Raw genomic sequence first — 269,452 nt, 5'->3', positions numbered from 1 at the left:
CCTAAGATGCTTCAGATGTCAGATTTTAGCAATTTGTGTAGCCTCAGATTGCATTCCAAGTGAATGCTTATAGATCAGTGGTTTTCAGCCTTTTTGTCTTGGCTGAGCCCTTTTAGTGCTTTCGAAGCGGTCGCAGACCAAGCAAAAAAATTGAATTTGAAATTTTAGTATATCGCGCCTCCTAACGGAAACAAATGTTTTATAATCTTTGAAGCGACACACATACAAGAAATTGCTGAGCTCGCGACGCACTTATGACGATTGATGACATTGACGAAGTAATGTTGTAAGCTACATGTTGGGACACAGTCATCGCAAAACTGTCAGTGCTAATAGGCTGCTGACTGACGTTTGCATTTCTAAGCTAAGCATTGATCACCAATCTGCTGTCTCAAAAGAATTAAGTTGAACAAACAGTAGCCTACAAAGCCTTATGAGAAGATTTATAAGACCTTTTTTAGTTGGGAAACCGAACTTTTGACCGATATTCTTGGAAATTTTAAACACCGTACCAGGGTGTTGCAACGTACAGTTTGAGAACCACTGCAATGCTATAGTAAAACATACCGGTAGCCAATTTTTAAATGTTCTAATCTATCAATCATGCTGCAAATTCAGAAACTTTCACGGACTCCCTGAAAACGCTTCGTGAACCCCTTGAAGCTTCGCGAAATCCGGTTGAGAAACGCTGAAATAGATGATGATCTCGCGTAAGTAACTCAGTTTCTTTACAACTCATAGTAGACCTATAAAATCAACCATCTGTTGTTGTTTAACGGTTATCGTTAATAACTCACTAAGACTAACTCTTTTAGTTTATTCATCAATTGTATCACTTGTAGGCTATATGAAATCAAACTTTATTACTTGTTGTGATGAAAAATTATTCTATTGAGCAATAGCATTCAAATGTACTTTGTAGTTAAACAATTAAGCAGTTTGCAAGAAATTTTTGACATAATACAAAATGCAAATTTCAATCTTCACTTAAAACTTTAACTATCGTCTTGACTTTGTAGATAATTTTTTTTTTTAATTTTCCTATTGCCTGTTAGGTAGAGATCTAAACTGTCCCAAAAATCTCATTTCTCCTTCAGGAAATTGTCTACAACTGTTTCGCCTTTCCCAGTTAAATTCATTGTTTGGTATTAAATCTCTCCATTAGCAGATTCTTCGTAGATTTCATAAATTTTTGGCCAGAAAGCAACATGTGGGGGAAAGCTCCTGCTTTAGAATTCAGTTTATGTAGGTACTGTGGTCGAAGGCTGCAATAAACATACCAGATGAATGTGTGATTTCGATGTTTTGCTGTTATATGATGCGGTAGAATACCAAAGTGGGTAAAGGGCCAAGTATTCAACTACACTAACCTGATTCGACGTTTGGTTAAAATGAATTTTGAAAAGCACCACTCACCTTTATCTAGCATTTAAATGTTGGGTGATTGCAGTTGCTGACAGAAGGACAGCCGAGAGAGGCACTGGTCAGTTTCTTCATCACCCTACTCCAGTGGCGCCGCCAGACCTTCAACATTGGGGGGGCAAAATATTGACAGTGCAAGACAGTAGCATAGTGAAAATTTTTGAGACAGCCTGCGGGCGAAGCCCGATGGCGTGTTTGCCGAAGGCGACACTTAGCGGCGGGGGGTCTGGGGGGTCTCCCCCAGAAAATTTTGAAAAATTACTTTCAGTTTGGTGCATTCTGAGAGCATTTTCAACAAAATTGTGGGTATGAATATTTCTGTAAAATGGTGCTGTCCGGTGGCATAGCAAAAGGATAAGATCATGTTTTCTTTGGCATTTTTCGAAAATAAATCTAAGTCTCTATGTTTTCTTGTTGCTAATTCCAGACAGAGATATTTGAATGTTTGGTACTGGCAAAACTCGCTCTTTTAATGCAGTTTCGTTTAAAATTAGTCAAACTTTGTTTTAGAGACATTGATTGCTTTTTTTTGCGAGATTGCTTTGCGAGATTGCTTTTTTTTGCGATTTTATTAGGTCAATTTTCTCCTTGGTTGATTCAAAAAACGATCTTATTCCGGTAAGTCACTAACTTTTATGCTCTGAAGTCAACCCAAAGTTTAGAAAATGTAACGTCACAGAGGTCATACATCTTGATGAGTGTCAAACAAAAAGCTTTGAGACAACGAAGTTACTTCAGGCTATTTCTGATATATTCAAGTTTTGTATAACGAATAGTTGCTTAGATGTTAATCTAGATCGAACAAGCGATCTCAGCAGTTGCAGATGGCTTGCATCCTTGCACAGTTTGACGAGAAACTACATCATAGACTTTTCTTGTATTAACATCCGTAAATTCAATTTGAAAGGTTGAAACCCCCGAACTCCCTTCCCTTGGCTACGCAACTTGTGCAAGACATCCAAGACAGTGGCATATTATTTAATTTCTCTTGTTTTCTACCAGGGCTGGAAAAAATGTTTAACTTCCCGGGAATCTGTTTTTTAGAGAAAAAATTTCCCGCGGCTTACAATCACGATAATGAGAACCTTATATTTTACTGATCTCCGGAGCTGACGTAAACCTTAAAAGTCTTGTCGACATATTCTTGATGCCCCCCCTTATCGAAAATTGTTCTTTGTAATACCGCTTTGAAGGAGGATTACGACTATGAACAAAAGAATAAATTTTAAACTTCATTTTGAATTGAAAAGACATGACGTAATGTTTTCCAACGTTAGTTATATATATTTTCATTACGTAGCGTCTTGTAGGAATAAATTGAAAATCAGTATGATCACTCAAAATGAAAGCAATGGGACTACGAATCCTCACTAAACCAATCAATCAATGGTCTTGTCGCACTGACGATGACAACCTTATATTTCACTGATCCCCGGAGCTGACGTAAACCAGGCATAGATCTGTTGACTCAATGCAAACCCTTTGAAGGGTGGGGGGGGGGGGCTGTCAATACAACTTTTTTGTATCAACAGTTGTATCTCTAAAACCACTGAGGCTGCGACTACGAGATTTCTTGACTTTTTCTAACTTTTATTCACCTCTATTGAACTGAAATTTTGAGCGAATAAAGGTTATAAATTGAAAGATATAAAGCATTTCTCAGCACATCCTCTGAAATATTTCATATTCTATTGTGAAACATTTTCCCACCAGCTGGATGAAAGTAGCCTAATTAATTTGGCCCACGTCTCGTTAATCCTAACTGTTTCACAGCGTGAAGGGCATTGGCTGTATGTAAAATAATGTAAAAAAAATTAATCACAACATTACTATGCACGTTCTTCATTACTCTACCAAAAAATAATGTGTAAACTCACGCTACAAATTACACTCATAAGTGACCTCAACATTTCAACGTATATGAGCAGTTCAAAATTCACATAGTTTTAATTTTCGGATATGCTCAGCGTGAATAATTTTACAAAGTGAATCCCAAATTTTGAAACCGTGCCAAAATAACAGAGATATCACTCCTAAAGCATAAGAAGAATTGACAGCCCCCCCCCCCCAAACTGAGCAAGACTTCAGGAGCCCAACCTTCTAAGGGTTAAAAGTCATGTCGACTTATTCTTGATGCCCCCCTTATCGAAAATTGTTCTTTGTAGTACCGCTTCGAAGGTGGATTACGACTATGAACAAAAGAATAAATTTTAAACTTCATATTTGTATTGAAAATACATGACGTAATGTCTTCCAACCTTATCACATTTTTTTCATTACGTAATATTTACCACCACCAAACCACTATTGACGATCGAATTTGTTAATTTATTATTCGGTAAAATGTTTAGATGATGTCACGTCATTACGCTGATTTGAGATATAATTTCATTCATGACGTCGTATGGATGAAAAACTTTTACAAGTTTTATACTCTGCTGAGATTAAAGAAGAAACATAAATGATAAATATTGGAGAAATTGAGTCTCCTTTACAACTTAAGAATCGAACAACGCAAAACTGCTGAAACAAAACGTTTTGTTTAAGTGAAAGAATCACTGCAAGCAACCAATGCCAAAATGCGCGCGGAAGAAGTCATGGGAGTGTGAGGGATCAAAATTTTAACAGGTTGTTATTTTTCTACATCAATGTGACGTTAGTTAAAACTTTAAAAAGTCTATATCTTTGCTTCTGTAGAAAATCTTTTAATCTACTGTACAATTTAGTCATCAAGGTTTTCCATACTTTTTTTAAAGAGAGAGCTTTACCCCCCCTCCCCCCCCCCTTGCAACTTGAGTTGACTTACTTGAGGTTGGGATCCAAATATTAAAAAAAATATTAATAAGTATTAATAAAAAAAAAAATTAAAAAGATGATGCCCAAAACATTGGGGGGGGCAGCTGCCCCGCCTGCCCCCCCCCTGCCGGCGCCACTGCCCTACTCACATAAGTGCCGTAGGCCTGGACAATACCAAACTCTCTTTCTATGACTCTAGATAGCCTTGTACGGTACTACATTTACCGTTTAGTGCTGTATGGGACCATATTGTGGTTAAATCAGAAGAATGATGGGCCCTGTGCGACGTTGAGCATCATTGAAGAGTAGGCGACTGTATCTTAGCAATACACTTAAAAGCATACTAAAATTTAAGCAGCTGACTCAATGAATAGACTCAATAGTTTTGCAGTCCAGTAGTACGGTAATAAAGCAGTTGTCTGTTTCAAATATTCCATCTGTTAAACTAATTTCTGCAAAACTTTCACACCGACTTTAAAAATCACTTTTTCGCACAAATTTGTGTAGCTTATTTCCATGCTTGGATAAATATCATAATGGATGCCAAGCTTAAAAGCGTCTGTGTAAAATAATGAAATATTTCAATTTTTTTTTTTTACAGTTTATTTCAGTTAAGTTTCCGCTCGATCCAGGTTTCCGAACCAGAAGATAAGTTAACGATACAAAAATATCTCGAAATGAAGTTGCTTATTTGTAAACTTAGCCTAGCCTACGCCTATTTTTTGATCAGTAGCCAACATCTGTTGACAAGAAAACAAACTGGAGATCAACATAAAATAAAATAAAAAAAAAAACAGCAAAAAGTAACTTCTGCTGTGGCAAAGTTTAACAAAATTAAAAAAAATCAAATCTTGTTCGTGGTCTTAAATTTCTAAAACTAAATCTTTCAACACACGCTAAAATTAATAGCCTGCATCAGGGGTCTCAAACACTCGGCCAGCGAGGATTTTTGATGCGGCCCTCGATGCATTTTTAAACTTTAAAATGGTTAACAATTACAGGACATATTTTTTCTATGGATATAAAAAGATAAAATTCACTTTAAAATTGCTCAAAAAATCTGAAAATACGGATGCAACTTAGTTCGTACCCTGAACAGTTCGTACCCTCAGTTCGTACCTTGAAAAGATCGAGAGAAAAAATTAAAAAAAGCGGAAGTCGCTGATCGCAGTTTCCGCAAACATTTTAAAATTTTCCCCCCGAAAAGATCGAGAGAACGATAACACAAAGACGAAGTCGCTGATTGCAGTTTCCGCTAACCCTAACGCTAACCCTCGCTGATTGCAGTTTCTGCAACATTTTTCTGCACTTTCCGCTAACCTTAACTCTAACCATAGACTAATCTATGCTCTAACCCTAACCCTCGCTGGTCGCAGTTTTCGCAAACATTTTTCCGTAGTTTCCGCTAACCCTTACCCTAACCTTAAAATAATCCATGCTCTAACACTCGCTGATCGCAGTTTTCGCAAACATTTTTCCACAGTTTCCGCTAACCTTTACCCTAACTCTAACTATAGAGTAATCTATGCTCTAACCCTAACCCTCGCTGATCGCAGTTTCCGCAAACATTTTTCCGCAGTTTCCGCTAACCGCAGTTTCCGATTACCCTAACTCTAACCATCGAGTAATCTATGCTCTCTAACCCTAACCCTCGCTGATCGCAGTTTCCGCAAATCTTTTTCCGCAGTTTCTGCTAACCCTAACCCTCGAGTTGTTTGCGGAAACTCCGATCAACGACTTCGGCTTTGTGCTATTAAACTGCGATCAGCGACTTCGGCTTGTTTTAATTTTTTCTCTCGATCTTTTCAGGGTACGAACTGAGGGTACGAATTGTTCAGGGTACGAACTAGGTTGCACCCGAAAATACCCATCAAACTCCACACGATTATTTAACACTGCTGCCGCGCCATTTGATTGCGTGCAAGAAACTCGTATTGTTACATCACAATCACATTGCCTATTCACTTACTGTGCTGTTGTCGACTTATTGTAACTTCTGGACAGCAGTAAATTTTGAACCTCATTAAATTCTGGACAGCTACACCGGTACCAATTTAAATCTCCAGCCTAAAATCAAGATACTTATAAAAAACTGCACTATATCCGAAAAAATACGATGTGATTTTTTCAAGTTCCCGAGCCCCCTTATAAAAGATTACTGACCCCTAAATTTAGCGTAGTCTCAGGCTACTTTTGTAGGTCTATTGGTGCAAACTTTGAAGAGTTGGAATGAGTTTCGCCAGTTGCAGAAGAACAAAAAGGATGTACAAAAAGTGGCTGTCCAAAAAGATATGTGTCCAACAAAAGACGATTTAAAGTCTCCATCTGATCTGGTCCGTGTTGCCATTTCAAAATTGAAAAAGTTTTCTGTGTTGGTCATAATAAAGAAGTCAACTTCCGTGTACTACTTTGTGTTGACGTATAATAAATATGATTTAACTTTGTTCACAATTTCCATGTGTGAATTTTAAAGAAATGTTTGCTTTCTTTGACCCAGTTTTAGATGTTTCAAAAGTCTAAAATGGCGGTGTTAAAAAATTTGGAGTCTAGCCGATTTTAGTCATGTAAAGTGGTTTATTGCAGCAAATCAACCAGACCAAGACTTGTTTAGGATCTGAGTATGGAGCGGTTTGTCTGACCGCAAACCTCTGAACTTTTTTGATAGCAGACAACAGTATCAACGTTGCCATGTGGATAAATGGTGCAATAAACTTTAACATAATACAGTGAAAGTTAAAACTACTTAGTAACACGTATAAAAACTCCCACAAGAATCAGACAAAAATTTGATAAAAAATGATGCAGTTCAAACTTTATTTTTATTTATTTATTATAAATAAAATGTATAAAACTAATTGCAAATTTTGCGACTTTTTCAGTACTGCTGTAATTAATCTCGGCCTTGGGTGTGACGTTGCGATTCTACGCAAACTACGTCAACAATTGATAGGCCTAATAGCAACAGTCACTAACTTATTACAATTCTTAGGCCAGCGATCGAGTAGTTAAAAGTAAAAGTTAGCAATACCAACTATATACCTTTACCCAGGTTGCTTAGGCTATAGTAATTATTTTTTGCAACATCATTGATGAAAAACTTGATTTTTTTCAAGTACACAAAAAGTGATCTTGAAAGTGATTTTGATCTTCAAGATCATCTTGATCTTGATCTTCAAGATCACATAGTTTGGTGATCTTGATCTTGATCTTCAAGATCACCTATTCTTGATGATCTTGATCTTGATCTTCAAGATAGACACTTCACCATGGGATGGACGACAAGAGCCAAAGGGTCTCACATTTAGACACTTCAAAAAAAGGCTGTTGTATTCAAAGAATTCACAATGGTTCCTTTAAATTCTCGGGCTCTTTGGAAAGGGTACGGTCCCTCAAAACTATCCCGGGCCGGGTTCCAAAAATACTCCCTGCCAACGCTACTAACCGGGTCACGCTGAGCAGTGCCGGTCTTTGGGGTGTGCAAACCGTGCGATCGCACAGGGCCCGCAAATTAGGGGGCCCGCAATTTACTCAGAAAATGCAGTAATTTTGTCATTTCTAATGGAAAAATTCAACAAGTGAATTCAACAAAGGAATTAGCAACAAGAAAACATGGAGACTCAACAGGTGCAATCTATTTCGTCCCCTGAACATTTCGTACCCTGAAAAGATCGAGAAAAAAAACAACAGAGCCGAAGTCACTGATCGGAGTTGCCGCAAACATTTCAAACTTTCTCTCGATTTTTTCAGGGGACGAAATAGGTCGAAATTTGATTTTGTTACTTCGATTTCAGGGTACGAATTTTTCAGGGGACGAAATAGGTTGCATCCAGACTCAACATGAGACATAGCTTTATTTCCGAAAAATGCCAAAGAAAGCATGATCTTATCCTTTTGCTATGCCACCAGACAGCACCATTTTACAGTAATATTCATACCCAAATTTTTGTTGAACATGCTCTCAGAATGCCCCAAATTCAAAGTAATTTTTCAAAATTTTCTGGGGGAGACCCCCAGACCCCCTGCCGCTGGGTGTTGCCCACGCCGTCAGGCAGGCCTCGCCCGCCGACCGTCAAACCCCCCCTCCCCTTTCAAAATACCTAGCTACGCTACTGAAATGGATAATTGTCATTGGGGCCCGCAAAGCATATTCCGCACAGGGCCCGAAATACCCCGACACTGCGCCAAGTGTAGGCCTAAGCCTATATCTGCAACATGGTATAGCCAACAAGGAGAAGACAACTTAGCCTATGCCTGAGCTTTTGAACTGATTTTTTTTGTGATAGAGAAACAATATTAGCCTAGACAGAAGCACTATCTATAGATGATCATATCCGACTGGCGATTTGAATTGTCTTCCTGTCGAGTTATAAACATTCATCAAGCTCAGAAAAGCCCAGCATTAAAAAGTAACTTTTGATTAAGCAATCACATGCGATAACTTTTTACTACTTTTTACCGTGATGTATCCTTTTTACTGAAAATTTTTCTATTTGACCCATACCTTTGTGGTAACATTATAAGAAAAATGAGCATTCCCAGAAAAAACGATGTACAAGTGAACTTGTTTTACTATTTTATTTTATTAATAAATTGTTTCATTTGTTGAATTCGCAAAGTGATTAACACATTCAGGGCCACACATTCTAAAGTTAGACATATTTTGACAAGAAAAGTTTTTAGAGTGAATGTAAAAATGGTGGCTTGCACTTGCAGCCTATAAGCAATAACATTCGCATGCGCTTGAAATTAGAACAAAATATCTTAAGCAATTTGCGAGAAATTTGTGATACAACTGCAGCTTTTAACTGTGATTTAAAGTTTCAAATATCTTTTTAAGATTGTTAATATTTCTTCCTATCTTGATTTCGTCTTCAAGGTAGAGATTTAACGTGTCCCAAAAATCGCATTTTTCCTTCATGAAATTATCTACAACTGTTTCGCCGCTTCCAGTCAAATTCATGGTTTGGTATTGAACTTCTCCACCAGCAGAGCCTTCGTACATTTCGTAAATTCTTGGCCAAGAAGAAACAATTGGAGGGAAAGCTTCTGCTCTTGAATTCAGTTTGTTCACTGTGATTGCCGACTGGAATATACAGATTGCATGTGATGGGTGCGAATTTTAAGTATATTCAGTACAAAGTTTAATCACTTGTTTTGTTCAATTGTTTATTTATACTGTAGGCCTAGTTTAACTTTAATGAATTGTCTGTTTTAATTACATTTGCTTGCGTTTATCTTTGAAATGCATGAATTATGCATTTACAGGATTTAGTTCAGAACAAGGAAAAGCAAAAATAAGTTACTTAATCTGACCAAAATGAACTTGTGCAATTTCTTTGTTGCTTCACAGTACTATAAAGTTACCCTGATGTGACGCCTATTTGTCGTTGGTGGATTCGGATCACCATATTTGGCAAAATTGCTCCAAAAGTAAACCATTTTATCTGCTAGCAACGATTCTTCATCAGTGAAAGCAAAGTCAGTCAATAGGTCTAAATCAAAGACATATGGAAGTTCTGCAGAATGGCATACCAGGTCGGCGCATTCCGTGTAGTTTTCCCAAAATTGCTGTTGAAATGTATATTCATGTGACAAACAAAGTACAGGTATTAGGTTAAAATCCAGTCATTGCAAACAAACTATCAATCACTTGTCACAAATTATCAATAAACTATCAATCGTTATAGAGTTAAAATGAAGTAGACTCTGACCATACCGTATTTTTTAAAACCTTTCAAGCAGCCTACAGAGCAATCCGAAATATCTTTTTGTCTTTTAGAAGACATATATGGATAAACCAAAGCAAAAAATCTTATGTACTGCCCTGGACTAAAAATAATTTTGAAAATCTAGTTCAGTTAGTCATCTCTATTAATCTCTCTTCTTTCTCAATACCCAACTTCGTGTACGTTAAAGTGGCAAGTCCAAGTAACAAAGGTCCAAAGTTTCGACGTATGCGCTTGAGCAATGCGCTTAGACATTTATTTATTGAGAAAGCTCCAGGGTAGTGAATAGTGATGGTTCTCAACCGGAGAGCCGCGAAGTGATTTCAGGGGTCCGTAAAAGTTTTAGGGTTTGCAGCATGTTTGATAACATACAACATTTAAAAAAAAATTTGGTTTCCTGTAACTAAATAAATATCATATAAATGAGTTGAATCTTTTTATATGGCTATGTTGGCTGTGTTTAACTCAGTTCTTCTGAAAAAGCAGATTGTTAATCAATGCTTAACTTAAAAGTGCAAACGTTAGTCAGCAGTCTGTCATCACTCACAGCGGTTTCGCAATGACTGTGATTATAACGAATTAAAGTTGATTACAAATAAAAAATGAGAAAAATTCTTTGTAAAGAATAATTTTATTAATTTTTGAAAAAAAATTATAGAAAGACATTTCAGCATATAGATTACTGATTTTTGATTCTGTGTGCCTACATAATTATATAGCTCATAAAATAACTTCGTCAATGTTATCAATCGTCATAAGTGCGTCACGAGGTCATCAAATTCTTCTTAAATTGGTGGCTTCGAAACTTATGAAACATTTGATTTCATCAGGAGACGCAAAATACCAAAATGTCAAATAAAATTGTTTTAGGAGTCCGCCACTGCTTCGAAGGCACCAAAAGGGATCCGCTAAAACAAAAAGGTTGAGAACCACTGCTCTAGCGCAGCGGTTCTTAAATTGTGGGTAATTACCCTAGATGGGGTAATTTTGGGTTTTCCAAGGGGTAATGAACAAAACAGGGCAAAACTTAATTGTTACCAACGTATAATCAAATGTTGAAAGCATTGATGCTATGGGGCACTTCGCTCAACAGACCGGAGAAGCACCGAAGGTGTCTCATCGTATCGCCATAAGGATTGCTAAAGCAAAGGAACCACACACGATTGGCAAGACCATGATCGTTGCCTATTGGATTCGACGACGCTGATGCTGGACAAAAAGCAGTCGGACAAGCTCAAGAAGATTTTGCTCTCCAACAATAAGATCCGGAGTCGAATCCAGTTGTCGGCTGCGTAGCCGAGTGATGAAAATGTCTGCGCGACGTTCGAAAGGAATTGAGTTTATTCATTTAAAAGCGTGGTCTTATTCTGGCAACCTAAACAGAGGATTACCCTCAGCTCGGGAGGAAGCCCTTGCAGTTCTTGTCTAGGCCGCATCAATGTATCGCTGTGAAGCAGAGTTCTCAGTCATGCAAACGACAAAGAACAAATCTCGAAACAGGTTATTGATGAGGACTTGTGGACGTGGTGCTGCCTCACTACTTATGTCTCACGGTTCAACCATTTGAAGGCAGTGAAGCAGTTTCAGGTCTCTCATTAATCATGTTTCTTGGAATTTGACATAAACGGCATTGCATTCTCTTTAGACTGCTCGTTTATTGGTAACTTCATAAATTCTATCGTTACTCTATTTTTCTCGGACATGGGTGGGGGTAGTGGAGATGCCCTGGATAGGCTACTCAAATGGGGTAACAAAACAGAAAAGGTTAAGAACCGCTGCTTTTGCGAAAGAAACAAATTTACAGACAATACCATTCCAATCAGTAAAAACGCATTTTGTTGACCTCTGTGATTGTGGCTACAATGTTCATTCGAAGCTTTTGTGGTTGTGAGTATGCGTAAATGCCAGTATTCAGCTTCCAGAGATGAATTGACTAAACTGATTCATTGTGTTGTAGCAACTGTATTGACGTATGCTGTAGATATAGAGCCACAATGGCACTTTTTCCAACTAAAAATTACAATTTCAAAGAAACATCCATCAAATAAGATAGGCTACACTGCGTTGTACATCTGAATAACGATGCAATGTAGCCTGCTTTATTTAATGGATATAAAAAGGTTGCTTAGTTCCAGTAAAAACATTTTTAAGCCATCATCTAGTCTTGTTAGTAAACAAAGCACAAAGATTAAACTTTTTTTTACCGGAAACGACCACACTTGGTTGAAGGTGTACCACCAGACCCTCAAGGCAGGGTCTTGATCCCTCTTGGGGGTGTTGAAAACCTTTCGGCTAGGGCAAGTGAACATGTAGTCGGTGACAATGTCATTTATTGGATATCTGTTGTCGCAGTCAAGATCAGATGAATCTTCACACTTCGAAAAAAATATTGAAACTTTTGATTCACGTCTAAATAAAACCAAATTAAAAAATTGATACCGTAGGCCTATTTGAGCAATGTCTAAGAGACGCTCTCATTGGTTTACAAGCAAACTTTATATAAAGGCATGTTATATTGTACTGTATGTATCTTTATTCACTGTAGATTATAGTTACATCAACCAATGTCTTAAACGTAAACAAGAAGGGTAGGCTACAATTAATCCAGTCTACCGAATACTAAACCTCTTTGCCTCAGCGAAAGTCATGACAGTGCTGAAATGTGCAGATTCACTGCTGAATAGTGACATCGATAAAACTAAATTTTTTTGAGAATTACTTAACCGGAAAGTGATAGCAATATTTTTATAAACTAAAAAGTTAACATATGTGAGTGTACTAATTACAAAATAAATTGGCAACTGTAGCTTATATCTACTTTTTACTTACATCTGGTGGATAAAAATCCATTATGTCATTCACATTTTCTTTTCCAAACATAATTTTTAAAAAACGTTCATAAAATTGATTGCTTGGTATGGGATTTTTACTTGCTTCTATGATGAAGAACATGCCCTCATCTTTTGTTGTTCCATGAAGAATTGGTTTGTCTTGGTTACTTCCCTTTTAAAAGAGCAATAAATCTCTTATCGCACGCACTAAATTTAAAGTAAAACTAAAAAACAAAAAACAATGAGACAGTTGCACAGGCTACTTTATTGTGAGCTTTAAGTAAACTTTATAGTCTACACATGCTGTAAACGGTCAATAGTATTTGCAATATTGACGGGAGAAATGAATGCAATCTTTTTCTATGAAAGATGGCTCCCGACCCAATGTGTGATTGTGGCTTGGACAATCAGACGATGAAGCACAACCTCACCCACTGCCTCTCAGCCTTTCCCGTGACGACAACAACCTCAAAAAATTAGTGACAAATCTCTTATCTGACTTCGACAGTGGCGTGACGAGCTATGAAAAATTTTTTAAATGAAAACAATCATTTTTACTACAAATCATTTAATTGAAAATAACTTTTACTTAGAAACGCTAACAAGTGGTAAAATTTTCTTACATTTAGAAATGTATAGAACGGGTGCTCAGTTAATAGATCATTGTCAATGATAGGTGCCCATGGTTCAAAGAGTTGTGAAATGGAATCTTTATTGAATTGGTCTCCCAGAGAAAAGTTTTTCAAAGCGACAAGAATTTCATCCATTGTAAGATCACGAAGACACTCCATGTCATTGGGGCTGAAGCAAAAATGTTATTTTATTATTATTTTATTTTTTATTTTGCAAAAGAATATTAAATTAGTTTTGATTAATCTGTTGTTCAAGTTAATAAGTTAACCGAAAACAGCTTATTCCAGAAGTTATTTTTCTGCTTGTGTTATGATGATCTCTAAATGCAAGGTCTTCATCTTTTCAATAGCCATTGTTTCCAGTTTTTAAGCAAGGTTTGTTCTTCAACGTTTGCTAGTCTATTACTTCTAAATAACTAGTTATTTCAGAGTACAAATATTCTGAAAGTGGGGACAGAATTCCCCGTTTGGCATTTATTTGATGTCTGTGCTCTAACGTCACAGCATCAGCTATTAAAAGCATTGCTTGGCACGTTTCTTGTTTAGAAACAGATACAAAGTGGAGCTTGGTAACTCGCCGCTTTCACAAAAAAAAGAAAAATCAAAGTTTTCTCTTTTCGTAACGTTTTACAGTGGTTTTAAGAGCACGCTTATTTTAAGCCAGTAGCAGAAGCATGGAAATGGAAATAATTTGGTCATGTGCCTTTTAAAAACTGAGAAAAAATGAGCAATAATCTTCGGTAAAAAATTGCTTCATCAGCAAAATCAAGTTAACAATAATTAACCCATCCTAGCTTTTCAATGACTTTGCTTATTGAGAAAATTTCTTAATAAAGTTGGTATGCAAGTTTACTTTCATTATCACCACAAACTACCTCTTGGGCTTGCCACCCATAGCAAGCTACAGACATGCGCCGTACTGCACAATCACTCATATCGCCAGTGTTCCGTGGATGAGCGTCAAATAGTTTTGGCCTATTAAATCGTTTTTCTCTACAACTCGTTGATCAACTCTGAATCTATTGGAACCACTAAAGTTCCTCTTCAAGTCGCTAGTTGGAAATATAGCCTTTACGATTTATTGTTATATAACTTTCTTACCTGCACTTGTTCGTAGTAAATGATTCTACAAATTTGTCGCATGTATCTTGGGCTTCATCGGTGGTTTTATAACTTATTCCAAACGGATTGCTCTCCAAAATAGCTCCTTTGAATAAAGGATCGCTGTACGTGTTTGAAAGGTGCACGGCCACACTTTGTGCCCCTGCACTTTGACCAAATATTGTAACCTGATCATATTGTAAGTTTGTTTAGAAAAGAAATCAATGAAATAGCAGAGCACTGAAAAAAACGCACCATCAAAATTTTAATGATACAAGTCAATTCTTTGATCCTCCAATGGAAATGAAACCCTTGACAAAATTGGGTCTAGTGCGCAACAGTGATGGTGTTTGCGTGCAGTATATGACGTCATTTCTTGTTGATTATCTCAAATTGCGATCTATAGCGCATGAGCCATCTCAAAAAGTAGCGTAGTAATATCTAAAATATCAGCAATATCGAAAACACAAAAACTTAATCTTGCTTTTACTTGAACTTAACGTAGGCTGAAGAAATATTTGCAAATAACTAGCGAGGAATCAAGAGCTGTGATGGGAGATGATTTCCATGGTGACCAAATGTCGAAATCGAGTGAACCAACAATTATGAAAATACATATAAGAATAAATTATCCAGGCCACTTGAGAAAAAGTAATGCAAAACACATTGTATATGGTGGCTATACCGCATAACTATTGCTGCTGGTCTCAAATTATCCGTTATTTATATGCGATTTTTATTGGCTATCAGCATGTCGGCTCCATGATCGTGTGGCGACAGCCCTTGTACGACCTTCGAAAGGGTGCCGGTTCGGCACTGCTCAGAAACATGCCGCTGAGTTTTGGGCAGAACACTTAAATGCATGCATGTGGAAGAGTGTAAAAATGAAGAGTGCGATGTGATAAACTTCAAGTATTACCTGCGTTGGATCTCCACCAAAGTAGCCAATCTTATCGTTCACCCAGCGCAAGGCTTCGATTTGATCCCAGATTCCAAAATTTCCAAGAGCTGGATCGCTCGTTCCATTGTTTTGGTAAAAAAAGCCAAAAGGACCGACTCTACACAACAACAAACCAGACAAGGTTTGGCAGCGGCCACTCGACTGTATGTTGTATAAATGACAGAGAAAGGAAATGCTTGCATTTCCCCTTTGTAAAGTAACACTTTGCCACAAGTTGAATAGACAACTTGGCTAGTATATCAGCAAGCGAAAACGATGAGTTGGTATTCACTGTTATATGTAATTTAAAATGCAATTTTTTTTTCAATGATTTCATTAAACTGGAGTATGGTCACTTCAGGTCAAGAACCATAACTCACTTTGAACTGTAATTTGAATACTTTTTCCTCCCAATTTCTTCTGAATACACTGCTTGTCAGTCTTACTGAAATCATTAAAGTCGTCGGACGTTCAAAATACCGAAATATCTTCCTTTTCGCTTTTAAATAATTAAAATAAAACACAGCTTGCATTTTGTTGAAAGCGTCCGTCAATTGTAAAATACGATAAAACCTTACATCCTGGTTACCAAAACTAGAAAATGTTAACAGCAGTTTATTCCAATCTTTGTAGGTCTGCCCCTTTATCCATTGTCAGCTATAAATTGGGTAACCTAAAGTGAAACATAGTTTGATTGCTACGTGTAGCTGAAACCAGGTATCATGGTTAACTTGCCCATTTTAAGATAGCATTTCATTCCATGCCAAAATTAATGTTGTCTGAATCTTGTTTCTTAAACTATGTGGGATTAGGGATCATTTCGGACAAACTTTGCATCAATATTGTGGCCAGCTACTTCAGCCATTTTCCCACCTCTGGGATAAGCCTATCCTGATCTATGAAAAAAAACAGTATGACATAAATGCAGCTGTGTATAAGAAATTCACAGCACATGAAAGATATACAAAATATGTTAAACTTTGTTCAAATTCTGTGTGGACCAATACTTCGTGACTGCGATAACAGATATCTAATAAATAATATTGTGAGAGATGATTTTATCAGCGTAGAGATGATAAAAGCAAGTGGAGAGTTGGGAATTGAAGTAATGCTACAACTTAGCCAAAGGGTATTAGATGGAGAGGGAATGCCGGAGGAGTGGAAGCATAGTACTGTTGTTCCACTGTTCAAGAGAAAAGGGGATGTGAGAAGTTGCAGTGCATATAGAGGTGTAAAACTACTAGAGCATGGAATGAAAATTGTGGAGTGAATACTAGAAAAGAGGTTGAGAACATTGGTGAAATTAAATTATATGCAGTGTGGATTTATGCCAGGAAAAGGTACAGTGGATGCTCTGTTTATATTGAGAAGAATGCAGGAGAAATACTGAGAGAAGCAGAGAAAACTATATATGTGTTTCGTCGACTTAGAAAAGGCATTTGACAGAGTACCAAGGAAAGTGATGGAGTGGGCAATGAGGAAAAGAGGTATACCTGAGGTATTAGTGAGAGCTGTGATGTCTATGTATGAGGATGCAAGAACAAAAGTGAGAGTTGGATCAAATTATTCAAACGAGTTTTTTGTGAAGGTTGGTGTACACCAAGGATCAGTTTTGTCACCTCTGATATTTGCTATTGTGGTTGACGTTGTAACTGAAGGAGTGAGGGAGGGCTTATTGAGTGAAATTTTGTATGCAGACGACCTGGTCTTGACAAGTAATAGTATGGAGGGACTGGAGAGAAAGTTTGAGAAATGGAAAGAAGCATTTGAAACCAAGGGTATGAAGGTGAATCTTGAAAAAACAAAAGTGATGGTGAGTGGAGCAGAAGGAACAGTTGTTGAGAGAAAAGTAGATCCCTGTGGAATATGTGGCAAGAGAGTGATGAAAAATTCAATGCAATGCAAGGAATGTGGAAAGTGGGTACATGCAAGATGTGCTAATGTCAAGAGAGCCGCAACAAGATTGGCGAAGTGTTTTGTATGTGAGAAATGCAGTAAAGGAAGGAATGAAGTGGAAGGCCATGATGATGAGTTTTGCCATGGCATCAAAACAGTGACAGACTTCTGGTATCTGGGTGATCGGATAGATGGAACTGGTGGATGTGAAGCAGCGGTGACAACAAGGGCAAGATTGGGCTGGGCAAAGTTCAGGGAATGTGGGGAAATGTTGTATGGCAGAAAATTTTCACTAAGGATGAAAGGAAAAGTATATCGGAGCTGTGTGCGGCCTGCAATGCTATATGGTAGCGAGACATGAGTATTGAGAGAGAGTGAACTGGCAATCCTGAGAAGAACGGAAAGGTCAATGGTGAGAGCAATGTCTGGGGTGAAAACGAGAAGGGAAAAAAGGACTGAAGAATTGTTGGATATGCTAGAGATGAGAGAGACCATAGACGAAATGGCAAGGGCAAATGGAGTAAGATGGTATGGACATGTGATAAGGAGGGAGGAAGGAAGTTTTCTTAGAAAGGCACTAGATCTAAAGGTGGATGGGAAGAGGAAACGCGGTCGTCCAAGAAGAACGTGGAAACAACAAGTGAAGGATGAATTTAAAAAAGTCGGACTGAAGGAGGAAGATGCAAGGGACAGGGTGAAATGGAGAAGAGGAAAAAAAAACAATTGCTGCGCGGAAACAATCGGCCACCCCCACTAGTGGGGAACAAACCGACGATGGATTATGATGATGATGAATATTGTCACAGACTACATGTTCCCTTGCCCTCGCCGTAAGGTTTTCAACATTCCTTCAAGAGATCAAGGCCTTGTCTTGAAGGTCTGGTAGTACACTTTCAACCATGTGATGTGGTCGTTTCCGGGAAAAATAAGTTTAATCTTTATGCTTTGATCACTAACAAGGCTGGCTGACGGATTAAAAATATTATACTGGAACTAAGCAACCTGCCACATCATTCAAATGTAAAACGAACTTCTAGAAATTGTGCAGTTTTATTCTGGCGGCATCGCTTGTTTTACATACGACACGAGAAATATTTTGTTTTCCTGGTGCAGCCACAACGGTCAAATGAGAGAGTAAGAGAGGTGGTCTTTAGAAGCTTGGGCTACGTAGAACCAGTTTCATAAAGCTGCAAAAACTGATGCTACAATTAAAAAATATATATATACGTAAGTTAAATCAAATATTTTTTTTTGCTTCTAAAGCTTCATCCTCACTGAATTTTAGTACCGTAATTAATTTGACGGTGGTATGGCGCAGCGGATAAAGCGTTAGCTTTTCAATAATACAAACTTAGTTCGACTCCCGGCTTCAGCTGGTTGCTGGAAACACCGTTCACCTCTACCTAGGGTGTAATAAATTGGGTAGGCGTAGGCTAATTGTTGAAGGATAGACTGAGGGTCGAGAGAATGGAACTGGCCACCTTACTCTAATTAATGCCGAAGACTTAGTACAATGAGAACTACATCTTCTCATTCCCGACACGTGAATTCAAGTATGGAACCACGTTTACCTTTTAATTTAATTTAATGCGCGAACTTCAGCTATAGTGTTTGCAGCTCTCGTGTTTTGTGGAGTAGCCAATAGACATAGAGGATACAGGCGATGCGGAAAAACAAAGGCGTTGAAAAAATGTATTAAAAATGTGTGCTCTGTTTTGGTGATTAAAAATAGTAACTCTAATATAGCAAACAATACAAAGTAGTTTAAAATTAATTTCTAAGAAAGAAGTCTTAAAGTGGATCAAAGGTAACAAGTGGTTGCATAGTCAACCAGAATCTCAGAATACCTGTAATTTGGTACAGCTACGATAACTTCTCCTTTTTCGGCTAAAAATCTCGCGTCGTATAGTGTGACACCGTTTCCTCCTGCTATGAAAGCTCCTCCATAACAAAAAAACATAACTGGAATTTTAGCGTCCTGTATGTTGTCTATCAGCTCAAAACCACCTTCGTTATTGACTGCGGCTGTTTTCAGCAATTTTCTTGGCACATATATATTAATATGTAGACAATCTTCGTCAATCTGCATAAAAATAAATGATTTCTTGAATCAAATTGAGTATTATTGGGAAAAACTGTGTATGTAGAACGTGCAGAATATAATCTGAAAGTAGAACTTGATAAAGAAGATGAGTGGATACTTTCCTATTCCGACTTGTAGTTTGTGATAAAGGAAGCTTGGTAAACTAACCTCACTTGGACAAACGTATTGAGGGGATGGCAGAGTACAAATCTGAGGACATCCTGGTCGAGAAAAAGTAGCGTTGTAATAACTTCCTGGATAGCTCAAGCTCGAAAGAGGACTTGGTTTTTTCCATCTAGCATCCCCTATCGGAGGCTCACTGAAAGGAATTCCAGCAAATATAGCAGCTCCTTCAGAAGGTATGCGGCCTTTAAAACTTCCAAATCCAGGCACTGTAAAGAGTTTTTGAGTGTGAGTAAACGTAGCCTACAGCGTTCAGTTTCATTGAGTATTAATATGACAAACTTGGTCCTTTTTTCAGTACAAATATATTGATAAAATTCTGGCTAGGTGATGAACTTCACAGTTAAAGTTAAGTAAAATGATACCATTAAAGTTATGATATAATCTAAATACAACATATAAATCTTTTCATAAAATTAATCAAATCAATTGTTTTACAGCACTCGAGAGCACAGAATTTTAGACTCTAAATACACATGCTGTACCTTCTGCATAGGCAAAGCCATTTCCTAAAGGTGGTTCCGTTGTTTTGGTTGGTTCCGTTGGTTGTGGTGGTTCCGTTGGTTGTGGTGGTTCTGTAGGTTCTGGTGGCATAACTTCATCATTGTTTTTTCCTTGGGAAACACTGGGAACCATCAATACCACTAACAAAGTTGTAATTACTCCAGCTGCTAGGAGCAAGATTATGACATAACATAAAGCTTCTTTAGCAGCCATTTGAAATAATTGAAGTATTTTAACTGCAAAACATCAACAATATAATTCAACAATCAAAATATATTAAAGCAACATATTTTTATTTGTCATAAATGAAGTTATTAAGTAACCTCCCCCCTCAACATTCAAGTAGCCCATGGAAAGCAAATGTAGACTAAAAAAAAAAGTTTGTTGAATTTAATCACACAGTGACACCCACAACCAAACTCATTTTGGCAAACAGAAGTTTTAAACTTTTTTCTACATCCGATTCGATTTGTGAAATCATAAAAGCTTGTTTACGTTTCTTTTCATTCATGAACTGATTCTTTGTATGCGAACTATATTGTACATGACAAACATTTTGTTGGATAGTCAATGGTCATTTCAAGCAACAGTACAAGAGAGATTTGCTTATGCAGTTTCTTGATTTATGAAATGAGTATTATTTTGTAGAATGACTTAAACAAGGCCTAATGTCGTCTAAAAGTGAACTATACTATAAAACTTAGTTAGACTCTTTTTATTTGAACGAAAATTGGATATTTGATATTGAAAATAGTAAGCAACTTATTTAAAAAAAACGAAACAACACAGCGGAATTGAGTCTGTTATAAAACCACAAATGTTTTAGGCTATAATCTACAATCCATCATTTATCCTCATTCAAACCGAGAGCTTGATGACAAAGTCTGATTTGTTTGAGCTAATATACCATGCTGTTGTTTTGTTTTGCTATGGTTTTACAGAGTTAGTTATAACCTCTTTACTAAATTTGTATGTTTGAATTCGTTTTGGAACAGTTAGTTCACTTATCATATTTTAAACATTTCATTTATTGTCTTCACAGAGATCTTTTGAAAGCAGACTTTTTTCTTTAGTTTAATTTCTCGCTGTTCTTAAGTTTGTGAGAAATAGGCCTAAGTTAGAAAGTCTAGTTCGGAGCAAGCAGTAGGCTAAGTGTACATGTCTTTGCTTAAATCAACGATTTAAAAAGTATTTTACAACTTTGTAAAAATGAAAAAGACATTAACAACATACAAAATTAACATCAACACTCGAAAACGAATTATGAAATGTTATATCTGGACTACGTGACTTTACAATGCAGAAACATGGACACTGTCATCACAAATGGTTAAACGACTTGAGGCATTTGAAATGTGGATTTATAGAAGAATGCTTAAAATTTCATGGAAGGATAAAATCACAAACAAAGATGTACTATCCAGAATACAAACCAACACGGAAATTCTACGAACAATTAAATCAGAAAAATTAAAATATTTTGGCCACATCATTCGCAATAATTCTATTCAAAGACAACTACTAGAAGGAAAAATGAACGGCAAACGAAATAGGGGCAGACCACCAAGAATTTAGACTAATGATATTGAAGACTGGTCTGGACTTAATTACAAAACTGCAGTAAAAAAATATCACAACAGAGAAACTTGGCGTCTCATTGCCTCCAACCCTCGACGAGAGGAAGGAACTTAATGATGATGATGAAAAAGTATTTTAAAAATACCAGCTAAACGTACAATTGGTGAAATAGACGCTGAGTATATGTAATGAAACAGACGCCTTGCCTGTCGGATTTCATTTGTTTATAAACGTAAAAATAAAATGTTGATGAAAGCTTAACGTTTTGGTCTTAAGTACGGAAGTTAATAAGATATGCTAGTAGGCTACAAGCTAAATAAACACTTCATTATTAATGATTACCCAGTTTTCAAGAAAAACGATTTTAGCAAACGAGACGTTTATGTAATATTATTATCAATTGTGCCAGTATGCTACAAAACTACGTGATTTAGATTAGTAAAACTTTAGGGAAACTACAGAAATATTTCATTCCCATTCCTGTTCATATCCTGCACTTTTAAATTTTATCGCTGATTTAAATGCAATTAAGTTAGATACTAGTAAACTACTTAACAATTTCTGCTGCAACAATTTGGCTTTAAACTTGATGCACAAAAGTCTGAAAACAAAAAGTCAGAAAACAAAAGTCATCTGAAAACAAAATGGATTAAAAAGTTATTGGCTGAGCATTCGCTCAACTGCTAACTTGTATGTCATTTATCGAGAAAGCTAAAAAATAATGACAAAAATTAGAAAAATCAATATGCAAAACCAAAACAATCTGTGTTTTGCTATCATAATTTAATCAAAACTTTCAAAGAGTGTTCAGGATAAAATCATTACCTTACGTTCAACCAATGTACAAAAACCACCTCCAAGTAGCCATGAGTGAACTAATTGATCAAGTGGTGACCTCAAAATCGGATCTAAACTGAGTTACCGTAACTAAGATGCCTTTGATATTTTTCCTGTTTTCTCCGCACAAATCTTTTATGTTTCACATATTATTGCAGTAGGCTGCATTATGACTCTTTCGTTATCATCATCATTTTCAGGAGGTGGTAAGCCTTTCCTTTTACTTGCCAATCCAGTCGATCGTGTGTTTTGTGTACTAGATTGTTGTTCCACATTCTTTACCAATGTCGTCTCTTCATCTTAATTTTGGTTTTCCTCGTTTGCGTTTGTTGACCCAGGGTGTCCAAGCTGCTGGTTTGTTAGTCATCTGTTGTTGTGATATCTATTATATGACCTGCCCATGACCATTTTAGTTTTTTGATTGTTATTGCAATATCCTGTAATTTTGCTTGATTTCGAATCTATTCGACTGTTTTTTTGTCTCGTTATCTTGAACCTATCATAATCCGTTCATGTGCTTTTTGCATTGATCTTAGGTTTAAGGGTTATTTTTTTTGTAAGTTTCCAAGCTTCCGCGCCAACAGTTGAAAGGATGCATTGGTTGTAGACTTGTTTTCTGAGAGAAAGGGACAATTTAACCATGTATTGAACTTGCTCTGCCGAAGGCTTGCCAACTAAGTGATGTTCTTGTTATTTCGTTTCTTTTGCTGGAGCTAGATGAAATTTTTTGACCAAAGTAAATATATTGATTGACCTTTTCGATAACTGTCTGACTCTTTTGTCTAACTTTTTACAAGTCTTTTAGTTCTAATTAGCAAAAAACCTCTACAAACCATTTTACTATTCGTTTTGTAATCAGTAGGCTATGGTGCGGTTGGCCATCATCTTTCGTTGAGCTTGTATAATTAATCGCTTAAAGATTACCAAATATTAATTATTACATGATACCAAAAGTGCAAGGACACTGAAACTATTAAACTAATATTTGCCTTGACGCATTGTTCTAAATTTGTAAATAAAAACTTGTTGGAAGAAGTTTTAGGTAATTGATGACATGTATTCTTTGATAAAACCATTAAATTTTGAAAATTATTAACAAACGTAAACTAGAAAATAGTTTCCACATACAGCATGACATGCAATTTTATGTGCTTGTGCAAACATCTGTGTTTGCGCATTTCATTTATTAAAAGTATCAGTCTTCGTTATTCAAAACTTTTTTAGTCGCTTGCTTCAGCAAAATTCAATATCGATGTATCGCCAACGAAGGCTTATATCTTGCGTTGTCTAACTCAATTCCTTTCAACCGATTTTCCATGGAATATCGGTCAAAAATCAAAATTACAAAAAGCTTCGAATTTGTCTTTTTGCAATTTCTGCTCGAATATGAAATTTGTGCTAACCCAAACAGACCCAGATATCGCAATGAGAACAATTAAACGTGAATAAATTGTTACTGTGTTGTTTATTCTATTGCATCATTATAAAATTTCGTTTGGTGTTCCGCAAGATTATTTCAATGCGTAAAGTCTTCCGTGGCTCAAAAAAAAAAAACTTAAAAAAACTTAAAACACACAGGTCTAACCAACGTCTAGCTATTTATAGCAAACAATCGAACTTGACTAATGTTTCCTTTTATTTTTCTTTTTTTGGTGGATTTACATTTCCTTGTGGCGTGTATAGTGGTATGTTAAATTGTCCGTGAATGATTTTATCATTGCAGGTTGTACTGTAGGTAGGTGATTTGTGTAGTTTTATACACACGTTAAACAAATAAAATGTCACAATGTGAAATAAGCTTCGTCACTAGACACCGTTGTTTATTGGTTATTCAGTAAATCAAAACTTGTAGCGTACATCGTCGTCTTTTACCGTAGCCCATTGATTTTGCTTTTTTAACGTTCGTTTGAATGAAATACTTAACCGCAATGACACACTTATATTTTAAAATAAAAATAACATATCTACAGTAGTAATATCCCCTCATCATTTTTGCACTGACAAAGTCGTGACAATCAACAGGTTGGTATTGCGGAAAAATAGTTGTCACAGAACACTCCTGTACGCGAAACTATAGTTCATTGCGGGCATCTTGACCAAGCACTTTATATGCAAGGTATTTGCCCATTTCGCATTCCATGACGCTTTCTGCTTTGTAACATTCTCCCGCATTTTGTATATTTTTTTAACACAATATAGCGAAACCTAATTGCTACAATTCTGAAAAAAAAAACACAAAAAAGAATTTTGAAATTTTCAACATAAAACCAGTAACCAATTCACCAAAATCAGGTCTTGTTGAAAAGCCAAGTTGGCCTTGTTAATTGAATGATTTTGGTCGAATAAAAAGTGTGCGTCTGAAACGAAAAGGCGGTGTAGATAAGCCTATTGGACCATTACATTTGCCAAAAGCGATCAAGCAAGATAAAATTTGTTGCATTTTTCTAAGGGCAAGTCCCTACACCCAGGTTTTTTTTTAAGGTTTGGTTTGGGTTACCGCTAAGTAGTTTTAAGAGACCGCAAGTGTTTTATTTAAATACCAAAAAATAGCCATATTTGCTTAAACGAATTATTTATTAGGCTACTGGCAGTGCACAATCACAGAACAGATTTTTCACAGAACAAAACTACATACAATCAACGCAACATAAAATGAATTATTCGACAAGGCACAGCTTAAATGATTATGACAGCGACCAAACAGCCTGCCCAACACGGCCGCCAAACAAGTTTGCTGCACAATCAATCAAAGACCAGCTCAGTGGCCGAGTGGTTTCGCCTTCGGCTCTGGTGCTGGTAGATCTGAGATCGATTCCAGGTCGGGTCAAACCGAAGACTTTAAAAACGGTACCGATTGTGTTCTATCTTGCATAGCGCAGTGAGAATGAGTCGGGTAATAATGTGATAACATCGTAAACCTGATATAAATTAAAAATGGGCCCTGTCGCTAAAAGACCTTAGCTGTTGTAGAGCGACAATAAATAAAACCATAACATTATTATTATTATTATCAATCAAACAAAGTGTGCTTGTTGGCTTCTGCTTGTTATGTTTCAACACGTAAAAACTGATCATTATGCGCCATAAATCAGAAATAAACATTGACGAGTATCGAAGGTGCACTTCTTTTGTGAATAGCTCTTTGCTTCAGCTGTTAGCTGTACCTCCACTTATTCTTTTTTCCGGGCGTGAACTATTGATCGTAGGCTATATTCGTATTATCGACAAGACATAGCGAGAAACAACCATTACTTTTCTACTGTAGTTGCAAGTCCAAATTTTGGGAAACCGCTGGAGAAATTTGGGGGACCGTTTCGGTCCCCCAAAACACCTTAAAAAAAACACTGCCTACACCCCTTCCGATACTGCTTCCATCTTGTTGCCTTAACTTTTTAATTGTTTATTGTGCTTAGATTTTTTGTTTGTTTTAGAGGTCTTGTTCTCTCTTTCTCGTTCTCAAAATCATTTTGAAAAATGAAAAAAACTAAAGCAATCGAAATCAACTTTCTTTCAATGCACCGAAGAGATTGCTGCAGTTTATAATATATTTTTAGGTATTTTCTTTCAAATCATAAAAGAGTTTTAAAATCATGTAATTTTCGCTTTGTATGAAACTACATGTGCTTGAGAAGTTACTGATTTTTTTATTTTGTATTTAAACGCGCTTTGAAATTTGGAATCTGACGAAAAGAACCTTCGTGATTAGTTTTTTTTTTCTTATTGTTCCTTATATGACATCATAATAGCAAATTTTGGCAATAAAAAAATACAGAAATATTAACCAATCACATTTGCAACATTTTTTTGTTATGATAAACTTTTGTGACATCAGTAAAGAAGACAGCCATGTTGCTCAAATACTCGATTTTGCTGTGCTACGTAGCGTACACACACAGTATGCTCGATTACAACACTCACTCAAATTCACATTTTGCTAAAAGATTATCAACTATTTGGAAAAAAGGTATGTATGCTGCAAACTCTACGTAAAATAAAAATCTGTGGTAACTTTTGGGGTAGGCTTAACCTAAACAAACTAAGCGGTAGCTTAAGATCTGCAAACCACAAATTTAGGGACCTGCATTTAATCAAAATATGTACTATATTTATAGAGACGTCATAAAACACATTTACACAGGAAATGTCACCTCCACTTGGTTTGACTAGCTGGTGTTGTCGTTGTGCACAGTCAGAAAAACGTTGAATTATACTTCTCTCATAAATTTACAACAACAAAACCTAAAAAAGGCGTTTTGTTGAATGCGACATTTCGGGTGGTGAATGTAGTGTGCGGTGATGAAGCGTAGCAACATAGTAGCCTATATGTGAACAGTATAGCTTACCGAAAAGAAAAAGGCTCATCACCTTGGCGAAAGAAAACTCAGGCTACAACAAGTTATACAAATTGCTGATAGACCGGGAGCCCGCGACGTTCACCCTAGGTGAAAAATATACCGATTTCTATTCATACAGCGATGTCCGGTGATATGCTGGTACTCATAATCTGGAAGACTGCCGAGCCGCCGGTGGTGGGTGTGGGAATGGGGCGCATTTTTCATGGCCCAAAAATGCGCTAGGTCAGCTGAAATATTTACCGCGTGAAACTTAGTTAGTTGTAAAGCAAATTGCTTCTAAATGATTGTCTGGTATGTGACAGAAATTTTTGATGGTGGGGAGAACTGACAGACAATTTTATACCCCCCAAATTTGCGCTAGATCTACTCTATATGTAATCATGTAACCAGCATAGAGTAGAGTTGCAAAATCTCTTGCTAAATTAATGCATACCTAGAAGGTTCATTTTGCAAGGCAAGACAGACTCTTTAACCGTTATTCCCTTTACAACACCAGAAGCTTCTCCCACGGAATAGACTACGACTCTTCTTACTGAGAATAAGCTTGAAGCTGTGCCTCACTTAGAAGGGTCTGGAACAGAAGAATTTATCTTTCTGTTTCAGTGTATACAGCTTCTTCCGTTCCTCCCAGTTTTGGTAGTGATCATTTCCTTTTCAGGGTCTTCATGCAATTGATTAGCATTTTGGTACGTATCGTGAAGTGAGACTTGCCATCAAGGATTTCATAGTAATCTCATACACATACCCCTACAGTTGCAAGAGTATAGGACTGTTTACAATACCATCAGAAGATCATCCTTGTTGTGATTAAGCTGATTATGCAAATGCAGTCACCAAGCTTATCACATAATTGTAATTTTTACATAGCCTTCTCTATTGAATATCTGAAACGTTCACTTAGAACCCGTTAATGATCCTAAACCTAAACCAAATAATGTTTTTGCTTTTGTAGCCTACGTAGCCTACTTACAGATTAAGCGATATAGGCTACATCCGCTACAATCTCACCTAAGCTACGAAATATCATGCTTTATCGCAAAAGTTACTATCCGTTAGCCACATCATCATCGGGACGGAGTTAGCTTACGATGATTGTACGCAACTGATCAATGACATTCTTTTCAATTCTGCTTGTTGTTTGTTCGTAAAATATCACTCCAAAGTTTGGACACTCTTTTGAAAAGAAGTCCCGGAAAAGAAGTCTGTCAAATTAAGTCACTGCTGCTTTTACACATTGTGTTGACAAAAAAAAAATTGTAAAATCTATGAGTAACTCCAAGAATTCACTGGTGTGAATGTGATCTTGAGATATCCTAAAGTACTCCTGACTTGAAGATAACAATAAGTAGCCGCCTGATAACCCTTTGAAACGTATGCGTAAATTAAAACTTGAAAAGTAGTTGCAATGTGATGGTAGACTAACTACACACACATAATCCAGTGGTGGTTTTCAAACTTTTTAGGACTAGAGTAGGCTACACAAACAATTTCAACACCTATTGCAGCACAACTATTAGCTTATTTATTGCGTCAAATTTTTTTCGAAATGATGGTTTTTACAAACTGTTTTGAACGGCTACTAATACATATTCATATACTCGTTAGCTTGATGATTTGTTGCATAACTAAAGTAAAGTTTCATTGCTGTTTGTTCTAAAAGTCTGGTGCATGGAATAACGGTTTATTGTCTTAGCTTGTAGCATTGTAGAAAGATATGAAAAAATCTTGTCACGTAGTAAAATGGTGGGAGTAGTTTGATGATCAAGCAATTTACGTAGAGAGTTGTTAGCAAGTCATCGGTGCCTACTTTAACATAGCAGCAAATAATTCCTTTTAAACTAATTTGACAGTTTGCAGCTATGCGCTAGGGCCCTAACATTTAAATCACCAGATTTTTTAAACTAAAAGTAATACAAACCGATTTTTCAATATTGTATTGAGGCAATTAATTAATGCAGCTATAAAAATGCTTGATTGATTTAGTGCAAACTTGAGGGTCAACTAGGCCAACTTCAAGTCGTATGTCAGGAGACACCCACGATCAAATTTGTCTGTCACATACATTTTTGTGAAGCATTACACTCACAGATTAATTTTCAATCGATTTTATCCGGTAACTATTTCATCTGATCTAGCTCAAGTTAGGGGCTTACTTACTTTAGGTCGTCTGTCAGGGGACACCAACCATCAAATTTGTCTGTCACATACATTTTTGTGAAGCTTAACACTCAGAGAATAATAATCAATTGGTTTTATCCGGTAAATTTTTCATCTGATATAGCGCAAATTTGGAGGTATGAAACTTGTCTGCCAGAGCCCCCAACCACCAAAAATATCTGTCACATTCCAGACAATCATCTAGAAGCAATTTACTTTACAACTAACTAAGTTTCAAGCGGTAACTATTTCAGCTGACCTAGCGCATTTTTTGGGCCATAAAAAAAACCCCATTCCCCTACCCACCACGGTGACCCGGCAGACTTCCAGATTATGAGTACCCACAATGTGGGTGATAATGTTCGGTGATATGTCATATCACCAAACATCGCTGTATCAATAGAAATTAATAACTTTTTCACCTAGGTTGAACGTCGCGGGCTCCGGTCTATGAGCTTGTTTGATTTCATTTACTTGATATTTCATCCCTCAGTGTCATCCCGATCTTAAGTCCATGTGTCTTTGTGCAATCTGTCATTCTCTGAACACTGAGAAGCTACAGTATAGCCTATAATAGAAGATATCAGCAAATACTTTTGCTTTGCATTGTTTCTGAAAGCAGGTCAAGTAAAGTTTACCTCAAAAGTGCTACTTACTTTTGAACAGAAAGTTTTTTCTTTTTCAGAGAAAAGGGTTTTTAAACGAGCAGCTACAAAAGCTCATGACGTTGACATCAGCAGACACCCAGATATCGTGTTTCTTGTCCAAACCGCTGGAATGACGGTTGGTGAGCGAAGAGTGATGAAAAATATTTTATATATAAGCAAGAAATATGACAAATGTCTTTCAAAATAAAAGTACATGTCGCCTATAAGAGATGTCTAGAAATCTGTGATGTAGCCTACTTTTCTAAAATGAGTTTGGTATAATCTTGACGTCGATTGCTTGCAAATTATAATCAGAAACTTCAAAAGTAAATTGGTCAGCAGGGCTGAATTGTGAAGCAGCCAGTTAGTTTACTGTCGTGTTAACTTGAACTGCTTTTCTGAGGATTGTATTTACGCGCTACCAAAAGCGTTTTTTTTTAGGAGGTTGTTTAACTTTGCATCAATGAGAAAAATTGATACAAAATAACGTTTTACATGCATAGACTATTTATTATGATCATTATATGAACATAACAACTTGCTCAAAATGAGCCCACAGCACTCTCAAATTTTGATTTACGAGCTCAATTGAATTTTCAAGCAATTCAAGTCATAAAAGCTTCATTCTGTAACTGTACCTGAAGCAAGTTTTACTGACTGCAGGAAGAAGATTTCAAACATTTAAAGAACTTCGTAGGTTTGGGAATCCTGGAACTGACCGCTGTTTATGAAAAGAAAAAGTCAAGCAGGGTTGGACTAAGCTTTTTTACAGCATTAATTCACCACCGAATTACTTATGATGACTGCTGTGCTAAAGGCAGATCACATCTGCTGAAAATGATTAATGAAAATGTAACTCGAGACCATAAGATTTTGCATCGTCTGCGAGATCAGCAACATCACAAGGATCTTTCACCGGACTCTATTGATGTCGAATATGGTTTTAGGGGAATTCGAGGTAAGGACAGTTTGAATGTGTTGGTTCGTTTTGAATCTTTATCCTCGGACTGACAAAGCCTCTGATACGTTGAATAGTTTTTAAGATCTTTGTGGCTGTCAAATTGTTACCAAAACTCTAACTTTTTGCACAGTAAGGTGTTACTAAAGAGTTTTTATAACAATAGAAAAATATTTATCAAGAGGAGAAGGGAGAGACAAGCCGACCTTGATCATCTTCGTGGCTAATTTTCAAGCAGAAGAAGCAAGTTTTTGGAGTCTGGCAAACGCATTTGATGAAATCCAGGCTTGTAAAGAAGCTGGTGCCTGGATCACAGTTATAATAGTCGACCCACTTGATGAAAGGTGCAATTTTACATGTGTCTTTTTTAAATCACTTCTCAATGGTTTTGTAATCAATTGCACTGTTCGGATAGTGGTTCTCATAGCCGTAAGGGAGCAATAAATTATCTGGAGGGGATGAAATAAAATTTTCCTATACACTATAATACACAAGTAAATATTTTATTGATTTTGGAGCCACTGAGTCGTATTTTTTTATGGAATGGCAGTTTTATAGAATGTTTAGACAAATTCCATTTAATTTAATATTTTGTGGCCGCTCAAATCAACATGATAGCCTACTGTGGTAAATAAACTAAATTAATAAGATTTTGTTATTTGTATTATTATACAACGTCAATACGAGTTCACCGAAGAAAAATTCTAGAGTATCGGTACATAATTTGTACAACTTGCAATTTTTCTAATTGACGCAATGCAGTTTCTTTTAATTTAACAACTTTTGTCAAAATACTGGTAATTTCTTTCCCCAAATATGTGATATTTTGAAAACATGAAGAAAAAATACCTCTCCTGCCCCATGATTTGTACGTCTATGGTCGAAGGAATCATTAAGCTTTTGATTTTGCAATAAAAATTATCTTTCAGATGTGCTTGCAGTAGCATCTACAGACTTATTAATTGAAAAACATTCTAACATTTTTTGCTTCATTGGAACTGCAGGGTCGAGGTTAATTCCGTTTTGACGTTCACAGTGCTAGGAATTTAAAGCAAATTGATATCAGCACAGATTCATGAGGGCTGTTACTTCCATTAGGTGATGGTCGAACTGATTTGATATTTTGCAATGCTTTTTAGTCACATCACATTCGCTACTTTTAATTTTATTCACTCCCAAAAATAAAACTTGCAAATCACAATTGGTAAAGTAAAATGCGACAAAGAACTTGATAATTTTTTTGCTGGGTTTTGCTGGTCGCACATAGAAAGTAACTTTAACAAGTTCATCGCTGATTCTCGTGTTTTTATTTAACGTTATTATGGCTGCTGGTAATTGATTTGTTTTGTTGGCTATTTGGGCAAGTGGTGAGACCGCCAACGTGACGTCAGTTCGACACTGCTCCAGTGCACAAAACTGTGGACTGACAAGACAGTCAACTGTAAGCCAAAAATAATGGTAGCAGCTTACTCGGTGACTACGTTCCTTCGCTACATCCAGCTGTTGGTTTTGTTGCATCTGTGATGGCAGCAGTGCATTGCATGTTGACGCAATTGTGACAAAAAGGGATTGTTTTTTATTAGTGTTTTCTGTTTTGAGTCTAAAGTCATTTTAACTGTGATTTTGCAGACAACCAGAAATCAAAGAAGACGTGGCTTCATTTGCTGCAACAGCGAAGATGAGAGCAAAACGCCAAACCGGTTTCAACAGAACAAGAACACAAAAGAATCACATTAAACTGAGGAAATTTGTTAAGTAGGCTAACTTAAAAAAGTTTTTACCATTAGTGAAAGAAAGATCGCGAAGAGTGACAAAATGTGTTCATGTTTATCTGTAGCTCCCGTCAATTTGGTGACGTCATCTTAGACAAAAGCTATCATAAGGAATTGAAAAAAATGGTCGCTGACGCGAAAAAGGGCATGCTGAAGAGCGTGGTGAGGTCAAACGAAAAGAGATTGGAACCGAAAAACCTCTATAAAAATTTAGTTCTACTGTTTGCTCAGGTAAAATCTCATCAACACAAAGCTTTTTGTTCTGTATTTTAGTAGACATGCAAAAGAGCAAGTCAAAGGTACAAACGTACTACTTTCTATAGGCAACAAGTAAAAAAAAAATAAAGTAACCTGCTATAGCAACAACTAATAATGATATGAAATTACTTGACGCCGCTTCGATATTAGTTTAGATTTTTTGTGATTGTGCACTTTTCTGCTTTGTATCACATGCAAATTTGTCTAATTTTTATTACTCACGCTTACAGAATTTAATTTATGCAAAAAAGAACACAGTTGGTGCAATTCTTATACTTTAGTGACCACCTTTAGTTCTTATTGAGAGCAGTTCAATTTATTGTGCATTTTATCACTCACCATAGCAAATGGCAAGTCGCCCCGAAGATGGATTTAAAGTCAGAAATTATGTTGAGCTTGGGCGACCTCCGGTGGCTTCAAACCTTAAAAGATTGATAAGAAAAACTGCTTCTTGGTTTGGAGGTAAGATGAGTTTTATGCTAAGCATAAAGTGTCGATTTAATAAAAAATAGCCCATACTGTGGTAAAAAAAGATCAAACAGCAATAATATACGCTTCAAATTCTCTACTTTCTTGCAGCTTTTAAATTCCAGTTCAGCTACAGCTAAGTGTGTGCAAAGACATGTTTGTTTTTGCAGACGGAGAAGTTAACTCTACCTGCGTAAACACAAAGCATTTAAGCGATAGGGCTTTGTGGACCCCTGGGTACTTCAGGTCAGCAACTTATCCCGAAGGTGTTCATTGCCAATGGATGATAAGAACACGACCTGGGTACTTCGTCAATCTCAAGTATGAGCAAATAAAATGTTGGCGATCTTTAATCAATTTTCTATATGAAATATTTGAACGTTAAATCCAATTTTTCAAACTGAATTCGTTTGCGACAATCAGTGCCGGATTATCCATAAAGCTGAGCCAGCTGAAGCTTTAGGTCCACGAAAATTCGGCCCACCATAAACAAGAAAGTTAGACACCTCATGGAAAAAGGTTTAATATTTGGTAACATTATTCACGACTTTGCAACTGCAAAAGCGACAAAGGTCACCGTTAAGAACAGAGATCCTTAAACTTTTTTGCTGTGACTCCCTTGACGCCACTTGTAAAACTTTTTCCCCCTTTTCTCGTTTAAGTTTTAAAAGAAAGTCAAAGAACCTAAATTCTATATGTTTTGGATTTTAAAGCAAAGTTTATTTTCTATTATCCATTATTACGGTAAATAAAAAGATTCAGTGGATTACAATATACTTATCTTCCCATCAATGTGAAAGATGTAGCTTCTTTTTCGAAGCCAGCGGTTTAATTCGTGGCTTAGTTGAACACAATGCACATTGCACAATGCATGTTAGGTTCACAGTTAAGTTTGTTTCTAGTTTGTGTCTTTACACAAACAAGTGCAGAAAAAATATTTTCACATCAAAATACGTGGCCTAACAAACAGCCATTGTTACCGAACAATGAAAAACCATGCTTTTGTCATTCATAAAGCAAAAGCTTTGACTTTCTGTTTTTAATACCTTCCATGTCTGTCTTACAGATTTGACTTTTTCAATACTGAAGACACATTCGATCCAGTCACAGTTTACGACTATCTTGAAGGCAACGATGAAGACATCATTGTAACTTTAAGGTGATCTTTGAAAGATACTTTAACTAAAACTAAAATATCTTTAAAATTTGTAAAAATGATTTTTGCAGTTTCTTGAATTAAGGTTTTCGAATTGAAAAATGTCGTGTAGTTCACTACAAGTTTTAAAGCCAAAGAGCGAAACATTAACTTGGAAATATTACAAACGACATGTAGTAGGGTACAGAGTTCCATACTTTCTCAACTTTAAGTAGAAAACATTTTAATAACTTTGCAAAAGTATGCAAACGTTCCTTATTCTTTACATTGCTTTCAAAGTGTGGGACAAACTCCCCCAAGAACGATTTAAAAAAAAAAAAGAAAGTCAAAAAATGATAACAAAAAAAGAATAAGGGACCTTGGTAAATAGCATGCCTGATTTATGCATTATGCAATCGATCAAGATTTCATTGGTGTCGAGAAACAGATCGCAGATCACATCATCACCGACCGTATCATCTTTAAGCCACCTAACGGAGTACAGAAGGTCTGCGCGTTTTTAATGATAAAATCAAAGACCGACTGCTCTCTTGCATCCTTCCTGCTTAGTTCGGCAACTGGGGTAGTAAAAGAATAGACCCTCGGCCTCAGAGGCTCACACGACGAAGAAGAAGATATTATGCAATTTATATGAAAAAGTATTTTTGATTACTTTTGTTGGTGTCAGATGTACAACTCATCGTAAACCAGTTTAGAAATAAGGCATTGATTCAAACAAAATGTTGGGATCACAGCGGATACTTCTCATTGTACGATTTACCGGAAGTGCAAAGTACAGCCGAAGAAATGATGGTCGATTTCAAGTCCGACGGAGGGAGCAGCTACACTGGGTTTCATGCTACATGGACTGCCAAGATTATAGTCTACAAACTGAAAGGTAGATAACACAAACTGTAAACTGATAATTCAAATCACAAATTAACGTTTTAATTTAACAAAGGCTAAACAAATAAGTATGATTTATTATAATAGATCTTCTCTCAGTTACAGCTCTCAAACTTTACAGAGCAAAAGTGTTGCCAAATATTCCAATCTACTATTTTTTCTCATTGTAATTCTCTTGCATTTCCAGAAGCTCAACTGGTATACTCAATTGATGTGTCCACGAGTCATCGCATCAAAGAACTTCAACTAATCAAGCAATGGATCAAAATATCAACCAGTTATTTTGATTTTGTAGAAAAAAGAGCAAACAACAAGTAAAACAATTACGCAACACCTTAGAACTTAACATTACTTTAATCTAAACTGAAGTAAGTTTAATAAAAGAAAAAAAGTCACTAACATTTTTGGCTTTCCTCAGAAGAAGCCTATATCAGGAAATCTATATAAACCAGGGCTGTGGAGTCGGGTAAAAACTATAGAACTCCGACTCCTCAGTTTATAACTGATCGACTCCGAACACATTAAAATCCCTCCGATTCCATGACTCCGACTCCACAGCTCTGACAAAGCTGTGAAACTGGGCGAAAAATATACAACTCTGACTCTTCGGTTTATAACTGACCGACAACTCTGACTCCGGACACGTCAAATCTCTCCGACTCCTCGACTCTATGACTCGACTCCACAGCCCTGGTATCTATCAAGAAAACACAACGTAGAAAAAGGTGACAAGCCGCCATGACATCACTGCTTATTCAGCAAGAAACTGTGGTGATTGATACGTTGAGCTTTAAAATAACTTTACAGTAGTTTGAAACTGTGACTCATGCCTGGAGGAAAATGTAAAACGAGCCATCGAAACTATGTTTCTGGCACGCTTTGCACGCTAGACAATGTGGTCTTTGATCGTTATTTGCTCGTAAGAGTCAAGTTGGAATGCTGCTAAGAAAATGCCCAATTCAGGCTTTATTGAAACAAGGTTGGTTTGAGTGGAGACGTTTCGCCCCCTACAGCAGCATGATTCAGTCTCAAAGTGATTGAAATGTTGGTCGTTTGTCAATTTCTTTGATAAAAAGATTATTCTTTTCATTTTTCTTTTTCCTTTTCTGAAATAGTTTGTCTGGTGACTGGTAGTGTGGTAGGTTGTACTTGCAGTAAAAATATTTTTTCAAAGATAAACGACAAATAGTTATCAAGTTGAAACAAGTCTGTGACATTTTCATCAAGGCTTTTCCTCTCTGTCTTGTAAAATTGAGCAAAAGACAGCTATTACTCTTGTCGCAGCATTTCGCTACTGACAGCTGACGACATAAATTTTCTCACCTACCGTCGGACTCTAGCTTGGCAGCACTGTATGCCTAACACATATGCGTTTCACGCAGTTGAAAAAAACAAAACAAATCTTGGCTTGATACGCCATGTTTACATATCTTTATGAAACAATAAAACAATGAAAACTATTAATACTACAAAAAGTGCTCAATGCCAAGCAAAAAGGCAAAGCAGAGCGAATTAAATCAAATATAGTTATTACTATCTGAAGCCTTTACAAATTGTTTCACCTAACGGATCATCAGAAGGTCTTATTCAAATAGAATCAAATTTTATTCAAATTCAAATAGAATTCTATTTGAATAAGACCTTCTGATGATCCGTTAGGTGAAACAATTTGTAAAGGCTTCAGATAGTAATAACTATATTTGATTTATGAAACAATAAATACTATTAATACCACAAAAAGTGCTCAATGTTCAGCAAAAAGCCAAGAAGAACGAATTCCCAGTCCCAGTAAGGATGAAAAGGCTGTAGAGGTTTTTAGAAAGTAGTAACCGAATTTGATGTATTTTTTAATATAAGTTTTTATGAAACATTTTTATGCTTTTGCTTGCAATATTATTTTTGCATTTTTGGTCCACAGAAATGGGTTTCTGATAAGGAATCTACCAAGCCAATCCACGGGAAAGAGCAAAATGGGTCTTTTATCTTTTGGCGGAGAGAACAAAATTTTAAGAAATATTGATGAGCCTTCTCTGAACAAGACTCGGTTTTATCAACTTCTAGATAACTTAAACCACACGAAGGGAAACACTTACGTTGGAGAGGCTTTTGATTATGCAAGATTGAAGCAATTCAGGTTAGAAACCTAAAAGTTGTTTGTAAAAGAATAAGATTATAGAACTTAGTTATTTAATTTTTCTTTTCGCCTTTGCCTTTGATGAAATGGAATACGTATTAGACTTATCAGCTACACCTTTCAATATACCAGCACGTCAACGAATATAAAAAAGTACCAAGAATTTATGTGAACGTGATGCTGAGCCAATCTATTCCACTTTCCAGTTATCATAAATATAGACTACTAATAAAAAAAACTTTCAGACTTTAAAGCAGCATTAATGTTCTTTGCTTAAACATGATTTTTGACAACAAAGTTTCACCTATAACTCACCTTTTAATTTTTTTAAAGTGTTTGATACATTTTTAGGCTTTTACACGAAGATAAGCAATCAAGAAGCGCAGGCAGTGCCGTCCAAGGGGCAGCTTCATCTAAACTAATCTCAGGCAAAGGATCTGAGTGTAACAGTAAAGAAATTGCGCCGAGAATCGCTTTTGTCTTTACGGACCTTCAGTCGTTGGACCACCCAAAGCCAGCTGCAGATCGCTTGTGTGATGATGGAATCTTACCGGTGGTGATAAGATCTGGAAGAGTTAACCTCCGTGGTCTGGAGGAGGCAATCGGCTATTGTGGATTGTCGTACAGCATCAATATTCCTATACCTGAAATTATGTTAAAAATTAAGGTATAAAGCAGTGGTTCTCAACATTTTTGTCTTGGCTAACCCCTTTTAGTGCCTTCGAAGCGGTTGTAAACAAAGTTTATGTGACATTTTCATAAGTCGCGTCTCGTAATGGAATCAAATGTTTCATAAAGTTCGAAGCAACACACTTGGAGAAGAATTTGTTGAGCTCGCCATGTACTTCTGACGATTGATGACATTGACAAAGTTATGTTATGAGCTGTATGTTGGCAGATAGGAGCAAAAATCTGTAATCTACATCCTGATTTAATGTTTTTCGATAAATTTTATTGAAAATTAATTAAAGTTTGCTCCCTTTTTTCATTTGTAATCTACATTTCGTTGTAATCACACTCATGGCGAAACTGTGAGTGCTAATGGGCCTATAGGTTCCTGACTGACGTTTGCATTTCTAAACTAAGCATTGATCAGCAATCTGCTGTCTCAAAAGAAATAAGTTGAACATGACCTTATAAAAAGATTTAACTCTTTTATATAATTTTTTTTTGTTCATTTGTTAATTTTTTTTTAGTTAGGAAATTGAACCTTTGTGCGCAGCTTGAAGTTTCAAACGACATACCAGAGCGCCGCGACCCACAGTTTGAGAATCACTGTAATACACTAAGAAAGTAGGCCTATAAACAATTTTTAATGTCGTAACTTATTGATCATGCTGCAAACTTGGAAACTTTCAGGGACCCCTTGAAACCGACTCCTGTTGAGAACCGCTAATATGAGGCATATTCTAAATATGAATATTAATAGTTATTATAAATGTTTATATCAGCGAAGTTCATTGTTAAAAACTATTGTTTTTTTTCAAGCTTGCAACCACCAGATCACTTTTCAGAAAAAATATAGGCTACAGTAATTGTAAATTTGTCGGTGTTTTTAGTTGTTATGTACTTATAAGTTTACAATTTATAGGCAGTTAAAGCCTGTTGTCCTTTTTGCCTGTAAGAGGCCTCATTTTATTACTTTTGTCAAAAAGCAAAAAAACAAAGATCTCTTTATGAGCATTTGAATGTATCTTGATGTACTGCTTATGTTTGGCAAGCGCGTTTAGTGCAAACTCGGCTTGCTAAAGAACAAAACTGAACCGACCACAACAACTGAAGCTACGACAGAGGGCGGACCGACAACAACGACAAAACGTACCACAACGACGACAACGACACGTAAGTTTTTCGGTTCAAAGTAGGTTCTTCGAAATGCTGATTTTATAAGTGGCGGTTTTAAACTTTTGTCCAATTCTAGTTATCACGTAAAACAGGTAGCCTACAGTACAATGAGTATTCTGTAATGAAATGCTTTTCGTGATGTATTTCGTGCTAAATTGATTCGAAATAAAGTAGATGTTTTTTTTTGAAATACTGATTTAAATCTTGCCTTCTGATTGGTTAACAAAGCTGCTACAGCAACCTGCAGAATATAAATACGCGTACAGTATTAGATTAAACCTATGAAATAATAATATTTATAAGTTTATTATATAAATGCAGTGATTAAGCCAAATACTCCGCAACAAAACACTGAGAAACTTTTTTGGCACCACAACAAGGTGCAATTTTTTTCTCTTCATGTTCAAATGAATCGTTTGTATAAAAAGTTAAACATCACACACGCTTGGTTACTTAACAATTGATTGTATATCATCAGCCACGCCATCAGGCTAAGTTTAGTTTTTATCTTGTTCAGCTGCCATTCCAAGAACTATCTACCTTCCTCCGTACATGCAAAGACTCAACTATTATGGTCTTGCTGGTCTTTTAATCGCTATTGGTATGTGTTATTTACAAAGTTTAGCTACTGGATCATGGTATTAAGTAAAAACTTTCCAATCATTGTAATTTAGGCTACAACTGTAATTCGAATTAACTTTTAGTTTGTCGATCTCCATATAAAATTAGTGGCCTGATGTCGATAGAAAAATGAAGACTTTTCAAAGCTGAAAACTCGAAACTACTGCACAGTTTAAATTGAATTTTCACATGTTACCATTGTTACCTATATATATAACCTTTTTAAGCAGAGATGTCAATGACGACACAAAATTTGAATTTTTTAAATATTATTTGTAGGAATTATTCAGTCGCTGGTTTTAACAAATATTCTCTACTTCAACTGTTGCATGACTCCATTCATTCTCGTGCATTCTGCTGACTCAGAAGCTACGTTGTTTTCTGAGGTACAAAGACTTTGTTTTGTCTATAACGCATTTAAAGCAGCTACACACTAAGCTTTTCCTATCGTTAATTTAAAGTGTTATTAACTTACGACTGTAAAACTTCTTGAAGGTTGCTTAGAAGAAACTGTTTCCTTTTAATAGAACTGAAGATGAAAACAGTTTAGTTTTCAAAGGTATTGCTGAACATGATTTTAATAACTCCTACAGCTTTTGAAAATTTTTCAGTTTGTTAACGTAATATTACTAAGTATCTTCACAGCAGCAAAAACGATTTTTTTGTGACACGAAAGTCAAACTGAGATAAAGAAGATCCACTAACCTCGATTTGTTGCTAAACAAGTTGGAACCTTGTGCCATATATATATATACATACACCCCTCTCTCATAATTATGACACAATATTAAAACATAGGCCTTAGAAAAAAGACGTCCTAATTTTCAATGTTGCAAACTGAGGGATGGGTGAAACTGGTTTGGTTTGAATCTTTATCCTCGGACTGGGAAAGCCTTGATAGGTTATTATTGACAGTTTTGCATACTTGTAGAGGCTTTGAATCAATGACGCAGGCCCGGTCACCGAGATTGACAGAGTGAAGTTTCCGATTGTTGAAGTGTTTTTTCCAAGGGTTTTGTCCACCCACTAGGTGCTGCTGAATAGATATCAGTTTTTGAAATGCATTGCTCAAGCGCACACCCCGAGAGTCGAACCAGCGCCGCGTGATCTTGAGTCGGGTGCGCAACCACTGAGCTAACGGGGCGGACAACTCATGCTTAAGTCAGTTTCTTTCATGGGCAAAACGCAGCAGAAGCTTCAAAATAAACCATCTATAGGCCTATTTCAAGCACAGTAGATCTGTCACTTTTTTTAGTTTGTTTCACTCATGGCTTGTTTTCAGGATATGGAAGAGGAATTGGTTGAAAAACATAATGACGATCAGTTTTTTGATGAACCAACTCCGGTAAACAGTTTCTTTACTCTCCACGCCGCTGAAGAGGCTCCTGCTCCGTATGGAATTGATCAAAAACGAAAAAGCAACTTTGAAAAAAATAGAAAATGCTGTGGAGCTCAACGAGTGGTGCCTGGCATCAAAAGAAAATCCGTTCCAAAAAAGTTCCATGAAGACTTCTCTACTTCTGGAATTTAAGTTTTCATACCTAATAACACAGGATTTTCCCTCAAAATATTTTTTGTGTAATGCAAATTAAATCCTTTTCAAAGATTTCCTCTGTTTCATTCTTACATTCAGCTACATTTGGAGTAGTTAATCATGTGTCCTAGAAACCCCATCGGTATCACCGGAAGTAGCACCAAAGGTAGACCCAAGGGTATTGACGGAAGTGGGTATTGACATCTTGTGGGTATTGACAGGGTATCACCACAGACAGGGTATTGACAAACTATATAGGTATATTCGGCGCGTGACATCACTCTATGATAGTATTGGTTTATTAAATATGATAAATAATAATTGTTTTTGAAACGCGTTCCTTTCTTATTTTTCGAATCTGTTAAGAGTGATATTAATGAAACCGTTTTGTTCTTCACAGCTGGTGGTGGTTAGGCGTAAAACTCTCATAAGCAGTTTTGTTGTGGATGCACGAACTCAGCCTGCTTCCTGAAGTAGACTTTTATAAACTAGCCTAGCAAGCAGCTGGTACAATACACTCTTAGTCAGTTAACATTATCTAGTTTTTCTTGTGTTGTTAGATTGTCAGAGTATGTTAGTAAAGTTTAGATGTGATAATTTGTACTGAAATATGTTAGCAAAGTTTAATATTGAGTTGGATATGGAATAGTTAAAGCTGAAACATAGCCCCAAAGTTGATTTTAATTAGATGTTGAATTGGTATAAAAACGTCAAGAAGGTTAGAAAGAATAGCGATTTGAAAGAATAGCGGTTTTAGTTGAGTGGTTTGTATTAAAAAGTTGATTTTGATTAGACGTTGAATCAGTGCAGAAAGAAGGTTAGAAAGAAAAACAGTTTTGGTTTAACGGATTACATTCAAATTACGTATGAGCGTTTGTAAATGACCTGATTTTAATTATTTTTCATCTTTGCAGGAAATAATCTATTGTTAAGTTGCGGGAAATGTAGGGCCTATTAATAATCCTTATATTTGATTTTAACACGAAAAATTAACATCAACACTCCAATGCGAAATGTTATATATGGACTACGCTACTCTACAATGCAGAAACATGGACACTGTCATCACAAATGGTTAAACAAGGAGGCTGCTCCGCCAGACCGACACTGATTGCAATAGCGAACAGCTCATCTTAAATTGGATACAAAATATAGCCTAATTCGAGGAAATTCTGAAGTTCGTTCAAACGCCAATGAAACTAGATTTTTTTTTTCATTTAGCTACTTCTTCTACTGAAAGAAATATACAAAGACTTTTTAAATCAAAATAAAATACATGGTCAGTACGGGGTTCGAACCCGCGACATTCGCGTTATTAGCACGACGCTCTAACCAACTGAGCTAACCGACCAGTTTTTTACTGGAAATCTTGTTGTTTAATAAAACCTATGTGCTGACGGACAATAGGTCTATTGGTTCGATTCCAGGTCTTTCCGAATACTGTGTTGCATTCTTATGGGGAGTGGATCTTTCGAGTTTCATAACTTGTCATTGATTGGTGGGATCTTTTGGTGATTTTATTGGTATATGAGGTTTCACTGTTGTTTGGAATGTTTAGGTTGATTGAACATTTCGTTGTACTTTGATGAATCTTTTAATCAGTGGAATTGTTTTAGTTCATTGTAAGGCAAAACCCATGACTTGACCGAAAAAACTTAATAAATACTGCATTTAATTATCTTGAACACTAATAAATACTGCATTTAATCATCTTGAACACTAATAAATATTGCATTTTATCATCTTTTCAGTTAATGTTGGTTTCAGTAAACCTTTATTTCACCAGGTCTTCGTTTCGCTGTAACAGCGGCTTCAGCTAAAACTTTATGGTAAGGTTTGATAAATGTAACTAGCCTGGAGTAATAGCTTGGTCAAAACAACATAACTTTAGGCTTATCATGCAGGAATAAATTTTACACTTTTATTTTAGATGATGCTAATACCAGCTAAACAATCAACATTTCTTTTAAACAACGAGAACACCCAAATGAACAGCTATAGAACAAATTGTTGCAACGTATACTTCTACAATCTGAGGACTGGAAAAAAATCAACAAACCTAGCGCAATCTACATCACAAATTGTTACCTTAAGACAAGCATAAAAAAAATACAAACTCCAGCAGAATGAGAGCACAAATTTTGCAACACGTAATGACACCTGCTGATAAAAACACACAAACAAATATCCAAACACAGATTTTAACGTTACAAATTTTGCAACACGTAATGACACCTGCTGATAAAAACATACAAACAAATCTCCAAACACAGATTTTAACGTTACAAATTATACAACAGAAACTTGTGATATTTTGTTATAGTTTTTTAAGCTTGTAAAAATAAAATTGCAATTTGTTGAAAATATTTTTTAAGTTTGTAAAAGAAAACTTAAGTTTGTCACTTAACATAATTTTGCATGTGTATGTTTTCATGTGTTAAACTTTCAGATTATAATTTGTTAAAACTATTTTTTTATGTTCAGTTTGTAAGTTATGGAACTTATAAGTTTGTAGTTTGTAAAACTATTTTTTTAAGTTGTAAATTATGGAACTTAAACGTTTGTTAAAACTAATTTTCAGTTGTAAATTATGGAACATAAAGTTTGCATCTCGTTAGTTAATGTTTTTTTTTTAAATTTATCAATCATACAAGCTGAAAGTTTGTAGCTTGTTAAAAATATTTTTGGTTGTTGGTTTGTGCAATTAAAAGTTTGTGATTTGTTAAAACTATTTTTCAGTTTAATAAAAGTTGAGTTTGTGAATAATTTTCGTGTTTATGTTATTAGAATAAAACTTTTAGTTTACGATTTGTCAAAACTACTTTTTAGTTTGTAAAACAAAACTTAACTATTTTTTTTTTATTTAAAATAATTTTTCATGTTTATGTTATTAGAATAAAACTTTTAGTTTACGATTTGTAAAAACTACTTTCTAGTTTGTAAAATAAAACTTAACTATTTTTTTGTTTAAATTAATTTTTCGTGTGTATCTTATTAGAATAAAACTTTATGATTTATTAAAATTATTTTTTTTTAGTTTTGTAAGTTGCAGAACTAACATTTTTAATTTCTTATTTTTTTTTCGTGCTAATGTTTTAAAAAAGTTTTAGTTTACAGTTTGTTGAAATAATTTTGTTTTCAGTTTTAAATTATGGAACTTAAAAGTTTGTAGTTTGTTAAAAGTATTTTTTAGTTGTTGGTTTTTGCAATGAAAAGTTTATGATTTATTAAAATTTTTTTTTTTTTCAGTTTTGTAAGTTACACAACTAACATTTTTAATTTCTTAAAATTTTTATCGTGTTAATGTTTTAAAAAGTTTTAGTGTACAGTTTGTTGAAATAATTTTTTTTTATTTCTCTCAAGAATAATACATCCGCTTATTTACTCTTTTCTTTTTAAGATAAAGTATTTCCAGCAACCATAAGCTTACTCCCAGCAACCTTAAGCGTATTTCCAGCAACTTAAAGCACACTTATGATTTGCAAACTCTTAAATTGTTTTTATAATCTTAATCTAAAAATCATAAAACACTTTGGATGTGTCTCATGAGACTTTTAAATGACAACACTGTTTACTTAGGGTTTCACCTCCATTCGGTTCTGAAGGTTTTGTTGTTGAGCTGTTGGATCCGTGATCGATCCCACGCTTACATTTTTAAAACGGATTAGTGTCTTGTTTATACTATGGTCACAAGTATTTTTTTTTTCACATTTTCAACCCCTGTTATTTTTGTTAAACACACGCATGGTTTACTTTGTAGATGATAAAATTTTATACTAGTAGCCTAGTTTTATGAAGCATATTACTTTAAGTGATTTATATTTTCTACCTGCTACAACTACAATTTAATTTCACATTCATTCTTAGCGATTTAGAGATTACTTATGTATATTCTTTCTATTCCATAAGTACAATTCATCTGTAAAGATAATAATTACCTATAACTAACTGTTTTGAAATAACAACACATTATTTTTGAATGGTGGTAAGTTGTATTGCATAAATCAGTCTTAATGCTGTTTTATTAAAAACGTCTTTGGTAGGCTTCATATGCGTTGCATTTTACAAACTCCAGAACCACTCCACAAGATTGTTTAAGAAACAGAAGAAGTCACGGAGTTGCATTGTTTTGATGAAATGCTTTGACGGGTAAAAATTTTGTAGTATTGACGTAAATTTACCATTCAAGGGTTGGTAGTTTATAAGTTTATAACACAAGATTCACTTTAGTTTCCTTGTTGACTTGCATAAGTAACTAATCAATGTTGTTTTATGAACTTTCATGACAGGTTGCTGTTTCGTTAGGGTTCTTCAGTTTTATAACGCTCAGTGCTTAAACTGTTTTGTAATTATATCTTACCTAATATGTAACCTCTAACAAATATACCAAACTATTTTATCACATTGAAAGATGTTTTTCTAGTAACCCATTGTTTTATACGTTCTATATGCCTCTAACTTTATGTAATGATTTTTCCACATCTACTTATAACCTAATTTCAGTGAGGTAGGTACATTTAAGCCAACAACTTTCTATGAGTATCAATCCACAACTAAATTTTTTCACTTCAATTCATTGCTGGGTGAAAGCACACAAGCAGATCTCGGAAACAAAAGATTATTTTATACCAGTCCTAATACATTGTCTTGTATTACATCCAAACTTCAAAATTTATCTGTTACACTGATTGATTTGTATAAAAACGAACCCATAGTTCCTTAATTCCTATCAAATTCGTCTAACGAAGTGGATCTTACAACTTAATCGCTTCCCTTAATTGGATGACACCCTTTAATAACAGTGGCGTATCCTGGTTGGTTGAGCAAGGGAAGCAATAAAAGTCGTGGGGAATCAGAGCGTGCCGAAGGCACGTGTTTTCTAAGGGTGTCCGGGGCATGCCCCCCCCCCGGAAATCTTTTTGCAAAATTACTCTCAAATAATGGATTAATGTGCTTTCTGGAAACACTTTTAGGGTAATGTTTGTATAAAATTTATAAGCAGATAAACAGCTATTAACTTATTAAAGGTAGCTCTTACACACGAACGGGCAAAAAATGCGGCTAAAATTGGAAAACACCAAAAATTCAGCTACAGCTAACTACTGCTGTAGTAGCTTAAGCCAGAATTTATTTCAGTCAAGTTTAGCCTAGACATCACATATCCTGTCTTATGCCAAAGTCTATCCAGCCAGGATAGCAGTGTAAAGCCAACATTTGGCTCAAACTTTTGCTTACAAGGCCGATATTATAACCATAACAGCGCTTTAAATTTTTTAATTTCAACCCACGGGCGCAATATCCAACAAAGCAGAGTTGCCAGATTATGATAAGGTCTAAAAACTAAAATAATACAAAAAAAGACCAAAAATAAGGAAAATATTAGACAAAAAGGAAAAATGGATATATTTACCTGTTTCTATTAAAAATAATAAAATGCACATAGATTTTATGACTTTTAGCGGATTTCAATAAATTGAAGCAAAAATAATTCTGCAAGTATAGCCCGAAAAATAGCAAGTATAAAAGGACTGTAGTGGATGAGTTTTAATCCGCCACATTACGAGTATTAAACAAGTATAGAACATATATTGAACAATGGTGAACATGGTTTCATCTGGTAAGGTTACAATATTTGAGAAATATTCATTATTATTATGCATTTTGAAGAATTAATTCAACAAAACAGCCTAATTTGAGGAATTTGGCCAATCTGGTAACCCTGCGACAGGGAAGCGATTGAAAAATTGCTTCCGTGGATTAGTTAAAAGAAACGTAACTCGCGCAAACTTTGCTCTGCTTTTTTTCCTTAGTCTCTCACTTGTTTCTTAGTATAGCAAACACGAGAGCAAGGGAAGCGATACGAATGTTTGCTTCCGTAAGCTTCCAACTTTTTTGAAATTAAAACCGAGCTGAAATTACACGGGGACAGGAGTTAGAAACCGTTCTAATTTGTATTCAGGTCAAGAAATTACGAAACCGTTTTATTGAAAAATATAATTTTCTCTTTTTTGAATTTTGACAGGGGAAGCAATGCTTCCCTTGCTTCCATTGAGGATACGCCCCTGTTTAATAAACTGCTAGCATCTCCTGTTTGAAAAGCTTAGGCACCTGCTATAGCACATAATTTCATGATCACGAGTTTTCACAGTTGAATTATGACTTTAAACGTCTTTGTTTTATCATAGTCAAAACATTTTTTAAATGAAATTGCAATAAACTGTTTTATGTTGTTTAAAACAGACGTAATATAACAATTTTTAGTTTGGTCATGCGTACTGAACACTAAGTTAAGGTGTTGATCTTAAGAACCAATGAACTAAAGTCCGCGTGGGATCGAAATCCCACATCTAGTATTTCGATTTTTGGGTTAATGTTTAGCACTTAATTCTGTTTGTTTTGTTTCTTAACCTCACGTCAGTTGCTTGTACACACGGTTGTGGTTTTTCTTAATCACAACAAGATTCACTTTTTCACATAAAAAACATAGACATCTAAAAATTTGCCAATAAGTCCCTTTTGTTTGCTCAGATTCCGACATAAATAGATGAAAAATCGCTTTACCTTTGATCTATTTTACTATTTTCTGACAAACAATCAGGTTTTAGCAACACTTTTGCAACAACTTATTAGGTTTTTACGTGTTTTCTAGCTACAATCTACTTATCACGAGTTTACTTATAATAAAAACGGTGGATAAAAATAAAGAAACTCAAGTTAGAATGATGTAACCTTCGTGATTTGCGATAATTTTGTGCCTACAAAATGTCAATTTTGAAACTGAATCAAAATTAAACACATATAACGAATAACATTTTACTTGTTTGTATACAGAAATACCAAAAGTATTAATTATTTCCAACCATATAACGCCATCCATTCGTTTAGAATCGACATAACCCATTTTTTTAAAACAAGTCTGAACACGATTTATATGAAATTAGCGGTTTATTTTAAATCGATTACAATATCGTTTCAAATTGATTTTGTGGCAAAAATGTTTATTTATTTACATCACGTAAAAGTACGATTTTTTTTTTCATTGTGTTATTGTTTGGCAAATTTTTGTTAATATCTCCGCCTCTTGTGTAACTTAAGTGTTTTACAAGATCTAAACAAAAATCAAGCAGTCTGATGCATTTCATGGTAACTTTTCAACAGGTCTAAACCGGTTTTGATGAAAATATGCTTGAAAACACATGATGATGCTTTATTAAATGATCCACGTTTATCACCACGAGCCAAACCAGTTGCAATAATTTTGTTTCACAACATCAAAAAACTTTGTGTTCGTAGATTTTAACAATTGTTTGGTCTGTAATCGACTTTACCGGTTTGTTTACCATCAACTTACGTTTAAACATAAAAAAATTACTTGAACGTTCTACTTGGATACATAGTACCATAGCATTTACGCGTGATGATTACTTTTAACAACTGCAAACCAATGACACCAATTTATTCAACAGATCCATTAAGCAAAGATTTGTTTATCATTATCCGCAACTATTTCTATTGTCTTTTCACCATTGAATCAGTTCCTCAGACTTTCTTTTGTCGTATGTTGTGTAATGTTTAATTCTTAAAAATATGTTATTTGAACAATTTTCCGCTTTTATGCTTATCCTCATGTCAAACAAATTGCTTGTGAAGACCGTATATTTTAATAGTTTCCATATTTTAGTAAAGATTTCCATGTTTCATTTAACTCTTTTATCTTACCCCTACATCTAAACTTATTGTTTGGTTCCTCTTGAACTGTCTTTTGGTCACATGTTCCTGGTGCTTCATCTTTATTACCTTATCTCACTTAGAATACACTGGTTTGTGGTTAGTCTATTTAATACTAATACACCTGGTACTAATTATTACTTCCAGACAGTAGATTCATCCTCTTTATCTTCACTTAATCTTACAGTACAACGGCTTTAATCTCTTCCAAACTCCTCTTCTTTAGTCTTTCTCTGATCTTATTGGCTCAAAACGTAATAAGTTTACCAACTAGTCTTTCTGTCTTTACATATCCATGGTATTTTACCGCCACTCGTGTGTTTTTCAGATATAAATCCAAAGGTAAAGCTTAAATTTTGTGTAACATTTTCAAAATAACGTCAAACGATTTTTTAAGACATGTACAAAATATCATCAAATTGTGTTTGATCCTAGAAACAAATAGGAAAAAAAAATGTATATCTACGTAATACTTTTCACTAAACACAGATGCAAAATTGTTAAATCACTCAGCTTTGATGATCACTGTCTGTTACACAACAACAATCTATCTTTTGCTTGAGTAAACGTTTTTTTTTTTTTTTTAGATAAGTCACAATATCTGTACACACCTTTCCACAGTGATTGTCTACCAAAGTGGTGCTCCTTCCACAACACTTGTTCGAAATATTTGTGGTGACGTACTTGTATTTAATATGATTATGATATGCTAACTGTAAGCTATCAGTGTAACAGATAAATTTTGAAGTTTGGATGTAATACAAGACAATGTATTAGGACTGGTATAAAATAATCTTTTGTTTCCGAGATCTGCTTGTGTGCTTTCACCCAGCAATGAATTGAAGTGAAAAAATTTAGTTGTGGATTGATACTCATAGAAAGTTGTTGGCTTAAATGTACCTACCTCACTGAAATTAGGTTATAAGTAGATGTGGAAAAATCATTACATAAAGTTAGAGGCATATAGAACGTATAAAACAATGGGTTACTAGAAAAACATCTTTCAATGTGATAAAATAGTTTGGTATATTTGTTAGAGGTTACATATTAGGTAAGATATAATTACAAAACAGTTTAAGCACTGAGCGTTATAAAACTGAAGAACCCTAACGAAACAGCAACCTGTCATGAAAGTTCATAAAACAACATTGATTAGTTACTTATGCAAGTCAACAAGGAAACTAAAGTGAATCTTGTGTTATAAACTTATAAACTACCAACCCTTGAATGGTAAATTTACGTCAATACTACAAAATTTTTACCCGTCAAAGCATTTCATCAAAACAATGCAACTCCGTGACTTCTTCTGTTTCTTAAACAATCTTGTGGAGTGGTTCTGGAGTTTGTAAAATGCAACGCATATGAAGCCTACCAAAGACGTTTTTAATAAAACAGCATTAAGACTGATTTATGCAATACAACTTACCACCATTCAAAAATAATGTGTTGTTATTTCAAAACAGTTAGTTATAGGTAATTATTATCTTTACAGATGAATTGTACTTATGGAATAGAAAGAATATACATAAGTAATCTCTAAATCGCTAAGAATGAATGTGAAATTAAATTGTAGTTGTAGCAGGTAGAAAATATAAATCACTTAAAGTAATATGCTTCATAAAACTAGGCTACTAGTATAAAATTTTATCATCTACAAAGTAAACCATGCGTGTGTTTAACAAAAATAACAGGGGTTGAAAATGTGAAAAAAAAAATACTTGTGACCATAGTATAAACAAGACACTAATCCGTTTTAAAAATGTAAGCGTGGGATCGATCACGGATCCAACAGCTCAACAACAAAACCTTCAGAACCGAATGGAGGTGAAACCCTAAGTAAACAGTGTTGTCATTTAAAAGTCTCATGAGACACATCCAAAGTGTTTTATGATTTTTAGATTAAGATTATAAAAACAATTTAAGAGTTTGCAAATCATAAGTGTGCTTTAAGTTGCTGGAAATACGCTTAAGGTTGCTGGGAGTAAGCTTATGGTTGCTGGAAATACTTTATCTTAAAAAGAAAAGAGTAAATAAGCGGATGTATTATTCTTGAGAGAAATAAAAAAAAATTATTTCAACAAACTGTACACTAAAACTTTTTAAAACATTAACACGATAAAAATTTTAAGAAATTAAAAATGTTAGTTGTGTAACTTACAAAACTGAAAAAAAAAAAAATTTTAATAAATCATAAACTTTTCATTGCAAAAACCAACAACTAAAAAATACTTTTAACAAACTACAAACTTTTAAGTTCCATAATTTAAAACTGAAAACAAAATTATTTCAACAAACTGTAAACTAAAACTTTTTTAAAACATTAGCACGAAAAAAAAATAAGAAATTAAAAATGTTAGTTCTGCAACTTACAAAACTAAAAAAAAATAATTTTAATAAATCATAAAGTTTTATTCTAATAAGATACACACGAAAAATTAATTTAAACAAAAAAATAGTTAAGTTTTATTTTACAAACTAGAAAGTAGTTTTTACAAATCGTAAACTAAAAGTTTTATTCTAATAACATAAACATGAAAAATTATTTTAAATAAAAAAAAAATAGTTAAGTTTTGTTTTACAAACTAAAAAGTAGTTTTGACAAATCGTAAACTAAAAGTTTTATTCTAATAACATAAACACGAAAATTATTCACAAACTCAACTTTTATTAAACTGAAAAATAGTTTTAACAAATCACAAACTTTTAATTGCACAAACCAACAACCAAAAATATTTTTAACAAGCTACAAACTTTCAGCTTGTATGATTGATAAATTTAAAAAAAAAACATTAACTAACGAGATGCAAACTTTATGTTCCATAATTTACAACTGAAAATTAGTTTTAACAAACGTTTAAGTTCCATAATTTACAACTTAAAAAAATAGTTTTACAAACTACAAACTTATAAGTTCCATAACTTACAAACTGAACATAAAAAAATAGTTTTAACAAATTATAATCTGAAAGTTTAACACATGAAAACATACACATGCAAAATTATGTTAAGTGACAAACTTAAGTTTTCTTTTACAAACTTAAAAAATATTTTCAACAAATTGCAATTTTATTTTTACAAGCTTAAAAAACTATAACAAAATATCACAAGTTTCTGTTGTATAATTTGTAACGTTAAAATCTGTGTTTGGAGATTTGTTTGTATGTTTTTATCAGCAGGTGTCATTACGTGTTGCAAAATTTGTAACGTTAAAATCTGTGTTTGGATATTTGTTTGTGTGTTTTTATCAGCAGGTGTCATTACGTGTTGCAAAATTTGTGCTCTCATTCTGCTGGAGTTTGTATTTTTTTTATGCTTGTCTTAAGGTAACAATTTGTGATGTAGATTGCGCTAGGTTTGTTGATTTTTTTCCAGTCCTCAGATTGTAGAAGTATACGTTGCAACAATTTGTTCTATAGCTGTTCATTTGGGTGTTCTCGTTGTTTAAAAGAAATGTTGATTGTTTAGCTGGTATTAGCATCATCTAAAATAAAAGTGTAAAATTTATTCCTGCATGATAAGCCTAAAGTTATGTTGTTTTGACCAAGCTATTACTCCAGGCTAGTTACATTTATCAAACCTTACCATAAAGTTTTAGCTGAAGCCGCTGTTACAGCGAAACGAAGACCTGGTGAAATAAAGGTTTACTGAAACCAACATTAACTGAAAAGATGATAAAATGCAATATTTATTAGTGTTCAAGATGATTAAATGCAGTATTTATTAGTGTTCAAGATAATTAAATGCAGTATTTATTAAGTTTTTTCGGTCAAGTCATGGGTTTTGCCTTACAATGAACTAAAACAATTCCACTGATTAAAAGATTCATCAAAGTACAACGAAATGTTCAATCAACCTAAACATTCCAAACAACAGTGAAACCTCATATACCAATAAAATCACCAAAAGATCCCACCAATCAATGACAAGTTATGAAACTCGAAAGATCCACTCCCCATAAGAATGCAACACAGTATTCGGAAAGACCTGGAATCGAACCAATAGACCTATTGTCCGTCAGCACATAGGTTTTATTAAACAACAAGATTTCCAGTAAAAAACTGGTCGGTTAGCTCAGTTGGTTAGAGCGTCGTGCTAATAACGCGAATGTCGCGGGTTCGAACCCCGTACTGACCATGTATTTTATTTTGATTTAAAAAGTCTTTGTATATTTCTTTCAGTAGAAGAAGTAGCTAAATGAAAAAAAAAATCTAGTTTCATTGGCGTTTGAACGAACTTCAGAATTTCCTCGAATTAGGCTATATTTTGTATCCAATTTAAGATGAGCTGTTCGCTATTGCAATCAGTGTCGGTCTGGCGGAGCAGCCTCCTTGTTTAACCATTTGTGATGACAGTGTCCATGTTTCTGCATTGTAGAGTAGCGTAGTCCATATATAACATTTCGCATTTCGCTTTGGAGTGTTGATGTTAATTTTTCGTGTTAAAATCAAATATAAGGATTATTAATAGGCCCTACATTTCCCGCAACTTAACAATAGATTATTTCCTGCAAAGATGAAAAATAATTAAAATCAGGTCATTTACAAACGCTCATACGTAATTTGAATGTAATCCGTTAAACCAAAACTGTTTTTCTTTCTAACCTTCTTTCTGCACTGATTCAACGTCTAATCAAAATCTACTTTTTAATACAAACCACTCAACTAAAACCGCTATTCTTTCAAATCGCTATTCTTTCTAACCTTCTTGACGTTTTTATACCAATTCAACATCTAATTAAAATCAACTTTGGGGATATGTTTCAGCTTTAATTATTCCATATCCAACTCAATATTAAACTTTGCTAACATATTTCAGTACAAATTATCACATCTAAACTTTACTAACATACTCTGACAATCTAACAACACAAGAAAAACTAGATAATGTTAACTGACTAAGAGTGTATTGTACCAGCTGCTTGCTAGGCTAGTTTATAAAAGTCTACTTCAGGAAGCAGGCTGAGTTCGTGCATCCACAACAAAACTGCTTATGAGAGTTTTACGCCTAACCACCACCAGCTGTGAAGAACAAAACGGTTTCATTAATATCACTCTTAACAGATTCGAAAAATAAGAAAGGAACGCGTTTCAAAAACAATTATTATTTATCATATTTAATAAACCAATACTATCATAGAGTGATGTCACGCGCCGAATATACCTATATAGTTTGTCAATACCCTGTCTGTGGTGATACCCTGTCAATACCCACAAGATGTCAATACCCACTTCCGTCAATACCCTTGGGTCTACCTTTGGTGCTACTTCCGGTGATACCGATGGGGTTTCTAGGACACATGATTAACTACTATTTGGATAAGAACATAAAACGGTCGAATGGCGTGGAAGACTCTGGGATAGCTATTTCTTGGAATTATCAATCTGTTGACTGCGACGGCTTGGTCAATACGTAGGTGATCTTAGTGATGTAAATGAGAAGCTGTTTTTATTTCATACTACAAGGGTGTAATTTCGGTTTAGCATTTATTGGACTATTAATTCCAATGTTGGTGGCGCAACGGATAAGGCGTTGGCTTTCCAATTATGCAAACCTGGTTCGACTCCCGGCTTCAGCTGGTTGTTGAAAACACCGCTCACTTCTACCCAGGGTGTAATAAATTGGGTGGGCGTAGTTGCTGAAGTAAAGGCGGCCGAGAGAAAGGAACTGGCCACCCTACTCTCCTTAGTGCCGAAAGCTTAGTACAATGAGAACCTTATCTTCTCATACCCGACACTTGAATCAAGTATGGGACCCCCCTTTACCTTTATTCATTGGAACGAACGCTAAAAATCAAAATCAATGGGCTACGGTAAAGGACGACGATTTACGCAACAAGTTTTGCTTTACTGAATAACCAATAAACAACGATGTTTAGTTAGTGACGAAGCTTGTTTCAAATTGTGGCATTTTGTTTGTTTAAGCTTTTGCAGTATCTTAACCACCTACAATGTAGGCTACAATGATGAAATCATCCATGGACATGTCGCTACACGCCACAATGAAATATATATCGACCAACAAATAAAACAGCAAACATCAGTCAAGTTTGAATGTTTGCTAAAAATGATTGGAAGTTAGTTCGACAATGCAATATATAAGCCTACGTTGGTGATACAAAGTTCATTAATCATGCCACAGCAAGACCACCAATACGATGGCTCGACAACATCCAGGCATTGACTGAACTCGAACTCAATTTGGCGACTGCGCGCTAGCCCACAACCGTGACTCACGGAAACAGACGACCCATGTTGGTGCGTAACCTGTTTCAAGCGGAGATGGCGACTGAATAATAAGAGGCCAAAAAGTTTTGAATAGCAAAAACTGATAGTTTTAATAAATAAAATGCACAAACACAAATGTGCACACAAGCACATAAAATTGCATGTCATGCTGTATGTGGAAGTTATTTTCTAGTTCACTTTTGTTAATAATTTTCAAAGTTTAATGGTTTTACCAAAGAACAAGCTGTCATAAATTACGTAAAACTGCTTGTAACACGTGTTTTTATTTATAAATTTTCAACAATGCAGCAAGGCAAATATTAGTTTAATAGTTTCAGTGTCCTAGCACTTTTAATATCATTTAACGTCAGCTAAATCCTTATGCGATTATATGAGGTCAACAAAAAATGATGGCTAACCGTGCTTGTGCTGATGACTAAACGTAGCTTATAGAAAAATGGTTCGAATAGGTTTTCTGCAAATTAAAAATAAGAGACTTGCAAAGGCAGATTGTAGCTTACTGTTATGGTATGTAAAACAAGAGAGATTTGTGCGGAGAACATATAAAAGTTATATTTTTTTAATGTAACTCAGCTTACTTCCGACTTTGAGGTCACCACTTGATCAATTAGTTCAATCATGGTTACTTGGAGGTGTTTTTTTACATTAGTTAAACGTAAGCTAATGATTAATATCCTGAACACTCTTTGAGGGCTTTTAATAAATTGTGATAGCAAAACGTAGGTTATCTTGGTTTTGCATATTGATTTTTCTTGTTCAGTTATGTAATTTAAAAGTTTTGTCATTTATTTTTAGCTTTTTCGATTAATGACATACAAGCTGGCAGTTGAATGAATGCTTAGCCAATAACTTTTTGATCCATTTTGTTTTCAGATGACTTTTGTGCATCAATTATAGAGCCAAGCTTTTGCAGCAAATTCTTTTTATGCAAAGATGAATTGTCTAAGTACCAGCACATAACTTAAAGTTGAATTGAACTTAAACGTAAAGTTTTAAATTGATGGTAAGTGGTGAAGTGGAAAGTGTGAAAAAGAGGTATTGGAAAATGCATTCGTCAACAAGCGCAAAACAGTTGATTGCAAAGTTTTGCGACAATTTTAAAATTAGGTATTTTAACAATTTCAAAATTGCAATTAATTTATAAACTTTTTGAAATTCAATACGCTAAACATGAAAATTAATTCCCCTTCTTCAACTTTAACAGAGAAATCTAGGTCGGTTGGCAATTCATTTATAGATATATAAAAAGCGTAATTTAAACAAATATAGCCTACTATCTACATGTTTTGATGAGTTTCACGTTCAGCGCACTTTGGAAGAATGTCATCAAAGTCATGCTGTACTGGATTGTTAAAAATTGAAATCATTTAAACGGAAGATGTGGTTGTCACTGTTCCATTGCCAATGAGAATTTACAATTTCAAACTATCACTTTTAGACACCGAGTCTTGTTTTCTTAGAATACGACATTTGTCTTTCCTTAATATCTAAACGTCAACTTTCTCTTTGTGATAAAATTTAAAAGTGTGGTATATGAAAAGGAATAAGAATGAAATATTTCTATAGTTTTTTCAAAGTTTTCCTAATCTAAATCTCATAATTTTGCAACATGTTGGGCTGCTGGCACGATTGATGATATTAAACTTCTCATATAACAAAAAAAAACCAACACACTGCAAACGTTTTTGGCTTTGCATCATGACCTTCTTTGCATCATTTAGCCTTCTTTGAACGAGCAAGACTTTGTCATCATGCTCTCGGCTGGAAGAAGAACAAATGATATAGATTGTAGACGAAAACGTTTGCAGTTTTACAACAGACTCAATTCCGCTGTGCTGTTTTTTTTTAATTAAAATGATGTTCTCCATTTTTCAATATCGACTGTGCTTCTTTTTGATCAACAAAAAAGAGTCTAATTAAGTCTTATAGTATAATTCACTTTGAGATGACATTAGGCCTTGTTTGGATCATTCTGCAAATACTCATTTTGTAAATCAAGGAACTGAATAAGAAAATCTAACTTGTAGCTTAAAATGAGCATCCAGTGAAATTTTTGGCAAATAGCTGCAATATAGTTCGCCTTTCGAGAATCAGTTCTTGAAGGAAAAGAAACAACAACAAGCTTTTATAATTTCACAAATCTTCTATAGAAAAAAAGTTTAAATTTTATTTTTTGGCAATACGAGTGTGGTTATGGGTCTCACCGTGTGATTAAATTCAACAACTTTTTTGAGTCAACATTTGCTTTCCATGGACTACTTGAATGTTGTAGCTTAGACCTACTTTCAGATTCAGACTCAGAGATCAGTAGAGAAGTTTTTATTCTAATTTTACTCTGAAAAGGCGCCTTTAAGAATGTACTTAATAGAAAACTGGAGAGAGCCGGTTAATTATTAACTTCATTTATCATAAAAATCAGAAAATTAAAAGTATGTTGCATAATATCTTTGATACTGTAATTTTGTTGTTGATATTTTGCAGTTTCTAGAAGAATTAAAAAAAACTGAGCTGAAAAAAAAGCAACAACAGTTAAAATATTTCAATTATTTCAAATGGCTGCTAAAAAAGCTTTATGTTATGTCATAATCTTGCTCCTAGCAGCTGGGGTAATTGCAACTTTGTTAGTGGTATTGATGGTTCCCAGTGTTTCCCAAGGAAAAAACAATGATGAAGTTATGCCACCAGAACCTACAGAACCACTGCAACCAACGGAACCACCTTTAGGAAATGGCTTTGCCTATGCAGAAGGTACAGTATGTGTATTCAGAATCTCAAATTTTGTGCTCCCGAGTGCTGTAAAACAATTGATTTGATTAATATTATGAAAAGATTTATCCTTTGTTCAGTTCAGTTTGATTTAATTTCTGACCACCACAACGAAAAACAACATATGCCAAACATAGCAGTGGTCTACAAAAAGGTATAAGCGACAAAATGCAAAGTACAGTACGTTATAACGTGCTTGATACCAAAACAGAAATATCAGTTTAAAATATGGCACAGTCGCATCACCTTAAAGTTGTAAGCTATTGTAAATTTGAATTTAGATTTTATCATACCTTTAACTGTGGCATTCAACACTCACAGAATAAATTTATACTGAAAAAATACAAAGTTTGTCATAATAAAAGTCGATGAACACTGTGCCTTTACTCACACTCAAAAACGCTTTATAGTGCCTGGATTTGGAAGTTTTAAAGGCCATATACCTTCCGAAGGAGCTGCTATATTTGCTGGAATTCCTTTCAGTGAGCCTCCGATAGGGGATGCTAGATGGAAAAAACCTAGTCCTCTTTCGAGCTTGAGCAATCCAGAAAGTTACTATGACGCTACATTTTCTCGACCAGGATGTCCTCAGATTTGCTCTCTACCATCCCCTGAATACGTTTGTCCAAGTGAGGTAAGTTTGCCAAGCTTCCTTTCTCACAAACGATAAAGTTGGAATAGAAAAGTACACACTCATCTTCTTGAATTTATCAAGTTCGACTTTCAGATTATATTCTGCATATCCTACATATACAATTTTTCTTTCAATGACAATGCTTCATTTGATTTAAGTGACAATATATTTTTATGCAGATTGACGAAGATTGTCTACATATTAATGTATATGTACCAAAGAAATTGCTCAAAACAGCCGCCGTTAATAGCGAAGGTGGTTTTGAGTTGATAGACAACATACAAGACGCCAAAATTCCAGTTATGGTTTTCTTTTATGGAGGAGCTTTCACGTCGGGAGGAAACGGTGTCACACTGTACGACGCGAGATTTTTAGCCGAAAAAGGAGAAGTTATAGTAGCTGTACCAAATTACAGGTATTTTGACATTCTGGTTGAATAATAACGATTGTGCAACCACTTGTCGCCTATCAGTTGAAATCCACTTCAAGAATGCTTTTTTGAAATCGAAGATTACTATAATTAATTTTGAACTATTTTGCAGTGTTTTGCAATGATAGAGTTGCCATATGTTTTTCATCATCAAAATAGAGGACACATTTTTGATACTTATTTTTAACGTAGCCTACGCTTATTTTTTTTGTATTGTCTGTACCCTTAGCGAGATACTGCACAATAAAGGAGAGCAGCAAGCAATGTCGTCAAATTTTATGCTTTAAATTAATTACTAAAATTCAGTGATGAAGCTTCAGCAGCAAAACACTTAAAAAAAAGAATTTATGATCTGACTTATAATATTCACTTTCCTTAATTTTTTTCAAAATTGTAGAATCGACTTTTGCAATATCATAAAACTGGTTTCACGTATGCTCATAAAACAATGTCTTTTTTTACTATTGTGGCTGCACCTATAGAACAAATTTGTTGCTCGTTTTCGTTATGTGAGCGCTAACCCTAAAGTAATGTTGGATGATGTTTTATAGTTCGCTTAGCAAGCGAAAGGTGTTTTAACATAATTTGTTTATCTTGCATGTACTATGAATTTCTGATACATCACTGCATTTATTTCAAGCGGTTTTCTTCCATAGGTCGGCATAAGTTTATGCTAGAGACGAAAGAGTGGCTAAATGATCTGCCACAATTTAGTCGCTATGTTTGTGATTTTGTGTGAAACAGCAGAATAAAATTCTGCTATTGATTTTAATTAGTTATTCCTTGGTTGTTTAAACAATTTTTATTAAAACTACGTTGATATAAAACGGTCCGTTATTTTACTTATTTCAGTTAGTTTTGTTGTTATAAGTTACAATGTTTTAATACCATTGTTAAGTTTATGTTGAATGAAGTTTGTCTCTGCTCCAGTTGTTTTTACTCCCCTTCAAAATTTCTTTGTAGATGTCACTGCTTTCAAGAAGGCTATTTAAATTTCAGTTGAAAGTGAACTATCTGCGCTGTAATGGCCATTACTCGTGTTGATGAAATCACTAAGAATTTTTTTTTTTTTTGAGATTAAACAATAAATTCAAATTATAAATTACCATTTTTTAGTTTGCTTTTAATGTACTAGAACGTGATCTATTCTATTGTAGCCGAGAAACGCCAGAATTTGCTTTTTTTCTCATTTGTTCAACATAAACTGGCCACTGCTAAACCTTGTCTGGTTTGTTGTTGTGTAGAGTCGGCCCTTTTGGCTTTTTCTACCAAAACAATGGAACAACAAGCCATCCAGCTCTTGGAAATTTTGGAATCTATGATCAAATTGAAGCACTGCGCTGGGTGAACGATAAGATTGGCTACTTTGGTGGAGATCCAACACAAGTAAGAAGTTCACCACAACGCAATTTTTCTTTTACACTCTCTTCCACTTTTAGACACGTCTTTAGGCTTAGTCACATGCTCTTGAACAGTGTCGAACCGGCGCCCTTTCGAAGGTCGCATCAGCAGGGCTGTGGAGTCGAGAAAAAAATACACGACTCCGACTCTTCGGTTTATTACCGGCCGTTTCCGATTCTGGAACAAAATTTTTTTCAAATTCGTCTCCACAGCCCTGACAGAGCCGTGGCCCTGATCGGATAAATTAATTAACTAGACTACGGTATCTGACAAGTGAAGGGTAAAGTACAACCAGATATTTTTAAAATTTTTAGAAAAAACATTTTTAAACATTTTGCAGTAGTGGTCGCCTAAAGGTTGCCATTTAAAACTAACTTGAAGTTTAAAGTTGAATAAAATCGATCCAATGCAATTTGTAATTATTTATTTCCTTGCAATGAGGTTGTGAATATAAGTGCAAAACTTAAATTGAATAACACTTACAGGGGAAATATCTTACTAAGCATTTCAACACAAAAAGAACTAAAAACAACTGAAGAAACCTTAAAATACACTTCAGGAATATAAAGCTTCACTTTTTAAGTTTTGAAATCTGTAATTTGTATTCAGGCTGTACGTTTTATGCGTAAAAGAGGTTAAACTTTCAAAAATTATGTTGGTTTAAACAAGATGGATGATAAAATTGCTACAGATCAATTTTAGAATAGTTGTTTATTTGCAATTTTTGGGGTACTGCTGGTGTAAAATAATAATTCCTCTAAAAAGTCTGAAAAACATCTGGCAACACTTTTGAATAACGTATACTCTTCGCTTGTCTGGTAGTTGGACACCCCGATTTCTATGAATCCCTGTTCATTCGGTTTTTCTCTAAACAAGTTTTTGATATGATCAGATTACGATATTCGGAGAAAGTGCAGGAGCACAAAGTGTGGCCGTGCACCTTGTAAGCGAGGACAGCAATCCTTTATTCAAAGCAGCAATTTTAGAGAGCAATCCGTTTGCATTAAATTATAAAACCACCGATGAAGCCCAAGATACATGCGACAAATTTGTAGAATCATTTACTACCAACAAGTGCAGGTAAGAAAGCTATATAACAATAAATTGTTAAGGCTAACTTAATTAGACTACTCCTGCCAATGCGTAACTACATGGAGCGGGGCGTTTGTGGTTCCAATACTGTAGATTCGCAGTTGATCAACGAGTTGTAGAGAAAAAAACACAATGATAAGCCTAAACTATTTGACGCTCATCCACGGAACACTGGCGATAAAACCTTGAAAGGCATAACCTGCCAGAGTGAGTGATTGCGTATAGTAGGGTGCATGTCTGCAGCTGTCTGGGTAACAAACCCAAGTGATAGTCTGTCTTGACAATAAAATAACCTTGCATACAAACCCCATTCAGAAGTCTTCTCAATAAGCAAAGTCATTGAAAGGGTTACTATTTAAAATTACCACTTGTGTCTAAAATTGATATTTTGAAATGGACAAGGTGAAAGTTCATACCTGTATTGCAGAATAGCCTATAGAACTATGTTTCAGTGGACTTATTTAATGGTGTTGATAAGTGCTATTGCTACTGTACAATGAACCTAATAGATTGATTCTAGAAAAAAAAGCTTGGAAAAACGTAATACAAAGTAAATTCTTACTCAGTATCCCAACATTTCTTATTTTATAAGGCCCTATAATATGGCATGACGCGCTCCACTCGAAAGCCTATTAACACCTGACGGAGTAATTTTTTTACTGAAGATTATTACCTATGTTTCTCAGGTTTTTTAGGGCACATGACAAAATTCCTTCTCTTCTTAATGCATCCGCTACTTGTTGAAAATAAGTGTGCTCTTAAGCCGCTGTAAAACTTTAAAAAATGAGTTTTGCTTGATTTTGCTCATTTTTTGAGAGGCACCTTATCAAGTTCACCTTTCTTCGGTTCGCTACTCAATTTCTGCCGTGACGTCGAACACAAACATCAAATGAATGTCAAATGTGGAATTTCTTATCCAATTTGAGGATATTTTAACACTGATAGCACTTGAAAAATAAACGTTATTGAGGAAGTTTGGAAGCAGTAGGCAAGCAAAATAGAAGAACAGATCATGGTTAAAACCTAAAAATACCTGCTATTGTAAGGACGAAACGCTCGCAAATCATAATATTCTAAGCAAAAAACATCGTTTCGAAGAGCTTTTTTTCGGTTATCTTATAACCTTAAACACTTGCCTAATCAAGACCTATTCAAATCATCTGAAGATAAAAAAATAATATCACAATATATTTGCTTTAGTCCAAATGATATGGAGTGTCTTCGTGATCTTACAATGGATGAAATTCTTGTCGCTTTGAAAAACTTCCCTCTTGAAGATCAGTTCAACAAAGACTCAATTACACAACTCTTTGAACCGTGGGCACCGATCATTGACGATAATCTATTAACTGAGCACCCTTTCTATACATTTCGGGATGTAAGGAATTTCTAAGATGTTAAAATCTCTATTTATATTAATCTAAATAATTTGATAAAGCTTTGGTAGAGAGTTTGCTTTGTTGAATCGTTGACAAACAAAACAAAGCAACCTTAGCGGGTTCAACATGTTTTATTACAAAGAGATATAACATAATTAAAAAACCAACTCAAACGTTTTCGACACGTGTTGAAAACGTTTGTTTATGGTTCAAAACAATTTATTGCAAACATTTTAGTTTTGTTTGTTAATACTATAGACTGTGCACACTATAACGTTTGCTTCAACTTTTTAACTAAATGTCTTTTTGTTTTTGGGTTCACTACAAATTTAGGCTAGCCCGAGATTAAATGTTCTCCTATTAGGGAAATAACCAGGACAAACCGATTCTTCACGGAACAACAAAAGATGAGGGCATGTTTTTCGTCATAGCAGCGAGTGAAGATCCAATACAAAGTGATCAAATTTACAAAGGTTTTTTAAGAATTGTATTTGGAAAAGAAAACGTGGACAAAATAACGCAACTCTATCCATCAGACGTAAGTGTGAGCAGACCTATTATTGCCAAAGAACTTTGTCGTTAGCACACTCCCATACAATGTTGATGTTTTTGTCTACTCCATTGAAATTTTGTTACCAATCACCTCTAAGATAAGTCTAAAACAATTTTTTTTTAATGTTCTGAGTCAGCAATTCTGCACTGAATCTGAAGATTTACGTGAAATAATTTCCTGGAAAGCAAAAGGTCTACTCGTGTTAGTTACATTTAAGAGAGGGTAAAGGAATTGCAACCAACCCATTTTGTTTGTGTTTAACACAGAGATTGATGTAGCCTAATTATGTAATGAGTAAAGGCATATGAAGTAGCCTACAGTCCGCCCCGATAGCTCAATTGGTTAGCGCGTCACTTCTGGAATAGAAGCTTCACCATCAAGCGGCGCTAGTTCGACTCTCAGGGTGTGCACTTGAGCAACGCACGTTAATGACTGCTCTCCATTCAGCGGCATCTAATGGATGGAATAATTTCCCGGCAACAAGACTTCAACCATCGGAAACTTCACTCTGTCAATCTCGGTGACCGGGCCTGTGTGAGTGATTCAAAGCCTCGACAAGTATGCGAAATTGCCAGGATTAAGCTCTGCAAGAAGCTTTCCCAGTCCGAGGATAAAGATTCAATCAATCAATCAGTAGGCTTATAATCTGTCTTTATATCAAATCTTCTTACAAATCACTGAGAACGTCTCTTCAGTACTAGGCCTACGGTATCAATTTTAATAATTTGGTGTTTATCTAAACGTGAATCAAAAAATTTCAATATTTTTTCGAAGTGTGGAACAATACCTCGAGACTGTGACAACAGGTATCCATTAAATGACATTGTCACTGACTACATGTTCACTTGCCCTAGTCGCAAGGTTTTCAACATTCCTTCAAGGGATCATGATCCTGCCTTGAAAGTCTGGTGGTACACCTTCAACCAAGTGTGGTCGTTTCCGGTAAAAAAAAAACAAAAGCTTATTTTTTGTGCTAATAGTTGATTAACCCGGTTGATTGATAGCTCAAAAATATCAATAATGATTCAAAGCAACCCTCTTCATATCCATCAAAGAAGTAGGCAGCATTGCATCGCTATTCAAAAGTACGACGCAGTGTAGGATACTTTGTTTGATACTGTAGAATTGTAGATACTGTATTTCTCAAATATTTCTAGAGGTTTTAATACAGTCGGTCACGGTTTCCATGGAATATGTCATCCTCAAGAAGTGACGAATGTCTCCATCGAGTAAACCCAAAGGCTGCAAATCATACCCTCATGATTTACAGCATGACTAACACATACAAATTCAAAATAGATGCATTCAATAAGATTTTTTTGCTTTGGTTTATCTTTATATTTCTTTTACACAACAGAGTCTACATCATTTTAACTTCAAAACGTTTGACAATTTGTTTGCCATGGTTAGACTTTTACTTAATATTTTGCTTATCACAAGAATACACATTTCAACAGCAATTTTGGGACAACTACACGGAATGCGGCAACCTGGTGTGCCATTCTGCAGAACTTCCATATGTTTTCGATATAGATGGTTTAACTGCATTTGCTTTTACTGAAGAGGAATCATTGCTAGCAGATAAAATGGTTTACTATTGGAGCAATTTTGCTAAATATGGTGATCCGAATCCACCAACGACAAATAGGCGTCACATCAGGGTAACTTTACTCTAAGAAATGAAATGTAAAAATCTATTTTGGTCGGATTAAGCAACTTATCTTTTGCTTCTCCATCTTTTGAGCTAAAACCTGTAAATGTATAATTCATTTATTGCAAGGATTAACTTAGTGTTCAGTAATTATAACAGAAAATTGATTGAAGTTGAACTACAGTACAAACAATTGAAGTCTGTTTGAACAAAACAATTGACTACAACTTAAAACAAGTTAATAGCCTACCTTAACACTGAATAAACTTAAAATTCGGACCACAAAATTTACTAATAATTGGAACCTATTAAAAATGCAATGACGTAATTATGCATTCATGCAACTTGTATATTCCAGTCGGCAATCACAGTGAACAAACTGGGTTCAAGAACAGAAGCTTTCCCTCCAACTGTTTCTTCTTGGCCAAGAATTTACGAAATGTACGAAGGCTCTGCTGGTGGAGAAGTTCAATACCAAACGATGAATTTGATTGGGAGCGGCGAAACAGTTGTAGATAATTTCATGAAAGAAAAATGCGATTTTTGGGACACGTTAAATCTTTACCTTGAAGACGAAATCAAGATAGGAAGAAATATTAACAATCTTAAAAAGATATTTGAAACTTTAAATGACAGTTAAAAACTGTTGTTGTTTATTGATGCATCATAAATTCCTCGCAAATTGCTTTAGATGTTTTTTTAATTTCAAGCAGATGTGTATGTTGTTGCTTACTATAGGCTGCAAGTGCAAGCTACAATGTTTACATTGAATCGAAACATGATAATGAGATAAGCCGAAAAAGAAAGAAAAAAGTGTATTATAAAAACACACAGCACAACCTTTGGTTAACAAAACACTTGGCTCTGACGTATGCAAAATATCACACCATTTAATAAACTGAACTATTGTATATATACCCATTTCATTGCCTCACATTCACAGAACACTTTTCACGGAAATTGCTGTGGGGTGATTGTGGTAAGGTTTGATCTGATTTAATTACTGAACCGTTAGCCTAGCTAAACTTGCAGTAAAGTTAGGCTACTAACGCTTTTTGAAACAAATTTTTGTTGTTTTTAACGAAAAGAGGAGAAAATAAACTAAAGTTATGGCAACGAATTTTGCACGAAAACAGAATGAAATATTTTGCAAATTTGAAATAGTTTAATTTTCAACAACCTCATATACGATATTGACAATAAGAAGGCTATCTGCTGACGCAGTCTTTCTAAATTCGAAAAAAAATTAAGAAATTTCCGAAATCTGCATAGAGTCATTTTTTATTCGCATCTTGACTGTTAGCTTTGAGTTCGCAGCAATATGATTTTTTGGATTCTAAATCAGCAAAAGCTTCGTCTGGAACGTTCTTCTTACGCTTTGCAAAGGGGGCTGCAAATCTGTCAAAAAAGCTGTTTGCTGGTGCTGGATACTCAGGAAGTTCTTTGGGTAATATGTTGCCTTCTTCGTCCTCCAGTACGATACTTTCTTCCGAGTCTGACGGTCGAGTAGAGGTCGAGGAATCGGTGCAGCAATTGTAATAGAGCGTTGCAAGAAAAATCAACAGCTCCAGGAAACCTACAAGAATCAAATGTAGGCTATAATTGCCTTGTAAAAAAAACAAAAACGATACGCTGTTACTGTTCAGAATTATGTCTTATCAATACAGATTGTATCTTTAGTCTGAATTCTTGTCACCTTGTGGTTAAACTTTCATTGTGTTATTTGAGAGAAGAGTAAAGTAGGCCTATAAGTAAAAGAAAAAGCAAAAGGCAAACATACTTTAACATGTGACCGCTACCACTACTTCTAGATAGATAAAGTTTCTTACCTATTCCAGCCAAAGTTCCGGCAAAATAAAAGTAAGTGATTGGTCGAGGTTGAGGTTGGGGTGGGAGCGTTTGTCGAACATAAAAAGGTTCTGAATAAGAAAAAAAAAATCTTTAAATTAAGCTTATGTTTATTTGAGTAAAATTTTCAACACCTGACCGATGTTGAAACCATAGTAAATACTTTTTCTTTGATTGGTGTGCTCTAATGAAAACATGTGTAAAAACAACATTTATTAAATCTAACATTGTTGTGTTATTCAAGAAAGAAAAAAACAATCAGGATTTGAATGTAATTTTACGTAAGGTAATATATTATCAAATACATTACTAACTAATCTGGTTAAATATTTATACTGTTACAGTAGTAGAGTGACACAGGCCAACCTATGATAGAAAATGTCAGGACTGTTGTATGGAATAGGACCTAAATTTTTCCTAGTGGGTGACACATAACCTCAGCTTGACACAAATGCATTGTGCTACCACACGTTTTGTATTTGACATCAAATAACTTTCTTACTTGGTGTTGTTGTTGTCGTTGTCGTGGTTGTAGTTAGGGGTTTGGTGAAGCGTATACGAGTAGGGAACGTTGGCTTGGTAGGTAGAGGGGGCATGGCAGTAGTTGTTGCGTTTGAAATCAACCCCAGGTGGTGCTAAACAACGTCAAACGTAAGTCGGTTAAAAGTAATTACTATTGCCTACCTCAATCACAGATTTATAGTGTACTATTATATGAAACATCAATTACCAATTTTTTTTACCCCAAATAATTTTTTGTCAGCACACCCCTGCCAAATACATGCTGACAGTCTCCATACCCAGCGCAATTAATAAATAACTACATTTTTTATCTTGTAAGATAGAATACGACAACGTAAACTTTCAATACGATATCATTTCATGTTCGAGCAATAAAATATTATAGATAGGCTCCATTTGTAACAATATTTAAAATCATGGATGTCTTCAAGGCGTCGATTGCGGAGTGATGCTTCATGAGCAGTACGCTGCTCCAGAGAAAAATGCCTACGGCTCTACATAGGCCTATGGCCTAATGAACTTGAACATGCCTTCAAACTTGGAAGAAATCGGAGTAAGTTAAGCTCAAAATTTAAATGTTCAAATTTGATGGTTTTTTCTTATAAAAAGTTGGGAATCAACTATTTCAACCACTCTTTTTTATCAGTGAAAACATATTCATCTCGCTTTCATTGCGTGTGTTTGCAGTAGGCTCCACGCTCCTTTGTTTCTCGATAAAATCAAAACCTATCCATCGTTAAACACAACAGTGTTTATTTTACCTTGATAGCGTATATAACTTGAGGTAGAGGGACGTTTATATCAAATGTTAGACCACAGTAACTGGTCATCAAGGTCTTGCCCCTGATGCTCACACGTCCAATTGCGATCAATACTGGAACAATGTCAGCTTGGCACAGACGTCTTGCAGCGTGCGCTGGATTATCGTTGGAATTTGCATCGGAAAAAATGAAGATTACCCTCCGGGGAATCATCTTTTTTTCTTTCTCCATTTTGTCTGTATTTTGCTTGTTTCTGGCCAGCGCGTGAGCTGGAAATGGAATGTCAGTTCCAGAAAGTAAACTGAACAAAGGATATGCGAATCAAATCTTTATTGCTATGTTTCCTATAGAATCGGTGTTGTTCCCTTTGACTGAGAATGTTAACTTTCTGCACCAAATTATACTTTAGTATAGTTAGAAAAATTAAAGTAGTCTACGAGCCAATATCACGTAAGTTTCAGGAGACTAATCAAAATACTATACGGTTTTTACAACGCATCCTTAAAATTAAATTAATCCAATAAGTATTAATAACACTACAAAAAGAGTTCTCGTCGCCAAGCAAAAACGTCAAACAGGGCGAATTGAAACAAATACGTTGCCGTTGATACTCTCATAAAAACCTTAGACAGCCTGCATGTATTCTGTTTGAATAAGAATCCTTGAAGAATCGCAACAATTGTGAATCAGGCTGTTAATAAGGTTAGTAAGAGAGTATAGCAACTTTTAGGTATGAATAGAAATAGACAATAAAGTAGTTAGTTGTTATAGATTTTACTTTAAAGTTTTGTGTTGCTGTTTCTATGCTGTGAACTGCATGGTTTTGCATATATGCAAACACCTTAATCTCAGATTATTTACTTTTAAATGTTAATCTTCACTTGAATACTCACTAAAACTGTCTCAATCTTGCAAAATCCAACGCATGCCCCAAATAGGTCGTTCTCATTGTGTGAGTTATTTTGTTCAAATCATTGAAAAATTCTGAACGAGATTTTTGTGTGGTCATGCTGCTTAGAATGTGGTTCATTACATCGAATGCTATGAGACCAAACGTTGTTCCTTTGGGTTCCTCAACAATCCCAAGACGTGCCATTCTGTGTTAAATTTTGAATATGAATTCTTTAGTCATTTCCAGATTACGGGCTACTAGTTTCAAATAAACTTACAGTAGTCAATAGCTAGTTGACAAATTTCAGAGTCAAGACACGTATAGCCAATCGAAACATCATCTAGTTACCTTTCTTTTTGTGATTCGGGCTTTCCTTTAAAATAAAACGATTTTGTTGCTTTTTTTATCCAACCCTTTATCGGCTTCAAGTGTTTTAGATATAAACTTGCAGAAACGTCCACAAGAAATAAAACTTCAGCGTCTGAAACATGGATCAGTTATTAGACAAGTGTTTTTTTATTTGCTTCTCTGTCTTCGATTTTCTTGACTATCAAAGTCAAGTCTCAGTCTTCATTGTTTCCCCAGCAATTTTATTACTCAAAACACATCACTGACACCATTGTGGTACTGATTAAGCCCGCTTGTATGACTGTGCTCATCTTATTTTATCTTTCTCACCATCTATTCTATCAGGCATCCCATGAGGAGTCCATGTAGCGCGGAATCCAACATCTGGATGACCAGCATCGGATTTAAAATGCACAAGCATTAGTTCTTCTGTGCTGTTCACACTCGGTAAAGCGTTGATTTCTGTGTAATCACCACTACAAAAATCGCAAAACTACACGTCAAGTCCATACAGCAAAAAAACAAAAACAATAAAAAGTAGTTACACACTTCAATGCTATAATCATATGGTCATTCTCTTAGAATAGGTAAAGCACCAAAAAACAAGAGTTTGTAAGACATTGAAATCTGAAGCAGGTTGGTGTGGCAATGATAAACTTTTACTGTAACGAAAAGCTGTAAATTATGAAAAAAAATCATGGGTTTATGTTAAATATCCTGGAAAAACGAAAGAAACCACTTCACCAATGCACTACCGTACACTAGCCAACATAAATGAAATCACAACAAGATTAAGTTAAGCTTTTATACAACCTGAAATTGCCTAATATTGTGTCTAAATCCTTCTCAAACCCATCATACACGACCACAACATCATAAATTTCCTCTGTCTTGATGTAATCGAATCTGCACAAAACATTACTTGTTAAAAAAAATACATGTAAGACAAGACGACAGCTTATTAAAAGTTGCTGTATATATTAATCAACCGACAGCTTAAAACGTGTCACTTACTGTAAAGTCAGAAAGAAACCTTTTCTGGCTTTGATGTTCCATTCGCAATGGGCACTGTTGGGATAAACGTTTGTCTCAAAAAAATCTGGACTCCATATTGTTCTTTCAAGAAAATGCTTCGTGTCTGGGCAGGAGGAGCTGATCTCTCCCTCTGTTTAGCATCGACAATAAAATAACAAGTACATCTTGATGTGAGGTAGGTGTGTGGCACAAGTAGCACCTTTGAACCCTGGGCAGTCGCCATGGATTGTTACACCATGGGTCTCGGGGAACACTGGTCTTGATCACACACCAAACTAACAAGTGGGTCCACGTCCCACCTCATGGGCAACAACCTCGACTGGTTGGCTAAAACTTGTTAGAAATCCTGCTGCCTTGCAGGAAATACTTTTTAAGTAAAGGCTAGGCCCACCGCCAATAACTGTGGTTAGCGTCAGGAAGGGCATCCGGCTGGAAAATCCATGCTCCAAAATATTATTTAAATGCAGCAAAAGCTAAAAATGGCCCCTAGTCCCCAGCAGCCCTTAGATGGGCAAGGGGTGCGAAGAATCTCTGGGTTCCGAAAAAACAAAAAACATTGAAAAAAGATTATGGTGTTAGAATCGGATGCTGGAATGTGGGAAGTTTGTGTGGTAAAGGAACTGAAATATGTGAAGAACTAAGAAAAAGAAGGGTGGATATATGTTGCCTAGAGGAAGTAAGATGGAGGGGAAAGTCAGCGCGGTTTTTAGGTGCCAATGGGAGGAGATATAAGTTATGGTGGTCAGGAAATAACACAGGAATCGGTGGTGTTGGTTTCTTGGTAAAAGAGGAATTATGTGAGAAAGTAATAGAAGTTAGAAGAAGGAGTGACAGAGTGATGACAATGGTACTTGCTTTTGAAGAGGAGGTAGTGAGGCTAATCTGTGCATATGCACCTCAAAGTGGTAGGGATTACTTAGAAAAGCAAAGTTTTTATGATGTTTTGGCAGAGGAATGGGATTTACGGGGTTCAAAAGAGTTGGTTTTTGTATTAGGAGATTTTAATGGACATGTTGGAAAACAAGCAAATGGGTTCGAGGGCATTCATGGAGGGTATGGTTTTGGGGAGAGAAACATGGAAGGAAGAATGCTACTTGAATTTTGTGATGAAAGGAAACTTTGTATTGCCAACACATGGTTTAAAAAGAAAGAGAAAAGGAAGGTGACTTACAGCTCAGGAGGACATGAGTCGGAAATTGATTTTATTGTGGTTGGGCAGGAACATAGAAAGTACTTGAAGAATGTGAAAGTAATTCCGTGGAAGTTGCAGCATAGACTAGAAGTAGGAGACTTAAATATGAAAAAAGTGAAGAAAATTGTGAAGAAAGAACGAGTTTTTGTGAGAAATGTGTGGAAACTGGAGGAAAAAGAAAAGAGAATTAAGTTTGTGAAAAGAGCAAAAGAGCTGGTAAACATGAGTGCGCAGGACTTGTGGGCTTCATTTCAGAAAGGTGTCCTAGCAGCATGTGATGAAGTATGTGGGAAAAAGAAAGTGAGAAGGGATCGTGGAGACACATGGTGGTGGGATGAAGAGGTGAAGCATGCGATTTCACAGAAAAGAGATGCATACAAGCAGTGGCGCAAAAATGGGTCAGAAGAGAATAAAAAGAAGTATAAGAGTATGAAAAAGAAGGCGAAGAGGGTTGTTGCAAGAGCTATGAAGAATGGTGCTGAGGAGGAACGTAATAAAATGGGGGAAAGCCAAAACAAAGTATTTAGACTCATAAAGCAAATGAAAAAGGATGGGAAAGATATTGTAGGGGGAAGATGTATAAGGAGTGGAGATGGAAAGTTGCATTTCAGCCCGGAAAGCAGATGAGAAGTGTGGAAGGAACATATGGAAAATGTTATGAATAAGGAGAATGTATGGGATCATATGACAGAGGTTGATCTGGTGGAGGGTCCAATGGGAAAGGTTACTCGTGATGAAGTGGTGGAGGCAATGGGGCAAATGAAACTGCAAAAAGCAGCCGGTCCATCAGAAGTGAGCGTAGAGATGATAAAAGCAAGTGGAGAGTTGGGAATTGAAGTAATGCTACAACTTAGCCAAAGGGTATTAGATGGAGAGGGAATGCCGGAGGAGTGGAAGCATAGTACTGTTGTTCCACTGTTCAAGAGAAAAGGGGATGTGAGAAGTTGCAGTGCATATAGAGGTGTAAAACTACTAGAGCATGGAATGAAAATTGTGGAGCGAATACTAGAAAAGAGGTTGAGAACATTGGTGAAATTAAATGATATGCAGTTTGGATTTATGCCAGGAAAAGGTACAGTGGATGCTCTGTTTATAGTGAGAAGAATACAAGAGGAATACCGAGAGAAGCAGAGAAAACTATATATGTGTTTCGTCGACTTAGAAAAGGCATCTGACAGAGTACCAAGGAAAGTGATGGAGTGAGCAATGAGGAAAAGAGATATACCGGAGGTATTAGTGAGAGCTGTGATGTCTATGTATGAGGATGCAAGAACAAAAGTGAGAGTTGGATCAAATTATTCAAACGAGTTTTTTGTGAAGGTTGGTGTACACCAAGGATCAGTTTTGTCACCTCTGATATTTGCTATTGTGGTTAGCGTTGTAACTGAAGGAGTGAGGGAGGGCTTATTGAATGAAATTTTGTATGCAGACGACCTGGTCTTGACAAGTAATAGTATGGAGGGACTGGAGAGAAAGTTTGAGAAATGGAAAGAAGCATTTGAAACCAAGGGTATGAAGGTGAATCTTGAAAAAACAAAAGTGATGGTGAGTGGAGCAGAAGGAACAGTTGTTGAGAACAAAGTAGATCCCTGTGAAATATGTGGCAAGAGAGTGATAGAAATTCAATGCAATGCAAGGAATGTGGAAAGTGGGTACATGCAAGATGTGCTAATGTCAAGAGAGCCGCAACAAGATTGGCGAAGTGTTTTGTTTGTGGGAAATGCAGTAAAGGAAGGAATGAAGTGGAAGGCTATGATGATGAGTTCTGCCTTGGCATCGAAACAGTGACAAACTTCTGTTATAATAATAATAATAATAATGTTAGTTTTTATATAGCGCTGTATCCATCGCAGAATGCGTTGCTCCTCAGCGCTTTACAAAGCAGACAGTGTCAATGCAGCCGTATAGAGGCGCAACTGAGTACATTTATCTGGGTGATCGGATAAATGGAAGTGGTGGATGTGAAGCAGCGGTGACAACAAGGGCAAGATTGGGCTGGGCAAAGTTCAGGGAACGTGAGGAAATGTTGCATGGCAGAAAATTTTCACTAAGGATGAAAGGAAAAGTATATCGGAGCTGTGTGCGGCCTGCAATGCTATATGGTAGCGAGACATGGGTATTGAGAGAGAGTGAACTGGCAATCCTGAGAAGAACGGAAAGGTCAATGGTGAGAGCAATGTGTGGGGTGACAACGAGAAGGAAAAAAAGGACTGAAGAATTGCTGGATATGCTAGAGATGAGAGAGACCATAGACCAACTGGCAAGGGCAAATGGAGTAAGATGGTATGGACATGTGATAAGGAGGGAGGAAGGAAGTTTTCTTAGAAAGGCACTAGATCTAAAGGTGGATGGGAAGAGGAAACGCGGTCGTCCAAGAAGAACGTGGAAACAACAAGTGAAGGATGAGTTTAAAAAAGTCGGACTGAAGGAGGAAGATGCAAGGGACAGGGTGAAATGGAAAAAAGGGATTAAAACAATTGCTGCGCGGAAACAATCGGCCACCCTCACTAGTGGGGAACAAACCGACGATGGATTATGATGATGATGATGATGATGATGATCTTAACGGGCAAGTAGTATAAATAAATTACTTAATTTTTAATTGGAGGCCGTGAGGTTAACGGTTAATGATTTTACTTTAAGTATTGTGGACAGAAAGACGTGGAAATACAACTTTGTGTTTGATTTAAACTTTTCATCTAAATGTTTGCAAAGACACAAAATCTTGCTCTGACTGAACGACAAACCGACAATGTCTCTAGCGTTGGTTAAACATAACACCGCAATTGTCGGTTGTGGAGTTCAGTAAAGAGGAGAGTCTGCATGGATTTCGAAAAGGCGTCGGCTTGATAGTTACCAAGAGAACGCGGTTGCGTCTTTGTCAAGCAACTAAATCGCTTGCCTGACGTTAGACACAAAGATTGGCTTTTTGAGTTTCCATCCACATCTAAATCCTCAACCACTGAAAATAATGGTTCTTTGAACCACGCTTGGAATCAACACGAACGCAACACTGCCTACTTAGCAAAGTCTATTTTTAATCACACGTTCACTTAATTAAACCCCCATTTGGTTATGATACAGAAACGTTTGCGTACCTCCAAACCAAGAGGTTGGTTTAGTTAGAAGTCTTTTCACAGAGGTGAACACAGGGTGGCGAACCAGGTCTGCGTAATAGTTTATCTTGAAACCGTCGTCTCTGTGACTTGCAAGAACCTTTCCACAAAATGTTTGACATAAAATGTAAATTCATGTTAAAAAGCATCAAATCGTCGTCAAATAACAAAGTTGACTCTGGTATGGTCGACACCAAAAAAACATTATTTGCATTATTCAAAGAGCAGGCCATGCACAAAAATTTGATGATTAGGAAACAGCTTGATTGTTGTTGGGCATTTCCTTGTAAAACCGTTAGTTCTGTTATGCTCAAGCAAAGATAGTTTGTCAAAATTAAATATAAAGTTCAAATAAATATAGTTCGCAAAATTAAAAATGTTTTTAAGTTGTTTAAACCTTGGTGGAGTTTTCAGAAACTTGTTGTTTGATAGAAAAACTAATAAAAGGCTTTTAAAAATTTAAACTTGATTTTTTTTCTGTGGGTAGAAACCTGTTCGAAGCAGCTGCCTTTGTAATAATTTTTAAACTGATGTACAATCTTATACTTTAGCGTAAAGCAGTGCCAGCTGATTATACTCAAGTGGTTTTCCAGCAGCGCGCTCGCGATGAAGATCTTCAACTCGGAAAAGAAAATTTCTCTGCACTTTGTCTAGTTTCCTTATGAAATCAACATGGTCTTGCAAGACATAGTTTTTGCTCGGCCTGTAAGCAAAAAATCCCATCAAAAGTAAAAGCAGTGTTAGAGTTGCTAAAATAGTTACTCTCAATGGTGGATTTCCAGAAGATTAGCTTCCGGAGCGCTATTTTTTTTACTTTCCTAATGCGCTAGGTGCCGTGGAAGAGATTCAGAATTATATCCTTATAAGATTTTAAAACAACACACTTGATGTACGTGTTTAAAACGTTTCTGAAGTAAGTATCATAGTCCATAGATGATATAACGTTGTTCAATGCAAATATTCGTATTTTAGTGAAACCATAACACAACAAATTACAACACGTTCCACAATTTTTCAAGATATTCAACTTTCTCAGTGGAGGACTGACCATTCTTATAAAGAGTAAACTTGAAACAGTTACATAGTGTGTAGAGAAACACGGTCAGATGTCAGTATGAGGTTCATTTGTGAAAATCCGCGCTCACCCTCGCTCGATTAAATTGGAATGGATTTTAGTGACGTTATCAAGTTTTGAAAAATCTGGGATCTTTTTTTCGTAGTTACATGTTCACGAAGTTCCCTCAAGCTTCGCGTTCATCTAAGCGCAATCTCTTTGCCACTTCAATGATTTTATTTTCTCCGTGTGTCATTATACTGTGTCTTCTGGCCAAGCAGTTGGATCAAGTATTTTGCAGGCGTTAATAAATGACGAGTCTGTTGAATTCAACAAGCGATCTTGGATGGAATTTCCTAAGTGATGATAGAAGATGCGGGGAGTGATTGGTGGGCTATTTTTGTAATTGATACCACGACTGCTTAGACATACAAGGCTACTCTGAATAGGGCAATGCATACTAAGAGTGGTGCTAAGCAGCGGGAAACAATCAGTAAGAAAAGTGGAAAAATACTTGAAAAACTAATTGCGACGTAATAAGGTGGCTCAATAAAATATCGAGTGTAAACGTCAGGGTGTGGCGCTAGGACAGTCAAGCTGCCTCAAGGTTGCACAATAACAGATTAAATGAATGATACAAATTACGAACACCATCTTAACGCTACTCTGAACAGGGCAAAGCATAATAAGAGCATAAAATATTTGAGCTTCCGGAACGCCGTTCCGGACAAGTCAACTTTTTGATCGAGCTTCCTGAGCGGCGTTCCGGACCGTTCCGGCTGAAATCCAGCCCTGGTTACTCGTATCATAAGAATCATATTTATTCGAATAAAGCGTTTCAGAAAGAAAGGAAAGTAGCTTAGACCTTAAAATTGTTTTAGAGAGATTTATGTTTGTTATTGTTCTGGTCAGTGATGTACGCGCATACAAAAAATATGGACGCCGTCAGCGTTAACGCAAACGTTCAAAAAACCATACGCCGTATGCGTCAACGCAACTTGTAAAAAAAGTTGGCGGCGTCAGCGTCAGCGCATACACTAGCGTAAACTAATTTTGTTTGCTAGGTGCCAAACATTCACACGGTATAAACCACTCGAAACAAACAAGTTTTATTTTGAATTTTCACGAAGAAACACAAGCATCTGAAAGTGTTCATCTGACATTTTGCTGTGTTTTGATTCCAATATGTCTTTGCCCATTGAAAACATTCTTTTAACTGCAGCATATTGGCGTGTTGTAGCGAAAAAAATACATTAAAAAGTATGCGTTGACGCTATGCGCTAAAACACCGCGAAAACTTTACGGCGTAGCCTCAAGCGCAAACTATCCAAAAAAATGTGGCCGCAAGCGTTAGCGTAAACAAAAAGTCTACGCCGCAAGTATGCGGCGTATACGTACATCTCTGGTTCTGGTTGTGTTTTGATGCATAGGAAGGGTGAGCTGGCAACCTTTGTAATATTCATTTTCGGAAATACCGTAGACCTAACAAATAAAAGGCATATGTTGTCTTGGGGTTTTTTCTTACCTGATATGATTAAATAAAATGGACTCCCTTCCATTCTTTGTCCGCATCATGTTCAGTGCGTCCCGTGAGAGCCGCAGATCGCTATCTTGAAGACGAGGTTGTCTTAAAATTGATGCAATAAACAGGAGAAAATTTTAAGTACGTCAGATAAAGTAGTAAGTAGATCTAGATATAGATAGTGTTGAACAAAGTACGCTAACGGACTTTCAAAGCTATGAAGTAAAGGAATATAAAAGGTCCAATAAGACTTCATTGCTTTTATACTGACAGGAAATGTTACAGTGATAAACTGAAGGCTGAACAACATAAAATGTGACTTCGCAGGAAAACTTTTAACAAATTTTTTCATGAAACATTGCGTAGTTGAAACGTTAAACCAAAAATGAAAAGAAAGAAACGTTAAAATATAAAATCGTAAACAAACTTTACCTTTTCAAATTAGTCTCACCTGTTTGCTTGCGGGTCCACAATAATCACAGCTACCCATGCTCCCGCGCTTTTGCATGACTCTATGTCTGATACTGCCTCCAGGAACAAGCGAAAGCTTTGGTAAGGCGTTTGAAAGTTTGCAACGAAGATGATTAAAGTTGGTTTTTGCATCGCAATTTCTTTTCTGAGATACTTTCCTAGACTTGCAACATCACAAACAAAGTGAATTTGCTTTCTTAATTTTCTGAATGCGAAAAAGGTAAAAACTTTATATATCTTCTAGAAGCAAGATACAATTGAATTCTGCAAGCTCATTGAACTTATTTTCCTGTTAAAGGTAAGCAAACTCTGTACCTGGTCGATTTTACTATACATTTTATATGCTAGCTGAGCATGCGATCAGAAGACGGACAGATAAGTCTTCTTATGCAACTGGCAATCATAGCTTGAAAAAATGTAAAAATCAGTAACTGTCCTAGTTGAATCGCGCGCAGCTCATGTTTACAACCAAGCCAAAAGGCTACGATTAGTTTACTTTAGACACTTGTTTGATCTTACAGCACATCAGTGACGTTCGGTGGCTTAAACCGTTGGGAAAGCAACTTGTAAATATGCTGCAGCAAGGTAGTAGGCCTAGGCACGAAGGGCGTAACCGTCGGGCGAAGCCCGAAGGCGTGTTGCCGAAGGCAACACTTCCAGCGGGGGGTCTGGGGGGCCTCCCCCAGAAATTTTTGAAAAACACTTCCAATTTGGTGCGCTCTGAGAGCATTTTCAAAACAAATCAAACATAAAAATCTGTCAAATTGTGCTTCGCCTTTGTCGTGATCATACATCCATTTAATGTTTAGAAGTCATGAACAATCTTAATTTTAACGTTGCAGGACCAAAATCCAGTGTTAGACATGGAATAATAGTTGTCTAAATATTTAATTCGTCATGAATATTCATTCTGAGATATTCAGTTAGGCCTACACTACAAAAACTAACACTTAGGTCTAAACATTACAACCGCAAGCAATTTGTACAAAAAGCTGGATAAGTTTGCCTCCTGCATATAGAAGCTTAACGAACTAAATATTGCATCCGCACCTGAACGTTCATTGGCGAAGTAACGTTATATCAATGCTGTAAAAAGGGCAAAGGCATGACTATGAAAGCTAGTAGGCTAAAGTACAGTACATGGCGAGGAGACATCAAAAAACAGCAACAATTATTTCGGCATTATGATGCTTGTGCGGTGTACCGTGACGAGCACCATTCTGACGAGTTAGTCTAGCCGCTCTAGCGAATGTATGCATTGACGTCACTGGGAAAGCAAGACTCACCTGGTCTCACCATAACACATCTGATTGGCTAAGCAGCTGGTGACGTTTTGCAAAACGAGTGATGATTGGATAAAACGAAGGCGTTTTTTGACATTTTTGAATTTGGGTAAGCAAGTTTGATAGTTGCTTACCTTGGAGCCTCAGTGATTGTTTCTGACAGAAGCGTTTGCGTTAATTGGCATTTATAGGCAAGACATGCGGTTTGGTGAGGATTTAGACTACTCACTAGCATTACGAGTAATTCTAGTCACGAATACAGTAATTTTCAAGTTAAAATAGACATGATAAAAATAATAAGTTAAACCTAGAATTCAATCATTATACTTTGCATAGTTTTCGCTCAGGTAAGCACTGCTTTCCTTGCTTTCCCTCACCGATCGTCACTGCAGCACATTTGAGTGATAAAACTTAATTTTGCTACCTTGTATCACACGGAAAGCGGACTTTATGTTGATGTTATGAGGTGTGACAAAACTATGATCTCCAGCTCTTATCTTGCCAACTATGGTTTGGTCATACATCGATGATTTGTCGACCATTTTCAACAATGTTGTTCGATTGCTTCCACAGCAACTTTCAAAGTCCACAAGATGCCTTGCTTTGTGGGTAAAGAGTGTCATGCCGAGCCTACTTCCGTCTTCTTCCTTTGCTCCAATCTTCCTCAAACAATAAACGCTTTGGCCGACAAACTTCTTTATAAATCCGAAATCGGATGCCTGATATTAATAAAACGCAGTGTTGTTGTTATTTGTTTAAAACAAATTTAAAAGTTTTTTTATTCAGTAAACACCTGATGTTTAAGTATAAGAGGATTTCTAGAGGTCATAAACTTTACCATTAACAAAGTTAAGTTATTTCAGTACCGAAACACCTGAGCGCTGAAATAAAAAGAGAACATCTGGGGCAAGAACAAAGTCATCTGAATGTTCATCTTTTTTCACTCTTTTTGACTTTGCATAAGCGTCTACAAAAAGAAAAATGACTTTGAAACGGAATTCAAATCAAATTTAGTCAAATTCAAGATTACGTTTGATAGAAAGAGGTGGAGCACTTGAAGTTAATTTTTGTTTATAACAATTACAGTACTTAAAACCCGTTGATACATGTTTTTTTGAATTTACGTTTTAATACATTAAAAGAAAATTAAAAACGTAGTCTATACTTTGAACAGGTGTTCAATTCATGTTTTTGTGCGTTTTAACCCAGTAAAATTAACTGTTGTCTTTTATATCACCATTTTCACGCAACTTAACAAAAGTCTGGTCATTTTTGGTTATTTAACTTACCAAAGTCATTGTCATTCAACAATCTAGCAAATCGAATATCAAAAGTTTCATTTTCAAAATCAGTGGTGTCGAAACGGTTCGCTTCAACAAGCATTGTAGCAAATGAGAACAACAAAATGTCCAGTGACGTTAGCTTCATTTTTGTGTGTTTCATATAATTATCAAATTGATTTATTGAGAAATATTTTTGAATTCCATGCAATTCTCACATGAAATATTGTGACGTCATAGCAGAGAGAGGTGAAATGGAAAAAGAAACTATTTTCTTGCATTTTTCTAACAGTAGGAGTATAATCTTTTTACTTCACAATGTAGATATTAACGACCTGTTTGAGCCTGATGCTGCGAGTTCGCTGTGGTAGCCTAATAACAACTTGCACTAATGGTTGCAAGACAGTTTCCTAGTCATGTGCTATGACTGCGTATGTTGAAGCGCGAGAACGTTTTATTTATTTTTCTCTTGTATTTTAAATGGCAAAATCGTCATTTCCGTAGGGTGGCAATTGACTAGTAGACCGTATGGTCGTCTCGTTGTCTCCCTGTCGGTATGGGAGCTTGTGTGACTTTTGCATTGTGTACCTATGTATATTATTGCTTGCATATTTCAAACATGTACCTATGTTCCAGTTACTGACAAATAAAACATTGATTGATTGATGACGAATGGTGTTGAAGCAACGGTTGAAGTCAGTGATCCGTTGTTTAATGCGGTTCTTTTGTTTGGCTAGAGGCTGCTGTCTGTTGAGTTTCTGTGTAATCTTTGCTTAACCTTCGTATTTCTAAGTCTCCCAAATAAACCTTGGAAGACTGTGGGTCTCAACCTTTTTTGTCCCATAGACCTTTTTTTAAGAAAAAATAATCCCATGGACCACTTTGTTTTTCCGAAACCCCAAGAAAGCCATTTGTCAAAACCGTGTTGCACATAGGTCAACGAACTCCAATGTCAGTCCTTTGCCATTACTACAGCACTACAGCACCTTTACCATCTTCAAGCCACCTTACGGAGTGGAAGGTCTGCGCGTCATGGATGATGAAAACAAAGACCGGCTGCTCTTTGATGAAAACAAAGACCGGATGATGAAAACAAAGACAGCTAAACCTCCGAGCAAGCCTGTCAAGCGATGGAACTTCAGAAAGGCCGATTGGGAATACTACAGCTTCCTCACAAACGAAGCTACGCAGTACCTCCCATCCCCACACACCATCAAAGTGGATGAAGCCTACCAGGACTTCTGTGATGCAATCATATCTGCGGCAAAAGACTCCATCCCGCGAGGTCGACGGAAAAACTACATACCTTGCTGGGATGTGGAGTGCGACAGGCTTTACCGCGACTTCTTCCGTTTCCCCCAGGGTACCGCCACCACCAACTCAGCAACAGCCCTGCTGGCAAGATTGGATTCAAAGAGGAAGAAGCGCTGGACAGAAGCCATAGACTCAATCGACTTCACGCACTCCAGCCGCACAGCTTGGAGTACACTCAACAACCTCACTGGCAGATCACGTGCCTCTCGTCGCCAATGCCCCATTTCAGCAAATGCCATCGCCTCACAACTTGTGAAAAATGGAGTGCACAGAACGAGAGACCGTGAATCAGACAAGTCCGTCCTCAAGGAAATGACGGACCTCTGGAAGGTCCCAACACCTGTCGAGGGCAACATCTCTGGTGAGTTTACCCCAGAAGAATTTGCCTCCGCCCTCCAGCACCTAAAGCCAGGCAAATCCCCGGGCCTTGACCACCTATGCCCGGAACTAATACTCCAAGCTGCCCCCTCTATGAGGTCCTGGTTAAAAGAATTCCTTTCCTGCTGCTTGCGTCACCTGCGCATCCCAAGAATCTGGAGAAGAGCCCTAGTGGTTGCAGTCCCAAAGCCGAAGAAGCCCCCAGGGGATCCGAAGAGCTATCGCCCCATCTCTCTGCTCTGTATCCCCTTCAAAATACTCGAAAGACTTATCTACGCCTGTGTCGAACCGATAATAGACCCTCAGCTCCCTCGGGAACAAGCCGGCTTTCGCCACGGAAGATCAACTGTAGACCAGGTCACTCTGATTACCCAAGACATCGAGGACAGCTTCTCGGCAAAAAAGAAGGCTGGCGCCGTGTTTGTCGATCTCACGGCTGCCTACGACACTGTATGGCACAGCGGCCTTACCTGCAAACTACTCCGTCCCTTCCTGACAGGCACGTGGTCCATATGATTATGGAACTTGTGCAAAACCGCAGCTTTACCCTTTCCACCGGTAGCGGCCGACAAAGTAGACTACGTCGACTCAGGAACGGCGTCCCACAGGGCTCTGTTCTGGCTCCCCTCCTCTTTAACACTTACATCTATGACCTGCCTGACACCATCTCCAGGAAGTATGCTTATGCAGACGATCTGGCTCTCCTGCATCCAGCCGGAGATTGGCAGTCAATGGAGAGGAACCTAAGCCAGGACATGTCAACTATATCAACATATCTCCAGAAATGGAAGCTACAGCTCAGCAAGGCAAAGACAGTGTCGGCGGCCTTCCACCTAAACAACAAGGAAGCAAAACGTGAGATCAACATTACCACCGATGACGAACACCTCCCCTACTGCGCCGAACCCACCTACCTCGGCGTAACCCTGGACAGGTCACTCACGTACCGATGACACCTGGAGTCACTGCGCAAAAAACTATCTGCGCGCGTTGCATTTTTGAGGCGGCTGGCGGGTTCCGGCTGGGGAGCTGATGCGAAAACCCTTCGCACAGCTACCTTGGCTCTTGTCCATTCTACCGCTGAGTACTGCGCACCAGTGTGGTGCCGCAGCTCTCACACCCGCCACATTGACACCGCCATCAATGACGCACTACGCACTGTGACTGGATGCCTGCGTCCCACTCCAACGGACTGCCTTCCCATGCTTGCAGGCATCCAACCTGCTGAGCTTCGCCGTAAAGGAGCCATGATTTCCCTTGCTCGTCGCGCACTGGACCCCGACCACCTCTTCCACAGTACGTTCCAGCGCCTACCTGGAGGACAACAGCGACTGAAATCAAGACGCCCATTTGTGCCCGCCGCACGACAGCTTCTGAACAACGTTGAAGATCTTGGAATAAGTGCGGCACACTGGACGAACTACACATGGAACATGGAGTGGCAAAACAACACCTCCCGACTCCGTGATTTCCTACCCGACGTCGATCCCCACCCTCCGGGAATGTCCCTCGCAAGACTTGCGTGGGTCCGGCTTAACCGCCTACGAACCGGCGTCGGTCGCTTTCGTTCAGACATGTGCAAATGGGGCCTGGCTCCCTCACCGGGATGCGAATGTGGCGCCACAGACCAGACAGTAGATCATGTCGTCCATGACTGCCCAATCCATCAACCACCACATGGAGCGCCTGAACTGAAGGCCCTGGATCACGAGACTGTCGAGTGGCTGATGACATCATGCCCAAACATATAGTTCAGAAGAACAGCTCATACGACGAAGAAGCTAAACCTCCTAGTGGAGTCCATTAGCCAATCTAAAAAAAATTAGGGAGGGCCCACCAGATATTTCAAAGAATCAAAATTCACAAGATCAAATAAACAATGAAAAGTTTAGATCCGAAAAGGAACTATTGTAACAAGAAATCTGAGGGCTTGCCCCAAAAATTATGACAACTTTAACTTTGTTTTAAGCACTTTTTGTGCGTTTTTAGACCCAATATTTTTTTTTATCAAGACTATTCCCGATCGAGATATTCACCTAGTGGTTGGCCAAACCCATCAAACTGAAACTGGATTTCTCTAAAAGTTTGAATGATAAGTTTTGATTTAACATTGAAGTTGCGTTTTGAATGTGCTTTTTTTACAACTATTCACAAGGATTTAAAATCTTATTTGTTGAAATTTTCCGCTGCTGAGCCATGCGTTCTCAATGCCACTCGTTGGGTAAATAAGATAGGATTGAGCGACCTGAAAATTTTTGCAAAAACGTAGAAAATTTTATGTTTTTGGAAGGGAAGTGGCACGTGAACACGTACCACTCTGCATCTGCTACAGGTGGTGCCGTATAGTTTGAAGTTTCAATTTGATCATGTTTCAGATGATCATGCACAATGCACATGTAGCGCAATCGTGGCTAGTTATGGCACAATATACTTTAATATACATTGTAGGTTCAATGCAACAACTTACAAAACTATTAAGACTGCATCGATTTCATGTTTCTGAGATAAAATTAAAAGTCAAATTTGATAAATTTGTTGTTTTATCCGATAATTCCTCTGCTATTGATGTCCAATCTGTGGACCACAAACTTTCTCTGTGGACCAGTAAAAATTCCAAGTGGACCACATTGAGAATCACTGCCTAAGACGTTTACGCCTTCGTTGAATATTTAATATTTTAAATTCGTTTTTACATCTTCACTTGACAAACTAAATACCAAATTCTTAACGTTTAGCTGCTATAGCGCCAATAGCGGTAATGACTAACCCAGCGAAATTTATAAATACGTTTTGTATGATGTTTTGCCATTTTACAAATCAAAATAAAATTAAGCTAAACAGCTACCGTGGATTATAAGTTCGGAAACAATCACAATGCTCTGAATAGGCCTGCCTGTCGGAACTAGACGTGCAGGATTGACTTGCCGCTTTTATGACTGTAGGGAGTGCAGGCCTAATTGATCTTTGATCATGATATGAGTAGCCTATATACAGTTTTTATCGCGGTTTAGAGTTTCACATGGAATTCATATAGATATTCTCAGTCTGGAAATAGTATTCAAGCTACTGAAGAGTTTTATAACAACATCTGCCCATCTGTCATTTGCCTTTTAAACATTCTATAACACTGTTGTCTATGCTTATATTTAATCCAGATATGCTGCCAATTCTTTAATTTTTACTTTATTTTTTCAACCACAACTTTTTAATCGAAATTTATGGCAAGGTAGCACTTTGTAGGCTATTTCATTCTTATTGGAGATAAGTCATCACTCTGATAAAGTTATCTTCATAAGAAGGGATAAAGATTTCTGCAAATCCATCGTCATCCACATCTCCAACTGCAATTGCACCAACTGTTCCTTTGCTTTGCGAATAGATCTGAAACAAAAAACGTTACCATATAGGTGGTGGTCTAGCTAGCAGTTAGGCAAAGTTTTTATGTTTTTGTAACTCAATACCATATACTACTTCAAAATGGAAATCTTGCTTTTTTCTGTGAAAACAAGAGTAGGGCTAGCCTATTAGTTCAACTTGAAAACGTAAGACTTGGTTGTTAATCTTACACAATGTGTAGTATAGTTAGCATTGGAGACGCCCCTTTGTTGAAATAAAATAATAAGAATTAAAGTGGGAAAATCCAAAAACGAACCGTTATAGAGTTGTACGTCCAGTCACTTTTCACTTCAGAAGCAGCGGTTACCATGTAAGCTTCTCCATTATCATCTCCAGTCACAACTATGTATGGTTTGCTGCAATGAAACATGAATAGATGCGAAAATCAGCCTTGGAATTCTCTTTAAAAAGTGTAATCATTGATAAAGCTGGGATGCTATCTTCACTGGGGTTAGAATCAACTAATTAAAATAGAAAGATGCGTTTCTACTCCATGAACTGAAGTTAGAATTGTTTTAAAGTCTTTTCAACTGTCATTAGAATTTTGCAGGCATCCAACCATCCTTGCAGGCATCCAACCTGCTGAGCTTCGCCGTAAAGGAGCTATGATTTCCCTTGCTCGTCGCGCGCTGGACCCCGGCCACCTCCTCCACAGTACACTCCAGCGCCTACCTGGAGGACAGCAGCGACTGAAATCAAGACGCCCATTTTTGCCCGCCGCACGACAGCTTCTGAACAACGTTGAAGATCTTGGAATAAGTGCGGCACACTGGACGAACTACACATGGAACATGGAGTGGCAAAACAACACCTCCCGACTCCGTGATTTCCTACCCGACGTCGATCCCCACCCTCCGGGAATGTCCCTCGTAAGACTTGCGTAGGTCCGGCTTAACCGCCTAGGAACCGGCGTTGGTCGCTTTCGTTCAGAAATGTGCAGATGGGGCCTGGCTCCCTCACCGGGATGCGAGTGTGGCGCCACAGACCAGACAGTAGATCATGTCGTCCATGACTGCCCAATCCATCAACCACCACATGGAACGCTTGGACTGAAGGCCCTGGATGACGAGACTGTCGAGTGGCTGATTACATCATGTCCAAACATATAGTCCGGAAGAACAGCTCATACGACGAAGAAGAAGATTAGAATTAGAATTTTAAAGCAGTTAAGTCGATGAAATGATTGTGGAAGTAGGTATTTTTCAACTGAGAAATCTTTTTGAAAAAAATTAAAACCTGGAAGTTTCGCATACCTGTGGACTGTAGACTGTAGGCTATAATGTTAAACTACTGTCTCCCGTCGGTAAAACAAAAATGAAAGTTTGACATCTGCTGTTCTTTGTAACGTTTTCTTTTCTTTTGTAAATAATCCTATGGACTTGGTATGCCACTAATTATCCTTGAAGTGCGTTACTCAGCTGCCTACCCAGAGAGTTGAACCTTCATTATTTGATCCCGTCGTTTCTGTGTTTGCAGACCCTGGTGTTCAACTGTTTATCCACCGTTACTAGGCCTACATGCAGTTAATCTTTATATGCTTTGAAAAATGAAAACTATTTTGAACTTTGTTTCTAGATCTACAAAGTGTCTTTGAATCAAACATTTGACCGGACGTGTCTGTATAAGTCCATACATTTACATAAAAACAAATTTGAATCGGATTCAATCCATATCTACTCGCCACAGCCAGATGGGAAACCAAGCTGGCGTAGCTCAATAAGTAACTGCAAATAGCAGAAGTAGATCTCCTATGTAAATTGTGCAGGATTTTTTTTACATTCAGTGTAGCTACTAGTTTCAGTTTTAGCTATAGCTTATCTCTCAAATGTATGATCCGATTACTGCTTTAGTAGGTTTTCAAAACAATCTCCTACTTTCCGTTGTATTTCATTTCCACCACAGGCCAGAAAGCAACTGCCGATCCTGGTGATCCTGAACCCGGAAATCTGAATGATGTGTATCCGTCTTGCAAGACATGCCTAAATATTGCAAAGTCGATGAAAATGTGTAGGTTACGTCGTTGCAATTAGACAAGTGATTTGTTTTTTTGCTTATAAACGTGTTGCCATTTTGTCACTGCACATATTCCATCACTTGGAATGTTAAAAACCAAAACTTAAACATTATGCATCTACACTGTTATTTTAAAATGAAAGTCTATGCCTTGTCCATGGCTCGTTCTGCCAGTCATCTGGAATCTCGTAGGCCAAAAGCGCCCCTGGGCTTCCCAATTGACTCCATGTAGTACACAAAACATCCAATCTTCCGTCTGCATTCACGTCTACAACCTGGAAAAAAAAGAAAGCTCTGAGTGATGAACATAACAAAAATTTAACGTTATTTTAAAAATAAATGAAGCAGGTTTATTATTGAATACTTTAGTAGAAACACTGAATTTATAATGAATGCAGACATAAAAAATATATGTAGGCTACAGTACAGCTTATAGCAATGTAAACTATTTTGTTTTTACCTGTAAATCAAAGTACCATCCGTAATTATCCACCGATAAGTGCTTGATGGAAGATGCATCTAACCAGTCATTAGAAGAACTCCAAGTCAGACCCAGTTCGTGGCTTTTATGAAAAATTAAAACTATTGTATAATAATATGTATAACAATGGACTGATAGTAGTAATAATTATATAGACTCATAGTAAATTAAGTAGAAAAATATCTCAAAAACCTTCACGTATGATTTTGATATACAACAATGTAGTCGGAAAATTGACATAATTTAAAACGTGAATATATATCTGACATTACAGAGGTTTTAGTTTTGTTAATTAATTTTTTCATTTTCATTCGCTGGACCATACAAAAAACAGAAAGCAGCATCTAATTTTGGTTATAAAGTTGCTTGGTTGTCATATAACAGATTGCACTTTACTTATGTCATTACCTCCAGAATCCAGCGCTTAGTATCACTGTGGTGGTCGAGCCATCTGGCAACTCCATGTCGTGTATACGGAACGAAATGTCCTCAGTTCCTTCATGGACGACATGTAGATTCCAGGAAGGAGTGATGTATTTCAAACCAGGGTTTTCGAGCCAAATTAACTGAGATTCAGTTGCACCAGCTGTCACAATTCTTTCGACAGTTATTAACTATATATCGTCATTTTTTATGTAGGCCTATAACCAGTGGCGTAGCCAGAAAAAAATTTTGGGGGGGGCCAAATATTTGATGAATTGAAGAGAACGACAAAATGTTTGATTTAAGACATCGCCACCTGATGTGCAGTGGCGCATCCTGGTGGGTTAAGCAAGGGAAGCAATAAAGCTGGTGGGGGTTAGAGCGTGCCGAAGGCACGCGTATTCTAGGGGGGTCCGGGGGCATGCTCCCCCGGAAAATTTTTGCAAAATTACACTTAAATAATGGATTATAACGCTTTCTGGAAACACTTTCAGGGTAATATTTGTATGAAACTTATTAGCAGATAAACAGCTATTAACTTATTAAAGGTAGCTCTTATCTACACACAAACGGGCAAAAACTGCGGCTAAAATTAGAGAACACAAAAAACTCAGCTACACAAAAACCCTACAGAGTAAGCGATTCTGAAATTGCTTCCACAGATTAGTTAAAAGAAGCGTAAATCGCGTAAACTTTGAGCGATTTACGATTTGCAAAATTTATTGGTGTCTTTCTGTGTGTCTAAAACAAGTCCTGGGGGATGTTAATAGCCAGATGTCTTGGAAAACAATATAAATTTATACAAATTATATTTCAACAAAGGGTTCAACTTCGGAATCCAAACTTTGAAAATTTGGGGGGGCCGTGGCCCCGTTCGCCCCCCCCTGGCTACGCCTATGCCTATAACTGCTAGATCTGCAGCGGTTTTTTATTCGGGTACGCATGTTAATTGTTTACGTTTGATGTAGCAAAGGTTTCATAAAAATCGTTTGGAAAAAAACAAAAACTTATGTGAGCATGATAGTAAGTTGATCATTGTGGAAATTTAAAAGAGCCACTTTTGGTTATAAACCTTTTCTGAATGCACATTGCTTCAAGGCGTGGTTTCAATTAGGCATTAATGGCTCATTGCAGTGTTAAAATAATTAAACAGATTTTACCTCCAGTTCCATACGCTCTTGCAGTTACTGCATCCAAGTAACCATCCTGGTTCATATCTTGCCACAACACACGATGATAAAACCATATTTTGGAGCCACCAGTTGGCGTAATAAGAACAGGAACTGGAAATGTAATCCGGTTTAGTGGAAGACTTAAAACAATTGCTGAACAGTTTTTACCTCAATATGTTTTACAAGTATTGCTGTCTAAAACTAGAAAATATAGTTTAACGAACTAGGGCGTAGGACAGGAAAGCTATACAGGATTGTACTCGAAGTAAAATTAATGTACAAAATCTTTGTTTCTATATTGTATCAAAGATACTGCATTTGCAACAAGTATAAAATGCCATGGCAACAATTCAGCTATTCTTCTCCTTTCTAGCACAAGCTTTTGTTTTTAGTACCGGTAAGTTGCAATTGAATACTTTGTGCTTCACCTGTGTTAGATTTGTCTGTAACATCGATCAAGGCGATAGAACCATTGTCTTTGCCAGGCAGAAAAAATCCACTTGCAACAGTCCAAACTCTTGCATCGAAGACACCATCTTGAATTTAAAAGTGGTTTGTTTCACCGAATATATTGCAATTCTATTTGAGGTACATTATCTATGATTTGCCTGCTACATGCCACATAATTATTTACAAGGTTAAATGTTGCCCAAATTAATTTAAATTTCAAATTGACTTCCATTAAACAGATTTCTTGTGTAAGATACTGTTTTGCTCTTGTTGATGTCTGACTTGATACTGTAATTCTAGAACTGTAGGCTAGCCTAATGATGTCAGCATAAGCATACAATCTATAGGCCTGTAAGGAATGCATTTTCACGCCGATGAGCAACACTTTGCGTACATATAATTCTACTACAGTATAATTTTGGTTTTCCTTTGACAAAAAAATCGGCAAATTAATATATTTTTGCACTTGAATCATCCTTTGCATGTCAGTTTTGCAACACAACTTTCACCTGGGACCTGGTTGACTTCGTTAGGCCAAGACAGCTGATCGGTTAACATGTTTGAGGTAAATGTGGAGTCAAGCAAGTAGTCATTGACATTGTTCAAACTGTACGTTGTGTCTTTTGCATTTCTGAACGAAGCACAAAGATTTTGTTAATTTTAGACAAAAAAAATGAAACATCAGTAACGAATTGAATCAATACTGTGCAGGATGTGGTTTCAATAGGACTGAGTTGCATCTTGACCGTTTGAAAACTTATGAAATAATGGAATTATGCAAGAGACGTAATCTTAGAACAAGTTAGGCTACAACATCCTGTGAATTCTAAAAATAGAAATGAAACCAGTTTTGGTCAGAATTTTAACTTATCTTGCAAAATTTCCTCTCGATACATTCACAAGTAGGCTAAGTAAGTTGCTTCGGGTTGTGAATTAATTTTATGTTTTCTTGAGGTAGGCTACAGTTTTGTACAAATGCTGCAGCCGTATCGCAATTAAGCAGCTTGTAGGCTAGCAGTGTGATGATGAGATTTTATTTATTAGAAAGATGTGATTTTAGTCAGCAAAGTTAAAGTGCAATGCACCTATTTATTTTAGTCTAGCAACGAAATCTTACGCACATGTCTCCATCAAACGATGACACCCCAATGTCATTGATAGTATGCCCGGCATTTGCACTTGCCTCTTTGTTCTCTAAGATACTGCAAAAAGCTGGACTGAATGAGAGAGAGACATCGTACATGAACTTTGGTTTTGGGCTAATTTCAGCTCCATGCAAGCACAAAGGAAGAATGCACAAAAATAATCCCACAGTTAACATTTTTACATGTAACGATGCCTGATTAAAAACACTGCAATATACACATTTTTATTTGAGTAAGATATTAAAAATACCGCCTTTTCGGTGGCAAAAGCTTTGAAAAGTAACTGAACCTGGCTAACTTTTGTTGCTTAGTATGTTCAATCGTTCAGTTGCATCTTAGCTCATGGATCCTTATATTATAGCTTATCTTTCTTTATAGAACCGAGGAGGTAGGTACAAAGGTTGAGAGGCATCACTCTCCACTGTTACTGATGCTAGTAGAACCGTAAGCTATATATTTAGGGTAGAATAAGCTCTTGTACAAAACATTTGATTTTTACAATGTAGGCTTTGAAAGCTTGTCTACAAAGATTAGTTATTCTTGACATTTTTATTGCGTAGGCTACCAGTCTCCTTAGTCTTTATAGATAGTGTAGCCTATTGCATTAATAAATGAGCCAACAAACGTAGAAAAAGTACTGTAATCAATCCAAATTTGAAAGCTTTTTGAACCGCAAGCTACAAACGTTGCTTGTTCCAAGTACGATTTATCACCAACAAAGACTGTCGATTTTCAACTTTTGGCAGATCTTGGTAGTGTAACAAAATATATAGAACTACTTTACTTTTGATGACATTCATTCTCTTATGTAAGTTTGCTGTAAGCAGCTGCACTTTCCCATACCAACGTCACATATTCCGATACTGCAAAGTATTATGCAACTGTCAGATAATGGCGTATTGCTATAGACTGTGTTAAACATGTAGTGGTAACATATTGCTTGCTTATGATTAGTTTGCGCTTTTCTTCTATAAACAAACAATTCCATAATTCAGCTACGTCGTATTTTGTCTTTAAAAAAAAAAAAATAACTGCGTTCTTTAAGCATTTAAACTCTTGATTTTTCTCATATGCGTTTGTGGCATACACTTTGTGGCTAATGGTTCAAATTAAGTAAAGAGTAAGCAAGCGCCAATTTGTTGGTCCATTGCAAAGCACATGTTGTCGATACTGCAGTAGTAAAACAAAGTGGTAAAAATTAATTTAGGAAGAGAATATCTTTTGTCAGACTGCAAAGCCTCTGTTTAAGCTAGGTTTGTACATTATCTTGAAAATTATACATAATGCTGTTAAGTAGTTGCAGAATATTTGTTTGTTTGTTTTTCATATCTTTATCCTGCATTGCGGGAAAGCTGCCTTGAGCGCTATGCATCGGTGTACGCCTTCCGACATACACCTGACCCACGCTGCAGCCGACGGCAATGTTTGTTTCCGGTTGTCTACTCTACTTATGACTTAAATTTGGTACTACCCATTACTCGAAATCGATCACTGGGTAGAGGCAATTATCGTAAAGTTTCTTGCCCAGAGAAACAACAGCAGGTGCGGGTGGCTGGAGTCGAACATGCAGGCTCTCGACTGCGAGCCAACGCGCTAACCACTCGGCCACTGCTGCTATTTTGAACCACTGATGCAGGCACGATTGCCAAGTCAAACAATATTAATTTTTTTTACACGCGAAGTCGTTATTATTGAAAACTATTTTATCCGCTAGGTGCCACTATTGGGAAAACTGTCTTTGAAGTGAGGTGCCGAATTGCACACACTAAATGTTGCAACAACATCTTTTAGTTTTGCTGTCATTTCTCTTCTCCTGAACACGTTGCAATCGATTTGTTTAAGAGCTTAGCAAATCAGTAAGTCCCTTGACAAAATAACTTGTCTAACGAAACGTTTGAAATAGATACGCTACGGATTTTAACTTGATAAACCTATTTGCTTAAGTTATAACTTCTCGACACCAAGACATAAGCCTGAATTCGTTTAGACAAAACCAAGGCACTCCTTCTAATTTACATTTCATTTAATTTAAAGCAACTACAAAAAATAAATAAGATTACGTAGACTTTGTGAATGTCATTTTCACATGCCTCGGTCTGTGGTAGGCCACGAAAACAGATTGTAACTCACCCTCACTTGTTAAAACTTAAAAGCTTTCTTAGATAAACTTTATAAAGGATGCCGAGTTTTGTATGTCACTATGACATTTGATTTTTTTTATTAAGAAGATCAGTTTTGTGCAAAAGACAGAGTAAAAACGAAAATACAAAGATATCTGCTAAATAAAAACTCGAAGCTATTTTCTTTCAAACAAATAAAATCGAATGCTACACAGATTTGGTCGGTATAAGGTTATGAGACAAGAAGTAGAGCTTCGGTTTGGTGAACTGGTCAAATAACAGAAAATCGTCTAAAGTCCATGCTCATTTTGCTTATCCCCATATGACGTAAAAACGAAGAACTGCTGAGGAGGGAATCGGGCTGCCGTACCATGGCGCTAGAGAGGTCGCTTGCTGCAAGTAAGAAGAAGCATGTTTAAAAATCACAGCAAGCGGTCCACATTCAGTTTTGGTGATAGGATAAACCACAGCTGCAATTAACATCTCTTTTAACTTTGGACATTGCAGCGTATTGGACGATATAAGTGAAACAGATAAATAAAAATAAAAATTTTAACCGGTAGTTTCAAAAAGTTGCAGTTAGTTGTGTTGATTTCAAAACTTGTGTCATGAGTGTATCAAATGAACCAGTTGAACATATCATTTTACTTACCTTTATATTTCTCATCAAATTCCTCCTCTTCTTCTATTTCCCATGAAAAATCATCCAACATTGCGGCGTGTTCGTCACAGCTCACTCTCGCCTTGTGGCGGTTTAAGTTTTCTCTAATATCGAGCAGTTTCCGCGCTAAAGAGTGATCTTCCATGTGCATAAGAATCTGAGAAGCAAAAAAAATTCTTAAGACCATGCAAAGATATGGTAGTTCAAACGTAATACAGTTCCGCATATGCAGCCTCGGATGCACAAAAATGATTATCAACATGCCTTTCACGATTATGAGTTGGATCTATTTTTATTTTTGTGCAAATTTTATGTAACTACAACTGTGCATTATGCAATATACATTGTAGTTATTGAGTTCTTCTTTCTATTGAAAGGATATTTAATATAATTGCCAATCTTTGTTATCTCATTGCTTCAATGAATCTAAAACCGTCATGCAAGTTTTTAATTTTACAACAAAGCATCCGTGGCATAATATTGTATTGCTCAGTTTACGACACTTGCTAAAAACAAGCACCATACTTTGGATTATAACAATTGTTGAAAACACATGATAATTATGTTAAAACAACATTGAAAGACGTAAGTCTAATTAATAAAAGATAAGAAAGCAAATATATATTTACAAGATCTCTTCGAATCTTCGAGAGAGATTCTGTAATTTTCCGACACCGTTCCGCTTCGTTGGTTCCTAAAAATTAACAACAGTGTCCAATTATCCAAACATACTGAAAGTAGATTGGAAAAGAAAACCACAAGTTAAAATGGTAAGAAAACTTACGTTTTTCAGCTTTCCGGGGAAACAAGCCACAGTTGTAATGTGTGCTCACTTCGTCATCATCCAAGTCTGCGGAATCATTTGAGGCTGACGGCCTACTTTGCCTTGAATTTGTATGGGAATGCAGCGGAGTTGTCTTTGTTGAATGGTCATTGTTCTTTTCAGCACTACAATCTGTTTCATAAATATTTTTTTCTGCGTATCTTTTCTTCAATTGCTGGTTGTTGTCACTGCAATGTTCGTGAGTTCTGGATATGGCTAGGCTCACTTTTTCGGTAACTTCTTGAATTGTGGCCAGGTTTTTTTCTTCAGGTGCAGGATTTCTGAAATAATTTTCAAGTAAAATTTTTAAGTAATCTACATTTGTAATGTATAAAAAATTGTTTTAGTGTCACAGCCCACTGCATTTTCGGCATTGTGCGCAATCGCCTACACTGCAAGACCTCATCACTACGAGCTACCTTATGTCATCAAAACATAGAAAAACAAGCAACCCTCCGCGAGGTTGTCCGATTTGGGACTTCAAAAAAAAGGTGAAATGCATTGGAGAAAAACGTTTTAAAGATGAAAAGAGGATTGGAAGTAAATCTCAATCGTCAATTATTGTCAAAACTTCGGTTTATGAAACTTGACTGTAGGCTATTTTAATATTTTAACTTAACAAAATTTTGCAAAATAGTCAACGTTCTGCATGTAAGTTATTTTGTTTGTAAATAGCCTCTGCTGACTTTTAATACATTGTTTGGTTGCAGTTATACTGTACAAAAAGCATGCTCTCAAAATATTACTCAACATAATATTAATGTAACTAAACTTGCTCTTCCCAAAAGCGACAATTAAATCCATACTGGTTGTAATAGTCACCTAGACAAGATTGTATTCAATTCTAAAAGAAGGGTTTGTTTTCGCAATACTGAAATATAAGTGCATCATTATACAGTATACAATACATGTATGTATGCGAGTTACGTTTGTGAAAACTTTCTACGTATGCTAAATAAAGCTTTTGGTTTTGAAGCAAAAGTTGACTATAAGCCTTGCAACTTGTTCCATAAATCTTGCAACTTTGCCAAACCAACATGCAGATGATGAATTATATTAATTATAATAATCGGACATCATAAAACTTTGAGAGTTGAGATTGAGTTTGTCTGCTTACGTTGCACTCGCATGACACTTGCCGCGGTTGCCACAGGGATTGCAAAGTAACTCAAGTCAGGTAAGTATCTTTAATGTTTTTTACCAGATGATAACAGTAGGCTAAGCTACAAAAGTGTAATTCCAAAACAGGTAAGCTAAGCCAGAAAGCGCTTAACTAATTTTTAACATTTGAAAATCTTCAGGTTTTCAAAGTCATAAAGTTTTTAGTTTATAGCGGTTAAGAAAACGTGATGTATGCGAAATATGTCACTGCCTTATTCTTAATCGAAATGGTCAAGAACAAATAGGTGACATAACGAGTAGTTTTGAGCCCTCATACAATATTTTAGGTTTAACACTTTTACGGAATTATACTTTATTAAGCAAACCAAGCAACGCTTACCCAAAAAATCCTTGAAGTTTCTTTTCTTCAATTGCATCTTTCCATTGAAGTACTGAGCGTCTTTTAATAGCAAGTTGAAGCTTTTGTGAAAGTTCTTTTACTTTTAAAAGATCATTTTCGGTTTCGCTTTGATCTTGATTAGAATTTTGCAAGCAAATGGTTGGTATTCTAACATCGGTTTCAATCATGTCGATTGCAATCTTAATTCGATGAGTAATACAACCTGTTAGTAACAATGATGTTGCTTAGAAATAGCCTTTTGACTCGACTCCTGCAAAATAGTTAGCCTGATATGAAAACATAGACCGGTTTGTTAAAAAAGGACCGTTTAATAAAACGATCTTTATTTAACTGACTGCTTTTAGTTTTGGTCTTCTACAGCAACAAAACAAAACTAACAACTGAGAAGACCACGGATAAAAACGTTATTTGTTGCCAAATTATTATTTACTGTATAAATCTACCAGTGGTTTGCCTGACGTTGAGACACACTGTAAGCTGCTCATAAGCAGATCACATGTAAACATATTATATAGCTACTCCTATCATCGGCTTACAGATAGGTTGTAAGCGTGAACTCAAATAGCCTTAGTTTGACCTTTAATGTTGATCAAACTGCAGCAGGTAGTTGTTGTTGTTATGTTTTCCTGCAAACATGATAGGCCTACTATAAGTTCACAAACACTGAGTTTCAATTTTTACGAAACAAATTACTGCGCCAAAAGAAAATAATTCAATGCAGATTCGGAAAATATTTTAAGCGTACCTCGAAGGCTATTCTAAACTTTTTTTTGGAAATTTATTTCGATGTATTTTTGTACAGTAGGTTAGTTATTGACAAATTAAAATTTCACAATCTGCTTATTCAAAGTCGCAAGATTTTTCAGTTTTGTCCGCCAACATTGAGTCAATGCAAAACAAAACTGATTTTCTGGCTGGAAACTTCTCGTTTGAGAAAATTATCAAATATCCTGTTGGTTTTCTATGCCATTGTATTGCAACACCTTCAGAACATCTACTAATGTTGATACAGATATTCTACTGTAGCCATAACCCCGTCAGAACATCGTGATTCTATCCACGTCCCAACGACGGCCTGCGGAAGTTGCTTCACAAGAAAGCATCCGAAAAAACTTTTCAGACAGCAAAATTTATCATTTTTACATTGATCCAACGTCTGCGAACGTTAAAGCAATATAAAAATTAAAGATTTTCCTGTCTGAGTTTCCTTCAATTGTTCTAAAAAAAAACTCATAACACGTTGCTGGTATCCTGTCAAAACACAGATTATCCGTTTTCCAAAAAAACTCTCAAGCAACAATAATTGATCGTTCAATGACATTTGAATGACGCAAACGCTTTTTCGACGTTTTTGTTTTGTACGTGTCCCCGCAATCAACTGCGTCTTTTTGTCATGATAAACTTTTGACTGCTTTTCCTGATGTCTCTTTCCTACTTGGAAAAAACACAATTACATTTTCAGTTTAATCTGTTGTCACATATAACCAAATTATTATCATTTACGCTTTTTCGCTTGACGCAGCAAATCAATTTCTCGCGATAAGTTAATTGATCAAGACGACGTCACGAATGCAAGAATTCATTTTATGACGTGCACAACAAAATCCCAAGCCGTGTAATTTAAGATGGAAAATTGGATACAAAGTTTTTTCTTGGAAAATTACCTAGTAATGCCACCCTTGGCTGAATTGGCCTCGATAATAAACAAGAAGTGTGTACAAAAGCGGTATTTTTCAACGATAATTAAAATTTTACTGCTCTAGCTCTTGCTGATTCAGTTGTGACATCACAAACTTTATGGTAGCCAGCAAAACACGTTTTTAACATTTCTGAAGACGTTAAATCAATACCATGCGCACTTTTTTTAGCTAGGATGCTAGCTAACTCTTGCTTTGGGCAAACCATCAGAACAATAAATGACAACCTTTTTAATTTTCCACAAAAGCAGAAATTACGAGATTTCTGAAATAAATTTAAAATAATTCTATTAGAAAGTTCTGGATTAGGCAATTGCAATATTGATAAAATTTATTGGACAAGAGTCTTTAAATAGTTTTTTTTTTATAAATAAGCATAGAACAAACTTTGAGGCGGCACTGTATTTTTTCACAGAATATTATCACTCAATGATTTTAACACCATTCAATTTATGCTCAAAATGCTTTAGACATTATTCTTTCTCAAAAGCAATATTCTATTTAGCAAAATAAGTTGGTAATTACCCAAATAATTTTCAAAAGCATGAAATTAGAAAAAAAAATAAAGCCGCATTAGACAGTCAATTGACAACAACTTGGCTGTAGAAAAGTCTTTCAGGAATAAGTCGAGACTGAGAGACATGAACTTGCTTGTCCAAACACTGTATGAATTCATCTGTTTTTCACATTTTGGCGTTAAATTAACATAATGATTGAAGCATAAATCGTAAAATTCCCTTTGACAATCGTCTTTTCTATGTTATTTCATTTTTAAACCTGCTTTAACTTAACATGACAGTGTTACAACATTTATGTCGCTGCAAAAAACATATCTGCTTAAGATCAAACGGATCTGGTTTATTTTTACTTGTTTATAGTCGTTCTAAAAGGCTAACGTTACAGTCATACTGATCAAATAATTTTGGAAAATTTCTAAGATAAGGCCTAAATCGGTAAAGTTAAATTAAACGGTAACATCTGCAGGCCTGCAGCTGTATTCTGAAGTTTTGCCTGTTTTCAAATGGCGGCGTACAAATCTAACTACTCTTTACATTTCTTGCTGTGATCAATACCAGTACAATATTTGGAAACATAAACTTAATGGGAAAGTACAGTATCTAAATTCTAAACTGTTAATTGGTTTGTAAGGTCTGTGTGCTACTGTCTTCAACTAACGAAACCAGCTATTTGAAAAGTTATAATTGTAACCCGTTTCGTTCATGACTTGATTGAAAAGCTTTTCTCATCTTAATTGCTGCCAAATTCATTCATACCCTACAACGGCAGGTGTGAGGTGCACCGTCCTGTCAGCGTTACGTCACTACTTTACTTCTTTTCAACATTAAAAAACGTTGATTTGACGCAAAACTTTAAAGGTTTGTCAGCTGAGCAGTGAGTGGCATTCACTTCCCCAAGGAACGCAATAATTTGTTAACCATATGCGTTTAATTGATCACAAACGAACTGGTTTCCGACAGCTCCGGTGATAACAAAACCACATCTAACCAGCTAATGGAAGCAACAGACAAGAATACACGCAAGCCATGAGTCGTCGTTTTGTTTATTTCATTTTATGTGGCTTTGCGAAGAGGAAATGACATCGTTTTCGGTACCCACTTGTCTTCAAAATAAACATCTTCATTTGATGATAAAGGCGCCTTCAGTTTCTGGAGATGAAGTATTTTATTTGTGACTATGCTCGATTGAGTCTATTAGTCACTTTGTTATGAAAATAATATTGATCTTCTGTGATATGGTGGTCAAAGATTGATTGTTATTTTACATAGACACACCATCGCTTCAGCCTTAGTAGTGCAGCTAAAGTCAACGATTGTTGACGTTTTGTGTATGTCTGATGTCACCAAAAGCACACACATCTTACGTGTCGGAAGCGTAAACAATAACATATTCCTTTTTGTAGACTAATAAATATAGATTCAAAGAAAATGAAGGGGTGTACCAACAAACATCTATAGGATTAGCCCATGACACAAGAGAAGGATCCACAGAGGATACAAACTGATATGAATGAATCAACAAGTGAATAAAAAAATAACAGTTAACCTCTCAAGTACATGTAATGAACATTTATGTAACATAAAATACATGTACTTGAGAGGTTAATTGTTATTTTTTTATTCACTTGTTAATAAATATAGGCGAGTTTCTGAAACCAAAATATTGTGTTAAGGTCTACTTGGAGTTAAAATTTGTATGCGTATCATATAATCGAACTTCATCAAGTACTGTTGGTCGTAAAATTAACGTACATAGGCTTACGTTTTGCGAACATTTTTTGTTTTTGCCAATGAAGGCTTTTTGAATTAAATAAGCGTTTTAGGGGTAAGTAAGGCATGCATAGAAGTGAGCATGAAGATTAGCTTCCTTGCCTTCCAGTCCACTTAATCTAAATCTTGAACTACCGGGCGGAAGCCAGAATACGGCAAAAAGGGGACTAAGATTTAAAGTCTGTAAATAACACATTTTCAGACTTGTGGGGCTAGGCCAAACACAAGCTTCAAAAATAGTAAATACATAAGAGCAACGAACCGAAACAGTGACACTCACATCAAAATACGTTCTTCGTATCTGGGCTTTTGCTAATAATTGAAAAATTTAGACTCAGTGGACTGGAAGGTTGCAAATGTTCGTGTCCACCTTCAAGCATGTCATGAAGTTTCAGGTCAAACAGCGGCGTGCTCTGGATAAGTGTCGAACCAGGGTTCTTTCGAACGTGGTCTCACCACTAAACCATCATTATAGAGAATGTTGTATGAAGCTGCTGTCTTGCTGAGATACTGCGACAAGCAGAGACTGACCATCGTAATAAACAACCCAACCAGCAGAAGACAACGTTTTTACATCGTTTCAAAGTCTAACTACGTTTTCAGTCGTTGAAATGATGCAAATGTGGCAAGTTTTGTTGGCTGGAAAGTTGCGAGTGGTGTCGCTATCCGAACCTCCCCAAACAGCAACATCCGAATGCAAATTAAACGTGTAGATTCTGTAGTCGTTGAATCAATGTAAAAATGACGGATTTTGCTCTCTGAAATCTTTCCATGCACATCTTTGACTGGGTGGTCATGGAGATGTTTTCAAAAAAATAACATGCTCGGTTCAAAAACTTATTTATTGACATTCTACGCGGTGTGTCCACTGACAACTACGCACAACAACAAAATACAGAATTATGATTACAAAAAATTATATCTCTATAACACCACATATGTAAGGTCCGTTTAGTAAACTAAGACACTAAAAAATAACAACAAAACGTGAAAATATTCTGTGATAAAACCAGTGTTTATAACTAAGGCAAGTCATATGTGTCTAACTCACAACGAAGGACTTATCAGGCAAACAGCTTCAACATCGGGAAGTGTTGCAACGATGCATCAGAAGGGGGGTCACTGCCAACGCAGATTGGGTCTGATCCGGCTAGCACAATTCGTCTTTTTTGCATTGATTCGACGCCTGCAGACGTTAAATCAATTTACAAAACACGGATTTTGCTAGCTAAGGAGAGTTTGACTTGAAAAATCGGAATTTTTACATTGCAACTGGTTCTTCTGGGAAAACAAGAACATCTACTGTATAACATTTAGTTAATTATCAACTAAGAATTAGCTAGCACAAGTGATTGCAAACAACAAAAGCACTGGAAAGATATACAAAATGTTTTTTTATGTTGTCGTTTTATTGAAGCAAACATCTGATTGCCAATACACAGTTCTACTGTAGGTAATGTTTTAGACATGTCAGAAAGTTGCACAGCAAATTTTGTCCCATCATCATAATATAATATACCATATCAACGTCATATTAACGTTCCATCAACGAAAACAAGACAATGCCAGTGAAATCTTGACAAAGGAAACGTAAGGTTGGGGAATGGAACCCAGTGGAAAAAAAATCAACGTACAAAGGAGTGATTTTGTTTGCTGTGACAGTGTTTCCGGCAGTGTCAATCTCTAACCCAGTTTAAAAAGTAAACAAGCCCAAAATCAAATCAGTCGTTTTTTACATTGATTCAACGTCTGCAGACGTTGAATCAATGTAGAAACGGCTAATTTTCTGTTTCGGGGACGCTAAACAAAAAAAATCTTTCATTTTAAAGCAATAAAAACCGATTTTCATAATCATACAACTTTAACACCAATAGTGTATACCAGGGGTGGTCAGGGCAGGTCCGGCCCTTTTTACTGACAGATCAGACCCATCAAACATATTTACAAATATTGTTTGCACCAATCAGCAGTAGTACAAGTGGTTACATCAAGAACATCAGCAGAAGGTGCATTACAAACGGCCTGCAGTCTGACAACGTTGCCCACCCCTGGTTGATGCAACCAGCAAAAAAGTAGCAGCTAGTGAAAACGATAATGTTTTGGAAGTAGTTGCTCTAACTTGAAGTCAACATGGATTTACGAAAATTTTAAGTCAAAATAATATCGCGCCACAGTTACTACTTTGAATACAAAATCAAAAATATTGTGGAAGATGTAGTCTTATGACAACACACACGTCCCTTCACCCGATTGAAAAGCGTCAAAGTTTTGAACAACTTAAAGACCAGCAGTGGTTAAATTGATAAAACAAGAACAATCGCCTTGTTAAACTTTGTAAAAACATCAATGCTCTATTCTGAACAATTCTGTGAAGACGCAAAAGAATCATGTCGGCCGATATAACCGATGGGTTGGTGAGCTGGCTGAACCGACGAGGGATCGGCGACAGATCACCAAGCGTTATTTGCCGTCGGAGCAGCAACGATGTGGAAACGACGGCATTGAAGACGTTCACTGAGTCAATTTTCTCCTGCAACACAGAACCTTGTTTGAGAAAAAGCTTTCAAAAGTCATCACTAAAAAGTGAAAACATGCATTGTCTGCCGTGACAAGCCCATGCAGCAAATACGCGCTTTTTACATTGTAAAAAAGCAAGGACTTTGCGAGTGGAAAAATGAAAACGTGTGACAGCATCACATGGTTGTAGGCAAAAAAAATTCACTTTAAATTTTCTTCTGGATGGTAGCTGAGGGGTGTTAAACTCTGAGGTGTAAGTCAGTCTGCTTTATTTCCGGAAAAGTCAGCTACATAAATCGCTCTAAACTTATAAGTAAACCAGCAGCTTCACCGTGTAATTATCTGTCAGCAGAAAAAAGAGCATTAGCTGTTTTTTCGACAAAACTTAGTAATGCAATCCTCAAGTTTAGAAAGCTGATTCCGGTTAGTTTGTACACGCACAGAAGGACAGACATCGCTGATGCAAGTCAGATCGATCTCGGAGTTTATGCCGCCTTATTAGGTTGGGACAAACGCCTGGTCAATGGTCATTGGTGGTCATTTAGATTTCAAGTCAGTCAAAAAAAGTGCAAGAAAGCCCGTCTCCGTCCACTTTCAAGCCTTACCATCGTATCTACAACGTTGTTGTAAGAATCTAACTCTATTTTCCAATCTCAGCTTTAAAAAAAAGCTGTCCTATCAGCAACATTTTTTAAACGCACAGGGCGGGGGTAGAGCGCTGCTCGATATTGCCGACTTTTCATTGACACCACCAAGAGATAATGAACTAAGAGTAGGAAAGTCATCCACCTTGTGGAGTAGAATCCATATCTAGCTTCTTTTTTGCTTTGTTCAGTTCTTCTCGTTGCTTGGATGACGCTGTTTCATCACGTGGGCTGCTGGTAGGGGTTGAGGAAGGCGTGGGAGGCAAATCTGTAAATATTAAAAAACAACCTAATGAAACAACACTGAACTATTGCGATTAAGATTGCATTGGTAAACTATCCGCTTAAATCTGATAAAGAAAAAGCTTTTTGCGTTCATAACACAACAAAGGCAAATCTTGCTAAATTAGACGTGTTCAATAATTTAATTTCTGACTTGTTACTTTCCCCTTGTGGCTAAGTGCGCAGTAAATTTGAGACACAAGAAGTCACTTGTGAGCAACACCACACAAGGATGTCGATAAAGATAATAATACAAAGTCAAAATCTGTGTTTAATCTGATGTTGGATAACGTTAATTTAACATAAAATGTTTGAAGAAACGAGACTGATAACGCTTACAAGAATTTACTCACCCATAATTTTCCGTAGCACTGGAGCATAAAAAGGACCATACACTGACTGATTGAGGTTAACTAGGTTTGAATAGGCTTTTGCAACAGTGGTTAGCTCATTGAACACAATCTGAAAACAAGATGTTCTGATCTCAGACAGCAAAATCCGTCATTTTTATATTGATTCAAATTGCTTTACAAATTGCTTACTTTATCAAATATATTTTACTTTATCAAATTGCTCGCTTTTACATTGATGCAAAAACGACGGATTTTGCTGTATGAGTAAAGCTCAGTCTGAACTCCACATCAAAGCAAATGCACTTTCCAACTTTTTGTACCCCAAAGCAGCAGACAAATAAGCCCTATTTGCGTTGATTAAACGTGTGTAGACGACGAAATAGACGATACAGTTAAGGTAAAAAGAACAGATTTGCTGGCTGGAGACAGTAGTTACTTTTTCCATCTTGTCCACGTCTACCAACGTGAAACGATTCATGATATGAATTCGAAATGAATTGAAACTTCTTTGTTCGTAAAAATAATGATAATTGTTTCAAATTGAACCCAAACCTACCTGCAACCCGGGAGGGGATGGAAAGCTCAGTGAGTTTGAGGTGGCGGCTTTGTGCTGTGCGAAGTACTCGGCCACAGTGATCAAGTAGTCCCGAGAACGTTTCACTAGCGATACAAATAATGAAAACTTAGATGGAAATCAACAAAAGCGGCCAGAGAAACTGACCACCCTATTCTCAGTAGTGCCGAAGGCCGAGTACAATGAAAATCTTACCTTTTCAGTCTCCGAAGCTCACTAACTGAGTATGGAACTATCTTTACTACGGAAATACTCCAATCCACCAGAAGTAAATTATGCAAAGTATTTACAATGAGAAAACAAGCTTGAAAATCCTTTGTTAAACAAGGCCGACCAATCGCCTCCTGCATTCGCGAAAGGTTTGCCCAGATTGAAATGCTTCTCACCAAGTACTTGGTACACGGGATGGCTTTCAAGTCCGGAAAGCTTTTCGATTTGGCTTTTCAGAACAGCTTTCTTGTCATCGGATATGTCAATTTGCGAGCTGATGTCATTCGATTTGAAGTGGTCTGAGGTCTTGTGCCATATTTGCTCCACAACAGCAGTGAGGGTGTTGGGTAAATCTTTGCTGTGTAAAAGATGAAGACAGTTTTTTTAAATAATGGAGTACAGCTGGTCGTTGCTGGGGAGAGAAAAAAAAATTACTTTATTTGCCAATCAGGTTTTTATTACAGTACACAGTAAGCTTATTTCACAATAACGTATATTTCAGGAACATTGAGAAATAAGTACGCTTGTACAATTCAATCTGATGTACCTGGAGCAGAGAAAGACCATTCGGCCATCTCGTCAGCTGCTCCAACTAGTGACATTATAGCATCAAACACAATCAGTTTAACAACTGTTATTATTTATACAAAAACTTTAATCAGAATTTCTTGTTAAAAGCAAGCAGGTAAGGTTGACCAACCAAAGTAGGTTATTATTTATATCTCTAATCCAAAACAGCTGTTTTTTACATTGGTTCAACGTCTGCAGACGTTAAACCAATGTAAAAAACGACTGGTTTGCTGTTTGGGGCATAGGTAAATAAAGCATGACGACATAGTTGAGTCTCAGGACAAGCGCACAAAAGAGTTAAAAATCTATCTTTTCCGTATCGTAAACTTACAACTGCTCAGGCGTGGTTAAAACAAACAGTTCTTCTTTAAGAGAAGCCACGAATGACTGATGAGAGGAAAGATTCGGTCCGAAAGTTGAAAATGTCGTCAGAAACACCGAAGCCACCAGCACCAGTCTCTTGAATTCGTCTTGAATTTGAGCAAATCTGCCCTGATCTGCCAACACTGTCTGTGGTAGAGAGATGAAAATTATATTCACCACCGTATGATTTTGAATCAAAGGGATTTTCTTACCCGGTTGTACTGACAAACATTGAATAACAAAATGAATGTCAACAATAAACAAAAAATGAAAAGTTTTAACAATTTATAAGTTCTTTCTTTTAATTTTTAATTCATCAGATGAAAACTGCAGCTTGCTGCAAGAAAAGTTTAATAACTCCGATCTTCTTCTTCATCGTGTGTCACACGGCCGTAGCCCAGAGCATCACGCAAGCTCTTGCTCTATCGTTGAGCTCGTTAACTTCTGTGCAGAGCATCCTGCGTTTAGGACAGGGCATTCGAGGAGATGTTGCATCGCAACTCCGATAATAAAACAAACTTTTCAGTATTCAATAATGAAAATATCGAATCAATAACTTTTCATACATTTTTTAAATACAAAAAACGCAACTAAATGAATACATAACGCCATTCGACAACGTTGTTTTGATGACATTCACTGCTGCATGCAACACACCTCAGGATATGGTTTTTCTTTGTCCCAGTCAAGCAGCTTGGCGTACGCTCGTTTCAATACTACAAGAGGACTCAAGGAAGGGGGTGACGAAGAATTGGCTGGATTCGAATGCTTGCTACAAAAAAATGTGACAACTCTCTAACAATATTTAGTCAGTGGCTTATGAGCAAAATACATCCAGTAACAATTAAAGGAGTAAAGTTGTCGTTGTTTTAGGAATATCCTGTTGGACTGGACGAAATTATGAAGAGTACAGCAACACTTTTCCTGAACCTTTTTCTGTTGATGGACGACGCGTTTGAGAATTGACACTAATCGACCAATATCGCTCCATAAATCAATTTTTCATGAAATGTCGTCGCCAACTTTCAATAATACGAAGGTTTGTTTTCAAATGCATTTAATTCACAGGAAAATTGTCCTCACTTTGCGTTCGTTTCCAAATCTGCTTTCAAATCTTTGTAACAATCATCCAACCACTTCTCTGTAGTTTCAAGACCGTCTGCAGAACAATAGCGTTAATGTCATTATACTGAACAAGTAGCCAAGCTTTAGGTTCTCAAAGTAATCATTGTTAACTTCATAACTAGAATGGACCAGAGTTAAGGTAATGAGGCTCCTGACTGTTCATGAAGACGCTTTCATCTTAATTGGAATAACGGACTTTGTGTAGAGATGGAAGGAAAGCTAAAGCAGAAAATTAGTTAAGCAATAATTGGAAATTTAATTGATGTTTTATCACGGAAAACAACATTTTCTATCTGCTTGCGAGCAATTGTTAATCCTTGATTTTCACACTGATGTTTTTTTTGGTCAAGTCATACTTTGGTGGAAAGAAAAAGTTCAAATTTTACAAGGGGTTTGACCCGTTAAGTGATTTTGAGAATCCCTGACTTAAAATGAAACAGAAATCACTAAAAAACTATGTAACTTTTCTTGACCATCACAAACAATAATTTCACCTACTCACGAATCCAACAACTTCTACAGTGTAAAAGAAACATAAGGTCCTTTGTTTGATAAGACAAACCCGGTGATCTGACTTCCTCTACGTCATTTCCTATCACATCCTTCTTTCAGAATTAAATTTTTATACCGCTGTATGCTAATTGAAAACGGTGCTGGAAGTTCAATAACCGATTTCTTACTGGGTAATTTCGACAGAACTTCTGCGAACTTCTTTCTTTCGTACTCAACATGTTGCTGTTGAATGAGAGGCCGCACAGAAGATATGGTGTGGTTGACAATATCCCGCTTCATAACGCCAAGTGTCTTGTAGACGCCTCTGCAGATAAAGTTGCGGTAGTTACGCTTACAGGGTTGCCAAGTGGCACAAAATTCAGAAGAAAAAAAACACGATAAACTGGCCTTATTTTATCTGCTGCGTCAGATGGCCAGCAAATCATTTGGACATTAATTTGTGCCAGAGTTTAATTTCATGTAACATCAGTGAAGTGTAAGACCATAGATAAAATGTTTTGTGTTGTTTGTCCTAAAATGTATGCTTTTCAGACTAACACTGTCTGAGAACCTCCAGGACTACCTGGCAACCCTGATCACTGACTCAAACAGTTCGAACTCAACGCATTGAGAGACAGTAGTCTATTGTTTTTGATCATAGAATAGTTGACAGATTTTACAGGCAAGCTTGTGTCAGTATCTACCAAGAGACCACTTACGTTACAAAGCCTCACGTGATACTCACTGTAACTTTTGCCAGATGCACACGATATGATAGTTTTAAAAGTCGAAGCCAAGTTAATTTATTCTTCTAGACTCGTAAAGTGCCAAATATGATTGATGTAAATATAAAAATAAATTTAGGAAAATTCAACCCACTCCGGACTAAACGCATTCGTTGAGAAACTTTGAAGACTATTATAATGCCGTAAAAATCACAGTGGCCAAAGACACCTGTCGTTGCTGTTTACTATTGGAAGGAAGACATGACAAGAGGGAAGAAGAGTTAATCAGATTATGACTTTAAAAAACTTTTGTCACAAATACAGAAAAAATAAAGAACAGAAATAGACTGCACAATTTTGCAAATGAGAGCGTTATTAGATTTTGTTATTATCTTTTCAATATCTTACTTACTGAAACAATTCGACAACATCTTCGGTGGAGCGCAAAGCTTCTACGTCATCGTCACGCACGGGTGCACACATGGAAGCCATGATGTCAATCACGAAGTTGGTGACAGAGTGGATATCCAGAGCGTCATTATCGGCTTGCTGCTTGAGAAAGTTAATATCCAGACCCTCATTGATCCTGTTACATAACGAGTTTTATTGTTGCATTAGATTGTTTCAATATGAGATATATCAAACAATATGCGAAATACGTGCAAATTTTCTGAGTTTCTTTGCCGACCTTGCTCTTCTTGAGCTAAGCCCAACGCGTCAAGAGCTGATGAAAAGTGGGGAAAGCTAACTGAAAAAGGCGATCTGGACTTCTTCGAATGGGCGATCTAGCTTAAAATCAGAATCAAGAGCTGTGTATCTCACGTTGACCATCAACCATCTTGATACGCACCAGGGTCGCCCAACATAGCATTGTCTACCAAGCTTTTTTTAGGCCTACAGACACCAAATTTTTATTTTACAGTTGCTTCAATTTTTGCATTTCTCAACATGTTGCGACCGTGTCAAAACCGTGTCCGTGTATTTAGTAAATCATTTCTCTCTCGAGCGCGCTCGTTCGCCCTTTGTCGCTTGCGTGATTTACCAGAAATATGCTACTGCTATGTTATGGCAAGTAATAATTATTTTTAATTTTTTTTTTTTTATGAATGATTTAAAGGGGATGAGTTCTTCAAAACGCTTTGCAAAGTGCACGCATAATAAACCCTTATTTTTACCGTTTATGAATGGATGTAATTCGGTCTGGCAGCAGAGAGAGAAAGATCTCTTTGATTTCCGCAAGAAGGACGAAAGCATGGTCGTATACGATAGGATCTGACTTGAAATCTTGTTTGAGAATATCCCAAAATGCCCGATTAGCTTGTTCACGTACTCGCTTTTCCAACCGTTCTGTAAGAATAAAAGTTATGTAACAGCAGCCACAGCTACAAGTCTGCTGTCGTTTCTCTATAGGTTTAAGACTTATTTAGAGTGAAGCTGATGTTTTGCAAGAGGTCTTTACATTGCAATTTTTTACTCAAAGCAATGAGGCAGGCCATAGCCATATAGACGGAGTAACGCACACACGTTTCTTACGAAGGCACATAGTCTTTAGTAAGATCAACAATTTGACTTAATTTCGTACAACGCTCCCAACCAGCCTTATCAAAGCATTTTTTTTGTATGACACCTTACCCAATGGGGGTAGGTTGGCTTCATTAGGTATGGCAGTGCTCTTCTCTGGAAGTTTAAAACCGCTATCTAAAGCAATTTCGTGAGCAAAGCTTAGATTTTGCGCAGCATTGAAAACGTCCATCATATCTTTCATAGACGTCATTTTCTTGTTAGGAGGTGAAGCTGAAAAACGTTGATAATGATAAACGATTGCAACCATATTAGGCAGCTAGGAAAATGGTTAGTGTTTGCTTTATTCTCAGCAAAATGGATTCATTGTGGAACAGCTGCAACATTCCAAATTAAGACGAACACACTTGACACAATCAGCTACTTCTATACATCTTCAAAAGAATGTTAAAACAAAGGCGAACATTAAACAATGTAACTTCAATTTGCAGTAAAGCAATACCGTGGCGTTTAACTACCATTTGAGTAATGAATAGTCTACTGAAATTTGTGTCATAAAGATATAATACAACGGTAGTACATTTAGATTTAAACAAGAAACAAACAAATCTTTCATATCATGCCTAGTTGTCGCGGTTGTACAAATTTCAACCAAATGCACAACGATCAGTGCACAGATACAGACGAGTAGAAGAGGAACATGTTGTAATGTAGATGGTTTTGCAAAAAAGTAAAAATAACTTAGTGCAATAATTCAGTTGCACAATAAACTAAATCTGTACACTTACAACTTGGAGTACCATTGACCGTGGTCTTCTCAGTGCTGCCTTGACCTGCAAAGTAAATCAGGTGGTTTCAAGTTTTAAGCAATTGCTCGCTTGAACTGAACTAAATCTAAAAAAGCGGCAATTTAATGAACTTAGGAACAATGAATAATTTGAAAACAATTGAATTCTCAATATAAGAAAAGATGAATGTTGTGTAGTGTAGATAACATGCATGCCATGTCAAGGAATTAATCGAGATAGCCTTGAGTAAAATATCTGATAGCAAATCAACCGTTTATTACATTGCTTCAATGTCTGCAGATGTTGAATCAATGTAAAAAAACAATTGATTTGCTGTCTGGGATATGACAGAGAAGATTGCTTTTTTGGATGGACCATGGGATTTCATTTTTATTTACAGAAATCTAAAGATTCAGTTTTGTTGTAGTTTCCTCCATGCTATCTCTCTCTGTAACTATCATAGCTGATTCAGCCCGATCTTGTGTGCCTTACCAAGTTTAATAAGGTGTTTGATGTGTGGTTGAAAGTTACGCAGAAATGTAAATCTTAAAGCTCCTTTTGATCGTTTTAATATAATTAAAAAAGACAAAATCTTACTTTTAAAAAGCAATGTTACAGACAAAATATTAAAATTTGTTACGAACAGCACACCACTCAAAATATATGCTGTTACTAGATATTTTAAGACTCATACCCTTTGCTAGATCATTTGTCGTGTCTTTGGAAGCACTCTGTGATGTCCCACATTGTGTTAAACCAATTCTCTCTTTTGTAGTGTTCCTCTCTCTTTTCTTACTTGTACCTAGAATTTTGATCAGCACAACATAAAACTTAAGCACAAAAAAAAGCCAAATTAGCCAATTCTAGTGCATATTTTTATTACACTTGAATTATTTGGTGTTGAATAAGTGTAAGCATATTTTTAAATCAGGTTTCATCCTTTTAAATGAGCTTTACAACAAAAACTGACACTAAAAATGAAGTGGATGCAGCCAAATTTACTCAAGTAGCCAATAAGAAAGATTCAAAACGCATTCACATAAACTCATACCATCTGAGTTGGATAGACTTTCTTGGTTTGATCCTTTATTTGGTTGATTATTAGAATCCATTATTGTTACTCACACCAAAACATACAACAAACTACATTATACAAACAATACACACAAAGAAGATCGTTTATGGTGTATCTTTGTGACACTACAGTACAGTTACTATGCAAAAATAAGATGTTGAATTTCAGCATAAGATACTTTTGCCACAACTTTAAGATTGCCTAGTTTTTGTGGCTTAATACTCAGTTAAACCAGATAGTGAAAAGTTTCCAACTCATGTGTTTAATCAACTGGGTAGAGTCTATTGGGCTATGGAGAACTGGGGATTTGTAAAGTCATTGAGGCTTCGATGGAATGAAAATTGAATACACATATGTAATTATGTATTGTAAAATCTGATTGCAAAGTAAAATCCTGTAGTGAGGTTCCTCGCGAGGAGGTTGTTAGCATTGTAGATTCATCGGTCTGCTACAATTCAAAGAATCTGATTCGGAAAAAGCCTTTTTTGAAGAATTCTAAAATGCCACAGCAGCATCTGTTTATTCAAAGGAAATAGCTTATAATAAAGGTTAAACAAGTAAAGCATTAGCGAAAAAATTCAACTAAAGTCTCAGCAGGAAAAAAATAGTTATGAAATGGTAAATGGCTTTTGAAATTACCACACTGGTAGGCCATGTTCCACAAGCCGGTAGGCCAGCTTCCACAAGCCAACATTTCTCCATTTTATTGGTACTGGTATTCAAAATGTTTTTTTCTTTACTCGCATCATGTTTTTACAAGGTAAAGTATGAGCATTGCTTTCAACCTATAAAAACTCGAAGTCAAGCTCTACACCTATGTGGGAAGCAGTGCGTTTAAATATAATACACCTGCAAATATATTTCAGGTCCTTGTTTGTGTTGTTCTTCTCTGAGTAAACAAAAAAATGCAATATCAATTAACGGATTTTTTGTTTTGGCTGCTGGGAAGCAGCTCTGGTAAGCCATGCTAGGTCTCCTTAAAAATAAATGAGCTTAGAGTAACCTAATTAGGCTTACATCGAATCTGATTCGACTTATTACCGCCATAGAAATAAAGCAAACGCAAAATAAAGTCAATGTTTTGTTTGCGACAAAAAGATTATAGCCTCTTCATTAAAACGTACAATTTTTGCAGTTGTACAGTGTACACTGTGTAGTGTGTATATTTATTTTTCTTTGTCAGAATGCAGAACAATATTGTGAAAATAAAATACAGTGACATAACCAACAAAAAGAAAAGGTGGCAAAAGGTTAAATGAGGGTTTCGGTTGGGGTAAAAAACAATAAAGCAAAGATAAAATATTCAAGACACAAAGCAGCTCTTCACCTTATATTTTTGGTCGATTCCGATTTATGATGTATTATATAAGTTATTTTGATCAGGGCGGAGACTTATACACCAGCTCCATTACAGCAATTTACTTTAAATCAAACTTATGTTTATTATATTATTCCGTTTGCCCATCTTCTGATTTTGCCAAAACAGGTTTTTTTTTCGCTCATTTATCGGTCATTGACCGATTTTTTAGCAAAATATCCGAAAAAAATATAGTCAATTCGGTCAAAATGTCCGAAAAAATATATAGTTAATTGACTATATATGACCAAAAATGACTGAAATAAATAAAATTAACCGAATTTTTTCAAGTCATTTCGGACAAATGACCGAAAAGTCTCAGCGAAAAAAAACCCAGGTGCCAAAAGCATAGTAAACGTTGTAAAAACAAGTGTGCTTTTCTCGCTTGAAGGTTATTGCAAAAAATTTTTGAATTTATTGTAAATTGAATGTATTCCATGATTAATTGATTAATCCTAGTAAAGCCTACCAATTTAATGAGATATACTTTCAGTTTGAAGTGAATGTCCAAGTCACAAACTTCAGCACTAAATAATGACTTGAAAATTTATATATAATGTTACATAAATACACAATTAGATGCAAGATATAAATATCATCGTCATCATCGGCTATGCCTGAATAAGGCGTCAGTTACCGTGCACAACGATCGATTAGTTCTTATTATGTTTTCAAAATTTAGGTTTGTCCATGCTGAAGTATATGCTAGATAATTAATATAAAAACATGCTGTTTTAAGTCTACTTTTAGAATGTTAAATAGCGTGCATGTGTCCATGTAACTTAAAGTGCCCCTGACAGGTTGGATCCAAGTATAGTAACTTTTTTAAGAATTTCTTAGCGCAGAATTATGCCTAGCGAACTTTTTAATCTTAACCTCGTAGCTCGACTGGTTAGGGCGTAATTTATATCAAACAACTGCTCCGCAGCGCCACCACGGGCAAAACTCTATATTTCAGTGCTCTGGGACGACTTTGGTGGTGTTAAATCATACTAAGTGAGCGTCATTAGCGACGGATAAAACAAATGTTTCCTTGATGTAATTGGTGGATCACAGTTTGGTTGGAGTTGGTACAAGCGGTTGCTTTTTTCAAAGATTTATTGTTTTTGCAGTTTAATAAAACTGCACTGGACACGTTCCTACAAAACCTAAAATATACTCAAAGTGAAAAATGAAGAAATCGTACGAATCATCATTCATAATCACTATTAATAAATAAAAGTTCTCTCTCTCATAATGTGCCATCAGTTGGCCATTGAAATCCAGTATAATGGCCATCTGGACTTGGAAAATTGTTTCGGATTCGCCAAACAATGCATGATGGCAGCACAACCAGATTGTTGCTTCCAAGAGCATCACCTTGCAGTATCCACTCCAATACATGACTGTAGGCAACTAACCGATATTGCCTGCAACTGCAAGGAAATAAAATCACTTCTTTCAGTGTGCATTCTTTAGCGTTTAGGGTATTTTTAGCCTAATGTAGCATCCTTACTCGTTTGATAGGTCTCCGTTTTCTCCTTTCGGTTTATTGGTTTTTCTCCAGTTCTTCCTGCTTCTCATAAAAAAGTCCTCAGAACTGCAGGATGTAAGTGTGCCTGAAAATCGGTCAAACAACTAGATGCGTCTTTCTTCAAAAGTTCTTTCGTCTGTAGCACTTCATGGCAACATACACATTCATTGGGCTGGGGCATAGACTGGCACTTGTGGCAAACGCAATCACCTAGACTGCTAGTTGTGGCAAACGCACCACCATAACAAAATCATCTTCAGTGAAGTGAAGAGAGCATATCCGACAAGTTTTGTATGGCCCTTCCCACTTTCGGACACTTGAAGAAAACTTTAAACATTTTCTTCTCAGCACCTCGTTTTGTGGGAAAGCGTGAAAAGATAACACACGGTCTTTGTCACTGACAGTGACACTGTCACATAAACAGAAAGATGTAGGCATTGCCTCAACCATAAATTATGGGTAACTTACTGTTTGTGAGATACTGTTGTTACACTGCAAATGGCTATAGCCAGATTAGGACAAATAAAAAATTATCAAAATTGTAGTCCTATGAAACTGCAATTTCAATTGAGATGCTGTTTGATAAAAATAAACTCAACCTATTTGATCTAAACCTGATAGTAATAATAACTTCACTTTTTCATTTTGGTAATTCTTATTTTGCACATGCTGGAGACCAGGGGTTCTTAACCGGGGGTAAATTTCACCTACCAAGGGGGTAAATTTACTTAATCATAAATTAAGGCTTTCAGATAAAATTAGATCTGTGGAATAGAAAAGTTTAAAAAGGAATTTATGCAAATTTTCTAACATTTGATGATTGGAAAGTCAGTAGAAGTCGCAACGAGATTTTTGACCTCGAAGTCGAAATATGCCAGCACCTTGCCGCCTTAAAATAGAACATTGACGGTTACTTCGAAGGTGAAAGTTTTAACAGTATATACTGCTCTTTGGATAACTCATCCCTTCGAAGCCAAGTTAGAAAGTAGTCTATTGCTGACGATGATCTTTGCAAAGATGAATTGATTGATCTTCAATGTTCAACAACGCTTTGTTCCGAATTGTTATTGTGCAATGGTGATTTTTTCAAGTTTTGGTGTAGATCAGTCGAAGAGTTTCCTACGCTGACTAAGCTGCATTTGAAGTTATTATACCTTTTCCAACTACTTATCTGTGTGAAGCAGGGTTCTCTTCATTGTTGACTATTAAAACAAAACATCGAACTGGCTAAGTTCCCAAAGACGACATGCGAGTAGCTCTTTCAACGACTGTTCCAAGACATTATTTTTCACAGGACCCCGTCAAGATTGAACAGTCGTGCCTTCAGCAAATAAACAGCAATTGTTTTTGATATTTGCCAAGATAAATCCAGACAAAAAAGGATGTTTTGCATTTCTTTGCATGGTTGACTGGACACGATGACATCACAAGGGGCCACCAAAACGGTGGGGGTAAATTTTACTTTTTTCATTCCGCAAGGGGTAAACGAGACAAAAAAGGTTAAGAACCCTTGCTGTACACATTCACGTTTTGCAGTAGTTGTACTATACCTTACCAAGTCACCGCAGAGAAAGAAAATTGTATCTTTCCCACATATGGTGATGTCACAGCGGTGTTGCCGTTTTTATTTTTGCAATTGAATGAGTGCCAGATTCGCCAAAAGTCAACGAAAGTTTGCAAGCATGTAACTTAGTATGGATGCAACCTAATTCGTACCATGAACAATTCAAACTGTCAGTTTGTACCTTGAAAAGATCGAGAGAAAAAATTAAAAAAGCTGAAGTTGCTGATCGCAGTTTCCGCAAACATTTTAAAATTTTTCGCCAACAAACAAAACTCTTAGGATCATTACCAGAAATTTAAAAATGTTTGCGGAAACTCCGATCAACCCTAACCCTTTTAAAATGTTTGCGGAAACTCCGATCAACCCCAACCCCTAACTCTTTTAAAATGTTTGCGGAAACTGCGATCAGCGACTTCGGCAAACTGTTAGGATTATTACCGGAAATTAAAAAATGTTTGCGGAAACTGCAATCAGCGACTTCAGCTTTGTTCTATTTTTTTCTCTTGATCTTTTCAGTTTGTTTGTTTGCGGAAACACCCTAACCTTAAACTCTAACCCTTTTAAAATGTTTGCGGAAACTGCGATCAGCGACTTTGGCAAACTCTAGGATCCTTACTGGAAATTTAAAAATGTTTGAGGAAACTGCGGAAAAACGGAAACTGCGATCAACAATGTTCTATTTTTTTTCTCGATCTTTTCAGTTGGTTTGTTAGCGGATACCGCTAATCGATACCCTAACCCTTTTAAAATGTTTGCGGAAACTGCGATCAGCGACTTCGGCTTTTTTTAATTTTTTCTTTGAGGTACAAATTGTTCATGGTACAAATTAGGTTGCACCTACTTAGTATCCTGTTGGTATTTTTTACGATTTGCTGGTCAGGGAAGTTTGTTAGTGTCATCTTTTTGGTATCTCAAATTAGTGTAGCGAATTTATTTACCGGTCAGAGGAACTTTAACTTTTGACTAATGTGCATGTGTTCAGCACACAAAAGCAAGCAAATAATCCTTGTGTAGCCTAATGTGCAGAATTTTTTAAAAGATTTTGTTCATGATGACTGCATAAAATATCTACTGTCAGTTTATTATGCTAAGAATGAGCGTAGCCTATACGGTAATGACTAAGTGCACTGCAGGCTACTACACTAACTCCTTCCTGCAAGAATACTGTGCATCTTTTTAACAAGACAACTAACTGCTAGAGGTAGGCCTGATGGTCAACAATGGAAGACTATCAGTCAGGAATATTTCACACAGGGTAGGTCAGTTGGTAAAATAACAAAATTTCTCACTGCAAAAAAACAATATCTGGGAGAAAATTTTTTTCTAAATTTTAACCTTTATTCCCTTTTCACATAGCCTACACACTTCTTTGCTTTTAACCAAGTTGCCATGTGAATGTGATACATTCTTAACGAGAGGTCTAAAATTGCATAATCCGGCAATCTGGGAACAAAACTCTAACACATATGGTGGGTACATTTACAAAGTATTAATTAAGCTTTAAAACGCTCACTGCTTGAGAGATCCATTATTGCACAATTGGGCTAGCAACCAAACTGGCCTGTGAAAGTCGGAAGGGTTGAGAAACGCTTGCGGTATCTAGAAAGTTCGACTTTGTCGCAAATGAACAATAAAAGCCTCAGTGCTCACTGACAATGTTTTTCTTTGTTTACATTTAAAGACCAAGAAAAGTTTCGCTTCATCGCACAGAATCAGCTGGAAGATTTCTGAGGATTATGTCCATCGTTTCAAATATTAAAAGGATTCAAAATTTTATTCATACTGCAGCATAACAATTTATCCCTTTTTAATAAAGTAATTACGCAATGAAAACGGTATACCTTACAAAAATTTATGTTTATTTGACATGCATAAACAAACTAAACTGAACTGATAGACAACAAGTCAATCTTCCAAGGCTTGTATTTTAATTGAAAATAAATGTTGCTTTCAAGAAGGGTCAGTCACTTTTATGATGGAGAAGTAACTCCTCACACCACATCCTAGCAGCAGTGGTGGCGAAGTAGGGGGGGATGGGGGGATATATCTCCCCCAATATGTTGGCAGGATCCCCCCCAATATTTCAGAAAAAAACTATTTGCTATGACGTTGTAGTTGTTTGCAAGCATCTCAAATTGCTGTTGTTTTTCTTTTATTGATGTTTGATCACAGTTCTAAATTGTCTTGGATTTGACGCTAGACAATGAAGGACCTTCATTGAAGGTATTAAGGACGAGTTAGACCCAAGGCCGGATTAAGGGTATTGTAGGCCTAAGGCTGTTTACTAGAGAAGGGCCTATTTTTGCAAACCAAGCTACAAAAAGTAATGAAAATGCATACATAAAAAATTGAAATTATTTACTGCAAAATAACATAAACATAACTGAAAATTGGCTAATGATGGCCAGTGGCGTAGCCTACTAGCCAGGAATTTTGAATGGGGGGGGGGGGGGGTTTGACGGCGGCGGGCGAAGGGTGTTCATCTAAGATGACACCCAGCGACGGGGGGTCTGAATGGCCTCCCCCAGAAATTATTGAAAAATTACTTTGAATTTGATGCATTCTGAGAGCATTTTCAACAAAAATGTGGTTATGAATATTCCTGTAAAATGGTGCTGTCCGGTGGCATAGCAAAAGGATAAGATCATGTTTTCTTCGGCATTTTTTCGTAAATAAAGCTAAGTTTCTATGTTTTCTTGTTGCTAATTCCTGGCTGAGATATTTGAATGTTTGGTATTGGCAAAACTCGCTCTTTTAATGAAGTTTTGTTTAAAATCAGGAAAACTTTGTTTTGGAGACATAAAGAGGCTGAAAGCATCATTCTCAATATCGTGACGCCACACGCGTACCAAAGGGGGAGGGGGATTGAACCCCCCCCCCCCTTGGCTACGCCACTGATGATGGCGCATAGGCCTAATTGGTTTTGGAAACAAACACAATTTTTATTGTCAAATTTGAAGCAGATGAAATTTTAGAAAGAAAGAAATGTATAGTAGGTACGGGAGACCGGGGATAGCTCGGACGATTTTTTGAAAACAGCCCATATTTTTTTTCAATTACACAGCAAGTTCGTAATTGTTATTTTATTGTAAACCTTAAAGCTTTGCCGAAAAAGGGTAGGAGTATCGTTTGTTACAGCAAACCGGAAATGCTTATAAAAAGCATAATTTCTACGGTCCTCAAATGTCCGAAGTTACCCCGGTACCGGGGTAACTTCGGACATGCCTGGGGTCATCTCGGACAGCAATTTTATGCACACGTTTTGAGTTGATTTGACAGTTAATACAGAATATTTGTTTTTCTTTTATAAGTCCGAACCATTATGTCTTTAAAATCCAATAAATTATTCAAAAGATCTGAAAATAAGATTTTGTTTGAGTTTGATTTTTTCCACGGGGATACTTCGGCCGTTGTGTGACTTGTGTCCGAAGTATCCCCGACCACGTGACTACAGGTAAATGAAGAAAATATGGCTACCTGATTAACTGCTGGTCAAAATCATCACTTGCTTATCTGAGTATTGCTTTCTTACTACAACCTCAATCAACAAAGAGTTTGTTTTGGTTAAGTGCAACGGAATTATGACCTTACACGTAGCCTACAATTTTGAAATCTTGATATCACTGATAAAATTACTTTTTCGGCCTCAACTTTCTAAGAAAACTAAACATACTTGCAAACTTTATTCTGATTTGTAATGGAGCCACAAAGCTTTGAACGTGATTTAACAATAGGGGAAGGTCGGGGCCTATGAGCATATTGGGTGCTATGATCCACCCCTCTATTTTTTTAAATAAAAAGTTTAGCCACTCCGTTTCAGTCGAGATCTTTTCTTCATGCTTGAATGCATTTCCCACAATTGCCAGAACAATCTCCTGTGAGAATTCGAAGCGAAAGGAGGGTTTCTTTATTTTTATGTTGAAAAAGTAAATTTTGAGGGGTTCGGAAATTTTACTATAACTTCCTAGTTTTTCAACAGATATTCAAATGGTTTAATTTGGTGACAAGTAGTGTCCTTTTTAAAAGAATAATGAAAGAAGTGCAGTATTAAAGTTAATAGTTTAGAGTCAATACATGTGAATTTGTCAATATGGAGAGTCGGCACCTATGAGCCACCTTGTGTGCTGATCCTATGAGGCCGGCTCATAGGATCCTACTTGGTTGAAATTCAGATCACAATTAGTTTATTGTTAGAAAGTTGTTATTTATTTATTATTATTAAGCTAGTTAAGATTATAGTAAATTGTTTATGTGTACTTTTCAATTTTTGTTTAACAGTTTAAGATACAAATGTAGGCTATATCTGTACATAAGCGATTTCAAAAATTAGTTCACAAAACTGACCATAATGCCTCGAACAACTGCTAAAAAACTCATCGTGGTAAATCGCTGTTCCAGTTTCCTTTGTAGTCATAGTTCTTCCTCCGCCCATCACTACTGGGTCAACAAAAAGAGTGAAAGGAATTAGAAAAATTTTGATTGACTTTTCTGCTTTTGATCTTGTGTGAATAGCCTGTTAGTAGCCTATAGGCTATTCGATGGATCGATTTTGTAAGCTTGTGATCATAAAAATGATGGCACGGTTGTGGCATGCTTAATTTGTTTCATATTTTCTAGCCTTCTAGGCCTATGTAAATCTGTCACTTATAAAAAAAATGTAGGCCTAATGGGATTATTAGAAATTATTATCTTTTTATTTAAAAATTATGGAAATCTTCCAGTTTCGTGATCACTTAAGCCTCTATTTTCAACTTATCACGTCTCATTATCTTGCAAATGTGTTGTTGTGTATTCATGTAAATATATTCATCGATGTATTCATGCAAATACGTTTATTCTTTTGATTGTACTGGTGGCTCATAGGACCCCACGCGTTGGATCCTATGAGCCACTTTAACAAATTTACATTTTTTGCTCCACATTAAAAATCTGACAAGATAGGAATTTTCTCTTTGGTGATTCAACAGGTTATATCACAAGTTATGCTAACATGAAATATGAGGTGAAAATATTCAGAAATAAAAGAGTTATGGGACTAAATCAAAAAGGGGGATCATAGGCCCCGACCTTCCCCTACTCTACTGTGACGTCAAATGCCTTATCCGCGGTATCCCTCGTCCGAACCCGGTCTCCCCTACCTATGGCAATACTTCACCTAATGACACTCTAAACAAGGAGTTTTCAACCTTTTTTTCCCCGCGACCCCTTCAGAGCAATCAATGCAGTCTCACGCCCCCCCCCCCCAATAAAAGTATTCAACAAAAGCATATTTAATCCAAAATTTAACCAAATTTGATTCTGAATCATTCTGAAGCATGAATTTCATGCCGACATCCAGTTAAATTTAGTTTTGCTGTTCCAACGTAAACTTCCGAAACGAAAAACGTTTTTTGCGATGTTATCACGGCTTTTATTAAGTTAGGGAACGTTCAAATATTACGTAACGCTTTTTTTCCGAATTTTTGACCCCCCCCTCCTCCATGTAACGCCAACGTAACGCTTTTTTCAATCCCCCCCTCCCCCATGTAACGCTTTTTCACTACGAATTTAGCACAAAAAACTACCATTCCGTACTCGAAAGCGTTACGTAACGTTTTGCTTGAACCCCCTCCCCCCCGATGTGACGCTAACGTAACGCTTTGCATAAACCCCCCCTCCCCCTCGAAGGCGTTACGTAATATTTGAACGTTCCCTTACATTTCTTCCGAAGTTTAGCTTGATAATAGGAGAAAAAAATAGTGAGAATAATCTATGTTTTTGCACTTTCACCGGTTGAATTTATTACAATCTCTTATGGATTTATTGAAATCGATTTCAGTGTGATGGTTAGTGCTGCATATTTTTAACTATTAAGTTTGTCAATGAGTGCACCTGTTGCTGAAAGAACTTTCAAACAAAATAACCGACACTAATTTTTTTCAATGCCATTGAAAACGATACTGAGAAATCTATATTTTGCATAGAATTCTACATAATTTTGCTTTTTTACCATAGCGTTGTAACTGGTTAACGTTAGTCTGCACAAAACAACGTAGGCCTACAAGAACTTTGTGAAAAATATCGAATGCTTTCTTATAGTTAAAGCCTTTGCAATGTCTGAAAGCTTAAACGATATAATAACCTCAAGTAGAGGAATGGGCAATTGCGAAAAAAACACAGTTTTTAATCTTTTCTGGCAAAAAAGAATTGAAAACAATAGGCTACACTAGAATTTCAAGCGCTTCTCGAACTTCCGAAAAACGGCTCGCGACCCCCAGGTTGAAAAGCCCTGCTCGAAACTCAATTTCGGTGAAAGTGGCGCCTACGTGGTTTTGAAAATGGGCTCTTCATATGTATTGACTCAACTCGGTCATTCGTTTTTAAGCAAAAACTGTACTGTACTGTTATTGGATCTGTATCACTGTCAGCCTTATAAAAATTGAGGACCGAATTTTTCTAGGGCCTAAGGCTATAGCCTTATTAGCCTAATGGTTAATCCGGCCCTGGTTAGACCAGGCCACTGCACTGCAGTAATGAAGAAACTGCAGAAACATATTTGGGACTTGTGCTGATTTTGAAGCCTTTGGCACTTATAGACCAATTAATTTAATATCACGTTGCAAGGAGCAAAGCTTGACATTAACTCTTGTGAAGAGCTGTTTCAGAACCTGAAAATCACTCGAAAGAAATATCATGATTTGGAGTTTGAGAACAATTACAAAAATGCAGTTTCACTTTTGGAAAAAATTGCTGCTAATTTTATCACGCCTTTGCAAGCACCACGGCAAAGAAGAGTCCCTGAAAGATTGGGTGGACCGGGACGGTCGATGGCAGCTACTGCAGACACTCAGCTGCATTATAAAATAGCCTACTTTAGGCTACAATCAGTTCATGGATAGAGTTATCTCTGAACTGATCGAACAGTTTAAAAGTAGCCTGAATTCCGATTCGGCAAAGTATAAAAAACTTGCACGAGTTTTCAAGACCGGCTTAGTTCCTGAAATGGTCAAAAATATCCAGAGCTGAATAGAGAATCGATGAGTTATCAAACTGATTCATTCAGCAAGGCAACAGAAGCGAAATTACTGTACGATGCTAAAAAAGCTTAGCCTACCAGGCATTGTCCGAGTTGGAAAAACCTCTCTATTCTTAAATAGCCTACTGCAGCTGATTAAGATCCTCTTAATTTGCCCGGTAAGCTCTGCTCAGTGCCGGTTTTTGGGGTGTGCAAACCGTGCGATCGCACAGGGCCGCAAATTAGGGGGCCCGCAATTTACTCAGAAAATGCAGTAATTTTGTCATTTCTAATGGAAAAATTCAACAAGTGCATTCGACTCAATGGGTGAAACATATTTCGTCCCCTGAACATTTCGTACCCTGAAAAGATCGAAAAAAAAAAACAACAGAGCAAAAGTCGCTGATCGAAGTTGCAGCAAATATTTCAAAATTTCTCTCGATCTTTTCAGGGGACGAAATAGGTCGAAATTTGATTTTGTTACACAATTTCAGGGTACGAATTTTTCAGGGTACAAAATAGGTTGCATCCAGACTCAACATAGAACATAGCTTTATTTCCGAAAAATGCCAAAGAAAGCATGATCTTATCCTTTTGCTATGCCACCGGACAGCACCATTTTACAGTAATATTCACACCCAAATTTTTGGTGAACATGCTCTCAGAATGCTCCAAATTCAAAGTAATTTTTCAAAATGTTCTGGGGGAGGCCCCCCACACCCCCCGCCGCTGGGTGTTGCCTTCAACGATCACGCCGTCACGCTTCGCCCGCTGACCGTCAAACCACCCCCCTCTCCCCTTTCAAAATACCTAGCTACGCTACTGAATTGAATCATTGTTATTGGGGCCCGCAAAACATATTCCGCACAGGGCCCGAAATACCCTAAGACCGGCACTGCTCTGCTGCTTGTGAGAGGTCGTTTTCCAATCTTCGTAGATTGAAAACCTGGCTGAGAAATACTTTGGGACAGGAAAGGTTAAATGCTAGCATTGTTTGCAACATTCACCAAAATATTCTTAATGACATCAACATAAATGTAGGTTAAGTGCTATTGAGTTTTCAATGCGCACTACCTGTTACGGCCAATCTCTGTACAAATCAAACGTCATATAAAACCGTTCAAGTCTACTGAATATTACGTCATGGAAGTTGCTAGAAAATGTGCCAAAATTGCACCAGCGTTCATAAGAATTGTGTCAAACCTGTTTGGGCCTGTTTGGGCCTGTTTAAACAGGAAATATTACATCAGCTTTAAACACCTGTTGGAATGACTTCATAATTGTCTTTCATTATTGCGTCACAGTACTGCATACGTGAATTTGAGATATTGCTATCTATTCTGGTCATTCGTAAAATGATTGTTTGAAAGTTGGCCGCACTTTTAACTGTTGGCTTAGTGCTTGCTAGCTGGACAAAGGTTCCGTCTTTTATCCAAGTAATCTGTTCTGTAGTGACAGTTTTCAGTGGTGTACGCGTTGCACCCCCTCGTTTTTGGTAGCCGTGGGCTAATTTTTACAGAAATACACTGTTTGAAAAGAAGTTCAAGTGTGTGTTTCTTCGGTCATTATATGCAGACGAAAGGATCCGGGAACTTTAAGTTACAATTTTCCCACGAAGAAATTATGGTTTACCGCTGTGACCATAAAAAATAAAAGACGATTCTCTGTCTAGTGTTTGGCACAGAAGCACTTAGAAGCAAAAAAATAAAAGACGATTCTCTGTCTAGTGTTTGGCACAGAAGCACTTAGAAGCAAAAAAATAAAAGACGAAGTTTGTAGTTGGCAGGCTAAGAAGCACTTAGAAGCAAAGAAATAATAAAAGAAGATCTTATTGGTTGGTAGTCTAAAGAAGCAAAGAAAATTAAAGACATTTCTTCTCGGTAGGCAACTGAAGAACTTTAAGCTAAAAAGTAAAGACATTTCTTCTCAGTTTGGTACAGAAGAAAAATAACTTTGACATTTATTGGCAAGAAAGAAGATTAAAGGCAATCCATCTGTGCTTGAAGATTCAAGTGGAAGAATCCAAGCAAGTTTTGTGGACGTTTGGACTTCACATACTCGTACAGCTACGGTATCGTGCATTTAAATTCTTTTTTGTATTTTTACGGTCTTTGCAGTTAAGTTTTTTATAACTACTGTAATTTTGTGTGTTTGTGTAACTTAATTTTTTAATTGTTAAATTTAGCCCTAACATTTAATATGTCTACACTCGGTGGTGACAGGGACTCGACCGCCGTCGACTCGACTGAGTTTAAGCCTGATGATGTTCTTTGCGGTCGGGCAGGCCATTCTGGGGAGGGACCCATTAACGATGAGGCTAAGTCAGTTCGAGAGGCCCGGCATCTTAGACGGGATATTTTGACTCAAATTGGGAAACTTTCTGTAGCCCTAGGTTCTTTGAGTGATAAGCAGGAACTGTTAATTTTTAGATCTAAGTTATCTACTTTAGAAGAGGAATTACGGCATTTCCATGCTCTTTTGAGTAAAATTGTTAACTCTGCAATCTTGGCAGAACTTCGTGATAGGGTAGATCCCGAATTTAACTCGTTAAAAAATAACTTCGAACAAAAAGAAAGTGAGTTCTCAGATAGGTTGGATGCTGACATATATCCTGAGGATAGCGCCTCAAATGTAAGCACTAGGATGTCTGAGAGCTCGTCACGGATAGTTGCACAAATTAACCTACAGTTAAGACGAGAGGAGCTCCAGATCCAAGCTGAGGCCGAAGCAAGAGCTGCTGAGGCCATCGCAAGAGCTGAAGCCATACGAGCTGAGGCTGCCGCGAGAGCTGAGGCCGACGCGAGAGCTGCTGAAGCCATACGAGCTGAGGCTGCCGCGAGAGCTGAGGCCGACGCGAGAGCTGCTGAGGCCGCACGAGCAGAGGCTGCCGCGAGAGCTGAGGCCGAAGCGAGAGCTGCTGAGGCCGCCGCGAGAGCCGAAGCTAGAGCTGCTGAGTTCGCACTCAAAGACGCTCAGTTGAGGGCCGAACAACGTAAAGAGGTAGTTTTAGCTGAATATCGTTCTGAGTTGGGCTCCCGGCGTAGTTCTAGGAAGGGCTCTTCTAGGCATTCCAGAAGTGAACATCAATCACAGTTTAATTTACCTAACCTTTTCCAGACGCCTGTTCAATCCGTAAGTGGACCTGTACAATCCACATGTTTTCCAGCTGTTTCAGGAGGTCTCGGGGCCGCGGCTAAGGGTCTTCCGAAGGCTGTAGAGCCAAGGCCTGCAAATTACAACCGAACTCCTCCCCCAGAGCGTACAGGTCACGGGGCCGCCATTAGCAGTAATGCTTTGCCCCCTTCACAGTTTTCAGCGCCGCTAGTTTTTGATCGCCCAGCTACACGTAATTTGGGTGGTTGTGAGAGGCGTATCGCGTCTCCTGATTTTAACGTGTGTGAGGATCGTGATCGGGCTGTGCATGTGACTGAGCCCACTCAGCCCCTTAAGGGATATAGCTTGTCTTCTCCCGCTAAATCGAGTTCTCAACAGCAGGATTGCTTTTTTGAATACCAAAATAGTAGGACGTTCTTCGATAAGGCGGCCTTGATTGGTTACGATGGTAATAATATGCCATTTGTCTTCTTTAAAAATCGTGTTATGGCCTTGATGGCAGCTTCGCCCTTTAAGGGAACTCGTTTGACTTTGTTGCAAGCAGCTTGTGTTAGAACAGCTGCACAAACGATTGCTAATTTGGTTTCTGACACTCCTGGCTTGTCAGAGGAAGACAGGATAGAAATGTCGTTAGCTCGCTTGTCCCAACGTTTTGGAGTTCGTGGAGGTCTTTTCGCAGAACCAGAAATTAGAAAGTATCGCTATGGTAGCAAATTGACTTCTATCTCTTCAAGTGATTTGAAAGAGTTTAAAGATGAATTGTCGCAGTGTTTGCTTTACGCGAAAGCTTATGGTCAGCGTGATAAATTAGAAGGACGTTTTGTTTTGGATTTGGCTAAGCGACTCCCGTTTGACGCTAAGCAGCGTTATCTTGACTTTTTAGGTGATCAGTATGGTAGCACTGAGGAACCTACTTTTCAGAGTTTGTTTGATTTTGTAGTACGGGAGGAAACGCGCAAGTCGACTGATTTTAGCATTATGCTAATGGGCGATTCTGGTGAGTCGCAGCATTTTAAAAAGTTTGGCAAAGGAAAATTGCCTTCATGTCCGGTTAGGCAGACGTCCGTAAAACCCCATGGTAATGTGATTTCAGGGAGTTCGCAGTACTCGACTGCTGTTGGCGCACCGCGCGGCGGTGTGGCCAGACGTAGTGACATACCGGCATGTTTTTGTTGTTCGTCACGTGGTCAAGTTGAATATCATTTTTTGTCTAACTGTAAAGAATTTTTGCGCTTGACACCTAAAGGTCGGAGAGATGTCATTGTGAAAGCTGGAAAATGCTTGAACTGTTTGCGCCAGCATATGGTTAAAGACTGTAATCATGCAAATAACTGTCGTAAGTGTGGACCTACCAACGATAGGAAACACTATTTTCTTCTGCATGATTTTTATGTGACGTCACGTGATTCTCTGGATTTGGTCGGTAAAGATGATGCTGGTGCCAGAGTTCCTGTGCGTAATGTTAAGATTGGAAATGTTAAAGCAGCCTTTAACCGCGTTACTGCTGCTCGTGTTTTGAATCCAATGACTGGCAAATCGAAGTTGGTGTATTGTCAGCATGATCCTGGTTCGCAGTTGACCTTTGTTTCGAGTGACTTGGTGTGCGAACTTGGTCTTAAACCGTATGATAAAGCGTCGTTTAAAATGGATACTCTGGCTGGTCAGAAACCTACTTGTGCTGACCTTGTTAAACTCAACATCCAGTCGTTAGAGACTGATGAACTGTTTTGTGATATAACCTCGGTGGTTAACCCAGCTTGGGCTGACGATGTTAAGACTTTACCACATAAGCAGGATTTAAGTAGTTTCCGTCATTTTCATGACGTGAATATGTTTCATTTGAATGATTGTAGTACTGTAGATGTACTGATTGGCAATGACAACGCTTATTTGATGTGGGCAAAAGAAGAACGTGTTGGTGAAAATCGCAGTGAACCGCATGCTTTACTCACTCCTCTCGGTTGGTTGGCTTGTGGTGGTAAGTCACCCTTAGTTGAAAGCGTTGCTAAAGTGTGCAGAGTGCAGACGTCTTCAGAGTCGGATGTCATCTCTGGCTTTCAGCGTAAAATTGAGTCTCGCGATATGGAAATAGCAGACCTGAATAAAGTCATTCAGGATTTGACTTTGCAAAATGAAACCTGTGAATTGTCTCGCAATGATATTTTGGCTAGAGAACTTGTCGCACCGAATATTGAGTTGAAAGATGGTCGATTTGAGATACCTGTACCGTTGAAGGAAGATATTGATTTACCTAACAATTTTGTGTTGGCGTCAGATAGAGCTGCTGCTTTAAGGAAGAAGGCTTTAAAACAACCTGAACTTCGTGATTTCCTTACTGACACCATGAAAGATCTTAAATCTAATGGCTATATTGAGCGTGCTGGTGAAGCAGGAAATGTCAAGGGATTTGAATGGTATTTACCATACTTTGTGACGTCACAATTAAAAAAACGCATTGTTTACGATGGCAAGTCTGAATTTCGAGGAACTTGTGTTAATGATTTAATGTCTTCTTGTCTTGACTTGTCTGACTTGTTAAACCCTCTGGCAGATGTCTTGGCTAGATTTCGGCTTGAAAGATTTGGTTTCGTGGCCGATATGACCAAATACTTTTTTCACATTTTGGACTCTTCAATACGTAAGCCCAGTTTTATTGAACTGCTTACGTACACAAGCAGTGCCGTTCGGATCGTGAACGAACGCCCTTTGGTACCTTTGAGTGACGACCCTAGGGATTTTACTGTCATCACCCCTGCCTCACTTTTGACCCCATACTTAGACCCATACTGTGCTGTTGGGCAACCACATGATCGTGACCAATTAAGAAGGGATTATCGGTTCAATTTGTCACTTTCTCAGCAGTTTTGGAGTAAATGGATCGATTTTTACTTGCCAGGTCTTCAGGGCCGGAAAAAATGGCTAAAAATGGCCGAGAATTTGGAGCCTGGTCAACTTGTAGTGGTAGGTTCTCTCCAAGACATTGGTAAACGTGGGAAGTATCAACTTGGGAGGGTGCATGAGGTAGTTCCACAAATTAGGAAAGGGAAGCCTGTGGTTCGTAGAGCCAAAGTTGCCGTCTGCAACTATGATGAGAGTACGGGGAAAGTAAAAGTAGACTACGTGTTGAGGGATATTTCGTGCCTCGCCCCCGTAAAGAACACCTAAGTGTTAGGGTTTGAGCCTGGTTTTGTCTGCGGTGGCCGATACTTGTCTGAGCCCGGAACAGTCGGTTATTATCGCAACTATTGTATATAGCGTCATTTAGCGTGTACCTATGGTACCAATTTCATGTATCGTCGTGTTTATTCTTATTGCTGTTCATTCTTTGCAAGCCCTTTGTATTTGCGTATTAACTTAAACGTGAGTGATTCAAACAATTTGTGTATCATGTGTTTTTATTCATTGGCTCACGATTGTCCTTCAATTCTTTTTTAGTTATGCCATGTTAGACTGTCATAACTAGGGGCCGCTATGTTACGGCCAATCTCTGTACAAATCAAACGTCATATAAAACCGTTCAAGTCTACTGAATATTACGTCATGGAAGTTGCTAGAAAATGTGCCAAAATTGCACCAGCGTTCATAAGAATTGTGTCAAACCTGTTTGGGCCTGTTTAAACAGGAAATATTACATCAGCTTTAAACACCTGTTGGAATGACTTCATAATTGTCTTTCATTATTGCGTCACAGTACTGCATACGTGAATTTGAGATATTGCTATCTATTCTGGTCATTCGTAAAATGATTGTTTGAAAGTTGGCCGCACTTTTAACTGTTGGCTTAGTGCTTGCTAGCTGGACAAAGGTTCCGTCTTTTATCCAAGTAATCTGTTCTGTAGTGACAGTTTTCAGTGGTGTACGCGTTGCACCCCCTCGTTTTTGGTAGCCGTGGGCTAATTTTTACAGAAATACACTGTTTGAAAAGAAGTTCAAGTGTGTGTTTCTTCGGTCATTATATGCAGACGAAAGGATCCGGGAACTTTAAGTTACAATTTTCCCACGAAGAAATTATGGTTTACCGCTGTGACCACTACCGTAAGACGCAATATGTTCGGTTGTAACAAGTTCTTGTGATGTGTTTGAACTTTGAAAGTTATTATTTTTGTCATAAATTTGCAGATGTTCTTCTGTAGCTTCGATTGTTTTCAGTCTCCTGACTTTGTCCTACAGTGCACTAAGTGTAGTGATTCTAGTGAAGGAAAGGGCAAGAAGAAAAGTATAACTTCTGTTTTTTTTTTTGGAAAAACTAAGTATTCATTGGAAGATCATAGGTTCGAATCCCGCTGGCAGTACCATTTTTTTTCTTTGCTTGTTTCTTAATCTTGCAGCAATCATTCACAATTCAGAGCACTCGTAGCGTTTTAATCTCCAAGATTTCTTGTATGTATATTATGCTGTTAGCAGTTAATTTACCGAGGTCCGGTGATTGTTTAATAAACTTAATATCAGTACGACTAAAATTGTGTATAAAAGTATGCATCCTCCCCAATGTTCAAAATCGTCCAAAATTTGATAAAATTTTGATTTATCCCCCCCCATCCTCAACTAACTTCGGCACCACTGCCTTAGCAGTGGTGTAGCTTTGGACCATTGTTTTGTGTGTTCACTTTTATTCAAAAAAACTTTTGTCTCCTTAGCTTGAAAAAAGCAATGAATGCAATTCAACCGAGTTATCTCCATTAGACTATTTCATTTTTTCCTATTTGTTGTTTTTAAATAGCCTAGCCTAAACTAGACCATTATGCTTAAAGTAGGGTTGCCATACCGTCCGGAAAATTCCGGACATGTCCGGAATTTAGTGTTAAATTTTGCGTCCGGGAGGAATTTAAAAAAATGCTCAAATGTCCGGAATTTTTTGATGGGCGTTTTGGGGGAATTGGAAAAAAAATTTCTAGAAAATGCGCTCAGCCAGCTCATTTCACTGCATCTGCAATCGTACTGTGCAACACTGCCATTTTTTTTACTACGAGGTTGTACGGAATTATATGTAACAGAGCGTTTTCCTTATCAATGATGTTTACCACTTAGAACTTTCTGGAGCTTTGGAACTTTCTTGAACTTATTGACCGTTGTGCTGAATCAGAATTGGTTAGATATAGATCACATGCTGCGAAAATCACTAGAACATTCCAACAGTTGAGTGTATCGATGAGATGTATGATGTTGAGTGTATCGATGAGATGAGTTGAGTTATTCAATGAGTGTATCGATAAAGGTGTATATCCTGATGTACTAAAGGTCGCTCAAGTTACCCCAATCTTCAAAAGTGGCTCCAGGAAAAATTGTTCCAACTATAGGCCCATATCACTATTGTCCCCCTTCACCAAAATATTCGAAAAATGCCTGTATGAACAAATGTACAATTATCTAACAAAAAAAGACCTGATCACACCACATCAGTATGGATTTAGACCACAATATTCCACTTCGTTAGCTGTGTCAAACGTTTGTGATAACATCTTAACTAACCTAGATAATAAAGATACAACTTGCTCTGTATTTCTTGATTTAGCTAAAGCCTTCGACACAGTTGATCACACTATTCTCATACAGAAACTGCAAACATACGGTTTTCGGGGCCTTCCAATACAATTGTTAAAAAGCTATATCAGCAATCGTCTACAGCACACGGTCGTCAATGGAATCTCTTCAAACTCAAGACAGGTTACCTGCGGTGTGCCCCAAGGATCGACATTGGGACCCCTTCTTTTCTTACTGTATATAAATGACTTACCAAATTCAACAAACATGAATGTTAAACTATTTGCTGACGACACCAATCTTACGATGAGCGACAAATGTGAAATAAATTTGCAGAACAATGTGAATGCCGAAGTGCTAAAAGTTTACAACTGGTTGAAGCTTAATAGATTATCATTAAATTTCTCAAAAACTGAATACATGCTAATAACAAATAAAAAACACATAAAAAATTTTAACATTAACATTGGTAACACAAGCATTCAACAAAAAGATCAAATAAAATACCTTGGCGTTTACATAGATAACAAATTAACATGGAAATATCACATAGATAAAATTTGCGGAAAAGTAGCAAAAGGTTCATGGGCGTTGCTTAAACTCAGAAATTATGTCAACACAGACACTTTAAAAGATGTGTATCACGCTTTGATTTACTGTCATTTGCAATATTGTATTTCAAGCTGGGGAAAGGCCTGTGACAGTGCACTGGATCCATTAATAAAATTACAAAAAAAGGTTATAAGAATAATTACGAAACAAAATTACTATGCTCACACTAATTTTTTATTTTTCAAAATGAACATCTTGAAACTAAAAGACATACATAACATTGAAATAAAAAAACATATGTACAAAGTTCATATGAATGAGTATCCGTCTACGTATTGTGATTTATTTACAAATGCTTCATCTATTCATCAGCATAACACAAGATATCAAACAGGCAACAATTATTTTATAAACAGATCAAACACAGAATTTGGCAAGAAGTCCATGCAGGTATTGGGACCAATGCTCTGGTCAGAGGTTCCAAGTAGGCTAAAAAACTTATCATTTCATTGTTTCAAAAAAGAGATCAAAACGTTAATTTTACAAAGCTACAGTGCATCGTAAGTGATATGTTATGGAAACCAACTTGTCAGTTGCTTCGGAAACTTTATTATTCTCTGCTTGCTTCATGGAATTTTGTGTTTTGGCCTACGTTATCATCAATATGTTTTTTTTTGTGTGCGTATGCTGTTGTTGAAGCGCGGGAACGTTTCAATTATTATTTTTCTCTTGTAAGCTTATTTTAAATGGCAAAATCGTAATTTCCGTAGGGTGGCAATTGACTAGTAGACCGTAATGGTCGTCTCGTTGTCTCCCTGTCGGTATGGGAACTTGTGTAACTTTTGTACTGTGTATATTACATATTTCAAACATGTACCTATGTTCCTGTTACTGACAAATAAAACATTGATTGATTGATTGAACAGTCTATAAAAGCAGGCGATTTCGCACATATAATCAGAGATTTACTTGAAATGTCATAGAGGAGGAAGCCTAGTGAATTTTTGATATAGAATCCTTGAATAATTCTAATGGCTAATAGTTCGGTAGCCCATATATGGTCTCATGAAAATAGTCATGCACTGTCCGGAATTTTGCTTTTTCAAATATGGTAACCCTAGCTTAAAGTTTATTACAAAAGTAAACACCCAAAAACACAATGTCCTAATAGCGAGCGTCTATGGACATGAAACAAATCGTCTTGTCAAAAATATACAGTAGTCATTTCCTGGACAGCTCAGTTGCAAGGAGGCAACAGAAAGCAGTCATATTGTCTTGTCCTACGGTAGCCTACCTTACAAAAAACAATCATTGTACTTTGCGTCCTCAAAAAGATTGAGATACCGGTACACTGTAACAAGCCAGCGGTGAATTTAAGGGGAAGGGTGAAGAAACTTGGTTATCTGCTACTCAAAGGCTACCGTACTGAGAAAAAGTGCCCGATTTTTGTTCATGGAACAAAGGGTAGCAGTTGGCACTGCCTTTCCAAGTTTAAACTTTGAAAGCGAAAGAAACAAAAAAAATGTTTAAACGGTGCTTACGGTGTCATAATAAGAAATCTAAGATTTGTTTGTAAGCTGCTTTAGGCTACTTGCTTCCATGCAACTGCATGATTGTGGAGCTTGTAAAAAACAGAAGCTTCTTCCTATCCACTCAGCCTATCGCTGCTAATTGCAGAAAGATTTGTAGTGCAGTTAGTAGCCTGTACTGTCAGCTACAGAAATCAGTTAGCAACAGTTACTTAGAGCATATACAAAAAATACTGGAATAGACAGTTGAAAAGTTATCAGAAAGCTGTTTTTCTTAACAAAGCCTTTGCAGTCGGCTAGATGTAAAGCAAGCATAGGGGTAAGCTAGTTGAATTAACAAGTAGACTTAACCACGAGCATGCAGTGAATATTTAGGCCTGATGCTAATAGCGCAATGTACGTTATCATACCAACATTTATTAAACTAGTATTGGTGCCAATTGTCATTTCACGATAAACAGAAGCCCTTCCATTGTCAGACGTAATATAAACCTTCGTATTCCCTTCTTGATATCCCTGGTTTGTATCCTTCTCTTGCATCATCGGTCAATTTGGTAGAAGTTTGCAGGTAGTCTACTGTAGGACGTTGCCTTCACTTTTTATTCCTTACAAGGTTGGGAAACCTTGTACAAATCTACAATCTTTGTCTTTTTTGTCATGACATCATTACTAATTGTGACGAAATAAGAAGAATTTTGATTTTAATTTTTTTTTTTCATTTTGTGGTATATTTTTTGTTTTTATGTTGTTATAGTTAGATTGCATGTTTGCTTTGGAATTTTTTTAGCTAAATCTGGTAAGTGGGGAAGTAGGCTCAACTAAAGATTCGTTAAATTTTCTTTAAAATAATTATGAATGTCAGTAACCTATCCTACGTTGGCTTTCTTGATGCAAAACGTTAATGAAACACAAGGCGTGTCAAGCCAAGAATTATAATATGCTTTAGTTTTGATTTACCCATTTGCTTTACAAGCATGAGGTGATATGTTCGGAAATATTCCTGACAACCATCTATGAAAAGTTTTTTTTGTAGAAACCATCATGTGTTCACACCTAATCGAAAATATTCAGTTCATGGTTGCATTGTTTTACTCAACTGTTGCACAATTTTTTCATCCGAATGAAAGGTTTTGAAATATGAAATCCGTCAAGTGCAATTTTTTTTTGACGACTCTTCGATTAAAAATGCAAACTGAAAATATTTTTTGTTGTTTAGTGTAAAGTATGTTGGATCTACGAAAATTAACGTTAACATGCATAGCGTTGTCGTTAGTCATACAGAGTCTCAGCTGTTGTAGTTTGCTTTCAGACGTAGCCTATTCTCAACTGAGCCTTTCACGGTAGCCCATTTTATGGTTTATCTTTATACAGTAGAAAGCCATTAAGATAGAATTCATTTTACACACACACGTTGAAGTTTCAATTGCTCCTGTCAAGAATACCTTTTAAGCTACAGAACTTCTTGATAATGAATTTTCAGGTCAAACCAATCACAATGGGAGCGTTGATTGCAAAGTTGTTGAGTTTTTTTGGATTTCGGACTCTAGCTATATCTGAACAAACAGAAGTAAGTGCTCACGTTAATAAGTTGTTGAATATGTTCAGTCGTCTAGCTACATTACTTTATGTAAGCTTATATTATATTTATTACATGTGTCCTCTGAGTGCACCACTGCAGACAATAATAATTCTTTGTACATTAATGTCTTGAATTAAAATAATATCCAGCCTTTTGTTGTTACTAGACTTTCATGTTGTTCGGATATCACATATGACGGTAAATTGAGCTATTCGCGATGAGTTAACGTTATAGTAGGCTACGTCACAATGTAGCGTGGGATGGAACAGAAGATGAGATTGGAAAAAAGCAAAAAATGGCGTCATGTGATTTTTGAACAACTCATTATAGATGGTTATTTATTAGTAGCTAGGATATTGATGTATTGTGATTGTTGATATGAAAACAAATTAATGAATCGTAATGCAGTGAAAGGCGCAGTGTTTGATGACTAAGACTTAACGTCTTTTTTGGATTCGATTGAATACATCGCTTAAGCTGACTTTGTTTGAAAAAATTACTAAATCGTGTTTTGTGAAAATTGTTTAGTCAGATGGCTTCGCACCCGATCATGATCATGATGAGCTAGTGAGAACAAGTTCTGCTGACCCGGTGAGCACTGACCCGGTGAGCACTGACCCGGTAAGTTTGTTGTTAAACATTGGTTCTAAACTTGTTACAGTGCCTTAAGCCAAGTAACAAAGATTTAGGTTTAGACCTTGGTGTTCGACATGTTTAGCATAAATTAGTAGCTTATAGGCCCTATTAATTTATTCTAATATTTAGGGGCGGAAAACCTAACTTTTAAGTAAAATGTACGTCCAGTCCAATTTATATCAAGTTATTGTGTCGCATTTGTAGTCAGGAGGATTTGATATCCGAAATCGCGATATGCTATAACTTGGTGTGATTTTAAGTAAAACTAGTAATTTTTTTAAGTTAATCCTCCTGCAGATGAACTGTTAAAGGTCATTAATTCTATGCTACTTTTCTTTTATTTCTTCCATATTTTATAAAAAAAAAAAATTGATTTTGCAGCTGAAAATATTACAAGCTTGATTAATTATTTGATGTCACACAAATACTAATGAATGAAATAAAGGATTTTGACACAAACCTGACAGGAATTGACACCACTTAAATTTATGCGTGCACAACTGTATATTAAAAGCAAACTTAGGCTATGTTTCGCAGACTATGTATTTGCATGTCCATATATATCTTGAAAGTTGTCTTTTTGCAACAAGCAAATAGTAATAATCTTAACGCCATCAAACTTCTGGTTTATATCTTACAAGAAACAGTTTTCTACTCCACAGAAGAATTTTCTATTACATGACGACAACAAACAGAGAACAAATGCAAATTAAACCATTAAGGCTATAACAGGCATGGCGGGAGAAGCAGATGCATGCATGACAGGAAAGCTGTTTTTTGTTTAGACTTAGGCTATTATTCCATTTTTTAACAAGCTTTTTCGGCAATGTTTGCACAGTGGGCTACTTTGACTCATAATCTTTAAGTTTGATAGCTTAGTCCAGTCTATACTTTAAATTGTCCACAAGGCAGCTTCAAATTTTGTACCGTTGCAGTGTTTTTTAACTTATTGTCTACTTAACATATTGATAAAACATGTTTTTGAAAGGTCTGTGCTGTTTTTAAACAAAAAATGCAATTATCTGGTCTGTTTACTGTGACAAGATTAATGAGAAACAATTTAACATGTAGATTTCACAAGGTGATATTGTCACCCTTTCTGTTCAGTCATAAGCTTTTGGTGTATCGTGATTCACAGCTTTTAATCGCATTTAGCGTGTGATTTACAAAAAATATTTAGCTTTTTTTGGAAACAGCTATTTATGTCGCGTAAGTGCATTTAGAAAATTGTATCTTCAATAAAGTATCGTTAGCGAAATATGGCGCAACACATGAATGTTTCAAATGATAGGTTAGATTCTATTTTAAACTAGGTACGTCACATGTAGTTATTGTTGTAGAGGCGACTTTTAAACAAAAATTTGCATTATCCGAAACAGTTCTTTTGTGATAAACTATTCGGCTACAAATAATGACCAGTCCGTTTTTTGTGCTTCTCATTTTTGTTTTTCACATCATATGAAATGTGAAGATTTTGCTTCCATGACACCACGGGTATGCATCCTTTTCATTGATAAAAACTGCAAGCACAAGTACGAAATAGACACAAAACTAAAAAGAGTCAAAGGTTGGCTTCAGCAAACAAGATTCTTTTTGTTGTATTTATTAGTACTTGGGCCCAACCAAAGTTTGAAAATGTCAATCACTCAAACTGATGCGAGTCATTGCTTCGTAATTAAACTTAGTGCGTTACAGTGAACACCCTCATTGTCAATCGTGCCATAGCAGCAAGAATTAAAATCAAATTCCGAATTGGACAAAATCTTTATTGAAAAAGAAAGTTATCTTTGTTGGTTTGCTAATGTGGTTGAAATTTGTGGTGGTTTTGTTGTTTTGATACAAATATGCTTCTCCAAAAACGTGTTTCTTTTATCTTAACTTTTCATCAGACAAAGCATTAAAATCCTTCAGTTCATGTAACGGTGGATTACTTACTGGGCGTGCAACGAGACTGCTTTGTCATTTTTTGGTGATCGTTTTTGCATTTTCTACAAATCGTGTCTAGTCTTGAATAAAATAAAATAAAACATTCAAGGCGCCTCTCATGGTTGAAAATTATGTAGGCCTACCTGCGGAAAAACAAACTTTGCTACCATAAAACTTCCATACAGCTGGGATCTTTGAATCACGAACTTCGCAAATTTAAAGCTCATCAGTCAATTTCAGTGACGTTTAGGGTGTAGTGTATTACACAATAAACAAACTACAAGTCTTTATTACGGTGGCTGACATCATTTGCTATTTTGTCTATTTATTACACAGTAGAAACGTCATAACAACAGCAAAAGTGGAAAAACCAGTGCTTGATCGAAATAAACTGACGGGCATATCAAAAACGCAATTTTTTTTGGAATGTCTAAAAATAAAAAATAACATCTTGTACAAACTTATTTCAACTGACTTAAAGAAAATTTTGTAATAAGTTTAGCAATTCCCTGACAGCGTAATTATTTATGTTCAAAATTACGATCCTAGAGGTATTTTATCTCGTAGCAAAAGGAGAAACTTTCTCCTTTATGAAAATATACAACGGTATGCAACGAAACTGCTTTGCAATATTCTCCTTATTGTGCAGGTCAGGTTAAAAACCATAATCATTTTTGAGATCATTTCTAGCTTTATTTCAATGAAAAGCGAGAATTGTGTTTCAGAAAAAGCAAGTCCCTTCTCAACTTGATGAAATAAAAATACCTTTATGCCACGAAGTGGTGTCTGAGGATAATTATTTTACTTTTTTATTATCACATATTGTAACTTCAAGAGTTCTTGCTTTTGCTTCTTTACTCAGGTCTCCAAAACTCCATCGAACACAGCAATGATGTGCATCCGAAGAAGAAATACTGTGGCGAAATCAGGTGAATGAAAGTTTTTTTTCCGAGGTTTATGCATGAAACGGTATTAGTTTCAATCGTTTTTTAATGCCATTGCACTGAGGTCAAAGGACTGTTGCATAATTTTAAGGTATTTGTCACCAGTGTTTCTGTCTATAATTTTACAGTGTAATTTTAAATAATCGAAACAGTCTTCGTCTGGCTTTATTACCACTTCAACAGATTACAGTCCTTCACATCACTCTGTCAGCAGCATCTTCCTCTTTCACTCCCACTATTTCCATATCGTCTGTCACACAATCTTTCCATCGAAACAGTAATAATTCAAAATTAACATCTTAACAACGTGACTGGCCTTCCTAAAGCTTAATTCTATCTCCTCGGTTTCCACCATGAGGCATGAGATGCTAACAAAAGTGCAATAACAGAGGTGACAGTAACTTAATATGTTCAAAATTTCACTTTAGCACCAAAGAGGAAAACGGTTTAGTCCGACAATTTTTCTGCAAGTCTGCTCCGTTAGTTTAGATTTAAGACCAAGCATTAAAAACCCTTTGTTCTTCTTCTTAAACATCCCATTGCAACAGTGCTACAAACTGTCACAAAAAGAAGAGCCGTTCTTTGTATGCCTTGTGGAACTGAATTTGATGAAGTCCCGTTGTGTGATCTTTCTACATCTAGCAATGTATCACAAACTAATTTACAATCTTTATTAGAGACCAGCAATTCATCTTTGTTGAGTAAATTTTAAAACGACAAACGTTGCTGTGCAGATACGATTGTGCGAAAAATTCAGTGGTTTGGTCCAGCCCAGTCGGTATTTATAACTGGTTCATGGTTGAACTGGAACGAAAAGGTGGAACTCATGAAAAATCCTAAGTGAGTGTCGAAGTAGTAAGTTGTTGAATTGACGTTAACAAAAAGCACATCATATGTTGTAGAGTCGATTGTAGCAAGAATTAACAGGGATAGACACAGTGTTTCGTCCATGAGGCTAGCTCGTCAGTATCCCACCACTAATTCCGCCACAGACAGACAGCGTGGAAGCTACACCGTTATGGTTAGCAAATCGTAATTGCTTGCTACACTAGTGAGTAGCCTACTCATCCTTATGATTACAACCAGAAAGAACGCTCTCTTTCACACAAAGAGCAAGACTGTTGTTACCCGATTTTCTATCCCTGGTGATAAGGTTTTAGGCTGTAAAGTCGAGCGTTCGTAGTAGCCTATTGTTTAGCCTTATGAAAGTCACATAACATAAAAAAGATAAATTTGGGCATTTTAACATAAGATTTGCGATACTGTTCAGCTCTGACACAATTTGGGAATCAGACGTAGAATTGCCTTCCAATTGGGGTGATGTTTTCGAATTGAAGTTTATTGTAGACCACATGTGGATGTGCTCATCAGACATGGTAAGTCCTTCGTACGTCATTTTCGCTATTGATTAAGTAAAGCAGATTCTTTCAGTTATTGCAGCGTCAGCGTGAGTCAGCAAATCATCCTACCGGCAATACACAAATGAACTGTGGCGTCTTTAAAGAACCAATTTGAAACGCACCAACTTAATTTTCAAGTTTTTTCTTATAACCAGGCTTATGCTAAGTGATTGATGGTTAAGGATTGAGTAGAAGGGTGGGCGAGAACCTAATCTACATGTCCACCTTCAAACATGTCGTCAAGCATTGCGCAGACGGCCTCATTTCTTGGACTCATCGATATCATTTTTGTTGACGCATGACATTAAACACAATTTGACGTTTTTCGACACAAAAAAAAATTTCCCCAAATTTGGTACCTTTTAAAATGAGCAGAAACTAGCATCAATATAAGTGAGTTGATTGAAAGGCTGCCAGGTCGCTGTCCACTCAAAACATTTGACACTGTCTTTGCCATGATACCTAATGACGGTCTTATAGACAACACAAAGACTGGCTTACTTGACTTTCTGTTCACTTAACATAAAGTCTTTAGTTGAACTGCATACAAATATACTTGGACTTGATTACTAGTAATTTAAGCACCTGCAGTAACACAATAACATAGAAATGAAGATGGCAGAACTTTGACCGTATTATCACTAAGTAGCCTAGAGTTGGTTAAAATTGTGCTTCCATGACGAAATTGTAGGCGGCTGATGTTAACTACTCAGCTCTTACGTTCTATTTTAAGAATAACTTTCATTGCATCACGTCATTTTTAACCCTATTTCAGCCGACAAGACCAAACAATGAAGGAGAACTCAATAACATTTTGATTTTATCGGAAACGGAAGACCCAGAATCGTAATGATGTCGGTTTTTGAATTTGTGATTCTTTTGTTTCCGTATCTGTTAGTTCATTCCGAAAGTCAAGATCACTTCCCAGACAACAAAATTCGTTATTTTTACGTTGATTCAACGTCTGCAGATGTTTAACCGATGTAAAAATGACGGCTTTTGCTGTCTGGGTTTGTTTGCTAAAATACACCACATTATTCAGTCATTTGTAAAAAAATGTGGTAAGTATGATGGTGTGAAAACATGAAACTGCCTATGCACTTTGCACGTTTACTGCGCAAAATGTCAGTTCACTCAACAAGTTTAGGTTTGAAGTTATTGATATCCAAACAATTCTTTCCTGAAGAAGATTTGTCGAAGTTAAGGTGACAGGCGACAATTGTGAATCACAACAAGTTTACATCTGTGGTCAATGATGTAATTCGTAATTGTCAAGTGTCAACAAAACTTCGATCAATTTTCTTTCAAGAAGGAATTGGTTCGCAAATCTATTCTAAGATTGAGCGACGGATCAACGAATCGTCGTCTGTTAGGTCACAACGTCTAATTAGCACGCCTTGGCTGAAGTGGGTGTGGTTGTTTCATAATCCGTTCCGGGACAACGTTTTCCTTTTATCAGCTACTACATACCTTGACCGTTGTATACATTGAGTCGCGGGAGTTTGTCTTCGCTTTAACTTTTAGATCGAAATCATTCGTGAAATATCATGAGGGTGTTTTTTCAATCTCGATCTGGGAAGTAATTTTATCAAAATAACCACATGAGTAAAACGTATTTATTAGTCTTTGGGATTAACGTAGAAGAAAAGCCTTCATTCATTCATGGAAGCGGCTCTTGTTGTAATTGTGATGTGGGCAATTTTCATTCTGTATTGGAGAAGAACAAGGTAATGGATAGAATGTAATTGTGCAACATTTTGCTCGTGTTTATCAAAAAAGAAATGTAGCTTATAATGGCGAAATTACAATAGATATTTCCTCATTTTATTGCACAAACCTCTACATCCGGAAAGCAGACATAGGTGCACCCATTATGTGGTCTCGTTCATCAAAATAAATGATTTTTTGACATCTGCGTGATATCACGTATTCTATATTGACCGTTATGTCAAAAAATAAAAATATCACTACCAATCTAATACAGCACGTGTAGTAACGTGCTCAGTCATGTAATGGTTTGTGCAAATTTGTTTCTACTGCTATTAACGAAAAGTCGCATGATAGACTGGTTTAAATTAGAAAAATAAACAAAAAGAAGAAATACTTTTTGTCTTTATTACTTCAATTTTTTGAGGTTGTAAGAAGTATTGCTGAAAAAATCATTTTGCGTCGTTGACTGTTGCATCGCGTATACGTTGAAAAAATGTATTTTCTTGGATCAAAGTTTAGTTTTTGGCTTTTGTTTCTTCAAACGTTTATACTGCTATATTAGCATACATTTTCTATGATTCGGAAAAAAAGCAGGCCAGATGATGGTTAGGCTGAAAATGGGGCCCAGCAAATTTGCAATCTGTTCTTTCATTTGCTCAAATGCTACCAAACTTTTAAAGCTCAACTTTGACTTATTAGTCATTTAAAATCGTACTGATAACATATCTGCAAAGACAAACATCTTCAAAATCGAGAGATATCCATGACAATGATACTATAGTTCTCCTAACAATCGTAAATGATACTTAGATTGTGTCTGTTAGCTTCAAACCAAACCGTTGAAACATACTGACCGCAAACAAATGGATCTATACAAAGTGGGAACATTCAGGCAAGTTAAAGATGCTACTGTCAAAACAACAGAGTGAAAAGGAAACCGTTATGATTAATATGTTTCTCAGCAGCCGATTTGTAGCAAGAATTGACAGCGATAGACACCGTGTTTCGCCCATGAGGATGGGCTCGTCAGTATCGCACCACTAGTGTTGAACTGTTTTATTCGCATCAGTAGCTCACGGTACAAAAGATTGACACGGTGAGAGAGTACAAACAAACATAGCCAGGTTGAAGACATTCTGCCACAAAGGTATTCGACCACCGCTTTACCAGTCAGTTTAACTCTTATCTTTGTAGAAAGAAAGAGCCAACAAAACCAGCAGGCGCCAGGGCAGAGGACATTGTGAAGAAAGGGGGCGTTCTTCCCGCCTATCAGCACAAGGCTGAGCACTCACTAGTACAGCGAGCAGTTGCGATTCGCTAACCATGACGGTGTAGCTTCCACGCTAGCCATTCAGACCATCCAATCAACAATATGTTTCTCGGTAGCCGATTTGTAGCAAGAATTGACAGCGATAGACACCGTGTTTCGCCCATGAGGCTGGGCTCGTCAGTATCGCACCACTAGTGTTAAACTGTTTTATTTGCATCAACAGCGCACGGGTACAAATAATTGACACGGCGAGAGAGCACAAACAAACATAGCCAGGTCGAAGACTTTAGAAAACCGGCCTGCCACACCCCGCGGCGGCGGGGAGCGGCGTGATTTAGGGGTGACGATGCACCCGGAGGGGTAAGTCCACCAGCTTAGGTCGCGGGGGCCAGGCTGGGGAGTCGAGGTACCTGTGGAGGGAGAGTGTGGATCGAAAACGTTACATGACCCGTCCGCAAATTTAGAATGGCGGAGCGGGCCAGGGAGACAGGCTCTTTCTGCATTGCCCAGAAAGATGGCCTGCGACGGGCCGGGCGACCCGTCGCGTGTGGACGCTGGAACCGGCAGTAATTGACCGCCGGGCGGCGCCCACGTCTCCCTCACGCGACCTCGGCGCAGGTACTTGACTCTTATACCCGGTCTGCCAGTAGGCAGAGCGGATAAAATTGGGGTCTACCACGAGGAAGAGAGTCAACTATTTAAGGATAATTTGGTTCTCGTTGCAAACAAAATTCAAATAAAAATGTGGAGCAGAGGCTCGATTAATCAATAGAAACAAAAAATATAGGTGGGATTGTAATACATACTCACTGGAGAAGAGTAAGCTTTGATTCGGCGAGCACGGATGTGCACTGGCCAGACGTTGACGCAGGTTCGCCCAGCTGGGTCGGGGAGGCTAGCGATTGAAACTAGAGGCATTGATAGGCTACAAAGGTATTCGACCACCGCTTTACCAGTCAGTTTAACTCTTATCTTTGTGGAAAGAAAAGAGCCAACAAAACCAGCAGGCGCCAGGGGACATTGTGAAGAAAGGGGGCGTTCTTCCCGGCTATCAGCACAAGGCTGAGCACTCACTAGTACAGCGAGCAGTTGCGATTCGCTAACCATAACGGTGTAGCTTCCACGCTAGCCATTCAGACCATCCAATCAACAATATGTTTCTCGGCAGCCGATTTGTAGCAAGAATTGACAGCGATAGACACCGTGTTTCGCCCACGCCCATTATAACTCTGGCATTATAACAAGTTAGTTTATAGCCCAGCAAGGAAATGTAGAAGTTAACATGTCAGATAAAAGTGATTGCAACCATGAATCATAATTCACTAATTTTATTTGCCAGAATTGCAATGTTTATAATATTGGTGCTGGTAGGCTACATCTCTAAGTTTCCAAAATTGGTCTCATATTCACTTTGTAATATTTAATAATTTATTTTGTATCTTAAACAAATATATCAAAATAACGAACAAAACCCTTTATAAAAACAACTTTAAATTCATTAGTTTACAGTATACATGTACAATTTTGAGTTGCTGGAAAATATAATACTATGGTAGTTTTGTTCACTTTTTTTTCATCTGACATGGGCTCTAATTTTTGACATTTTACAATATACGGCTTACGGAATGAGACAGCGTATTGGTAGATTACACAGGTTCAAATTCCACGTATTGCTTGTATATTTACTTTACGCAAAATTGAGCTGCAAGCGAAAAACCGTGATAAAAAAAAACGTACGTCAATGGACAAAACGTACAAATAAATAATTTTTGCTTTTTGTAATGGCAACACTTTTCACACACAGCTGTGCAAATCTGTAGTGACCTGCGACATCTCTTCTTGGAATGCAAGCGTAACTACACAGTATATGTTTTGATAAATTAACCATTGCCTCTAGTGAGAAACTGATTTTCACAACACTGTTTTCGCTTCATCATCTTGTTTGTTTGTTAGGAATACACAAAGTCATTCAGCGGTTTCTGTTAGCAGACGTAAGTGTTCACTTTCACAATTCTCCTAAAAGTTGTGCAAGCATTCTGCTTCGTTTGTTTACTACTGTGACTTGACTTAGATTGATGAAGCCATTTGAAAGTGTTTTGCATGTTTTATTATTTTCAATATATGGCTGCAACTAGGTCATAAATTTTTGTACAACCTACTTAGCGGTAAGACTGTTTGAAACAGAAATATTCTAAAATTTGAAAATATTTTGTTTTCATCTAAACCACTTGTCTAACTAAGTTTCAGGGCATTGTTACGTAAGCTATAACAAACTTCGATTCCTTCCGCTCAAGACTGTTGTGCACAATGCTTACAGCTGAAAATAAAGTTGAAACTTCCAATACGGTAAGAAAATTTTATTAACCATTTTTTACAAAACAGCAACCTTTTCAAGATTATGTGTTTTTTTTTTTGGTTGATTAAATCTTTATTCTCGGACTGAGAAAGCTTCTTGAAGAGCTTAATCCTGGCAGTTTCGTATACTTGTAGACTATGTAGACTGTAGAGGCTTTGAATCACTGACGCAGGCCCGGTCGCGAATTTTTTTTCCCACGAGATTTCTGCCTCATTTACATATTTTGATAAAAGTGTGTATTAAAACCGTGTGAATGCAACATTTTCTCGTTGGCACGGTTGGTTCAGTGGTTTCATCCTCTGCCTAGTGTTCGTCAGAACGAGGGTTCGACGCACGTCGAAGTCAAACTTTTTTTTTCATTAAATTAATTTTTGCGGCGCACAAGAGGTTTTCAAAAAAAGTAGGGTTAGGGAAAGCTTATATTTTATTATCATTGCAGAATTTCATTGGCAAATAGTTATTTCGCAATCTGAATCAACCAATCTCTCAAAACACTTTCGGAAAATCTTACTTTTAGAGAGACTAGAATCAATGAGACAGAAATCTCGTGGGAAAAAAAATTTCGCGGCCCGGTCACCGAGATTGACAAAGTGAAGTTTTCGATTATTGAAGTCTTGTTGCCGGGGAATTAATCGAATATTAATCCATCCATTAGACGCCGCTGAATGGAGAGCAGTCCTTAAAGTGCGTTGCTCAAGCGCACACCCCGAGATTCGAACCAGCGCGGCTTGATCTTGAAGCTTCTTCGTTCCAGAAGTCATGCGCTAACCAACTATACATACTGTGTGGGTAGTTTGTTGTTTGTTAGGTTTAGTGTTGTTAGGCAGTAGCGCATCCAGGGGGAGACACTTGGTCATGTGTCCTCCAAAAAAAAACTTGAGCAAAAACTTGCTCTCTTTTTTGCAAACATTTTTCGCCCATTCGGTCCCATTTTATTAATCTTATCGACGGCATTGGGGGCGCACGGTCTTGGCAGCTCATTTTAAATTTAGACATTTTGTACACTTAATTCAGTAACTTTTCTTGGGTGGTCATTCGCTAGCCGCTAGCGAATACAATCATGCGTTTGGAAACTAAAATCAACCTAAACGATTTGATATCAATTCTTGTTTATCGTTTCTCATGCAGCATAGCCTATTTATTATGTAGGCTAAATACTTTCCAACACAACATTTTATGTGTTAGTATATAAGCTGTAACTCGATATGGGCTATGTGTTTTTACAGCTGAATAGAATGATGTACAATAATGTCCAATTCAGTACGGAGTAGGATTAGGACACTAAAAAAATAAATTAAAACAGTTGTTCTGTGATGAATTAGGAAGTTGCAGATAAAAAATACTAAACCAATTTGTTTCTTTTTATTTCAACGTGACAATCGATACAAGCTACAGAATGAATAAAAAGTATTCACACAGTCATAAGTTATTGCAGCCGTGGTTATTGTACAGCAAATAGTGCTGAAATCTGGTTTTCTGAAAACTTCGCATGGCGCAAACTTGTGATATTGTAAATCGCAATGTTTGCCATGACAGTGGCCTGTAGTGATAGTTGTTGTGAGTTGTTGAAGTTACAGTATTTAGGCTACCTAAGTTACTCATGTAAAAAATGCAGAAAATTAAATTCACCAGAAAACAGTACATTTATTCCGTTTAGCGTACAATCTTTACAGATTGTTTTAAGTTGATTGTTTGCTTATGCAATTTATTTGTTTGTTATAATGTTTCTTTTGCAAAGTTGTTTTACTTGCTTTAGCCTATCTTTTAATCTGCGTAGTCATTTGTAAATTTGCATATTACTGAAACAGATTTAAATTATTTCGTTGTGGGCAAGTATTTCATGCAAATTTTGAAAGGTAAAAATTTTGTCAGTATTTTAACCGTACAGAGTTTTAACTTAAAATTTTTCTCATAATGCAAAACACGATGTAAAACATGATCGCTTCAAACTCTGCAGCTTACCAGAATCATGCATGAAGCTTCAGAATTTGTCTAGATTTTTGTCTGATTGATCTCAGCTTTGCAGCATTTTTCAGACTTTTTCGATTTTAGCTGTGCAAGCTAGTCAATATTCCCACAATCCGTTTTCGTGTTGTCAACATAACTAATATAGTTGATTAGCTGATAAGCTTTACAGTCACACTGTGCATGATACGTCATGTTCAAAGGAATCACCATTTTATAGTATATTTTCACATAATACCATTGGAAGTAAACAACTTCTTGTCTTTGATCAGTAACGATGATGATGATTATGATCATTAAAAAACGTTTGAAAAATGTAGTAGGCTAAGCTATTTCGTAGACTTGTCGTCAAAACATAACTATTGACTTGTTTTCAGTTGATGTTAAGATTTTAATTTAAAGAACATGTCTGGAGTCCAAAAGCACAACAAACTGTTAAGCAAATGCAAGATAATATCTGCTACAGCCTATACGTTGTTTATTTTTCAATGCCACCTCCATTAGAGCAACTTTTTTCTTAAGAAAAGAAAAAGGCATTCACGTTTATAAGGTCGGCTTTTGCATATATAAGCACAATTTGTATTCAAATTCCACATTGGACAAAAAGTTTTAATTCTGTCAATTAACCAACCCGAAGAGCGAAGTTCCATTTGTTCACTAATCTGTGACAAAACCGATACTACTCGAATAAAATAAAAGAGTATCTTATCAACCTCTGAATTTAAAATAAGACGTTGGATACAAGTGTTATATACATCGCAGGTATGTATGGCATCACTATTCAAAAGCATTGAATAGAATAATAATTATTTTGTGAACTAGATAAAAATGTTGTAGACATGAGTCCGTAAAAACAGTTAAGCCCTCTACTGGTCTGTAATTAGAGCTTTGAGGTTATGTACGACCTGTTTTGTTTTGAGTCAACAGTGGAACGAAACTAGGTTAATTGACCAAATAACACAGAAATTACCATTTAGATTAGATTAAAGCGTTTTTCAACTGCTGTTATGGTGCAGCAAGCTTCTTGTGGTGTTTAGAGAAACTTATAAGTTGTTGTGTCGCACATTTTAGTCTCACAAAACTGTTGAAGAAACTAGGCTTCTAATGTCAAAATAATCAGTATTTCAAAAGATAGTACGTTGATTTGAAAGCATATAGGTCTTCGGTAGTTAGTTTCAACAGCCATATGCATTTAGACTTTTTAAACTATCTGTTAAACATTAAAAGTAACTGTTTATGGCGGCAGATATATCAGTAATAATTTATTCTACTGAGACCCGATTAAATTTAGTCTTACTGTATATTATGAACAGAATTATTGCAGAAATGCCTCAGTGTTATAAGCTACGTGGCTTTTACAGTTCGTGAATTATACAAGGTATTAAAAAAATATACTATCTTAGTATTACAATCAATGTGTGATGGTCAGAAATAAAAACAACTGAACTGAATTGAATCGCGTTGCATCATAATAAAATTAGATGCTTTATAAAACTTTTGGACGTTGCAAGGTGGGTTTTAAATACGGTTGAAGTTGTTTTTGTTTCTTTCAAGTTTGTTGAGCTAAATAACTTCAAACGCTTACGTTCAATCAAGTCGGTTCATGTCTGCACAAACTGCGGGATTTCCAACGTTTTATCCAAACTACTGCAGAAATGAGAGCGGAAATACGTGCGACTGAGCACTTGCAGTAGGCTGCAACCTCACCATGTATGGATAGATAGACGAAATATTTCCACTTTAGGCACTCATTGGAAATGTATTTGCGCTTCCAATTTACGTTTCGCGTTTTCTCATCATATTGAATCATTGAAAAAACAAAATCATTTTTTTTTTGTTTAAACGTTATTACAAAATAATTGTCGATCGTCATGTTGAATGTTTCAACTCAAGTTTCGGAACTGCTTGGTAAAAAATCGATGAATTTAACATTTTTAGTTTTGTCAAACACATTTAGGCCGGTTGCAATCAAAATGGTGTCATTTAGAAACAAACTCGTAAGATCCATTCATTGTAACCTAAAGGGTCGTTTTTACGACTCTACTACTTTCATTAGCATAGACAGAAAACAAGCTCATAAAATTTTGTCAGTTTTGCGATTCAGCATCGATAACAATTACTTTTCTTTCTATTTCAGAGATGAGTTCCATTGATACCACAAGTGCAACTAACGCAGCATCCAATACAACAATCGCTGCCCTCTACACATATTTGGAAGAAAACAATATTTGCGGCTGCTTCCATGGAGGAAAATGCAAGATCCGTGACTCGGAGAAAATTTGCGAGTAAGTTGTTAAAAAAATCGCTGCACTTTAAACCAACTTTTTAGGTGTTACAATCTGTTCTATCGGTATAAAAGTGAATGGACAACTTGTGTTGTGGCTTACAAAAAGCTACATTTAGGTCACCACATTAAGCTAAGTAGGCTAAATGCTACACGCTGTTTTGTCACGGCGCAGATATAACTACATTAAATTGCTACACATTAAGCTAGACATTTGCAAATATAAAAAAGTTGGTACATTGAATGAACCACGACAATCCTCGTATCAAAAAGAGAAAACGACTAAGTAAAGAGAAGTTATTTATTTGAAATTAAATTTTGATGTGTTTGTATTGCGTGACACGATTAATCGAACCTCCAAGTTCCCCACTGAAATTTTTCACCTGCTAATTCTACATTAATTAATTTTACTTGAAATATACGTTCATAAATGTTACATTAATGTAATTGAAATCTTTAGCCTTTTAATCAAGAGTATAAACTCATGTTCAAATCCCTCTAATACATGTTTAGATTAAACTCAACATGCAAATAACAAAATAATGTTGAACTTTGCTAAAGTTATGAGAATCTTCAATAAACCGTATTAAGATTAATTCTTTAAACTAGGCTACTTCTCATCAACTCTGGAGGGATTCCTTTTTTCGTTTAACCTCTTTCCAACATGCAAATCAATAGTCTATAAACTATTTCATTCTTGTGTGAGTGATAGCTATATAAGGTAGTGAGACTGAGTTGCAGTTAGAATAAACAACATTCCTGTTTGGTTTCGGCAAAACTTCGTATTTTAAAAACACTGTATTCTGCCAGTTACGTGAATAATCTCAAAACATCACTAAACCATAATTTCGTGTTATCTCGACATCTTACGACAAAAAATGTTTAAGTAAAGGGATTAGTTAGAAAAAAACATAACTTTTCTGTGTATACGCGTCAAAAGCTGACCTACCTGACACCATTGCAAGCGTATCCAACAAAAATCTAAATACCGTCAACAAGTGATGACACAGAAGCTTATTACATTAACACAAAGGTCGTATCAACATGTTTGTGTAATAAACATCGGAATGCATGGTTTGAAGCCTTCAAAAAATTTACTTTTTCTATCGAGCAAAAACGTCACTGCAAATACCTGCCAAACAACATTCATTGCAAACTTCAGACCTTTAGCAACTTCCTTTGAAACTTATGCAGACTGTAAATCAGATACTTTTTGTAATACAGAAGACTTGCTATTACACAAACAGCAAATGCTAAATGTAGATGTGTATTTTTTGCAGATGTCCATCTGGATGGGAAGGGAGCAGGTGCGGGGAGACAACAATTGAATTTGGTTTTTCACATTCTGAAAATGAACAGAACAACCATGGTGGCGGCATCGGAAGCGAGTTCATCATTGCCGTTGCGTTTGCCTGCTTAATTTTTGTTTTTCTCCTTATCTGCTGCTATCTCGTGTGGAGGTAACTACTTGTTGTATCTGCTGTGCATGATAAAAAAAAACATCAGTTGATGAGCACTTGCTAAAAATACATCAAGGGATGCACTTGACATCGAGCTTTGCAGCGCATGTTCAGGCTATGGGAGCTTAAATTGGTTTAAATTTCAAGTGCTTCGGTCTCTCGGAAGTGGCTCTTGAGTTAAAATATCATGCGGCTGTAGTTATACTTGCAACGTGTGCACTGTCACTGATAAGACAACATGAAACTAAGATAAATAAATCACGGGCGCTCAATCTCAGCACGTCCGTAATTAATAAAACCACATAGTTTTCTAAGGTTGGTTTTTAATCATAATTTATTGAAGTTAGTTTCAATTAAAAACTAAATAATATACAGAAAAAGTGTTATTGTGAATAATATTGCTAAATAAACACGTTTCTGCCTTTGCTTTTGCGTTACTGTATTAAAATTAATTTCTCGAGAAACCATATGAAGTGTACCACAACAAGCAAATCCTGATATAATTCAAGACAAATTGCTTTAAACCATGTTAATAATTTTTCTAGAAAATGCAACCGCTCTCGCGCAAACCACGAATGGGCTGAAAAGCAACAGTCGAGGATTCAAACAAAGGCCACCATAGAAGGACGGAGCATAATTGAACCAAACCCCAAACAAGCATACGATATTCAATTGATGAAAAATGGCAACAAAATTTTCACCTTTGATCATGTAAATGAATTGAAAAGCGAAAATGGCTACACAGACCAAAAGTCAGAGTGGGTGGCTACAATATGCGCCGAGCGAAGCAATGCTCTGCCTTCTGTCCATGGCTGTACGACGCCGGAGAGCCAGCTTTCTATTGTTCTCAACAAAGATCGAATATCTTTTCTCACATACTCGCCTGCTTTCTTAAACAAAGCATACACTCCAAGCAGTCCTTCCGAAACTCAACAGAAACGAGACTCATTTTCGGTTGAAAACGAGACCAAAGAAAATCATACGTGATGGAATAATTATCCAAACAATACAATCATCCATAGCATACGTACATCCAAGTCAATGAGGTATCTCACTTCGACAGAGAAGTCAGGACTCATCAGAAATATATTATTCTTTTAAGAAACATTTAAAAAAAACAAACTTCAAGTTACTGCCGCTGAAGTTGGTCAAATGCAGAATCTTAGGGAAGAGAATACTGTTCTACAACTTGAACATTCCTGTCACGGAAGTCATTTCATTTGATGCATCTCTGTGCATAGACTATACTGCGACCAACACACAATATCACGACTAACGAAATGACATTGACAGCAAGTGCGGTGCACCCCTAAGCCGAATGAGGGGTAATGCTTGCTGTTTTTTTTTTATTTATTGATGAAATTGTACTTTTTAGCGAGACGTATAATTGCATATTTGTAGTTGCAAGTTTGTTTTTTTTTTTGTATTCTTATGATGACAATGTATTGCTTATTTAACATAATTTCAGCAACCAATTTATATCTAATTCATTCTTACATGGTCATGTGACATGGTACGTCATACCGCATAGAGACACTGTCATCTGTACATACATCATATAACATTTACAAAGTTTTGCCTACACTACATGGCGATCAAGTTGAAGATATGTTTAACATAAAATCGTCTAAAATATGATTAACTTATGAATTTCGTGTTCAATATAATTTGAATATTTATAGCACACTGTGATGTTTCAAATCTCAAAGAGTTAAAAACCATCATTTTTAAAACCATACAATTCTTAAAAGTTGGAATTGAAGAGATGAAGGACATTGCTAAATGCATTTGCAATCCTGTCAAATGTAACATATTATCGTTCATTTTACTATCGTTTTGGAGATATGATCAATCAAAAGTTGCTTTTGTTTATGTTTTGCATGACTTTGTCGTAAGTTACATTTACAAAATCTAACAGAAAATATTAGATCATTTTCACTTGCGTTTTGTTCTGCTAATTGCATTTTATGGAAGTAGCCATAGCTTGAAGCATAGATAAAGATTTTCGTAAATGCGCTTTTGTGTAAACATGACCGTATTTTTTGTTTCAATTGACTGGATTAATGATCTGAAAACTCATCTGAAATACATTCATCCAATATAAGAAAACTATCCATTGCGAAGTGTAGTGCTAAAAAATACAAGGTCACATTTGTAACAGCATAGACAGCCTAAAAAGCAAGAGCATTTGCCTAGTTTTTGTTCTTTCAACAGTCGAATACTGATGCACAGCTTACAAATAGTTGCTGCTGTTAACCATAGTGCACTTTTCATATTTTGTTGTATGGTTCTGCTCCAAAGGATGCAAGCTTTCTAAGCACAAACTTTTTTAATTTATTTGAAGGCACTTTGAATTAGCGTAAAAAACGAAACAAACAAATAAGAATCTTATGTTACAATCAGTGAAAGATTTTGATTTAGGAGTTATATTTGCTGAACTGCATTGTGTTGAAATAAAGGAGAGGTATCACCGGACTAATGCGGATATAAAACGTATGAGGTGTGGCTTTGGTGCAAACAAAGCTTGTATAATACCAAAGTCATTGATCATACAACATCAACAGAGGTAAGACTTGTTCAGGAGCCAAGTTTAAAACATTTTCGATACACACCCATACAGGAAGTTAAGGCCAAAACGTTGTTGTGAATGATGACATTGAAGTCAATCTTGTTAGAAATTATGATCACAGCTGACTTGATGATCAAGTGGTACCGCTGCTCCTGGCTAATCAGATTGAATAGTTCAACACTAAGCGTACGTAAGTGTTTCTCTATGTGAGATGTACACTGTGTTGTTGTGATGTAAGCCTATTGTAAATTATTATAGAATCTGATTGGCAAGTACAGTTATGACTCTCCGAATTGCTAAAAAGGTGAGGCAAAGTTTAAACCTTTCAAGTCTGGTAGTGATAATACGCAAAGTAGATTATTAAAAAGGTGAGATCGAATAATTACTTGTTCTTTTTTTGGCCATGAAACTTGTTCAAGAAATCTGCTTCCAGTGACGATGTTTTGGCCCTGTACAACTTTTCTCTGATTTATATTTTCAAAATGGCAAGAGGCTTGTTTTTACTTGTTCTTTTGTAAGTACGGTACTTGATTTATGATTAATTTTATAAGTTTTTCCGACTACACTGTTTTCGAAGTCTCTTCTCACGATATGTAGCTTTCCACCCTCAAGGCTAGGCCATGGACAAAACGAAGGTGTTATCAAATACGTTTTTAAACGTAACACCCAAACGTACTTTTGAAGAAATCTTTTTTAAGCAATTTAAGCACTACAATGACTTCATATTGGTATGTTAAGTGCGTAACTTACCGATTGCTGTAATTCTACTGTTTACACTAAAGATGCCATAAGCCTACATGAGACAAACAAAAATGTGTGTCGAATATGTATAAAAAACACTAATCTGTTATGCTCGCAAACGCATGTTTGCTCTTTGTCACATAATCCAAATCCTTCCAACGATTTTTGTATAACTTGATAAATCGTACAGTCAAAAGTATTAATTAAATAAACTTCGATTAGAAAACTTGTATTTGCGATCTATTTTGTTGCAAGATTGCGTTTCTTAAAATAGTTTTGTGGTCAATTTCACAGACATTTCGTTTACGATCCTTCAATAATGCTTCAATGTGGTTAACATAACGTTTGAGAATAATTCATTTGTGATGTTGTGTCGCCAAAGAAGATCACCCGAAACAGAACGCTACGTCGTAGCCTATTTCCTGGCAATGAGTTACCTGATGAGTTGCATCAGGTGCTGGATAAACTTAAGGGCGAGTTCTGTATTTTAAGCTAAATTCTGTGTGATTTGCAAACTTTTTGGTTCAGCCTTTCATGGTCAATACTCCGAAAAGAAAATTTCTATGGATAGAACTCAATATGGGGCCAAAGAAGTGGCAAAGTAAAGCATCACTGAATTTAGAAATTAAAGTGTCCCCACTTTCGTCGAGCCAGGTTCTTCAAAATACACAAATGTCTTGAACGTGCTCGCATTTCTTTGATATGTCAGTTGAAAAGATCCACGTTTTCCAGTGCAGAGCTGTGGTAGCCGGACAAGCGCAAGGTGAAGCGGTAAGGTATAAGCCTGCCTGCAACGCAGATTTAAAACCTCAAAATTGTTTAACATAAACTTAGCAAATTATAATGTTAGCCCTGCAAAAGTCCAAGAAAAACTGTGACTACCGCAGCTTGCTTCCATATTAGCATTGCAGCTTGGAAACCTTCCTTAATAAAGATACAAAGAGCCAATCTCATTGACAATAAGTTATAATTTAAGCGCAATAAACTTGTCCCATAAAGTTAATATTGTATTGTCTCAAAAGTGCAGTGTTTTCTCAGTTTTAGCGGTTGGCAGATAAGCAGTTGCCTTTCCGAAGATTCAGTACTCCATTAGGCTTCACATCCAACAAAGTGTCGTGACCATGGCGGGTTGCAATACTGTACATTGGTTGCTCTACACAAGCTCGTAAAAGTACGTTTTCGGGGAAAGGACTAAATGTTGCTTTAGTTTCTTTCTGCTAAATAAACCTATTCATTATAATCGATCTTTCGGTATAAATAAGCCTAAGGTTATTTCTTGAACAAATTGAGGCAGCATGATAAATGCAAGGTTGATTTATTAGATGGACATGATAACTTATTTAAACAAGATATTGCCTACGCACATCGCCGTAACATAACATGGCAGAGTATATTATTATGGCCAATTGGGCACGGTCATAGAAAGTAACAGAAAATTTCGTCACTGGTAAAAAAACGAGACTTTGTAGAAAATAGATTTTCGATATCACGGAAATGATAGACATCTATTAAACGTCAATATCTTGGGCACAAATAGGTTTTATGTAAATACTGCACAACAACTCATTGATACGACGTTTCTTCCTTCCGATCTATTTAAATTGGTGGCAAGTAAAATTGACCGATCTTTATATACTGTACTCACAATACCTGAGCGATTTTTCTTAATGCAGTCAATCTTATAAAATTGTGGCAATAATCACTTGGCTCTTTCAACAAAGTTCATCGGCATTGTTGGAATATGTTTGTTCAGACATGGCAAGGTTGTTTGGGCCATGCTTACGTTATTGGTAGCAAAACGTCACGTAGCAAAATAATGTAATAGAATTAAATCACGCATCACGCAAGTGAAAAATGAAATGTGTCAAGTTTCGAACCTCGATGCATTCCTTCAAAATCCGATGTACTGTATCTACAAACTAGAAGTTTCCATGACGTATAAAGTATTGATTAAATTTGACTTGACGTATCCGTAAAAAAGAGTTATGACGTATCTTTTGTGTGAAAGGTGCGATTCGATGTGTATGATGCCCATTTTACACGTGCGAAAACAATAACAACAGATTGCTGTAAAAATCGATGATATCAACATTCAAAAAAAACAAAAAAACAACTGCTTTGTCAGATAGTATTGGCTAGATTACTATTGCCGCGTCAAAAAGGGTTGAAAACGTATTTTACTTAAAGTGTTTAGTGTTAGGTTTTAGAGATTTTTTTTCTTCGCGCAACGCTCAGAATTCAAGATGGATACCACTACATCTTGCAGGTTTTCAATTGTCCATATAAAATGGATTTGTTCCCTGTCTCATCATTATTGCGTCCGCTCCGCCAGCCGTCCACACACCCAAACACTCAGCAGGCACACCATACTTAGGCCTACGGCTACATGGAAGATACCTACCAGGGAGGCGAGGGGCTTACGCTGACCGAAGGGACCCACCTCGGTAGATGGTAATCTGTAGATGTAAAAATTATGGTCATTGGCTGCCTCAAGCTAATCTGCCTGTCTCGACTATCCTCTTGCTGATTTTGGAGCAGACTAGGAGATGGCGGGTCAAGCTCGAGAACTAGCGCGTTTTGATAAGGGGTTGATTTTAATTTAAATTGAGTTTGTTTGTGTGTGTGTTTCTTCCTGTTGCCCGCTTGAAGAAGGACACCTGCTTGTGGAAATCGGGCCACTGCAGTCTAACTAGAGACTAAAACGACAGTTTTCCCTATGTTTTTAGCCATATTAATTTATTGTCTATCTGCCAATATCCTAACCAGCAGCTTTGTGGATTTTGAATCTGCTAGTTGACACCATTTTGCTGGTAAAAATGTCCAGCCCAAGTACAACTTTAATCATGCACATTTTATATCAATGCTTGCGAGCTTTTCAACCAGGGTTGCCTAGTTAGGACACAAGATCTGCATCTCGCTGCAATACTGATAGCAAGTTTAGGCTACTACGCTAAAAAGATTAACAAAATATTCAACGTTTCTCGGCAGCCGACTTGTGGCAAGAATTGACAGCGATAGACACGTGTTTCGTCCATGAGGCCGGGCTCATCAGAATCGCACCGTATTCTTGTCACAAGGGTATTCGAGCGCCGCTTTACCAGTCAGTTTAACTCTTATCAACGCTTGTCAAGTTCAAGTCAATTGAAAAAATGCACTGAGCACTTGACTTGTATGCAGCGCAATCCTTTTCTTTATCTATATAAGGCTTTACGAAATTCTTCTGCTTATTGGACTGCAATATTACTCTAAAAGTTTATTCTTACAAAAATGAATAGTCTACTGATATAGTTAAACATCAGAATCGCAGACGTTATCTTTTTGTCGTGCAACACAAAAAACCATAATCACAGTTCGAGGAGTTATTACGCCACTCAGCGACATGCAGTATATTGTATTAAACTTTAAAAAAATACGATTTGCATCCGATGTGAAAGCCAGTATTTTTCATTTATAATCGACCCCTTTTTATTGACGATTGCAAGAGTTCTTAGTATTTTATGAAACAAACTGTTTTCTTCCCTTTAACTTAACACTCTTAAGAAGACTACACCATCAAAAATTGAAGATGCTAAAGATTGAATGCATTTAGCTTATGTGGGCCATTACACAAGCTTGTGACTGTTTTTTGTTTACCTTAAGTATTTTATTATCTTAAGAACAAATAGCTGTGACAGCTTTCCTTGAGAAAGGTTAGGGAGATAGTTTTATAAAGGATTAGGTCAGGGGGATTAGGTTATGAAAAAAACTTATTTTGATTTTTTCCGACTTTGGCGTTCATAGCACCTACTGTACATTGTGACACATCCAACATGACATCAAATCACGTCAGAAATAAGAATGGGTTTTCGTGGTTTTTCTCACTCATTGTATGCAAATAAAGTGGTAAACATGTCAAAGTTACAAAGTTTTATCCTATTAAACTACTTAGTATGATGGTTTACAAAGTATTTAAGGTTTGCTGTTGGGAGAGAAAGGAGAAAACATTAATAAAATTTGCACACAAAACCACTATTGTAGTACACCTATACCGTGCGCAAACTAAGCTTACAAAACCGATATATTGAAACTGCTAACTCCATCATGCCAACGTGTAATATTGTGGCCAAAAGTCCATTGTTAATTTGGCCTACTTGTAGTCTACTCAAGCATAACTTTAAAGAGCTTTTGCAAGGTTTAAATTTTTTCGATTTGTGCATTGTGTTTAGCTGTTTCTGACAACGCAGCTACTTCAGAATGGAGTGCAGGGTTGCTTGAAATGAATCTTATTCGAAACCAAACAAAATTTCATTTTCACTTCTAAACTCCTATGCTTAGTGTGCTATTATTATTCGTTGAAGAATATGACGCAACGACCTTTTGAGAATCTCATGCATCTCGCCATGCATAATCTCACACCGAACAAAAAGTGCTTGGATTTCGAAGCGAAACGAACACAATAGAAGGTTTTTCAAAATAAAATTCGATTTTTTTCAAAAATTTTTCAAATCTATTTTGGTAGGATCACAACACGGTTGTTATTGTCGTTTTCTTGTTTTGTCACAGCTATTACTCAATTAGACTTCTTATAAAAAAAAGTTGTAGAGTTTAAAAGATTACAACTTCTTCTGTATTGTGCTTAGTCTATCTCGGTTGCAGCTCTCTTGTGTGCCATTATGTTGCCTAACTGGCAACTATATCTCTAATGTAAATAACAATAACTTGTCGTAATGCTGTTGTCATAAAAACATTCAGTCTAGTCTAGTGTGTAGAATAAATGCTATGTTCAATTTTCTGGAGATTGCAAAGTCCTAGTTCAACTAGTCCACTCTTCCAGTCAAAATTGTCTCAAAACTTCAAAATTGTGGCAAATGTTAAAAAACTTTTGCTCGCGATTTTAGATTCGTTGAAATAATATTTCGATTTTAAATCGTTCTGAAAGGCAAAAATTTTCGATGCGAAAAACACCGCCTAAGACGCTGTATAAGAAATTGAAACTTTCAGTAATGCGAAGAGGGTCTGGGGGGGGGGGGGGGGGCGACCTCCCAGAAGTATATGTGATGCGATAATCCAATAAGCCCCCTGTCGATGTCAAAACATTGTTTCCGCCCCTGCATAAATTACCCCCCTCCCCACTCTCAGGAAGCGTCCGGAGCCCCTGCCTAGTTGAGATAACATCTTGACTATAGGCCTACTCTCCACCGCACTTCCCTTTTTTTCTCATGTGATTTCAGACGCCTGGGCAGTGCCAGTCTCAAAATATAGTATTTTAATTCGTCCAAATCAAGAACACCTTTGAAGCGAAGGGGCTTTCGTACAGACTAGCCCACGCACTGATTATGTAATCTGCGGTTTAAATTACCTGTAGTGACAGCTGATGAAGTGACACCAAGTCAATTTGCATGCAATTTATATTAGAAATCACTTTAGAAAACATTTTTCTACGAACATGTCCTTAGATCCTTCTCAAACTTTGTGCACAGTCATTCATAGATGACAAGAAATTCGCATTAAACCTTCGCCCTGATATTAAATCTAAGCTTACATCGTAAGATCTATGTACTGATTAAAGGTGGATTAAATATCCCTTTGTATAAATATATTACTTTTAATTTTATCATGTGTGCTAAGATTTCTCAGTTTTTCTAAACAAATTTCGAATTATTGTAACTAGGTTCTTGTCACAACATTTTACAAGCACATGAGCATCCATGATTCAAGCCAGGAGACCCGAAATAATTTTTTATATCATGATTAAAATTGTTGTTCAATCTAAAGAAAATAAATATTTCATGCTTTTATATTTAGGCCAAATTGTTGATCAAGAACTACAGTGTACTATAGTGTACTCAGTAGGGTGGATCAAAAATGGCAAAAAAAATTTTTTTTCTCAATTTTGATTAGCTAGATATGGCAAAAGTTGCCAATATATCACCATAACACAATGTAAAAAATTGAAGAGGTTTGAACAAGTTTTTGATCTCCCCCCGCGACATACAAATTTAGGCACTTATACATACAAGAACTGCATGGCAAATTTTTTTTCGATTTTAACTCGCTTTGCAGACATGGCAAAAGGTTCTAATATAAGGTTCAAATACAATGAAAATATGTGTACTTAAGAGTTTTGACTTCACCCTCTTTCAGCATATTAATTTTAAAGTGACTTGGCTGATGGACCACCCGCGGTTCCAACAGGTAAACGCCTATTAACCATCACCATCAGATGGCCGAGTATAGACTCACAAGCTTAAACTTTGTATGACTGATTTGACAGGTGGCCCATTGGCAAAGTCACTTCCTATTAATTTATGCGCTCATGCATACAAAGACTGCAAGCAATATTACAAACAGTTACAAGTTGAAGTGAGTAAAGTCACGTTTAGACTCAAATGTTGGCATTAACTGACGAGAAGCAATTCGGGCACAAATGAAGCCGTCTCGATATGTCGGTCCACAAACTGCTTTAGATGCATCGGTAACCAGCTTGCACGAGCCTTTTAACAGCCTGCGTGTGACATGGAAATTCGGGAAAAATACAGTGGGAGTCACATCTATCATGATGAATTGCAGGAGCTCAGCATCCGTCATTGTTTTAATTACAGGAGGCTCCGTGATAGGAAGATCTGTCCAGTTAATCAATTCGAAGTATTTCACTGCATCAAAATTAAGCTTTGAGGGAACTTTAAATTTTTTGTATTTTTTCCCTGGGTTTTGCAGCTCTAGCTTTCATCACTCCACGCAGGCCTAGTTCTCGAATATGTGGTCGATGGTAAGTTATTATAGCCAAAGTTAGGCCTATATTTTCCGGATGAGCAAAGCATGAGTTGCGTTGCATAACTGGGTCGATAATTTTCTTGTGTTTCTGACAAAGATATCGTGATGTGGTTATCATTTGGTGAATGTGTCTAGCTCCATCTTTGCAAGATGAATGTGATTTTATTGTGAACCACATTGGAGCATAAACACGGATAATGAACATAACCAATGCTTGTCGTCTCCCATACGGATTTTTATCGCTGACATATAATCTAAGGGTTCTATTAATTAGCTGTAGTCAGCCATCGTGAGTGTCTGAGTGATTCAAGCATCCTAGATTTCGCATCGCCAGATCAATGCTACATTCACCAGTGCAGTCAAACTGAATGGTGAAGATTGATGAAGGGAGTACCAAGTAATAATGAAACTAGGCCATCGCCCAGAAGAGTTACCCATACTAGTCTAAGTAAACTGCCTTTTAATCTGTAAGAAGCGCATATAACTTTTATTAAACTTTGTGGAACCTGCAGTGCAAGCAAATTCCAATAATTCTACTATAAAGCTTCTTTTGTATCTAGAATTCTTTTGAAGAATCAAATGCTACATCAGCTAATTGTTGAGATACCCAACCAAGTATTTTAGCAATGGTGATAAAACGGTCAATTGTAGCCTATCTGTTTGAACACAAGTCGCTTATTATGACATCATAAAGCGCATAAGTGAGTCACACAGTATTTATGCATTTGACCAATTTTGCGGGAGACTTTCTCCAACCCGATATTAGGGAAATTAAAACCTTGCGGGGGGCGATCAAAAAATTGTCAAAACCAAACAAAAATTTGCATGTATGTTATTATGGGTATTTCGCACCTTTTTCACATACTAGCTTAGAAAAATAAAAATTTTGGGTTTTTCGATCCACCCTAGTACTCAGCCAGTAACCTAATTATTTTAAAACACTTTTTTTATCTTTTACTGAGTCATTTATCATTTTCACTCCTTTCGAAACTGTTTTTTTTTATCTTTGCTTTGTACGAGCAGCTCCGACACGAACGTGAAGGATTTGAAGTTGATGGTTTCTACATCGAGCTTTGAATAATGATTTTTACAAGCTGGGCTAAGTTTGGCTAAATATTTTTTAAACATCTTTCGAGATGAGAAGAATTTTAGTAAACTGTGTGCAATTGATCAACCGTAACGTAATTTTGTTTAAAATAATATTATTTAAAAACTGCTGGAGAAACCTAAATGAGACTGAACAAATTCAAAAATTTTCGATTAATATATTGTTTTCTTTGTATTTGTCCGTCTAGAAAACACGAAAAAATTATTGCCTGGTTGTTTCATATCAATGTTTGAACTAAAATAAAGAAAAAACAGTAAAAAAACGCGTTTCATACAACCGGTCAAAAATGACCGCAATCGTCCTTATAGGTAGGGAAATATTTCAGGGCTTCTAGTGTTAAGCACTATGCCCTCGTGAAGAAAAAATTATCTGCATGGAACAAAGATTACTTTATAACTTATAATATTTTTGTCACCATGTTTGCAATATATCAATCAAACCTTTTGATCTTATTGTCTAATAACTTTTTTTATCGATGGAAAATACCAAGAGTCTCATTCTCTTTGCAGGTTATTTAGGTTTCCCGAAAAAGGTTGGGATTCCAAACATCCTGTAGAGAGAGAGCAAAAGACGAAAAGAGAGAAAGAGAGAAAAATAACTTTATTTGTCAATCAGCTTCTCCAGTATAGTAGTACACAACAAGCTTACATCACAATAATCCTGTAGGGAGAGAGAGAGAGATGAAGAGAGAGAAGAGAGAGAGAGAGAAGAAGAGAAACAACTTTTTTTGTCAATCAGTTTCTCCAGTATACTAGTAGCCTACACAATAAGCTTACATAACAATAAAATACAATACACAAACATGGTCGGTTATAGGCGAATTCTTCGTAAACAATTCTTCGTATAGCAATTCTTCGTAAGCAATTCTTCGTAAAACAATTGTTCGTAAACAATTGTTGGTGAAATGAAATCCGTAAAAAAATTTTTCGTAAAGCATTTCTTCGTATACATCAAATCTCCATTGCATGCACGAATAAATGCTTTGGGAAGAATTGTTTTTACAAAGAATTAACTTTACGAAGAATTGTTTTACGAAAAATTGCTTACGAAGAATTGCTTTACGAAGAACTGTTTACGAAGAAAACGTCGGACACCCACAAACATAGAGAAACGCTTGGAAGACTACGCTCAGTGTTGAACAATTCAATCTGATTGGCAAGGAGCAGCGAAAGACCATTTTGTCATCCGGTCAGCTGCACTCAAGATTAGTATAAAAAGTAAGATTTGGACTTGTTTAAACATTTCCTCTAAAAAAACATTTGGGGTCTAGTCCAATGACTTTTGATGCTTTTCCTTCGCAGTGGCAAGAAAGCGCGACGTATAAAAAAAATGCCACTAACTTGGCAAAAGCTCTCGTACTTCGTATGGAGGACAAAATAGATTAACTTTGTTTCAAATTGGTGTCGCTGTTGAGCAGAATGAACCGTACAATGCAAAGAACTTGATCAGTTGGAAAGACACTTGCAACGAAAAAGAACTTTACAGAAAAACTAACTATGGCTAAGAATCTAACTTTAAAACAAAGAAGCTATGCAAAACTGAATTAAAACTCAAATTTTAATATCAAAGGCGATATTATGACAAAACTTTATAGAATCATGTTGAAAAAGTCCTAGGGTGCAGGGCTGCAGGCAGGACTGCAGGTGCAATGACTTTTTATCTACAAGCTGTCACAAAAACAATTGCAAAGACAAAGTTAGTGTCGTATGCTCGTCAACACAGCGCTCTGTTTCTCAGGAACTTTTTTTCTGTTCAATTATTGCCTTTGTTTTTCTGCACGTAAATTCAAAAGTTCAGTTTTGTTGAGACTGCTGTAAAGCGTTATGTAGGTATTATCCAAGAAAAGAAGTTTTATTTTATGTATGTTTACTTTTACAAATGTGGTGGATTTTTTTAATAACAGCTAGTTTTAGGAAGTATTTGAAGTGTAGTGTGTTCACCACAGATGGAAGAAAACAGTCCTGCTGCGTGACATTACAAAAAAACAAAAACCATAAACTTCAAGCTACGCCCTTTTCATGAAAACTTATAAAACATGACTTATCAAAACAATGAAAAATTTTATTTTACATTTTGGAAGTAATTTAACAATTGTCGTTCAATCGTGCAAGCCTTTTGAAACAGTGAACGCCCGAAAATTGGTCACAGCACGCAACTGACATTCAAAAGTTTCCGAAAAACATTTGGCAATTACCTTTCTACCCTTTCGATGCTCAAACAACGACACAAGCAGAGAGGGGTATAACAAGGAGTATTTGGTTACCTGTCAGCTGTCCTCAAGAACAAGAAAAAAATTTGTTTAAGTTTATGAACATTTTTTTCTACATCAACTTTTTCGTCATGTAGCCTACCTTGGCAGTTTCAGGCTTAGGCCTTCATGCATAGTTCTTTCCGTTCATCCTGATATTTGACTGTATTAAAAACTGTTCTGGTTGCAACATGAAGATGGTGCTTGAAGTTATTGATGTTGAATGACATTGAAAGACGTCTGCAGACGTTGAATCTGTGTAAAAATAACAAATTTTGCTGTCTGGGTAAGAAAAGTAAGTCGCTGTTTTCCACCTGCTCGACTACCTTTAATCTTTCCACAACAACAACGTGTTCTCATTTTTCCTTCTTTATGACATGGTCAAAAAAGCTTGTCTGTCGTTTGATGATGTTGTTCAAAAGATTTGTTGTTTTGATTGATTTGAGGTTGTACATCTCCATTTGTTTTGCGGCTAAGATATTTGTTGCATTCTACGTAGAACGCATATTTCAATGGCTTTTTCTTCCACTTCTTCGTGTAGGCTAAACCTTTTTTTCGCCACTCCAATGGTCAAGGGTCTCTGCCGTTTACCACTTCGACTGGGTGTTTAGGCAGGTGTCAAGCAGCACTGAATTGATTCGTCTTCCAGTTCGTGCATACCACAAACGAACACCATTTGGTGCAAGATAAATGGCGCAGTTGCAAATGGTGTTGTCTGCGATATGTTCCACCTTGATGCACTCACAGATTGCTGATGGAGCCATCCTCTATTTGTGTAGGTTGGATCGAAATATTTTAAAGCGCATTATTCTGCGTTTCTTTGTTTAACATCCGAGCTTCACATCCACAATATCAATATAGAAAAAATATACCACTTTAACACCGTACGCTTCTTTGTTGTGAATTGTAAATTTTGTTTCGAAGAATGTATGCAGTGTATTGGAAAGCTTGTTTCATTTGAACAATATCCTGTTTTAATATCTTTTTTGTTAATGAACGATCCAAAGTATTTGAAATATGTCATTTGTTTAATCAGTGTGTTTGAAATCGATATCACCTATTGCAGGTTAACCGAGATCTCATTTCTTAGCAATGATCATGCATTTAGTGCTGGAGTCAAATAATTACTTAGTCACTTCTTGAAAACCTTTACTTGTTACTTACTTAAGTAATTCTCAATTACTTGAAATTTTGAAGTACAGTAATATAGTCTACAAGCCTACAGAAATATAAAAAAGCTGGAAAATAAAAGGAAGTATTTCTATGCTGTTGTCACATTTGCGTAGTTTTAGCTTCCAGGAAGGGCTCAACGAAATTAAGCCAGAAATTAAGTACACAGCTTGGATAACTTGACATGGATGTGAAGGGTCCGAATGAACAAAAGGTCAAAGTTCCTCCTGATTTGGCAGAGGGCCTTCACATCATTAAAGTAAGAGCAAAAGCCCTTTGCCAAAGAGATGTCACAATTTTGAAAAGCGAGCAGGTGTTTGAATAGCCTACATCCTCAGGAATTTCATTAAAAAATAGCTCGCTAAAGTAACAATGAGGATAAAAGGAAGAGGAATTCTGAAGGTTTGCCATGTACTTGAAGGCTCCAGATCATAAAGATCAGATGGTGGATTCTTCTTCCTTGATTAAGAAAAATGATCTGGTCAAGATTTGTGAAGATATATGCTTTTGGCTTTTTCCTAAGTGAAGCATAAGAGCTGATGAAAGTGACCATGATGTCAACAAGGAATACCCAGTGAAAAAATCCAAAGCAGAAATATTGAATGAAGTTCTGTCTGCAGGTTAAAATTTTCCTTTGCATCTAGTCCAAAAAAACGTCTTGGGTCACATAAAATAGGAGATTGGTTTTTACGAAGCCCTCGAAGAGTGTCCAAAAGCCCTTGAAAATCTAAAATCCTGCCTTGCCTTCTCCCACTATCTTCAGTTGAAACTGAAAGATGCTTCAGTGTAGCTGGACTATTTGTCTTTAAACTCAGTTCTTCTTTTAGTGATAACATGTTTGATTGTTGTGCTTTCTCATAAGACACTTCCAGATCTAGTGAGAGAGGTCCAACTGTACTCCAACCGGGAGACTGTAAGCTAATGACTAGAGTTCTATATTTTCATTTATTATGGCTCTTTCGGTTGATCGCTTTTGTTAAAACTCCATTGTTCCAAGTGAGTGTGATCAGTGTTGTACGTTGACGCCGTCAAATTGACGGCGTCATTTGACGGCGTCAACTTTTTGTTGACGCTGAGGCTAGCGCCGTCAATTTATTTTTCAGTTGACGGAAGTGATAGCGCCGTCAACTATTTTGCCGATTTTAAGCGTCAAGCGCTAAGCGTCATTTTTTGTTTTCATGGAAAATCTCGTTTCACAGTAAGAGTTTCACAATGTATTCTAGCCAGCGCGACTCATCCGAATTACCAGTTTTTGCGTTGGTTGGAATGGCTCCCTGGAATACATGCGGAAGAAGTTCGCCAAATGGTGATCACCCATGTATTGAGAACGAGGGATCAGAGACAGAAAGCGAAAAATCCATGAATGGCATCGCGGACGTTGAATATACTTTATTTCAAGAGCTCTATGCCCCTGAAAAGAGCGATGTTGGTGCAGTGGACCTCGTTAAAAGATTTATACATGCTAAACTATCACAGCACACTTGGAACAGTGATACATTTCCGACTAAACGTTTTCAACTTGTTTTTGAAATACGACACACCAATACCAACCAGCGCTGGTGTGGAACGCATGTTTTCACTTGGAAAGGACAATATGCGCAGGGGCGCCGGAACCGGGGGTGGAGCAAGGGGAGCGGATGCCCCCCTGCCCTCAAATTTCTGTGGATGGGGAGGGAAGAGGGGGCAATGGTGCCCTTTTAAGGTCATGTAAGCTACTGCACACTTTGCAATATAACAATTTATGCTATTCGCTTTTAGCCTAATTATAATGTTCTATTTTTGCCTCAAAATAATATTCACGACACAAAATTCTCCATCACAGTAAGTTATATTACATGATTATGAAATAGCATGATGCCTTTCCGTGCCATTGTTCTTTGTATAGCGAATACTTGTATCATTACTCGATAATGAGCTGATACATGAGCATTATCGCTATATCTTATCTTGAAACTTAAAAAAAAAAATTGGCCTTTCAGCAACAAATGTGCCCTTATTTCATACTCCTGCCCCTCCACTCAAAAATCGTTTCGGCGCCCCTGAATATGCGTCCCAAACGCAGCAGATGATCAGACAAACGTTTTGAAATGCTTGTTTTTTTCTGCAAGGAAATAACTAATAGGCTGAGCAGCTAATTACAATACAGTCTCAAAACATAATACCTGCTCTTTATTCATAGCTATTGTTAGCCTGAACTTGGTTGAAATATTTGCGTTTTATGAGACGTTGGCAAAAAATAGCGCTAGAAATTAGCGCTGACGCTGACGCCGTCAATTTCTTTAAGAGCTTACGCAGTCCTTTACGCCGTAGAGTTTTTAGGCAATTCGCGCTGACGCTGACGCCGTCAAATTATTTCAATGACGCGTACAACACTGAGTGTGATATTGCAACTGCCCATCTTGCCAGCACAATATCAACAAAAACAATCATGATATGAATATTGCAAATATGCACATACGAATACTTTTTCCACTGTACAGTTACATTAAAATATTAAATGTATTGATGCTTGGATAAATTGCTGATTTTTTTACTTGAATTACATAACTTAAGACATTTTTTAATCTTATTTATTACTTAAGGAAAAGAAACCTTTTACATAATTCCACTCCTACATGCATTACGTTTTTTTAGTACTAATAGTCATGCCAATAGCTTCGCTTTCCTCTTGAATTGCTGTAACTACACTAGTTGTTACAATTTTCTTCTATAGCGGCAACTAGTATGGTGTGATCGGCATATCTAATATTGTTTAAATTTGCACCTCCTAATTTTATTAATTCAAGATATTTAATGGAAAGCATGAAACGATCGCTGCATAAGTTGAGTAGCTCGGGGGGGGGGGGGGGGACACAATCTTGTCTTACTCCCTTCTTGATCGTAGCTACTAAAGTTGTTTCGGTTATTCCTATACACATCTTCGCGTTTTTTTAGAGGTTTTGTATAATTCTCAAACCCTTGTCGTCGAGATTTTTCTTATAACATTGCCAATAGTTGTTCATGTTTAACTCGACCAAAAGCCTTTTTGTAATCAATGAAACAGAGATAAAGATCAACCTGTATTTCGATAGTCCTTTCACAAATGGTTCGAAGCAGTAATATTGCAACTTAGTTTACATTAAATTGTTAATATTATTTTTTATTAATATTTATAGTAAATTAACCTATTCCTTTTGTGCTATATAGGCAAATGCATTTTAAGAAATTAAGGTGACAATGTAGCTTGCTCAGGTCTTTGTCAAAAAATAAATTAGCCCATAATTTTTTCCTTTAAAAATAAAGATTAAAAAACACTAGTCTCTCCTGAACAAAATCTTAAGCATGAATTTCGAAGTTATCAATACAAGTGGCTATTCCTTTGATTTATTTCAGAAATGCGAGATTATAAACAACACTAATGCATTGTCTACTAGTTATAACTTAAATGCTGAAAATATGTAGGCTATAGTTGCAAATAATTTTGATCCGATAACTTCCTTTTCTTGTTTGTCTACCAAAACAAAGAAAAATCATCCAGCGACCAACTGTGACAAATTCTGCTAGCCTACTAATTTTTGTTTTACTTCTCAAAACTTTCTCACATTGCAATTTAGTAATACATTAAATCTTCGACTATGGTCTACGTCATCCATGCTGACCATTCAAGAACTTTTATGTTCTATGTACCTTTCAACTTGCAAGCATTTCAATCGTTCTTCAGGCAAAAGAGCAAAGTATTTTATTTGGAAAAAAGTGCAAACAATTTACATTTTGAACGTAAACAATAAAAGATTAAATAAATATGTTTACAAGGTAAAACACAACAACTGATCAATCATGTGATTTGCCAAGCAATGAAGAAATGAACTTAAAATGAAAACGTGTCTCAACGCGAAACATGTGCAAAACATCCACCCTGGCTTTGGGGTGATGCGAGCAAAGCGTAATAATCCCTTTAGGAAAGATTTTCTCCAATAACATGGTCTTTGGTTGTTTGACATTTCTGACTTGATAACGAATAATCCCCGTGAAATTGCAATGAAGTTCTTGACCTTTTTTAAATTGTATCTTGCAAAATTTATTTTGACTTTCAGAGTCTTCTGCTTACTTTGTAAGTGAAAAGGAGAAAAGATACTGTGTGCAAAAGAAATTTTTAAAGGTGAGACAACGTGGCAGTGTAAGCTAATACCATAGCTTGTGTTAGCTGGATGTTCTTTCATCGACTAATGGCAAGACTTCTTTTACGACGCGGAAAGTTCATCATTTCACTTGGGAAGGCAACCTCCAGAGGAGAGGGATAGGAATTCTCATTGACAGTTTTGACAATGATGGGAGTTTTAATTTCCGGAACATCCGACTGTTGTAAGCAAATGACAATCTGTTTGCAGTTATCATACGACTTGTTGTTAATCTCTGACAAATCAATATGAATCGGGGCCTCCAACAATCGTCTGTCTATTCGTGACTCTAAATTTTCGGAGGTTTTATTCGACTTCTCTTGGTTTTCGTTTCCCGATCTTAAATTCTTCTTTCGTATGTTGCGCAATCGTCTGAAATGCATAAAGCAAACCCATTGAAACAAATGAAGTCAAGTTGTAAAAATAACAATGAAAAGAGAGAAAAACCCTAAAAAAGTTTTTTGCAAGCTAAGTTGTAAGATCTTGGATTTGAAGTCAGGGAGCTAGATAGGTCCAAACCTACCCCAAGCTTTACACAAATAGTTTCTCCATTGATCATGTTTTTTGGTATATAGTCACGCTGCAACATGCCCAGATTTATTAAATTGTTGTATAACTTGAAATTTGGTAGTTTCCGCTTTGCATTTACACGAGAAGATGAATCTGGTCACAATGATTAGGTTCAGATGTGTATTTTTTCATAACTGCCACAAAGTGACATGTATGAAACGCTCCTTTTGTTACAGCTTTTGCTTTGGAAATTCCTATCGCATTGTGTAGGCTGCACCTTGTCTGTTCATGACCCGAAGCGCAAGTACAGTACGAGCTGGGTGGTACATGGATTTACTTGCTTTGGCAGAGTGACGTAATTATGATTGTCGATTATTTCATTGCGCTAATTAAGGAAGATGTTCGTGGAATAGCAAAGCTAACCGAACTTTTGTACTGTAGTTGCAATCAGCGTGATTCAAACTATGTAAAAGATCAAGCTTTACGAAACAATTAGCAATTTATACAGCGAACCATTGTCTCAGCATCCTGTTTACCTTGCGTTTTACAAACTCGATCTTATCGACATTTTTCAACAAATTTTACTCACACTCTATGACTGTTCATCAACAACAGACCCAAAATAAACTTGAGTGGTATCTTTAACCTGTTTGATTAGGTTCATCTTCTATATCACTAAATAAGCAAGCGATGGGCGTAGTTCAAAAGTCAAGTAGCTGTACCTCCATATAAAGAAGCCAATCAGTCCGATCACCACAGTAACGAGCAGAAGGACAAATGCGATGACAAAAACTGACATTGGCACAACTTCTTTATCCACTTTTGAGGGGTCATTGTGAGATGCATCCCAACTTATTTCTGTGAATTCACATCTCTCTCCAACAAAGCCGCTTTTACATCTGCAAATAAAATGTCGCAATTTAAATTTTGATTTCTTTGATATGTCTCATTTTTGTAGCTATTCTGTACGGTAAATCAGGTAGCTTTTCATCTACACTTGTGACCTTCACAACATGCACAAAAGTAAAATTTGACTTTTTCACAATGACGAGAGCCTAAAAATTTAACCGATAGGCACCGCACATTTTATATGGAGTAAATTAATTAATAAAGTATCAACAAGCGACTGTTACATGTTAAGTTATAAAAGTTTTGCTACATAATAAAATATTTGTCAATAAAATTTTAATTTTAGAACTTTGATGTTGCTGCTGTAGGTTAGACAAATTATATTCAATAGCCAAAACAAATTCATTTATTTTCATTACATTGTAGAATAAGTAAATTCTTATTGAAAAAGTAACTGTCGCACACATGAAGATATTCATAGGCTACTGCTTACGTCAAAATGATAGGACACTTGTAAAACTTTTTTTTGATGAAAAAATTTATTAATGAAAATGAAAAATACTTTTGAGCTGTAGGCTATACTTACTCGCATCGGTTTGTGAAGCATAGTCCTCCATTCAAGCACGCACAAGATCCCTGGAAAAGAAATACTAAAGTTTAAACAGATGAAGTTGAATGCTTTCATCTTAAAAGTTAGTTCTCTTTTTGTTGAGACAATTTTGAATCTTACGTTAGTAGAAGTGCAGCCATAGAGTATCATTGTATTTGAATCCCGTTTAACTTTCGAGTTTCAGTGAAGACACTTGCTGTTACTTTATGTTTCGTAGAAGATTGAACTTTGTTTCAAAACTATTACCTTGATAAATCACCTTCAGTTAAGCTCATTAAAGTAAAAACTACAGTTTTCATCAGTACTTCAATCAGGGATCCCTGACTTCAATGTGTGAGAAATAATTGCTGGGCAACCAAACTATATGCCATAACACATTGCTATTTAACTGTTTAAGAACACTCTGCTTAAAAAATAACTTTAAAAAAATTCGCAAAGCCTCAAAAGTTAAAGTGGTAACTCCAGTTAAACTTATACATTCACAGTATTCTTACATCTTATGACTTAAAGCATCATGTTGTTTTTCTGATTAATTTTTCTTTGTCATTAGTATTTCATAAAAAAAAAAACGCTAGTAGCTATTTGATCATAATCACATTCCGTTTACTCGATATAATCGTAAACAAAGTCCTTTTAAATATCAACTTTTTCTTACCGGCATTGTAGCTTCTGATATTGAAAAGGTGGTTTAATAAAACTCAAGTAACTAGTAACTAAGCTGAAGTCTGTTTCTTGCACCAACTTATAGTTTTTCTTATCTGTAACATCAAACGTTAAGAATATAAATAACACTGAATGTGCACAGGCATACCCATAAGCCTGTTAACTAAAACTAATTGTGCTGGTCTCGGAAAACAAGGTCCTTTTGTGGCAGCTGTTTTTACTTAAAATATTGACTTGTTGTCTTGGAGTTTCATAGTTTTGCTGCTTCAGTACATTCTTTATTTATGCGATCAAACGTTTGTCAGTCTCAGTCAAATGTCAGGTTTTCCTGTTTTTTAGTGTGTTCTATTTTCTTTTATATTGTTTTTTTGTCAAAAGCTGGGTAGAGTTTTTTTCATATTTGACAGCCTAAATATTTGCAAAATATTCTGTACAAAAATCCTATTTTTACAATAAAGTTGTTGATTATACTTACAGGCTAACCTAAAAACGAAAACTTTAAATAGTTACTAATAACCTATCGACTCAACTGTAATGCTCAGTCCATTAACAAATTAAGTATAAATTTATTGGTTATGGTTATTACTGGTTTTTGTGTTATGGGTTCAGGTTCAGGTTTTATTCTATAAATTATTGTACTGTATGCAACAAGACCATATACAATAAACGCAGTAGGTTTTTTAAATAATATTTCTAAATTTTTTCTTTGTCAAGAAATGTCTCAACAATAATTCTTCCGAACTGAATCATAGAACTTATGTAGAAAAATCTTTGTTCCGCTCAATTCTACATCATCTTTAAAGTAATGCCAAAATAATTTACTTCCCTCAAGTTTTTAACATTTTTGAACAACTTTCATAAAAAGATTACATCTTCAAATCTCCTGCCGCGAGCAGTGTTGCACTGTCAGCATCCGCTATCATCATGAAGCGTCGATGTTTCTCAGGTTTTCTTCTTCATCACAGGTTGAAGTCCCGTTTTGTTGCACACTGGCCATTTTTTCTATAAATAACTGTTTTCAGAGAAAACAGTACCAGGAATTAGTGTCCAATCACTTCGAAACTACTGTAGTTATCAGTTTTGTTTATCTTTCAATAAATTTTTGTGCAGCATGTGATGCTTGAAAAACTTTTTAAGATGCGTTTGTATGTTGCTGGCTTTTCAAATTGCGTTGGTCAAGGTGTTTTAAAAACGTTGCAAAAATATTTTTCAAAGATAACAAATATATGAAATTGTCGTATTTATCAACATCTGATTTATCTGATTGCAAACGTCTTCTTTAATTGTCAAAAATAAGAAAGTTAATCTTCGATACATTCGTTAGTTTCAAGAATAGTTTAAACCGACCCTCTTCATTTTCTATCAAAGATAGAGCTCTGAGGCTGCATATATTTACAGGATAAGTAAAAGACGTAGTCAATACTACAAAAAATTAACAAATTGGAAAACTCACAAACTGCATTAGCGCCTATTAAGTTTATTTGCTTTGTCAATTCAATTTATTAATTATTTGTAAGCCTGTGCTGCAGTTTAAGATGTGAATATCTGCAATTCGGAGGTAGGCCATAGCACTACAAGTGATTGAGTTACAAAAATAAAAGTTTAAAATCGAAATATAATATACAGTATTCTATCATTCACTCTGAGGATGCGAATTGCTATGACGTTTGAAACGTTAGTGAATCGTCAACCAAAAAAGTTTTTATTATTATGCTCAAAGTTTCAATTTTATCTGATCCGTGCTGAAAAACTAAAGATTTTGGTTAACGCCCAATCTTTTCATTTTTTTCTGCATTCAGTATAATTAATGTGGTTTCAATAAGCTGAAGATGCTATTACTATAGCGAAATTGATGCCACCATTTGATGAATGCAAAATAGCAGCACTATCTTCTCTTGTGTGAGATGTGAAACTAATTTCTCAGAGTATAGTGTGCGTTAAATAAAGGAGCTGCTTGATTTGTATGGTACACCCCTGATTTTTCTAAACTTGTCCCAGACTTATCATCATTTTTCGATTTCTAAAACAGTTTGAAAAGCCGTTACTAAAATATATAAAATAATACCACAACAGTTAATTTGCATTTTTGCACGTTACTTTTAGTTGATTGGCAGTTATCGACTTTTGATTCATTAAACTGTTTACTTATTTACATTGTTCAGAAATGAAAATAAACTTTCTTCATTTTGATTAAATTGGAGACTAGATATATATGTTTTTTAAAGCATATAAAGCAATATCAGTCTTCTGCACAAACTTTGTATTGCTGCCAATTGAATTTGATAAACATAGAAGCTATCCAAATATAACAAAGAAAAGCAGTTTATGAGCTTACACATTTGACTTTCCGCCTCTGTATTTTATTAATTTGTAAGCTTTCCCTGCCGTAACGCATCTCCTTTTCACCAGAAATGTTTTAGTTTCTACCTGTGCAAGAACAACATTGCATCATCATGAGGAAATAAAAATGAAACGCTTTATCACCTTTGCCTTGCTGAAACGTCTATTGGGGATTGTAAGTCCATGTGTTAGGTCATCGTTTTATATACATGTGACTTAATTGAAAAAGGGCATAGGTTATTCATAACATAGACTCTTCACGGTTTTTTTCAGAGTTGTTTGTCATTTTTTATTGAGAAAAGGTAAATTTTCCGGCCGGAGTGAATCGAAATTGACACAAAGCATCCACAGTCGTGACGCAGCCAGACGTCTAATAATGTAGTTAGCAGTTAACTAACAACTCTCCCGAACAAGCAGCAAAAGGTCGTCTTCAAGTCATCAGTACGGTAATAAAGAGATTAACCACTAACCGCAAGATTTATCCAAACGGTTTCATTGGTGCCTGTTTAGATTTGACGGCAAACTACAAACATTCTGAGAAGTGCTTTGCAAAGAGAGGAAATTTCCAAGAATCATAGATGTGGTTTATATATTTCGCTTATTCATTTCTAGTCATATTTAATCCTTCTTTTATTACAACTTTATGTCGCAGATGGCTCGTCCTAGTGTAGTTTTTTAAATAGGCTTAGCCGATGGCTACTCAACTGTCGGTCCGAATGGGTGCTGATGGTGGACCTTGAGCTTCTGGAAGAATAACCTCACTGCCACGTTTCAGGGCTTCTTTAAACATATTTTACTGGGAAGAAGCCACGTTTACTGTGATTATCCTAGTTTCTGGGGGGGGTCTTCGACTCCCAGACTCCCCAACACTTTTTCAGAAATCCAATTCGAGTTACATTTTACCTAAAAAAGTGGTTTAGTACAGATAGTTTAACTTTCGTGGTTGCGTGTGAAATAACATATTCACCGGACCGCTAAAAATATTCAACTTGTCAAACTGGACCTTTGTTAAGATTGGTTGAGTAACCCTGCTAGCCTATATACTTTCTTAAAAAGAGTAGCCTACGGTAGTGTGATTGTAAGAGTTACTTTTTATTATTTTTTTACAAGACGAATTAAATCCAGTATAATACAGCTTGTCTAATTGCGAACATTTGGTCTAATTATAATACTTGCGAACATTTGGTCTAATTATTCATCTGAGGCCGTCGATGCCTGGTTCAGGCAAGGCAATTGAAGAAGAAGATAATACAGCTGATAAGGTAATCCACGGGCTTACTGATTGTGTTTAATTATAATATTTTATAATTTGCCAAACCTGCTTTTCCTGAATATGACGTCACCCAATGTTAACAACATCAAAATCATTTGGATCCATTTCGTTTCGAAACCTTCCATGTTTCTTTTTCACACAGAAAAATAAAATAAATACAGCAAACTTGACATCGAAGGGTGGTTGAGCCAGAATGTTACTGTTGCCAGAAGTTTTGCAAGATGTAAAGCTCTCTTTAGAATTACGGTACTTAACTGACATCTCAACAAATTTTGTGACAACTCATAAGCCTCATTTCGAACCAGGAACGATGTGGCTGTATAACATGGCTTCCATGTTTTTTGGAGATTAAGTTGAGAATATGTAAACAAAGGATTTCAGAAAGTTACAAAGAGAGGAATTAAATCAAAACACCTTTCTTGGAAGTTATTAAATTTGAGCATTCTCGACGTAACTTTGACGAAGTAGCTTACGTGATTAATAAAATTAAAATCTTTTTCTTAATCATGATCTTTTTCTCTTTTTTTCCTTCTGACAAAACGGCCATAATTGTTGGCTGTTGAGGCTGGGTTATTTAAACAAAGATAATCATTTATTTATAGCCTAAAATGAGTAATCATATCAGATAAAGATCTGTTTACGAGGTTTAGCTCTCAACTTATAACCTATCAGAAATAAAGTCAAACATTGCGAAACTGTAACATCCGAAACCAAAAACATAAAGCATCAAGCAATGGATCACGTGATACTGTACGTCATATTCTGCCTTGCTGTGGCTTCAATGTATGTTGGGATCGACCGCTACTAGATTGTATTGATACAAATAATAGTTTTTTCACCCGTTAATAAACATTTGAATTAGAAACCAAGCTAGGTGCTGCCTACCAGGTAGGTTACTGATGCGTGGTAGCCTACCACAGTAAAAGCTTTAACATTACTACTCAATAAGAAATTAACTGTCAGAAGTTAGTGTAACTTTTTAATCAAGTACAAAGAGTAGGATTTATGAAACGAATGCAAATATCAACTATTCGTTGGTGATTGTATCGTTCGCCATGTTGCTTTCTTTTCAGCTTGCAAGTTATTGGTTTGGACGTTTCGATGTGTGTGTCCAGCGGTCTTGTATTTTCCGTAAACTCCGACTTAGAGTGATGAAAATAGTACTAAAATTGTAAGATGCATAACATTAGAGCATGAGCCAGATACAGACTTGGTTAGTTGGAATAACCACCTGATTCAACAGCTGCATTAAATCTTCAAAATAATAACAACTTTTGCAAAATGGGCTGTTGCAAGAACACTCTAAGATTGCAGGCCAGCTGCATGAACACATATTATTTGTATTTTAGCAAAAATAAAAATAAACGTCCTTTTGAAATAGTCTGTTGAATATTTTTTTTAAATGCGCAAGGCTATCGTCTAGAAAAGTAATCCAATATCAAAATAGTGATACTCTGTATTAAAATGTTTTCAGTATATTTTACTTGCAAATAAACTCGTGCATCAAAATTAGTTTATAGTGCAGTGGCATAACATAATTGATAGTTATTTCAGCAGATGTAGTATAGCCTACGTGACTACTGAAATATGACTTAACAATTCAGCTGGCCTGTGGGCTTTTCCACTTGTCCAGCTTTTTTAGTGTTTTTTTCCTAGACTTTTGGGCTTGATTAGTTTTTTTTAAGATGTCAGCTTCTTACAACAGTAAAATTAGCTGATTTAAAAAACAACAAAACAGGAAGCAACGATTGGTCAATAAAAATTCCCATCTAGTCTAAATCTATAGGATTGGAAGCTGAAGAACGAGATAAAATATTCCAAATGACTTAACAAGAAACTGGAAACTGGCATGGTTCAAAGAAGTAGTTACACAAGTTTTTTCGTTGAAAACTTAAACACCTTCGGGAAATAGTGTTGCTTTGTTTCACTGCTGAAGTGTCAAAGATTCGGAAGAAGGTTAAATTATGTGTTTTATATTAAAAACTGATGTTGTAATATGCAGTCCTATATCACAGGTTTCTTAATCAATTAGCAAAAAAGTTTCAATAAAAATTGCTTTCTATAAAATCATTTGTAATGACAGAGGCATAATTTCAAACTAGACAAACACATAACCTATATTTCTCCTTTCTTCATATCCGCCATCATGAATAAAAGTGGAATGTTTCACTGATGGGTTTCTTCATTCCACTGTGAAGGTGAGGTCGATGATTTGATAGCTGGATACATAACCCAAGGGTCCGCAAGTATTTGTTGGCGCTACTCTATAATTCTAAATTCCTGCAACTCAAACCTTTCGAGAGCATATACATTAAGTTTGTGGAAAATACTTAATGTATATATGCTCTTGAAATGTTTGAGTTGCAAGAATTTAGAATTATAGAATAGCGCCAACAAATACAAAGTTTGTGGAAAATACTGTGTAAATAAATACCCATTTTAAGACTGTTGACAATAGCGATTTTCTTGCACAAAATGTTATGAAACCGAGCAAATCAAAGAATAAGGGTCGAATGCACCAACAGTGATTAACTTAAACAATGATTAAAGTTAATTATTGATTAACTAAACAGTGATTAAAGTTAATTCGTTGTTGGTATGCACCAACAAAATTTTGTGCATGATTAGTTAATCAATGATTTAATCAAACTGTTGATGGTTTTTGCAACTCTAGCAATGAGTATTTCTGTGATTTGTTATGGGGTTCAGTACAGTTCAATGGTGGAAAAAGGTAGGCCTACATACATTGTTTGTTCATAGCAATGGCAAAAAGCGTTACATTTGCTGATAAATTATTTGGTAGAAACGTAAGCTGGACCGGTATTCACAAATTTGCTCGAAATGATATCTGGTGTAATATGTGAGCCAGGCACTAAGCAGCGCTTTTGTCAGGTGCCAATGAAACACCTTTTTAAAGTGCTCCCTGGTTTTAACTACTGAAGTTGGTGTGCCGTAACTTTCACCACATTGCAGAAGCAGCCTGAAATCAGCTGAATTTAGCAGATGCAGTTAGGCTACAAGGTTGTTCATCAGAAATTTGAAAGTGAATCTTTGAGACAATTCCACTTAGAACAATGTTTTCTAACCGGGGGTAGGAGAGGTGTTATGACAGTCTAATATCAAGAAACCATTTCTCATGCTTTTTAAGAAGTTGTGAAAGGGCATTTCAAGTGTCAGCGACGGTTGTGCAAGGTCGCTTTGCAAGTTGCTTTGCTTTTCAAAACTTTAGGGGCCCGGATTTTTGCTTGGTACCGGGCCCGAAATGTTCTCTCAATGGCCCTGATAGAAACCATCGCATTTTGAAAGAGGTTTATCTTGTTTTTGATCATTTTGTGCTCGAAATACTCAGAATGAACTAAATTTAATGTAATTTTGTCAAAATTCTCTGAGGGAGGCCTCCACCTGTTACTGGGGTTGCCTAAGTCAACACACTGGAGGGGGTCCATCTGCATAGATTAACTCCTTGCTGTTTAAACTCCTGGCAATACCACTACAAGACTACAGGGTGCTAAACTGTCCAGACCAGTTTACAGTAGTGCTCAGGCTTTGTTAAAAACAACATGTTTTATTTTACGCCCATTGCGACAACATACAGTACACTGCAATTACACATGCAACACAACAGACGACTGGAAGCAGCGAAGGAACCATACAGTTATCGAGCAGACGCTCTCACCACTCAGGCGGCTAGATGTTAAGGTGGAGGTAATAGAATGCTTTTCATCAAGACACAACTGCCAACTAAAAATTTATTTTCATAAACATTGGGCTAATGTAAATTTTTCTGAAATGATTTGACTACATTATTTTACTGTTTTGTAGTTCAGTGTAGAATAAATATTTCACAATTTTTTCTTGACTGTTAAATTTAATTCATTTATAAAATGTCAAAACAACGATTGCAAAATTTTTATCCACATGAAAAAGACCTGTTTCTCACTTGCATTGCAACATATCGCAATATTATTGAATGCAAGAAGACTGATGGTGTGACCACACACAACAAAAATGATGCCTGGCGGGAACTCACCAAAGATTTTAATGGTGCCTCAACCTTCGCAGTTAGAGAAGAGGGTACGCTTCGAAGGTTGTGGACAAACATGAAGGCCCAAGCAAAAAAAAGGGTCTCTTTGGCCCGCCAAGAACGCTTCACCACTGGCGGTGGTCCACCCCAAAAGAGTAATGACACCGAAAAAGAAAATTTGAATTAGCTGAACAACTGATACAGGCACAAATCGAGCAATGTAAAAAATAACAAATTTGAACTTTGCTACTGTGTTTAAGTATTTATGTGATAACTAGGGCGATTTTTTGTAACCAAAGTTACTTTTTTATAGTTGTACCAATTAACAAAAGAAATGTATAACCAAAATTTCATGGTTGTGTGGAGTCAATGTTTAAGATGCTATAAAGTTACCAAAAGTCACTTTTTGTGTTTTTAGATTACTTTTCATTTGTTAGCTCACTTTATTTTGCATACTTTTTTGCATAATTCCCCTATTTGTATATCTTTTATTGCTACTGGAGAGATGAATTTACATTTTATGTAATGCCAAGACTTTTAATATATCTTTTACTATGGTATGGATTTTAGGTATGCACGAGCCCATGCTTGTTCGTATCACGTGTATTACCGAAAACTCGTTAATAAATTTTTGCGATCAAACAATTTGTGTTATAAAATATATTTAACCAATTGTTTTCCCTGCAACGGCTAAAGTGTTTGTTTTTTCCTGCTGTTTTCCCTGCAACAGCTAAGTTGTATAAAGTGTTCGATTGACAGAAACTTCTTCCCAGAGAATGTAAAACATTACATTGTGTAATTTGAATGTGTAATTCTGATTTGAGTACAAATTGAAACTAATTTAGATGCTTTTTTATGTGGAATTGCTGCCATTTCTTTCGTTTTCTTGTTTTCGTTGAATAAAGTTACTTTTTGGTGACTTTTTCGCAAAATTGAAGTCATTTTGGTTACAAAAAATCGCCCTAGTGATAACATTTTGTATATGTACAATTGAATGGTTGTAACTTTTCGCTGTTCGTAATTGTTATTCATACAGAACAATTTAGAAATAAACACACCAGGTAGCTGTAGCCATGGTTTCATAACTTCATTCAAACAGACAGAAAAAACTAGTACCGTACCTCAGGATACTACCCTGCCAGCAAATCAACCACTATTTACATTGATTCAACGTCTGTAAATGTTGAATCAATGTAAAAAAATTATTTGCTGGCTGAGTATTTACTCACAGATCTCTCATCAGGTGTACAATGAAATAAAACAGCAACCGGCTCGTTTACAGCACTGGGTGAAAATCAATCGATTACGTTAAAAATATTACTTTAGTTTAAAAATATTGACAACCCATGTCCTCCTGGTGACAAGATTGGTGTATGAGTTCCAAGACCGGATTATTTTAGAAGTATTGATTGATAAGTTGCCGTCTCATTGCGTTTCCACCAACTGTGGGCATGGGTTGCTGTTGGCTCCTTATGCTGGAGTTGGCGTGAAATGAAGATTCTTCAAAATCCACAAATTCACTACGGCGAACAGCAAAATTATGCAAACAAGCAGTTGCGACTATAATGGGAGGGGTGTTGTCCAGTTTAGTTCAGAGAGGAATTCGCAAGCACCGAAACCTTTGCTTCCAAACTTCGCTTTGTGAGGTCTTCAGCATCAAGTTCAGCACAATCCTCTGCATTCACTGCATCAACCATGTTGTTTTTACTATTTTGTATCTAATTGTACACACTGGTAATCATGAATTCCATAGCCTACATGTAATGAAAATACAAAGCGATAGGTGTGCATGGTCATTGTGATAAGGTAAACATTGATGACAAGCAAAAGGGTTAGGAATGGACAATGTAGTATGAGTATCAAGTATGTATGTTGTACAACAACTCCTAACATAAAAATAGTTCTATATGTGATGAAATGCCAAAATATGAACAGTCACATTATATATGTTCAAACAGCCTGTCAAACAATTTTTAATAGGCCTGGGACAATGTATTTTGGGACATCCCTTGAAAGGGGTTTAAAAATAGTATCTATGTTGTACAACAACTCCTACCATAGAAATAGTTCTATATAACATATCATTGAATGCTGAAATATGGACAGCCACATGTATATATATAATATATCAAATATAGTTATTACGGTATCATACTCTCTAAAACCTCTACAGCCTGTTTCACCCTAAAAGAAGGATCAGCAGAAGGTCCTTATTCGAAAACAGCATGTTAAACAATTTGTTATAGGCCTGGAACAGTGTATTACAGGTATCAAGCCATCAGTAACAGCGCATATGCTACAATCAGGGGCGCCGGTAAGCTACTGCACATATTGCAATATAATAATTTCTGCTATTCGCTTTTAGCCTAATTATAATCTTTCATTTTGCCTCAAAATAATATTCACGGCACAAAATTCTGCAACACAGTAGGCTACATCATTATAACAAACCATGATGCCTTTCTTTGTATACCGGACACTTGTTCATTACTCAATAGTGAGCTGATAGATGGGCATTATTGCTATATCTTATCTTAAAACTTTTAAAAGAATTGGCCTTTCAGCAACAAAAATGCCTTTTTTTCATAATCCTGCACCCCCCCAGACGAAAATTGTTCCGTCACCCCTGGCTACAATAGCCAAATTTTGGTAAGCAGCCCATAACCTCAACTATTTTATATACAATTATAAATCAGTTGCTGTCCATGAAAAGTGAAGAACCTTTACAATTACATTTTGGTCATTCTAATCCTATCACACATCACACCTTCCATAGTTCAAAAGGTGCAGCCTGATGTTGCAATTACCAAGAACTAATACAATACCAGTACTAGAAACCTTTGCTGGAAACTTAATCAAGCTTTAAACCTACTCTGGTGCTGTATTAACTCTGTTACTTAACTTGCCTAGTTAATCACAGTTTAATCATGGTTTAAATAGCCCTTGGTGTTGGTGCATACGAAAGTCTCACTTAATTGTAGTTTAATTCAAGATTAAGTTAAATACAGTTTAATCACTGTTGGTGCATTCGACCCTAAATGATTGTACTTATTTTTCTCCTTGAGGTTTATTGGTCCTGTGTTTACAAAAAAGCAAATCAATCCCAAGTTTAATTTGAGAGACCGCATCTAGAAAAGTCTCCGTGATCCGTGGTTGTTTTAATAACGTAGAAAACATCCTTCACACAAGGATGTAGTTGCGAACAATGGTAAATGGCACACAATGGTAAATGAACGTTCATTGCCACTGCTAACTGGATATACTTTTGTAACTTAAATCCAAAGCTCGACAAAAGTTTTCTCAGTAGACTAACTCTTGATATCAGCAGTTGAGTCGTAATTTCCTTTCTGTTGACAATTTCCAGTTTTAAGGTTTTTTTTGTTCTTTCAGTTATTTTGTTCTTTCGTTCATTGCAATAACTGCAACTTCGGGCTACAGTGTTCTTTTACGCTGATGACATGTTTGCTCAATTACTCAACATAGAGTAACAATGCTATAATTAAACCACAATAAACTATTTGCAGACGCAAAATTGAATTATATGATGGTAAGTTTAACTTGTTTCTCCACCCAGGTTGGATTGGAAGGTGTCGCGATTCCAATTGTAGTCGCAATCCTCAAGTTGCAGACCCCGGACACAATCAACGGCATCTTTATTGCGATCCAAACAGAGCTCAGGCTCTGCTTGACTTGGATCACTGAACAAGAAAACGGGTGCTCGATGTTTGCCTGACATTTAATCCAAGCCTCCGTGCAAGTCTGGTGGTAACTGGAAGAGCCCCTTGAACCCTTGGACTGGAGAAAGAAGTTCAAACGATGAAGAAGAAAAATTCTAAGGGTGTCCATTGTCCAATTGTAATTTCATTTGACCTCTACAAAAAAAAATTTTATTGAGGAAAATAATCCGTGATGACACAAAACAAAATGAAACTACTAATGAAAACTTGGGGCCAAATGGACAAGAAATTTTATTCCTATTTGATGTGTATTCGAAACAATTCAGTTTATAATACAACATAAATACAACATAATACAACATTAATACAACATTAATCTTATAACCCAATCAGGTGAACTTCGAAAGAATGGCGTGTGCTGAAGCACTTGAAATTTCACGGCGTTTTGGTATTTTGAGAATTACATGACTGTTTCTTTTTCTGGATATGACAAGACAAAGTTAGGCTACTTTGCTGTTGAAACCATACAAATCAAACAAAGACGAAGGAATTCTATAACGGAACAAAATAAAATTTCGAAATTTTTTGTAAATATTTTCTTAACCTATTGTTTCACATGCACTCACTTTGGATTTCAAAACCTCTGAAATGTTATTTTTTGATAAAGAACTTAATTTTTGATCTGTGGGCCTGCAGTATTTGTAAAAACAAGTTTCTTCCATAAGGCAGCAAGTGAAACCCAATGGTTACGATATCGGCTACGGGTGTCGTATTTTACATCATTTCAAATATATTTAATTCTTTTAGGCCCTCTTTAAACATTCTGTGCTATTGGCAGGTACTTATATTTCTCTTTTCTTATAGTTATTGAATTTTCATTTGTTGTAAGTATTTTTTTTAGCTGCTCTACGACTAGGCCTATTGTATCAGTTCCGCAAAACTCCATCGCAATTTTGTATTTCTAACCTCTTAGAAAATAAAACAAAACAATTTCCTGGTTAAGAATTATTCTTTACTGCCTCTACAAGTACGTAAAAGCGCCTGGATAAAGTTTCAGAAAAGACACCCAGAATAGACATTCTTTCAATCAATATAACAATAGAGTTTAAACAATAGAATTTTTCTACAGATAAAGTCGACATTTTTTTGGCAAGCAAATAAATTCTTAGCTTTACCTCAAAAGTAACCACAAGAAGCCTGTTAAAATACAAGTCAAACTTTTTGAGATAAAAATTGTCTGATGAAAGTTTTAGATTAACCAAAGATACAACAGTATTATCGCCCGTAGCAAAACCCCAAATATGTGGAAGGGAAAAAAGGGTCAAAATTCCTGTTTTACTCAAAACAGGTAGGTTATTGATACATCTTTTGTAAGGTTTTATAAAAATTCAATTTTCTTCTCTATCAGGTTATCACATTTTTGGGAGGACATGAGGTGGTGGCGCTGAGGAGGCGTCTTACTCTACAGACACGTTTTTATCGCAAAGAAAGTAAACTTTCTGGTTTCTCAAAAAACAGAAAATCAAAAATTGCTTTTGCAAGATCATTTTTATTTAAATTTTTTTTTAACCTTTTGCAACAACTCATGCGACAGCGATAGTGGCTTTTCCAAAGATGCAACAGCTTAGCTACAATTGTAGTTCTATACAGAACATGCAAACTTAATAATCGTAAAACACGTAAATTCAAATCGTTTAGGCATAGCCAATAGCATAGCCATAGCCTATATAGCATAGCCAATAGCCAATGCTTCCTCCTTATTGTAGCAAGGGAGAAATGAAAAGTTTTAGCGCAAAGCGAGAAATGCATCAAAAAAGATTGGGAACCATTGTTCTATTACTCAATAAGGCTATTTCTATATCATGATTGTAACGTGGTTGTGATGTGTTTTGTTTTCTATTTTTGTAAAGTTGCACTCATTCCATCTATCGTCATGTCAGCATTATAACTTTTTCCATACTCTACTTTTTCTCATCTAGAAAACCACCAAGTACGCCATTCTTTAACATATAAGCATACCACAACTTATTTCCAATCCAGATTTTGAATCTCTTGATCGTAATTATCCGAGAGTTGAAGCACTCACCATCTCAAGTACGGTAATGTTTGTGATGTCTTTGACCTTATTTGCTGATTTCCACACATTGTATTTGACCATAGCGACATCCAATGCATCTCCAAATTCTTGATGTTTTATTTCTTCAAAGGTCGAGCTTGCAATGACTGTGGTATAACATTATTTACTCTACGCCACTTTACAAATTACAATTTTTAATACTATGCATCATATAGTTAATACAGCAGAATTAGTCTAATTCATCACATTTTAAATCGTCAATTTTTATCATGCTTTTGTTGATCCCAGCCGCATAATTCACTAGGTTGACATACTCGCATAATTTGTCAGTTCGCCTAATTCGTCACTTTCCTCTAATCTCTTAAGGTGACAAATTAGGCGAACTCTACTGTAAAAAACATGTACTTTAGAAAAGACGTGTAACATTGATAGAACTCATCGATTACAGAATAATGCCTGCGAGTGACTAGAAACAACAATCAATCATCGTCAATGGTAAAAAAAAAACATTTCACAAACTTCACCACATCACGATCCCAACAAACTCTTTGTATTTTTGATATCAAGTGATCTCAAAGCATGTAAAAAAAATCGTTTCAGATTATATAAAATCCTATTACTCTTATAAGACATGCATGCTTTGTCAATTATTGGTTAAGATTGCTTTAAATTGTACGTGGGATGACCATCCGTCTGTACATAAACGGCCAATTACAACACAGTTTTTTTTAACATGAAAAATGCAATTTTTCCATTAACTCTTTCACGGTATAACAAGATTATAAAATGTGTTCAAAATTTCATGTTCAGTGTAATTTACCAAAAAGTTTTACATATTTTTTCCAGTTTTGTAATATTTTAAAAATAGCATCTTTGTAAATGACTGAATATGCTGTACTATCACTTTCTCAAGGGGGCACTACATGCTTTTCACAACTGAAGATTAGTTTGCGGACTAGCTTTGCCTGTGACCTTGAGTGATGTAGCGAAATTGAATCAGTTTTAACTGTATCAAGTGTTTGCCAGGAAATAGGTCGCATAGTTTCACAACCTCAATTTAGGGTGAAATGAAAAAAAAAATGTTTTTAAATTCAAAATCAGTAGTTTTCAAGTCCTGACAAATATGTCAAGAACACCAAAAAAATTGAATTTGGGGGGTTGCCACCATTTTCCTGCCGACAACCAGCCACTAGGTGTCTTAGGTAATCCCAAAACATGGAAATTTTTATAACTTTTTAACCGTATACATGCTAGGAAGATGGTATTGGGTATAAAAGAAGCGGAATTGCTATGTTCCTATCTAGCCTCTAAGAACTTTTTGTTGTTGCCTATTTTCTCAAATAATGAAGTTATTGAACAAAAACCGAAAATTTATCAAAAAAAAAAAAATTTGGAATTATTCCTCATCGCTAGCAAAAATTTAACATATACTAGAAATTTTAAGAAAAATAGGGTCTGTAACTTTGCGATTCTGTCATATTGGCCCATGATGCAAGAGAAGGGTCTGAAAAGAAGCAAGCTAACCGAAACTACATGTTGTGCGGAGCTGCATGTCCCGAAAAGTTTGATTGATTTCGTTATTTTTATTTATAAAATTGAAATAAAGAAAAAAATGCTTTAAAATAAAATTGATTTTTTTCTGTCGTTTTATGTACGTTCTATTTCAGTTGCATATTTAATTTTGTGTAGCATTGTACTAATATCAGTTTCTTAATATCTTGATGAATTACACACAAAATTACTGAATTATGCACCGATAATATAAGCACAAATTAGTTTTCTAATAATTTTTCTAATATTTATTTGTATATTTGAGTGTTACAAGCAAATTTTTTATTCGTTTTAAATTGAACAAAGCCAAATATACACGGATATAAATGCAGGTTACTTTACATTTTCTTTTACGATTACAAAGTCATACTCAGTGTATAGCAATTCGTCTGCTGTATATTGTACAAACTTTTTTTTATAAACTTCAATATTTATTTACCATAAAAATGTGTTTCAATGGACGGAAAATATAATTTCCGTATGTCCAGTAATAGCCTTTATACCTTTGTATGATAAACAAGCGTACTTTCTCCTCAATACTTCCGCGATAAACAGGAAGTTCTGTAAGACCAAAAAAGAAAACAAAAATAATTATTTTTTTTCTAGTTTTATTGCGCTTGTACAGGTGTGGCATTGTAAACATTGGGGCCATACTTTCTAAATCTAAAAAGTACAGATGTCCATTATGACAAGTAGGTTATTACAAACTCCGACTGATGTTGGACTAAAAGACTCAAATTTATTTTTTGTATTTTATATAGAAACAACGTTTAACCGTTTTTTTTTTTCCTGATGCATTAGATAAGTTTCATTTCCGTAACATTGCATTTCCCTCACAAGTGAAGAAAAAAACAAGTAACTTAAATAAACTACATTTTGAAAGAGAGGAGACACACGTCTTCCGGAGTCATGCAAACATTCTTTTAGTTGTCATTCGATAAAGATATGAATCTCTTATTCAACTTGGTCCTAGGTCCTAAAAAGTCGCTAAAACATTGTTATCAATTTCACGCAATGCTTTTAGCACCGATTTCATCAGCCATAAACAAATACATCACAACAATATTTACATCTTTGCAAAATGATGAGCTCAAGAAATATGTAGAAAAGTGTTCTTTACAGTGTATAAGTTTTTCGTTATTTGTTGAAGTAAGACGTGAAATTGATTTCCTTGAACGAAGAAGTTGTTAAGCCACCTAGATATTAGCACAATAATAAAATTGCATATATTCAAACGGTATTTTTATTTAAGCAACTTTTGTATTTTTTAATTTTTATATGCTCAAAGCACAATATTATTAATGAACTCTTTTACATTAGGCTAGATAAACTATACTCTAAAAGAGTTTGAAAGAGTTTTAATTTCAAACAATGTAAATTACAAATTTTACTCTTTTTTTACTGTTGAAAAATACTGACACAGTGTTCAATTTTAAGAAACATAATTCTTATCATTTACAGCAAAATATTTCTTTCATGTAAGTTGTAAGCTTTAATTTTTCTCTGCTGCCCTCTATCCAGTACGTAGCAAATACCATATTGCCTCTATCTGGCAATAGACTGCTTGCTCTTATAAAATTTGCTCTCCATAAAGTTCAGGACTTTAACGTTCTTATTATTTACTTACAGCATGACTGAGTTACTGAATCATAGCTATGCTTTGTGTTTGAGGGTGATGTTGTTCACAATGATGATATCAGTGAGACTTCAAAAGACTCATCATCATTGAGTTCCTTTCTCTCGCCGAGGGTTGGAGGCAATGAAGCGTCAACTTTCTTTGTGGTGGGATTTTTCTATTGCAGTTTTGTAATCAAGTTCTGACCAGTCTTCAATATCATTACTCTAAATTCTTGGTGGTCTGCTTCTATTTCGCTTTCCATACATTTTTCCCTCTGATAGATGTCTTTGAATAGAATTATTGCAAATCATATTGCCAAATCATTTCAGTTTTCTTGTTTTAATTGTTTGTAGAATTTCCATATTGGTTTGCATTCTACAAAGTGCATCTTTGTTTGTGATTTTATCCTTCCATGAAATTTTAAGCATTCTTCTATAAATCCTCGTTTCAAATGCCTCAAGTCGTTTTACCATTTATGATGACAATGTCCATGTTTCTGCATTGTAAAGTAACGTAGCCTAAGTAGCCTAAGTAGCCTAAGTAGATATGGAACAGGGATCGTTTCAGAATAAGACTAGGTCAGAAAGCGAGGCAGACTCCGACGCAGCTCAGCATCAGCCAAGAGCAGTTAGCTACTTAAGTAGCTTATATTAAATTTGCGTATTGTCAATGTCTTTTTCATTTTTACGAAGTTGTTTCTTACTATTTCTATTCGTCTCAATATTGCCATAACGCATCTGCCATTTTCAATTATTGTACGTCCCAAATAGATAAAGCTTTTAACTTGTTCGACCAGCATTCCGTCTATGGTGATGTTATAACTTGATGCATTTTCTTTTCTTGTAATAATCATCGTTTTTGTCTTTAATGTCTTAATTTTCATGTTATATTCCTTTCCAGTATTGTTTACTTTTTCTATGATTGTACTAAAGAACTGTATAAAAGACGAATAAGCCTAATTATCACTTTGAATGTTTTTATATTTGAGAATTTGAGGTCAGACGAAAAAGCAAGTTATGAGTGTAGCTGTACCGGAGTCCGCACAGTGAACTCAAATAATAGGTTTTTGTCTATATCAAACATAACATGAATGCTTCGGTTTCAAACCTAAACAAACAATTTTGAATGTTTTATTTGTAGATCAATGTTTCCAGTCTGTCAAATATACTTAATCAGAAAATAAAAACAGTTAGAGCTGATAACGAGTAAATATAATTAACAGAGCTTTGGCCGCCGTAAAAGCAGTTTTATTAGTATTCTTATTCAAATAGAATGATACTTATGATACTGTACTATAAATTGCTTTTGTTTGAGTAAGAACACTGGCGAAGCCGCCTTTACAGCAGTGAAAGCTCTATTAATAAATTTTACTAGTCATTAAGCCAGGTTGTTTTTTGTTTACTGATTGGATACGTTTGGTTGCATCCTACAACATAATAAATCCTAATAAAATTCATGATCTGCAATCTTCCTAACACCGAAACGCCAGAACAGATGTTTAGAGGCATCAGAATCACTTTATCATTCACTAAATATAATTTATGTGAAACACTAAAACTGAGATTCACACAGACCATCTGCTGAAATTCTGTGTCATTGAAAAATTTTTCGTTTACAGTTTTAATCAAGTAGAGATGCAATTTATTAATGTATCTTTTGAAACTATTTTAGCACAATTCAAAAAGGAAGCAACTGCTAAGTTTTCGTCGATTTTAACATTCGCTAAGTGGCGTGAAAGAGTAATGTAGAACCTCATTAATAAAGCATCAGAAGTTTTATAAATAAAACTTACCTTTTTGTTACTTTTTTGTATGAATTTTAATAATGAAACGATTGATGTTCATTAGTTCATTTGTGGTGTTTTTACCAGCCCATACCATTCTGTTGTGACATTGTCTAAAGTTTCGCCATTAAAGTCTTCAGAACGAAGAAAGGTTCACAGCTGTAATGAACCAGCATGATAGGTCTGTACCATTATAGGCTATTAATGAACGGAACAAGAAGACGATACTTTGAAAGGTTTAAACTGTTGTACAGTAAATAGTTTTTGAGTGGTAAGGTATAGATGACCATATTTATCAAGGCCACAAGTCTTATGTAACAGTATTTGTTATGGAATGCCGGTTTATTGTTACATCAATTTATCCGCACTGCGTCTATAATTGGTTGCAAAGCTTGGTATGACCTTGCCTAGAATCGAACCAAGACCTACTAAAAGCAATAACAAGAACATCAACCACTTAGCCAGCGATCTGGCCGGGTTGTTTATCAGTGAAGCAAAATGCGGTTTGTTTTTATAGTTTGGTGACACGTGTATCTCAGCGCTAAAAACAAACAGTTTGATTATCAAAAGCGAGCTTTGTTGTCCTAGACAAGGTCTGTAAATGGATCGTAAATTTTAATAGGTTTCTTGTATTCTTTGTTGAACTGATCTCCGGGTTTCCAAAACAAAGCGCAGCATTTCAGCTTTAAATTGTGTTTAATAATTTCGGTAATTGTTATTGGAAAAATATCCTTAAAACTTTCACAATGGCTACCAATATGCAGAAAGAACTAACATTGACAATTGCATTGAAAAGTAACCCTTTGAGGTGTAGAAGAATGAATTAAAACCTGTAGTCTGCAGTAAAACAATACAGTAGCCCACTCGTGGGAGTAAAAAACGATAAAATTTTATTACCAAGCAATTGGTTTGAAATAAATCACGTTAGAAAATCTGTTGTTTGTAACAATTCACTCATGCCACTCCGTTAATGTTTCTGCAAGAAAAAAATTTTATCGTTTGAACTATTTCTAAAGTTACAAAAGTATCTACACTCTGCCCACATCTTATGATCTTATACATGTGCTAAATCTTAGTTTTAATTGGCAATTATAATTTCAAGTCTTTTAGATGTCAAGAGCATTTATTTTTCTTATTTTTAAGACATTCTGCTAAAGGACGAAGTTGCATTCCAAAAGCATAGACCAAACGTCATCACAGATCAATACGATTATTTCTCCATAAGAGGTGACGTCACTTCATAAGGTTTGCTACAAAACTCGTTCTTCATCGGCAATTAAGTTTTGATTGCAAACAAAATTTTATGAGCTTACGTCTGCCGAATGCTTCCGGTGCGTTTGTATACTCGTAAAGCTCTGCAGGTTTACCACACGTGTGTATTTACAATAAGGTTTGTGTGACTGAATCATCAAAGATAAGCTATTCCGTCAATAAAACATTATCATGAGATGTCACAGTAAAAAAATCAACTAATAGTAGCAAATGTAAAAAAAGGTAGGGACCCTAAAAAATTGTAATGATAATAATACGAAGTTAAGTTTTTAAATAGGCAATGCAATGCCAATGCAATCCGAAACACTTTAAAAATAGCCCAGTCTTTTGTGACTGTGTTCTCTCTTAAATCCTTCGTCTGTCAAAGTAGAAAAAGTGTTTTGGAGTTACTGGCTTACTGGAAAAATGCAAAATATTTGCATCATTTTTTCTTTGTTGGGAAGTTATCGAGTCATTGTTTGTTTGTTTTTAAAAAGAGTTTTTTTTTTAAGACAGGATAAGCAACTGTTTATAAAGTTCAATAATAAAAGAAAGATTCCAACGGTTGTCCATAAAGACGGAACGTCGTACGGAAACATAGTTTGCGGAGCACAATCGTTCCTTCAATTGCGTAGACTACACAAAAAAGCCCAAAACTTAAATAAAACGCCCTTTTATACCATGCTTTACAGTTTTTAGTTATAATGTTTGGAAGTTGAAAGTCCCAAGACTTTTACCAAGAGCATTCACAGCTTCGTTTCCCACCTGAAAGATGCCAGCCTACTGCATAGCTGAGTTCGGGAGAGTATCTTACCTCACATCTCTAAAATAGAGCTAAGGCATAGCCAGACAGCAAAATCCGGTTTTCTCTATTGATTCAACATCTGCAGACGTTGAATCAGTGTGAAAATGACGGATTTTGCTGTCTAGCTTAAACATGACATTACATAGCTTAAACATGGTATAGCTTAAAGGTGCGTCTACACGACGACTGTTTTCTTGCTTAAGCTAGCCAAACTTCTTGTTTCTTTAAGTTAATCGCAGTTTGTGCCGCTTACTTTTAAGAAAATGGGCGAGCAAGCGAGCCGTCGAGAAAAAATACGCTCCAGAGCGAAAAACTGGGCGCAGTGAGTTCTCTTGCTTAGAAATATTTTTCCCGCCAAAATCTCAGGTCTCCTCTCAGCTCAGTATCCAGACAGGGCCGGGCGGTATCGTTAAAAGATTTCGTTAAGTTTTGATCCCAACCAGTTCTTATTAATGTTGCGGGCTGAACTGGCGGTGACCGTACTCGAAATAGCCCATAGAAAGCACAATATTTTCCAATTTCAAATCCAAAACAGGATCTCAGCAGAAAACCATTGCCATTGTACACTGGGTAATAAAAATAGCGGAGGAATAATCTTGCTGGTTGTTACCAGTCACCCACGCTGACACGAAATTCTGTTTCCAACATTTCAACCTCACTGAGGTGTCTAAATGCTTCAATAAGCAGTAAATTGCGGGTTTGCATGTTTGCATCCTTCGCTTTTTGCAGCATTTTTTACACAACTTCTGGGAAGCCATGACTGAAAGACTGCAACAACTTCAAATGGTTAAAGAACAGTCGGTTGCTTGGTCTACTTTGCTGTACTTTAGCGCGAACTGCTATGCTTTGGCGCGAGCTTTTTAAAACGTGACGTCATTGGGGATTAGATACTCACGTGACCGCGATTCAAGCGAGCAAAATCTTCGTCGAGGTTGTCAGTGTAGACGAAACGAGCTTAATCACTAGCTTAAGCAAGAATTTCTAAGCAAGAACACTTTCTCGTGTAGACGCACCTTAAACATGACATCGCATAAAAACGAATAAATTAAATTCTTTATAAAGTTGTGAATAGCCTTCGTGGCAATAGCTTACATGATCACCTGTTACCTCTAAATTTTACCCGGATAGATAAATACAATTGTTACCGGCGGATGCTGCAAACAGTTGAATGATGCAATTTTTCGTAGCTTTTGATGGTCAAGTAATAAAGTATTTTCCTTTCCTTTAAACTTTCTACTCAGTTGCGACTCATGCGCTACACAGTACTGTAGGCGTATTTGTAATCTGCAGGTCGCTACAGCAGATGGAGTGTTTTGACCGGTAGATGCTTTATAGGACAATTTTCTTTATGAACCAGCTGACTGCAGTCATTGTGACCCTTTCAGGACTCAGCCAGAGAGTTGACTTTTGCATTGATCTTTGTTTGGTAATTACAGAAGAAAAAGGAGCAATGGCAGAGATGGGAATCGAAGCTACGCCATCGAAAATGGCTATTTCCTAGCCCTAACCCTTTGGGCCACGCTGGCGACGGTGAAACGTCTGTTTCATTTACTTTTTGACGTGTATGAATCGCATGCAATCAGTTGATCTAAATCTTGCCTTCTGATTGGTTAATAAACCTCATCTGCTGCAGCGACCTGCAGATTACAAATACGAGTACCGTAGGTTAGGATAACTCAGCGGTTAAATGAAAAAAGCAACTAAAAAGTTCTGAATCAAAAACTATTTTTGCGCACAGGCACTTGACCAAGTGCTACCATTGAACCGCAACTACTCTGTGATAAATTAGAGTCATAGATTAAGTTTTACTTGATAACGCTTTGGTAGTGAGTTTGCTTTGTTGAACCATAGAGAAATAAAACAAAGTAACTTCAGCAGGTTTGTAATGCATGATTGTAATCAATGTAATATCATCAAATGTAATAGATCGAACATCAATGTCATACATCATGTTAAACCCGCTGAAGTTACTTTGTTTTATTTCTCTGAGTTTTACTTCATTGGTGAATACGTCATTCGATTTTGTGATGAAATTGTTTGTTGCTGTGGGAACCAAACAATAGATAGCTCAAGATCTAAAATGATTAAAAACAATTAATCGTGAAATAAATAAATAAAGTTTTGAAGTCTGACATCAGCAGCTGACATCAGCAGCTTGCATCAAGCTGTTTTTCAAAAGAAAAGTTAATATTTAACTCAACAGAAGTGTTGGAAGCTATAGTCAAAATAACTTGCCTAATGACGTGAACAAACATTAGATGCTGAGTTACATTGATCCAATGGCAAAAATGCAACGAAAAAACATGCTGAACACAGTAAAGTTGATGGAAACAGAAAGTTTAGATAGCAAATAAGCACCAACTATCTTTTTGACCGGCTCTTTGTTGATCAAAATACTGGATCAAATGACGTCAAAGAAACAGAGTAAACAGATTGTGATGCTGCAAATTAACATTGCAACTGCGCTCTAAATGTATAGCCATGTACGTGAGTTTGCTTCAAGCAATCTTTGCTTTTTACCTTTTCAGCGTTTAAAGTTTACGTAGCAACAGATCCAGGAAAAAATCAGGAGTGCATCACAATTTTTTTAGTATTGCATAATAAAAAGACTGCAGAGCCTAAAAGTCCGTCAGAACGACCTTAAGCTGAAGAGGAGTATAGAGACTTGTTTCCAAAAGACTTTGAAAATGTTTTGTCCCAAAACATTGCATTTTTAAGATTATTTGAATCTTTGACATATTTCGTTTTATTTAGACTCAAAAAATCTTTTAGTATTAATAGAAGAGGCAAAATGTCCTCTGGATACGACAACTGACAATTTGTTTGGTGCGAAGCCTTAGCATTTTGTCGTCGTCCGTTCCAGCTCATGTCCAAGTATTGGTTCAGTTTTTCAGATGAATATTGTTGAAAACACGCTGGTTAAGTTTTCGCAAGCACAATGCGATCCCTTTATGTGGTGTTCAATATCTTTTGCAGCTTCCATTTTAAAATGCTAATAATAATCATTACAAGTGGGGGCTAATATTTAAAGATCATCAGGATTCCGAGCAGGAGTGGTTTGTCATTGGCTAAACGCAGCTCTAGCATGGTATGGATCACCTTTGTGAAGGAGTGCTGATTTTTGCAAAAACATTTTGGGTTACACCTAATAGGAAACTCGTTTAATGTTTTTTCTCTTTCTCTCGCTTTCCTCCTCAGCGTCACTTTCCCTCTTCAATTTTTTTTTACCTTTTCTCAAAAATCTACAATTTTTAATTTAGCGGTATTTTCAAATTAATCCAGTCTGTGCTGTACTGCACCTGGTCGTTTCAATTACGGTTGAAACAAACATCACTAAATATGAACAAGGGGTGAGTTAGGCCAGAGCTTCCCAAACTGGAGGTCGCGACCCCGCAAGGGGTCGCAGAGAGGATACCAATTTTACACAAAGTATACTGCATATTAACATTTTGGGCAAGGTGCTGTAAAACTTAACTTTTAAGAATCACTCACTCAATAGCCAACCCCTATTTTTAAAAATAAATTAATGTGGTAAAATAGAATCGAAGTTTAAAACTTTTTTAATGCATTGTGAAATAAGACAGCTTTCAAAAGCCAAAGCTATATAAAGGTTATATTAATGTTGAAAACTGAAGTCGTGATTTTTCTGATGGAAATAAGTCGAGACTTGGTCCATCCGTTTTGTAATGACATCTGACTTTTGAAATTATGCTATTTGTCAGTTTGCTTGAAAAACCGAACGAATTTAATTTGTACTTTCAAGAAAAAAAATCAATGTTTTTACATTGAAATCTAAAACTGATCATTCATGGAAAAAAACTGAACCATCTGGAAACAAAATATTGAAAATTATTTGTTTGAAAGGTTCTCATTTATTGAAGAGTTTTTAGCTAACAACGATGTGGAATCAATGTTATTATAAGTCCCTGTTTATCGACCATTTTTCAAATCTGTTAAAACAGTTTCTGAAGTATTTTCTTTCAGAATTGGACAACAGCGAATTATAATAGATCAAAAGCCCATGTGCAATGCAAAAACTAAGTAAACTGCCGAGAACCTCTCTCTTAAATCTCAGGAAGAACTTGCTGAACCATCTTTCAACTCTGAGTTGCGATTAAATATTCTGAAAAAAAAACTTCTCACTTTTTGGCTAAAGAAGATCCATCATTATATGACTCAGGAGCAGTGCCGGTCTTTGGGGTGTGCAAACTGTGCGATCGCACAGGGACTACAAATTAGGGGGCCCGCAATTTACTCAGAAAATGCATTAATTTTGTCATTTTCAATGAAAAAATTCAACAAAGGAATTAGCAACATAGAGACTCAACGGGTGCAACCTATTTCATCCCCTGAACATTTCGTACCCTGAAAAGATCGAGAAAAAAAAAAGAGCCGAAGTCGCTGATCGGAATTGCAGCAAACATTTCAAAATTTCTCTGGATCTTTTCAGAGGACAAAACAAGTCGAAATTTGATTTTGTTACACGATTTTAGGGTACGAATTTTTCAGGGGACGAAATAGGTTGTATCCAGACTCAACATAAAGACATAGCTTTAATTCCGAAAAATGCCAAAGAAAGCACGATCTTATCCTTTTGCTATGCGACTGGACAGCACCATTTTACAGTAATATTCATACCCAAATTTTGTTAAACATGCTCTCAGAATGCCCCAAATTCAAAGCAATTTTTAACATTTTCTGGGGAGGCCCCCCAGAACCCCCGCCGCTGGGTGTCGTCTACGGCGATCACGCCGCCACCATCCTCCTCTCCTTTCAAAATACCTAGCTACGCTACTGAATTGGATCATTGTCATTGGGGGCCCGCAAAGCATATTCCGCACAGGGCCCGAAATACCCCAAGACCAGCACTGCTCAGGAGTAACCAAACTTTTGCCGTTTGTCTCGACTTATCTGTGCGAGTCAACCTTTTCAACGTTGACGGCAATCAAAATGAAATACTGTTCCACCCTAAGCATCATTAAAACCGCCTATAAGACCAGAGTTGACAAACCTAGAGCTACGGCTGTACTTGCTTTGTCGCAGAAAGTCGTCGTACCCATCACACTGATTCAATGTGTTTGTAGTTTTGTTTCCAGTAGTCTACATGTAAAGTAGTAAGGTTTGAGTACGGGTAGCTTGCTTTTAGTTTTCTTTCAGATTCAGCTTTTCAATAAATATCAAAAATGTATATTTCGCACCGTTTATCATTTTAACCGTAGAGAGCCGCGAAAATTTTTTGGAGATTAAAAGGGGTCGCGAGCAAAAAAGTGTGGAAAGTCCTGGGTTAGGCTATTCCAAGCAGTGCAAACCAATAATAACAAGTTAACTTTTGATTGCCGAAGACAAATTATGCATTTTACAACTAGCAATTAGAAGGCAAAAACAAAGCGTAATTTTTCCAATGTTTTGTTTCACGCCACAAACGATACGAAACAAAAATAAACAAATTATTGAAGAGTGATTGCGCATTCCTATAAAAAATAAAACTATGTCTTGGTAAGAGTTAAAACAAGTATAGGCCTATTATTATTATTATTTATTTGCGTCAGACAAAGCTGTCCATATCCAAAACAAAATAACGAAACAATACACACACTGCAAATGCACAATGGTCACAGAAAGCCACTTTGGATGCCACTTTAAAAGCTCACTAAATAGGCTATCTACTGTTACAAATTTACATGCAATGAGCGTTGGAACAGCTGAAAGTATTCAGAACGATAAAAACAATCAGATGACATCAGGTCTGACATAAAGCGATTTGAGGAGTGTGTGATACGATTAACCTATGTATGTGCAGTGTGCACTTAAAAAAACTTCTTGGTGCGTAACGAAAGACAGTGATCCCCGACCGACCTACATCCAAAAATTCAACCGAGAAAGTTCCCGAATTCCCTGTGAGCAAATCCGCCATTGTATGTCACTCACCGCCATATGAACGGAAATTGTCTTCGTTTGACCTACAATAAAACTAAAAATTGCAGGGTTTAATCTTTTGTCATTTTGAAAGAACAATAAAAGAAAATTTTAAATGTTAAACAAAGGGCGTTTGACTAATACCTGGTTTGACTCATAATAATCAGCTTTTAACCGCAAGGCTAACGTCAACCATGCTAAGAATTGCAATAAAGATCGGAAAAACCAGACAAATACAGTTCATAGCCTACACACGCAGCATGATTATGCCTGTTCAGATCTGTGTATCTTTTGTCTTAACGTTGCATTAATCTACGGTGAACCTCTAATTATAGTTGAGCCACTTGAGCTTCAGTGAAGGTGGTAAAAGTAGGGTGTGGCTATCTTGAAAAGCGGCTGACAACAGATCGTTCAATGTTACTAGATCATTAAGTTCAAGCAACAATTTCCTTCCCTAATTACTGTCATCAAATGTGTCTTATTTTTAATTCTATATCATTTTTTTGTAATTTGTCTGAATCTAAGGGCATGTTTACACAAAATGGACACAGGATACTTCAAGCAGGCAAAAGAAGTGATTAACCGATTGCCCTAGCACAGACCGATGGTTCTCGGAGTTATTGACTTCCTTGGGATTTTTTGCAATGACGTTTCCAAGCCAAAAGTATTACCTTTTAAGGAATGATTGTCATTGCCTTTTCGTCAGTCCCACTTTTTTATTTACGTACCCTTGCACGATACCAAGAATGCATAACTCATACCTGACAAAATGTTAGGGAGGGATATTACCTGTTCTAGATCTGCTATGAATGACTCTAGGACATATAAACCAGGTGAGAATTGGTCACGTTCTCAGCCAGAAACTGAAAGTTTCTTTATAAAAACAGTTGTTGGCATACCTGCGTTAAATCAACATCCCAACAGCACAATGGGAATTGTAAGCTTATCGTAGGTCAGCGGTGAACTTAGGGGGTGCACTTGGTCACGTAGTCAGAAATTACTTTTTTTTAATTTTAAAAATATTTTGTAGGCTACTCCACATAAATTAGCAACTAAATTAAATATCTCGGCAATGATATGCTTTTTGATAAAGTGTTTAAGAAAGCTACACAATATTATTGGAAAAAGATTGTATTACGTCGCCACAAAAAGTGGTCTTCCATAGTGTAAACTTATAAAATGAAACTCGAATTCGTAAACGCAGAAAGTAGCCTATATGCCTAACTTCACGTCATGTGAGCTGATAAATGGAACCATGCAAGAACAGCCCATTGCGAAAACAAATTCATACAGCTAGCAGTTGCGCCTCATGTCACAGCAAAGTTAAGTGCTACAGAACAAAGAAATAGTAGTGTTATCTTGTTCAGATTTCGAGAAAAAATGCTGAAGCATACTAGTCTAAAACAGGTTCAGATGAAAACGTAGCCGTAGCAGGTTATCATAAAGTACCGTAATGATCCCTATCAAAGATAAATATTGTTTCTCTTATGCTGAGGTACAAATGATGTGGTCTCAGCTAATGATGTACCATTGATGTTTGATTCAATTGATTGGATCACTAACTGCTGTATTTTCCTAATATAACATAAAAAGTATTTCGGGTACGTAGCAAGACATATTTGCGTATTCTATTTCAATATTGGACCTTATCCAACAGATTTCTCACTGTATTTAAGAATAGAAATTGGTGTCTTCAAACGTCATAAAAAAGCGCTTTTCATCGTTTTTAGATTTACATTGTCAACAAACAATATCAGCGAGGGATACATACCAGAAGATGCTATCACACTTAATGGCACGTTCGTTATTAAAAGTTGCAAAAAAATATTATCACCAGCACGAATCTAAAGCACCTCAAAAGTAACATTTTAAAAACCCAGTCGTCAAAGTTCGTTTCCATAGGTAAATTTATGTAGCTTTTTCAAGCCTTTTACGTAAAAAATTAGTTAATTGGCTAGTTTTAGTCTTGCACTGGGTGTTTCTTTTTTAACTTTGAAACGGGTCTTTTTTCAAGGCCACACTCTGACAGGCCACCCAAATTACACCTTTGTTGTTTATCAACTGAAGTGCCGGTAATTGGCTTGAAACCACATGTCAGATTGCCAGGCAGATCAGACACTTCTCATCATGATGGTCACAGCCATATTTAGGTCAACACGCTGTCATGGTTAAGATAGATAAAATGATCAGAGAACCTTGAACCAACTGAGAAGACCATACATGGAACATTTTTTTAAGCTTATGCAACACACCATGTTGATGTTGCTTAAATCTATTAACTTTTGTACATTTGGGAACGATTCTCATGGATTTTTTTCTGGCAATGAAACCGCTTTGTGTTTTTAAAAATGTGTACACTAAACAGTGTTTCTATTTGTATAACACAGCTGAGGTCAAGCTATGCTTTCAGCTAAATGAACTTAGGCCACCTTCGTTTGTGGTCGCCGTTGCAAATCTAAATATTTCACCACAGAGAGTAAGCCTGAGTATGACAAAGTATTCAACTGGGCAACGAAGCGAGAGGGCTGAGTGATAGTCTACGTGAATTGAGCCCAAATCTTTAGTATACAAAGAAACGCACTAATCAAAAATAAAAACATTAGGAGTAACTTAAACTGTTTTTCGCATCATGAAAGTTTCTTCGCTAGTCTTTCTTTACAGTAAGTGGCTCTGCCTCTCACTATCACTGGAACTGGAACAATGCTATCGCCTTGGACTATATGCCAGGTATCGATTGTCGAATAGCCATTGTGTTGTTTGGTCGATCAATTGATGCAGACCACGTGCCCGTTGGAAGCAAGGTAAACACTGCAGATCACAATGTGGTTTGTGGTTTGTTTCTTTATGTCACACACACAGATCTTGTAACACGCGTCATTCGTGCATACAGTATTTGAACGGAATAACCTAGTGCTGGTACCAAGGCATGCAAGCGGTTTTTCATAGAGGAATTCAAGTGTAGTGATGGGCGGAGTCCAACATTCAGAATTGTTTCTTTTTTTATACGGATGCAAAATAACAGGGCTATGCTATTCTAAAAATGTAGTGGTAACTTACTGTAAAAATTGTGCACCACAGCTTAGTCTTTTCCTAGATTTTTCGAATTTATATGGCAGTTGAGATGTAACAAAAATTATGCACAGTAGGCTGCATATTCTAGCCGCGTTTGAAGTGTTTATTGAAATATCCATTAGACATAATTACGTTAAATACATGCTCGACAGGTGCAGGAATGCTTAGAGCACGTTTTTATTTCATATTCTGAGACAATTATGCACCTTGCAAGACGAATTCTGCCCACTGCCACATCCGTTGGTTGGCCATACCTAAAGTGTGATTTAAATTGAGTTATTGTTTGAATCTTGAATTAAGGCAAGGCTTGTCAAATGGTCACTATCAATTGCTTTCAAGATTTTTCACTTTTGCAAAGTTAAAGTTTCCTTTTAACATCAAAAAGAAAACTCAGAGCATTGTTCTGGTAGTGAGTTGCCATTTCAAGAAATGCAACACCTAATTTGCCCAAAGACCAAAAATGTTGATTTAGGTAAGGTAAGACTCCTGACAATGCTTTTACTCTCTTGCTGAGGTTGCAGGCATACCCTACTTGAGCTGAGAATTTTTTTTTGTGATTTTTGCTCGGTGTTTCACAATACATGCCTTTATTATCTAAAATTACCCTTCACTTTTTTGTGGATCCTTATATCATATAATGAGGCATGTAAAAATATGCTTCACTTCATCATTAGCTAAAAGTTCACAATGACCTAGCTGTTTGCCAGTTTGTAGCTTCAATGCTTCAGAAATTTGATCATAAAAGCGCCACTTTGTTGCGTGGTCAACATCACATATCTCTGCAATTTGTTGAAATATGTTTGACAACATGCTATTTTGAGCGATTTCCTATTGAGAAAATGCATCGGTGAAACTATTGTGGCCTTCAAGAGACCCATGAGTACACAAGGGTTTTGTTTTGTTTTGTAAACACCGGCAATCTTCTTACGATTATCCTTGTATGGTTTTCTGTCAGATAGAAGTTGCCATTATATCAGGGCATCTCGCAGTGTCAGATCTGATAACATTTAAAAGGGTTGTACAGTGTTGCCAGACGTAGGCCTACTTAACTGATAAGTGGATCAAAGTCATTTACAAGGTCCTTCAAATTGTCTCTACCCTTTTAATGTCATGCTTGCACAATAAAAGGTGTGGCACACGTCAAAATATATCTTCACTTATTTGTGTCGATTTACCATTCATACACGTTAGATTATGAAAAACAAAGATCAAACAACTGCATTCGTACAAATTGCCTTTTAAACAGTAAAAAGGAGAACATTAAGCAAATTTTATTATTAAAACAACTAAAGAAACTTATATGTAACATATGTAGATAGAAATTATAAAAAAAACAAGTTTTTTGGTCCACTAAAAATCGTGACAAAAATAAATATAAAGAAGTTCAAATCGGTACACTTTGAAGCACTTTTAAAAAATATTAAATCGTTTATTCTAAAACAGCTGAGCTGTAAAATTTTGCGTGACATGTCTATGTCATCGTCATCGTACTTCGGTCAAAATCTGTAAAATGCGTCACACGAACGATAACCGCCCAGAAGCGAAAAAGGAAAAAGGCAATTGACTTTGTCGCTGCTCAACCAGATTATAAAAACATGCTCCCAAGTTGTAAGAAGCCAGTTTCAAATGCAATAATGAACACGAGAGGTTATGGTAAATATTGCTAACTGACACAACGCAACGGTGTTGCTCGACAGTTAACTCCATTAAGTTATTTAACTTCTTTGTGAAATATTTGGAGTTGTTTCAGAGAAGTTTTAGAGGTCGTTTTGCAAGAAATAGTCATTCTCCGTAAGCACAAACGCTAAAATTATCACCTAGACTTTTTTGTTAAATTCCTTCTGAGGCCATCGCAAAGTAATTAGAGCGTATATAAAATGTTTTTGTATGAACTGCTGTAGGCTAGTCCGCTAGTGTATTAGAAAATTAGATGACAACCAGGTTGAAACTTTTGAATGACGCTTTTTAAACTCTTGGTCATATCCAAGGATTTGAAGGATATTCTTCGATAAGTTGTTAGTCGCTTATGTTTACTATACATCTAGCTTGCCTATCTTAAAATTTATCGACTATCTGCTGTGCGAAACTTATTGAAATGACATTTTTCTTATTGTATTGTTGGTGCGAAAAAACACTAGGTTGGTCAAACAAGTTTGATTAGCTATTTCTGGCCAAGAATATTGGTGAAAAGCGTAGGTTCAAAACAAAAGCCTTAATGCAAAAGAAGGTATCTTGATTGAGTCTATCTGTCGGAAAATCCGTTTTGAGTTGTAGCGTAGGCTATTATCCGCTGTTTCGTGTTACAAAAGTGTTTCCTTGGTTTCACAAATTACAAGTGGGTACCAGTGTTCAAAGCAGAAAAAATTTAATCTTACCGCAACACCCTTAGACAAAAGACAAAGCGCTGACAATAAGTGGAGACTTCTTAACTTCAAGCGCTACTTTTTCAAAAACAAAGTCGTTAAGTGGAAGCAAATCAAACACGAAGTTAAATGGGGAAGCACTTTACTTTTCACGTCATGACACTAAGCCAGATTTGAATTGGATATCAAACAATCTATTTTTACCTGAATAAGATATTTTTAATAGGCTACATTCCGATGAACCATCAAGAAATAGTTGTAAGTTATGATATTTCTATATGTTGTTTATATATACACACAAGAAACATACTTGAGTATTATATCATATCATCTTGCACAATGGAATAAGCCTTACACGTGACAGTTGCTATACGACAGGGTCTTAAATGACAGAAAAACAAACTCTAAACAATTAATGAAGGGAATTTTGCACTTTAGATGAGAATTGCTTTGTGAAATTCAGGTTGTCACTACCTATTCATTTCACTTGTGGGGTAGTCGCACAGCAACAAGCTAAAAATTCTATTGCCAACATCTGTATTCAGCTACGTTATGACACTTGTGTATGAGATTTATTATCGACTTTTTTCTTTTTCTGTCGAGTCATAATTCTAACCGTCATGCAAGCTTGATTTATAATTAGATTCTTTATGGAGAGTAAAAATTATGCTAAAAAGAAAGAGACGAAAATGTCACTAGATTAGTTTTAGTCAGTTACATGAAAATCAATAAATTTAATAATGGTGAAAAATACAAACTCTTGTCAAAATTAGGTGACTTAATTGTTAAGTTGTAGCATTTCAAAACAAAGCCTGATTGACAATTTAAAATTACTAAACGTTGAAAATGTGGTTCTCATTACTTGCCAGAAGAAACCTTGAAGCCAATGGAATCAAGGCTAAACTGTATTCAACTTTTTTGCAGACGTTTTGACATAATTTGTTTCTGTTTAAGTATTAAAAATAAGCGAATAATGTGCTCCAGTGTAAACGACAACCAAGCCTTCAAAGGTTCTTGCATTTGCCTATCAAGACCAACAGCCTTGGAGAATGACGTGCGCAGCAAAAAGTTACAGCAAACTACAAAATCTTTCAACTTTTCGCCAACAAATTCTTGCTGCCCGACACAAAATTCCTTCCAAGAGTTTCCACGGTTACAAAGGCTAACCTCAACAAGGTTCATATTCATCCTTGCTTTGGGTAAGATATTACTGTATTTTCTTTTAATTAAAAAGCATTCAGATCAACATGTAGGTATTTAGCTAACAGCATTCGTTTTTTTTTTGTATTGAAATAACCTTTGTAGACATTAAATTAATGTAAAAAGTCTGGAAATTCTAGAATGGTTGGTTGGATACAACACCCAAGCGATTATTTTCAGTCGTGATTTTGTGTTTTTTGGCGATGTCACGTTCATGATAGAAAACAGTAGTTTTGCACTACAGTTGTTTACATCAATAAGTCAATTCAATAGTACAGTAATTATTTACTTTACGCAAAAAGATTACAAAATTTGCTGAGAATTAGCTGATTTTGCTTTGTCCTGTCACGACCAACGAATCAGCGAATCGGAATTATAGTAACCAGAGAGAATACCTCAATCGCTATTTTTATTCGCTCAGTGGCAGTTTCTTTCACTTTTCAAAATAACCTTTAAATTGCTGTGTACCACCCTAGTTTAGCAAAGCATTTTGCCTCAAAACGTGACCTTTTATATCAAAAACATACTAACTTTACCAGTAAAAACGAGGTGTAGGTTAGGTGCGCCAAACCCTTGTGTCTTTTCATTTCCATAACGCAAGGCTGCAAATGTTTGGGATAAAATTATTTTGTATGGAAATGTCTTTCTTATCATTTGTTAGCCTAAATGGCAAAAGTGACAGCTCTGTCTGTCAGTCTGTCACTGTTTCATCAGCAATTGAGAAAATTTTAAAGCCAATGCCAATCTCGTTTTCACCTACATTGTTGTTTTTTCAAGTGTAAATCAAGTTATGTAACTTTTTATTTCAATTATTTTGCGCAAACAAAACAGTGTCTAATTTTCAGTCTCGATCACTCAAGGACTGTTTTCTTTCATGCTTAATACAACAGTTTTCTTTGAAGTGATTTTGAGAAACAAAACAAATGTCAATTTGGACAATAATGTTCTTATTTCTTGGTCTGTTTCCATGGTGATTTTTCTTCTTAGTCAGTTTTAGTCTAGCCGAATACATCACATCGCTTCTTGAATAGGAATTTTATTTGAACCAGTGTGAGTACAACAATGACGTCACTGTCTGTTTGTATTTGATACTTCCGGTGGTTTTGCTCACAAATCTCATCGAAAAACTTTTCGACTTTCATGTGAATAAAATTTGTCTACATTTACAAGAAGTTATGGCGATAATGGAGATAACCTTCAAAATTGTTTTTCACATTTTTTATTGCCCTGGCGGGTTCTGCAAAGCGGTTGACCGAACTCATCACTATCAAGTCTCAAGAGAAGTGTGTAAACTGTACAATTCATAATCATACAAACACTGCAATTAAAATGTAACCTCAAAGGTACTTTTTAGAAAACCACTCAACCACGTTTCAAACTTGCAACAGAAAACTTTTGACTGTCTGTGTGTCAACAATATCCGCAATTTAATTTTTGCTAACTTAGTCAATCGATTTGTGGTTGAATCCATTACCACACCCAAGGTTTACCAGTCGCTTTTCAATATGTTTTCTTCTTGTCAAAACCAACCATTGCCTGCCGCAAAATTAACAACCTGGACAACACGTTTAATTGAGCAATCTGCGTTGTCCTTGCTGTGAAAGTTGGCGATGTCAGCGTCGTCAGACACGAGAGGTTTGTGTTTTGAGGGCACAGACACTGACAACTACATTATTGATATAAATGTCACTTTTTTTAAGTCAATAATTAAAAGAAAACCCAGTCTTCTCAATTAGCTTACTTAGGAAGACTTTATCTTTAGCCCCATGTTGGCGGCTATCTTCAATGTCGTCTTGATTTTAATCGATGCTTTGTCAATGTTTCTTTTAAAGGATTTCTTTTGATTCCTTTGGCATCTTCCCAGTCGTCCACAGAAGAAGCAACTTCAATGGTAAAGTCTTTTGATCCTGCTTTGCAAAGCTCGGATCCGATGTTATCGCAGCATCCCGAAGAACCGGTTGAGCCCAAGATAGGTGAGATTTTTTAATAATTTCCTGTTAAGTAAATTTACATCAATTAAACTATAAAAACTCAAATTCTTGTTCCAACGAGATGTTAAAACCCTTTCAATGCAACAGAATGAGGGAATAAAATCACTGAACAACTTTTCAACTAAAGTTTGGGAGTTTCTCATAACATTTCTCTACACTTCCGAAATCAATCGTATTTGCTGTACAACATCTGTACAACATCAAATCAACCAACACTAATATGACTTCTTCATTAGATTGTTGTTACAACACAATTAATTTTGACGTCAATCAGAAAATGTAGTTTTATCAATTGCTTCCGTATCAAAGGCTCGTGTGACCGAAACACCAATACATGTTGGAAGGCGATTGTAAATTTAAAGCAATATCAAAAGCAAACAAAATTTCATTTCTGCCAGAAGTGGCAATTTGCAAGTAGAAAAATCACACAGCAACGACAGACGCACTGGATTATTTTTTGTGATGAATTCCTGTAGCAGTCGTGTTCACTTTGATAAACTTCGATATTGATTGGTGACAATGTGACACTGAGAAATAGCAAGTGACTCAAGAAGTGGGACAATTAACTTTTGTGTCTGAACGTATAGAGAATCGTAATAGACAATTTCGACAACCGCTAATTTTGTAAAAAAAAATTCAGTAAAATGTATGAACGGGAAGTAACATATTGACAAAGAACTTACTTGCCAGTGGGTTATTTTAACCCTTTCAATCACAAATTTTTTCTTGAAATTTTTAGTTTATCCACTTTTTAGATTATGAAATTTTATTTTTGGTTGGGCAGACGTTGCTTGTACAATCTCTGATGCGTGACTTTTCAGTAAGGATATGAAATGAAAATAACGGGAGATGAAGACAAGATTTTAACAAATGCATCTTATTGCTGTACAGCAGTTCCTAGAATCGCAGCTGTTCGGAGAGAGCGAAAAGACAAGAAAAGAAAGAGGTCGAAGTGTCCTAAGCATTTCCGCAAAACGTTTTGCATAAACGGGGGGAGATGCCGATGGATCCCTGACTTAAAGGAACCAACCTGCCGGTAAATCAAGATGTTCAACTTCACCGCTATTGCAGTTCACTCGTCAAACCAAATTGTCTGTTTCCTAAAGTTTTAACGCAAACAAAGTTTTCTTAAGTGATGGAAATACAATGTAGTTGTACCAAAAATATTGCTTTTGACCAAAATTCCTGACCTTTACGTGTCAAATACAGGGTTAATCTAATTTTTATGCGTAATACTCCACCTAAAACTTAATAGGCATGAGAAAGGAAGTTAAATGTTTTCATGCCATAAACATGCTTCATCGAAATGATAAATATTTGATGGAAGTTTTGATTTTTCCTCCAAATTGCTCAAAGTCACTAATATTATTCTCAGAGTGCACGTTTTTCTATGTAATTCTATAAAACAAAAGTATTGGTCAAGTTTAGCATTTGCTTAAAGCAAAGTGTGCTGTTATTGCTAATAGCTACAGGGTTTGAACCAACCTGTAATTATTCAGGTGCAAGAAAGGTTGGAAAGGCGATAGATGCCAAATTTCGCAAATCGATATCGATTTTGCAACTGACGAAAAACAACATAACCATGACACCTGGCTGGTGGCAATTGTTCTTGGAGGATTTGGAGTAATAGCTTTGATTATGACTTCTTGCATTTGTTGGAGGTAAGAAAAAGTCCGTATCTTTGCTATTTAAAACATGGTGGCTTTAAGTTAGCGTGACACCCCCGACCTTGCAGCGCATCTAGGGGATTGGTTTCGTGCTAGTCCCTAAACAGAAGAAGAAATGCAATGTTTTGCAACAAAACATCTCAAAACTTCTAAAAAACAAAATCCCTAAACTCCCAAACCGCAGTGTCATCTTTTTCAAGCTAGCTTTGCTATCTTTTCTCACAATATCAATTTGGAAACCAAGCTGTGTTGTTTGATATTTTTCTGGATTACTGCTGGCACTACCAACGAAGTGTCTCTTTCACGTTGTTTCAATGTAAGATGGTGTTGTGTGAAAACGACAACCTTTGCTAAGAAAAAAGAGGTCAAAAACAAAATTTACTGCCGTTAGTTTTATTATTCTTAAAGAAGCATTGATAGCTTTAGGCGAATCATAAGAAATTGGTGATTAGCTTTATGCAGGTCCTAACCCGTTTACTTTGCCAACTTTCACATATAATTTAGTCCGCAATGGGCAGTGTAAAATAAAAACGTTTTGTTTCTTTATTGGTATCAGTATAGACTTGTGCGTCTAAGTGTTGCAGAGAGCAGTTGTAATGTTGTTGAAATCAGTGTGGTTTTCTGTAATTATTTTAACTCTGTTCCCTTTTTCTTTTGCAGGAGATTCAAAAGCGTTCACAATGAACTGATAGACGAAGCCGTTGAACAAGAAAGCATTACCATATTAAATGGAAATACTGTTAATACAACTGTTGTAGATTGCACTAAAGCATAGTAGCTTCTGATGTTACCTGTTACAAATTATGCTATTTAACGTTGTTTTAATATGTTAGATAATAGCCTACTTTCAAAGCAACATTACATTTGCATGAAAAGTGCTAAACAATTTATATTATTTTTTTATGGCAAGCAGGCTGAAGCCCTTTCAGCTTATTTAACCATTGCTCAAAGTACTTCCGTGTTTTATTGCGGTGTTTACAAAATTGTACTGCTTCCATTTATTTATGTTTTTATATTTTTTCACCTTTGCTTCTTCATAAATAAACATTAGTGTCATTGAACTGAGTTTCATTACGTATTCCTGATGCGGTATTCGAAGTCGCGAGTTTGTTGACTTCTGATAAAGACAACAGAAACACAGACAAATATAGAATGAAGATAGGGTACCAAAACAACGATAATAAACATTATTGCAAACGAGTTTAAAATTACAAAACATTGACAATATGAAACGGAAAGTCCGAGTAAAGTAATTTGATAAATATTTTTACACCTGCATAGCTTCATCACTGCAGTTAAAGTCAGAGTTTCCGCTCATAATTAACTCTGATGTATTTTCGTGACTCAAAAAAAGCGAAGATTTGTCATCTCAGCTGTTGCAGTAGTTGATGAATGAATCGTTCAGTATATGTAAATAATTATTGAAGGTAAATTCCAAACGACATAAATATCAGTTTCTCTTTAAGTAAGCACCTTGACATCTTAAATGATCTGGTATAATTCAAGTGGCAAAGAGGAAGTCATTAAGCTAAGAAAAAGTTTAAACAGTAAAGGGCGACCGTGAATTTGCAATGATGTTTCTCTGAGCAGCTGGGTGCAAATTGTATGAAATAAACTGCACTTGTTAGAACAAGGGTAGGCAAGTCATGAATTGCAAAATAGGCTAGATCGATGAAGTGATGGGTCGCATGCCTGTTTAATTGAATGCAATGCTCACCTTGGAGTCTGTAAACTTGAGTTCGATACTCTGTGAAATCATATTAAAGACCTTATAAAAATTATGATAAATTTTTCCTTTATCAGTGCCAGAACAGATTGAGGGAATGGTTTTGATGTAGCTAACTCTGCTTCGCCTCTATGCGGTTTGTCTTGAAATTGTTTGCCTTTTGTAGCCCTGAAAGAACGCGCTACTGCGATGGACACAGCTGCATAGTTTATAAAAACATATTATTACAAAACTTTACTACAAGTAGTTTATACGTAGAGCAGTGACTTAACTACATTACATTTGTTGTTGTAGGCACTACGTATAGTTTTTCAAGGTGACTTACGTAGATAGAGATAAACAAATTGCTCGTCAAGTGATGTGGAAACGCGTGGAAGACGGCATTTATCCGCCATCACATAACCGTTTTGCGTAACAGAGGTAGGCTACGTAAAAACAACACCGATAAAAAAATATTTAAATAGGTGTACTTCCGGGAGTGTAGCCTACTTGAGTACAAAGAAATAATAAAAACGAAGAGCTGCTTTCCTGCTACTGATTGGGGGAGGGGACTCAAGAAGAGTTTTTGACGAAAAGTCATGCTCTAATAAGCTGAAAATATAGACAATGATTTGACAACTCTAACAAGCCCAAATTTATGCCACTGGACGGTCGTGTACCCCCTTGAAGGTTACTATTTAGTGATTATAGATATTTTCACGCAGTGTTGCCACATAAAATGACATTATTACTTTTAAAGCTTTTTTGTCTTACAAATTAATTAATTTATTGATATGAAGAGTTTTTTTAATTAACCAGAACATAAAATTATGTTTGAGTTGTTGAATGACATGTGTTATTGAATTTATCTTAAAATAATTAAAAAAAAATCGAATGGCAACACCGGTTCTGCTTGGAAAGTGGCAAAATTGCAATTTTTCGTTGTTACACAATTGGTGCGAGTGATCATACAAACCAATTCGATTATTTTGTTGCAGCAAATTGTTAGGTTACCAATAGCCGATTATAAAGTAGGCTGGCTACTCTATAAGAAACCAAGACAAAAGACGCCACAAAGATTTTTAAGTTCTCAAAACCTTAGATGGACCAATTAATTCTCAAAAGAAGTTGACAGCTTCACAGCTACATAATTTCTAATCAAACAGAAATTATCAACACCAGTATTATAGACAAATTGTGGCCTACGGAAAGTAACCTACGTCAGGCCAGAGATATATCCTCGTCCATTCTAAAATCCAGCGATAGTTTTAGGTTAAAAAAAGACGCAGCAATCCCAATTTTACATACACCTACACAATAACTTTGCAGGTCCCCCTTGAAAAAAATTTCATCAAAACCTGATGTGACACTAGAAGACTTCAGCGAAGCAACGGGCACTTTTTTATTGTATCAGAAAACGCTTCGATTGCTGGCCTCCCCGACCCAGTAGGGCGAACCTGCCTTAACGTCTGGCCAGTGCAACCGTGATCGCCGGATCAAAGCCTACTCTCTTTTTGAGTAAGTACATACCGGTAACACACTCCTACCTATGTTTTTTTTTCTATACATTGATTAATTGCCCTCTGCTCCAGATTTTTATTTGAATTTTTTCTGCCACTAGAGCCAAATTATCCTCAAATAGCTCGGCTTTCTTTCTTCTGGGAGACCCCAAGTTTATCCGCTCTGTTTAAGGGCAGACCGGGTATAAAAGTCAAAAGTACCTGCGCCGCGGTCGCGTGAAGGAGACGTGGGCGCCGCCTGGCGGCCAATTACTGCCAGTTCCAGCGTTCACACGCGACGAGTCGCCAGGCCCGTCGCAGGTCATCTGTTTGGGCTACGCAGAAAGAGGCCTGTCTCCCTGGCCCGCTCCGCCATTCTAAATTTGTGGACGGATCATGTAGTGTTTTCGATCCACACTTTCCCTCCACAGGTAGGCTATATAGACTTCCCAGCCTGGCCCTCATAACCTAAGCTGGTGGACTTACCTTCTGGGTGCATCGCCACCCCTAAATCATGTCGCTTCCCCGCCGCCATGGAGTGTGGCAGGTCGGTTTTTTAAAGTCTTCGACCCGGCTATGCTTGTTCTGCTCTTCTTGCAGTGTCAATCTTTTGTATTGAATATTAATGCGAATAAAACAGTTGAACAAAAGAAGATTTTTGGTGTTTTTGCATGTGTGTCCATATTTTAAGGGAGTTAGAGCAAAACTTTTGATCCTAGTCCCCTACTAGGCCTACTGATTATTCACTTTGCATCATTGAAGTTTGTCGAGTAGGCTACTATGTTTCAACTTCAGCATATAGACAAAGAGCAGTTATTGTAGCTTCTGCTCCACCGCCATTCTTTTGTCGAAAAAAGTCTATAGGCCTACATGCCCGTTAATCACCTTCGCATCGGTGTCGGATTATTTCATGTCCAATATGCACAAACGGGGTTTGGTACCTTTCGAGATTTATGAGTGTTGCATGAAAGTTAAAACAACAGATCTCTGATCACATCACCAACTGCACAATCTATCGCACCCTTAAATTGGGATGTTTTGAGCAAACTTGACACTCAAGTGACAAAGTGGTTGCTAGATAGTTGTCCTGTAATCTGACCGAGCCTACCACCACCAGCTAAAAGTAGAAGGTTAGGCCAACCATGGCCACCTGGAGATGCGGCCTTATTTGTCACATTTTGCAGATTTTGATTACAGCTACTGCTAGTGTTTGACTGACATTTTTTGAGATGTTTTTACTTTTTGCGGTTTCCTAATGACATAAAACTTTTTGTTGTCTTGGGGAAGCAGTAGCAAATGAGAAAAAGTAAGTTGAAAAACACAAAATCAGACTGTTATTGAAAATTAACAGTCTGACTAAAATCTTCGAAATCAAATTTTCTTTGTTTTTCAACATGTGAGAATGTTAAAACCTATTGTGTCATCTGGGGAAAAGAATAAAGAAAGCGTAAAAATCTAATTTTTAGAAAAATTTATTTAAACGTTCGCCCAAAGTTAGAAAAACCTGGAAATTTCTGCAAAATGTGACAAATCAGGCCGTATCTTTAGGTGGCCATGGGCCAACAAACAAATAAAACTCTTTGAACATTAAACTGACGTGGAAGAGTAGGCTAGGCCTGCATGAGACGATGACAACCAGTTTGAGGGACCAGTTTGGATATTTTACTGAATGTTTGTTTGCTGATTTGGTTTGGCCTATGGCTTTTGGCCATTTCACAACCAGTAAGCAAAGCTACAAATTCTTGCTCAAGTGGCTTCTGTATCTGGCACTGATTTGACTTGCATGTGACGATATCAGCGCACACGCGACATCTTGTGTTTATCTGACTATACCTGCGTCAATTTGATTGTAGCGAGAAACACCTGGAAGATGAAAAGGTTGTTTTATGTTTGAATCGAACTTGGAGCACTGAATCTATTTTCTTATTTATGCATTACCGGTACTTGAAAACAAATCAAAATATCGTTATTCGTTAGCCAAAAATTACAGCTGTGCTGTAGGCTACTCAGGAAGACTTTACTTGGCTTGGGCCTACTCAATGGCGTAACCAGATCATTTTTACAAAGAGATCAAGGCTTTTTCCAAAAGCAACACTTTCAATGATATTACAAACGAAGGTGAAATAAATTACTTTAAACTTGAAGTTAACGTTAAGTTTTAATTGATGATGAAAGTTATACTTTGAAAAGCTTATTTGGACTAGTGATAGGGTAATCAGTACAAAATCCTGGGAGGAGAAAGTGAGTAGCCGCAAGGGAGTGTCCTCAAAATATTTTTTAAAAAAATGCCTTAAAATTGCACATTCCAAGGATAATTTCAGCCTAAATCAATAGAAAACTCTGTCAAGTAATGCTGTAACAGAGGGTGCAAAGTTTATTTAAGTTACATCACACCAAAACAGCACAAAGAATAAATTGACTGGACTAGGCCTACATTGGGCGACTAGTAGGGCCTAAGCAATTCGACATTACATTGGGCGACTAGTAAGCAAAACGTTAAACAAAAATTGCGTACCGTACCATTGCCTGACTACTGATAGCAGCAAAAGTGTTACTAAATGCTGCATAAATTTGATCAAAGAAAGACATTTTTTTAACAAGCTTTCTACAGCTTTTTAATAGCTGTTGTGTGCGACGCGAACACAACAGGTGCGGTAGTTAATTGCGCCGGTGACGTCACGATTTTCCTAATCCACCCGGCAGGAGTGAGCAACTGTTAAAGCACGCCAACTTGAAGAAATCACTCGGTTTCCAATGACTGCTTCGCAGCAATGAAGTTTATACGGTTTTTCTGTCAAGAAATAACACAACATAAGACACTAGTCACAATTCAGCAAGCACAACAGTCGAACTGATAAACGTACCAAATTTGTTGACAAACAGTTCTCAATCCACTGTACGGTACACAAGTTCCACAGGTTGGCCAATGACGCACTGAATAAATAAATTCGCGATGTTACCTTACACAATTATTACGTAGGCTACCGTACCGTACAACCATAACGCTAGGTCAATAATCATTAAAAAACAAAGAAACGTGGCAATTCACTTGGCCTAGTTAAGATCGGTTTACGAGAATTAATTTCCATTAGGCTGACAAATTATTGGTCAATAATTCAGTAGTAAACATAAATCCACAATTCACGACACAAATCAATCAATCATACAATTCAGAATAATGAACGTACCGGTAGTATGACCGGATCAGTAATGCCAAATGATGCACTTGTACGCGAAGGATTCTATAGTGATTGACTCTGCAATATTTAAGTTTGAAGTATTAGCCTAACAACAATTTACGCACATCAGAGATACGTTACGTTTGTTTACGGTAGACAGTCAACATTCAGTTATACAAAACATTATTACATCACAAGTACGCTCACCAGTAAGTTGAACTTTGAGAGATAGCAAGCTGCAAATATGGAATCAGACAGCTTACACGTAAAATAGGGATCACCCTAACAATTGTCAAACTTAAGTCCTGTAAAAATACATAACAGAGAAGCAGCTAACAAAGCATAAACATCACTCAATCAATTTTCATTCACAAACTACAGTAGCTAACAAGTTCGGCTAGCTGGCAAACTAGCAGCAAAAACGAAAACGTCTCGAAAGTTCCATAGACAATCTCGTGGTGAGTGTTGCCATTTGCAAAGAGCGATAACATAACAATGAAGGGGAAACGACGCTAGGTGGCGAATACACAAATTAACGGGAGTAATGCGGTAAAACGAAAGGCAGGCCTATCAAGGACCTGTTGAAAATCTAACACTCCCGGGCCAAAGAAGGGCCAAACTGGCTCGTTCTTTTCATGAATAAAAGTTTTTCAACAGTCTATTGTCATGTAACAGTTCAGTCTTTAGTCTCTTCCTCATCGCTCTGATCTTCCAGCAAAATCTCAACGGTGTCTATTGGTGTCTCATCTTCATCTGGATCATCTTCTTCCCTTTGGACAATTACACAAAGTTTGGATATTGGTCTCTTCAGAGATCCGGTTGCAGTCTTCACTTCTACGGAACGAACAACGCCGTGACGATCAGGAAATGTTTCAATTACTCTGCCTAGTGGCCATCGTTGTCTGGGGGCAGAGTCATCAATCAAAAGGACGATGTCTCCTCTTCGGATATTTTCCTTTCTGTGAAGCCATTTCGTTCTTGACATCACAGATCGTGGGTATTCCTTAACCCACTGCTTCCAAAAGGTGTCTGCCAGAAACTGCACATGGCGGTATCGATCACTTGGTCGGTAGCCATCTCTGTCGCAGCTTAACATTGGCGGTAAATTCGATGAAGAATTCAACTTCAACAAGTGGTTAGGTGTCAGGGGTAAGTCGCCATCAACTTCCAGTTGCACATCGGTGAGTGGTCTTGAATTGACGATGTCTTCTACTTCAAGAAGTAATGTGTGCAATGTGTCATCATCGAGTGGTTGTTTTGGTAAGATGTTCATAAGAATTTGACGTACTGTGCGAATCATTCTCTCCCAGGCTCCGCCCATATGGCTGGCTGTTGGGGGGTTGAATGACCATTCTATTCCTTGTTGTCGAAGGCTCTGGTGGATCTGGTTCTGATTCCACTCATCGATGGCTTGCTTCAAGATTCTTTCACAACCCACAAAGTTGGTTCCATTGTCAGAGAAGATTTTCTTGATGGGGCCTCTGCGAGCTATGAAACGCCGTAGGGCATTTATGAATGCGCCAGTTGTCAGGTCTGGTGCCACCTCCAAGTGAATGGCTCTAGTTGTGAGACATGTAAAAAGGCAGCCGTATCTCTTAATGTCACTTCGTCTGTTTCGGACATTCAGCGGCCCAAAAAAGTCAACGCCAGTCTGTGAGAATGGTGGCTGTGACATTTGTAACCTTGCTTCTGGCAGTTCTGCCATGAGCTGTTGTCTAGGTTTTGCGGTCCTTCGCCGGCAAGGCAGGCATCTTGCAAGTACCCTTTTAACCGCAACTTTGGCATTAACTATCCAGTATTTTCGCTTAATATTGTTCAGTGTATGGCTTTCACCCATGTGCTTCGATTCGTTGGTATGACAATGTTCAATTATCAAGTCCGTTAAGTGGCGCTCTGGAGCTATGATAGCAGGATGTCGCGTTTCGAACGGTAAGTCGGATCTGTCGATTCTTCCGCCAACACGTAGAACATCTTTCATTAGGACAGGGCTGAGTTTTTCGAGTGGGATCCTCTTGGCTTTGGGCATGTTTGGATGTTTTCCTTTGGATAGAGATTTGATCCAGGCTGGAAAACTCTGACGCTGCTCGTATTTGATTAACTCAATTTCTGCCTCATCAAGTTCTGGCACACTGATTGGTCCTTTCAGTGTAATCTGGGTTTCGTTCTTCATGCGCATCAGTAAGTATGATTTGAATCTCAGGAACCAGGCTACTGATAGTTTCAGTCGGCGCAGAGATGAGAAGTAGGAGATTAACCTGTTGGTTCCTTGGCTTTCAGTCGTAGAAGCAGTAAAGGTTTCGATTTTCCTCTTTGGTTTGTAAGCAACAAAGATATCTTCAGATTGTGGTTTCTGAGCAGTTTGATTGGGCCATTCTTCTGGGGGTTTTCTCAGTAAATCTGGGCCATTGAGCCACATCCCAGAATTCAACAAGGCTTTGGCCGTCATGCCCCTTGAAGCTTGGTCAGCAGGGTTCTGCTTCGTGTCACGGACAAGAAAATTTGAAATGTCGGATTCAGCATCGAAATTATCTAAGCCTGTCTCCTTTGGTCGAGTACCTCTAAGCAACCAGCCTAAGGGTGTCCTGACTGCATCAGGTCCTTGCTTCGGGTTAGGTGCAAAGCGGCTTTCAATGCATCGGTGGGAGACAGCATGATCATAACCGATCAACAGTGTAACTGTACCATGGTCCAGTTGCTTCAAGTCAATGCCTTGGAGGTGCTTGTGCGTTTGCAGATACTCCGGAGAAGGCGCTGGAGTTGGCTTGGTAGGTATCTTGTCAACGACGATCACATCTGTCAGTTCTTGCACTTCGCCGCCAACTACTGGTAGAACTTTCAACGATACAGTTGAAGAACTGAAGGAATATGGTCCACTCGAAGACAGTGTTTGCACCTGGAAGTCACCAGATGGCTCAGGTTTCAGTTCAAGCATGTCTACAAGTTTTTGTTCACAAAATGTGCGGTTTGAACCAGAATCTAGGAGAGCATAAGTATGTATTACCTTTCCTTCTCCTGTCACACGTACGGGAACGATGTCCAAGTAAGTTGCCGAGTTGTTGGTTCTGGAATGGAAGGTTTCTACAACTTCATTTGTGTTCCTTTCTGATGGTCTTCTTCCGGGATCATCTGGCTGGCTATCATTTCTTCTATTAGCAATGGGGTTGGGGTGTCGTCTCTGGATTTGTTCTCCAGTTGTGACCAAGTACCGATGTAACAGAGAATGATGTGATGAGCTTCCGCATTCAGTGCATTTACCTCGGCTTCTGCAGTCGGCACGTATGTGATCTGGTCCAAGACAGTTTAAGCACAATTTGTTCTTCCTTACAAATTGCTCCCGTTCAGTGACGGATTTGGCTTTGAACTCTTTGCAGTGTTGCAAATAATGTGTACTATCGCACAGGATACATTGTATGAGTCGCTTGTTGCCAATTCGGAGCTGTCCGGATCGTTCAGTAGGTTTTGTCACTACGTTAAACAGTGAAGCCTTTTGTTTCCCTTTGGTGTCAGGCTTGTTAAGTTTGTCGACATTTGATGAAAAAAGTTTCACGCCATAGATTGAATTGGCAATCCTAGATTCGTTCGTTATGAAGTCAGCAAAATGTTGGAATCCAGCCACTTTTCCAGTGTCGTCATTGATTTTCAGAGCTTCAATTACCCACTTTTCTTTCAGAGACGCTGGCAGCTTATTTGCAAGGCAGGTGATAAACTGCACGGTATCCAAGTTCGAAGCTTCGGTGTTTGAGCTCAATGATAAACAACATCTTTTCAACAGGACGGACAACTTCTCCAATTGTTCGGGTTCGTGGTGAGAAATTCTGGTAACAGCTCTCAAGCGTTCCTCGCAAGCATGCGCAATAACGTGTGGTTGGCCATACCTCCGTTTTAATTCTTCCCACGCTTCATCATAGCAGTTGTGACCTTCGCTGCTATCGGCAAGGTGCCTTATTTGTTCACAGACTGCATCACAGCAGTGCTGCATGAGGTAAGACATCTTCCTGTCGGGTGTCAACCAATCAGAAATATGGGACTTAAAACGGTGCCAGAAAGCCCAGAAATCGAGTGGGTCACCAAAGAATTTCTTAACATCTGGTTTAGGTAGAAGTCGTTCTGAAAGATCAGGTTGTCGGCTAGTATAATAACAAGGGTAATTTACCTTTTGGTCTGGCATTCTTGCAGATGTTGCAGTTGGTTCTTGTTTGTGCCGCTCATCACCGTGACGCAGAGGTTCCAGGTGTGTGTCTTTGTGAGTGAAGGTTTGCTGTGGCAATCGTACGGGTGTCATTGATCCAATATTGATAACCGAAGAAGAATCATCTTGCCAGAGTGCGGCTTCAGTTTCGGCAGCTTTAATTTGACGCAGGTCTTCAGCTTCGGCTCTCTCACGTTCAAAGCGAGCTTTATCCTGCTCCAACCGAGCTTTATCCTGTTCCAACTGAGCTTTCTCTTGTTCCATGCGAACTAGTTCTTCTTCCTCTCGTCGCCTGGCATCATTCTGTTCTTTTGTCAAACGAGCTAGTTCCAATTTGGCATGTGCTTCACGTTGACGCAAACTGTACGTTGTACTCGATGACCGAATGCTTCCGGATTTGGAGCGGTGAGAATGGGTACGCAAGGACGAGTGATGTGAACGTAGTGGAGGAGTTTTAGTGTCTGTCCTCTCGCATTCCGTGAACCACTGTTTGGCTCTATCAGCAAATTCTTCTTTACCTTGAATGTAATCCCGTTTGGTTGAAAGACCTCCTGGAATTTGTTCATTGTCAGGGACATCGACACAAAGCGCCATTAAAGAGGCATAATTTTTGTCAATTTCTAACAGGATAGTCTGTACTTCTGTGAGGTTTTCACGTTTGCTCATCAGTTGTTCACCACGCTTGTAGCTGTCTCTCAAAGTATCAGCTGCTTGTTGAATAGCTTCGGCTTTGGAATCCATAGCTGTGTATGCAAATCCGCTTCGTAACAGCATAAGCTAACTTCAGCAAATGAGAGATGTCACGTAACACTGATGGGAACTAGGTAAGTAAACGCAAATTTGATCGTCAGGTTGGTGAAGATCAGCAGTTCGGTTCAATTGACGAAATCAGCTTCAGTTCAAAGATGGTCAAGCTTTAATGTCAAATTTGAAAAACGATGTTGTGTGCGACGCGAACACAACAGGTGCGGTAGTTAATTGCGCCGGTGACGTCACGATTTTCCTAATCCACCCGGCAGGAGTGAGCAACTGTTAAAGCACGCCAACTTGAAGAAATCACTCGGTTTCCAATGACTGCTTCGCAGCAATGAAGTTTATACGGTTTTTCTGTCAAGAAATAACACAACATAAGACACTAGTCACAATTCAGCAAGCACAACAGTCGAACTGATAAACGTACCAAATTTGTTGACAAACAGTTCTCAATCCACTGTACGGTACACAAGTTCCACAGGTTGGCCAATGACGCACTGAATAAATAAATTCGCGATGTTACCTTACACAATTATTACGTAGGCTACCGTACCGTACAACCATAACGCTAGGTCAATAATCATTAAAAAACAAAGAAACGTGGCAATTCACTTGGCCTAGTTAAGATCGGTTTACGAGAATTAATTTCCATTAGGCTGACAAATTATTGGTCAATAATTCAGTAGTAAACATAAATCCACAATTCACGACACAAATCAATCAATCATACAATTCAGAATAATGAACGTACCGGTAGTATGACCGGATCAGTAATGCCAAATGATGCACTTGTACGCGAAGGATTCTATAGTGATTGACTCTGCAATATTTAAGTTTGAAGTATTAGCCTAACAACAATTTACGCACATCAGAGATACGTTACGTTTGTTTACGGTAGACAGTCAACATTCAGTTATACAAAACATTATTACATCACAAGTACGCTCACCAGTAAGTTGAACTTTGAGAGATAGCAAGCTGCAAATATGGAATCAGACAGCTTACACGTAAAATAGGGATCACCCTAACAATTGTCAAACTTAAGTCCTGTAAAAATACATAACAGAGAAGCAGCTAACAAAGCATAAACATCACTCAATCAATTTTCATTCACAAACTACAGTAGCTAACAAGTTCGGCTAGCTGGCAAACTAGCAGCAAAAACGAAAACGTCTCGAAAGTTCCATAGACAATCTCGTGGTGAGTGTTGCCATTTGCAAAGAGCGATAACATAACAATGAAGGGGAAACGACGCTAGGTGGCGAATACACAAATTAACGGGAGTAATGCGGTAAAACGAAAGGCAGGCCTATCAAGGACCTGTTGAAAATCTAACAATAGCTTAGGTTGGTCGATTGCATATACAACAATAGTGCAGGAGGGCCAATTACTCCAATTACTACGCTTCTGGCTATACTGATTGCACTTGCTGATTCTGGCTAGGTTATAACTGAAATAAAACTACACAAATGACAGTCTCTAAAAAAGGAAAATGCTGGACCAAGATAACACATCATCAATTGCGACATACAGGTATGGAGTAGCCTACTGTTTTCAGCTGCAAGGAAAACGGATGTGTTTAACCGAATCTGAGTAAATTAGGCGAGCTAATGTATTGCACTATGAGATACGGAATTCTAATCAAAACTGTTTTACTTGATTAACATTTTATTAGCTGAATTTTTGCTGGGAGCGCAAGATGGGAAGCAAAAAATTTCACAGAGGGAGCAATTCCCCCTGCTCCTCTTTGGTTACGCCACTGAGCCTAGTAGACTACAGTGTAAACTGCATTTTAAAATAAAAATTTGAAACCCTTTGTTGTGATTTCAAAAGATAAAGAATCGTTGAGCTCATTTTCAATCAAAGTTTTGTGATCAAAATCAAGTCAAAGAGTAAAGAAACACTCTTTTCTTTTCTTAGTTTGGTTTTGAATCTTTATCCTCAGACTGACAAAGCCTTAATATGTTATTCCTGGTAGTTTCGCATACTTGTAAAAGCTCTTGATGCAGGGTCGATTACCGAAATTGGTAGAATGAAGTTTTTCGACTGTTGCCGGAAAATTATTCGATTCACTATAGATGCCGCATTGCCACTGAATTGAGAGCAGTCCTGAAATGTGTTGCTCAAGCGCACACCCCGAGAGCCAAACCACTGCCGCGTGATCTTGAGCTAGGCGCATAACCACTGAGCTAACGGGGCGAACAAAATGTTTACTACTTTACCAGATTAAAAAGGATTTCCTGTTCTTGCAATCGTAAAGACGAAGTGCAGAAACCGTTCCCACAACTATCTAAGACGCAGTCCACCATTCCGCAAATTACCAGCTTTCAAGAGCTGGTCAAAACAATCTGTGTCATGGAGCTTATGTTGAGTAGATATCTAGCAGGAATACCAGAAAAGAGTGTAAGCAGGATGTTGCGTTGTCGCCTAAAGAGATAAAAATAAAACTATGCTAGGACGCTGTATTGATTATTATGTTATGTTTGGAAAAGAACTGACCTAGACGCAACAACATTAGCAATATCCTTATTTAAAATATGCAACTTTTTTCCTTAAACTATTACAAACATTCAGTGCTCATACCACCAGTGCAGCACATTATAAGCCACATGGAAGACACTTGGAACACAACATGGCGTGCTACCAATATCAAACTCCATGGTTTTATACCGCACCCGGTGGCACGCTGTGACGCTACACGATCTGGTATGGACGTATCCCGGCCGACTTGAGTCAAACTAAATAGAATTCGAACACGAGTCGGCCGCTTCTATTCCAATATCCGCAGTAGGGTTTAGTTCTCTCATTTGCCTGCAAATGTGGCGCAGAAGAAGAAACTGCTCATCATGTCCTTCTTGAATATCTCATTTACAAGGCGCCAAATAAAATTGCATCGCATAACAGAACTGGATGAAGCCACACTCACCTGGCTTTCCGTTGTTCGCACTGCCTGTTTTAATTTCTCTCTCCTGGTTAGCGCACAATGTGAAGTTTCCCACTCCATAGTGCAAAGTTAAATTTACCTTACAATTTTCATTTTATGTATATTACAGTTCTGTAATTCCTGATGAGGACACACGTACGTATCGAAAGAGTTTATTTTTAATTATGTTATACTGTATTTGTGTATGTAATAGGCCTACATCATGTTAAACCCGCTGAAGTTACTTTGTTTTATTTCTCCATGGTTCAACAAAGAAAACTTCTACCAAAGCTTTATCAATTTTATAAAAGTATATACTTTTAATGTCTTGGTTTTGTCATTTTTTTCTTTTCAAAAGTGCCAAGTTTATGGTGCATACCCGACCTCAAATTTTGAAAAAAAATATACGCTTGAGCGCAAGACGTCATGCTCGAGTGACATATGGTAACTGTTAGTGTTACCTCAGATATTATGGTTACCAATTACCATGTATGCCTATCTAATTGCCTACATGCTCATCATCAATGTGCCGTATTTTACTTTTCAGGGATAAATTGTAGCAATGGCAAACTAAGTGCTTAATGTAGCTAGAAGAGATAAAATTACATAAAAACTAACAGGATAAGTCATAGTCTATAGGCTACTCTATTTAAGGTTTCATGTTAGATACCGTAGCCTAACAATCATCTGTGCCACACTTATTCAAATAGAATAAGTGTTTTCCAATATGAAGTTTGAGCTTCAGACTCTGAGTGGTTATCTCATTTGAAGCTTCTATCTTGTATGAATAGCTAGCATCTGCTTATAACCTAAAAATATGCATTTAATTGTTCCTTTGTTTAGACGGTAAAAAATTATGAGATTGCTGAACAGTATTTCTGATGCTTCAGCATTTGCTCGTTATCATACAAGTGAAAATTTTGAGTCTGCAAAAAAGTTGCATAGTTTATATGGTTTATAGATTATCAATATGCAGTAACATAAATACGGTTGAGATTAAACATTTTTACTAACTAGGCTACCGTATGCACTATGCAGTCATTGCACTATTTTTTTTTTTGCAAATCATTGATTTTAAATAGTATATATGTATTCTGTTGAAAGTGTATGGAATCTGACCTTGTAAGGTCGTTTGCTTCCTTCCTTTATCATTTCATTACCGGTATATTAATGATGTTTTGAGAAAGTATGAACCATTAATTGCTTAACTCAGCCTAACTTTATCTTTTTTTATTTTATTTTTCTAGCAAAAGATGAAGATTATTAAGCCAGCAAGATTGTACACAGCCTTACTTGCCTTTGGGTTAATAATTTTCTTGCGATTGCTTATCTATTTAGTATTCAGCAATGGAAAATCAGCACTGACATATGTACATCTAACAAAGCGAAGTGAAGAAATTGACTTTTCCAAAAACTCTTTTTTTGCTGACTCTCCGGGAGATCTAGATCCATTCATTAATAAAAATTATATGAACAAAAGACTTCTACAATTAGTTTCCTTAGCACATCTTTCATCACAATCAAATGTTAAAGAAGCAAGAAATCATATTGAAAACAATTCAACCGACTTTTCTTATTTACTTGATGAACTAATGTCTGTTGTTAAACTGAAGAATTTCTTTTCACGATTATGGGGATGTAAAGAAGCCAGCATTACTCAGGTTGTATATAGTTTATGATTTGGAATAATAACAAGGCATGTTTTATATAGCATGGCATCTATTGTAGATATAATATGTGTTTTTTTGTGTGCTTTACAAAGCATCTAGCATTGCAACTTTAGTGCAGCTTTATAAACTAGCTATCAATCGCACTATTACTTTAAAACCATCAATACTAAGTTGTGGTTGATTAGTTAGAGTGCTTAGATAACTCTCCGAAGGATGTTGACTGTTGCATACATACTGCTCATGAGCACGTGGCTGTATCTTGGCAAAACACATGTAATGGCATGCCAAACTTGGGAGCAGTTAACTGTATGATTACCGTATATGTTTTTTCCCTGTTTCCAGTTGTCAGTTCTGTTGCATAACTGTAATTTTCAATATCATACTTGCATGTTATTGCATTGGACACAAGATAACATAAAATTTTTGTTTGGTAAACTGAAACAAAATTAAATGCTATTTTGTAAGGTCTTTTGCATGAACTGACACGGTACGGTATCCATTATCCAACTCATGTTTACTGACTTAAATTAGAGGCACTAACAGCAGATCTTTTAAGCAGTCGATGAGGAGATTTCTCTGATTACATAATTAAGAAGCAAGTTTTTTAATGTACCAGTAATCAACCATTCTAATTGGCAAATTACTGGTGGAATATATGATAATAAATTAGTTCATGAAATAAGTTATATGTATACTTAATTAGCAAATTTGCTTATTTGATGAATATAATATCATACACTGTTAGTGTTTTCAATCCTTTAAATCAGGTGTTCTATCTACCAGTCTATTATAGCATAATTAAAAAACATTGCTAAATTTAAAATTTACCCAAAAGTTTACTCTTGAATGAATCTTTTCAAAGGACCTAAACATTAGAGAGCTTAGTGAGAGTGATATACTACCGCTAGGTTAGAACATTGATTATATGAGGAAGATGTGACCAAACGCGGAAGCTCCGGCCTGAGTTGTAATTTACTTCCAGGCCTCTGGCCAAAATTTTGCTTCTAGTGCATCATGAAAGTACGGTACCTTATGCTATTATATATGTTACAGTACATTAAAACTAGCACAAAAACTTGTCTCTCAGCTCTTAAAAAAAACATTATCCACACCCACAATTCTTCAAGCGACTTCACTAAAAGGTCATACTGGATGCGTCATAGCTTTTTTCAAGTTGCAATAGTCACTTGAATCTACTTTTTATGTATTTCAACATGTATATACGGTACCTTAAAAGATTTTACACAAGACTCCCTCCTAACTGCGAGTATCAGTACTCAGAGGAATAGTTAAGCTAGAATTCAATCCTGTTAAATAAGATTATTTTTTTCATTTAATAGTTGCAAGAAGTATTATATGAAACGAAGCAAAGTGCAGTATATCCAGGAGTCCACAACAACAAAGGAGTGAGAGTAGAAATTGCTAAAGCTGATCTTGAAGTAATGGTGAATGCCAACTGTGGCTCCGCTAATTCATATACAACTCAGCAAGAGTTAGATCGATGTCTTCTGCTCAAAAACAGGTGAAATACTTGCATGCAAATTATATGTGAATATTATTGTGTTTTCAACATTTACTTTAATTAAAGAAATAGGTGCTGATGTCTCTTCACTTCTGTTCTCAATCCTCATCCTCAATAACATCAAGGAACCAGAACAATGGTTGAGAGACATCAGCATCTATTTCTCTAATATTTTCATCCTCACTAACATTTACTTTGTCAGATGCTTTGTTGATTTATTTCTGCAATTGTTTTTTTTTTGTCTGAAAGCTTTGTTTGTGGTCCTAGTTCAAATGTTGAATAATGTGCTAACTTTTGGCTGATACATATATATTGTTTTTCAGGAGGATTCTTGACCAGGCAGTTTTGCTCTTGCAACTGTCTCACTCCAATATTGCTAGAATCCTTGGCTTATGTGTGCAAAGGGTAAAATCTACTGATAAGCCTGGTAAGGCTATGAGCGCATATATTATCTAACTTTGTGGATGTGCTAATTGTATATCCTTAAAGTGGCATGTTCAATGTTCATTGTATTCAGTAAATTCTTTCATCCACTATGTAAGCTAGGCCTACTTAACATGATGAAGTGATGTTTGAAGAAGTAGATTTTCTATAAAGCTTAAGTCGATAGTTTTTTTTTGTTATCTTCTAAATTAGGTTGTGCAGTTTTTTGTAAAAACTTTTGTTCAATCTTCCAATCACAGGAAGAGTGTCATCATCTGGAGTCATATTGATCAGAGAAACAGGTTCTCCTGCTCGTATCGAGAGATTGAAGATGTTAAGTTGGGAAGAGAGATTAAAGGTAAATGTTGTGTTTTAGAAAGTTAAACTTAATGTGATTTTGATTCCAACTTATTTTCTTATCAGATCTGTGTTGAGCTGCTCAGTCTAGCCACTTACTTTTCGAACACACTCCTTGGAAGTGTGCGTCTCGAGAATTGGAACCCTGAAAATTTTATTCTCAACGCCGAAGACCGGAAAATCCAGCTGAATGACTTTGATCAGCTGATTTATCTGACGGAGCCGTCATGCATGAATGATCAGCAATGTTATGTCGATGGAATTAACTGCGGTATGTCGCTGAAGTCATTTTGTGTTTGCTAGTTCTTTGCTTCTCTCTGCTATGCAATGTTCAATTATAATCTTCACTAGCCGTTTCACGGTCAGAGTGTGGCTGTCTAACGATTTTTGGTTTTGTATTGTTGCTTCTGAATATCTTCTTTAATCGATGGATTGTAGGAATCGTTATCCTCGGACTGAGAAAGTTTCTTTGAGAGCTTAATCCTGACAGTTTCGCATACTAGAGAGGCTTTGTCGAGCCCCGGTCGCAACTTTCGAAAAGATACCATTAAAAATTCCCTCATGCTGAAATTAAATATGGCTTATGATCTTACAATTTTTAAATATAACCTGCCACTTTTTATTTTGCTCTTTATTGTTGGACAGCAGGAGTTCAACATTTCAACTCTTTCGCACCTTCAGCCTTTCGATCATTAAAAACTCCATCACGCTTATTCATTTCATTTGCAAATAAAATATCACACGCTGAAGTAATTAGGGTCGCTCTAGTAAGTCTAGTTGGTCAAATTTTAACATGATGGAATTTTTAATGGTGTTGTTTGGTAACTTGCTTCTCGGTCACTGAGATTGACAGTGGGCTCGAGTGAGCTTATCAATGAGCATAATGCCAAATGAACCAACAATTTGTAGGCTACCTAACTGGTTACGGCTTACTACAAAACATGTTCCTGAGAAACAGGTTTCAACGATTTATCTGCGTCTGATGAGCCAAACATCAAATTTCACGAAAGTTTTTTTGTTGTTTCAGGATTGACCTGCGTTTTGGGACAGTGCTCGGGCTATAATGCGAAGAAGAACTTGCATGAACTGAACCACGCTTTTTTAGCGCCTTTGTTGCGCTACAATGTGCCACAAAAACTTTCGGAGGCTATTTTGAACACTTTAGTAAACCTGAACACTCTCAAAGGTTCTGCTTCTGAGCTTCTGAAGGAACTGAGACCGTTGATGCCAATGTGTAAGTGCAGATAAACCTCAGTAATCCGACTGCACTGGGTTTTGTGGAGTGCTGTCGTTTTCGAAATGTTTTTCGTTTATTGTTGACAAGTTAAAATGGTGAAAATGAAATGCAAGAGATCGTTTGACGAATTCCTGTCTGATAGCGGGGTCGAATACCCATGGTCAGCGTTCAAAGAACACTTCATTTTCTAAGTTTCAATTAACGAGACCTGATTCCACATAACCAAATTCATTTTTTCTATTGATTCAACAACTACAGACACTAAGGCGATGCTATGAGAACTGGGATTCTATTCCAAGTGGTTCAAGCAGCAATTGAAGTTTCCTAGCAAAACGAATAATTCTTCTGGTGTCATCTTTCCGTTTTCATTTCATTTTACGTTTCAGCGCAATCCGGCTTGCGATTTCAAAATGAAGCTCCACAGCAGAAAGTATCGAACAACGATCCTGCCGTGTTGAACATGCAACGATTGCCAGACGGATGGCAGGTATCTCAGAAAACACGTTTTTGCACGTTGAATCAATGCAAAACTGACTGATTTGCAGTCTGGTAGGTTGCATTGTGGTTAGTTATTCATCAGTTAACATTGATTTTCGGTAACTTACCGAATAAATTTCTCAGGTTTTCAAAAATTGTAAACATTATCTACCCAGCACATTGATTCAACATTTACAGACGTTGAAGCAATGTAGAAAAACTGCTTTGGGAATGAATGTCCCAGGGTGCAAATCAACCGTTTTTCACATTGATTCAACGTCTGCAAAGGTTGAATCAGTGTAAAAGAGTTGCCGTTTGGGTACAGCTTGCTTTTTTACCCAGGTTGACTCATGGGAGCAGCACGAATCCAAAGTAGCCATCAACGAAGTCAACCTTGGCGTTGTGGAACAACCTCAACCCGGGAACGACCCTGATTCTGCTTTTGATTTTCAGCGTTTGGACCAGGACGGTCAACTTGTAAGTAATTTCCCAGACACTAAAATCTGTCATTTTTACACTGATTCAATGTCTGCCGACGTTGAATCAATGTAACGTTAGTCTTGCCTATTTAGAAAGGTATGAAAACTATCACCATGTCATGTCAAAATAGTATTGTGTGTAAAAAGTGCAGTTTGAAGATTACAACCATTTTGTTTTCCATTCAGCCCCAAGGTGATGTACAGAATGGATTTCAAAAGATTGAGCACGCCGACTTCCCTGGTCAGTACGATTACCACTGCCCGCGCAGCAAGGCAGAGTGGGGATGCGTCATGTCACTCCGGACCGCTGAAGAAGCCATGCGCAAGTGCTCGGCTGATGACAAGTGTAAATCCTTCGTAACGATCCCTCATCTTCGCAAGGAAGGTGGGTTTTGATGTAAAAACACGTAGACTTTACATTGTAAATCGTTTTTCAGCCACCCTACGTGCTTTTTTTTTTTTTCTTCGGCCAATTGAAGCTCGGTAGAAACAGCATCTTGACTTTTGTTCTACGCAGGTTGGATCATTGCCATTCTGAAATCGGACAAAAGCAACCCAGTTGACCACGCTGGCACGACAGTTTACATCCGACTTGGAGTTGCTGATCTCGCTGAGATACCTGAAATCGTTCCGCAAGGTGTCGCCCAAAAGGTACTTGCTAATGACGTCACAAAGTAAGCCTCATCTACCTTGTTGCGCCAATAAGAAGTTTCCCTTCATTCTTGTCGCGTTTGTTTCAAACCACGCGCCGCATTCCGATCCACAAGTTCGGGATGCCAGAAAAAAAAACATAATTACTGAAAAGGTCGCTAGTTCACATAAAGTTAAAATCACGCTGCAAGTGGAAATATAGCCGACTGCACTTCCTATGTAAGGTTCACCAACTTTGGATGTGCGTAAATGAAAGACACACATTAGTTTATAGCTGTTCCAAACTTATCGTGAAATATATTGCATTCCTCTATCACTGCAACCACTGCTCTTAACTTACGATCTCCACTTAAAATCATTACAATGATTGACAGCTCGATACGTAAGCATAATAATTGCATTGTCATGCTTTCAGATGAAAGAGCAAGGTCATTGCTTAGACGGTGCTATTGCTTCACAATCAATACCTCGAGATGCCTGCAGAGATGTGTTGATGAAGTCTTGCAGTTGGCCAGGTGAGCGAAGGTGGAACTTTCAATATGGCGGCCATAATAATTTACTGAGGAAACGGTACAGAACGAAACTTGTATAGTATACTGCTATAAGCTGTGATCTAGCGATGACGCTTTAACACTGCATTGCAATGCGTTGAAAATGAGTCAGCATTTTTGAGACAATTCGTATGTTGCACTTTTACCTTTTCAAGGCGTTGTAATGCAAGAGAAAATAATATTGCTTAACATTTATTTGGCTGTTTTGGTAAATGAGATGTACATGGAATCGATTGATTACAAGATAATTGTTTGGAAAGATTAAATTAAGCATAGTAGACATTTTTAAACATTGGACTTCTTCATCTTCAGTTCGTTTCAAATTGTTGTGTTTTGTTTTATTTTTTTCTTGATTGAATGTCCCAACGTATGCCAGCGTTGGGACACAGCAATTCTAGAACATTCTGGTCTGTCTCCAGGCATGACCGACGACGACTGGATGAAGCTAGTGCAAGATAGCAAAGTCGTCGACGCGAGCAAGTTCAAACCTTCACACGGAAAACTGGCGAATGGCGGGCAAATGAACATAGTGCTGGAGATTGGCCAGAAAAGGCAACCCGCGCTATTCCTTGCCAAGCGTGGTCCCGACGAGTTCGGCGTCTCTCAACTTGCAGTGTATCAACTAGACCGCATGCTTGGTGTAAGATATTTTTCATATGTGTTTCTACTGTTTTAATTCTATTTTTGACTGTTTGAAGTTAAAAAAAGTTTGGTTTTCACTCTATTGCAACAAACTTTATTGATGGGGCTTACCAAAGTTTTTTTTTTAAGTACCCCGCTACAAAAGCTGCTTTTTACGTTGTTGTCTGGCTCATTACCACCAGATCGAAAAACAATTGCTTTTGCCAGCTGTTCTACTAACCTCAAACAATTACTAGCTTTGTACCAACGGGTTATGGAAATTATATGCATCTAATCATAACCACCACCGTGTGACGTGCTTACTTTTCAATGGCTGCATTGTTGCGAGAACTTATCTGTTTGGTATTTTCCCTCCGCGCTGCATGTTGTTGGGGAGTTTGCAACTTCTTTGTTTGCAGCAATCGTATTATGTTATTTGACATCCTTTAACGCAGGAATATCTATAACTACGAGATTGGAAACTCTTTTCAGTGCTATACATCAGCAGGGTCAACATATTACTATGACTGCAGAATAATTATTAAAATAAAACACTGTTTGTTTCAACTGAAGAATGTATAAAATTCAATTTTGCAATAACAATATAAAATGTGCAGGTACACTCACATCAAAACTTATATGATGTGTAAAAGTTTAAAACCACGAATCCAAAATATCAAAAAATAAATGAATGCAAAGAATCCAAAAATTCCCTGTTGTTCTTTAACATTTTGAGTATTGCAAACCGGATCAGAAGTAAACGAGGAGTGTTCAACAATCAGTGAAATGTGTTGTCGTAGGCCTTTATGATAAACTTATTCACAGACCAACCCAGTACGAAATCAATACGTTTAAGATGTCATAAGAAGTAAAACTAATACTCGGTTTTGAAATCATTCAGCAGCAAACGAAATACGACAGGATTGCACAAATGGAATACAATCACATTAAATAAACTAGGCAAGTGTATACTTTACAGTTTACGGCAGGTGCATTGATTGTTGCACTTTTCCTTGTCTGTTTACTACTTGCTATTTTTTAAGGTCAACTTATGTAAACCTTTATCACAGCGACGCAAAGAGCAGTGACCCTACTGGTGTATAAAAGTGTTTTCAGTTCCACAGAGTTTCCAATCCCGTAGTTATAGATATCCCTGCTTTAACGTTGTGTTATAGTAAATTATCATATGCAACTACTGGGGTGTATTGTCAATGCCTGCTTGATTAGAATTATCAGTCTTTTTTCATGTTTCTTGCAGCTCTTCAAAACCATTCCTGCTTTTGAAAGAGAATTAAGCTCCTCCGAACTCGCGGATGCAGGATTTCCTGTGGATGTTGGTGGGAATCAGTTCGACAACTTTCGTCCTCTCAAGCAATCGGATGGGTCTTTGATCGGTGTCATAGTTCCGCAGGTAAGTGCGATATTGCAGGGAAAAAGTTCACTGAACTAAGTGAATGGAGTTGTTATAGTTTTTTGAGCCAACTTTATTCACTTCTTATCAATTACCAATTAACTCCTTTCCATCTACACTCATATGCTTTTACCCATTCATACGATTTTCAACTAACCAATTTATTTCAAATGTTACGAAGGGTTGCCCTTGTGCATTACACCTGGCTAAGTTTTTATTCATTTAACAGCTTTAATTTTTTTCAATATTACAAATTAACCCTGTTTGACCCATACAAGCAATAGCGTTGACAGAGAGGGTCCAGGGGCGCTTTTGGACCCTGGCTTAAATTGATCCTGCATTCAAGGCATGCTTTGGTCCATCAGCTAAACATTTAACTATCGCATTTATTCCAGATATCACAGAGAGTTGCTGTTGAGCATTATATTTCCGTTCCTCGTCTTAGTGGGATCACTAATGCAGTGACTCCCTTCAACAGGCGCCAGTGGAGCGACTTGGAATATCTTTTGTTGGGATTCCTTGCTGCCATTCCAGTGTCTAATAAAGGCCACCAGAGTGTCCAAGGTTTGCGATTGGTATTATGTTAAAAAAAAAACGATTTCTGTCTTATCATAATTACATGTGACGTAATATATCATGAAAGACATAAACTGTTTCAGGAAGAACTATAAAATACTGCACCTGTTGTACAAGCGATAATGTTTTGATACTGAAGCATGTAATGATGGCTTAAAATGGGATTTTTTTTGTATGTCGTGCAAATAGTTTGTTATCAAGGATCAATTTTGTAACCAGTGTGATTTTTTTTATTGTTAGCGTGATGCGACTAAAATAAACTATACGACTTGTTACCTTAACTTGTAAATTATGCACAAACCTGAAATTACTCCCTTCAAAACAAGTTTGAAATTATGTATCCAAACCGATCTGACCAAAATAATTCTTGAAATTCATAGGTCAGCTTATCCACTTGAGAGCAGAGGAGGCTTTTCTGCGCAATACAAACGATTACATTTCCTACCTATACAACTGCCAATTCCCACTGCACGTCATCGCAACCTTACGTCACGCCACGGCTCATCGCTGCGACTTGGGCAGTGCTGTTCGGACGAGGCTGCTGGATCGCAATTCACCTCAGATAGCTGAAGTCATACGTACCAACGTAGCTCAGCTGCTAAACCTGGTTGATCAATGCATCACTCGCTTTGGAAAACAAGTGGTCTTATACGACACAACAGCGGTGCAGAAGAGATAGCATAGTTCTACGTTATTACTACGTAAATATAATGCTTTCGAGTCGAAGTTGGATTAAATATTTTCTATATTTTGTATCTCCATAGCTGCTATCAATTTGATAGTATTCCATACTGCTTTTTATAATATGTTACTTTTTATCTCAATCAAGTATTGAATTACGAAGACTGTGATTTGTTCATGGGAAGCACGTGATGTTGTTGATATTATTAAGAGAGCCCTTTCTAAACTGTTAGCACCCAGACAGCAAAATTCGTCATTTTTACATTGATCCAACGTAAAGAACACTGGATAGTTCGAAACTTCTTCTTACGTAAAAAGTGGTGCTATCAGTGACGTATCCCTGAGTTGTGCTGTTCAGTTCCACCCACCGATAGTTGAACGGTGGTCCCTTGATTCTCGTATTTCGTTCCCAGAGCCCAGTGACTATCAATCGATTTACTTGCACGCAATTTTAAATAATCATCTATTTCAATGGTTACGAGAACACGTGTTTCTCCACACCCAAAACTTCCATTTGAAGCCGGGCCTTGTGTGTGTTGCAAGTTTTGAACTGTTCTCAATATTCATCTTTACTGTGTAGTTGTTGCCCACACAGTTGCACGTTTTTTTCCAAGCATTTTGTAACCTTAGGCTACCATCGTAAATCCTCTCAATTTCAAAGTAGTCTAATAGCAAGCTATGCTGGATTTTTATCACTTTACAGTCTTTCTTGCATGCATTGGCGTGCCGTATATTTATTATCGATTCGCATCAATTATTCACTTGTACCGTACTTGCAATTATTACAAAGTCTATTGCCTGAAGAAGCTATGCTTCCAGACAGTTTGCTCCTTCACGATTTCATGTAGGTGCAGAGCTTGTTCGTGTCACTTTCTTGCTCACACCATGAAGAAGAACACAGTGAGAAGGACAAATTTGGACAATGACGTTATGTCGAGTGACGTCACTATGATGTAAACTAGAATCGAGAAAATCAGGAAGTGAAATTTCTGTAAAACAAAACACATTTAGAATCAAGCCCTAAAGAAACTATGTTGTTTTATGTTCAGTGCAAAACTTCAATTTAATGTTAGCACTAAAGGCGACAAAGAACAGTTTAGCTTTTGAAAAGGAGGGTTCTGTATATGGAAAAAAGCAAAGAATATCGCCCTATAGTATAAATATAAACAGACATAAGTGAGCAACCAACAACACAACAAAAAACATTAAAAAATTTTGTTGTTCAATTAAAAGTAACTTCTCTACCCAAATTAAATTCTATGTATATGTTGGTAACAAACGTCATATGAAGGTGTGGAGATATAATTGGACAGCCGTTTGTTGCCATGCTTGTAATTAACTTAAACTTTGTTGGCGAGCTGCACTTACAGTGAAACATTGCTGGTTGCTTTCGCTGGACTCCGGTGATAGTCTCCAGTAAGGTTTGATGTTATTCTCCTTTCGGATTGGTAGAGACAGTTGGCGTTCTTCGCCAATGGACGGTGTTGACGCATTGCTCTTGTCTACATCTTGCTCGATGAATTTTATCGATTCGCTCAAGCTTGGCGATTCGTCCACAAGGTGACGCGTCGCTATCGCTAAACTGGTCAACTGCGAAACCAGGTGATCGACGTCAATGTCATCGGTTCGCTTCAGCAAGTCTTCGAATTCCTTCGATAACTCAAACCCGGCGCTTCCATCCGTTTCGAGTTTGCATTCATCTGAGATGTCCGTTGGTCTCGGTTGTGGGAGATCGTAGGTCTGCGTAGCCTCGTCGATTGCGGTTAAAACCGGCATAAACTCGTTTCCTGACATTGTAAAGTCACTTTCCGACCTGGGGGTTGGAGAACGCGACAAACTGCGGTCAGACACCTCCCATGCAGCTATCTTGTCACTTGTTGTTGGAGTGGCCAACCCTCTTAGAGACGTTTGAGTGGCTTGGAATATCTAAAACATTTTTGGTTGTTAAATCATCAACACAGAAACTTAGCGCAATAATTTTTTGGTAACCGCGATGCTTTCACATAATTCTTGGTGTTTCGTCCACTTTCCAAGTAACGCAATATACCAACAAATGCTTATACGATCAAGTGTACAAACGGATTTAATATGGAATGCATATAGAATGATTTTATAATCCCTTGACATTCATTTGGTTCTTTGAAAGAAAATATGGCGGTTTTCACGAAGAAATATTAGCCTTATTAATGCGGTGAAGTTATTAAGGATTAAATACCGCTAAGGCTTAATTTCAACACTGTTGGAAAGGGAATCTTCCAACTATTTTGGAACAATATACTGCATTTCTTTGGAAGATTTTAACCGATTAAAATTAAATTAGGCTGTAGTCAAAGATTTATTTATGCAAGATGAAATAAACTGCATTGATGAATACATATCAACCTGGTGACCATCCAAACATTTGCACACACGCTCTACAATCATTGTCAAGTTGAAAATGTAGGCTTTCAACGACTACTGCGCTGTTTGACATTTGCGTGACAAGCTGACGATGACAGGTAAGGAACTGTTCAAACAGCACACTCCTTAATCGTTAAACTGTCAAATTGAGCTGCATATTGGCTGGAGAAAAAGTGTCATAGGCTACGAGGGGTATTATGCCTACGCCCTACACCTTAACCCGATCCCATCCATGGGAGAAGACATTTGACGTTTATAGCCTAAGCTAAGGAAGGAATACTTTTAAAGAATTTTGTAAGTTTTGAGTACTTCTCCACCTCACAAGTGCAGTATTTTTGCAAAACCAGGGCTGTCAATTCCACAGTTGTTCAATATTTTTTTAAAACCAGTGTATCAATTGCCGTTTGGGAATTAAATTAACAGCCTGTGTCCTAACTGGCCACCATTTGACCTGCACTAATTGTTCTCTTTATTGACAGCATTGTTGCAAATTGCTAGTCAGCATTAGATTAGTTGCTAACCAATCAGACGCCACTTTGCGATTAAAAGTTCGAACACTTTCAACGTTGGAGGCACATTAGGCAGCAACTTAATAACAAGGGAAACTCGATAACCCGCAACGGAAACCATGAAATAATTGTCAATAAAGTTCTCCCATAGGTATACAAGAATAAATTGACTGCCACTTTTGCAACCTTATTGCATAACAAAATAAACTGTGTACCATATGATTTTATACTTGAAAGGAAAATTTAATTCAAGTAACATTCGAAGGAAGATACAGTTTGTTTGTAGATTTCCAAAACAGATTTTACAGAAGAAATTTGAAGACATGTGTTTGCAACGGTTGGTAGACGTGGATCGAAAACACGATTGATAGAAAGAAGTTGCTGGACACAGATTACTTTGTCCACAGCTGGCTACTCAGCACTTGTCGAAAAGAGAAGTAGCAATTGCTCCCTAACATTTCATCTTGGGTTTATTGAATGGTGGCATATAATAAACTGGCATATAATTTGACATATTTGGCTTCATATGGGAGGTGAAGAAAGTAACATCATGTGATATTTTAAAGCCTCAAAAATGGCTTTAGGAATTTAACAGCAGGCCTACAAAAATTAGATCGAGATTTTGAACTGTTTCTAGGTTCATATGCAAGAAAGTTTTGCACAAGCAATCATGCTGAGACGATTCCTTTTTTTGTTATTAAACTCTCCATTCCAACAAGCCAATAGATCTATATTAGCGTTAGCCGCAGTGAAGAAATAAAACGCAAAAAATGCAAAGGCCCATCAAGCTATTTATTATAAGCTACCTCAAAGCAATAATGCACAAAATTAAGCTCCAAAGAAACAGCTTTAAAAAGAATTGTTACTAAAATCTATGATCTGTCCATTAATCTGAAGCATTTTTATATGCGTGTTTTATTTTTCCTAATAAGTTCTAACGTGGAGCCTCTCGAAAACAAGTTGCCGGTATTCGAAAGAATTTGCTTATACGTGGAAACAACACACATTAAATTCAATGCGTTTGCTATAACATATATCAGAATTACCCAATTGAACGCAAATTACTGGATAAAACAAGAAATGAAAATAAAGCTTAGTTGAACAATAACGTTTCTCGAAAGTCGTTTTGATAATATCTTTCACACGAGGTACTTTCCACCTGACAAAGTGAATAACACTTGTGTACGCTGTGTTCCTCCATATTTGAAAGGATGAGCAGATATTTTCATTAAATTAAATTTTATTGGATCTTAACTGTTTTGATGAATTTTCGCCAACCACTTTGTTTATACAAGCTCTAATGCTTCATTTCAATCTTAAACCAGAAAGCATTAATCAGCTTTCCATCTAACGCTGTTGTTAAAAAATAATCTTTAAAGATTATTATTATCTATCGGTATCAATGGTTGATGCTGGTGCATCTTCGTTAAAAGATGTTCTTACACAATCAATAATAACTTAGCAACGATGCGTCAGTCTTAAGAATGGTGTCCGACAAATTGTTCGTAAGCAATTGTTCGTAAAATTAATTCTTCGTAAAACAATTCTTCCTAAAGCATTTTTTCATGCATGCAGTTAAAATTTGATATATACGAAGAAATGCTTTACGAACAATTGCTTTACGAACAATTGCTTACGAACAATTTGCCTATAACCCTAAAGAATATATCCACCTGGGAGCACGTACGCGACTAAAGTGGGTGTAGGTGGTTAGGCGACGGGTTAGTGTTGAACTTTTTCAAGTTCAAAATAGAACAAAATTTAAGCTTTAAAAATGAAATCGTAGTGTTGTTTTCTTTCAAAATTACATTAATCAAGATAAGTTCATCAAGAAGCAATTTCTACATGCAAGTTGACATTTTATGCGTATGTTTCATAGTGGAACGCATATTTGTACAACCTACCTAACTAAAAAAATACGTCTCTTTAGCATTGGTTTAACGTCTGTAGATATTGAATCAATGCAAAAAAACAGATTTTCTAGCTGGGGCCTGCTTTGCGAGCCATACCTGCAGTCTCTTTTCAGTTTGAAAGCTGTGATCCTTTGATTGCTTCAGTTCAACTGAAAACAATGCAAACAATAAGTCAACTACAAATACATTCTGCTACTCCTAATATCCTAGAAATGACGTAATCGACTAGGAAGATCAAAATTATATTCGGGGTTTTTTTAGGCTCAAAGACATTACAAAATCTTAAATCAAAATCCAAAACATAAAGTAACATTCACTCCACCCTAGTAATCCTGTATTGAAAACTGAGCCATGAATGTAGGCTAAAACTTAGGCTAGGGGAAGGTGACCATAGTTGTGCACTGTGCAGGTTCCATAGTTGTGCATGTGCCATTTCCCGCCATTTCATGCATGGTTGATCAAGCATGACACCCCTCATGTGATGCCTCTAAGCAATGTGCTAATTTTTAATAGGTAACAGATTTCTCGTGCGTACTGTTTGCGAGCTCAGTGCCGGTCTTAGGGAATTTCGGGCCCTGTGCGGAATATGATTTGCGGGCCCCAATGACAATGATCCAATTCAGTAGCGTAGCTAGGGATTTTGAAAGGGGAGGGGGGGGTTTCACGGTCGGCGGTGAAGCCTGACGGCGTGATCGCCGAAGATGGCACCCAGCGGCGGGGGGCCTGGGGGGCCTCCCCAAGAAAATTTTGAAAAATTACTTTGAACTTGGGGCATTCTGAGAGCATGTTCAAAATTTGGGTATGAATGTTACTGTAAAATGGTGCTGTTCGGTGGCATGGCAAAAGGATAAGATCATGCATTCTTGGGCATTTTTCGGAAATAAAGCTATGTTGAGTCTAGATGCAACCTATTTCGTCCCCTGCAAAATTTGTACCCCGATTTCGTACCCTGAAATCGGAGTAACAAAATCAAATTTCGTCCCCTGAAAAGATCGAGAGAAATTTGAAATGTTTGCGGCAACTCCAATCAGCAACTTCGGCTATGTTGTTGTTTTTTTCCCGATCTTTTCAGGGAACGAAATAGGTTGCACCCGTTGAGTCTTTCTTGTTGCTAATTCCTTTGTTGAATTCACTTGTTGAATTTTTCCATTGGAAATGACAAAATTACTGCATTTTCTGAGTAAATTGCGGGCCCCCTAATTTGCGGGCCCTGTGCGATCGCACGGTTTGCACACCCCAAAGACCGGCACTGGCGAGCTGTTGCTGTAAATGTTAGTTTGTTGCATTTTTTCCTGGTTTTTGAGATATCAGATAAGTTGTCATTTTGAATAGATGTTGGTTCTCTAAGAAAGTGAGCTTATTTGTAGAGCTTGAGCTTCATAGAGATTCCATTGCCTGCACTCCGTTCTACTGCAATATTAAAGTTAATACACAAAACCGTTGCACAATTAACACAATTAAGGAATCAGAGTGCACAACTATGGACACCCATGACCATAGTTGTGCAATTTTAGTCACCGTTTAAAAACGTCAAAAGCACCTATCAGTTTATCTGCAAAACTTGATTTTTGTAGTGTTTTTTGTTGGTAAATGGCCAGTTGTTGGCCAGTGTTATCTTTATCCTGCATTGTGGGAAAGCGGACTTGAGCGCTATGCATCGGTGTACGCCTTCCGACGTACACCTGACCCACGCTGCAGCCGACTGCAATGTCTGTTTCCGGTTGTCTACTCTACTTATGACTTAAATTTGGTACTACCCATTACTCGAAATCGATCACTGGGTAGAGGCAATTATCGTAAAGTTTCTTGCCCAGAGAAACAACAGCAAGTGCGGGTGGCTGGAGTCGAACATGCAGGCTCTCGACTGCGAGCCCAACGCGCTAACCACTCGGCCACTGCTGCTGTAAATGCTTGTACTATAACCACATCATAACGTTTGTTTGCTAACTTTACTCATGCTTCAGTTTTTGATTAAAATGTTAAAAATTGCACAACTATGGTCACCTTTCCCTACACGGTGTATTTGTAACATCGGATCCGCACATCATTGCGGTTTGTTGAAATCTCCCCCTTCCCCCAAAGCTACTTGATGGATCCGCCCCTGGATTGACAACGAGATGTTTGTGTACTTTTAATAATACCATTTTTTCAAATTATACAATACGATAGAAGCTTGATGATAGCTTAGAGCAGGGGTTGTTAACCAGGGGTGCGAGACCTGTGCTTAGGCGGTGCGGGGATGCTGAAAGTAAATTATCAAGGTTTGTTATAATACGACGTAAGATGCAAAGTTGTTTTTACCAGATTTCAACAAAAATTTCAAACTGTAAGCGACTATTACTATTCAGCCAATCCTAGGAGGGGGTGCGAGAACTGGTTGGTAATTTCAAGGTGGTGCCGAGTAGACAAGGCAAAAGATTAAGAATCACTGGCTTAGAGTAAACTACTATGCATCTCTCAGTGATGTAGCACACATTTATAAGCAGTGGAGTACGCATATTTGATAACGGGGGGCATTTGATTAAATTTGTCATTTTTTAACAAAGAATAACACTTTAATATCTGAAAGCCTGCAAAATTACTGAAAAACTCCTGAATGTCAGAAAGAGGGGAGAAGCATGGCCCAATGCTCCTCCTGCATATGCCACTGATTAAAAGCGTGCATTATCATGTTGACAAGATCATGCTTGTCAGGATAAATGTTTTGAGAGAAGTTTCTCTTGCATGTTTTTTACTTTGACTTTTCCTAGAAGGATTTTCTCTTACCTTTGCATAAAAGCAAAAAAAATATAAACATGTTTTTGTGATAGTATTCGATTTTCGTCCGTAAATTGCTGCTTTTGTCTGTTTAAATCCTAATCTATTTTAAACACTATAGAACATGTTAAATTTATTTTCTGGTCCTAGAAACGAGTTTGTAGCCAGAATGTCAAGTCAAAGTTAAATAAAAAATAACTCTCCACCCGCAAAGACGTTCGCAGTTATGGTTAATAGCCGTGGGCAACGACTTGAATATGCATAGATACGCCACGTAAACTCTTTTTGATTTGTAATCACGGTTGATGCAATCGTGATTTATATTAAAAATTCATCCAAGCCTAAGCTAAGAAAAAACCTTTTTTTCTACTTTGGAACAGTTATTGTTTTAATGTTTACGTTTGCCAACTTTAGGCTGCATGTGTAGAAAAACAAGGCCTCTTCTAATCAAAGTTCAAACTAAAAGGGGATAACATCAATACCGGTACAATGAAAAAGAAAAAATAATGGGCAGAAAAAGCTAGTAATAACGTATTTCTTCATAGATGTAATTCCGTTGCCTCAACCAGGAGAACTTTACTTTTAAAAGTAATTTACAGATGAACTGCTTATCACCAATGATTGATAAAACAATTCGTTTCCGGAGTTTTTGTTACAGAGTAGCCTACTTTAATTTGTCATTATTGTACTAAAAAAACATTTAACAGACGTCTCAACGTTGAATTTTCTTCTTCTATTTCATCCAACGTCATTTTTAAAGCTTCCACTTCATCTTCGAGAAATTGTAAATCACTCGAGCTTGTCTTTCGCGATATATCGGGCGTGATTGCTTTTGCCTACAAAAAGAATAAATGATCTTTTCACCTTCGCCATAAACTAATGCACCAGTCGGCTATTCTAAATTAAAAGATTGTTGCAAAAGTTTTGTAGTAGAATCAATATTACTTGCTTTGGTCAAACTTTAAACCAGACGTCACATGCCACTGTGTCTAGGCTACAACAGAAAGGGCATGGAAGCACAGTAAGTAGAACTCTCAGCTAGTCATCCACGCAGTGATTCATAATTTTCTCTTTTTATACTCGATAATTTTTTGTACTTTCGCATAGCTCCATCATTCGATGCAATGGCGTCACGCGCGTAGTCGAGCAATGAAAACTCTGGTACGACGTTCGAAAGGGCACCAGTTCGACACCTCTAAACAGCACGTGGCTGTGTCTTTGGCAAAACAGTTGATGTCATGCTTTTAAGTGAAAACGAAGACTGGCTTTCTTGTTCTCCGGTTCACTTCATTTAAATCTTTACTTTCTAGACATAAGTCTGGACATGGCAAAGTGCAGTAGCATAGGTAGAACGGCTAACATTGTTCGAATATGGTAAAGTGTTATATTTGTGATGTACGATTGAACGAAATGCAATGAAAAAATTGACTTGGTTTTGAAATTTTTGCCTGCCATAGAGACTAAGAGTCGATTCGCCCTTAATTCAAGTGATTTATTTTAAAATCATATTTTGACAATCCCCTTTGTGGCTTCCTGTGTCGAACTATGTGAGCATGGGAATCTTGTTATTCCCTGACGCTCTCTGACGTCATATTCGTCTGACTGCTGTATGGCATGCCTGTTGACAAGAGGGTGAACTAAAAATCGTTTCTCTTTTCTTTCAAGATAGACGTCAATGCCGTGTGTAAAAAAGCTTGCTTCATTTTAGTTCTAAATTTTCGAACAATTTTAAAATGAAAAATACTATGCCCGGATATTCAGTTGTGTTTAAACATGAGAAACCATTTAGGGTCGAAACGAAATCACAACAATAGTCTGAATTTTAATTCGTAACGTAAATTTTAAAAGGTGACATCGTCATCATGAGTGTTAAGATTTTAAAAATAGTTGTCATAACAGCTTTCGTAATTTAAAAATTTAGCAGTTTGTCATGAATTGGAATGTGTAGGAAAACAAGGCTAATAATGATCGGCCCACTTCTTGAGATAGCTATGTTTATAAGAGATTGATCAAAAATATTTTGTTTCAATTTGGTTTGAAGTATGTACTGGCAACAATTTTAAATGACTTCACAATTACATGGCATTGAACTGTTGAAAATGTGTTTGTTTTTGATAACCGCAAACTTACAGAGCTGTTTATTCGTTAACAAGATAGTGTGTTCAATGCAGTCACAGCTAACACTTCGTGAATTAAAAAAGGTGATATCATCTTTGCCCAAATCTCAAAGAATTTTAATATTAAGCTCAATTTTCGTAGAAATTGTTCAACTATGCATTTTGAAAAGTTAGCACTCTCCAGCGATGAAAATCACTTATTTTTACATTGATTCAACATCAGCAGACATTTAATCAAGTAAAAGAGAGTTGTTTTGTTGGACGGATTAAACTAAACGAGTTCTTTCTGTTTTGAGCAGCAGCCCTGCATTTATATGGCGTTGTCGAGTAGATCAGACTACGAACTAAGTTCTAATAAAAAACCTGTTGGAGAAATAAAAATTCTTATCAGTTGCAAAGCTGAACAGTGAGCACTCACCAGGACCTACTGTTTTTTTGGTTTTTTTTTGTCGTATCCAGGCTTACACCCGGTGGTTGAAGATTTAGATTAAGTGGACGGGAAGGCAAAGGAGCCAATCTTCGTGTCCACCTTCAGGCACGCCATTTAGTCTCCAGCCAAAGACACAGCCGCATGCTCTTGAGCGGTGTCGAACCGGCGCTTTTTCGATTGTCGTTTCAAGGCTCTCACCACTCAGCTATGCAGCCGACCTACCGGTGTAAAACTGCATCATATTTATGTTAATTTGTGTTTGCATTGTCTCACGTTTTCAACCAATTGCTGATTCAAGTTCTCATTCTCCAGTTGCAGTTGCATAACTCTTCTTCCAAGCATCCCCGCCTGATCTTCCGCCACTCGCATCCGGATTTTTAAGTCGTTGCTTCTAGCTTCTTCCTCAGTAATTGGTCGATCCGAAGCAAAAATTTCTCCGTATCTATTCCAATACAACTGCAACTGGTTTTCAAGAAGATTCTGAAAAGAATGTTTTTTTAGTTATTTTTAATCATGCTTTTGGTTCGTTTATTAAAAATATGAAACTTAAAAAAAATAAAGTATTTATAAAGCTACTGATGGAGGTTTTTCTCTTTTCGCAAAAAAGATCTTCTCCCTTCCCCAGTCGTTTGAAGACAACAAAGTACAAAAGTGTAATTTTTCATTAGCCAAGACGTTCCCGTTTCCCGAGCGCAAAAGTCTGACAAACGTATAACATGAATGGAAGGTTACAAAAAGATTGCGTGCAGCACCAACTAAGGAAAAGGTAAGATATGCTATAAACGTTAAACGTTTTAGACACTTTGAGAAGAAAATGCATAAAGCTAGGCAGAAAACGAAGTACCGAAACCTTTCACTCCAACGCGTTTATCTACAGTATAAGACGATTTCACCGCTTATGGAATGTGCTTTTTCAATCTAAAACTGCTTTAGCAAATCATTGTTTATTTATAACAGTTTGCCATTTTACACGAGGTTGCTGCGCAGTTGACGCAAATATTCCATGCAGGCGTGCTATAAAAAAACAAAGAAACAGCCGTAAAGCAACGTAAAGCATTTAGAACGGGTTTTCGTTCTTCGAAGTGTCCTATTAAAAAGGTCGTTTCGAGCATAATTGAGATGAATTGAACTCATAACAAAAAAGAAAACGTGAAAGAGTGCGAGAAAAAATAAAAACAAAATTCAGATAAAATGCTTGTTCTGAAATTTGTCTCCTAAAATAGCTTAGCTTCGTCTCAATTGAAATAAAAAAATTAATATCGATTTTAAGTCGCAATGTTCACTGAAATGGAAAATAGTGTTACGTTTTTTATTTTTTATTTTTCATCAACTAAGCGTAGCCACTAGCACAATTTTGTTGTGATTTTAAGCTTGAAAGAATACGTAACCCATCCTAATAGTGAACTCATAAACCCATCCCATGTAGTGAAATCCAGGTCAGAATTTGATGCAAATTCAACCAACTTTTGGACAAAGCAAACTTATTAAAATTGAAAAATATGTGTTACTACATATTGCTCTTGCCCTTTAAAAAAAAACATCTTATTGACACTTTAGATTAAATCCTCTTCAGACGTATTCAATAACCTACTCGGAACGTTTAAAATGTGCTGTTCGCTTCTTGAAAGTACGGTGGCACTCTCTTGAAAGATGAATATACTTAATGAAGCTGTTGTTGCTTCATGGTCGGTGGTCAGAAGCAGGGACGTAGCCTCGGAGGCTTGGGGGGGGGGCAATCGCTCCCCTTAAATTTTATCTTGCTCCCAAAAGATATTTTTTAATGCTATTCCAACGTTTAACACCATTGTAATTCATGTTGAATGACGTTCGCCTGCCTCCCCCCTCCAACAGTTGTGTCTAAAATTTTCTTTCTAGATACGTCACTGGTGAAAGAAATGAATGTTTTCAAAATTGCAGAAGACGCGCATCAGTCTCATGTTTTCGATAAAGATTTACTCAGTGCAAAACCTTCTCATGATTTTTGCCAAAAATCTTTCTCTGGGCGTCTAACCAAAACCACCGTGGTGTACAGTACGTTATAAAAAAGGAATGTCAGAAAACAGGTTTATCTGAAACTAAAGCTCAAACACAATATCTGGATTGTGCTTGAGAAAAAACAAGTAAACTCTTTCGCAATTCGATCCATGACAATTTAGCTTACGTGTTGTCTTGTCAAAAATTAAAAGACATATTGTAATCACATCTCTTACATAATAACTCAAATTGCAACATGAAAAATTACTTTCTCTTCGTCTGTGTCAACCAAACGTTTCAAAATTGCTCTTTTTTCTTCATTCTGAAATCGTATTTGACGATGCAGCTCCGGAAGAGTGTCACGTGACTTAATAGCTTCGCCCTCATTGGCTTGAACAGATGATGCATGAAGACTCATTTGATCGACCTTTGAAGCAAAAACATAGACAAACATTTTATTTAAAATCGTGTTCAATTATAAATATTAATAGCAAATACATGTCACACCTAAATACTGCCACATTTTCTATTCACCAGAATATGACATAGATACAATAAACTAACTAATATTACGACTTTTCATGCAAACCGTAGATCAACTCAGGTCGTTATTGATATTTTAAAAAGGGTAAGGTCTGATAATACCTGACCCCCACTCAGCTGTTCAGGAAAGGTCGAAAACAACGGTTGGTATCAGATTAGTAAATTATAGTTTATTGTATGTCGGTACGTATTGCTCTGTAAGGGTGTATAACTGTATATTATAGTCTGGTGACACACATGACCAGAAATGCAAAAAATTGTGCTCTTTTGTTAGATAAATGTCAGTTAATATCGAGATAATATAATAAAGTCTCATATAATGGTTGTATAATGGTTGTAACAGGCGTTAAAAATTACCGAGTTTCTTAAAGCAATAACTTCTTTCTCCAGCACTGTCTTTTGAATCTCCGAAGCTGCTAATTTCTGCCGAAACTGGTCGTTTTCGCAAACCATCTGTCGAAACAAAATCGAAATATTCTTATGTTGTAGAAACTTAAGAAGGTTACCTTAAGATAAGTGAGTTAAATTTCTTGTAATAGGTCCTAACAAGCGCAAAACCACACAAAAGCAATAAATCCGCTTTGCGATTTATAATATCTTGCAAGCTTTTGGATTTCATTGCTTGTTATGGTAAAATTCAAAGTAACATACTTTACATACACACTTTTGAAAATAGAAAATTAAAAGGAAGGTTTCATTTTCTACGTTGCAAATATCAGGCTATCATGATTAATTATATTTGCTTCTTGTTGATGTATTCCTTTGGTCTACTGCTAGTAGCCTACTATAAGGTTTCGAGGAGTGTGATATCAGTGGAATCCTATACTAACTGCTCAATTTCAGGGTAATAAAATCCTGAAGAATTTTTTTTTTAGGATAAATGCAAGCAAGACTCGAAACTCTATCTTTCTGCTTGAGTGGTTTCCATCAGGAAAACCAAACATGCGTTGATTTTTGTCTACAATCAAAATTCAAAATTAAGCTGTTGAAATGTGAATATGTGGACACAGTGTTCAATTTAATACTGTACGAGGGTCCAGCGGGTTGCGTTTACTTTAACAAAGTCTTGCAATGTCATAATTACAACCACGGTGGCGTTTCGCAGCGAAATTGTCTGGTTCGGTCATGTTCTGAAAACAGCATCGCTTCACCAAGATTGCTGAATCCATAACTGTTTCGAGGGAAAAAAAGTGAACTTTTCAAGCAGAAGGTTTCCAGAAGTATTGTGAGCTGCGAAATCTCTTTGCATATTATGTTTATTTGTAACTAAGCTCAAGTCACTCGCAAAACTGTGCTTTTGCTTTAACATGCAATTTCCATCTACTGCATAGTTGATCACGTTAAAGATGCACATGTGTGTAGATTGATTTAGCATTCAGAGAACGAAAGTTGGTTTTAAAAACATAGAAAAGTGTTGCCCTTTCTTCAAACAGCTGTGTCTTTGGTAAGGCACTTAAAGGCATGCCTGAAGGCGGACAAAGATGATTGCCTTTTTTACTTTCCCGTCCACTTAAGCTAAATCTTCAACCACCAGGGGTAGCGTAAGTTTTGATATGACAAAAAATATAATGTGCTGTAGGCTACCCTTCAAATCTACCATCTTTCATTAAAATGTTACGAACTAAAGTCAAAACGAAAAAAAGATGAACATGCTCAAACCACTTTTCCAGCCTACCGTCACGATTTTGAATTATATACAGCTGTAAAAATGTTTATTGATCAATACGTGAAAAATGCAACAATAGGAGACATAAATAGGGCCCGAATTCGTCACTACAAAAATTGTAATTTTTATGTTATTATATAGTCTTGAATCTTTCAAAGTAAACACTGGTAAGTAAAGCATCGTTGAATCAATAATGCTTGTTTTTTTGTTGCTCAAAAAGCTTTTGTAAAGTTAGGTGAAAAAACAAAAAACAACGATTTTCTTTTCATCCTACACCATTTTTATAAGTTTTATCGACGCAATGTGATTATGGCGCTCTTTTGAATGATTTTGAACGAGGCTACTATAAATTCAAAGAAAATTAAGCTCTTGCCTATCACAACTGTATTGTCTGGTGATTTTGAAACTTTAGTAAAATTTTACATAAATGACAAAGGTATTGACCGTAGGCTATATTGGTTTCAGAATTCGCATACCTTGGCCACAAACTACCCTCGACCAAAGATGGAGAAACTGCAGCGCAACACCGAATCGGTCTAGGCTGGACAGTGAAAAGAATAAAAAGATATTACCTTCCTATGGACTACCAAAAATCAAAAATTTTCAACACTTACCAGTTGTGCTATGCAGTCTAGAATGTGTAAATTTGACCTCCGTAAAAATGAAAAACTCTCAACTTTCCAAAATCACATAATGAAAAGCATGCCCAATAAAAGGCTACTTGACCACATGAAAATAGAAGACTTATTGACTATAACGAAGCTACACCCAATTGCAGCAACAATAAAATCAAAACTCTACAACTTTTAGGCCATACTAAAAGATCAAAATACGGAGTCAGCAAAATCTGCATGGAAGGTAAAGTTAAAGAAAAAGGAAAAAGAGACAAACCAGCAAGCCGATGGCATGACAACATCCAGGCATGCATGGAGCTCTATTTGACGACACTGGGCGGGCTAGCTAAAAACCGTGACTTATGGAAACATATAGTCAATGTTTATTTGTTTCTTTTTGTATCCAAGCTTGCACCTGGTGGTTGAAAATTTAGACTAAATGGACGGGAAGCCAAGGAAGTCAATCTTCGTGTCCACCTTCAGGCATGTCTTTAAGTCTTGTCAGAGACACAGCCGCATGCTCTTGTCGAGCCGGCGCCCTTTCGATTGCCGTTCCAGGGCTCTCATCATTCGGCTATACACAATCTGCTGCAAGCGGAGATGGCGATTGAATATATTGACCGTATGCATAAGCGACAATCGAAGGATTTATTGACTGTGTTGTTTTTGCAATCAACAAGCTCAAAACAGATATGGTCAACTATTGCAACTACGTGAATTACATTACATTGCAAAGGTGGATAGTTCGGATTCATGCAACTCTATTTATATCTGTAATCTGTCATCGAATTGATATTAACTACAGTAAATTTCGAAAAAAAAACACACAAGCTAGGCTATTTTAGATTTTATCAGGCTTGTTTTGTGCCGTAAAACAAAACATGGAAAAACGTATCGAAAAAATGACTTCCAAGTATAATGTCTTGTATGTGGGTTCAGACTAAACAATAAGCTGGAAGTCACGATTTTTCCAAGATTTTTTAACAACATGTAGTCTGGTGCGATGCTCTTGTTTTTGCACTTTTGTTCTACAGTAAGTGTAGGTTGACTTTTATGAAGCCAAAATGATTGACAATTCAGTAGAAATGAAAACACGGAAGACCATTCTATCTTTAACGTGGAAAATTTCGAGATTTAACCATGTCTGACTTGTATCAAATTGAGCACGGTAGCCTTACTCATGCAATGATTATTATTATTTTTACTGGCAGACAGATGAATGTAAAAAGTACCACGTTTGCGTCAAGTCTTACTAATTTCAGTCTCTCGTCAGCAGACTTTAGTTCTCGGTGCAGGGACACGGCAACTTGGCGGCTCAATTTGATTTCTTCTTGCAACTCACCCGTTTGGTTGTTTTCACCAGATTTGGCATCAGCGCTGACAAAATAAAACAATTTCATGGTAAACGTGACTGCCACTAATGACATCATGGCTGTCATACATCGAAACCCAGGCAACAAAATCAATCGTTTTTTTGCATTGTTTCAACGCCTGCAGACGTTTAATCATTGTAAACAGCGATTGTTTTACTGTCTGGAAAGTTTGTTGCAGTGAACGAAAAAATAGTTTCAAAACAAAAAAAGGGTTTTTGGATTCATCTTTATTTTAGATTTTGTAACCACCACTCCAACGGCATGGATTGTGGAAACACCGCAGGCGCAAGGGAAAAGTCTATGAATCATCAATTTTGAAAATTTTTGCCACCTCAACAGTAAACACACCTTGCTAATTCGTCAAGTTACTAGGAGAACAATGCAGTGAATAAATATTTATAAATTATAGCAATTCCTGGATAAAAGTCGTGAGCTTGTAATAAACGCACTCTGCAATGACTGAACTAAAACCACGAAAAACGAAGAGTGAAGCAGCAAAAGAGTTCACATCCCTGCAAACAATATCCTTTTACATCTTTCCATCGTCTATCGGTGTTGAAACTTATGCTAGCTGGAGCAACACCAAAGGACGACACACATTGTGGTTAAAGCAGGGTCGAATTCAACTTTTTGGGAGCAGTATAGTCACAGTAAGACACTTCACCAATCTAAGCAAAGGCTCTGTATTTATATAAACTATATTTTTCTCATAAAAACAATTTTCAACAAACGATTTTCTCTGCAAGCCTGTTGGCTTTTCAAATTGAGTTGGTGTGAAAAGAGGCGGTTACCATGTAATACGCCTAAGCAGCGCCAGCAGTATTCTGTCCAATAAATCAATATATTAAAAGGTCTTCCAAACTACAGTATAGGCTATAGGCCTATACTGTAGTTTGGAAGACTTATTTCTGGTAGGCTCAGGATATGTCACTCAGATCGAAAACAGCGTTGAAAATTCAACCACGAATTGTGTCAAGTAGCCTCGTCAAAATTTCACAATACCTTAATACTGTACATTTTTTTAAATTGTTAATCAAAAGGTAAATAGCTAGTGGTCCGAACGGTGTTGTCTTGAGCATATTGAAGAATACAAAAACATTCAAACAATTAAATCGGTCGCGTATTGTCGGTAAATTTAATACTAACAAATTACTTTCCTGTTATTTTAATTTGCATGTAATAAAGACAGCGTGATACGTTTGTTTTGCCAAAATATATCAAAATCATCTTTAATTGGTTTTCACAGAAACTAAACATAAACCTGATTTTATGAGACACGATTGCGGCGTAAACGTGTGCAGACGTTGTTTCAATGAAAAAGGGGATAATTTGCTGGCATGCGTATGTTCAAATACCAGTCTGCACTGTCTGGGTCTGAGTTGCTGACAGTAGCTTTGACAGGGGGTCTAAACTACAGGGCTACTTTCAAACCAGGACTGAAAATGATTTAGGGGAACAGAATCTTTCCAGGAGACTGAATGAAAACATTGTGTGTTCTTTTGATCCCTATTATGATATAGTTGGTTTGAATTCAGTTTGGATGCATTTCCTTTTTGAGACAACTCTTTTTCGAGGATCGTTTGTTTAGAGTTGTCTTATTTTGGAGAATCCCAAATCTTCCATTGCTAGCGGGCCAAACTTTTCTTTTCAGGGGTTCTGCTTGGGGGCCAATGCTCATTCTTCTCCGTTCAAATGAAGGTTATACTCACTACATAACGCGTCAACATTCCACAAATACATCCGGCACTTTTCGTCATTAATGGAAGTGCAAATGCGCTTAATGCAGTAATAACGCAAACCGCAATCAGCATAAAATGTTAAAACCCATTTTAGCGCGAATTGGCTTATTATATTTATACCGGTCATTACAGACGACGCGTTATAGACGACGCGTTATATCAGTATGACGTCAAGCCTCAAGGACTCGTTCTTTTCTGAAATCTTACGTAACTTAACATATAAACTAACCAAGTCAAAATTATTTTAAGCATTGGCTTTTTACTAAGCGATGAAAATGTTTTAGCTATGAGAAGAAAAAATTTCTAGAGCGACTTGTTAAGTCGTTTTTTCAAATGCTTCAATATAGAGGTAACCTATTTCCAACAATAGCTTTTCTAGGAATTTTTTTTGCATATAGACAATTATCCTGTGACACAAATTCTTATCAAGATGTATTGATTTTGAAATAAATAAAAAGCGTTTGCAAGCTATGACGTATCTTGCGACAAATTAGATGCAATAATAGATGAAAAATTTGTTGCAATAATGTTTACAAAAAATCACTTTGTCCTTGTCAAAATCGACTTGATTTTAATCACATTTTTAACTTGGCTTGACAGGTTTTGGTCTGTATTTTGAGGGAATGTACAAGCCACTAATTGATGATAAGTATTCCTGCAACACTACACAAACATGCAGGCATCACCTAGTCCAAGTGTTGTTAAATGTGTACCGTGACCAATTTATGGCATGTATCATAACTGGCGTGTCTGCGAGCACCATGAAATTACTTGACAGCAAAAATGCTTTTTATATTTTGAAAGCCAAACTACACTGTTTGACCCGAAAATTTTTCAAAAGATTTTTTTCAGCCGTTGTGATAATGACGATGATATCTTGCTATGTCTACCAAAAGTCGAAAAAAAATCGACAATGTTGCCTAATCCAGACATTTAACTGAGGGACTATTTGGCAATAAAAGGTCAAAATTGCAAACTATTACGGATTGAATTTTTGCTATATTTTGCCGCTTCATCAAAAATGCAGCGGGGTTACCTAGTCAGCTAAATCCACCCCTTTGCATCGATTCAACGTCTGTAGATGTTGAATCGTTTTGAAAAAAAACGTTGCTGCCTGGTGCTGGATATCAGATCAAACATTTATGGCTGCACTTCGCCACGACTTTCTTATGCAATCTTAATATGCTAAGGTTATCAAAGATGGTCAGACGTGATAAGAAATACTGAACAAAATTTTCTCAACATGCAATAAAAGGCTTAAAAATTTTCAATATTACTTTAACAATCACATTGGAAAGTTTATTTTGCTTTATAGAGTTCTCTTCGAGTAAATTTACTGCAAATATGCCGGACTGACAAAATCTTTTTGAAGTGATAAGTGACCTAGTCGTTGTTGAAGATTTGTGATGTAATAACAACTCATGGGCATGTATTGACGGAAAATCAATGTTGTAAAATAGTAACTGTACTTCTATATAGCATTTGAAAATTCCAGTTCGTGTAATAGCAAAACTATCTATAGTTTTTGTTGACATGAAAATTCTCAAAAATTTAGATTGTCAAACACTGTACAAAAAAAGTAGGCTAATAAACGCCGCGAAAAAAATTTGTAACGAAAACTCATTGCTTTAAAAAGTAAACAAATTTAGTGTCAAGTAATGCGAAAACTAAACTTAAAAAAAAATAGCTTGTCAAAGCTCGATACTAACGTTATTAGCCATTTCATGGTCCAGTGATCACGGATGTTGTGACTTCTGATGTCTCATGCCGACAGCAACGCAACAGAAGACTGCGCTTAAAATATTCGATTTCTAATTAAGACAACAAAACTTGACCAGATGTGGAGCAGATGTTTCATTCAATATCATACCACAAGCTGCAAAATCGTTCGGTTTTTACGTAAAACATGCGTCACTGGATGCATCGTTTGCGCTGCTGCTTAAATTTGGTTGAATACACCGCGCTAGTTCCACATCTTAGTCAAAAGAAATATTGTGTTGATTCAGCGTACGCAGACGTTAAATCAACCGGTTTGATTTGCTGGCTAGGATGTCCGTCATAATGTCATTGTAGGCTACGGTCCGGATACTGACTGTAGGAACAAGCACGGCCGAAATAGCGAATTCGGAACAGCTAATAAACCACGAAAATAACAATTTTATCAAATCAGCGTGAGTGGTAACTTAGAGATTTGTGTACGTTGAAAAACAGCACTGAAGTCACCACTTTTCGGTCTCTCTTTTCATGCAATTGAAAAACATTTTTGTTCCTACAACTAATGGATTAGACTTGCTATTTGATGACTTGATCATCACTTTTTGCCTTTCCGCTTATGAAAGGCGCAATATGTTTCATGAAGTTGTGCACAAAAGATATTGTTCTTTGCGAATTGCGGTAACAGCTGTGGAGTTGATACAAGCGACATAGAAATCATAAAAAGTAGCGAGGAAGCTTCACAGGATGTAAGCTTTGGATTTATGAGGAGACATTAACAACCTGGCTTCTGATATGCTGTAAAAACATGGTTGTGGTCAACAAAGATTTTCTCCTAAGCATTTTCTCATTCTCTTTTCTAATAACTAGCAATTTTTGTTAGCTGTATTGCGCAGGATGTGTCTCAACATTAGTAAGGTCATGGCTGCATCCTTTAGCTCTGGTGACTTGAAAACGATTTTTACCTTTGCGTTGGCTGTAGCGACACTGACTTAATAGATTAAAATGGGTTTGTTTACGTCTAGTTGACTAATTTTATAACCTTATTCAATGATCAATCAATATATCTAAATAAGCAACCTACACATGGCAAAAAATAATACTGCTAATTCGTTAGGCTAATCTTAAAAGCTACTGCATTTATCAAGAAAACGGAAAACATGCAGTCTCGTTGAAAAAGTATTACACTATATTACACTACCTACCTCATCAGTTCATATTCCAGGATACGGCAAGTCCGCTTGTATTGTTGCAGTTGCTTTTTCAACTCGTTGAATTCTGATTGCTCATCTTTCTCATCAGTGTCGAAGTCATCATACAATTCGTAAATCTCTGACACTATCTCATTCAAATCCATGAGTACATTTCTTGCAAAAAAGTCTTCTTCGGAAAGTTTTCCACCCTTTATAGAACGTACTGACTGTTTTTCCTTTTACAATGATTAAATTCTTTTTTACGATATGAATGTTCAAGTATACAGTAGATTGCAACAAATTCCCAAAAGCGCAAACTAGAATAGGTCTACAAAAGCTGGAGGTATACTCTGTGTATGGCTATTGGCCAGTGGAAGTATATTTTTAGAAAGGTAAAACAAATCTGTGGTAATCTAATCACTGAAGCTACATGGAATGAACTTCAAATTTTTTGAAGCCACAAAGAAAGCAAAATCAAGAAGTATGCATTTTTTATGCACACATGTGGATGTTTATCTCATAAAAAATAATACTATCAGATGGGGTAGGGACAACGAGATATGTATGTGGATATTATCTGAACCTAGTATGCTCACTAGCAATGCATCCCCTTTTTATTTTCCCTTTGCACGTTTCAATAAGGAACCATAGAGCAAATGCTCCTCTTTAACAGCAGCAACCAGCAACTATAAATCTGCAAAGTTATCAAGGCTTAATATTTCTTAATGCCTTTGGTTATTTTCAAACTTCAGGTACAGCATACAAGCAATAATTTTATGCCCATCTCTGAGATACCACCCATATAATTCACATTGCAGCATATGGTAAACGCCACATGCTGACCCACAATTTTGTGATGAAGTCGTCGACAGACAAATAAAATATTAAATTTTCTTTTCTGACACATTGTTTTTACGGCATAACCCAAGTTGGAATAAAGCAATGCACAGACAAAGGAATCAGGTTTAGGTATGAAATGAAATAATTCGGATAAATAGACTGAGCCAACTTTCCGCAAATTGTTTGAGGCACATTAGCCTGAAATGGGATAAAGATCGTTATTTGGCTTCCGAGTCGCAATTTGGTCAACCGTTTAGTGAAGTCGGCTACGGTTATTTTCTGGAGTCTAGATAATACTGCCACGTGTGACAGTGATATGTAGCTTATATAACGATGGGTGTAGTGTTGTAGAAGAGTGGACTGTAGGTCTACGATAAAAATAAATAAAACAAATATCCATGCATGACAATGATAACTTTGCAGATTTAGCAGTATTATTGATCAACGTGCAGGTGCTTATTTCTGACGAAGCAGTTTTGCATTCACGGTCCGCTGTTATCACGGTTAAATGAAAGAACGTCTAAGACAAGTCTTATTTTCAACTGTGGCCCACAAAAAATACCCTACGTGGCTTGACTAAGCGCCTTAAAATGGATTTTTATCCGTTCGGTCTGGTCCTAATAATGAGGTCTATCTTTAGGACGCAGCGAATTAAAGAAAAGTGAAACATTCTCACGACCCAAACCAAGAACGTCTTGTAAGAAAGACTTGGTCAAACAAACCGTTTAGCTGGGTTATGGAAAAGACACATTTTCAATCTTAAGTTGTGAAATTAAGTCATCAGAATTGTTTTAAAAGTATAAAACTAAAATTGCTCAAAAACAGTTCTGCAGCGAAGAAAGTAGTGTGTTTCAGAAAAATCTTTGAGGTCTACCGATTCAAATAATTTACACTTTATTGCAATAACCTTTTGTTCCCCTCTACAACGTGCTAGCACTAATGATCCACCTCTAATGCGGCTCACGCCCACCGATCAATCACACTAATCACATACAAAAAGTAACAAGACATCCCTTTCATTTTGATTGATATTAACACTTTAAAGTGCACGTTTAGCCATGTGGCGGCAAAGCTTTGCTTTGTTTTGTTGTTGTTATATTTTTAGGCTACAATCCAAAACTTTCCAATTTTTACACAGACGTTTTAAATCTAAATCAGTGATTCTGAACCGGGTCAGTCACGGTGTTACAAATTTGTGGACCTGTGCAAAATGTATTGCAATGTACAGTACCCTTCGAGCTGTAGGAAAACGTTCAAGCTTAATATGTGATGTACTTTGTTAGTTTGTTGTATTGTTTTTTGAACAACGTTGTTTAATTGAATACTGTAAATTTATAAAAACTATAATAAAACTACTTTCTCTTGTGTATTGTGTCATGCAAACTTCTTGACATGATTTATAACTTGCAGGTAATTTGTGTCGTTGATACACAATGTTTTCTGGCCAACACTTTTCATTAGTTTAACAAAGTCTTTGTTTTACACATTTGGTGAAAGGCAACATCTAGAAACAAAGTAGAAATCTGTCTTACATTATAAAATTTAAAGGCTAAAAAATAAAATATCAGACATCGATATATTTTTAGACAACCGACATCATTTTGATTGTCTGATCGCTTTCTAAGGAATTTCGACGTTTCTATCTGCAGCTGTCATTCTGCGAATTAAATTTTTCACAATAATTTTTTATTCGTTTCAACTAAAACAATGTTCCACGATTCAGACACAGACCTTTGGCAGATACAGAGAAGACTAATGCAATTTATTAAAAATGCACGGAAATGGCAACACGGTAGGATGATTATGTGCATTAGCAATACGGGCAAAATGCCCCATTTACCCTGAGCAATTAAAATTTACTTTTTAAACTTTAAAACAACGTTGAAAGATGAAATGGGCCGATTAAAGTTTTTTATGAACAGGTATTGGTGCGTGCCAATTAATTTGCTGACATTAAGGCGATTCAATTGCTGCTCAATTGTTGCTGAACGACATTGCACTGCATAAGGCCAAACCTTTATTATCTTTTTCTTCATAATCGTTAGATCTATTGTTTGCAGTTTAAACAGAAGGCTACGTTTGCAAGTTTTCTAAAAAAAACTTGGTGCCTGTAACATTTTTCACCAAACAAAGAACTTGCATTGTAACGCAAGCACAAATGATACCACGTTTCAGGTTTTCAGGGGATAGAATAATAGGCCACACAATACCCTTGTCCGTGGTAAAGCTAGAGAGAAATATTACAAAAAATCAATAAATAAAAAAATAACATTGAATTATTATTTTCAATAGCCAAAGCAACTTCTCCACCAAGATCACATCACTTGAAATGTGAATTAAATACGCGTTTCAAGTCAATTAAAAACTAAAAACAACAGGCAAAACTTGAAGGACTGCTTTGCGAGTACTTATCAAAAAGATTATTACTTTTTTGATTTACATTAAAAAGTTTTTATGCAATGAAATGCCACCCGTTACGTCACCAAAAGGTTGCAAAAAGGTCAAGATAAGAAAATCGTTCTTGCATTTGTTCCAGTTCTTGACACAATCTTTTGGTGAGAAGCTAATAAAATATTAGAAAATAAACGTAATGATTGACAAAAAATATCTTCCAATTTCTGGCGCAGTAAATTACAAGGTCGTCTGATTTATTTCAATGATGGAAAAGTGGATTTCATTGCGTTTTGTTGAACATTACGTCATCAGGTCAGCTGCAATGAGATTGTTCTTGAATTAAATCGCTGATGCAAGTATCCAACGCTGAAAAAGTTAATTGGAATTTCGTTTTGACTCTTAAACTATTACGTAGCGTAAAATTGACAAAGTTTGCCAAAATTCGATTGCATTTGTGCAGCGTAATCAGCGTGAACATGCGCAATTGGTGTCAACAGTCAACACGAACACTCCCATAACTGCGCAAAGCTCGAACAGTTGGAATATTTGCTGCCCTGGAAAAGCAATTCTCCACCCATTCAGAACAACGTTTAAAACCCGCTAATCAGATGCGGTTTCGAGGAAGACTGCTTTTGTTTTGTTTTTACAACTTCCTACAAAATGGATTTTTGTGTTGTTTATCAGCTTTCAAGACGTGTTTCAAAATTTATGCTCGACAAGGGGAATTTTGTTTAACTTGCTGCAATCCCATAGTTTGTTTTGAAATTTTAAATCTAGCTCATTGTTTTAGAAAAACAATATCGGCTTAGACAAACCTTGGAAGAAAATTTATTTAATAAAAGCTGATGAAATTAATTATTTGTTGATGGGCATATATGTTCTGTTAATCTCTTAATTCCCGTAACATGCATTTCTTAAATTTTGATCATTCTATTTTAAGAAATTGTTTAGTAGTCTTAAAGAAAAGTAGCCTACTATGTTCTGGTAATCTTACATTTGCATTGCAAGTCAAGCTAATCAATACCAAACCAGGTCGCTGGGCGAATGATAGTGGTACTTGAAACGATTAGTTTTCAAGTGAAAACACTTCAACGAAATTGAAGTCGTAGAAACTAAAAACTGAACAATGTACTCTTTCCATAGATTTACGGTTTTATGATGTTGGAATATTGCAAATTATCTACAAACTTATCTTCTGCAGCAAGTTGCTGTGTAAGTCGATAGCGATCACTTAAACAGCGAGTGTTTATGCACTCGTGGACCACACTGTACCGTGATATTAACGTCTACATTTCTTACCTCCGGTGTTGAGGTTGACGTGTCAAATCTCAATTGCTCCATGTCAGATTGGACTTGGCTAATGCGCGACAAAATGTCGTTTCTGCTGGATTTCTCTGAATTCCGTTCCGAACTTCCAAAATTCACTAAGTCGTCGTCGTCAAAAGTAATTGAAGAAGTGTCTTCAGTAGAAATCGAATTGCTTTCAGAAGATTCCAGACACGGAGGAGGACCGGCGTACAAAGATAAATCTGCAACTGCCGGCTTAATGATGGCTTCTGCTGCAGCATTTTGTTCAGCTTGTGACTCTTGAATGACTTGAAGGTTGTTGGTTTCATCTTCCGTTTGAACACCAATATCCTTCTTATTTGATTGCCTGTTGATGCATGACTGGCAAGTCGCTTTCTTCTCCTGACTTTCACTTCTTTTGCTTCTAAGAGCAGATACTGATGGAATACAAGAAGAAAAAATAGACAAATTTTCTTTATATTCTTCTCTCTTTAGTTCCTTCGCAATGCTGGAAAACGTTTTCGACGAAAAATCTCTTCGTTTAGTTGGTTTATTTTCAATAGTTGATTGTTGAATTCGAGTAGATGTTCGCGCATCCGAAGGTTTTGCAAAACTAGAATCTTTATTTTCAACTAATTTTTTGGTCGGCCTGTTCGAATTTGGAAACACTTTCGACTTCCCATTACTGGGGCGAGATTGAGGCCCAGCAACGCTTTCATTTTTGTATTTGTTTAAATCAACAACAGTTTTTCCACTTCCGTTTCCAGTTTCTATTTCCTGACTTGAATGAGGCAAGTTGTCATTCGTAGGTACATCCGGTGGTTCTTTCCAGAACGCTGCAGCGATATGACGTTTTGTTTGTTGACGATTCTGTGAATCTGACTTCCGGCTTTTGCCTTTTTCTTTTCGAACCATCCGAACCCGGGTGCTCAAGTGTTTTCTATAAGTTCGAGCACGCGGGGGTGACCCTTGAGTCGAGAAATTTGTGTCCTGCAATAAAAAAATACTTTTTTGTACAAAAATTTAAGAAGATTATACTCTTTCCTAAAACGAAGCTTTTATGATAAAAATATAAATAAAAATTACTGTAAAACACTTTCAGGATCTTTTCTCGGTGAGTAAAAAGAGCGATGACGTGCTATTTAAAAGTGATAAGTTTAAATCTTTGCGAAAAATTCCATTTTTCTAAGGATTATCTCTTGCCGTCAGAATGATGGTTCCACATGGCTTTGCTAATTCAAGCCAAAAAGTATTCTAGAATGCCGTTAGTTTTCTCTTGAAACATAATGATATTTAATTTTGGGGTAACCCATCTAAATGAATAGTAATCAACAAGTAGTGTGGTGAAGAAAGGGGCGTTCTTCCTGGCTATCAGCACAAGGCTGAGCACTCACTAGCACAGCGAGCAGTTGCATTGTCTATCGCTGTTAATTCTTGCTACAATCGGCTGCCGAGAAACAACAAGTAGTGTAGTTACACTCAATACAGGAAAAAATGAATTAAAATATCTGAAGCTTACTAGTACTGTAAGGAGTTAAAGTTGTCCAACAGAAAGCAAGCATACAATCGTGGAGTTGTTTTAAATTTTGCCACTAGTTCAGCATACGTCTTTTTTATCCACTGGCTAAATATAAAGCACCTTATACTGGCATGACTCCAAAGTTGGAACAATCTCTTTGTGATTGACACGTCTGACGTGGTGATGACGATGATGACGACGAATTCCAAGATCGGAAAAGGATTGATCTTGCTGATGATGGTGATAATGTCGCTTGTGTGAATGAGGCTGAAGGAGATGTGTTCCTTGAGGATCACAGTATGTCCCTATGCCTTCCCTCTGAAAAAAATTAATCTAAGCAAACTGTTTCAATTTATATTTCCTGAACAAATACCAGTTTCCATAACATATAATTTATGGTTAGTAAGTTTAGAAAGCTTTTTTAATATAACTACTAATTAGTATCAGGAACACAAAAACGGAGCTTACTGTATTTAATTTAAAGTCATTACTCTGTCGTAGTAGAATAGAATGAATTGTTTGTCGCTTTGTATCCTTAGTATTGTTCGTATTGTCGTTGGTTATTATTGTGACACTGTTGCTACAGAATAGTTACAAGCTTTTTTTAATTAGGGTTAGTTAAATTCATGCCGGGAATAGAGATCTGTTTTTCAAAAACCAGTTTGCTTGATGCGTTATTCTGAAGGTCTAATTGTTTTTCTCATACTAACTATTGACCTAGCTACTGCGGTATTCAGTTGTCAATAGCTTCACACAATGATTCCTCAAAATCGAAATTAAACAAACGTTGACTTTACACGTCAAACCTTGTTACAGCTGGTATTGTCACGTCAAGACCGTCATTTTGAAAAACTGAGAGATTGCTGCACGCAAAGCAAACGTATAATCCCATTAAACTTAATGTTATATGACCATCGAGTTCGTTATGAACATATGCATGGCGGCCTGTGTGCAAGCTTGTGTTGTTGCCGGAGTGAGTGGCCTATTGCAGTACAAAACTAACGCGTTGGTGAATCAAATTAAAGTGAAAAAAAAACTTGCACTGTACATTGTGTTTGGCAGTAGCTTAGCTGCAGATCAACTGGAGTGGAGTGCCGTATGCATGTAGCCCACCATTAGCATTATTATTTATTGCCCTGGGGTGATGAAAAAAAACCTTACAGTAGGTAGCCTTCGTTATGAATTAATAACTTCCAAATTCAAGAAATTTAGACTTATAAATGGCAATATTTCTTGTTATTTTTTCAGATTAACAAACGATTTAAATCTTAAATATAGCTTTGCGCCAAAGATTCTTAATCTATATTAAATTATAGAAAATACAATTGGCATTGACTTTAATTATATACAATTATATAACATTCAACTTACAGTATATCGTAAACTTTAAAAAGCATAAACCAGTGATTAATTAACTTGAAAAGTTTAATGTTCATAAATATAGTGACACCTGATTCTGTTTTTTATGCAAGCACATCAATCTCTATAACGATCAGCCCATTGCATAGACGCAGGCTATAAATATTTACCCTTTACAAATAAACAAAGATTTGTTAGCCATTGTATAGGGTTCTATGTAAAGTATCTTGAGCCACCAACGTCAAGCACCTTATATGTAGTACAGAAATAGTAATTAGGCCTTTCTGCAAGTATGCTTATCTCATCGAGATGTATATCAGGACTTCTTGTATGTCAAGAAAATAAAGTCACGGGTGTGTACAATGTTGAGAAGGAGCGATCTTCCTGGCGTCAGCACTACCTGACTACTCCCTATAGAACAGCGAGCATTGTGTTTCGCTAACCATACCGGTGTAGCCTCCACACTAGCCATAATAGAATAAGACAAAATAGTACAAAAGCACAGAAGTTGTTTATTACTCAAACAATACTAATTGGTCGCAAAATGGGGTAATATAATAATCTGATTTGACCAAGCTAGGCCAGGTTAGGTTACATTACCTCCACGTTTGGTTCGTTAATTTTTACTGCTGAAGACACGCTTATTTGTTTTCGTGGCGAACTTTGATTGACAGAAGGAATTTTCTTTGCATAGCTCTTTTCGACATCGGCACCTGCAATCTTCTTCACATTTGAATGGTTTGGGCTTTCGGATGAACGTTTTTGTGTTTCCCCTTCACTAAAATACAAAGCAAACAGCAGCAAGTAAAATCATGCATAATTTCCGGTATCATATCGAATTTTTAAATTAATTTAGATGATGTAAAACACAAATTTTCAAAGAACGATTGAATCAAAGCATATGACACACAAGTAGCATACACATTTGCTAATTCCGGCTAAAATGTCAAAACCCACGGCGTCATTGTGATTATGTTTTGTTCTTATAATATAGACCTTCGTCTTAGAAAAGTGAATATTCAAATGTGAACTAAACATAAAACCACCTATTTGTTAGAACACCAGTTCCGACGAAAATTTCCGTGACATAGATCATCGGCCTACCAAGAAACACAATAATCACCAACAGGTTTGATATTGAACATCTATTTTTAGAATAAAGGTGAAAATCAATTAATTAAATTAGTCTAGTCACCTTTGCGGGTTATCTTCCATGTCAGTCAGGCCAGCTTCTTCTTTGCTTGAATTATTCAATGACGCCATATCATGAGCAACAGAGCTTAACCGTGAGTATAAAGATGATTTGCAGTCACAATCATATGAGCATGAGCAACCAGGTTTACTGTTCTTATTCATTATCTCTGGCCCATAACTTTATGAAACGAGTGCCGCAAAATAGTTCTACTATGTTCATCCACATATCTCTTAGGTGCTCCTCACCACTGAATAAGAAAAACTTTAACTTACAGCAAATCAACCAATGTAACTTTAACACAACATTGTCTACCATGCTAGTTTTATTTTTGAAAAGTAGGCCTACTTCAGAATTAACAAGTGAACTTGATTCGTTCAAGATAGTAAACCAACAATATGTTTCACAATGACCCTTGTGCAAGTATTAGAAGAAAACAGTTAATTACTTGAAGTTAGAGAGTTATTTGACTTTTAGAAACATTTATTTAGTTTTTCTTATCTTATGATGAGAATTATAGACTGCAGCTACTGCTTTATTTAAGGGATCCTGTGCTGACATAATCTTGTGCCTATGCAAACAACTAAAACAAACGCTTTGATCACTCACATACCTCCATTTATCAGTTATAACTGGGCTACTTTGTCCAATGCGTACCCAGGTCATTGGAAGTTTCACATACATTCTAATACAACAACATCACTTAAGCTTTTGATAAAACTAGCGAACATGTGTAATAGGTCTGTACTTTGCTTAATCTGAACATGGTATAGTTTCACTATCGACCTCCGACAAGCAAGCAACAGGCCTTCGTGGATTCTGCAGTTGCGAGGTGAACTGAAGGCAGTTTGTCGACAAAATGTTTCTTGCCTTTTCCAGATTAGGTTGCCTTGCGAAGCAATTCTTCAGTTAATCAATAATTTTTTTGAAAGAGCGAGATGAAGGCCTTTGTGACGGTTTGAAAGCAACAAAAAATTGAAATACGTAGTCAAGAAGCTCATGCAATATTCAAACAATGTCTTCCACCTGTCTGAACCACTTTAAGATTCATAGAAGCCTACAGTTACATTTTTTAAAGCAAGTGCTTTTTTGAACAAATATAATACAAATTGAAATTACGCATACAAAGTTAAAGGATTGATTCTTCTTGGCAAAATTTTCCGCAAGATGGATGGAAAAGAAACCCGCGCAAAGACGGAAAGATTATAGTTTTTTAAGGTTGTAGTCCTTTATTTGATGAATGAAGTCGCAATTTTACTTTAATCGGATAGATGAATTTGAAAGATTCTGGTAAAACCTCAAGCAAACCCTATTTTTCAAAAGCAAGTTTGGAAGACATCTAGCTATGCTCTCGAGCTGAGCTTTTCCTTTCTAGTATACCCTCAACCTACGGACAATGTTGTAATGATATTGATAGCCAGTAGGCTACGAAAGCTGGTTTTTGTAAATTGCATTTGTGTTTCGATGGTTACAGCCATGACAACCACATTAAAGCCTCTTCAGTGCAATTGTTTTAAGTTTTTAATGCATTAAAATGCAGAGCTAATGCACTAATCGCATTTAGAAAAAGCTGCTTTCCCGTTTTGATAACATGGGCCTTGTCATCCCCATAAAGAAAGCCTACACTCGTCTACAAATTGTAAAACAATGAATTTTTTTATTTTGTTATGTTGATGAATGTTTAAATCACTGTAATCACGCCATCAATTTGTGGTCAATTTTGGTTAGTTCGAGTTACGTGATAAAATAGATCATACAAATAAGTAACCTGAGTTAGGTCATACGTTGTGGTTTCCTTGATATTGATTTTAGATTTGAAATGATAAGATTGTATTGTTTTCCGCATCAATCCTTAAATATCTCAAAAGACCCAACGCCTTGTCTAAATAGTCTTATTTCATCGTTTCCTCTATGATCGAGCTGGTCAGTGTGCACGATGAATTCAACAACATTCTCCAAGCAGCCTGTCATGTACAAACACCGACTTGAGGCTCTGCCAGGAGAAGCAAATGCTTAGAAGGCTTTTTCTAACTTTGCGTTAATAATTGTATGATGTAAGAATAATGTAATTTGCCTGCAAATTTCAAAGAAAATGTAGATAAGAAAGATTCAGAAATAAAGACAACTAACTAGGCTAGGCTGTAGCTTTTAATGTTGTAATCATATTAGTTTTGCATTATACACAAGCCAGCATGCTTTAATTCAACGTTTGCAGACGTTGAATCAATGTAAAAAGACGAATTTTGCCAGCTGGGATAGCATTATCTCAGTTTGAAAACATACTAACTTTTGAAAAAGCAAAGCAATAATTGTTTTTCACTGACTAACACTAAATTAAGTTTAGACTTTTAGAACATTGTTGTGACAGCGGCAAACTTAACCATTGTGAAGAAGGGAGCGTTATTCCTCTATGAATTAGTGGTGCAATACAAACGAGCCCAGCCTCGTGGGCAAAACACTGTGTGTATCTTTGTCAATTCTTGCTACAATCGGCTGCCGAGAAACATAAACTTAACTATTTTATACAAAACAAAAAAAACAGTTCTACACTTCACAATAACTGTGAACAGTTGGGCTTTCGACCGTGAATTCAAGGGGTTATTTTTTAGTTTGTGATACAACGTTATAAACGTTGTAACGTTATAAACGTTGTACTGTGTTCAAGTGCTCAAGTTTACTTTATAGCGTTGATTGAACGTCAGCGGACGGTGCCACAGAAAATAGACTATTTTACAGTAAAAAGGCACTCCGTTTGCTTAGTATCGAATATTAAGTAAACTTGATACCTATAAATCAGGGCTACTCGACTGGCGGACCGCGGTACGAATCCGGAACTTCTGGGAGTTGAAGGTGGACCTCGGGCTTTCGAAAGAATAACTTCATTGCCGCATTTTAGGGCCTCTTAAAACAGATTTCCATTAGGGAAAAGCAATTTTTTATGACTATCTTCTCTGATGTGCGATCCACACAGCTACACTACAAAGAAGCACAATACATTTTTTCCTTTTTTTATTTCTTTGTTTGTGTCAGACAAAAATCCAAGTCGTGTTACATACTGCCTGAAAAGTGTTTCGGTGCTCGTAGGCTACTGGTCGTTTAATTATCGTGGTTGCATATGAAATATTCACCCGACCGCAAAAATATTCAACTTTTCAAAATGGACCTTTGCTAAAATTAGTTGAGTAGCCCTGCTATAAATGAATGTTAGTTAGACCCAAACTCTCCGCTATGTTGATAAAATGACAACACCGGCCAATTTTTTGCTTACAATTTTGCATTGATTTAGCCAAGAAATATTGATTGTAAAAAATTTTGCTTAAAATTTCTACTTTGCTGCAAAAGCATTTTTACCAGTATTTTATCAATTAGATTCAGGATTTAGTTGAATGCAAACTTGCTTTCAAAGTGCTTTCAAAATATTCTCAGAGCAACGTTGAACCGTAATCTCTGTCACAGCTATTGTTTCGCTTACTTTACGAGATAAAAGTTCCCTGGTTGAGCCATCAGACAAGAGAGAGCTAGATCAATTTTATTGATCGGTCTTAGAGGGAAGATGAGTTTCAGCTATAGTGAGTAGTTGTGCACCACATTCGTTTCCAACGTTTGAGAGATTGAAATGCCAAGAAAATCGTTTCCATAATTTCGATCGTCTGTCAGTTTTTTACCTTTTCTTTGATTGTAAATTTATTCCAAAATATTTTTAAATGTTTCATATTCAATTTTGATTTCTTTATGTTTCAATATTGATCAGCAATAACGTATGTAAGTGTTTTGAAGAAACATAATACCACAGAAAAAAAACATTGTTTCAGGTAATGCCTTTGTTGCTTATATATCTAGCTTTTATAAAGTACAGAACGGGAAAACTGAAGTCCTTTTGTGTGCTTGAAATAGAATAAATAAGTTCCCAAAGTTTTCTAATATTTTATTATAACAAAAAAAATCACAATAAGACAGTCTACATGTAGTTTAAAGCTGAAGAAACAACAAAAGAAAAAGTTTGGTGACGAAACTAATTTATTGATTGTTTTTCTGCTCCTCGCGATCGTTTTCTTGCGTTTGCGTGCAAGTATTTTATTTTGTCTGAATACATGAAAAGCTTTAAAACAAATGTGTGACGATAAAAAAAAAAACAATGCAAAGGAATTTATTTTCAAACGATTCAGTTCAATCATAAATTGCTAAAAATCGATTTCGATCAGGTAGCAGTTAGATTATCTTCAGTTCTATTTTCATCTTCAGTTAACTGAAAATGATCTAGCTGCTAGCTGATCGAAACCGATTTTTAGCTATTTATGATTGAACTGACTCGTGTGAAAATAAATTCCTTCGCATTACAAGACATGTAACCGAGTCGTTCATATCAAGCATTGTTGTGGGTTTGACATCTGTCAGAAGCTATTTCATTTTCTTGATTAAAAAAAAAACAAGCAACACAAAGAAAAGTTTTGTTTTGATGTCATCTGATTTCAAATGCTTACGAGATCCATCAAACTCCATTGCTTGATCAAAAATCTCAAATTGGTGGGTTTAAGCTACCCGGTAGTGGAATTCAACCGGTTCGTGCAAACCTGTTTTCGAAATTACAATTATCTTGGCAAAACGGTTGCCAGACAAGCTTAGGCCTATATAGCCTACAAGTCTGTGCCTCAGTTTATGTATAACAATATTTTGGTTATTTTACTTTTCAAAGATATGTTGTTTTTATATAAAACTTATGGACTACATTAGATTTCAGCTCTTAGTAAGCCTAAATGGCATTGTTTTACTGTGACGTAAATTGAAAGAAAAATATACAGACTGCGTTACAATGCATGGAGATAAATCGGCTAATCGAATCAAGATTGCTCTTCCTTTATTGCAAATTATGGGCCGCCATTAGTGTATAATACATTGCTATTCATGTTGATTTCGTATATTTGCCCATACAGTGCATTTTGTTGAAGGTTTATCACACACTTTAGAGTAACAGCAAATTTAACATAAGCTAAATGGCCAAAGAATAAACTGCCATCGGCCCCTTGTATTTATATAAACCGCAGGACATGATTTAATAAAATAATTTAATGAATATTGAGTGACATTTTGGTATCGTGAGAGGCCAGTTATTTGATTTGAGTATTTACGAAATAGTGTTTCCATTTAGATTATGGAAAACATGACCTTTATATCACTTTTTGGAAAGGAAGTTGAAAATGATATTTTGTTGTTGCGTTTCATCGTATGAATTGTTATTATTTGCTAAACAATTCACTCACGAGGCTTTGTTTTGCCTGCTTTTGACTGGCCACTCCGAGCAACATACATGCTTTAAAAGTCGCATTGATGTTCAAAAAGCTTTATTTTCTTACATCCAAAAAAATTCTCAATGATATGTTGTAAATCTTGATAAAATTGCTCAGCAAAGACTAATTGTTCAATTGAAGTTATATACTGCAAGTCATACAATGTTTGATATGTTAATGATACAATATTGAAGTTATAGCCTACAATGTTTGCAAGCTAATGTAGACCATTAGCTCTTGCATTGCCTAAGTAAAATTTCATACTGTATTTCCTGCTGCGAGTAATAAGCTTAAAGGCTGCATATTTTTTGCAAAAATATTGCAAGCCAGTTTTTTAAAAGTCTAAATAGGTTATTTAATATTTGCGTTTCAGTCACTTAGAACTGATCCTAAACAAAAAGACTTTGATACACGTCTGTATAGTGGCTTTGTTTTGGTTTGCAAATAAACGTCGGTTAAAACAAACC

The 269,452-nt window shown here is 36.6% G+C and overlaps 14 protein-coding genes and 2 non-coding genes across 21 annotated transcripts; 7 read left to right on the top strand and 9 right to left on the bottom strand.

Moving 5' to 3' along the window:
* Positions 1-8,774: 8,774 nt before the first annotated feature.
* On the bottom strand, positions 8,775-20,341 carry LOC145786707 (crystal protein-like). The gene is made up of 10 exons (XM_082598428.1): positions 20,096-20,341; positions 19,596-19,819; positions 19,192-19,427; positions 15,428-15,566; positions 14,509-14,696; positions 13,399-13,576; positions 12,774-12,947; positions 12,149-12,319; positions 9,583-9,786; positions 8,775-9,301 (listed from the first exon to the last, which is right to left on the bottom strand). Exons 1-10 carry the CDS (start codon positions 20,325-20,327, stop codon positions 9,020-9,022), a joined length of 2,028 nt encoding a protein of 675 aa, XP_082454554.1. The 5' UTR covers positions 20,328-20,341; the 3' UTR covers positions 8,775-9,019.
* Positions 20,342-26,367: 6,026 nt separating this feature from the next.
* LOC145786544 (uncharacterized) lies at positions 26,368-41,392 on the top strand. Its single transcript, XM_082598217.1, has 17 exons — positions 26,368-26,493; positions 29,727-29,824; positions 30,352-30,646; positions 30,813-30,990; positions 32,276-32,401; positions 32,484-32,649; positions 33,021-33,138; positions 33,315-33,465; positions 34,211-34,303; positions 35,035-35,177; positions 35,373-35,499; positions 37,104-37,319; positions 37,671-37,986; positions 39,050-39,161; positions 39,682-39,765; positions 40,065-40,171; positions 41,068-41,392. The coding sequence occupies exons 1-17, from the start codon at positions 26,376-26,378 to the stop codon at positions 41,314-41,316; spliced, it is 2,697 nt and encodes an 898-aa protein (XP_082454343.1). The 5' UTR covers positions 26,368-26,375; the 3' UTR covers positions 41,317-41,392.
* Positions 41,393-42,596: 1,204 nt separating this feature from the next.
* On the bottom strand, positions 42,597-42,670 carry Trnai-aau (transfer RNA isoleucine (anticodon AAU)). The gene has a single exon. It is a non-coding gene; the product is annotated as a tRNA-Ile (tRNA).
* A 10,437-nt stretch (positions 42,671-53,107) lies between these two features.
* On the top strand, positions 53,108-53,181 carry Trnai-aau (transfer RNA isoleucine (anticodon AAU)). The gene has a single exon. It is a non-coding gene; the product is annotated as a tRNA-Ile (tRNA).
* Positions 53,182-57,788: 4,607 nt separating this feature from the next.
* LOC145786513 (cAMP-regulated D2 protein-like) lies at positions 57,789-66,426 on the top strand. 2 transcript variants are annotated; one of them, XM_082598180.1, is made up of 10 exons: positions 57,789-58,040; positions 58,511-58,692; positions 58,872-59,107; positions 60,367-60,508; positions 61,416-61,603; positions 62,816-62,993; positions 63,359-63,532; positions 64,322-64,489; positions 65,005-65,208; positions 65,557-66,426. In XM_082598180.1, the coding sequence occupies exons 1-10, from the start codon at positions 57,845-57,847 to the stop codon at positions 65,836-65,838; spliced, it is 1,950 nt and encodes a 649-aa protein (XP_082454306.1). In that variant the 5' UTR covers positions 57,789-57,844; the 3' UTR covers positions 65,839-66,426. The 2 variants fall into 2 exon arrangements, with proteins under 2 accessions (XP_082454306.1, XP_082454305.1); XM_082598179.1 differs by having other exon boundaries at positions 58,469-58,692.
* On the bottom strand, positions 66,348-80,675 carry LOC145786511 (uncharacterized). 3 transcript variants are annotated; one of them, XM_082598176.1, is made up of 16 exons: positions 80,532-80,675; positions 80,109-80,209; positions 79,667-79,961; positions 77,940-78,117; positions 77,492-77,593; positions 75,459-75,615; positions 74,895-75,012; positions 70,584-70,734; positions 70,383-70,475; positions 69,900-70,045; positions 69,570-69,702; positions 69,223-69,426; positions 68,330-68,630; positions 67,549-67,681; positions 67,028-67,117; positions 66,348-66,774 (listed from the first exon to the last, which is right to left on the bottom strand). In XM_082598176.1, exons 1-16 carry the CDS (start codon positions 80,668-80,670, stop codon positions 66,473-66,475), a joined length of 2,643 nt encoding a protein of 880 aa, XP_082454302.1. In that variant the 5' UTR covers positions 80,671-80,675; the 3' UTR covers positions 66,348-66,472. The 3 variants fall into 3 exon arrangements, with proteins under 3 accessions (XP_082454302.1, XP_082454303.1, XP_082454304.1); XM_082598177.1 differs by having other exon boundaries at positions 80,117-80,209; XM_082598178.1 differs by lacking the exons at positions 80,109-80,209; positions 80,532-80,675 and having other exon boundaries at positions 77,940-78,122; positions 79,667-79,771.
* Positions 80,676-85,466: 4,791 nt separating this feature from the next.
* Positions 85,467-91,470, bottom strand: LOC145786159 (uncharacterized). The gene is made up of 10 exons (XM_082597810.1): positions 91,271-91,470; positions 90,659-90,780; positions 90,128-90,235; positions 89,688-89,810; positions 88,513-88,690; positions 88,084-88,186; positions 87,774-87,898; positions 87,485-87,589; positions 85,867-85,966; positions 85,467-85,595 (listed from the first exon to the last, which is right to left on the bottom strand). Exons 1-10 carry the CDS (start codon positions 91,468-91,470, stop codon positions 85,467-85,469), a joined length of 1,293 nt encoding a protein of 430 aa, XP_082453936.1.
* A 2,053-nt stretch (positions 91,471-93,523) lies between these two features.
* LOC145786967 (uncharacterized) lies at positions 93,524-96,658 on the bottom strand. Its single transcript, XM_082598716.1, has 5 exons — positions 96,400-96,658; positions 94,860-95,179; positions 94,705-94,769; positions 94,067-94,232; positions 93,524-93,807 (listed from the first exon to the last, which is right to left on the bottom strand). The coding sequence occupies exons 1-5, from the start codon at positions 96,585-96,587 to the stop codon at positions 93,686-93,688; spliced, it is 861 nt and encodes a 286-aa protein (XP_082454842.1). The 5' UTR covers positions 96,588-96,658; the 3' UTR covers positions 93,524-93,685.
* A 4,570-nt stretch (positions 96,659-101,228) lies between these two features.
* Positions 101,229-134,344, bottom strand: LOC145786533 (T-complex protein 11-like protein 1). Of its 2 annotated transcripts, none has more exons than XM_082598202.1 (15): positions 134,163-134,344; positions 111,264-111,371; positions 110,570-110,614; positions 109,893-110,054; positions 109,436-109,607; positions 108,673-108,846; positions 107,724-107,860; positions 107,002-107,077; positions 106,576-106,690; positions 105,887-106,065; positions 105,162-105,343; positions 104,758-104,861; positions 104,202-104,310; positions 103,712-103,834; positions 101,229-102,935 (listed from the first exon to the last, which is right to left on the bottom strand). In XM_082598202.1, the coding sequence occupies exons 4-15, from the start codon at positions 110,032-110,034 to the stop codon at positions 102,925-102,927; spliced, it is 1,524 nt and encodes a 507-aa protein (XP_082454328.1). In that variant the 5' UTR covers positions 110,035-110,054; positions 110,570-110,614; positions 111,264-111,371; positions 134,163-134,344; the 3' UTR covers positions 101,229-102,924. The 2 variants fall into 2 exon arrangements, with proteins under 2 accessions (XP_082454328.1, XP_082454327.1); XM_082598201.1 differs by lacking the exon at positions 134,163-134,344 and adding an exon at positions 111,621-112,226.
* Positions 134,345-134,481: 137 nt separating this feature from the next.
* On the top strand, positions 134,482-141,340 carry LOC145786644 (uncharacterized). Its single transcript, XM_082598339.1, has 7 exons — positions 134,482-134,544; positions 135,229-135,315; positions 135,856-135,948; positions 138,752-138,818; positions 139,568-139,673; positions 140,104-140,209; positions 141,009-141,340. The coding sequence occupies exons 2-7, from the start codon at positions 135,244-135,246 to the stop codon at positions 141,081-141,083; spliced, it is 519 nt and encodes a 172-aa protein (XP_082454465.1). The 5' UTR covers positions 134,482-134,544; positions 135,229-135,243; the 3' UTR covers positions 141,084-141,340.
* A 6,802-nt stretch (positions 141,341-148,142) lies between these two features.
* LOC145786787 (uncharacterized) lies at positions 148,143-153,382 on the top strand. The gene is made up of 4 exons (XM_082598529.1): positions 148,143-148,296; positions 149,672-149,819; positions 151,099-151,278; positions 151,824-153,382. The coding sequence occupies exons 2-4, from the start codon at positions 149,674-149,676 to the stop codon at positions 152,263-152,265; spliced, it is 768 nt and encodes a 255-aa protein (XP_082454655.1). The 5' UTR covers positions 148,143-148,296; positions 149,672-149,673; the 3' UTR covers positions 152,266-153,382.
* A 16,186-nt stretch (positions 153,383-169,568) lies between these two features.
* On the bottom strand, positions 169,569-175,147 carry LOC145786778 (uncharacterized). The gene is made up of 6 exons (XM_082598520.1): positions 174,992-175,147; positions 173,527-173,668; positions 172,649-172,751; positions 171,970-172,019; positions 171,257-171,433; positions 169,569-170,396 (listed from the first exon to the last, which is right to left on the bottom strand). Exons 3-6 carry the CDS (start codon positions 172,652-172,654, stop codon positions 170,063-170,065), a joined length of 567 nt encoding a protein of 188 aa, XP_082454646.1. The 5' UTR covers positions 172,655-172,751; positions 173,527-173,668; positions 174,992-175,147; the 3' UTR covers positions 169,569-170,062.
* Positions 175,148-205,335: 30,188 nt separating this feature from the next.
* On the top strand, positions 205,336-210,325 carry LOC145786947 (uncharacterized). Of its 2 annotated transcripts, none has more exons than XM_082598693.1 (5): positions 205,336-205,605; positions 207,439-207,579; positions 208,492-208,633; positions 209,097-209,258; positions 209,925-210,325. In XM_082598693.1, exons 1-5 carry the CDS (start codon positions 205,380-205,382, stop codon positions 210,037-210,039), a joined length of 786 nt encoding a protein of 261 aa, XP_082454819.1. In that variant the 5' UTR covers positions 205,336-205,379; the 3' UTR covers positions 210,040-210,325. The 2 variants fall into 2 exon arrangements, with proteins under 2 accessions (XP_082454819.1, XP_082454817.1); XM_082598691.1 differs by having other exon boundaries at positions 208,489-208,633.
* Positions 210,326-216,323: 5,998 nt separating this feature from the next.
* On the bottom strand, positions 216,324-220,577 carry LOC145786158 (uncharacterized). Its single transcript, XM_082597809.1, has one exon. It carries the CDS (start codon positions 220,575-220,577, stop codon positions 216,324-216,326), a length of 4,254 nt encoding a protein of 1,417 aa, XP_082453935.1.
* A 4,084-nt stretch (positions 220,578-224,661) lies between these two features.
* Positions 224,662-234,898, top strand: LOC145786780 (uncharacterized). Its single transcript, XM_082598521.1, has 15 exons — positions 224,662-225,173; positions 226,523-226,704; positions 227,028-227,131; positions 227,388-227,485; positions 227,551-227,755; positions 228,512-228,718; positions 229,108-229,208; positions 229,541-229,675; positions 229,864-230,062; positions 230,195-230,328; positions 230,744-230,843; positions 231,299-231,519; positions 232,759-232,911; positions 233,307-233,475; positions 233,868-234,898. Exons 1-15 carry the CDS (start codon positions 224,766-224,768, stop codon positions 234,164-234,166), a joined length of 2,715 nt encoding a protein of 904 aa, XP_082454647.1. The 5' UTR covers positions 224,662-224,765; the 3' UTR covers positions 234,167-234,898.
* Positions 234,899-235,016: 118 nt separating this feature from the next.
* On the bottom strand, positions 235,017-259,752 carry LOC145786781 (uncharacterized). Its single transcript, XM_082598522.1, has 10 exons — positions 259,643-259,752; positions 255,122-255,318; positions 250,345-250,468; positions 247,169-247,264; positions 246,537-246,695; positions 244,568-244,774; positions 242,457-242,583; positions 239,087-239,139; positions 235,537-236,094; positions 235,017-235,157 (listed from the first exon to the last, which is right to left on the bottom strand). Exons 1-10 carry the CDS (start codon positions 259,682-259,684, stop codon positions 235,047-235,049), a joined length of 1,674 nt encoding a protein of 557 aa, XP_082454648.1. The 5' UTR covers positions 259,685-259,752; the 3' UTR covers positions 235,017-235,046.
* Between the last annotated feature and the right edge of the window lie 9,700 nt (positions 259,753-269,452).

This window comes from Aplidium turbinatum, chromosome 17 (genome assembly GCF_918807975.1).
Source record: "Aplidium turbinatum chromosome 17, kaAplTurb1.1, whole genome shotgun sequence".
In the NCBI taxonomy this organism is placed as follows: domain Eukaryota; kingdom Metazoa; phylum Chordata; class Ascidiacea; order Aplousobranchia; family Polyclinidae; genus Aplidium; species Aplidium turbinatum.
Note: the sequence above shows the minus strand (reverse complement) of the source record. Positions and strands in the feature narration are given on the sequence as shown.

Excerpts from the sequence above, each read along its gene's own strand:
- LOC145786707 (XM_082598428.1), bottom strand. The coding sequence starts at position 20,327 with ATGGCTGCTAAAGAAGCTTTATGTTATGTCATAATCTTGCTCCTAGCA. Across the intron at positions 12,320-12,773 it reads TGGATTTTTATCCACCAGAT|TGTGAAGATTCATCTGATCT; the intron begins GTAAGTAAAAAG and ends TTTTTTTCGAAG. Across the intron at positions 9,787-12,148 it reads ACCAAGTGTGGTCGTTTCCG|CAATTTTGGGAAAACTACAC; the intron begins GTAAAAAAAAGT and ends ACATTTCAACAG.
- LOC145786544 (XM_082598217.1), top strand. The coding sequence starts at position 26,376 with ATGTTGCTCAAATACTCGATTTTGCTGTGCTACGTAGCGTACACACAC. Across the intron at positions 26,494-29,726 it reads ATCAACTATTTGGAAAAAAG|AGAAAAGGGTTTTTAAACGA; the intron begins GTATGTATGCTG and ends TTTCTTTTTCAG. Across the intron at positions 35,178-35,372 it reads TATAGTCTACAAACTGAAAG|AAGCTCAACTGGTATACTCA; the intron begins GTAGATAACACA and ends TTGCATTTCCAG.
- LOC145786513 (XM_082598179.1), top strand. The coding sequence starts at position 57,845 with ATGGCTGCTAAAAAAGCTTTATGTTATGTCATAATCTTGCTCCTAGCA. Across the intron at positions 58,693-58,871 it reads AATACGTTTGTCCAAGTGAG|ATTGACGAAGATTGTCTACA; the intron begins GTAAGTTTGCCA and ends ATTTTTATGCAG. Across the intron at positions 63,533-64,321 it reads CGCAACTCTATCCATCAGAC|TGTGGAACAATACCTCGAGA; the intron begins GTAAGTGTGAGC and ends ATTTTTTCGAAG.
- LOC145786511 (XM_082598176.1), bottom strand. The coding sequence starts at position 80,670 with ATGAAGCTAACGTCACTGGACATTTTGTTGTTCTCATTTGCTACAATG. Across the intron at positions 75,013-75,458 it reads TGGCACTGCTTTACGCTAAA|GTTCTTGCAAGTCACAGAGA; the intron begins GTATAAGATTGT and ends TTTTGTGGAAAG. Across the intron at positions 66,775-67,027 it reads CGGAACTTTGGCTGGAATAG|GTTTCCTGGAGCTGTTGATT; the intron begins GTAAGAAACTTT and ends TGATTCTTGTAG.
- LOC145786159 (XM_082597810.1), bottom strand. The coding sequence starts at position 91,470 with ATGTTAACTGTGGGATTATTTTTGTGCATTCTTCCTTTGTGCTTGCAT. Across the intron at positions 90,781-91,270 it reads TCATCGTTTGATGGAGACAT|AAATGCAAAAGACACAACGT; the intron begins GTGCGTAAGATT and ends TGCTTCGTTCAG. Across the intron at positions 88,187-88,512 it reads CTAAGCGCTGGATTCTGGAG|CCACGAACTGGGTCTGACTT; the intron begins GTAATGACATAA and ends TTTTCATAAAAG.
- LOC145786967 (XM_082598716.1), bottom strand. The coding sequence starts at position 96,587 with ATGATTGAAACCGATGTTAGAATACCAACCATTTGCTTGCAAAATTCT. Across the intron at positions 95,180-96,399 it reads AAACTTCAAGGATTTTTTGG|AAATCCTGCACCTGAAGAAA; the intron begins GTAAGCGTTGCT and ends AAATTATTTCAG. Across the intron at positions 94,770-94,859 it reads TCCCCGGAAAGCTGAAAAAC|GAACCAACGAAGCGGAACGG; the intron begins GTAAGTTTTCTT and ends GTTAATTTTTAG.
- LOC145786533 (XM_082598201.1), bottom strand. The coding sequence starts at position 111,681 with ATGGATTCTAATAATCAACCAAATAAAGGATCAAACCAAGAAAGTCTA. Across the intron at positions 107,078-107,723 it reads AGTTCTGTCGAAATTACCCA|ACGGTCTTGAAACTACAGAG; the intron begins GTAAGAAATCGG and ends ATTGTTCTGCAG. Across the intron at positions 105,344-105,886 it reads TTAACCACGCCTGAGCAGTT|CAAAGATTTACCCAACACCC; the intron begins GTAAGTTTACGA and ends TCTTTTACACAG.
- LOC145786644 (XM_082598339.1), top strand. The coding sequence starts at position 135,244 with ATGGGAGCGTTGATTGCAAAGTTGTTGAGTTTTTTTGGATTTCGGACT. Across the intron at positions 135,316-135,855 it reads CTATATCTGAACAAACAGAA|TCAGATGGCTTCGCACCCGA; the intron begins GTAAGTGCTCAC and ends AAAATTGTTTAG. Across the intron at positions 135,949-138,751 it reads ACCCGGTGAGCACTGACCCG|GTCTCCAAAACTCCATCGAA; the intron begins GTAAGTTTGTTG and ends TTCTTTACTCAG.
- LOC145786787 (XM_082598529.1), top strand. The coding sequence starts at position 149,674 with ATGAGTTCCATTGATACCACAAGTGCAACTAACGCAGCATCCAATACA. Across the intron at positions 149,820-151,098 it reads GACTCGGAGAAAATTTGCGA|ATGTCCATCTGGATGGGAAG; the intron begins GTAAGTTGTTAA and ends TATTTTTTGCAG. Across the intron at positions 151,279-151,823 it reads TGCTGCTATCTCGTGTGGAG|AAAATGCAACCGCTCTCGCG; the intron begins GTAACTACTTGT and ends TAATTTTTCTAG.
- LOC145786778 (XM_082598520.1), bottom strand. Across the intron at positions 171,434-171,969 it reads TGCTTCACAAACCGATGCGA|ATGTAAAAGCGGCTTTGTTG; the intron begins GTAAGTATAGCC and ends TTTTATTTGCAG. Across the intron at positions 170,397-171,256 it reads ATTGGCTTCTTTATATGGAG|ACGATTGCGCAACATACGAA; the intron begins GTACAGCTACTT and ends TATGCATTTCAG.
- LOC145786947 (XM_082598691.1), top strand. The coding sequence starts at position 205,380 with ATGTGCTCCAGTGTAAACGACAACCAAGCCTTCAAAGGTTCTTGCATT. Across the intron at positions 208,634-209,096 it reads TTAAAGGAACCAACCTGCCG|GTGCAAGAAAGGTTGGAAAG; the intron begins GTAAATCAAGAT and ends GTAATTATTCAG. Across the intron at positions 209,259-209,924 it reads ACTTCTTGCATTTGTTGGAG|GAGATTCAAAAGCGTTCACA; the intron begins GTAAGAAAAAGT and ends TTTCTTTTGCAG.
- LOC145786158 (XM_082597809.1), bottom strand. The coding sequence starts at position 220,577 with ATGGATTCCAAAGCCGAAGCTATTCAACAAGCAGCTGATACTTTGAGA.
- LOC145786780 (XM_082598521.1), top strand. The coding sequence starts at position 224,766 with ATGAAGATTATTAAGCCAGCAAGATTGTACACAGCCTTACTTGCCTTT. Across the intron at positions 227,132-227,387 it reads AAAATCTACTGATAAGCCTG|GAAGAGTGTCATCATCTGGA; the intron begins GTAAGGCTATGA and ends TTCCAATCACAG. Across the intron at positions 233,476-233,867 it reads AGGCCACCAGAGTGTCCAAG|GTCAGCTTATCCACTTGAGA; the intron begins GTTTGCGATTGG and ends TGAAATTCATAG.
- LOC145786781 (XM_082598522.1), bottom strand. The coding sequence starts at position 259,684 with ATGGAGCAATTGAGATTTGACACGTCAACCTCAACACCGGAG. Across the intron at positions 242,584-244,567 it reads ATCAGCAATTGGTTGAAAAC|GCAAAAGCAATCACGCCCGA; the intron begins GTGAGACAATGC and ends TTCTTTTTGTAG. Across the intron at positions 236,095-239,086 it reads AAACTGAAAAGAGACTGCAG|ATATTCCAAGCCACTCAAAC; the intron begins GTATGGCTCGCA and ends AAAATGTTTTAG.